The sequence below is a fragment of the Schistocerca gregaria genome, chromosome X (genome assembly GCF_023897955.1).
Source record: "Schistocerca gregaria isolate iqSchGreg1 chromosome X, iqSchGreg1.2, whole genome shotgun sequence".
Taxonomy (NCBI): Eukaryota; Metazoa; Arthropoda; class Insecta; order Orthoptera; family Acrididae; genus Schistocerca; species Schistocerca gregaria.
The window spans coordinates 799800450-800088807 of NC_064931.1; the positions used below are offsets into that span (position 1 = coordinate 799800450).

Sequence of the window (288358 nt, forward strand, 5' to 3'; positions counted from 1 at the left end):
AATTCTGCACCTGTAATGGCATTGAACCTGTCACTCCTACTACATTTCACCAGCCTCCAATGATCTGATGCTACGTTTTGTCCACACCTTTAAGACCCAAATGTCAAAGGATAGGAGGACAGCCACATCCAAGCTACCTCTTAATGCTTTCCAAGATTCTCACAGTGTGACATACATCCATCCATCGCTGAAGTCTGGAGAAGTGTCTGCAAAAGCATTTACATCTGATGCTGCTCAACCTTTAATACTGATGTCTGCTTGAGTTGAAGAAACAATGCGATTTTGCGTGGACACCTCAATCTAGATGCGTAATTTTGGGTGGACCCATGTTGGATTCTGGAGTTAATTTTGGAGTAACAAGGCTGCCAACTGGTTTTGGTGGCAACTTTGTGGGTGTTACTCCACAAGTGTTGGAATCAGCTTTGGTTGTAGCATTTTGGCCAGATGTGTCCACTGTTCAACGTGCTACCTCAGCAGTGGCTGACTCCATGCCATGATCTCCATCTCACCAGGCATGATGGGCATTTGGTGCTGCTGCTGGTAGTCCTTGTGGACTTTGACGTGGTTCTCCAGTGGTCAAACCATCTGTGCTTCCAGCACCTCAGTCTGACCAGCCAGCTCCAGCTTCTTGACCATCTCTCCCAGCATCAATGTCCAGAAGGTGCCAGCTGGGACCACATCTGGCACCAACAAGTTGCCACCATGCCATCCTCCAATGGATCCACCAGGTCATTTTCAAGTGAAGGGGGATCTTGTAATGCTGCAGGAAGTATTAACAGATAAATCCACACTACTGATATGCCTTGTTACACCTTCATCCAGTAGGGTCACTGTGAGCTGCAAGCAGCAAAGCATCTCCAGCCAGCAGCTTAAGTGGGTTTGTCAGCCAGTCAACGTAAAGCAAAGTGACTGCAGGCCAATTTTCACTTTTTTTTGACAGATAAAAGTGACAGGATCAGTAGGTCTTATGAACCATGCATCATTTATTCTGTGTTTAAATGTATTCAATAAAGTGTAAATAAATTTCTTTGTCTAAATTGGGGAATACAAAACATTCTGCTTTCTATATTGCAAATTAGGTAAATGACACAAAACTGCTTTCTACTATTCCATATTATTTTAACTTTTGCATGAGGCTATCATGATTCACACACTCAAAAGCCTTAGCAATATCACAAAATATCCCAACTGACAATGATTTCAAATTCTAGTACATCATCTGTCAAGGCAAATATAGATTGTTCATTTGACAATCCTTTTTGACAACCAAATAGTTTCCTGTTCACCATTCTTTCTGTATTAAGTGTTTATAAATTCTATTGTATATTATCTGTAAACAACAATGAATATTTGAAACTTCACAATGCATTCTATAAACAAAAACTTTTATTGTTAGTAACACACAGTAATATGCACATTAACTTTGGTAAACAACATACAGTTGAAATTAACAGAAGCATTGTGAAAGGGAAGGGAGGAAGAATGGAATTTAATGTCCTGATGAAAACTAGGCCTTGGAGATGGTGCAAAAGTTCAGGTGGAACAATAATTGGAAGTACTTACCTTAAGAAATTTATAGAAAGCATGAAAATTTGTGTAATCTCATTGAGATTTCAATCCTGCTCTATCTTAATCCAAGTCACTGCCACCGATGCACATTTCAGGCTTAACATTGCTGCACTGTTCATGCTACACTTGATACATGGTGCTAAGCAACTAATCACATTCTAATATTCAATAAGATGCTGGCATAGTTCAGCAATGATGCAACAAATGTGAAAACATTTTATGAAGACAATGTACAAAATATGTAGTTGTTATATTAACAAAACACTTTCCAAGGTCAGTTAACAGTTCTTTGTCCAACTCCCCTGTTTTCTATTATTCCAGCATCTGTCTGTCTGTGTGTTCAAGAAATAACAGGTAAAAGTATTCCTAGTAAAATGATCATCTAATGTTACTTGTGTGATGATTGAGGAATGTGTTGTCCAGGCAATCAACAAAGCTAGTCAAAATTGATTTGAAGAGGCTATTTATTATGAAGTGGCATTAAATTATAACATAGGTAATTTTACTGATTTATCCGATTCAAGACGTATAACACAAATTCACATAAAATTAATATTTTCACAATATAATTCTGATGTTATTTTGTATTTAATGACTTGTATTCCTCAACTGTTCCTAGTATTATGGTTTCTGCTTTAATATTATCTTCTTTACATTTTTTAAGTTGTTGCGTGCGTTTAATTCTTTCACGCAGTTTTGTACACATTTTACTGGTTTCCACTACTTTATGGATATTCTTTTCTTTCACTTTTTCTGCTGATTGTGAATTTGTTTGCAGATCTTTCCTAGACAGTGAGCCACCATTTAGTGCACTAATAGTTATTTGCAATGGACCTGTATTATGGAAGACAGATTCTACTCCTGTAGAGTTATGAATACATGATGATTCTGGAGTGCTAGGAAGGCAACTGTCACACCCAACTGTTTCATTATCACCACCTTTCCCATTTCCATGTGCCACTCCTGTTGAACTGTTTTCTGGAATTTTAGATTCCAAAACTGTGTAATCACCAGATACAAGCACTGCATTGTGACCAAGTCTCTCATATACTGTAAGTTTACTTTTACAGTTTAAATCTGTTCTGCTTTTCTTACATGATGTTAGGACCACTTTAGATCCAGGTGCACATACCAAGAAAAGAGGATCTAATTCTTGATGCTTCTGGGTCACAGTCATACCATCTAAAATATTGTCTTTTCTATTGCCAAATTCAGTTGAACCAATTCCTGCGGACTTGTCACTAACTTCAGATACATTCTCTCTTTCAGCATCACACTGCATTATCAATGACCGAATTGAACGAGCTCGATGTTCGAGCTCCACAAGCTCCAACGAATCCCCACCAGGGGCATCCGAGTCAACTTCCACAATATTTAAGGCATCCTTGTCAATTGTTGAGACATCATCTGACATATCATGTTTTTTGCCACTAACTGATGCTACACTATGTGATGGTGAAGGCGTAGCCCGAGTATCCTTTGAAGTATGTAGAGAATTTGGAATTTCTGTAAAAATGGAAGAACACTAGAGTTAAAATTATTTCTTTACAAAAATATTCACAAAGAACAGATATTTCAACCCAATTTTTGTACAAACAACACTGATATAGAAAATACAAAATTGATACTAACTGTCCTCAGTGGTAGGATAGGGTGCAGACAAAAGAGGGAGGGGGTGGACTTCTGAATTTATGTCTGTCAATGCAACTGCAATTGCCAAAAGCATGAGCTTTATTTCGTTCAGTGTATCTCAATATCTCACCTCAACAACAGGATGTTGAAGGCATTTAGCCTACCAGTGGAAAAATGAATATGGTAGTGATATCAGAGGCATGGAGAACCATTTGGCAGTCATTTCGTACCAACACTAGGCAAAAAACACCTAAACTCTATTACTGCAGGGAACTACGCATACCATCCATATTTTTAAGAACCTGTGTGTAAGAATAAGGAATCAACTGACATGGGAGACCAATCAGTGACAAGTATGAGCTGAAATGTTGTAATTGGTTGAATCTTAGTATCTCTGAGATTGAAACTGCTTGTTTAAATGGCAAATGGCTCTGAGTACTATTAGACTTAACATCAGAGGTCATCAGTCCCCTAGAACTTAGAACTACTTAAACTTAACTAACCTAAGGACATCACACACATCCATGCACAAGGCAAGGTTCGAACCTGAGACTGTAGCTGTTGCGCGGTTCTGGACTGAAGCGCCCAGAACCGCTCGGCCACAACCGCTGGCAAAACTGCTTGTACATAATATATTTGAGTTTCAATTTGAGTGACATTCAATAAATATGTAGAATCTGTGGGAGACCATCTAAAAAACAACTAATAACTTGTATTTTTGATGAGTTTGCCATAAGATTTTACATTCTATTAAACAAGACATTGCAGCAGTACAAATGAACACTATCCTCAACTGAGATACCATGCTGCAATGGTGTGGCAACATTTCAACAAACTGAAATAGTGCCTATCATCTTAAGATGGCAACCAAAGTGGACCACTGAATCGTCATGTTTAGCTAAATGCAAAAACTAACAGTAACCTGATAAGAAAAAAATAAAATATGTATAGGTCTTGAGGTTAATTTAATACATTAAATCTGGTTATAATTAACTACATACAGACCGTAAGTCATGAGTATTTCCTAATCTAAAAATATGGTGAAGTACTTTCTCTTACATATCAGCTGGCAGCAACACCCAAGGAACAAGGTCTGACGTTCACATCTGACAACTTCACTAGTTTGTAGGCTTGCTGACTGCATTGCTTTAACTTCAAAAAACATTAAGTAAGGGCTAAGGCTCTAAATATTTCTGTTAACCATGTAATCAAAAGACACTGGTCTAATGAGCAGCAAAGGTTAAACATTTCATATTATAAAAAAAAATTCTGAAGCACAGAATCAACACACGATTTCCAGCTGAATAAACAAACGTAAATTACGAAAAAACAGGTTATTGCTTAGCATAGTTTGATCTCTTAGTTTTGATCTATGTTTAGTGCTTTTAATTTCTTTGGCTGTTTTTGTTTAAACAGGAGCTATGATCAAGTGTGAGTTTCACTAGCAGATGAGACTAGGGACTGCAGCCAAGTTAGTTCAGCCTGACCAAGTGAAATGAGACAACGTTGTTGTGTGATACAGTAATGAGGCAGTTGGAGAGCTGTGGCAAGTGCTTGTGCTGTGGCACTTGTAGAAAGAAAATTTCCATTGTGTCTTTCCCATGACAGGATCAAAATTGTCATGTTTTTACAAAGCAGCATCGAAAAACGAGGCAGCCAGAAGTAATATGAAGCAGTGAAGGGGCCTTTGGTCATTAAATGCAGTGATATGCTGATAGATGAAACAAAGATGATGACCGTACACTTGTCCCTCCCTTTGTAAATACAATGCAGAGGTACAAGAGAGATTTATGACAAGATTGGTAGCTGCTGCAAGCACGAAATCGGCATTGAGTCTGTCAATTCTGATGCCACAAACCAGCTGCAAGCACTAAGCATTCCCAACTACAGGGTAGTCAAAGAGCGCTGTGGCCACACGCATCATAGAGGTGCTCGAAAATAAGAAGTCGCCACCACAACTCCGTGTCAAGATGACCAAAGTGCTCCTCCATGGGTTGCCTGGATCTGTAATGAGGTGGTAGTCAAAGAAGTGCTGTTGCGTGCTGGTTTGGAGGATGTAGCAGGCAAGCTGCATTACCGGACCAACAGGAAGAAGCTATCAATATCTGTCAGAGCCATCATGGTCTCTCGGTCGCATTCTTGCTTCCCGAGCACTGGATCCTGGGTTCGATTCCTGGCGGGGTCAGGGATTTTCACCTGCCTCGAGATGACTGGGTGTGTGTGTTTTCTTCATCGTTTCATCATCATTCATGAAAGTGGCGAGACTGGACTGAGCAAAGGTTGGGAATTTGTATGGGCACTGATCACCGCACAGTTGAGCAACCCACAAACCAATCATCATCATCATCATCTATCTATCTATCTATCTATCTATCAACCTATCAGAACCATACAAATGGCAGGTGACATCTTCACATTTCAGAAGCCCCTAGTCTTCTCGATTCAAATAGAATCTCTCCCTACAGGCCTGGACCCTAAGCCCCAGTGTTTCAGGTGCCAAGAAGAGGGACATGTGGATATGTTTTTGCTGCAATGCCCTGAGATGCATCAAGTACTGAGATAAGCATGACAGCTGTGCCTATGACAGAAAGAAAGAAGCAGCTTCGACATGTGCTAACTGTGTTGGGCCGTATATTGCAAACTGGCATGGCTACCCAGCCTTCTCTTGTCACAGCTGAGCCAGGTACGAGAAGACCATGACCAAGAAGAAAAACTGTTGAAGAAGAAGGCACAGATACACAGCAGCCAATTGTGATTGGCTGGAAAATCTCAGCAGTGGCAGTGGTGGGAAGGACTGGCTGCAAGAAGAAGAGAGGGCAGTGTAGCCAGCACCTGAGAAGTAAGAGGGGGAAGCAGACGACCACCCCATTTTCTGAAGTCATCAAGAAGGCAACTGTGCACCTCGAGGCTACCGAGGCAGAAGAGGTTACTTACAAAGCTGCCTTCACAGCAGAGGCTGAGGAAGCCTCCCACCAGTTGCAGTAACAACACGCAGACCTTGTGGCCATCCTCTGTACCACAGCAGCAGCTCCCTGGAGGAAGCCGAACATCTCGACAGGAAGCAGGGCTGAACCACTGGAGCTCCCAACCAGTGGTCTACAAGGTGGAGTTGGGAAAGTCACAGCTTGCAACACTAACTACAGAGATAATGCTGGGAAACAGGCTGCAACCATGAGGGACAGCAACTCCACCCTGTCACCCCATTGACTGAGTTGTGACAGGACGCAGCAGTGGCACCAACCACAGTGTCACATGGTATCGCCACACAGATGATTGACCTCTCTATGATGATCAGATGGCAAGGACACTGGCATCGAGCTGCACAATACCTGTTACTAACATAACATGATCAGTCACAGATAGAAAGCAATTCACTACTGCTCCTACTACCAGATTATTGTAGAGGTTCTTTTTTTTTCCTCATGGCTCTTGCCATGGCACTTTTTGCCCTCTGCCCTTAAACCTGTTATTCTTCAAACATTTTTGTCCACTTTCTATCTCTCAATTGGCCCATATTACTGGGCAATCATATCTAAACGTATAGACATCACAGCCCTGCATCCTGTGATAACCTCAATTCAAATAACTAACCAATGCAGAGGTAATAGCAGAATTTTTGTTATGATTACCACGGTAGTGCAGGTGTGGAGAGACTCCACCCTTCCTGGATTACAGCCATTACTTCAATTAAGAAATAACTTGTGTGTGAAAAGCTGGATGCTGAATTGGTAAGTATCAGCCAGTTTCATATGGCTGCATCTGTGCCTGTGGTGGAGCAGCAGTAAGCGGTACAGAGCTTGGCAGTATCTCCCATTGTTTATGACATCCACACAGAATCTCGATCACCTGTTGGTGGTGGGTTGCACTCTGATGTGGGGCTCATTGCATAAAATATTGTTTGTAGAAAGTGTCAATAAGGCCTCACACTTTTACGAAACAAATCTGGTGTATTGCCTCCATATGACAGAGAGATAAGAACCAATGAGCCTCATCTCTTCTGCTTGAGCAACAGCCTCTTCTTCATTGAGATTCAGGCTGACACATAGAGGGGTGGGGTGGAGGAAATGGCTGCTGGATGCAGGCACTTGAAATATTAGGGACACAATGGTCTCTCCTACACAGTTAGTATGATGGGAGGCTAACAAAGCTGATGTACACACTGCGTGTGTCTCTTGTGGAATAGGCCATCTTGACTCAACTCAGAGCACAGGTTATAGTCAGTTGCAAATTGTCACTTATATTAGCACCAATGACGTCTGTTACTTGAGACTTGAAACTATTCCCAGTTCTTTCTGGAGACTGGTGGTAATGATGACACCAAGCTTCACTTGTGGGGTTTTAGCACTGATCAGGGTGCTCTAGTGTGGAGTCAAGTGAAGGAATTAAACTAATTGCTTTATTGTTGCAATACAAGTTTGGCTGTAAGTGTCTCAATCTCTGCTACAGGGTGAAAAGTTGTGGAGTTGCACTTGACAGTGTGTACACTATGTTCTGGAAACAACCACTCAGGTATCAGAGTGCATGTGGAATCTATACCTTTTCTTCTCCAAGATTTTCCCCCAGGTAAATACTCATTAACGGAGGACCCATTATTAAAACCCTTTAGTCATCAAATATGGCAAACGAAAATATTATGCTACAAGTTCTGCTGAAGAGACCCAGAACACCTCATCTAGATGGTTGGCTTCACGTAATGCAGCTTGCCACTCCTCCCCAAAAGCTGCATGGCTTTTGGACTCAACAACAGAATGACAGCCTTAACCAGAATTTTACACAGAGCACACCAATTTCTATGTTGATCTTCTTGGCTGCTACATCTAATATCTCATTTCTCCTAATTCTTTCATGCCCTGGTACGCATTACAATGTTACCAGCTTCCCTTACTGCTGAAACGGGAGCACTTTGTCCCACATTAATTGAAACTGGATTATTTCATCTGCTGAGTACATTTGTTCCAATGCTTATAGGACATTACGAGAATCAGAACAGATGAACTTCTTGCCTGATGATGTCTCATATGCTCCAATGCTTTCAGGATCACATACAGTTCAGCATCAAAAACTTTAAACTGATCAGGGATTCAATACCTGAAGATGCAGCCAGGGAATACCACCCAAAGCCAAAGGTATTCACTTGTTTTCAACCATGTGTGTATACTTCAGTAAGAGTGTGGCACCTGTCTACAACATTATAAAAACAGATTTAAAAATTACATTTGGACTGCACTCTTTCTTAAATATAGCTGAGTCTAAAATAATTATATGCCTCTGAAGAAGCCAAGTGGGATTTTAATTCCAACCTTATCATGAATCATCAGTATCAGTCAAAAGCATTTGTTGTTGTGGTCTTCAGTCCTGAGACTGGTTTGATGCAGATCTCCATGCTACTCTATCCTGTGCAAGCTTCTTCATCTCCCAGTACCTACTGCAACTTACATCCTTCTGAATCTGCTTAGTGTATTCATCTCTTGGTCTCCCTCTACGATTTTTACCCTCCATGTTGCCCTCCAATACTAAATTGGTGATCCCTTATTGCCTCAGAACATGTCCTACCAACCAATCCCTTTTTGTGGTCAAGTTGTGCCACAAACTTCTCTTCTCCCCAATCCTATTCAACACTTCCTCATTAGTTATGTGATCTATCCATCAGATCTTCAGCATTCTTCTGTAGCACCACATTTTGAAAGCTTCTATTCTCTTCTTGTCCAAACTATTTATCGTCCATGTTTCACTTCCATACATGGCTACACTCCATACAAATACTTTCAGAAATGACTTCCTGACACTTAAATCTATACTCGATGTTAACAAATTTCTCTTCTTCAGAAACGCTTTCCTTACCATTGCCAGTCTACATTTTATATCCTCTCTACTTCGACCATCATCAGTTATTTTGCTCCCCAAATAGCAAAATTCCTTTACTACTTTAAGTGTCTCATTTCCTAATCTAATTCCCTCAGCATCACTCGACTTAATTCGGCTACTTTCCATTATCCTCATTTTGTTTTTGTTGATGTTCATCTTATATCCTCCTTTCAAAATACTGTCCATTTCGTTCAACTGCTCTTCCAAGTCCTTTGCTGTCTCTGACAAAATTGCAATGTCATCAGCGAACCTCAAAGTTTTTATTTCTTCTTCATGGACTTTAATACCTACTCCGAAATTTTCTTTTGTTTCCTTTACTGCTTGCTCAATATACAGATTGAATAACATCAGGGAGAGGCTACAACCATGTCTCACTCCCTTCCCAACCACTGCTTTCCTTACATGCCCCTCGACTCTCATAACTGCCATCTGGTTTCTGTACAAATTGTAAATAGCCTTTCGCTCCCTGTATTTTACCCCTGCCACCTTTAGAATTTGAAAGAGAGTATTCCAGTCAACATTGTCAAAAGCTTTCTCTAAGTCTACAAATGCTAGAAACGTAGGTTTGCCCTTCCTTAATCTAGCTTCTAAGATAAGTCGTAAGGTCAGTATTGCCTCACGTGTTCCAACATTTCTATGGAATCCAAACTGATCTTCCCCGAGATAGGCTTCTACTAGTTTTTCCATTCGTCTGTAAAGAATTCGCGTTAGTATTTTGCAGCTGTGGCTTATTAAACTGATTGTTCAGTAATTTTCACATCTGTCAACACCTGCTTTCTTTGGGATTGGAATTATTATATTATTCTTGAAGTCTGAGGGTATTTCGCATGTTTCATACATCTTGCTCACCAGATGGTAGAGTTTTGTCAGGACTGGCTCTCCCAAGGCCATCAGTAGTTCCAATGGAATGTTGTCTACTCCGGGGGCCTTGTTTCGACTCAGGTCTTTTAGTGCTCTGTCAAATTCTTCACGCAGTATCGTACCTCCCATTTCATCTTCATCTACATCCTCTTCCATTTCCATAATATTGTCCTCAAGTACATCACCCTTATATAGACCCTCTAAATACTCCTTCCACCTTTCTGCTTTCCCTTCTTTGCTTAGAACTGGGTTTCCATCTGAGCTCTTGATGTTCGTACAAGTGGTTCTCTTTTCTCCAAAGATCTCTTTAATTTTCCTGTAGGCAGTATCTATTTTACCCCTAGTGAGATAAGCCTCTACATCCTTACATTTGTCCTCTAGCCATCCCTGCTTAGCCATTTTGCATTTCCTGTCGATCTCATTTATGAGACGTTTGTATTCCTTTTTGCCTGCTTCATTTACTGCATTTTTATATTTTCTCCTTTCATCAATTAAATTCAATATATCTTCTGTTACCCAAGGATTTCTACTAGCCCTCGTCTTTTTACCTACTTGATCCTCTGCTGCCTTCACTACTTCATCCCTCAAAGCTACCCATTCTTCTTCTACTGTATTTCTTTCCCCCATTCCTGTCAATTTTTCCCTGATGCTCTCCCTGAAACTCTGTGCAACCTCTGGTTCTTTCAGTTTATCCAGGTCATATCTCCTTAAGTTCCCTCCTTTTTGCAGTTTCTTCAGTTTTAATCTACAGGTCATAACCAATAGATTGTGGTCAGAGTCCACATCTGCCCCTGGAAATGTCTTACAATTTAAAACCTGGTTCCTAAAACTCTGTCTTACCATTATATAATCTATTTGATACCTTTTAGTATCTCCAGGGTCCTTCCATGTATACAACCTTCTTTCATGATTTTTAAACCAAGTATTAGCTATGATTAAGTTGTGCTCTGTGGAAAATTCTACCAGGTGTGTTCCTCTTTCATTTCTTAGCCCCAATCCATATTCACCTGCTATGTTTCCTTCTCTCCCTTTTCCTACTGCCGAATTCCAGTCACCCATGACTATTAAATTTTCATCACCCTTTAATATTTGAATAATTTCTTTTATTTCATCATACATTTCTTCAATTTCTTCGTCATCTGCAGAGTTAGTTGGCATATAAACTTGTACTACTGTAGTAGGTGTGGGCTTCGTATCTATCTTGGCCACAATAATGCGTTCACTATGCTGTTTGTAGTAGCTTACCCGCATTCCTATTTTCATATTCATTATTAAACCTACTCCCGCATTACCCCGATTTGATTTTGTATTTATAACCTCGTATTCGCCTGACCAAAAGTCTTGTTCATCCTGCCACCGAGCTTCACAATTCCCACTATATCTAACTTTAACCTATCCATTTCCCTGTTTAAATTTTCTAACCTACCTGCCCGATTAAGGGAGCTGACATTCCACGCTCCGATCTGTAGAGCGCCAGTTTCCTTTCTCCTGATAACGACATCCTCTTGAGTAGTCCCCGCCCAGAGATCCAAATGGGGGACTATTTTACCTCCGGAATATTTTAACCAAGAGGATGCCATCATCATTTAATCATACAATAAAGCTGCATGCCCTCGGGAAAAATTACGGCCGTAGTTTCCCCTTGCTTTCAGCCGTTCGCAGTACCAGCACAGCAAGGCCGTTTTGGTTATTGTTACAAGACCAGATCAGTCAATCATCCAGACTGTTGCCCGTGCAATTACTGAAAAGGCTGCTGCCCCTCTTCAGGAACCACACGTTTGACTGGCCTCTCAACAGATACCCCTCCGTTGTGGTTGTACCTACGGTACGGCTATCTGTATCACTGAGGCATGCAAGCCTCCCCATCAATGGCAAGGTCCATGGTTCTTGGGCGTATCCCAAAAGGCCTCACTGCTCAACGACTGTTGGAGAAGAGTTGAAGTGTTGTTTGAAATGCAGGCAAGCAATATAGTGGTAAGCCGTTTGGGGTGGGGAGTATTACATTTGTGTCACACCACAAGGAGTTGCCACTTGATGTGAGGAAGCAGCTCATCAGCCTCAGCAGAGAGGCTGAAAATGGGGCTGATCTTACGTGCCCTGATGGCCAGCCTAATTCTCTCATGGTGGGCGGCATTTAATATTTTTAAATATAATTCACTACCTGACCAATAAATCCATAATGATTAAAATTATTCTGGGTGTTTTACCATGACATCGGTATTAGTACATTATATTTGTGAAATTTTCCTGGCCCAAGAATGTAATACATTAGTCATTGTGAAAGGAAGAGTGTAGTAAAGAAGCTACCTGTGGACTATTTGGCTTTTAAGTGATTTTCAGACTGTCACCAATCACTAACAAGCTTATTTCCTATGCTCTCAGTTTTGTAATGACTAATGTATTATATTCTAGGGCCAGTCAAGTTCTACAGATATGACATATTGACATCGATCATCTGTAATAAATAGAGGCATCTTTCCTCCTCGCAAACCAGTCTTGCCCAGAGGAAGGCCACTGTAAGATGGCCAAAACATCAGTTTTATAGTTTATAATTAAAGTATTTTATACAATGATGCAGTACAATACCCAGCGGAATTATACTCATTGAGACACCAACAGTGGAAGCCTATTTAGTTATATTGTAAATCCATAGCCGAGCTGAAAAAGTACAAAGGTTTGATAAAACTCCAGCAGATAAGTTTTTCCTGCTTATCCAGCCCTGTGACTAACACATTTTGAAACATTTAGGGCTCTCAGACAGATTGCCTTCAGACTTGCCAGATGTGGCAGCCAAGGAAGATTTTCATCAAAATTAAGGACCAGAAACTGAAGGCACCCTTTTAAATTTTTCAATGGTGTCCCTCATTCTTAAAAACAGAGAATTGACAGTTAAAAAAAGGACACACACAGATTTCTCAGTCGAAAATCTCAAACCAGTTTTATCTGCCCATTCCTTCACCCTCATGTCAGAAGTAGTTGGTACTTTCTACCTGCAATGCTAGAAGATAATCTAAAAACTAAAGAAGTTATCCACAAATTGGGAGTATTAGATGTCGTTCCTTGCCGAGTGTGGTAATACTGTTAATAGCAGTTGACAATAGTGCCACACTTAAAACACTACGTTGAGTCAAACCATTCCCTTATTCAAGATGATTCAAAAAGATATTTCCAACTCTATACAGGGTGCTTCATGAGGAACAATAAATATTTAAGTAGGTAGTAGTATAGACTTATTTGAGTAAAACATTCCATATAACACATGTTCATTTTTTATTGGTTAAAGAGACATAGCCATTTACAGAGAGAAAATTTCATTTTTGTGTTTTGTTACACCAGTTGCTATGAGTTTATTTATCAACTATCATTTTTGTTTTGAAGTCAAAATTGAGAAGCTGTGCTTGAGTTAACGTAACTGAATTTTTTCATCTGTGATTGTCATTGTGATTTATTATGCAATTCTGTTGTACCTTTGAGACACATTGCACATATTTACAAATGCTGGTATAGTACCTGTATATGACTATTGTATTGGAATTGCTGCTGATCCTTGTAGAGAATACAGTAGATAATTTTTTAACGACAAGGTGCCAAATTCAAGAGTGTTTCTTCAAGTTTTCACTGAACTGCAAAAGACTGGTTGTAAGGGATACTGCTACTGATATTAGTACGATGAAGTCAGTTGCAACCTTTCTGATTTGTTAGTTCTTTAGAATATTCATAGCTGAGGATACTTTTTCCTGTGAGAAGCATTATCTTGCTGTTTTGCTCAACAATGCAAAGTGCCATTGTTTATGTGCCTGGATGCAATGTGAGGGCAGCAGTTGGTTGGGTTACACATGGAATAGTCCAATGCAATCCACACACCAAAAATATATGAACAGTTTGAAGTTGTTGATAAACATACAACAACAGTGTGTGTGTGGTGGTTAGTGTTTAACTTCCCGTCGACAACGAGGTCATTAGAGACGGAGCACAAGCTCGGGTTAGGGAAGGACTGGGAAGGAAATCGGCCATGCCCTTTCAAAAGAACCATCCCAGCATTTGCCTGAAATGATTTAGGGAAATAACAGAAAACCTAAATCAGGATAGCTGGAGATGGGATTGAACCGTCGTCCTCCCGAATGCGAGTCCAGTGTGCTAACCACTGCACCACCTTGCTCGGTATTCAACAACAGTGAGTCATTAATCAGTTTATCTTCAGCAAATTTGTGCAATGACACACAAGAACAGTGAAAAAATAGGTATCATCATTCTTACTCAGCAGTAACTGTTGAAGGGTTGCATTATTGTTTGAACAATTATTAAGGCTCCCATGAACTGTTACAAAACATAATTTGGAAACATCCACAAAGAAATGGGAAACTTGAAAGTGGAACTGATTTTAGGTGCTAATATGAGCACGGTTGGGTCTAACCACTGTTAAGAAGTGCATTACAAACTAAATAAATAAATAAAAAAGTATGAACTGTTATCCTCTCAAAGCAGCCTTTTCACTTAAAATTAGTAGTCATAAAGGCAAAAAAGGACACATTCCCATTTCAGGCAACATGGTCAGGTTTCAAATGAAGTGTGTTGCTCATTTTTGATTGTTGCAAAGAAAACTGTTTCAATTAAGGATCACCAAAATTCAGCAGATAAAGGTTACATGGTGCAATCAGTGCCCAGCAGTCAAACCTCATCTGAGCATGCAAATGAACAGTGTGTGTTAAAAGAAGACAACATTCATTTGGACAAATGTAGTCCCCCAAAAAGTACATGCAGAATTTCTATGTGTATGAGCATGCCACATACACGATATGGCAGATATTAGGTATGAATGGCCACTATCCTTACAATTTATTATAGATTCAGTACCACTGAGAAGGAAATGAAGGTACATGATTGGAACATTGTTCTTGCCTAATAGAAAATTGTTGAGTAATCCAACTAATACTGTTTACTGATGAAGCCACTTTCACTTATGACAGTATCAATAAGACTCTTAACTCACATCTGTGGACCAATGAAAAGCCACATGCCTTTGTGGAGACATTCTCACAAATGCTTCTCTGTAAATGAGTTGTCTGGTATGATAGACAATTGGTTAAGGAAATGAGCTCACAGTATTATTGCAAGAGGTTCTTTTGGTTACAAGGATGAGTATGTTCTCCCAGTATCACACTTAAGCTAGGGGGAAATTTACGAAAATCAACTTTGAACTTAATCATTTGCCTTTGCTTAATAGCTTCTGTGAGTTTTTGTTTAGGTTACATTGTTATACTTGTAACCCTGTAACTGATTGAAAAAAAGCAGGACACATATTACACTTTATGTTTTCTTCAAATTAGTCTAGATTACCACCTCCTAAAATATTTAATGTTCCTCCTAAAACATCCTTTATATAAAATGATGTAAGGAAAAAAGAACAATTGAAATACAGGGAAACATCTAAGAATGGCTGATTCATGGAGCTCTCAAATTATATTTTGACTCCTAGTAGTATCACAGGCTATCTCAAGGTCAAAGAAAACAACTATTAGGTGACATGTACAGGAAAGCCTGTTGTATAGTCACTTCCAGGGTCAGATTATCAATGCTGAATTGCTATTTTTTGGAAACATTTTGGGGAAACAACATTCAGTTTCACAACTGTACTTAGAAAAACAGTCTAGGTTACATAAATAAATGTGATGTGTGTGATCTAGACTCTTTTTTCTAAGTATGATTGATATATGTTCAACTCACACTGAAAGCAAATAAGAAACTGCCTGGACTCCAAAATCCAAACATGGCAGCAGTTGATCATCCACAGTAGGGTTTTTCCCATGCAACTACGAGAGTAGCATTATGATGGATACTAGGATTTGTATGGCCCCCTCCAGATTTCAGAAAGGATGATTAAAATGGGTTCTCTCCATGAGTTGTGAAACTGCCCTCATCAAATTAAAATGGGCTAGGAGAATTTCTTTGCACTACTTGTGAGGTGCCATACCATGCTGTAATTGATCCTATCAAGACCAGGTGATATGTCATGAGCCACAGACAATGATGACAAAGACAGACAATGACAGACAATTACTCCACTAGGAGACAGACTGTCTTCATAGCTGACTGAAGACTGTGTGGAATGTGATCTAACTACAAATTTTTGTTCTGTTCTTGGTGTCCAATTGAAGAAAACATGTTAAACTGCTGTAAACTGAATTTCAGGAACTGCTCTAACAATGTAAGCTACACACTTTTTAGCTAACTTTGACTGTTTTCCATATTTATTGTCACTATATACGACATGATGACCAGTTCCAATTTTCACACAAAATAGTTGTTTACAGGCAGACACATTCAAATTCCTACAAAACAGTTTGACAATCACAGTGCACTTTTACCTAGAAAATCTCACAGTTAAATATCAAAGTTGGCTTCTGATTACACAGTTAGTGGCAACATTAAGTTGCAAGATGATAGATATTAATGCACAGAAATATTTTCAGTTGACATGGAAAATTAATACAATATATACAGCTGATAACTTTGAAGTACTGCACAATCACTGATTAGGTGTGAATTAAATTTTGATGATAGCGATTCACAAAGATACGGCAATGTCAATGACTTCATGGGATTTTCACAGAGATGTCAGTATGTTACGAGTGGAATTTGGACTTTGTAACATTATTACATATACTGATATACATACTGCTTATTTACTAGCTCGCCCGGGAGTGACTATTTTGGGGTGCAGTGTGCCACATAAAGATGGGAGTGAACATATTCTGATTCAGAAACAACATTTTGGTTTGAAAAGTGACTAGTTTAAATTTTGCTAATTCAGATGGGCTATATGTTATGATGATAATTTTGTTTATAAAATATGAAGCAGTTTATAAAAATGCAATCTACACTCCTGGAAATTGAAATAAGAAAACCGTGAATTCATTGTCACAGGAAGGGAAAACTTTATTGACACATTCCTGGGGTCAGATACATCACATGATCACACTGACAGAACCACAGGCACATAGACACAGGCAACAGAGCATGCACAATGTCGGCACTAGTACAGTGTATATCCACCTTTCGCAGCAATGCAGGCTGCTATTCTCCCATGGAGACGATCGTAGAGATGCTGGATGTAGTCCTGTGGAACGGCTTGCCATGCCATTTCCACCTGGCACCTCAGTTGGACCAGCGTTCGTGCTGGACGTGCAGACCGCGTGAGACGACGCTTCATCCAGTCCCAAACATGCTCAATGGGGGACAGATCCGGAGATCTTGCTGGCTAGGGTAGTTGACTTACACCTTCTAGAGCACGTTGGGTGGCACGGGATACATGCGGACGTGCATTGTCCTGTTGGAACAGCAAGTTCCCTTGCCGGTCTAGGAATGGTAGAACGATGGGTTCGATGACGGTTTGGATGTACTGTGCACTACTCAGTGTCCCCTCGACGATCACCAGAGGTGTATGGCCAGTGTAGGAGATCGCTCCCCACACCATGATGCCGGGTGTTGGCCCTGTGTGCCTCGGTCGTATGCAGTCCTGATTGTGGCGCTCACCTGCACGGCGCCAAACACACATACGACCATCATTGGCACCAAGGCAGAAGCGACTCTCATCGCTGAAGACGACACGTCTCCATTCGTCCCTCCATTCACGCCTGCCGCGACACCACTGGAGGTGGGCTGCACGATGTTGGGGCGTGAGCGGAAGACGGCCTAACGGTGTGCGGGACCGTAGCCCAGCTTCATGGAGACGGTTGCGAATGGTCCTCGCCGATACCCCAGGAGCAACAGTGTCCCCAATTGGCTGGGAAGTGGCAGTGCGGTCCCCTACGGCACTGCGTAGGATCCTACGGTCTTGGCGTGGATCCGTGTGTCTCTGCGGTCCGGTACCAGGTCGACGGGCACGTGCACCTTCCGCCGACCACTGGCGACAACATCGATGTACTGTGGAGACCTCACGCCCCACGTGTTGAGCAATTCGGCGGTACGTCCACCCGGCCTCCCGCATGTCCACTATACGCCCTCGCTCAAAGTCCGTCAACTGCACATACGGTTCACGTCCACGCTGTCGCGGCATGCTACCAGTGTTAAAGACTGCGTTGGAGTTCCGTATGCCACGGCAAACTGGCTGACACTGACGGCGGCGGTGCACAAATGCTGCGCAGCTAGCGCCATTCGACGGGCAACACCGCGGTTCCTGGTGTGTCCGCAGTGCCGTGCGTGTGATCATTGCTTGTACAGCCCTCTCGCAGTGTCCGGAGCAAGTATGGTGGGTCTGACACACCAGTGTCAATGTGTTCTTTTTTCCATTTCCAGGAGTGTATAATGAAACCATTTTATACATTTGCATTGGGAAATTCATGTGGAATTTTTAGATTTATAATCATAAATGCAAATTCTTAATTACTGGATCATTCAATTAGTGAAAGGTGTCATCTGATTTAGAAAAACTGGGCAACAGAAGTCCTGCTGAAATCTGGAGTGTAACAGGCATAATGGTACCAATGGTGAAAGTAATTGAGAGTGTATTCAGACATTGATAACAATTATCTATCAAGTTAATTATTTGAAGGGAAATCAAATTATGTTACTATAAAGTCTGGAAGCCTGTCTTTCTAATGTGTGATGTAAATATAACTCGATTGATTAGCTCAAAAATTTCCTATCTCATACTGTACTAAAGTTTTAATTTGTTAATAATTTTAGTTAACATGGTTTTCAGCAAAATTAATTACACTAATGAAATCAGAACATTGAACAGAAAAGTCTAAGTAATGAATTTGAGTGAGGCAAAGTCTACTTAAAATTTTGATCAATTCAAGCCCATATTACACAAGGATTTCATAGATACGTGAATAAAAAGCTAAAATTAGTGAAAGAACATTTATCAAACAGGAGTGAAATAAGAGCAAATGGGAGGTTCCAACTATCTTGGTTACATGTGAAATGGATGCTTTAGCAGCATGGTGGATCATTTTTGCGGTGTGATCCAATAAATCATAAATGTTGACATTGTGTTGTATAGTTTGCATTACTGAGCACCCATAATGGGAGTTTACTTTTAAGCAATCTTCTGTCTGCCAAGTGAACTGAGGCTGTCAGGTTCAATGCAATCCAAGTCATCGGAGAGATACGGGCGACGGGGGAGGGGGGGCTGAAGAGTATACTGAAAAAATGATGGCAATGAATGGCGCCACAGTAATACTGAAGCCTGTGTGCTGCCCTGCATCCAAAAGACAAGACTCTCTATCAACAAGAAATTCTCAACAACTCCACTCTGACTCTTGTGACACTGGAATCCTAAACCACACTGTGTGAATTAATATTCCCACACAGGGGAAATGAGGAGGGGAGCTGTGTGATTAGGCCTGTGGGGGCCTCATAATCTACTACCTGATGAGAGAGCGGAAAGAGGGAACACATAATGATCCTGTGTATACTGTTGCAGTAACTGCTCATATGTTAGAGGTAAGAGGGACAGTAGAAAAATTTTGTGTATCAATACTTGAGTTGGTCTGTTGAGTTGCTGCACACTCTACAATACTGACAACTGTGGTCATTTACAAGTGTCTGGAGGGATTTTAATGAAGTAAAAATTAATTTCAGTTGTAAATACACTATCTGATCAAAAGTATCTGGACACATGGCTGAAAATCACTTACAAGTTCATGGTGCCCTCCATTGGTAATGCTGGAATTCAATATGGAGTTGGCCCAACCTTAGCCTTTATGACAGCTTCCACTCTTGCAGGCATATGTTCAATCAGGTGCTGGAAGGTTTCTTGGGGAATGGCAACCCATTCTTCAAGGAGTGCTGCACTGAGGAGAGGTATTAATGTCTGTCGAAGAGGCCTGGCATGAAGTCTGTGTTCCAAAACATCCCAAAGGTGCTCTACAGGATTAGGTCAGGACTCTGTGCAGGCCAGTCCATAACAGGGATGTTATTGTTGTGTAACCACTCTGCCACAGGCCGTGAATTATGAACAGGTGCTCAATCGTGTTTAAAGATGCAATCGCCATCCCCGAATTGCTCTTCAACAGGGGGAGGCAAGAAGGTGCTTGAAACATCAATGTAGGCCTGTGCTGTGATAGCACCATGCAAAACAACAAAGGCTCCAAGCCTCCTCCATGAAAAACACGACCACACCATAACACTAACACCTCCAAATTTTACTGTTGGCACTACACATGCTGGCAGATGATGTTCACCAGGCATTTGCCATACCCACACCCTGCCATTGGGTCACCACATTGTGTACCATGATTCATGACTCCACACAAAGTTTTTCCACTGTTCAATCATCCAATGTTTATGCTCCTTACACCAATTGAGGCACTGTTTGGCATTTACTGGTGTGATGTGTGGCTTATGAGCAGTTGCTCGACCATGAAGTCCAAGTTTTCTCACCTCCCATCTAACTGTCATAGTACTTGCAGCAGATCCTGATGCAGTTTGGAATTCACATGTGATGGTCTGGATAAATGTTTGCCTATTACACATTTCGACCCTTTTCAACTGCCAGCAGTCTCTGTTGGTCAACAGACGAGGTCTGCCTGCATGCTTTTGTGCTGTATGTGTCCCTTCATGTCTCCATTTCACTATCACATCAGAAACAGTGGACCTAGGGATATTTAGGAGTGTGGAAATCTCACATACAGATGTATGACAAGTGACATCCAATCACCTGAGCACATCTGAAATCCGTGAGATCTGCGGAGCGCCCCATTCTGATCTCTCACAATGTCTACGGACTACTGAGGTCACTAATATGGAGTATCTGGCAGTGGTAGCAGCACAATGCACCTAATATGACAATCTTCTGTTTTTGTGGGTGTGCAGGTACTTTTGATCATGTAGTGTAATTATTTCTTTTATTGCACAACTGCTTTTGGAAGCTTAAAGCTCCATCATCAGGTTGCACCAACTGCGAACAAGAGGAGGACGTGCTAGTTTACGAAAACTATGGGACTCACATTCAGAAAACAAAGTAAAGCTATGAAAGGTTGTATTATGCACGTAATTAAAAAATTGTAAGTACGTGCCAGTCTAGCCAGTCTGTCACAGGGGATCAAACAAACATCAAACAACACATGGAGCTGAAACAGATGCTAACACAGATGGAGGGAACTGGGTACAAATTGAGAACAATAATAAATAAGTAACCACACTCATGAATAGGTACAGCACACAGGGTGCCCGCCTTGACAGCCGACAAGAAACTGAACAGTGCAGTCTCCTGACAAACTAGTTGCACTCGGCTGTGTTGTTTTATCTCTTGTCTATTTTGTGAGCCACACACATGTAAGCTGACAGACCTGCCAGCTCTGTATTCCATATATTCAGGCATTGTTCTACATTTCCCCATCTCATTGGTCCCTATGCTTGTCAGAGGCACCGCCAGATCCAGTTGATTTGCCAGCAGTTTGAGTGTGGTTTATTATTATTATTATTATTATTATTATTATTATTATTATTATTATATCTTTCCTTTCTCAGACATTATGTCTGGTTAAAATGGAAAGTGATGTGGACCTTTATCATGTGTGACTTCCTTTTAACTGTACGGTGTATGTTACATTACATTTAGGAACTTTTGGGTAATTGAACATTTATCAATAATTACAGATTTCTGCAGTTGTATATATATGTTTGGATGTAGCTGTATTGTGTTGATGTACTGGTGGATATTGTGTGGTATGACTCCTGTAGTTGATAGTATAATTGGTATAATGTCAACTTTATCCTGATGCCACATGTCCTTGACTTCCTCAGCCAGTTGGATGTATTTTTCAATTTTTTCTCCTGTTATCTTCTGTATATTTGTTGTATTGGGTTTGGATATTTTCATTAGTTGCATTAATTTCTTCTTTTTATTGGTGAGTATGATGTCAAGTTTTATTTGTTGTATTGGGTTTGGATATTTTGATTAGTTGCATTAATTTCTTCTTTTTATTGGTGAGTATGATGTCAAGTTTGTTATGTGGTGGTGTTTTACCTGTTATAATGGTTCTTTTCCAGTATAATTTGTATTCATCATTCTCCAGGACATTTTGTAACTTTACTTCTTATGTACAGAATGAAAAACTGGTACTGGTGCACAGTGTAACCACTGTGTAATGAAACAGCCTTAAAACTACTTTTAGAAGAATGTATTAACAGTGTCTACTGCTCCTTTTTATAGCTAATTTGAAATTCATTAATCAAACCAGAAGTATCTGAGAAATACGCTATTTAATATGCAACCTGTCATATGGGCACTGATGGAAGTGTTTACCTGCAGGTGACAGTAAGCTGGGCAGGGCAATTATAACGCTGAGTTCAACCACTGTCGACCTCACCTTGCACCTTGTGCTGTGTGCTATTTCCATGTGCTCAATCATCATCAGCCACCTGAACTTGCCATGGGTTGTGTTCATCCTCATGCACATCTCTATGATGTACAGACATTCTTCTTCCCTGCAGATAGACTCACATGGTGAGTTTTATTTTCTTGCTGAAGGGTTCTGTCCCCCCGTCTTCTTGTCACACTATTGTGGGTCTACACAGTACCTCATGACAACAGTGCGTTTAGCGGCATTGTCACACCTGTGCAGGTACTAAATCATGAATCATTATTTTTGAAACCTAGATAAAATGGCTCCTCTCTTCCTCTCTTTTCCTATGTTGGAGCTCTTATACACATAAAAATCTGTTCCTGCTCCAATAGGTTCTTTCCAACTAAGCAGTTCATCTTTTTCATTTTTGCTTCTAAATTGCACAAAGTGCAACAAAACTCACCAGGACCTGGTTCAGCTGTAGAAAATTGGATATGTCTATAATTATTCAGGGTATCATCAAAAACTTTGTTGGCAGTTCAGGAACAGGAAGATATACTACAAGAGCAACATCACTGTAATTTTTGCTTGGCTCCCTGATATTTTCAATGCATATATGGAATACCTCATGCAGCAAAATGACTTATCATGATCAAATTTATTTTCGAAGTATGAAAAACATACTTTCTTTATGAAATCTGTAATGTTCCTCAATATTTCTTAATCATAAACTCACCTAAAATGTAACAAAAGTAGTTGTGGCAGCTTTATCAATGACTAGCCATTGTGAACTTCACAGGCACTAAAAGTAAGGGAAGTGCTAAGCTGTTACAAAATGAACAGTTGTAAATAAAGGACAAGAGCTACAGGGTTTGCGATAGTAATTAAGATACATACTAAGCAGGGCAACTGCTTTCATAAGTTTCATCTTCATATTATTAATTGAAATAATATCCGAAATATATAGTGTTAAAATGAGTAAAGAGTGCATTTAAAAAAAAAATGTGGAGTTTTAATTGTACAAAAGTGTCTAGTGACACATTTTTTTGCAATCATATTAGGATTCATTGCACTAAAACCCACAAGACAAAGCCTTTTCCTTAAAAAATCAATCCATATCTGTTCTGTGTAGTCAATATGGGGAAATAAGTACAGTACCGAATCTTACCTAACACCCATCAGCATGACTATTATCAATTCCCAAATAATTCCAATTACACAACATTAGCAAAGCATTTTCAAATATTATTTTGTTGCAACGGCACTTCAGCTGCACGGCAATATAAGCCTACTTTATCAACAACTAGCAGCATCATGTGCAATATATACATAAACTATTAAAAGATTTTGCAATAGTCTGTTGTAATTATTCACAGCTGTGTCTTGTACCTCACATTGTGATAAATCACCTTCACATTCAAATAAAAAATCTGATGAGTGAACACTAACACATGAGGAATTTATTAGCAGCAGAATTTAAACACGTCCTTAAGTATTTTGAACAACACATACCTTTAAGCAGATGACTCACTTCCTCCTCAGAGATTCCTATTTCTAGGATGTCTTTATTCCTCGAATCGGTGCTAGTGATAGTGTCTTCCCAGTCAAAAGCCCTGTAAAACAGATAACTGTGCAGAATACACCACACAACATCTCATCATGCCAAAAATATAACTAAATAAAATTGAACAGTGCATTTGGATCAAATATCTGTGAAAATAATGACTCCAAATATATGAAGTTATCTCAAATGTAGTCATGTTTGCCTGAAAATGAATTACGGAAATGGAAATCCCATTAGCCATGTATCGTGAAATAATCTTTACAGAGAAAAACAACATAGCAGACAACATTCATCATGTTTTCTGTGCAAAGGTGTTGCATATCAATGGTGATGCATTTTTGAAAAAGGAAGGAAGATTAGAATTTAATGTCTTGTTGACATCGTGGTCATAGCACATGAGGCAAGACATAGGAATACAAAAGGATGGGAAAGGAGATTAGATTTGGCCTTTTCAAAGGACTCATCCCAGATTTTGCTGGGAACAATTTAGGGAAATCACGGAAAACCTAAATCTGATTGGCTGGATGGGCATTTGAACCATCATCCTGCCTATAAGGTAACAGATGCTGAGGGCATTCAAAGGAGCACTTGTTTCTAAATGCGTGCATCTGGCAGTATGGGTGGCGATAGTCCATCCCAGAGGATGGAGCTTAAGCACAGCTGCTGGCTTCCTGGTAAACAGTGAGGCATGAGAAACACTTGACATGCAGTGAATTTCCCTGTTGCCAAATACAACACATACACATGCATGGAACAGAAGGGGTGTCCTGGTGAGAATACTAACTAAAATAAAATATCATGAAAAGTAACCACTTCGCTGCTCTTATAATTTATTTAATGATCAGTTTTGTTTCATAAAAGCTGAATCATCAGGTTAAATATGGTGAATGGTGACATTAAAGTTGCAACATGGACAGGACTGAGTTTCTTTGTCTATTAATAGATGAAACAATTAGTGGATTGTCAGATAAAGTCACAGACAAGGAACATTCACCCCCATCGGTGTTGCAACTTTAATGTCATGGCTCACCATATTTAACTTGACGATGTTTCATCTAGGCTACAAAACCAATCATTAAATAAATTGTTTACAAGAGCAGCCAAGCAGTTATTATTCAAGATGTCTGCTTATGGCTGTGGTTGTCCCTCGTACGAGACAGTGTGACATAAAATATGTCTATGCAAAAATTTTGGATATTTAGTGTCACACAACTCAGTAATGCTACATTAACTCCAGCAGACTGAGCATGATAATGTGATGAGTCCATCACTGCTTACAATATTTTTATATGCCAAACACTACACAAGTTGAGCAACATTAACATATGTCATTTCTATTAATTCCTTAACTGATTAATTGTAGGAGAATCTAAGAGCTTACGACCTCAAATGAGGTGGAAAATGAAATATACTTGTTTATACTGTAACCTGTGAGCTCCATGATATGATAAACGTAATATTTTTAACATTACAAGCAATAAACAATTTTGCAGTTAGACATATTAAGCCAGAATATGCAACTCTCCACACTAAAATGGATTACGAAGTCAGCATAGTGTAGGTACATTCATTACTTGTTTTCTATCTTAGTTATTTTACAGCATTCAGTGTTTTCAACAGATTTCTTAAATTTATTTGAATTAGCCATTAACAAAGGCTTTTGTGATATGAGTATGGTGCACATATTGCAAATTCTGAAGGCACTAGATGAAAGGTCATCTAAAAACAATGCGGAACAACTGGCCACTTTTTTTAATGTTCCATTGTGCAAACCAATACTGGAAAAGGGTTTCAATATGTACAATTTTTTTTACAAGGAAAGCAAGACTTATAAAGTAGTCTGTAGATGGCAAATGACCACAAGGAAGAGTGCTCTCTGTATGTATGGAGTTTTAATGTTTTATTTGCAATATTTAAAAGGTGACCATAAAAGTAAATTTCATTGTAATGAACAGACAAGTGTGATGTCAGCAACATTATACCAGGGAGACACATCAGTGGCAAAGTGTCTTTTTATGTGGCAGTTGTGGGTATTGTCTGTTGGTGATTAGTTCGGAATAGGCAGTGCTGGAGATACATTTTGTTTGGTGTATTGGCTGTGCCAAATGTGAAAGACTAAGTTTTCCACTATGTGGTGTACTCTCAATGTAATGTATTACTCACAAGTGACAGTTGTTAATAGACTGCAAGAACTTTTATCTTTCAGTGAGTACTAGAAAGTTAGCCGACACATTATGGTTAAAAAATGGTTCAAATGGCTCTGAGCACTATGGGACTTGACTTTTGAGATAATCAGTCCCCTAGAACTTAGAACTACTTAAACCTAACTAACCTAAGGACATCCCACACATCCATGCCCAAGGCAGGATTCGAACCTGCGACCGTAGCGGTCGCGTGGTTCCATACTGTAGCGCCTAGAACTGCTTGGCCACTCCGGCCATCGACTCATTATTTTTTTGTGGTGTGTGTCTCAATGTGCTTAAGTGAACTGTAAAGCCTGTTTAAATTAAATTCTTGGGAACTAGCAGTGCTAAACAGAAATTAAATACATCATTGCACAGTTTTGTAATTGCCTTTCAGGGACTACCAAATTAAACAACAATCTATAATTTCCTATTTCCCGGAAGTTATGTGCTTCCAGACATTGAAACTGAGCACCAATGCATTATATTTGCTTGGTATGGAAGTAGGCATTGCTCAGTTCACAAGTACTGCTAGCATTACTGCACATACACATAAATGAAACTTGCTGACAAAGTGTTATTGTCAAAACCGTTTTACTGTACCTCTTTTATTGTAAGGGCACCACTCACTAGTGAATTCAGTTTTATAGAATAAAACGAACTTTATTCACTTTCATTCATAACCACTTCTTGTCTTTAATTACTTAGCTTCATTATTCTATTTTATTCACTAATGTTGCTGTATTTTGCAATTTTTATCAGTTGCTTTGAAACTCAGTAAAATCTAGTGATTCTAGAGCAAATTGGCCAAAGTGTGATAAATGGAGTGATGAGTAACCACTCAGACATGTTATCAAGCCAAAATTCTACTAGAGTGCACCTTTACCTGACTCTCTGCTATATAGACTACAAATTAGAACACTAATTTTATCAGTTAAAAGAGAGATGACAACATATACAGAGGAGTGCAAGAAGAATGGTCACAGTTATTTTGAGCCATAGGGCAGTGTCACAGAGATGCTGAAGAAACTGCACTGGCAGACTCTTGAACATAAGATATCAACTATTCCGAGAAAGCATATACATACAAAGCTTCAAGAACGAGTTTCAAATGATGACTCTAGGAACATACTACAACCCCCTACGTATCATTCCCATACAGGTCATGACGACAATATAAGATTAATTGTAGTCTGCACACAGGCATTTAAACAGTTAGTATTCATGTGCTCCACATGTGAATGAAACAGGGAGAAGTCCTAGTGACTGGTACAATGGGATGTACCCTCTGCCACGCATTTCATAGTGGTTTGCAGAGTATAGCTGTAGACATAGACAGAATGAAGTAAATAGGCACCACTAATGAGAAAGGAACTCTTTTAGAAAAGTGATGAAAGACTTAATGAAAATAACATTACTTACAATACCGTATCTAAGGCTACAGAACAATTTCCTGTACATTTTCCAACACTAAAAAATCACTTGAGAGGTACTTATTTCTGAAAAACCACGGCACTGCATACATAACCTCTTCCCAAATCTTTCTGTTGGAAGTGTTGTGGCTAGCATATTTAGGGATGTGAAAGGACTGACAGGAATGGGAAGAACTGTATGGTTTATGTAATATAGAATGATCATTTTTTGAAAACTACTGTTAAACTTAAGACAGCAAACACACACACACACACACACACACACACACACACACACACAGAGCCAAAACTTTATAAACACTGCTCACTTCAAGACTGAGTGCCATCTGTTGATGTAGTGGGCATGTAACATATTAAATAAGTACATAGCAAGAGCAAAGATGAATGGAGAGTCATTTTTGTGATGATATGGGTGGCAAAGCAGGAAATCCACTGACATAACTTTCACAAAGGGCAGATTGTTCTGGCCCAGCACCTGGGTTGAAGCATCTCAGAAATGGCAAAGCTGGTTGGCTGTTTGCAAACTACTGTTGTAAAGTGTCTGTGGAAAGTGTGTGTTGGGTGTTCACACCTCATCACAGAACATGGGGGTCAGCAGCTTGGTCACCCTGTAAAGCAGGGTAGGTGGTAATATATGGCAGATATGATGATACAGTACAATGCTGATGCAAGCACAAGGGTTTTGGAGCACACCATTCAGTGCACATTATCGAACACAGGACTCCACAGCAGATGACACACATTTGTTTTAATTTTAAACCAGCGACGTTGCCAAATATGATTGCAGTGGATACAGGATCATCAAGAGTGGACTGTGGCTCAATGTAAATGTGTTGCCATGTCAAATCGATTAAATTTCTTGTTAGATCATAGTGATGGTTGTTCCAGATATCCCCTCATCCAGGTGAATGACTGCTCAAGCATGTACCACAACATGGACACAGGTCTCTGTGGGCAATATTATGCTATGTGGGATGTTTACCTGGGTTTCCATGGGACCTGTGTTAGTAATTAAATGCACCATGACAGCTATGAAATGTGTAAACACTTATGCTGATCCCAGCTTTCCTTCACACTTGTTGTATTCCTCAGTGGTGATGGCACCTTCCACAAGGATAACTGTGTGCAGCACAAGACTAGAATTGTGTTACAGTGGTTTGAGAAGCACCATAGCGAACTCAAAATGATGTCTTGCCAACAAAATTAGGTTGATCTGAACTTGATGGAACATATCCACGTCTACATCTACATCCATACTACGCAAGCCACCTGACGGTGTGTGGCGGACGATACCTTGAGTGCCTCTATTGGTTCTCCCTTCTATTCCAGTCTCGTATTGTTCGTGGAAAGGAGGATTGTTGGTATGCCTCTGTGTGGGCTCTAATCTCTCTGATTTTATCCTCATGGTCTCTTCACGAGATTTACTTAGGAGGGAGCAATATACTGCTTGACTCTTCGGCGAAGGTATGTTCTCGAAACTGCAACAAAAGCCCGTACCGAGCTACTGAGCGTCTCTCCTGCAGAGTCTTCCACTGGAGTTTACCTATCATCTCCGTAACGCTTTCACGATTACTTAATGATCCTGTAACGAAGCATGCTGCTCTCCGTTGGCCCTTCTCTGTCTCTTCTATCAACCCTATCTGGTACAAATCCCACTCTGCTTAGCAGTATTCAAGCAGTGGACGAATAAGCGTACCATAACCTACTTCCTTTGTTTTCAGATTCCATTTCCTTAGGATTCTTCCAATGAATCTCAGTCAGGCATCTGCTTTACCAACGATCAACTTTATATGATCATTCCATTTTAAATCACTCCTAATGCCTACTCCAAGATAATTTATGGAATTAACTGCTTCCAGTTGCTGACCTGCTATTTTGTAGCTAAATGATAAGGGATCTATCTTTCTATGTATTCGCAGCACATTACACTTGTCTACATTGAGATTCAATCGCCATTCCCTGCACCATGCGTCAATTCGCTGCAGATCCTCCTGCATTTCAGTACAATTTTCCATTGTTACAACCTCTCGATATACCATAGCATCATCCGCAAAAAGCCTCAGTGAACTTCCGATGTCATCCACAAGGTCATTTATGTATATTGTGAATAACAACGGTCCTATGAAACTCCCCTGCGGCACACCTGAAATCACTCTTACTTCGGAAGACTTATCTCCATTGAGAATGACATGCTGTGTTCTGTTATCTAGGAACTCTTCAATCCAATCACACAATTGGTCTGATACTCCATATGCCCTTACTTTGTTCATTAAATGACTGTGGGGAACTGTATCGAATGCCTTGCGGAAGTCAAGAAACACGGCATCTACCTGTGAACCCGTGTCTAAGGCCCTCTGAGTCTTGTGGACGAATAGCACGAGCTGGGTTTCACACGACCATCTTTTTCGAAACCCATGCTGATTCCTATAGAGTAGATTTCTAGTCTCCATAAAAGTCATTATACTCGAACATAATACGTGTTCCAAAATTCTACAACTGATCGATGTTAGAAATATATGTCTATAGATCTGCACATCTGTTCGAGGCCCTTCTTGGAAACGGGGATGACCTGTGCCCTTTTCCAATCCTTTGGAACGCTACGCTCTTCTAGAGACCTACGGTACACCGCTGCAAGAAGGGGGCAAGTTCCTTCGCATACTCTGTGTAAAATTGAACTGGTATCCCATCAGGTCCAGAGGCCTTTCCTCTTATGAGCGACTTTAATTGTTTCTCTATCCCTCTGTCATCTATTTCGATATCTACCATTTTTTCATCTGTGCGACAATCTAGAGAAGGAACTACAGTGCAGTCTTCCTCTGCCAAACAGCTTTGGAAAAAGACATTTAGTATTTCGGCCTTTAGTCTGTCATCCTCTGTTTCAGTACCATTTTGGTCACAGAGTGTCTTGACATTTTGTTTTGATCCACCTACCACTTTGACATAAGACCAACAAAGATTATTCAGGCTAAAGTGAGATCTGTTTTTAGGTTAAATTCATTTGGACAGTATTAAAGACACTGAATTGATGGAGTTCCAACTGATGTAAGGTAAATATAAGAGAGAGTGAATTCAACTTTCTCTATCAGAATATTGGAGAAGTAACAATTACAGCATATTAGTTGTTAATTTGTTTAAAATAACGCAATGAAGTTACATTGTATTTCTTTATGAACACTATGTACCCACAGTAAAAGAAAATCTTAATGTAAGTAGTTATAAATTAACTGCACACTCTTGTTGTTCCAATACGGGTAAAGAATAAAGTGCCACTCACAATTAAAATACCTACAGGAACATAAAAACAAATAAATTCTAGAATTATGTGCTTTTGAGCTTAAATTGGAAAATCTAATACTTGTGACAGTTATAGCAAACAGGGAACTTTCATTAACAATTTGATAACTTACATTGTTACTGGAAAGAAAGAAGAGATTATGAATTTGTGGGTATTTTAATGTTTGTTTGTTCAGTTTTACGATTAGAGTACACTTTATCAGCAAAACCTATGTCAGCATCTTACTACTTACGCGATCTCTTATGAAAAGCTTTTTTTCCCCACTGAACTTAGTTTGCAGCCTATCTCGTATTCTTATTAAATGGGGTAACAGGCTATCTCTGCCTGCAGAGCATAAATCTTCACCTCATGTTCTATGATTTTCCTGTATTTTACACATAACCTACACACCTATAGGAGAGCTGCACTGGCAATCCCTCCTTTTGTCCCTGTGGTGTCACCGCCACCTTCCAAGGCTTCAACGGCATTCTGTCAGTTCTTTAATGTCTGCCATCAGTTCATGTTGATTAACAGAGTAATTCTACTCTTTTCAGATGAGGGACACCCACAAGTAGTCATTCCTTATTCTTTATGCCAGCACATCCCGCAATTATTGCACCAAGGCCACTGGGGGCAGGGGGGGGGGGGGGAGTAATTCTACTCTTTTCTGATGAGGGACACCCACAAGTAGTCATTCCTTATTCTTTATGCCAGCACATCCCGCAATTATTGCACCAAGGCCACTGGGGGCAGGGGGGGGGGGGGGGGGGGAGGGGGAGATCCCAAACTCAACTCCTGGCTTGTAGGTTCACTTACTGGCCGGGCATGAACCAGGAGATTGAACAACTCACCCAAACATGTCTATCTTGCCAAAGCCAGCAGACAGACTTACATTGGCCACCATGTGCTCACCATTGGGGGAGGGTACACATTGATTTTGCAAGGCCAGTGTTTAACACCTGTTCTTGATAGTGGTTTGTAATTACTACTGATTTCTGTACTTTGTCCAATGAAATTCTACATTAACAGCCAACACTATCATAGCCTTCACAAAAATTTTGTGATTGAAGGTGTATCAGAAGTGCTTGTAACTGACAATGATCCACAATTCCTTAGTGAGGAGTTTCATGGTTTTTGCACTCAGCATGGCATCCACCACATTCTAACACCCTCTTTCCATCCACAATCTAATGGAGAAGCCGAGAGGATGGTCCGCACTATCAAAACTCATGTGAAGAAATATCTTCAGGAACACTCCACCGATATGTAACTAACTCTTTTTTTGAGCAGTTATTGGTCCACATTCGGCGGAGACTAAAGTCCTGCAAAACGTCTCCATGGACAGCAGCCCTGAACCCTCTTGAGCCCGCTCATGCTGGCATCACGGCAAGCATGACCACTGCCTGCTTCCAAGTTCTGTCCTGGGACCTTGCTGTGGGCAAAAGGATTTGGTCAGCAACCAGCCTGGATTCCAGAAACAATTGTCCAGCATCAGGGCTGTAAGGTATTTGGGGTGCAGTTTCCGGACAGGGAGGATCTGCGATATGCAAATAACCTTCATCCGCAACTAGATTCCAAACAGTTTTTTCCGTCTCCCTCTCCACACCACCATTACGAGTCACCTTGTTCCTATCCTCCCCATGCCACCCAGCCAGTGTAACACTGGACTTATATATGCCTTTTGCCCACAGCCAGCTGACCAACATGACACCCCAACAAGAGCAATTTACCCCAGACATCACCCAGCCCTAGAGGCTGACCTTCCCGGACTATGAGATGTTGCCTGGTCACCAATCTTGAGTAATTCCGGATAAAGATGAAGACATGCCACTGGCTGCTCCTGCTCCACTTGCTCTGCTGCTGAGGTACACATCATAACAACTTTCACCACTGGCCAGGGCATTTTCATCTGTATGCACCTTGGCCCCGAGTCACCAATGTCACTGAGGACTCTGAGAATGACCCCAAAGACTTGGCATTCGTTCACAGTGGATGCTTCCCCACTTCCAAAAGGGAAAAGGGGTGTGGTATCCACAACTATTAAATCTCTGCACCATGTAGCAGCATGCTCCATTACGCGCAGCCGAGGAAAGCTTCCTTTGGTGCACTTCTCTGTGGAGCCCACTGTTAACATTGCAGGCCACCTTTGGGTGTGCTTTCAAACCACAGTGATTGACCAGAAATAGCCAAATAACTGACTAGATTTATAGTCAGTCAGACAAATCTGTTAGATCAGTTTCATAAAAAGGAATATATAATATTGTAAAACTAAAGTCTGTGGCACAAACCCATGACTGAATCATTGGCCTGCCTGAAGGTAGAGGGGCAACCTGTCTTCACCACAGTGGTGGGTTCATCATCCTGATAGCAGACTGAGTGGATCAGAAATAATGTCCTATTTCAACCACACAGCATGTTTGTCAAATGTGACTAAGATGGTGGCAGATGAGTGACATAGGTTAGTTTGACTTGCAAGTTTATCTGAATTTTTGAGGTGGTGGTATGCAGTTAGGTCACTATATATATCACAAGAATCAAGTGCTGAGTGCCTAGTGTCACATTAGCATTATATTTTAAGAATCTGCAACCTGGAACTGGATTTAAAATGAATAACCATCAAACAATGTGCAGAATCACCATCAGTCAGTCTGGAGATAGTTCTGGGGTCGAGTCGACACTGGGAGCTGTGGCTGCCCAGCCTGGCATCCGCCATGTTGATGTGCTTGTGAAGGCTGAGGGGAGTGCCATGATCCAGTCACAAGACATGCTCAGGCTCATTGTACAGATGCTGTCACTGATGCTACCACTGCAGCAGTGATGGCCAAAATACAGGAAACTCTGGAAAAAAATACTAGCGAGGTCCATGCTCTGAACAAATCTTTAAAAGAAACCGAGAATAAGGCACAACTGCTCAAACAGAAGCTGATCGAGAAATCTGACAAACGTTAACACCACTAGAGATGCAATAATCTCGAAATGTTTGCAATTCCTGAGAACAACAGAGAGAATACAGATGAATTAGTGATCAATCTTGGATGAGAGGGGCTAGGCCTGCAGGTGATACTGAATGACAGACAGAAAATCAGAGTTGGGCATGACACACCAGGATCTTCAAAACATAGACTCATGACAGTGAAGTCTGTGTCATATAGGAAAAGATCTGAAATATTCAGAGTGAAGAAGAAACTTGAAAAGTCAGGTCTGACAATACACAAAGATCTCACCTCTGAAAGACTAAAAGATTTTGAAATGTGTGGTCTCGAGATTTGGGTGGCAAAACATGTGGATAAATGACAGCATGATAATTCTGAAGACTGAAAATGGGAAAAGATCAATCTACAATGCAGGTGAACTAGAATGCCTGTGCTTTAAGAGCTAAAAACATGTCAATTCTTGGTGCCTCTAGTTCATGTGTTTATTTCTGTGTTTTCATTTTTGTAATGAAACAATCTTTTAACACTTTCTGTCCCGTTTTCATACTTCCAATACCAATATAGTTCATTAGTTCACTATTACTTGACTGTCAGCATAGGGCTATGATTCAGACAATTATTGTTGTACTTCCATTTTTATTTAGCAATTTATCATCACATTATTGCCGTTACTCATCATTAGAAACATTAAAACTGCACTCTGTTTTTATTCCATTTATTTTGCTTTTGGTACTGTTGTGCACAAATTATTCCATCCCTGTTTAGCAAGTTTCTTTTCCTGTTAACAGCTGGCTGTTTAACGACCACTACAAAGCTTGCTAGCCTTGGCCACAAAACCTCCCTTCTCCCTGAAGATACTTGCTGCTTTCACTTCCGGGAACCTGTGCTCCCCCAACTCAGAGCGCTCCATTATGCTTTGTTCCCCCACTCGTGCAGCCTAAGAGTTGCTAATGTCCAGCAGCAGTATCCTTATGAGTTATGCATCAGACTGCACTAAGCTCCACATTGCACAAGCAAATGTCCAATCTCAGTCAGATCATCTCAACAAGTTCACACACATCCAACAATAATGAAGATAAACAAATGGAATATATGTCCATAAAGATCAAACACTTGAATGCCTCCAAGTGTCTGATGTGTGTCCTCTACAGATCACCTAAAGTAGGCAGCTTTTCCTGCTTCAAAACTGCTTTCTTAAGCCTCAAATTAACATATGAGCCTATAATTATAGGTGGTAACACTAATACAAAAATTTCTGTGTAATAGTTCTTCCAGGGTGAAATTTAAGTGGATACTTTCTTTTTCAAATGTATCATTACCTCAGCTTTCTCCTATCCATTATATACATTGTAGGCACACTCTCAAATATAGTCGCAACAAAATTCCCAAACAGAGTAATTTCTAACCTCTCAAATATCTGCACTTGGTGTGTGCGATCATGACAATTTTCATTGACATACTCACTAAGATGTCCCAGAAAGAAACTAACTTAAAACATTTTAGTTTATTTGAACTTTCAATTGAGGCACAAGAAATACCTGGGGGATATCTTCTTTTCCCTTCTCAGTCATAAATGAGAAACCATCAATTTACGAGGGTCATTCAATAATTAAAAGAGACAAATTGGTCTGGAGAAGAAAAGCGTTTATTTTTACAAAACAACACTTTTCCTAATTTTCAATGTAACCCCCTTGAACATTTATTCACTTGTTCCAATGGGCTGCAAGATTATTTATTCTAGCTGCAAGGAACTTTTTACCTTGATGTTTGAACCAATTTCCCACAAATTTTTTCAGGTCCTCGTTGCCCTGGAACCTCTTCTCATGTAATGCCTCCTTCAGTGCACCAAACAAATGTAAATCATTAGGTGCTAAATCAGGACTGTAAGAGGGATGAGGCAGTAGTTCCCAACCCATTTTTGTCGATGGTTTCATGGGTTAGTTGAGCAATATGAGGACGTGCGTTTTCTTGGTGGAGAATAACATCTCTCCTCTGAGATGCACGTCGTCTCTCTCTCTCATGGCTGGTGTCACCTTGTTTAAAAGCATATCTGAGTAGTATCTGCTGTTCATTGTACACTGCTCTTTGAGACAATCACAAAAAAAGCTGAACCTTCAGCATCCCAAAACACCATCAACATGACATTTCCTGCTGATGCTTGGGTTTTTAATTTTTTCTTGACAAGTGAGTTGGTTTGCTTCCACTCCATGCTTTGTCTTTTTGCTTCTGGCTCATAATAGTGAACCCAAGTTTCATCACAAGTTAAAATTTTGTTGAGGAAGTCCTCACCTTCTCTTTCATAATGTTTCTTTAGCTCTGTGCACACACTCAACCTGTTTCCTCGTGTAGCCGTGTCAACTCTTTTGGGACACATCTCGCACATGTTTTGCGGTACTTCAGCTTGTTACAGATAATGTTATGAACTGTACCTGTACTAACTTGAACATTATCAACTATCATTACCACAATCACATGGCGACCGGCACGAATAATGTCATCAATTCGACTTTCAAGTCAGGGAGCGGTAACTGCAACTGGTTGGCCAGCACAGTGTTTGTCGCGAGCATTTTTGAGCTGCTCTACCCACTTGTAAAAATTTGCATGATTCTTGCTACCTTCGCCATAAACTTTAGACATTCTACAGTATATATTCACTGGTTTCTCGCCTTCAGTAAGTAAAAAACAAATAACAGAATGTTGTTCAACTAACATGGACGTTTCAAGTGAACTCGCCATCTTGAAATGTATTTTTGAGGTTATACACAAACCAATGTTGATACATCAGCTGATCAGGGTTCATCCCAGTGATGCCAATTTAAAGCCATAAAAGTAACAAACATGCCCTACAAACTGTTTTTTCCCCAGACCAGTCTGTCTCTCTAATTACTGAATGACACTCATACTAAGAAACTTACTTAAGTATATGACAAATATGCTCTCCTAAAGACTGGAAAAGTAAGAGAGAAACCTGCATCTTTGCTAACTGAAGAACTAAAGCAGCTCACAAGTTTCAGACACTGCACACTGGGCATACAAACTGCAACCCATGCCTGAAAATTCTAATACTTACAAGAAGAAGTGTAACAGAGTCAGTTACTCTGTGAGAAATTCAAAACTCAGGCAATCCCATCCATTAACTGACAACACATATACACCAGCTGTCCTATGGAAAAACCTGCATGGTTATGGAACAGGCAAAGTAAAAGATGTAGCCAATCCCATTGTCCCAGCCAAAGAACAGAACTGGTACTTCAAATTACCTACAACCACAACTGAAACACATAGGAAAAAGATAATAGGTGATTACTTCATGGGGTAAATGACTGTAACCACAAAAAATTCTATCTAAAGTATGTTACTTGTAATACAGTCAAAAAAAAGCCATCATGCATATCAGATCACCATCTACTGAACACAATGTCATCACAATCCAAATGATGAAGCTTATTACTGACCCTATTCTGCCCACTATAAGAGGTATCTTCAACTACTCATTAACAACAGTTGTTTTCACTGTGGTCTAGAAACAGGAACTTGATAAGCCTCTACCTAAAACAGACATCACGACCAGCTAACAAACTAACTACAGATGACCTTCTAGACAAATACCAACCAGTTTATGCAAATTTCGCCTTAATAAAGGTAACAGATGACCTGAAGCTTGCCACAGATGCACAAGGGGCAACTATTATGTGCTTCTTAAGACATCTTCAAAGCCATTGACACTGTCAATTTCAACATTTTAATTGCCAAGCTTAGTAGCCTAAATTTCTCAGCCAAGTGCAGAGCATACCTGACATCTCGCCAGCAATGCATCATGTCCAGCACCATAAAGTCTCAGTGGGGTCAGGTAGTATCAGGCATCCCCAAGGGTTTGGTACTAGTTCCTCCACTTTTTTCATTGTATGTCAATGATGTGTCATCAGTTTTGTCCTATTGCAAATACTACATGTATGCTAGCGACCTGCAGTTGTATCCAAGTGCAAAGCCAGTAAACTTGAAGACAGCTATTGAGAATCTCGATAGCCACCTATGTGCACTATCTAAACAGGCACAGGATATAGGGTTTAATGTTCAACCCATCCAAAACTCAAGCAGTACTGATTGGTCATTCTAGGCTAATTAGCCTGAAAGATTGGGAATCCCTACCATCTTTGAACCTAAATGGGATAAATATCAATTTCTCTCCTTCAGCCAAGAGTCTGGGTGTAATAATAGATGGAAATCAAAATTTGACTGAGCACATAACTGTAATGTGAAAGAAGGCATCAGCATCTCTCCACGCCCTACAAAAATATAAAAATCTCTTCCCTCTCGCCTGAAAAAGAAACAGAGATTTCTATACCCTCTATCTTCTCTACCATCTTATCAACATACACCATCTGTTGAATCTCTTCTCAACCTTAACACAGTTCTCTGAACAACATAGCAAAAACACCAATTGCCAAAGAAATAAAATACTTTCTGTCTCACTTCGTTGTTCAGTCACTTTCTTGAAGTCTTTCTCAGTAGCAGGAACGCAACTCCGGAGTAAACTCCCATCTTATATTAGAGAACGGAATAACATTTCCAGCTTCAGAAGACAGTTAACGACATATCTACTTGAGCAACAATAAGAATTGGCATTGTCCCTTTATGCACTTGTTACACCTGTACATCATCTTTCCAATCCGATCTCGCTCATTTACCAGTATGCTTAGCTAGTGCAGTCTCATTAAATTTCCTTTATCCAGAGCTTGCCGTATCAGAAAATATCTATTTTGTTCACCTATAAATTTTTTCTACATCTGTCAGTATCATTATTGTTACTATTGTCATTATCATTATTACTATTACTATCATCATCATCATCCTGATCGATCATTATTGGTGGCAGCAGCTGAAGTAGTAAAAGTACTGCCAGTATTAACTTTATTAGTTCACAGTCAGGATTATTTAACATTGCTACTTTAGACACTTAAGTCAGTTTAATACTATTTGTCATAGCAAAATTATTGTTTCTTATTTATCTATGACGCAAAAAAGGTATTGTTTGTGTGAAACCCTGGTTTGATGTAAGACAGGGCCTGATGGCCCTGATCATACCAGGTCATACGTGAAATTTCAATGTTCCGAGGGGATTTAAACAAGTAATGCAACACACTTTTTCCCCAGCCTATTTCAGTTGTAAAATGCAGAATTTATTGTGGGAAGTGATGAAATACTCCCATTTCAGCTCTTATAGTTTCGTTAAATTCTGTGTCTTGCATTACAAGCAGAAAGCTGCCATTGAGTATCTTTTGGGAGAAAACCTGAGCATCACAGATTTTCACAGGTGCTTGCAGAATGTCTATGGAGATCTAGCAGTGAATGAAAGACCACCGAGTAGTTGGGCGAGGCATCTGTCAGCATCGCAACCAGGTCGCACAAACCTGTCCAAACTGCAACGTGACGACCAGTTACACACAGCTGTGCTACCCTCATTACATTGAAGAAATGCCTTCAGTGTGTGCAAGTGAACTCTTTCTCTACAAAAACACAAGGCCTCGCACAAGTCTGTGCACCCGAAAGGTGCTCACAAAACTTCACTCGACTGTTGCTCCTTGTCCATCCTACATCCCTGATCTCTCATCTTCCAACTTCCATCTCTTTAGCCCAATGAAGGGAGCACCCAGTCGGAAGCAGTACATGGATGATGGGAAAGTTATTGATGCAGCAAGACACTGGCTCCTATGTCGACCAGCACAGTGGTATAGTGCAGGTATACAGGCCCTTCCAGTAATGTGGGGTAAAGCCAGCATATTTAATGGAGATTACCATGTACACTCTATTATCTGTGATAATCGGGGAGCTGAAAACTGTGGATAAAAATTTATTAACTGATGTTTACAATAAATTCTACTTTATTCATCACATTATGTGCAAGAATACAGTACTTAAAAATAATAGCCAGTTTCACATTACACTACACTATTTTCAAACCAATACTTTTGAATTAATTTCTGTCTCAGTGAGATAGCTTGTCTTTTACGTATCACACCAAGAATTATACCAGACACCAACTTGTCAGAAAGGGGAGCATCTTTTTACTGCTCCAGGTAGTACATTAATCCCTTGGCCAATTGGAGTCCTGATACATCACTGATTACTGTTTCCAGAATTAGAGGAATGTTGCCATGTTCATCACTGCCATTCACCTCCTTGGATTTGCCTTGTACCTTCTGAACAATAGCACTATCACTCAACATCTTATGACCTTGCTCTGCGCAGTCTATGTCAAACCATTCAGAAATATTTTCTTTGTCGACGGTTTCACACCCTTGAGTACTTTTCAAAAAAGCAGCTAAGGTTGCTCATGAGCAATCTCCTGGATATCATGACACTGTTTAAACCTTGTTTGCCAGCCAGAAGAGGCATTAAAATCTCCTTCAATCCCCAACGTTTTGAAGAAAAACTGGACCTGTTTGGGCCAGATAGTTGTGTACCCTCTGTGCTATTTTCTGCTGAAACCATTCCAACATGGCTTTGTCAATTTCTGCATATGTATAAATTTTCATAGCCTTCTGCTTTGACAAACCTTTAGACAAGTCAGAACTGCTAGCAAACTGAATTATTTTGCCTTTGTTTATCTTAACATCATGGATCGTAGTTTCACCCACACCATAAATCAGTTCCAGATTCCCTTTTTAAGTATACATAGTATTTCCAATTTCTGCTGCATTGTCAGCACAACATGTTATCACTTTTCAGACACTGTTTTGCATTCACAAAAAACAAATGACTACAGTATCCACTGTAGCAATACAATCCACTGCTTGAGGTTTCTGAGCAACACATTGTTTACCACAATTGTGTTGTTATATGACATTATCATTCATCAACAACCACTCCTGGGTAAGAGAAAAATTTTCAGCAATTAAAAAAATTAGTTAATTAAATAAAATAAAATTGGGAGACATAGGCCATGGATAATCCTCAAAGCAGATAATCTGATTGTGGATAATCTATGGTTAACGGTATGTTGAAGAATAGGGTTTTGCAGTCAAAACAGTGGGGAATAATATGGCGTATCAAAACCCAGAATAAAATGAACCTGCTTTCAGAAAAAAAAAGTGTGTTGCATTACTTATTGAACAACGCTCATAAAAGCACAGCCTGATACAAAATACATGACAGATCAACAATAGTCACAAACAAAAAAGTTACAAGAGTTTGAAAACATATAAAGCAAAAAGAGCATAAAACCCAAATACAATGAAACTGTAAATAAAGAGTAAATAAGCAAAGTGGATAAAACTTAATGACAAAACAGAAAAATTTTCTTTAATCTTGCTTAAAAAGCTTTTTAAATGTTCTGGAAATATCAATATACCACAAATAATATTTGCACATCTACATGTACTTCTATTTTAAAAAGAAACATCATCTGTAATTGGATTAAAACTACACTGTTTTGCAAAACTGAAGGACAGAAGTAACTTTCGTAGGACGAGTCACTGCCAAGTAAAATAGCTTGATGAAATATAGATAGGACGAACAGCTACAGCACAGTACAGAAGGTAACTGTAAGAAATATGCAATGAGACGAACATATATGGCAATTTTACAGAAAGACAACACTTAAACTGAAGTCATCATGATTTATGATGGCCCCTGGCCATTACAAAAGGCAGGACATGGTTCTTATTGCAGTGAGAGATCACCACAGATGGCAATGCTTGCTCTGCAACATGCTCCCATACTGGTCACAAGTTTAGTAAGGAGTTCTTGTGGTAGTGTGTTCCATTCCTCCACCAGCACAGTTGACAACTGCAGGATAATCACTGGTGCTTGTGGACACACTGCAATGTGTCTCTTCAATGCATCCCATGCATGCTTGTGCTCAATGGGATTTAAGTAAAGAGAACAGGTAGTCCAGTCCAGTCCAGTCCAGTCCAGTCCAGTCCAGTCCAGTCCAGATCATTCTACATCTACATCTACATCCATACTCCGCAAGCCACCTGACAGTGTGTGGTGGAGGATACCTTGAGTACCTCGTATCAATTCTCCCTTCTATTCTAGTCTCATATTATTCATGGAAGGAAAGATTGTCAGTATTCCTATGTGTGGGCTCTAATCTCTCTGATTTTATCCTCATGGTCTCTCCGCGAGATATACTTAGGAGGGAGCAATATACTGCTTGACTCCTTGGTGAAGGTATGTTCTCGAAACTTCAACAAAAGCCCGTACAAAGCTACTGAGCGTCTCTCTTGCAGAATCTTCTGCTGGAGATTATCTGTCATCTCTGTAATGCTTTTGCAATTACTAAATGATCCAGTAATGAAGCATGCTGCTCTCCACTGGATCTACTCCATCTCTTCCTTCAACCATATCTGGTACGGATCCCACACCAGTGAGCAGTATTCAAGCAGTGGGCGAACAAGTGTACTGTAAGCTACTTCCTTTGTTTTCAGATTGCATTTCCTTAGGATTCTTCCAATGAATCTCAGTCTGGCATCTGCTTTACCAACGATCAACTTTATATGATCATTCCATTTTAAATCACTCCTAATGCCTACTCCAAGATAATTTATGGAATTAACTGCTTCCAGTTGCTGACCTGCTATATTGTAGCTAAATGATACAGGATATTTCTTTCTATGTATTCGCAGCACATTACACTTGTTTACATTGAGATTCAATAGCCATTCCCTGCACCATCCGTCAATTCGTTGCAGATCCTCCAGCATTTCAGTACGAACTTATGATGTCATCCACCAGGTCATTTATGTATATTGTGAATAACAACGGTCCTATGACACTCCCCTGCGGCACACCTGAAATCACTCTTACTTCGGAAGACTTCTCTCCATTGAGAATGACATGCTGTGTTCTGTTATCTAGGAACTCTTCAATCCAATCACACAATTGGTCTGATACTCCATATGCTCTTACTTTGTTCATTATATGACTGTGGGGAACTGTATCGAATGTCTTGCGGAAGTCAAGAAACATGGCATCTACCTGTGAACCCGTGTCTATAGTGCTCCGAGTCTCGTGGATGAAAAGCATGAGCTGGGTTTCACACGAGCATCTTTTTTGAAACCCATGGTGATTCCTACAGAGTAGATTTCTAGTCTCCAGAAAATTCATTATACTCGAACATAATACGTGTTCCAAAATTCTACAACTGATCGACGTTAGAGATATAGGTCTATAGTTCTGCACATCTGTTCGAGCCCCTTCTTGGAAACGGGGATGACCTGTGCCCTTTTCCAATCCTTTGGAACGCTACGCTCTTCTAGAGACCTACGGTACACCGCTGCAAGAAGGGGGCAAGTTCCTTCGCATACTCTGTGTAAAATTGAACTGGTATCCCATCAGGTCCAGAGGCCTTTCCTCTTTTGAGTGACTTTAATTGTTTTTCTATCCCTCTGTCATCTATTTCGATATCTACCATTTTATCAGCTATGCAACAAAATAGAGAACAAACTACAGTGCAGTCTTCCTCTGTGAAACAGCTTTGGAAAAAGACATTTAATATTTCGGCCTTTAGTCTGTTGTCCTTTGTTTCAGTACCATTTTGATCACAGAGTGTCTGGACATTTTGTTTTGATACACTGACAGCTTTGACATAAGACCAAAATTTCTTAGGATTTTCCGCCAAGTCAGCATATAGAACTTTACTTTCGAATTCGTTGAATGCCTCTTGCATAGCCCTCCTCACACTACATTTCGCTCCATGTAATTTTTGTTTGTCTGCAAGGCTTTGGCAATGTTTATGTTTGACGAGAAGTTCCCTTTGCTTCTGTAGCAGTTTTCTAACTGTACCACTGTGTCTCTTTTCCATCTCTTACGATCTTGCTTGGCACATACTCATCTAATGCATACTGTATGATGGTTTTGAACTTTTTCCACTGATCCTCAACCCTATCTGTACTTGAGACAAAACTTTTGTGTTGAGTCGTCAAGTACTCTGAAATCTGCTTTTTGTCACTTTTGCTAAACAGAAAAATTGTCCTACCTTTTTTTAATATTTCTATTTATGACTGAAATCATCGATGCAGTAACTGCTTTATGATCGCTGATTCTTTGTTCTGTGTTAACTGTTTCAAATAGTTCGAGTCTGTTTGTCACCAGAAGGTCTAATATGTTATCGCCACGAGTCGGTTCTCTGTTTAACTGCTCAAGGTAGCATTCAGATAATGCACTTAAAAAAATTTCACTCGATTCTTTGTCCCTGCCACCCATTATAAACATTTGAGTCTCCCAGTCTATACCTGATAAATTAAAATCTCCACCCAGAACTATAACATGGTCGTGAAATCTACTCAAAATATTTTTCAAATTTTCCTTCAGGTGCTCTGCGACGACAGCTGCTGAGCCAGGGGGCCTATAGAGTATCCAATTACCATGTTTGGGCCTGCTTTAACCATGACCTTCACCCACATTATTTCACATTTCGGATCTCCACCAATTTGCTTTGATACTATTGCACTTTTTATCATTATAAACATGCCTCCCCCTTCACTGTCCAGCCTGTCTCTGTGGTATACATTCCAATCTGAGTTTAGAATTTCATTACTATTCACATCCGGTTTCAGCCAACTTTCCGTCCCTAGTACTATGTGGGCATTGTGACCGTATATTAATGAGAGCAGTTCTGGGACCTTTCTGTAGACGCTCTTGTAGTTTACTATTACCACATTTATATTGTTATTCCCTGTTGTGTTATGCCTACTACTGCCTTGTCGAGTCTCAGGAGCTGTCTTGTCGGGCCTAGGGAGGGAATTCTCTAACCTAAAAAACCCATTTGTGCACTCCACACATACTCCACTACCCTTGTAGCCACTTCCTGCATGTAGTGCACGCCTGACCTATTCAGGGGGACCCTATATTTCTCCACCCGATAGCAGAGGTCAAGAAATTTGCACCACAGATCTGTGCAGAATCGTCTGAACCTTCCACTAGGCTCCAAACCAGAGGACCTCTATCAGTTCTGGGAATGATACTACAGATAGTTAGCTCAGATTCCACCCCATGAGCGAGGCTTTCCGCCTTCACCAACTCCGCCAACTGCTTGTATGAACTGAGGATGACCTCTGAACCCAGACGGCAGGAGTCATTGGTACCGACATAAGCAACAGGTTGCAGTCAGGTGCACCCAGCGCGCTCTATCGCTGCTGGCAGGGCCTCCTCCACATCTCGGACGAGACCCTCCGGCAAGCAGACTGAGTGAACACGGGCCTTCTTCCCCGGCCTTTCCACTATTTCCCTAAGGGGCTCCATCACCCACCTAACATTGGAGCTCCCAATCACTAATAAACCCCTCCCTCTCATGTGCCTGCTCGGACGTTACTGAAGGAGCAGCCACATGTCCACTCACAGGCAGAGCGGGCGATGCCACACGGCCAACCTCCACATTGACCATCTGTTTCGAGTGGCATGAACACTGCTGAACCCGCCACTCCCCTTGTGGAGAGGTTGGTCCAACTGCACCCGGTACCCGTGAAGATATCTTGACAACAGGACCGTGGGTGAAGCACATAACACCTGGGGTATACCATGCGGCGATGCACCAGATTCCCCACTGCCACTACACTCCGAGGCAGCAGCCTGAAGACAGCTGACTGTGGCCATCAGGACGTTCAGCTGCTCACGAACAGTGGCCAGCTCCTCCTGCATCCATACACAGCAGTCACACATCCTATCCATCCTAAAAAACCAACAATTTACTGTAGAAAGTTATTCAACTTTTAGCTAGACTGCTAATTCACTAAAGGTGGCAGATAGCTGACTAAACTGTGGTTACTAAACACTTCTTGTTGAAAACAATGAAAATGAGTACTACCTGTCTCTGGATTGTATTCAAAACAAACATAAAATCTATGGAACACTATTACTAGTACTCGAAAATTAAAGCTTCCTAAAAGCAAAAACACACGGAAAAAGAAGTGACAAGTAAGAAAAACACAGTTAATACTTAAATTTATGGAGCTTGCTGCACAGCGGGTGTGAAGCAGACGGTGAATAATTTCTTGTTACAAGACTCTCTTTGCTGTCTGATGCAGTATTGTTGTCTTCTACAAAAATTAAGTCAGGGCCAAAAGCACCCTTGAAAAGTTGCACATGGGGAAGTAGTACAGTGTCAAAATAATGTTCACCAGTGAGTGAATCATGTTCAACAATTTGGAGGTAAGTACTCCTGTGGAACATGATGCCTCCCCACACCATAACATAACACCTGCACCAGCAAAACAGTCATGTTTGACATTGGGTCTCAATGCATCAGGTGTTTCCACTTCTCGCCTTATAGAGACACATAATGCTTCCAAGAAAATTGTCAAACATGATCATTTTGGTGGTCCAGATGTTGTGGTATAATGGAGCATATTCATTGAATGGACTGTCCTGCCTGTTTCCTGGACTTAAATCCCACCGAGAACATGTGGGATGCACTGGGGACAAACAATTCAGCATGTCCACATCCACCAACAACCATCCAGCATTTGCCAACCATGCTGGTGGAGGAGTGAAACACCTTGCCACAATAATTCCTTACCAACCTTGTGGCCAGCATGGGAGCACACTGCAGAGCATGTGTTGCTGTCCATAGTGAGCATACACCCTATTAAGAATCATGTCCCACATTTTCTAACATCCAGAGGACCATCAGAAACCACAGTAACTTCAGTGTAATTATTGTTTTTCAATAAAAATGTCATTTCTGTTTAACTCATTGTGTATGTAACTTCTGTACTATACGTAATCATTTCTTTCTAAATAAGGAGTCAAGTTTCATCAAACACTGTTACTTGGCAGTAACACTTCATGTAAAAGTTATTTTCATTCTTAACCTTTGCACAGTAGTGTATTTCTTATATGTAAAATTGCCAAAAACCTATACATAGCTGCATATTTGGAAATAAGATGCTGTTAAAGATGCTAATCAAAGGTAATTTTCTTAATTAAAGTATTTTAATGGTACAGATAAGGAACATCCAGTATAAATTAAACATTTGAATCTTTTTCAATTTAATTCTTGTCAGCTTGAAAACAGCTAACACCTTTGCCTAACATGAGCTGCCAAAAAATGATGTATCTGAATGCATAGTGACAAACAAGTTGTATGCTATGGCAGATTTTTTCTTTCATTATTATTATTATTATTATTATGAGTAGTAGTAGTAGTAGTAGTAGTATTATACAGTACATGTAGTTTTTTGTTACATGCAGAAATTTTACTGACATTTTTCAGTGCTGTTTCTAACATAAGCACTTCAGCATAGCTGCAACATAACTACACCTTATCTCCAGACTGCTGGTTGCCAGACACATCACATGGACATGCCATGAGTGAAATTTAAAATAAAGAGCAGGTTGAATGTCTGGTCTGTATTTATCTTCAAAAGGAAACATTTCAAGTACTGCCAACTGACAAATTTAAAAACAGCAGAAACAACACCTATCTTCTGGAACTTTTAATCCCTCCCTCATCAGTAGTGAGGACAGAGCATCTCTATCACCCAATCTTTACTACAGATTTTCTGACCTTCCCCAAAAATCCACCTTTACTCCCTAAAGGAAGAAACTGACAGTTCCAAAAACTAGTTACTGTTTTTTTTCTTCTTTTCCCCCCCTATGCTTAAATGTCAATAGGTACTTCTGGAAATGTCATCTCCTAAAGGTAAGTACTGGCCAATCAGTCTGACTCCTAATTTTACAGTTTTCTCAAGTGAGTTTCCCTTTGATATATTTAAAATCAAGAAAGTAAAAAATTCACCCGATGATGATAACATGACTACTGACTGTTGTGTTGAACAGAAATAATGTGTGGGTGATACAGAAAATAATTGTTTATTTGTGCATTATTAACCAGTTGCAGTCCTCTAAAACCATTCAATTACAAAGACTATTGTTATGAAAGATCTGCTGGATACAATATAACTTGGGACACTAAACACATGAAGCTAACTGTGAGATTTTGAAATCAGAAGAACCAGCTATCCTTGAATGATACCAGCAACAACTTTGAAGATAATGCAAAAGATTGAGACAGAACAAGGGGGCAGGAGGATGAAGATGATGTCCACGTATCTTCCAAAAATCCGCATTTGTGTTCAACCTAGCATCTGTGTTACAGTTTTATACAGGCTGTATAAACCTATTATGAACCTAGCAGTGACTACCAGGAATTGTGTGGTTTCTGCTGACATAGCTATATGATAAAGATTCCACATGCTAAATCAGTACTCTAAAATTGGTCACACTAGCATCTTGCTTGCAGATTTCTTTGCAGATGTACTATACTTCCCCCAATCCTTCATTACAAATTTAATTCTACCATTCACCTACCCTATTGCTGATTTAAACTGTTTGCTCCATTTCATGTAAATTATTAGTATTAGCTATAGGTATTTAAACAATGTAAAAGGCTTCTGAAGTGTAGTGGTTATCTAATGAGGTACTATGAGTTCTTTTTCTTTGTTATAGGATTTATCTAGCATTTATCCACATCTAAAGAGAATTAAAATTCAGCACACCAAGAAGAGATACATACTGCATTTTCTTATAACCATTTTCCTGAAAGTCATAAATATTTGTCAGCAATCACTCAGATTTGGATACCCTATCTGATAAATTATTCGTGTATGTTGAGAATATTGGTGGCCATGTTACACATTACTGGAGCACAGCAGATACAGATTTAATGTATGTTAATTACCACCATGAAGTACAACAAAGTGGGTTCCATTAATCAAAAGTTCTCCAAGCAATCACAAATTTATGAAAATATCCTGCAAGATCACAGGTCAGCTGGCAGTCAATAATGTCATACAGTGCTGAGTGACTTTTGAAAATCTAGGTAAACAGAATCCACTTATTCACCTGCATCCACTATATTCAAGATATTGTGAAAAAAGATTGTGCTTTACATGTAGTTTTTCTAAGTCCCTGCTGATTCTTAAGAGCAGCTTAATGGCATCCATGAAAGTCACAATATTCATGCTTACCATATGATATAAAATCCTGTAACAGACGATAAGGATATTGGCTTACCGACTGTGAAGTACATTTATTTACACTTTTTGCAAACAGGGATGACTGGCACACAATTTCTGTCATGTGAGACAATGCACTGCGCGAATTCTCAATAAGTATGAGCTAAGACATAGGCTAATTTTCCAATATATTCATGTACACTGAGGTGACATAAGTCATGAGATAGTGATATGCACACATACAGATGGTAGTAGTATCACATGCACAAGGTGTAGGAAGACAGTGCACTGGCGGAGCTGTCATTTGTACTCAGGTGATTCATGTGAAAAAATGATGAGAATTAACTGACTTTGAATTCAGAATAGCAGTTGGAGATAGATGCATGGAACATTCCATTACAGAAATCTCTAGGGAATTCAATATTCCGAGATCCACAGTGTCAACAGTGTGCTGAGAATACCAAATGTCAGTCATTACCTCTCGAGAGCAGTACTGTTTGTGTAGAGTTGTCAGTGCTGACAGATGGGCAACACTGAATGAAAGAACAACAGAAATCAATACGGAACATACAAGTTGTTAGCAAGGCACTGTGCATGCTTTTTGTCCTCCATAATGGTGTGGCTGTGTTTACATGGAATGGACTGTGTCCTCTGGTCTAACTGAATCAATCATTGACTGGAAATGGTTATGTTCAGCTACTTGGAGACCATCTGCTGCCATGCATGGAGTTCATGTTCCCACATAATGATGGAATTTTTATGGATGACAATGCATCATGTCACAATTGGTTTGAAGAACATTATGGAGAGTCTGAGTGAATGATTTGGTCACCTACATAAATTCCACTGAACATAATCAAGAGGTTAGTTCATGGACAACGTCCTGCTCCAGTAACACTTCGATCATTACAGGAGGCTATAGAGGCACCATGGCTCAATATTTCAGTGGGGGACTTCCAATGACTTCTTGAGTCCATGCCATGTCAAGTTGCTGCACTAAGCTGGGCAGAAGGACATCCGACACAACATTAGGAGGTATCCCATAACTTTTGTCACCCAAGTGTTATGCCCACCAGCATATGACGATAGTTTCTACTGATTATCTTCGTGATTATCAAAATATTTTGACCAGCAAGGCCCCTGGATATCTCCTCAAAGAACGTCTTGAGCATTGTGGGTAGGACCCTCCAACCAGTTCAGTATTGTGACAATCTAACATACCAATTGGACAGAATTAGGCACAAAATTCCTCATGAGGACATCTAATAACTATATCAATCAATAGCTAAAATGAAACTATCTGAAAAGGCCTCAGAAAGCCCAACAGTACCAATCGACTGCATGTAATCCTCTGCCAATAGACGTTACTGAATACAGATTGGAGGGCATGAGGTCAGCACACCACTCTCCCGCCCATTGTCAGTTTTCATACCCCAGCTGCTACTTCTCAGTCAAAAATCAAACAATGGAAAATCCAAGATGGAATGTAACAGTATTATGAAAAGGAAAGCTGCTACTCGCCATATAGCGTACACACACACACACACACAAGGAGGAGGCTGGGGTGGGGAGGAGGAGGGATGGTGTGGTAGGGGTGGCAGACAGTGACGTGCTGTTGGGGAGCGTGCAGAGACGAGATGGAAAGAGGGCAGGGCAGCTATGTGCAGCCAGGAGGTTAGACGAAGGGCAGTGGAGAAGTGGGGAGGGGCATAGCAGAAAAGGACATTTGTGTGTCCTATCCACTATCCTTCCTACCCCTCACACAGTGGTATTCCGCTGTCCACCAAACCTACATAATATACCCGTCCATTCCTACATAACCCCTGCTCTCAGCCCCTTACCTCATGGCTCATAACCCTGCAATAGACCAAGATGCAAGACCTGCCCCATACATCCTCCCACCACCACCTATTCCAGTCTGGTCACAATCATCATCTATCCCGTCAAAGGCAGGGCTACCTGTGAAACCAGTCATGTGATCTACAAGCTAAGCTGCAACCACTGTGCTGCATTCTATATGGGCATGACAACCAACATGCTCTCTGACCGCATGAATGGCCACTGACAAACTATTGGCAAGAAACAAGTGGACCACCCAGTTGCTGAACACACTGCCAAACATGACATACTTCATTTCAATGACTGCTTCACAGCCTGTGCCATATGGATCCTCCCCACCAACACCAGCTTTCCTGAACTGCGCAGGTGGGAACTTTACTTGCAATATATTCTATGTTCCTGTAATCCTCCTGGCCTCAACCTTTGTTAGTCATTGTCCTCTCCCATCCAGTCCCTTCTCTGTTCCCATTCCAGCACTACACAGCCCTCATTCCATCATCACACTCAGTCTTTTTACTTCTCTCCTTTTTCCCTATCCACTCCCCCACCTCTCTGCTGCACTCCAGCTAACCTCCTGACTGCACATAGCTGCCCTACCCTCTCTCCACCTTGTCCCTGCACTCTATCCAACTGCGTATCACTGTCCGCCACCACTACCCCACTATCCCTACCCCCCTCCAGCCTCCGCCTTATCTCCACCCATTTGCCACTCCCATCACACACTGGTGCTGCTGCACGCAGTGTGGCCTCAGTTGCCTGAAACTGCAGTCATGTGTACGTGTTTCATTTGCCTGAGTGTGTATGTGTGCGTCTGTTGTCTAATTCTGATGAAGGCCTTACTGGCCGAAAGCTATATTTGTGACAGTCTTTTTATTGTGCCTATCTGCAACTCAGCATCTATGCTATATGGTGAGTAGCAACTTTCCTTTTCATAACATTGTTACTTCTCAGTGAAGTAGCTCTTCAACTGGCCTCACAAGGGCTGAGTGCATCCCACTTGCCAACTGCACTCAGCAGACCCAGATGATCACCCATCCAAGTGCAAGCCAAGCCTAACAGTGCTTAACTTTGGTGATCGGACAGAAACCTGTGTTACCACTGCAGCAAGGCCATTGACAAATTGTATGGGTTATATTACATGATAATGTAACTGATATTAAACTTAGGTTTAGGGTAAGCCTGAGTCCTGCTCTAATACATCACAATTTACTACATAGATGGAACCTTGCAATTTTCCTATCAGTTTTCCCACCTTAAATTTCTCTGCACAAAATTTGCACCTTGCCTACCAATTCTGACAACATCCCAGAAAACTAAAATGGAAAAATCAGTGGGACATAAACTCAATGAGTCCTGAACTGAGTGGCTATCATAGGTTGATAAAACGCTACATATGTATTTTCTGATTATGATGGCACAACAGAAACTCAAGTCCCTGGAGGTCGCATAATGGCTGATGTGTAGTGCAAACACATTTCCTTACCATTTATTTCTATTAGGAGCAGATGAAAAGAAGAAACACAAGCATATTACTCAAAAATACCTACATTGAATGAGGAAATGCTATTTTCTTTAATATTGCCTCAATGGTATCAGTGTCAGTCTTTACTGGACAACACATAAGAGAAAGTTATGGAGACAATCCCAGATCCCACGAATCATCATTTCCTATGTTTCTGATCCCTTGCTCTCTTCTGAATGGGGGCTGAGCAAGTTACAAGCTTCTGGGTGAACAGCCTCTTTGTCAGCATACTGAAATACTGCTTCTTAATTCAGCTTCAGAAGAAAGAATACACAATTTTAAGAGCTTAAGAAATGATCTTTAGTACTTAGTATGTCTAACAGTTACACCAAGTCGTTTGTTCCATCTTGTGAAATACAATTTTAATATCTATTGTTGTTCACACTCAGTTTCTTCTTACAACATTCTTATAGAAGAAAAGAAAAAAAAAGCTCTTTAATTTTGGGGGTATTCAATATTTAATTTTGCTTTAGTGTTATCATTACTTACTCCAATCCACAAACTGTTCTCGGTTCATGGCTGCCTGTGAGGAAAAAGAAAGAAAGAGACATGGTATTCATTTCAAATGTTTTTCCATCACTATACAGTAAATATTGTAGTAATTGAATGAAAGCACAAAACTCACTTAGCATGGCTAAAAGAAACACTCATTCAGCAACCTACAGTTAAGCAAATGGTTGATAAAACTTCTATAAAAGTCTGAACAGCACCATGAAAATAGTTAATGGTAAGAACATGGAACTCACACATATATGGTAGACAAAACACATTGTTCAAGTTTTCTTACATGGATTGCTTTCAGTTATTGGAGAAAATTTATTCAATAGGTACAAAATAAAACTAGAAAATTGTAAAGATGGTCTCTCAAAGTTATTAAACTTTTAGGTCATGTGCCCCACGGATACTAAGGATGTGGCAATAACTTCAGAACAAAATGGCTGTACACATTAACTTTTTTAGAGTGAAGTTAAAGGATATTTTTATAATTTCTACATACAATATAATTGTGATACATGGCACTCCACATAATAAACTGTGGACCAAACAAAATGCCTGTAAGTCTTATCACTTAATAAAAAACATTTCAGCAATGAAACTGTTCTGATAAATACATAGTTTCTAATATCACGTAAAATGGACAGCATAACACAAAAGCACAAATGACTTATCTTTTCTAACAAAGGAACTTCATACAAACAGTAATGGCCCACAGTGATTGAAGTATGTATATGGTCAGCTAACGAATGCAGCAAGAATAAGTTCCTGACATACTTTCCCTGTATCATACATTTCCCTCTTGACTATTCAAAAGATCACACAGTACTCTCATCTTATGAAAAAATAGAAATATGAAAGGTGCATGTAAGTTACTAAATGGCAAATTCAAACTGAGAAAGAGAAGTAACAGTATGAAAGAAGATGGGGAAACTACTTACCTACTGCAAATACTGGAACAGTCAACTTAAGAACCAACAGAACAAGTAACAAGTGTTTAATTTTTGGAACTGTTGTTCGGCCTGACGAATAATTATTTCATCTTTAGAGGCCATACTTATGAACGATATAGGGTACATCCAAGACAATGAAGATCTCTGTGTCCCTGTTGCTAATTCCTGCATGGGTCACAGATTAAGGCCTGTGGTTATCAGTTTCCGATGTGGTCCAGAACTAGATGAAACCTTTGCTATCAGAAATGGATGAAACATTTGCTATATCAACTAATGTTGAGCTTTGTCATGAAAATCAAGATACCCCCTGATTCTAAACAGTACCATAACTGATTATCTGGAGTATACAGTGATATTTCTTCAGTATTTTTTAATATTAATGTTTTGTTAAGTCTTGGGGGTGGGGTGTGGAGGGGGGCGGCAGTGATGTATCTTCACTCAGGACGTACACAATTTCAGACAGTGCACATCCATACAGTTCACAGACTCATTTGAATGGGCCACCTCAGTCAGCCACCCTGGCGCACTCTAGTCATCCGCCAAAGAGCAGCATTATTTAAGCAATCGCTAACGAGTGCTAGACCTTTTCTTTATACTGTATGACTGTCGTCCAGTCAAAGTTTTCAGTGCTATGCACAATCTGTATCTTACGTGTTGCTCTTTAAAGTACTACATTCTGTACATCATGTTTGTTCTTGCTATAGCAGGGGACACCTGTGCACTACTGTTCACACAGCACAAGAATACAACAATAGACTGATTCAGTCATTGTCATTCCTTCCATATTCAGAATGTTCTCATTGTGAAGTACACATCTTATCTCATGAATAATTCCACTTACTGCAAGTACCCATTTGGGTACACATCCAACTCCATGAATAATATCACTTACTTCAAGAATCCATTTGAATATGCACACAAATATATTTCTGTGATTAACTTAGTTCAATCCAATCTCAGACATTCCACAAACACAGGAGAGGGATAATTCTTCTATAACACATTATTCTGCCCAACTGTTATATATTAACAGTTCCAATGCTGCCTGCCTAACCTGCCATTCAGTGCACAATGTAAAGCTGAATACTTCTATTTAGTGTAACATATTCCTGTAGTGTTATTTCTTGTATTATTTCTTTGGTCAGTCCTTGAGAAGAACAGCTGTTTAAAACTTGTAGGAAACAGTACACAGAATTTTCATTGGTTTTACACTGTACTTTATCCTCAGGTGAAGTACTCTGATGAAAAATTGCAACATTAGTTTCATCCCAACTAACGTTTCTTTTTATGTGTCTATTTCCTACTATTTTATTACAATCAATATTGTTCTGCACTAGACCATTTCATAATAACTATGATCTAGGCATAAACAGAGAAATTCCAAAAAAATGGCACTAAGTAAATACAGTTTTATACACACTGCCTGACCGAAAAAACAGGAGCACCCACAAGGAGAGAAGGAGCCAAAATGAAACTTCACAGGCTGAGAGGGTATGTCATGTGACTGGAATGATTACAAAATTGAATCCAATTCACAAATAACTTGGCAGTATGAGCCTACTTACCAGTATGACATTGCACCCCCTTTGATCAATGGCGAGGGATGATACACAATTTTTGCAGGGAATCCATTACTTGCTATCGGATGGCAGGTGGAGATGTGGAGGTGTTATAATGTGCTTCGTGCACAATTATGATGAGTCTCCCTTGTGGTGGTCAGATGTGGTAGACCAGAACTTTGACAACAAGTGTGAATGCCCTCATGTTCCCACGCAATATAACATCAGGCTATCACACCTGAATATCCCACAAATCTGGATATTGCACGATTTGACTAACTGGCAAAATGGAGACCCACAATGAGACCCCTTTCAAACTCTGTCAGGTACTTATAATGCTGCCTCACATGGGTGCATGGCACATCAGTGTTCTTCACAGGGCTCACTCAACATACTGTTCTCCCCTCTTATACACCTCACCAGGCCTGGTAAGAACACTAAACATAAAGAATACTAATGTACTCTGATGGCCATTCAACCTGTCCTAGAGCATTTACATATCCACCAGTGGTGTGTATGTACAAAGTGACAATGACATCTTGCCATGTTTTCTCGATGTATCACTGTTTTTGTCAAGCAGTGTAGATTGCTCAAACAAACAAATGAATTTATTTTCAGTATTAAGACAACACATTTACACTGAGAAAACTGTGGCTGGGTGAATTCACAACATGCACCAATGGTGGCTTCTACAACATATGCCATAACTCTGATTAGAAAAGATTATGGATCTCCTCACATGAGGACAGGAGAAGTGGCATTTTGTGCTCATTTACAGCTGAATATACTGATGACTGTCCTGAAATGAGGGACATCCTACCCAATATCCTTCCCACCCCTCCTAAAATGGTGTTCCATTGCCCACCCAACCTCCACAACATTGTAGTCCATCCTCCCCTTCTCCCAATCTCAGCCCCTTGCCACAGGGATCATATCCCTGTGGAAGAACCAGGTGAGAGATCTGCCCCCTGTCACAGGCTTGTTCTATCCCATAATAGGCTGAGCCACCTGTGAAAGCAGCCATGTCATATACCAGGTTTGCTGCAATCATTGCACAGCTTTTTATATTGGTATGACTACGAACCACCTATCGACATCAACATTGACATCTACATCAACATCTACATCTAGATCTACATCTACATCCATGCCCTGCAAGACACCATATGGTGTATGGTGGAGGGTGCCTTGTACCAGTACTAGTCATTTCCTTTTCTGTTCCAATCACAAATAATGCAAGGGAAAAATGACTGTCTCTAAGCTTAAGTATGAGACGTAATCTCTCTAACCTTATCTTCATGGTCCTTATGCAAAATCTACGTTAACGGGAGTAGAATCGCTCTGCAGTCAGCCTCAAATGCTGGTTCTCTAAATTTTCTCAATAGAGCCTCTCAAAAAGAATGTCACTCTCCCTTCAGTGATTTCCATTTGAGTTCCCAAAGCATCTCCATAACACTTGCATGCTGTTTGAACCTACCGGTAACGAATCTAGCAAAATGCCCCTGAATTGCTTCGATGTCTTGCTTTAATCTGATCTGGTGCAGATCCCAAACACTCGAGCAGTACTCAACAATGGTTCACAAGAGTGTCCTATATGCAATCTCCTTTTTAGATGAACCACACTTTCCTAAAAGTTCCCAAAAAAATTAAGTCAACCATTTGACTTCCCTACTATGGGGTGGCTATGATAAAAGGGGCCCCATGTTATACTGAATGTGATACTTGAGTATATCTGAGTGGTGTTATTTCTTAACACTAGGGTGGTGCTCGAGTAGGGTCAGGTGATTTCATACAGTGTCAAGCAGCAATTTAGTGATCAGTGCTGTGTTGTCAGTATTCAGTTTGAAGGTTGTTGTGCATACAGTTCTGCAGAAGGCCTTTTTCAATTGAAATAAGAGTATTCATTATTGAAACTTTTTTTGGATGTAAATTGTTTAAAATGCTAAATGAAAGGTTATCCAGAGGTGCTACAGAAAGTGTTGTGTGGAAATTTATTACTAAATTTAGAGCAACAGGTTTAGTCACTAATGACAAATGTAAATGCGTAGATAAAGTTTGTTTGCTGGAAAAGACAATGTTAAGCAGCCCATGGAAATGAACTGGATGTCTATCTTCACAATTAAACTTCAAACTAATGTCATGCTAGACCATATTGTAGCTGTTACATAAGTGAGCATACAAAGTACGAGTGATGCAAGCATTAAAACCTAAGGATTACACAACAACAACAACACTATTGCAAATGGTTACTCACACGTTACTGCCAGTTATCTAGATCCAAATCTTTACTTAATAATACGAAATGCTTTGAGGTGCCTCCACAAGATTTGAAAGTAGGTGTTTTGTGTGCAGTTTCAGCCCACTTTCTTTACCACCACCACAAACTTTCAAATGTATGTAACGGAATTGTTCCAACCATTCACAGCACAGTTAATGGACAAAGAACAACAGTATACATTTTTCCAGCAAGATAGTGCTATGCAGCATACTTGAAGGGTTTCAGTGTCAAACGTCCATGAAGCTTTCAGAGAAGAACATACAGTTTCCATAAGTTTATGGAATCCTAGATTGCCCAATCTGTCTGTCTGTCATTTTTATTTGTGGGGTAATCTAAATGGTAATGTCTACAGTGACAATCTGCATAGAATTGAAGAGTTGAAAACAAACATTTACAATGTGATTGCAGAAATAATATCAAATGACTTGGCAAAAGTTTCCAGAAACATGTTGAGATGCTGAGTTGTGTATCAAAGTTTATGGTGAACATTTTCAGCACCTCCCGTGAACTACTGATCTGCTGAATGTACAGTACATACTACTCTGTATTCTGAATTTACAATAAATGAGTGAATTATATGTATGTTGTTTGCAAGACATGAGGCCTCTTATTTTGGCCATCCTCTACAATCTAGGCTGAATGGTCATTGCCAAACTGCGACCAAGAGCAAAGCAGAGCACCCTATGGCACAACATACAGCTGAACATAACATGCTGGATTTTAATGGCTGCTTCACAACCTGGGACATGTGGATCCTCCCCTCCACAACCAGGTATTCTGAACTGCGCAGGTGGGAGTTATCCTTACAACACATCCACCACTCTTGACATTACACTGGCCTCAAACTATGATAACCTACTGCCCCCCACCCTCCATCCCACAGTTTTTGCCCCCCTCTGTCCAATAACCTCCTCCCAATTCACATCCCCTCACCCTCATTGTGCTCACTTTTTGTCAACGCACCCACCAGTCTTTTCCTCTCTCCGCTCCTCTCCATTTCCATTCCCTATCCCCCCCATCCACCCTCTCAATGCTGCGCAGGCCTTGTCCTGCCACCTTTTACTGTAGTTCCTGCTGTGTTCTGGTAGACAAAACTCTCCTCCACCCCCCCCCCCCCCCCCCCACACACACACACAACCATCACCCACACACTGCTGTCCTTCCCCCTTCCCTGCACCACTCCCAATTGCTGCTTTAATTCTACACAACAGTTGCAGTTGCAGCGCAGCTACAGTGGCTGGGGACAGTGGTCGTGTGTGAGAGACATGCCTGCTTGTGTGTATCTTAGCTTGCTTTTCTGAAGGATGCTTTGGCCAAAACCTTAGTGTGCAAAAGTTTTTTCAGTGTGCCTGTCTGCAACTCAATTTGCCATCTTTATGTTGAGTAGCAATCTATCCTTCTCACAATTGTTGATATTCCAACCTGGACTTTCCACTGTTCGATTATGCCTCATTGATTCATTTCCATTCCACAACCTTGTGATGTTTTCCATTGTCACAATCTTCAAAGGATTACTCTACTCCTTATTTGTTGTCTCCTTTGTGTGTGTGTGTGTGTGTGTGTGTGTGTGTGTGTGTGTGTGTGTGTGTGTGTGTGTGTGTGTTTGTGTGTTTCCCTTGTCACGTTCCAAACCACACGTGCTCTGACATCCAAGCCACACTGTATCACTGATCTTGTCCAGACAACACACAGCTACATGACCGTGCAGAAAACGATTACTCTACTCCTTATTTGTTGTCTCCTTTGTGTGTGTGTGTGTGTGTGTGTGTGTGTGTGTGTGTGTGTTTTTCCCTTGTCACGTTCCAAACCACACGTGCTCTGACATCCAAGCCACACTGTATCACTGATCTTGTCCAGACAACACACAGCTACATGACCGTGCAGATTGTTGGTTCAGCTTCTCGTGCCCCAGATTCCTCCCACTCATAATTAAATGATTCCTACTAATTCCATTTAATCTGTCATTTTTGAATATTTTCACATTACCTTCCACATCTACCTTTGCCACTCAAGCTTGTCAACTCTCCCCCCCCCCCCCTCCCACACACACACATTTACTACATATATACACTCCTGGAAATGGAAAAAAGAACACATCGACACCGGTGTGTCAGACCCACCATACTTCCTCCAGACACTGCGAGAGGGCTGTACAAGCAATGATCACACGCACGGCACAGCGGACACACCAGGAACCGCGGTGTTGGCCGTCGAATGGCGCTAGCTGCGCAGCATTTGTGCACCGCCGCCGTCAGTGTCAGCCAGTTTGCCGTGGCATACGGAGCTCCATCGCAGTCTTTAACACTGGTAGCATGCCGCGACAGCGTGGACGTGAACCGTATGTGCAGTTGACGGACTTTGAGCGAGGGCGTATAGTGGGCATGCGGGAGGCCGGGTGGACGTACCGCCGAATTGCTCAACACGTGGGGCGTGATGTCTCCAGAGTACATCGATGTTGTCGCCAGTGGTCGGCGGAAGGTGCACGTGCCCGTCAACCTGGGACCGGACCGCAGCGACGCACGGATGCACGCCAAGACTGTAGGATCCTACGCAGTGCCGTAGCGGACCGCACCGCCACTTCCCAGCAAATTAGGGACACTGTTGCTCTTGGGGTATTGGCGAGGGCCATTCGCAACTGTCTCCATGAAGCTGGGCTACGGTCCCGCACACCGTTAGGCCGTCTTCCGCTCACGCCCCAACATCGTGCAGCCCGCCTCCAGTGGTGTCGCGGCAGGCGTGAATGGAGGGACGAATGGAGACGTGTCGTCTTCAGCGATGAGAGTCGCTTCTGCCTTGGTGCCAATGATGGTCATATGCGTGTTTGGCGCCGTGCAGGTGAGCGCCACAATCAGGATTGCATACGACCGAGGCACACAGGGCCAACACCCAGCATCATGGTGTGGGGAGCGATCTCCTACACTGGCCATACACCTCTGGTGATCGTCGAGGGGACACTGAATAGTGCACGGTACATCCAAACCGTCATCAAACCCATCGTTCTACCATTGCTAGACCGGCAAGGGAACTTGCTGTTCCAACAGGACAATGCACGTCCGCATGTATCCCGTGCCACCCAACGTGCTCTAGAAGGTGTAAGTCAACTACCCTAGCCAGCAAGATCTCCGGATCTGTCCCCCATTGAGCATGTTTGGGACTGGATGAAGCGTCGTCTCACGCGGTCTGCATGTCCAGCACGAACGCTGGTCCAACTGAGGCGCCAGATGGAAATGGCATGGCAAGCCGTTCCACAGGACTACATCCAGCATCTCTACGATCATCTCCATGGGAGAATAGCAGCCTGCATTGCTGCGAAAGGTGGACATTGTGCATGCTCTGTTGCCTGTGTCTATGTGCCTGTGGTTCTGTCAGTGTGATCATGTGATGTATCTGACCCCAGGAATGTGTCAATAAAGTTTCCCCTTTCTGGGACAATGAATTCATGGTGTTCTTATTTCAATTTCCAGGAGTGTATTTGCACATACTTCTATATATTTTCACATTTTCATGCCTGTCTGTGCATATTTTTCAGATTTGGGCATGTCACAATGGATCCCTTCTCCATCTTCCTGCACGAGTTAAGAAAAGTATACCTTTTCCTGGCTAGGATCCAGTCCTACATCCTGTTCCTTAAATGCTGTCTAAACCATAGAACTGTCGTAAATGGCAGTGACTACCTGGCAGAAGACCTTTGCCAATTGTCTGACTACTTCACCTAAAAACTATGCCAGATTGATCCCATCCTAGAAGTCCATAACTTCCAATCCCTGTTCAAAGCTTTTAGGCCATTCCCAGAACCTCTCCCCTGAATCTATTTCTCTTATCACCCTTGTGATACCCTGCACATCTATCTTTTACATGGTTCCCAAAATCCACAAACCTAACAATCCTCAATGGATTATAGGTCGTTATTGTGCCCAACTGAAAGAATTTTGTCCCTCATTGACCAAAACCTTCAACCAACTGTCCAAAATCTATCCTACCATGTCAAAGATACCAACCACTTCCTTTACCAACTCTCCATCATCCCTACCCTTTACCTCCTGGATCTCCACTCATCACTGTCGATGCCACTTCCTTATACACCAACAGCCCTCATGGCCATGGTCTCGCCACTACTGAACACTACCTCGTCCAATGCCCTTCAGACTCCAGGCCCACTACCTCATTCCTCATACAGCTTACTAACTATCCTAACACACAACAACTTCTCCTTTGAAGGGCAGGTATACAAACAAATCTGCAGCACAGCTGTGGGAAATCACATGACACCCTCCTAGGCCAACCTGTTTATGGGCTATCTAGAGGAAACCTTCCTAGCCTCACAAAACCCCAGACAACTGGTATGATTCAGGTTCAGGTTAACTGATGATATTTTCATGATCTGGACTCAGTAGCAAGACACCCTATCCTCAATCCTTCACAACCTCAACACTTTACTTCTCATTTACTTCACATGATCCTCCTCAACCCAGTGTGCAATGTTTCTGGACACTGATGGGTTCATCCACACCTCTGACTACATTAAACCCACCAACCAACAACAGTAGTTGCATTCTGATAGCTGCCATCCCTTCCACACCAAAAAATCCCTGTCATACAGCCTGGGCACCCAGAGACAGCATATTTGCATTGACAAGAACTCCCTAACTAAGTATGCTCAAGGTCTCACAAAGGCCTTCACAGCAGGCACTGTGCCCCAACCACAGACTGTAAACAGATTACCTGTGTTACATACCCACACACCCCCAATCCCACCATCACCTCCAAGAACCAGCTACAAAGGAGTGTCCCCTCCATCACCCACCACACCGTACAGGACCAACTGAAACACATCCTTCATCTGGGCTTTATCTATCATCATGCCCTGAAATAAACATCCTACCAAAGATCCTTCCCATTCCTCCTAAAGTGTTGTTCCATCACCCATCCAACCTCCACAACATACTAGTCCATCTCTATGCCAATCCCAGTCCCTTGCCACAGTGATCATATGGCAGACCCAGGTGCAAGATCTAGCCAATACACCTATGCAGCACTTCTTATTCCAGTCCTGTTACAAGCTCATCCTGCCCGTCACAGGCTGGGGCACCTGTGAATGCAGCATACCTTTTTAGATTGCTATGACTACCAACCAGCTGTCTACCAGGATGAATGGCTACTGCCAAACTGTGGCAAAGAGCAGTGCAGCCCACCCTGTGGCTCAACATACAGCTTAACATAACATCCTTGATTTTAATGGCTGCTTCATAGCCTAGGCCATCTGGATCCTTCCCTCCACTGCAAGCTTTTCTGAACTGCACTTAGTGTGTAACAGTCTTTTCAATGTGCCTGTCTAACTCAAATTGTCATCTTTATGGTGAGTAGCGCTCTATCCTTCTCATAATCGTTGATGACAGTGTGTGTTGAGACACACACACACACACACACACACACACACACACACACACACACACACAGCAAGCCTTTTGCCTTTTTAATCAAAGGATATGGCTGATCAATATTTTCTTTTGCAATTTTTACTTCTCCAAACAGACAGGACTTTCCCTACTCCAAATAGGATGATTACCAGAAGAATTAACAAAAACTTAGAGAGATGAATATGACATCCTTACTTCAAGGGCAGTCTGTCTGTACTTTCCATACAGTGTGTAATCTTCATATGACAACATGGTATGACACTGGCATTTGAAACACACTATTGGATTCGGCACAGCAGACAGCCGGAGACAGGTAAAGCCTATTTTAATGAATTTTGGAATACCAGGGTGGTGAATGCCTACCCAAATTCTCTCTTCTGAAGCTCCTGTATGTCACTTATCTGTTCTATTAATGACATCAACTCCCTTCTGTTCTTACTTTTCAAGTCTCCAATTACCTGGTAGTCTCTCACATCACAAAGTATTTCGTAATTAAGTGTGTTGGGCTAGTCTGTCAGAACTGGGGCCTTTCCAAGAAATTTTGCATTTAAATGCAACGTGGAATGATTTCGGGGGGAAAGGGGGGAGGGGCATCTTTTGAAGTATTGCGGTAATCATTAATTTTTTCACTAATTTTAGTGATCCTGCATCATCCTGCAAAGCTCTCTTTCTCTCTATTTTTTAAAGAGTTATTAGGACTCATGAATACCCTACAAGGGGCTAGGAAAAAAAGTAATCTGAGTGAGGGGCCCATGAGTATAAGCACATCTAATACAATTACAGAACTGCAAGTGCTCAAACAGTTACCCACCATGAAGTGTTTTGCCTCTGTGCCCATTCATATCGCACTGTTCACCTCAACTTATTTGCTAGATATATTCAACCAACCTCACATTAGGTCATGATTTCCTTTCTTGTAAATACACAATGTTCCATCACAGTGCCTAGTGGTGGTCATTGAAGCACACAAAGATCTTAATGACATGGAGGACTCTTGTTACCCAAACCAAAACCCAGCCATTAAATGTTGAGTTCCCAGAAGTGCTCAACATTTAATATGACACAGAGGTCAGGTGGAAGCTGCAGATGCAGGGAGCAATATCTCCCATAAGTATTATTGTCCATAACAGCAGGGACTAAGATATCGCTCTCAACACTCCTCATAACTATATGTACTTAATGCAGACCAGTTTCTTCAACATTTATCTAAGTACTCTCCCACTAAAGTACACCACACTCAGATATTAATAAGCACCCACTAAAGTACACCACACTCAGATATTAATAAGCACCAGTTTACTGTTTCTCTATTCCAAACACAGATTTTACCACTGACTTAACACTTGGTTGCAAAACTGAAACGGGAGTACAGTGGGGTATAGCACATTCTGTCAGTGCATGTTCTTTAAAAGGCTCTCTGGTTGCTCAACTTTGATGTTTATTTGCCTAATTTACCAGATATTATAATCTCCAAAAGAATTATACCACCTTTGCTCACTTCTGTAGTCCTGTGAATAGCTTGGTTGGTTGGTTAGTTTAAAAAAGGGGAGAAGGGACCAAACTAGGAGGTCAACGGTTCCTTGTTCCTAATAAAACAATGCTGCAAGTGTAAAAATAAAACAGACAAGACATATAACAGAAAATGGAAAGAAAGGAAAAACCACAAGAATGAAAGAAAGGCAATGAACATTAAAAGGAACAAAGGAGGAGAAGAAAACAACAGAGACGCAAGAAACAAGAGAGTAAAACAAGAAAGCAGATTACAGTAGCTTGCCGACCACAACAATAAAAAAGTTAAAGCCAGCCACTCTGCAACACATTAAAACCTCCACCCTAAAAGCACTAGGGTGGAGGGGACAGAAAGACATAGGACATGCGCTAAAACTTACATCAAATGATACAAACCACCGTCACGAATAAAACGTAGAACTAAATCAACCATTGCAGCGTTTTCAGATAAAAGTAGTGGCAACAAGTCCGATAACCCATGCTTTCGTCGCTGGGCAGTCAAGGGGGACAGCGCACCAGAATATGGACCACTGTCAAACGGGCACCACACCAACACTGAGGTGGGTCTTCACAGCACAAGAGGTAACCTTGGGTCACCGAAGCATGGCCAATGTGGAGCCCGCAGAGGACAACTGATTTTCTGCGAGAGGCCCAAATGGAAGACTTCCACACATTCGTAGTCTCCTTAATGACACACAGTTTGTAGTGTGTACTGTAATGCCATTCCATCTCCCAAAGCTGAAAAAACCTGTGGCATATGTCAGAACGGAGGTCAGGTTCAGAGATGACCATCTCCAGAGGTGGTTTCCGTGTAGCCTGTTTGGCCAGCCTATCGGAAAGTTCGTTGAAAGGGCTGCCGACATGTCCTGGGGTCCACACAAACACCACTGAATGACGGGACCAGTCCAGGGCATAGATGGACTCCTGGATGGACGCCACCAAAGGATGGTGAGGGTAGCATTAGTTGATAGCTTGTAGGCTGCTCAAGGAGACAGTATACAGAAGAAACGATTCCTCGGAGCATGAACGGATATACCGAAGTGCATGAGATATGGCCACCAGCTTTGCAGTGAATACACTGCAGCCATCGACCAAAGAATGCTGTTCAGTATGGCCTCTGTGGACAAAGGCGTAGCCAACATTACCATTAGCCATTGAACCACCAGTGTAAACCACTCCAGAGCCCCGGAACACTTCAAGAATCGAGAGGAAGTGACAGTGGAGGGCTGCAGTGTTAATGGAGTCCTTACGGCCACGCAAAAGGTCCAGGTGAAGCTTCGGCCTACAGCTACACCACGGAGGTGTACGTGAATTGACCTTGAGGAGAGGTGGTACAGTCAAGGACTCCAGTTCAGACAGAAGCAATCACACATGAACCACAATCATTGGCCCTGACCTGGGCAGACTATGCTGGAGGTGAACCGCCGAGATTGGGAAAAGAAGACTGTAATTAGGATGCTCAGGAGAGCTATTAATGTGTGCAACATAACTGGCGAGCAGTTGTGCATGTCTGATCTTCAATAGAGGGACTATAGCCTCCACCAGTATGCTTGTCATCGGACTCATCCTAAAAGCTCCTGTCGCTAGTCGTTACTCCACAATGGTGCGATGGGTCAAGCAAACGCAATGCTGAGAGCACCACTGAACCATACATAACACTCCCATAGTCAAGGCTGTAATGAATAAGTGCTCTGTAGAGCTGCAGCAGCATGGAGCAATCTGCACCCCAGGTGGTGTTGCTAAAGCAGCGGAGGGCATTGAGGTGCTGCCAACACTTCCGCTTAAACTGACTGAGATGAGGAAGCCAAGTCAAACTAGCATCGAAAACCAAACCTAAGAATTGATAGGTCTCAACTATAGTGAGTGGATCATCATTAAGATAAAGTGCTGGTTCCGGATGAACGGCACAGCATTGACAGAAATGCATGACACACGTCTTCATGGCAGAAAACCGGAAGCCATGGGCTACAGCCCATGACTGTACCATGTGGATGGTTCCCTGTAGGCGACATTCAGCAACATCAGTACTGGAGTAGCCATATGAAATGCAGAAGTCACCTGCATACAGCTGCTGATAGACCATTAACGGTCACTAAAAATAGAGACACACTCAATACAGAGCCCTGCGGGACCTCATTCTCCTAGATATGGGAGGAAGTATGGGAGGCACCAACTTGGACACGGAAAGTACGGAATGATAGGAAATTTTGAATGAAAATCGGGAGTGGGCTGCGGAGACCCCACTCATACAATGTGGCAAGGATATGATGTCACCAGGTCATGTCGTATGCTACCATGTGTTGGCATCTCTAAAGGGCTGTTCAGGTGGCAGACTTGAGGGACACAATATTATCAGTGGTAGAGCGACCCTGACAGAAGCCGCCCTGACATGGAGCCAGTAGGCCACCTGACTCCAGGACCCAACCCAACTGCCAAAACACCATACATTCCAGCAGCTTACAAAGAACACTGGGGAGGCTGAGAGGCCGATAGCTATCCGCATGAAGTGGGTTTTCAAGATGTCGCTTGTAGTCAGATGAGAGATGTTTAATCATCTGACTGTGGATCTCATCTGACCCAGAAGCCATGTCAGGGCAATGTGCAAGGGCACTGAGGAGCACCCACTCCATAAATGTGGCGTTATCAGATTCACTGTGGCGTGTAGTGAAAGAGAGGACTTTCCCTTCCAGCCGTCGTTTGAAAGTGTGAAAGGCTGGGGGGTAATTCTCCAATGCAGAGGCTCCAGCATAGTGCTCAGCAAAGGGCTCGGCAATCGCGTTTGTGTCGGTAGATAACACACCATTTATGGTAACACTGGGAACACACGTTGGGGTCTGATAACCGAAAATACGGTTGATCTTTGCCCAGACTTGGGAAGGTGACGTGTGTCACCCAATGGTGGAGACTTATCTCTCCCAACACTCCTGTTGCCGTCGTTTGCTAAGTTGGTGAATGCGGGCACGGAGCCGTTTAAAGGCTATGAGGTGTTCCAGGGAAGGGTGACACTTATGGTGCTGGAGAGCTCGCCTACGTTCCTTAATTACCTCAGAGACTTTCGTCAACCACCAAGGGACTGCCTTATGCCAGGGGCACCCTAAAGAGCGAGGGATCACATTTTCTGCCGCAGAAACAATTGTTGTAGTCACCTGCTCAACCACCACATTGATGATCCCCTGTCGGGGAGATTCAACAGTGATAGCAGAGGTGAAAGTTTCCCAGTCCACCTTGTTTAAAGCTCATGAGGGCAGGCATCTGTGGGCATGACACCAGGGCAGTGAGAGGAAGATGGGGAAGTGGTCACTACCACACAGGTCATCATGTTACCCTCCGCCACACATCGTCAGGTGGCTTGCGGAGTATGCATGTAGCTGTAGATGTACTCTCCGGTGGATAGATGGGAGAAGTCCTGGGCTGCAAATTGATAAATCTATGGCCGAGTAACTACAATGACCCAAACTGAAATCCGTGGCGGCCCTAGTATTTATGATGCAGAGGTCGAACTGAGACAGTAAAGTTTCCACATCACTGCCTTGGCCAGTAAAAACTAGTGCCACCACACAAGGGGTTATGGGTGTTAAAATCTCCCAAAAGTAGAAAAGGGTTAGGGAGTTGGTCAATATCTGCAGCTAATACATTCAAGGGTACTGACCCATCTGGATGAAGAATACATTGCAGGCAGTTATTTCCTGTGTCATACTTATCCTGACAGCCACAGCTTCAAGAGTGGTTTGAAGGGGCACAGTGTCACTACATACTGAGTTTAGGACATGAAAGCAAACTCCACCTGAGAATCAATTAGAGTCGCTACAATTCCTGTAATATCCCTTATAGCCATGGAGGGCAGAGGTCCACATTGCTGGGAACCAGATTTCCTGGAGGGCAATGAAGATAGCAGATGTAAAGCTTAACAGTTGCTGTAGCTCAGCCAGGGGGTGGAAAAAACAGCGGCAATTCCACTGGAGAATGACATCGTGAGACTGGGAAAACATGGAGCATTCCCTGAGGCAGTTTACACCTCAAGGTCACCTGCTGTCACCGACTTTTTGCCTGAGCAGTCTATATCTATTGTGTCTGAGGGTCTGGCGAGATCTAGGTCCTCAGCAGATGCCAGAATCTCCACCCCATCCTCCGACGCAGAGCTTGTTGGTAGCGGTGGTGTGGGTGCCACCGCAATTTCCTTGGTCTTAGGGGCCTTCTTTTTGGATTTCTTTCATTGTTCCTTAGGTTTCCCTGGTTGGGAGGATTTCACTGGCTCAGTCTCTGGGACTGAGGATAAACGTGAAGCCCTACGACCAGCAGCTTTTGAGTTCTTCAGCCACTGGTGGGTGTCATCTTTCCCAATAGCAGAAACCTGGGAACGGAGTGACCCAAGGGACCCCTTCCTAGCGAGAGAAGCTGAAGAAGACTTCTACTTTTGTGGCTTAGAAGTGGGGATGGACATCCCCGATGGTTGGGGGTAAGTGTTGCTCCCTAAGCTTGTGGTGCGGGAACAGGGAGGTAAGTGGCCCCCACCATCAAGGGGGCAGGTGTAGTCTTCCGGCTCTGAGAGGTGACTGGGAATAGTGGACCTGATGGTGCCAGAACTGTTGTAGCGGTGGCATAAGGCAATATCATACATACAGGAAGCAGGCGTTCAAATTTTGTCGTAGCCTCAATGTAGGTCAGTTGGTCCAGCGTCTTGTACTTCACGATTTTCCATTCTTTCGGGAGAATCCTGCAGTCCGGCGAGTAAGGCTAAGGCGCTCTCTGCAGCTGACACAGATGGGAGGCGGGGCACATGGAGTATTGGGATGTGATGGGCATCCGCAATCTCGACATGTGACGCTAGAAGTACAGCAGGAAGACATATGGCCAAACTTGCAGCACTTAAAGCACTGCTTCGGGGGGAGAGATATAGGGCTTTACATTACAGTGGTAGACCATCACCTTGACCTCCTTGGGCAATCTATCACCCTCAAAGGCGAAGATGAAGGCACCGGTGGCAACCTGATTATCCCTCGGACCCTGGTGGACATGTCGAAGAAACTGTACACCTCACCGTTCTAAATTGGAGCACAGCTCATCATCAGACTGCAAAAGAAGGTCCCTGTGAAATATGATACAATAAAACATATTTAAGCTCTTATGGGGCATGATGGTTACAGAAAAATCCGCCAGCTTTTCACAAGCGAGCAACGTCCCTGACTGGGCAGAGAATGTTGTTTTGATCAAGACTGACCCAGATCTCATTTTGGACAATCCCTCCACCTCCCAAAACTTGTCCTCTAAATGCTGAACAAAGAACTGAGGCTTCATAGTCATGAAAGATTCCCCATCAGCTCTCAAACATACAAGGTACCAGGGCGAATAAGATCCGCTGCCATCCCTAGCCTGACGTTCTTCCTATGGTGTGACTATGGAGGGGAATGATTTGGGGTCATACTTCTGTGCATTGAATTGAGCTCATGAACGCTTAGAGACTATGCTTCAGCACGCATCATCCGCCCTGATGCCACCCACTCCGACCAGGGGCCCTCCCCAAGGGTGCCACCCAGCCACAGTAAAGGCCACCTGGCAGGATAGCCATTGCCCGGAGTCCCAATGCCCCAAGGAGATGGGCACCTACCCCTTGCCATACGTGGGGAGTTAATGGTGCAGGCATCGGCAGAGTGATCCCTGTGTGGTCAGGGAGCACAACCAACATGGCACATGGCAGCCCCACCACAACGGACTGGCTGGCGTGCTGGGTATCAGGTGTAACCAAGCAAACAAGTCCATTATCATCGTCAGCATAGAAAATGATACTACACAGTTGATGGAAACATACGCACCCAGGAGGGTGACCTTGCCCAACAGTTGGAGAATGAGCAGAAGTGCAGATCCACGTCAATGAAGGATGTGATAGGTCTCAGCGCATGATGAACAGAGTGCACCATGTAAGACACCTTTCCCCAATTGGCTCGCTCTTCAGGAACATTTTGAAAAATGGAGGTCAAACTCTACAGGGGGACACTTTTGACAGGCACGAATACCTCGGGCCTATTCTTACTCCCAGACCCACAAGGGACTATTGTGAATATTCCAAGCAACTAACCCTGGTAACTGGATATATTGTTTCAGGGACACTTAACAGAACTTAAATTGATGAAGAACCTTACTGTATTAACATGTGGAGAGAAAGTGAAAAATACCTTAACTTTTAGACAGAGTGTTGCTGAGCAGTTTTGAGAAGCACCTATGATAAGATTCCATGGAACAATGTTTAAAGGAAGATGCAAAATAGAAACCACAGTAAAGAAATAAAGTTCTTTTCTAACATGATGGCTCTTTAATTTAGATAGCTGGAGTTTTTGTCTTAATTATGTACTCTCTTGTAATACATTCCGCTTACTATGTACTGTCACCAAAAAACGATTAAGTGGAAACTGCAGTATACTAACAGATGACAACAGTGCACCAATCACTTATAAGAAAATCATTGTATATTATGTCTGTCTCCTTTGTGACTGACTACAGCTTCTGCTTTTAAGCAAAACCCAAACTCAAAGTCAGATTTATCAGAGATGTACACCAACTACAGACTGACACTGAAAACAGGCATGTTTTAACAATATGTACCAGTTACAATCTTCCCAAAGCAGTTAAATATTTTTTTAACAAATATTTTCATTCATTTATGAAAATATACAGAATATATAACTTACTGATTTCCGTACTGCTTGTGGTTTTCTCATCCTCTGAACTTGATGATTCATCCCAATTATTACCTGGAAGAAATCACACCCATTTATTCAGTTACTACAGATGATAGCTACCACTGAATATGTGTATGACTACCATAAAACTTTCCAGAACAAATATCAAGAATCAAAACCCTTTTTTAAGTGAATCAAGAAAACAATTCAGTTAAAAAATACATTTTCAGGATAAATTGGAATCCACAGAATCAAAGCTCAAATTGTGATACACAAACTGCATACATGATGCACAAAATTGTAAATTCTAACAACTAGTGCATTCAGTGCATAACAATTGCTGTCAGATTAACTGGAATTCAAATTCAAATCATATCTGCTCAACAACTCCATCTACTCCACAGAAGAGTTACTCAATGTGCAACACTATTGTGTGTGTTTCATTCATATTCAGCCTGACAAAGAGAAGCACCAACAGAGGGAGGAAGAAACAGAAACAAACATCACAGGTTGAGAGGGTATATAATGTTATTTCAGTGATTACAAAATTGAGTCAAAATTTAAACAGAACTTGACAGCATGAGCCCACTTATCAGTATGATGTTGCAACCCCCTTTGCCCCCCACCCCCCTCTCTGGCTGGCATGCAAGTACTGATTTGAATGGGAAGGGCATCAAAACAACTAGGATGAAGTTTATGTCTGAGCTAGTCCTTCATGTTCTGTTGGAGAGAGATCTGGGAAACCTGCAGGCCACAGGAGTATCTCACTATTGAACAGACAGTTGAAACAGACATATACCACTGTGACCAAGCACTGCCTGTTTGAAAAATTGGATGGTGATACTGTCATACAAGAGGTAACACGAGGATGCAGGTGATTGTGCTGCAGTGCTGTGTCGTCAGAGTTCCCTCGATCCCTACCAGCCATAACCGAAGTCATACCTGATGGCTCCCCATGCCATGGCCGAAGTCACACCTGATGGCTTCCCTTATCATCTGGAATAGTGCAGAAACGCATTTCATCACTAAACACAATGTGATGCCATTCATTAGCAGTCCATGCTTCCCAGTCATATCCCAACTCCAAACACAGACGTTTGTGTTGTGTTATTGGCAGCATGTGCATGGGATGGTAATTTCATAGCTGGCTTACTGCCAGTCTCCGACCAAAGGTGCAGTAGTATGACAGACAATGTTGCAGCTAGTCCATTAGTTGTTCTCAGATGGCAGGTGCAGTTGGGTGCAGTGTTTACCACGTGCTTGATGCACAATGCGGTGATCATCTCTTGTGATGGTTAGACGTGGTCACTGGAACCTTGATGATGAGTATGCCTGCTCTCACAGTCCCTTGCAGTCCAACATCTGGCCACTACCACATCTGAATGCTTCACAGATCTGATTACTGTACAATCTGATCAGTCAACCAAATGGAGACCCACAGTAGGGTTCCTTTCAAACTCGTTAGGTGCTGATAATGCTGTCTTATGTGAGTGCATCTCATCTCTGTGTCCTTCACAGTGATCCAACAGTTGACACTGCTCGCACCTCTTATACACCCTACCAAGCCTGATAACAGCACTGAACATGAACAACACTAATGCACCCCAATGGCTGTTCTAGCTGTCACAGAAAATTGCAAGTCTGGGCCTTTGAGAGAGAGAGAGAGAGAGAGAGAGAGAGAGAGAGAGAGAGAGAGAGAGAGAGAGAGAGAGAGAGAGAGAGAGTTGAGACAAGGTAATACTGTATTAGGAATTATAAAATTAATTGTATAAATAACAAACAAATGAAAAATATTATAACACAAGTATTGACTGCTGAATAAAAACAGATGGTGTCTATAGAACAGCTGTAATAAGTGATGATCCAAAAGTATGTTCACATTATCATACCAACATGAAAAGAGACAACTGCTTTTGTCATTGATTCAAATTAAATTTGATTCCGGTTTGTTTTACAAGTCATAACCTTCATCTCAGTGGACCAAGGAGGGAGGCTGCTGCCTGGGATGGTAGCAGAATCTGTAATGATGGAAACTGTCAGTCGTGGAAGAGTCACAGTAGTAAGTGTTGTGAAGGAAGCACGTTTTTTTATGGTAAATTCAGAGTTCACACTAACAGTATTGTGCATGAGATAGGCAAGGAGGAGTAGCAGATACTTCCATAGGAAGGGATATGAATATAGATATTCTTTGGTGTTGGTTTGCAGTGAACAGCATTTTGAAGTGATTGCTACACAAATTGGAATTCGTAGGAGGTTAGTAGTAATAGTCCCAATGCGCAAGGCTCCCGCTGGTAATTCTGAGATATTAACAAAATAACTTAATACTTTACTGAGTATTTTTAATTTTGTACAGAATTGGATGATACCTAGTGTTAGAGTGTAATGTAAATTTTCGTAGAATATAACTATACTAGTCTGACAGTGCTCTCTCTTGCAATTTTTTATCTGTATCTACATCCAGACTCTGCAAATCTGTGAAGGACATGGAGAGAGTACTTCCAGCTGTACAATGTATGAGTGGCGTTCAATAAGTAATGCCCAACATTTCTTTAAAAAATCATAAATATACATAGACGTTCTTGTTGTTAGTGCATGTTTGATGTTTGTTCTGTGCAGCACTGAAGTTTTGAACTGTTTGTCACATGGCAGAGCCGTAGTACAGTGTCAAAATAGCGTCTACAAATGACTCACATTACAAGCAGTGTGCTGTTATTGGATTCTAGTGTGCAGAAAAAGAAATCGTTGTGAAAATCCATAAACATTTGTGTGCAGTGTATGGTGATGCTGCAGTTTATAGGAGTACAGTAGGGTGATGTGTAAAGAAAGTTACAGCCTCAGGAAACGCTGAAACAAAGCTCCTTGATCAGCGATGCTAAGATCATCCTGTCATAGCCAATGCTCCAGACATGCTGAATCGTACGGATGCCATTATTCGTGCCAACTGGCACATCAAAACTCGACAATTGGCTCTACAGTTGTCGGTCAGCATTGGAAGTGCATCTGGAATGATCAAGACACTCAGATATTCAAAGATGTGCTAATGAAGGGTGGACCACAAGATTCAAAGAAAGGCCACTTGATCTAAATTATTGGAGTGTTTTGAGATCAACAGAGAGACCTTTCTGTCACTGATCATTACGGGGGACATGCAGTGAAAACAAGGCTACATCTACAGTGCAAGAGCTTTTACCGGCAGGGAATACATGCTCTTCCACAACATTGGTGTATGGCCATAGAACATGATGGACACTATGTAGAAAAAGAGGACATGGACAAGACATACTGATGTATATTGTCACCAAATTCTGACTCTTAACAATAAATATGTTATGAGAGAAAAATATGGGCCATTACTTATTGAACAACTTTCCTATTACAGTTTCTTCTAATTCCATTCACATCTGGAGAATGGGAAAAATGACTGCTTATATGTATCTGTGTGTGCCGTCATTAGTTTAATCTTGGTTTCACAGCTTTACGGGAATGAGATGCAATGGGTTGCAGTATATTTCTAGATTCCACACGTGCCCTGCTGGTTCTTGATACTGCAGGTAGGCTCTCATGGGACAGTTGGCATCCATCTTCAAGCCCTTGCCACTTCTGGCTTTACAGTATACCTTTAATTCTGTCCCCTGGATCTAAGAAACCTCTGACCACTTGTGTTTTTTGGTATGGGTCCCATATATGGTTCAAATGGCTCTGAGCACTATGGGAGTTAAATTCTGAAATCATCAGTCCCCTGGAACTTAGAACTACTTAAACCTAACTAACCTAAGGACATCACACACATCCATGCCCGAGGCAGGATTCGAACCTGCGACCATAGCGGTCGCGTGGTTCCTGACTGTAGCGCCCCTTCGCCCGGCTGGTCCCATATACACTTGAACAGTATTCTAAGGTGATTTTCACAACTGTTTCATGAGAAATCTCCTTTCTAGACTGACTGCATTTTCTCAATATCCTACCAACAAACCGAAGTCCTACCAACAAACCGAAGTCTGGCACCTGCTTCATCCACAGCTGAACCCATATGATCATTCCATTTCATATTTCTTCAAGTTGTATGGGTTGACTGATTCCCATTGTGACATACTGATATTTTACTAAAAGGGTATTACATTTTTGCATTTAGTGAAGTGCAAAAGTTTACATTCCTGAACTTTTAAAGCAAGTTGTTCATCTATGCACCACTTTGAAATCTTCTCAATATATGACTGCATACCATATTTGTGCAAATTTTCTCAGACAGTACTTCTTTACAGATAACCACATCAGCAACAAAAAGTCTGAGGTTACTATTAATATTTTCTGCCAGGTCATTAACATACAATATTAACAGCGAGGGTTACAACAAACTTCTCTGGGGCATGCCTAAAGCTGCTTATACATCTATCAGTGCCCCAACTTTCTGTGCAATGAGAACTCAATAATACACCCCTGAATGTGTAATTTTTGATTATTCTCCTAATTTGTTTACATACTACAAGTACTGTAATAATTAACGAGTGATACAAGAAATAACGTTCTCACTCCCACTCCAGGATAACAGAGTAAATGGCAATATGTAGCACGGCAAGAAGTTTTGCTAAGGTCGGTGAGAGGCTGCTGTCAGGTGCAACAACCTGTGGGAGGCTCCTCATACACATGCACAGATTTTGTACATGTGGTGTAGCTACAATATGCACACAGTAGAAATGTTCAAGGCTGTATTTTGATATTTCTCATGTGCAAGAGGGAAACACAGGTGGGTAGGGGAGGGAGGCTGAAGAACCTGAACAAATGAGATTAAAAGCATGGTGGATTAAGGCAGCTGTGGAACTACCACATCTAATTCTCCTCACTAATTAACTACTACCTAGCATATCTTTAAAGCATGTCACTGCAAACATGGCATATCGCTGGGACACTGGGAACTATCATGCAATCAACTGGAAAAACCCAACCAGAATGGCTCTAAACCAGTAGCAGTAGCAGCCATAATCACTTCTGATAAGCCATAGCAAGTTAGACTACACAATTTAAAAGAACTACACTGTTAGCTACTGTAATTACAACAAAGGAAGGATAGCAATTTAAAATTTTTTACTTATGCTGTATACAAATTATAGTGGGAAGTGTTGTGGTATAGACAGGCAGAGTACTGCAGTGACAAGCAAACTCGGGACACGGTATTGCAATTACCGCCCTGAAGTCATGGAGCTGATGACACAGCTAACCCGCAATGTGCCCCACACATTATCCAAGTTGGTGATGCATTCCTCCACCACCAGACAGCCAATCATCAGGGCATTATTTATACCCACTGATGAAGCCACAAGACAGATTCAATGTGGCGACCATAACTAGATGGCTGCTGCGCAGCTGGAAACTCCAGCATATGCTGGACAGCTGTCATCATCATCATCATCATCATCATCATCATCATCATCATCCTGCCATTTGTAAAGCTGCTACCTCCACACGGCCACAGCTGGCTGTGCTAAGCACAGTTGCATCTGCTTGCAACAAGAGTACTGCACTAGCTTCAACTGGTGCTGCTAAGCACTGTGTAAGCATGCTGCCTCCCACAATGTGCATGACCTCCAGGCAAGTCCACCACCGGCACACTGACATGAAGGTGCCACGAGTTGATTCCAGGCAGTGTCACCAGGCAAGAGTGTGCATCTGTATCTCCCCTATCTCGTTGCAACAACAGAGTTTTTAAGCAGCCCACTGCACCCACAATACCCAGATGGGAGAGGCAAATGTTATCCTGACAAACTATAAGAATGGCTCCTCTAGTGCCCACACCCCAGGCCTCCACAAGTGGCGTCAAAAACGAGACTGGAGGGAGTGCTACCATCATTGTCAATACTGTCAAAAGTAAGTAGCAGCATGTATGTTCTACAACTACTCGTGAGTTCCTTGTATCTGTTGTTCCTGGATTTGTGTCCATCCTATTCCCTCTGTCCTCTAGAAATACCATACTTAAATCTGGAATAGATGTGGTTGTGGTACCGGCCTGCAGTGACACCCATGTAGACTACACCAGGTGCTAAAAATGGTGTTTCAGCATGGGTCGATACCTGGTACCTCAGAACCATTTGTGCTATTGGTCTATAAGTGTAATAATTTCATGTACTCCATGTGCACTTCTGCAACAATGGATCTTGAGTGAACTGGAAACCTCTAAAACGGTGTACTAACTTTTTCTTTCCAACAGTGTATTTTGGGTGAATCAAACATCTACCCTGTCCTCTGGAATTTTATCATCTTCCCAACTTTCATTTAACCCTATCTGATTGCAGCTTTCAGGACCCTCATTACATTGGACACTCACATTATTAAGTTTTCCAAGTAAAGGTAAACCCTATTTTCCAAATATCAGCTGTGAGATGTCATACCTTTCTAGAAACTGTATACTTACTTTCACTTCTTGCAGAAGATTCCTCAAGTAGTATCTCTGCAGTTCGAAACCGTGTATCGCTATTGTTTGTGTTAGTACCACTACTTTATTAATAGTCCTTCAAACTAGCATTTCTCTGTGTCTTTCGTATGTTTAAGACCCATTAATAGTTTCCAGTTTCTAATTGTAATAATCTTTCTTTTCCATTTATGCAGCTTTTACATGCTCAGAAAGATGGCCTTGTGTCTGTCTGTCTTGCCATTATCGAGAGAACACTAAACTCTAATCATCTTTCCTTTTCAAAATTTCCTTAACTGAAATTCCATTTTCTTTTTATGGCAGTGAAACAAGCTTTATGGTTTTTATGAATTTCTGAGATATTACAAGATTTTGGAGTACAATATAATTCTAGTTGCAGGAGTATTGCTATTGTACAATTGTGGATCATGTACTATCTACGCAGCTGATATTCTTTGTAGAAATGGCTACGTTAGAGGGGGGGGGGGGGGGGGGGGGAGAGAGAGAGAGAGAGAAAACACACACACACACACACACACACACACACACACACACACACACACACACAACACCATACCATTACTTCACCAGAATCATAGGCCCAAATTACTTTACAACCTTGGTCACCCAGAATGTGGGAACCACCCCCTAAGCAAAGCATATATTACTTCCCACAGAGCCTGACTATTGCCATGACACAATGCTGATGAAGAATTACGTAGGATAAGATCACTCAAAATCATCATTATCTTCTTCTTCTTCTTCTTCTTCTTCTTCTTCCTCCAGATCTCCATAACAACAGACAGTATAATAATCAAAATCCAAATAGTATCATAGCTGATATTCTGCACATATGTTAGGTGTTCATTTAAGGGACAACTAAAATACATTTTGTACTGCATGTTCAGATTTCAAAGACAAAGTAGGAAAGTTCAATAACTAGAAATCCCAGCCATAGGATTACTTTATAACTGATATGAAAATGTTCTGAGATTCATAACCAATGAGATGTGTACTACAGAAATTCTCAGGCTTTGTCTGCATTTGCAACCCCTTCTGACCTGATGGAACATTTTCATCTTCCTTACTGCCTTCCCATTGCATGATTACATACTTTATGAATTGGTGAAACTGATGAAAGTGCAAATTAGACTTTAACGCAAAATAAATTTAAGGGTGTGGCTCCAAATTGGTCGGTGAACTCTTAGCATTTTCTGTTTTATTTCACTCCAAACTGTTATTTAACAGCCTTCATAGTTACTGACCACACATTATGATTTCGAAATAAAAGCTTGGATCTTTTTTTAAAACTAATAATAACCTCCTTCTTAAAAGTGTTGTCTTACAATTGTTATTATTTAATTACAATTATTTATAAACTGTTTTATAATTCAGAGAACAAGTAAGAACAATACTGCAAACTTTTTGAAACATCCTCTCCCAAATTAAATCTCTGGTGCACTAGATATGAAAGAATTTGGGTAGCTTAAATCTACAATTACATAAAATGCCTTTGATGATTGTGTTAATGGCTTACTGCAGCTCGGGTTTGATATCTATATCATCACACAATGTATGTCTTTTTGCATAAATAATGATGTATCAGTTTAAAACAGATCATATTAACAACATGTGACATAACTTTTTTTTTAGCACTTCAGATGTTCTTTTCACTTCAAAAACAATGGGAGAAGGAGGGAGGCAGGGAACAGGAGGTACTTTTACTGCAAGTGCACACACTTTCTTTATTTTGTTGTTACATGTTCTCTGGTAACAAATTGTGATGTTTACAACCACAAGCTTAAACTGTGACCCATCAATAATGAATAAATATAGTTCCTTGCATCCATGCATCTGTAGTCACACCGGTCTGAAAGGTGCTTCATCAGCATCACTGCTGTGTTTATATTGGCCTTTCTGCTCTTCTCTCTTGGTATTTGATGTAATACAAGAAGTATGATCCAAGAATGAATTTTTACTCTGCATTGGGTTAATTTGAAACTAGTTAGCAGGGAAGCAGGAGAGAGGTAATGGTGGAAGTAAAACTGTGATGCTGGGTTGGAAGTGCTGCTTGGATAGCTCAGTGAGCAGAACACTTGCTCACTAAAGGCAAAGATCCTGGATTTAAGTCCCGCTCCTGGTACACAGTTTTAATCTGCTCTGAAGATTCAAGAAAGAAACATTGTGCCTACTACTAATTTACAACCACATTGCAAACTTAACAAGAACTGAATGTAAATAACAATGACTGGTTATGCATCTGCAGCTTTTTGGGCCATTTACAGCACGGTTGGGTGACAGATTGGGAAAGAAGGAGCTTACGGCACTCAACAGTGACTGACAAGGAGGCATGGGATCAAATTGGACATTCTGCCTAGATCTAAGGAAATGTTGTACTCAGCAAAGGCAACCAAGTTCTCAGAGTCTCTGACATGCATAACATATTATGCAAATTACGCAGCGCAAATCATTTGCACTGATACCAAACACCACAGACAACATTCCTGAAACATAAAACTAAGGCAATTTGAGAATTCAGCTGTCATGGGACACAGCATTACCACCCGACACAAATTACTGTTTGAGACATATTGAAATTCTAGCACATATCTCACACTGTTTGGCTCTACTAATCAAAAATGCCTCCCCCCATGAACCATGGACCTTGCCGTTGGTTGGGAGGCTTGCGTGCCTCAGCGATACAGATAGCCGTACCGTAGGCGCAAACACAACGGAGGGGTATCTGTTGAGAGGCCAGACAAACATGTGGTTCCTGAAGAGGGGCAGCAGCCTTTTCAGTAGTTGCAAGGGCAACAGTCTGGATGATTGACTGATCTGGCCTTGTAACAATAACCAAAACGGCCTTGCTGTGCTGGTACTGCGAACGGCTGAAAGCAAGGGGAAACTACGGCCGTCATTTTTCCCGAGGGCATGCAGCTTTATTGTATGATTAAATGATGATGGCGTCCTCTTGGGTAAAATATTCCGGAGGTAAAATAGTCCCCCCATTCGGATCTCCAGGCGGGGACTACTCAAGAGGATGTCGTTAGCAGCAGAAAGAAAACTGGCGTTCTACGGATCGGAGTGTGGAATGTCAGATCACTTAATCGGGCAGGTAGGTTAGAAAATTTAAAAAGGGAAATGGATAGGTTAAAGTTAGATATAGTGGGAATTAGTGAAGTCTGGTGGCAGGAGGAACAAGACTTCTGGTCAGGTGACTACAGGGTTATAAACACAAAATCAAATAGGGGTAATGCAGGAGTAGGTTTAATAGTGAATAGGAAAATAGGAATGCGGGTAAGCTACTACAAACAGCATAGTGAACGCATTATTGTGGCCAAGATAGATACGAAGTCCACACCTACTACAGTAGTACAAGTTTATATGCCAACTAGCTCTGCAGATGATGAAGAAATTGAAGAAATGTATGATGAAATAAAAGAAATTATTCAGATAGTAAAGGGTGATGAAAATTTAATAGTCATGGGTGACTGGAATTCAGTAATAGCAAAAGGGAGAGAAGGAAACGTAGTAGGTGAATATGGATTGGGGCTAAGAAATGAAAGAGGAAGCCGCCTGGTAGAATTTTCCACAGAGCACAACTTAATCATAGCTAATACTTGGTTTAAGAATCATGAAAGAAGGTTGTATACATGGAAGGACCCTGGAGATACTAAAAGGTATCAAATAGATTATATAATGGTAAGACAGAGTTTTACGAACCAGGTTTTAAATTGTAAGACATTTCCAGGGGCAGATGTGGACTCTGACCACAATCTACTGGTTATGACTTGTAGATTAAAACTGAAGGAACTGCAAAAAGGAGGGAACTTAAGGAGACATGACCTGGATAAACTGAAAGAACCAGAGGTTGCACAGAGTTTAAGAGAGAGCGTAAGGGAACAATTGGCAGGAATGGGGGAAACAAATACAGTAGAAAAAGAATGGATAGCTTTGAGGGATGAAGTAGTGAAGGCAGCAGATAATCAAGTAGGTAAAAAGACGAGGGCTAGTAGAAATCTTTGGGTAACAGAAGAAATATTGAATTTAATTGATGAAAGGAAAAAATATAAAAATGAAGTAAATGAAGCAGGCAAAAAGGAATACAGACGTCTCAAAAATGAGATCGACACGAAGTGCATAATGGCTAAGTGGGGATGGCTAGAGGTCAAATGTAAGGATGTAGAGGCTTATCTCACTAGGGGTAAGATAGATACTGCCTACAGGAAAATTAAAGAGACCTTTGGAGATAAGAGAACCACTAGTATGAACATCAAGAGCTCAGATGGAAACCCAGTTATAAGCAAAGAAAGGAGAGCAGAAAGGTGGAAGGAGTATATACAGGGTCTATACAAGGGCGATGTACTTGAGGACAATATTATGGAAATGGAAGAGGATGTGGATGAAGATGAAATGGGAGATATGATACTGCGTGAAGAATTTGACAGAGCACTGAAAGACCTGAGTCGAAACAAGGCCCCCGGAGTAGACAACATTCCATTGGAACTACTGACGGCGTTGGGAGAGCCAGTCCTGACAAAACTCTACCATCTGGTGAACAAGATGTATGAAACAGGTGAAATAGCCACAGACTTCAAGAAGAATATAATGCAGACTTCAAGAAGAATATAATAATTCCAATCCCAAAGAAAGCAGGTGTTGACAGATGTGAAAATTACCGAACAATCCGTTTAATGAGCCACAGCTGCAAAATACTAACACGAATTCTTTACAGACAAATGGAAAAACTAGTAGAAGCCGACCTCGTGGAAGATCAGTTTGGATTCCGTAGAAATGTTGGCACACGTGAGGCAATACTGACGTTACGACTTATCTTAGAAGAAAGATTAAGGAAAGGCAAACCTACGTTTCTAGCATTCGTAGAGTTAGAGAAAGCTTTTGACAATGTTGACTGGAATACTCTCTTTCAAATTCTAAAGGTGGCAGGGGTAAAATACAGGGAGCGAAAGGCTATTTACAATTTGTACAGAAACCAGATGGCAGTTATAAGAGTCGAGGGACATGAAAGGGAAGCAGTTGCTGGAAAGGGAGTAAGACAGGGTTGTTGCCTCTCCCCAATGTTATTCAATCTGTATATTGAGCAAGCAGTAAAGGAAACAAAAGAAAAATTTGGGGTAGATATTAAAATTCATGGACAAGAAATAAAAAATTTGAGGTTCACCGATGACATTGTAATTCTGTCAGAGACAGCAAAGGACTTGGAAGAGCAGTTGAACGGAATGGATAGTGTCTTGAAAGGAGGATATAAGATGAACATCAACAAAAGCAAAACGAGGATAATGGAAAGTGGTCGGTGATGCTGAGGGAATTAGATTAGGAATGAGACACTTAAAGTAGTAAAGGAGTTTTGCTATTTGTGGAGCAAAATAACTGATGATGGTCGAAGTAGAGAGGATATAAAATTTAGACTGGCAATGGGAAGGAAAGCGTTTCTGAAGAAGAAAAATTTGTTAACATCGAGTATAGATTTAAGTGTCAGGAAGTCATTTCTGAAAGTATTTGTATGGAGTGTAGCCATGTATGGAAGTGAAACATGGACGATAAATAGTTTGGACAAGAAGAGAATAGAAGCTTTCAAAATGTGGTGCTACAGAAGAATGCTGAAGATTAGATGTGTAGATCACATAACTAATGAGGAAGTATTGAATAGGATTGGGGAGAAGAGAAGTTTGTGGCACAACTTGACCAGAAGAAGGGATCGGTTGGTAGGACATGTTCTGAGGCATCAAGGGATCACCAATTTAGTATTGTAGGGCAACATGGAGGGTAAAAATCGTAGAGGGAGACCAAGAGATGAATACACTAAGCAGATTCAGAAGGATGTAGGTTGCAGTGGGTACTGGGAGATGAAGAAGCTTGCACAGGATAGAGTAGCATGGAGAGCTGCATCAAACCAGTCTCAGGACTGAAGACCACGACCACGACCACGACCACAACAACAACAACAACAATCAAAAATGTAATGGGGTTCCCCCAGTGACCTGGAAATTTCAACATATAGTGTAGATTTTTGTCGCATGTCGAGACAAAAAAGGGGGAGGAGAGGGCATTCTGCCTGCAGGCTCCTGCCCTGGGAAGCAGCATTAGTAAAGTAACTGGCATGTCGCATGGACACATTAGGCGTCACTTGTTTCATCTGTAGGATCTGCTGCCCAAGTGCCTTACAGTGTACCCAAATGGATACATAAAACTTCCTTGTCACTTGAGATGGAGAGTCAATGTGGGTGCTGGCTGTCTGGCCTCACCCATTCACCCTGCAAGTGGACAAGTGGCTGCTTCTTCAGCAAGGTCTGAGCAGACACAATGAGAGGAGAAATCTGGTAGTTGCTGATATCTCAAGCATTAGGTGCATTTTGAAGCCCATTAGGGTAATAGCATCCAGCGACAGAATGAAGCCCAATGAGTGCTCAGTATATCTGCCAGAAACCTCATCCAAGAAGTGGGGAAAGCATTCTGTGCAACTACTGTAGGTGCAGGGTGGAATCATATTCACGTTATGGCTGATGTCTGCATGAATATGAATATTGCTTGCATTTTTATGCCATTCTCAGTTCATGCAGACACTGTAAAGACTGTGGGCCTTGCTTGCAGGGTACAAGCAGAACTTAGAAATTGCAGTATCATACTCAGAATTGATCGGGGTCTTTTGCTTTGAACCCAGAGCCTCCATCGATTCTGTGACAGTAATATTGGCTGCAGATTTCTGGCCCTGCATTATAGCATGCAAAATTGTAGGACTCACCTTAATAGGTCAGGTGCACACTACACAGGAGAAGCTGCTACTTGGATAGCAGATTACTTTAGGATTACATGGTGGTTATTTTTAGGCTAGGTAATAATATGAGGAGCTCTGATGAACACTCACCAATCGATAAGCAGAGAACGTAATTAGATCACGTACAGTAAAGACACTTTAAATGGCAAAATTTCAACATTACATTGCCAAAACATCCACAACAAACTTACTTATTTTACCGTTTTCCAGGAGAGCTGTTATGCTCAAAGCTCTGGTATACTTACCAAGGCACTGAACATATCTGAGAAGGCAGGTTATACACTGTAAGAGTAGTAGTATTCATTGCAGTCAACAAAAATATTGTGTGTATGAGGGTCAACTTTGCGCCTGATGGCAAAGTTATCTAGCTGTGAGTAACTGAGCTAGCTGAACTTGGGTTAATCATCAGACATTTTTATCAGCCACCCAGTTCTGCAATAGTAGTTGCTGAGTCATTCAAGGAAAGTTTACACTCAGTAGCATAAATGGAATGTCTATGGATTAACTGCAGCTGGTATTGACAGGCAGCCTTGTGAAGTAGTTCTGAACACATTTTCCAAAAAGTCTTGACTACCTAGTTCAATAACTTAAACACAAAGGAAATATTACTGCACAACAGATCCAACATGTGGGTGAGCACATAATTTTTGAAAAGTATTAGCTGACAGAGACAGCAGAGAATCAGATTCGACTCATACCATGTGTCACAATCAGTATATGGGGCACACAAAGCGTGCGGAAGTCACAGAAGGCATGGTGTCACTCATAATACGTTTCCACACTGAGCAAAGCTATAATAAAAGAGTGCAATTGGTGCAACATGATGGCTCCCAATATGTCATTTGCAAGCCTTACAATACAGAGCCATAACATGTCATATCCAAGCTCAACTGCTCCACATCATCCTAGCACTAACAGAAAATGTGAACACAAGAGGAAATGACAATAACTTAGACACCATGGTGGGAGCAAAGTCCAATGACAACTCCAGGTAAAGAGGACAAATGGCCACATAACCAGTCATGTGATGCTGCGTCCAACTTAAATACCCCCTTTCCAGAAGCCTCAGTCTCAGGGTCTGGTCATCCCATCTGGATCTCTGATTCCAATGGAATGACAGTCTTGCTAGTTACACAATAACTTGGTTGGTTAATTGTGATGTGCTGCCTGTTGCCCCTGAGACTGCACCCAGCTGGCTGTAGTAGAATGTAGCTGCTGATGGCTGCTACTGCTGTTTGACACCATGATGACTGATGGAACATATGAATGAACCAGAGCTTTTCCCTGGTTAAGGGCTGTAGCAAGTGAATGCAAAGTACAGCCTTCATCCTGTTGGACGAGGTACCTGAGTACTGCCACCTTGACTGTGCATGGTACTGCCTCCCTAGTTGATTTGGGACATTTGCTTCTGCCTTCACAAAACCTGCTGCCCATGATATGCTGTTGGCCCCGGCTCACAATCAAGTCCATCTGTGAGAGTACTGGGGAGGGATCCACTACCTGTTGGTGAGGAATGATAGGCTTATCCCTCAAACTCCTGTTCTGGCAACCTGCATGACATCACTGCTGAGTCCTGACCTACACTATGGCCACAGCCGACAAAGCACTGCATCCACATTCCCTGTCACAGTTGATTGTGCAACTCAGCATGTCTTCTGCTGTGCTGGAGAAGAAAACCCCTATTGTCAAATCACATGCAATAAATACGCTTCCAGACAACACTGTTTCATTGGCGTCATAGGGCATACAAGAGCCACCCACACCAGCTTTTGAGCTCAGCCTCCTGCATCTGTAGTGTCACTACCTCGTCTCCTCAGCCTCCATGCCCTCTAAAATTCCTGTCCTGAGGGGGTGGCCAGAACAATTTTAGACCTCGTAGTTACAAACAGGCCCAACCTTAATCAATGGTGTCAGTATAGAGACAGGCATTAGTTGTGTTGTGTTTTGCTGTAGGGTACAAACAAGAACTGAGGTCATACGTGCCCAAGTCAAAACTATAGAACATGAGCACAGAGAGGAGTTAAATGACTATACGCCAGTCCCAATTGATGTAACAGAAGGCAGCTAAATACAGGCATGTGGAAAAAGGGCTAAAAAAAGGAACCATACAGAAACAGAAGACCAGAATTAAAAATTAAATGGCCTTTGCCATACTGCTTTGGCAGATGAAAAGTAAGACACAGTCGACAGCCTGCGTGTCATTTGTTAAAATGGCCAATAACTCAGACGGCAAACCCAAATGGGAATGTAAAAGGTAAAAAATGGACATTCCATCAAGAAGTGGCACACAGTTAAAACTTGAGTGCAATGTGGACAAAGTGGTGGGGCAGCGCCTCTTAGCAAATGCTGATGGTTATAAAGGCAGTGCCCAATATGCAGCAGAGTTCAAATAACCTACTCCCAGTGGGAAGGTCAAGAGGTCGTGCAAGCCTCTGAGAGAGGCTTAAGTCAGAGCTTATTCCCATGAAGGGGGGACCATTCGTGATGCCAAAGGGACACCACCTCCTGGCAGATGGCAACACAGAGATCATCAGAGGGAATATAGGTACTCGCAGGCTGAGGTATGAGGACTGCAGCTTTGGCAGTAGTGTCAGCAGCCTTGTTTCCTGGCAGACCAACATGACCAGGAACCCACAGAAACATCACATGGGCTCCACCAAGAGTGAGCAGTTGACAGTTTTCCTAGACCCGCTGCACTAAGGGATGGGGGGTGTACAGCACACATAGACTTTGAAGGGCACTGAGTGAGTCTGAGCAGAGGACACAGCTGAAAAGGCTGTGTCACCAGATGTACTCTGTGGCCTGATACAAGGCGAAGAGCTCGGCTGTAAATACTGAGGAGTGTGCTGGAAACCAAAATAAAAAGACACAGGTGCCAATGACGAAGGCACACCCAACCCCATGGTCAGTCCAAGAGCCATCACTGTATACAAAGCTACTGTCATCGTGAAGCTCCATGCGAAGGCGATACACCAAGGCTGGAGTAGTGTTCTTAGGAAGCAAATGAAGGCCAAGGTCAACATTGGCTGCTTCTCGAAGCCAGGGTGGTGAAGGGTTCACATCCACTGTCAAAGGTGAAGGCAGTGTAAAGTTAAGCCGCCGTAGCAAGTGCTGAAAGCAGACTCCAGGAGGTAACAGAGAAGAAGGATAAGCCCTATACTGACAAAGAAATCATCAAAGAAGGGGGCACAGGATGGGTGGCCACACATGGCAAACAAACAGCATGCATACCTGCTGAGGAGACAGTCAGGGCAGTAGGACAGGGTTAGTTCAGCAGCATCAGCATACAAACTCTCAACTGGGCTTGTGTAAAAGGCACCCACGGCCAAACAGATGCCACGATGGTGGCTAGTGTTGAGATGGCGTACGAGGGATGGACGTGCAAACACATAAACAAAGCACCCATAGTCAAGTTTCGAACAGATGAGGGACTGGTATAAATGGAGGAGGGTGGTTCAATCAGCATCCCAGAAGGATACCAGTTCTCCAGCAGGTGTCATAGGCCTTCTCCAAATAGAACAACATGACCACAATCTGGAATTTCCACAGAAAACCATTCATGGTATGAGTGGACAAAGTAGCAGGACGGTCAACTGCAGAACTCTGTACTCAAAATCCACACTGTGCATTCCACAGTAAACTGTAAGACTCGAGCAACCATACCAAATGGGTATGAATCATATGTTCCACCACCTTGCATATGCAACTGGTAAGAGAGATGGGTTGGTAGCTAGAAGGACGGTTCTTGCCCTTACCGGGCTTAGGTATGGGTATGACAGTGAATTCATGCCAGCATCCGGGAAACGTGCCCTCTGCCCAGATGCAGTTGTATGTGTTAAGCAGAAAGTGCTTGTCCGCAGGAGAAAGGTGCTGCAACATCTAAAAGTGGATGGCATCCGGCCCTGGGGCAGAGGATCGGGATGAACTGAGATCACGATCGAGTTCTCTCATAGTAAATGCAGCATTGTAGCACTGAGGATTCAGAGAAGAGAACAGTATCGCCCGAGCCTCCTCCACTTGTTTCCAATGGAGGAAGGCAGAGTGATAGTGGGAAGAGCTCGGAACTTCCGCAAAATGGTGACCCAAGGTGTTGGAGACAGCAATAGGGTCCACAATAACACCGTCCGCGACTGTAAGGCCAGTAATGGTCGAATGGATCTTGGACCCTGAGAGCCATCGGAGGTTGGCCCACGTGAGAGAGGAAGGAGTGGAACTGTTAAAAGAACTAGTGAATGAAATCCAGCTAGCCCGTTTGCTATCCCGAAGAAGGTGACGACACTTTGCACGCATCCGTTTATACTGAATGCTTTATGCCATCATAGGGTGATGGTTAAAAACACAGAGAGCACGTCTCTGTGCACGAATTGCTTCACGGCATGCCTCAGTCCACCAAGGGACTGTGACATGACATGGTAAAGAGGAAATGCGAGGAATGGAAGGTTCTGCAGCAATAGGGATAACACTGATGAAATAGTCCACCTGGTCATGACAACAGGAGAAATCTCGTTCTTTGAAGGTGGCCAGGAAGGAGTAAAGCTACCAGTCAACCTTAGTAAGCTAGGCCATTTGGGCGTGCACGTGAATGGGGTAGGAGTAGGCAAACAGAGCACACCGGGAACGGTCGCTAGAGTAGGTGTCAGAAAGAATGGATCCCTCAACAGGATGGGCAAGTTGGGCAGTGCAAAAGGATAGGTCCAAATGGAAATAGGTGTGCAAGGAGTTGCAAAGGAAAGTGGGTACCCCAGTGTTAAGGCAGAAGAGGTTAAGTTGGTTAAGAAGGTCAGCCAAGAGGGCACCTCTTTGACAGGTCCTGGGAGAACCCCAAAGGGGATGATGTGCATTAAAGTCACCGAGTAGCAAAAATGGGCAAGGTAGCTGCCCAATAACCTGAAGGAAGTCTGTCCAGATGAAAATGAATGACGGAGGGAGATAAATGGTAATGAAGGAAAAAGTCTGGTGGGGAAGGAAAAAGGCGAACTGCAACAGTCTGAAGATGGATAGTCAGGGAGACGAGTTGACTATGAATTTCATCCTGTATGAGCAGCAGGACGCCCCCACGAGATGGAATGTCCCCTCCAGGGGGGGAAGGTCAAAATGAATCAGGAAGCAACCGGGCTACGGTATCACATGGAGACACCGTCAAACAGGATCTCTGAGTTGGCGACAGAGAAGACCGTTTGCCTTTGGTGGACTTCTTCAAGCCTTTTTGGTTACAGGAAGACTTGGGAGTTGTTTGGCTGGAGGGACAGAGGAAGTCTTCTCGGGAGTAGTACTCCTGTCCTTTCCAGCCTACTGGTTGTGTAGCTGGTGGCTTCACTCCTCGAGGCAAGAGTTTGACGGGTTGTTGCACAGGGGGACAGGGGGATGGCGATGCTACCTTGACACTGGGCGATTTCACAACCTCAGAGCTGAACTGGATGTCACACGTCTGGGTGGCCATGTCCTTCATGGAGCAATAGGTAACAAGAACAGAACTATAGGTACCAGATGGGAGAACAAAGTTTGCATCTAGCCAGTAACTAGCGAGCTACTGGGTAAGGCACTTTTTCTTTTACTCGAATCCCTTTGGTAGCCTGCTCATCAAGATACGTGGGACAATCTCAAAAGGAGGCACCATTCCGCCACTGCAGTTGATACAGCGGTCAGAAGAAGGCGGACGATCGCCCTCGTGTGCATCCCTACCACAGGAAACATATTTGGCTGGGTGTCGACAAGACATTCTAGTGCGGTTGAAATGATGACACTGGTAGCAGCGCATCGGGTTTGAAATGTATGGCTGGACTGTGATAATTTCATAGCCTGCTATTATCTTTGACGGGAGCACCACCCTATCAAAGGTGGGAAAAAGAGTGCAGGTGGGCACTAAGGGGGAATCTACCTTTTTCATTACATGACGGATGGCAGTGACACCCTGATCAGGGAGGTAAGATTGGATTTCGGCTTAGGTCAGACCGTCGAGCTGCCCGGTGCAAATTACACCACGGGAAGAATTCAAAGTTCGATGGGCCTCGACATGAACAGGGTAACCGTGGAGAAGTGAGGCAGCAAGCAGTAGTTGTGCTTGAGAATCATAAGTGGTCTCCAAAAGCAAAGTGCCATTCTGTAACTGAGAGCAGGATTTCACAGGGCTGGCAATTGAATTAACACCTTTCTGAATAATAAATGGATTTACCGTGGTGAAGGGCTGACCATCTTCAGTACGTGAGACACGAGGAACTGTGGTTCAGCGGGAAGGTTCTTTGAATCATTAGCCTCATTACATTTGTTTTGTAGATGTTGAGTGGGGAGATGATTGACTCATCATGAGAAAATCCACCATAACTGCCAGTGTCTCCAATGGTGCACTCTTTCCAACTGAGGGCCCCCTTCACAAGGGTGCACACCCACCTTACGTTATTGTTCACACCTCACAAACAACTGACAGAGGAACCAATCGGCAATTTGGGAAGGTTACAGCTCAGGCAGTCACCCCTCCCTGGGCCTGACCTGTACCAGGGGGTACGCGCAAACCATACCTGTCAACCCGGGACTGGGAATTACATGTTACCCAGCCACCTGTTACACATCAGACACATGGACCAGCCTTCAGGAGTACACAGGGAGGAAGAGGAAAAAGAGGATCCTCGAACACTGAAGTGGAGGAACGCGAGGAGAAGGGAAACAAAGAAAGGAAAAGGGGGAGAAAAAACAAAGGTAAGACTGTTCTGACATCAGCGACAGAATGCAGAACATTCACAAAAACATTCCAGACATGTTCCCCAAGGGAGTGGAAAAAGAACAGCAAGAGGATAGACATGCAGCACAAAAATGGTACAAAGGCTGGGATCCCATGGTTGCCAAGCACAAACCCGCCAAAGAGTGGCGAGCCCCCTAGGAGGGGAGGGGGGGGGGGGAGGGGGGGTACAGGCATTTGTGATCATGTCACTGTAAGGGTTAAGAAAGTTATAAACTCCATTAAGAAGGCTAGAAGAGTTTTTATGCTGAAACAGCATATAGGCAGTTGTCAGCATCCTACTTATACAATGAATGTGCATCATTTAGTTCCAATAAGAGGCATAGAGGAATTACGAACATAATTTAAATTGATTGTAAATCATGCTCTGGAGAAGTATGTGCCAAGTAAGTTAATTAAGGACAGAAAAGACCCACCATGATTTAATAACAAAATTTGGAAAATGGTGAGGAAGTGGAAATTGTTGCTATATCGGTTCAAAAATGAATGTAGCAATGTTGACAGGCAAAAGTTAGTAGAAATTTGTGGACCTACAAAAGATCAAGTGGAAAGCATATGATGGCTTCCACCACCACACCTTGGTGTAAAGAACAGAAAATTGGGGTCCTATGCAAAATAACCAAGTAGGTCAAAAGCTACTATCTAGTCACTTGTTGACTAGTCTGGTGTGACAAGAGAAAACAGAAAAATGAAAGCTGAAATTTTAAATTTTTGGTTTAAAAAAATCATTCACATAGGAGGATCAAAAAGATGTATTATTGTTTGACACTGCACACACTCCAGTTTGGAGAATGCAGAAACAGGCATCCCTGGTGTTGAGTAGCAACTGAAAGACTTGAAAGCAAGTAAATCACCAGGTGTGGATGGAATCTGAACTTCGTTTTACAGAGAGCACTCTCTGATATTAGCTCTTTATTTAGCTCACACTTACTGCAAATTTCTCGCCAGTGGAAGGTCTCAACCGAATGAAAAAATTGCAGGCGAGTTCTATATATAGGAAGAGTAAATGAACGAACCTGCAAAATTATAGACCAATATCATTAACATCAATTTTGCTGCAGAATTCTTGAGCATAGTGTAACAAATGTTCTTTGAGACATAAAAGCTTGTATCCACAAATCAGCACAGATTTAGAATGGATCACTTATGCGAAACTATGCTTGCTCTTCTTGCACCAGATCCTGCCAACCATGAGAAGGGCAATAGGCAGATTCCATGTTCCTAGATTTCCATTAACTGTTTGACACTGAGCCCCACTACAGACTGTTAACTAAGATTGTGAGGATTTATTGGTGCAGAGGAGTTGTAAATACCAGATGGTCAAGTTCAAAGTCATACAATACGTCAATCGTCAGAAAGAAATATTTGTTTACATGCAAAATTATATCAAACACTATTTATGATACTGAAATTTGCCCCTTTTCATGATGTAAGTATGCTTGTATACACCCTTTCCTAATACAAGCACCATACTGATTCCCAGGTTAAACATCAGATAACAACAGAAAATTAGACGGCTGCTTGCCCCGAAAGCTCTGAACATAGTATCACCAACATACACACATGCTTTCTGTTATTGTGCTATTTACCTGGCTCTCAACCTAATTTTTATCATTCTCATAAAAGTATAACTTCAATAGGCACACAGCCCTAACAACTGCTTTACACTATGACCACTACTAAACACTACTACTAAAAGATTACTGAAGTCCAAAGGTATTAGATTTAGTCAAGGATGGAGAAGTCATCCACAAACAAGGAACAGTACAGGACGTCACACTGTGGATGTAATACTGATTATTTAAATGGTGAATGCCATGACACTTAAAATGCTCCCTTGAGGGACACCATTCTCCCACTTACAATGGTCAGATAGGATCTGTCCAACCTCGTATCCAAAATACGTGTGAGAGGAAGGGCCGAATAAAGGTAAGTAGACATCCACGGAACCCCACAGATGGAGCTGCAACAAAATATAATGCCTCCACAAAGTATCTTAAAGCCTTTTCTGAATAAAAGATGACACTGATAAGATGTTGCTTATGGAGGAAAGGTTGTTGAATTGCTGCTTTGAGCAGGGTCAGGTTACGGAGTGTGGAGTGATACCTCCTGAACCGACACAACTTAGCAACTTAGCAGGGATCCGGTTTTGAGAACCCATACTAGGTGCCGGTTGACCATATGCTCCATTGTCTTCCCTATGCAGCTTGTCAGGCTAATGATGTAACAACTACCAGGGTTCATCAGATCCTTCTCTTGTTTTAAAATTCGGATTAAAACAGACTGTTCCCACAAGTTGAGAAAGTCTCCCATCATCCAAATTTCATTAAAGAGCTGAGGGGACCTCCTCTGACTGCGAGTCCAACTGTTTCAACATTCTGTACATTATCAGGTCATGTCTAGGCATCACATCGTGAGCTACTGACAATGTGGACTCCAACTCCCAGAGAGACAAAGGATGGTTGTATTTCTCCATGTTGGTGGAATGGAAATCAATATTGACCTTCTCCTTTGTTTCCTGATATCAACAGAAAGCTGGATCCTGGATAAAATTGTCCATAAGGGACTTCTACTATTCAGCCATTGTCTGAGCTATGTCTCTCAGTGATGTTAGGAGAGACACTCATCTCTCTTCCCCCCCCCCCCCCCCCCCCCCCCCCCATTTCTCTTATAGCTGCTATTGTTGGCTGAGAGTTGCACCTTCAGATCATCTTGGTGGCTTTTCACTCACACTTTACTTCCAGATATGGACCTATGAACGTAGATCAGGAACTCTTGCCAAGACCTATGCTTACTCTCCTGAATTATTCTTCTTGTCTTTACCCCCTCCCCACTCAAAAAGGTTGCAATATTTTCACCTGTAAGGCACGAACTGAATCTGCACATATCTGCCCTACTGTTCCTGATTGCAGGACGACACTCATCATACCACCAAGGAACAGGCATCCTCCTATGTGTTCCCACTGACTTTGGGATGGATGCATCAGCAACATGGTGAATCATAGCTGTAATCTGATCCACCCAATCCTGGATGCCATCCCACCACTCGAAAACAGCTGTCATGCATCCTGTCAGCCTTCCTGAACAATCATCTTGGCAGCTTCTTTTCAGTATCTGCACCACTGGGCACATGGATCCAGATTGGATAGTGGTCACTATTCTGCAAATCATCGTTCATTCCCCATTAAGCTGCATTGTCATCAGTATGACATCTGTAGCACGTGTCAGATAATCACATATCCAACCCTTGGGGCAAGTGGTGTTCGAGCGCCATAGTGCACTCTGTGTATTAATGTGTCCTAAAAGGAGAAAGGGGTGGTGTAATTCATCAAAAAGATGTGCGAGGACCTCATGGTCAACAGACTCGTGGGGCAGCGGATTTTCACAACACCCCATGATAGCAACAGGAGCCACTATCCAAACAGCAACTGCTTGTAGTGTTGTAATTAAGGACACAGGTGAGGAATGGAAAGTGTCCTTGACGAACACTGCTATTCTCCCTTTCACCCCGTCACCAGTAAGTCCATTTTTCCTGTAGAGGTGATAGGACCGAAGTACAGGTGCTTTAGCCTGTTTAAAATGAATCTTTTGAAGCAGAGGCAAAATATCTGTCCTGTACAAGGAGTCTCAATTCCTCAAGATGAGTCTTGTATCCATTCATATTTCACTAAAGCATGGGAGTCATTTCTTTACTGTGGTTTTGATTTACCGCTACCCTTGAGCTGAGGTAGTGAGGCACTTTTAGAGTGGGGAATTGCCTGGGTCCAGTAATGAGGCATTAAAATCAAAGATGACCTCATCATTCCTTAGACGTACCTGAATGACATATGGTGGCACCAGGGACAGCTTTTAACCCAAACGCTGACACACTTTCCATAATTCCTTTCTCTATGCACTTTCCATTCATGGATGAGGGGAAAAGTGGTTTGATGAGAGGCACTCTGCTTTTGGGGTGCCATCATAATGCTCACTGCAAAAAAAATGTTAGTCTTTTCTGCCGTAGCAGCCTGGATCACTATGTCTTTACCAACTTTGCTTTAGCTTGTACAGTTGCTGGTGGTGGATAGTGGTATGCTGGAAATCATTTGCATGAAAGTGTCAATCTTGGGAACAGGTTTCTGCCCCATGTAATCATAAGAGAAGAGGCAAAGACTGGGGGTTTTGTTGTCTTATGTTCTTTTCTGACTTCTGCATAGGGGATCCACTTGGCCACTTATTTCCTGGATTTTGAATTCTTCAGCAAAAACACGACAAACTCTGCTCCAGAGTGGGTGGCTCCCAGGGCAGTTAATGCAGATTGTTGGATACAGGCAGTCAGTTCGAGCTTCATGCACTGCCTTTCCACAGCAGTTGGCACAGGTCACTTCACCTTTGCAACTCAGCATTATATAGTCAAAATGCTTGTATTTGTAGCACCGAACAGGGTTAGGTACATAAGACCCAACCCTTGGTCAAAGAAACACTTAGATTAGCTTACATTCAGTTTTCATTCCACAGACCCAAAAAATGAGATGATTCTCGTGGGTGAGGAACATGTCAGAAAGTTTAACATAAAACATTTAAATATAATACTTACCACCCAGATCATTTGTCAGGAGATTGCCAAAATACGTGAATACAATACTATAAACTGGAATAGCTAATATTTACAGAATTACACACTGTCAGAATGAAACATTGTTATGCACTATTAATAAATTTATCACACATCAATACCTAATCTTGACTGTTGTGACCAAGTGCTGTCAAAACTGAAGTCTAACAGACAGTGTTACTTAAGCTGGTTTATCAGTCTCTGTTAAGATATTCATCTATGGAATAGGAGGAATTGCCCATCAACAAGTCTTTCAAACACTGTTTAAACCATGCTTTATCTGAAACCAAGTTTTTCATTCTTGTTGGCAATTTATTGAGAATCTGTGTTCCTGAATATTGGTCCCCTTTCTTCTGGACCAAGGTAAGTGATTTTAGGTCTTTATGTAGATTGTTTTTATTCCTAGAATTGATACTATGTATTGAGCTATTGGTTGGAAATAGAGATGTTACTTGCAACAAATTTCACAAAGGAATAAATATATTGAGAAGCAGTGGTTAGAATACAAAGTTCTTTGAACAGGTTGCTACATGATGTTCTTGAATTTACACCACAAATAATTCTTATCACATTCTTTTGCACCCTAAAAACTTTTGCTCAGTTTGATGAGTTACCCCAGAATATTATCCCATATGACACAGTAGACTGAAATTAAGCAAAGTATGAAAGCTGTTTTTATATTTGTATCTCCTATATCTGAAATCATTCTCACTGCAAATACAGACTTGTTTACTGACTTGTTTAGGTGCTTAAGCAATTCTGTGGTATGACCTTCCCAACTGAATTTATTATTGAGTTGTAATCCCAGAAATTTAACACTGTCAACCTCTTTGAACTACTTATCTTCATATGTTATACACATGCTGAAAGGAAATCCCTTCCAGGTTCTGAATGGCATATAGTGGGTTTTCTCAAAGTTTCACAACAGTGAATTAGCTTTGAACCATTTATTAATGTCAATAAAAATTTGATTAGCAACTATTTCTAAATCTGTAGTTGACTTGCTACTTATTGCAATGTTTGTACAGGGTGTTTCAAAAATGACCGGTATATTTGAAACGGCAATAAAAACTAAACGAGCAGCGATAGAAATACACCGTTTGTTGCAATATGCTTGGGACAACAGTACATTTTCAGGCAGACAAACTTTCGAAATTACAGTAGTTACAATTTTCAACAACAGATGGCACTGCAAGTGATGTGAAAGGTATAGAAGACAACGCAGTCTGTGGGTGCGCCATTCTGTATGTTGTCTTTCTGCTGTAAGCGTGTGCTGTTCACAACGTGCAAGTGTGCTGTGGACAACATGGTTTATTCCTTAGAACAGAGGATTTTTCTGGTGTTGGAATTCCACCGCCTACAACACAGTGTTGTTGCAACAAGACGAAGTTTTCAACGGAGGTTTAATGTAACCAAAGGACCGAAAAGTGATACAATAAAGGATCTGTTTGAAAAATTTCAACGGACTGGGAACGTGATGGATGAACGTGCTGGAAATGTAGAGCGACCGCGTACGGCAACCACAGAGGGCAACGCGCAGCTAGTGCAGCAGGTGATCCAACAGCGGCCTCGGGTTTCCGTTCGCCGTGTTGCAGCTGCGGTCCAAATGACACCAATGTCCACGTATCGTCTCATGCGCCAGAGTTTACACCTCTATCCATACAAAATTCAAACGCGGCAACCCCTCAGTGCCGCTACCATTGCTGCACGAGAGACATTCGCGAACAATATAGTGCACAGGATTGATGACGGCGATATGCATGTGGGCAGCATTTGGTTTACTGACGAAGCTTATTTTTACCTCGACGGCTTCGTCAATAAACAGAACTGGCGCATATGGGGAACCGGAAAGCCCCATGTTGCAGTCCCATCGTCCCTGCATCCTCAAAAAGTACTGGTCTGGGCCTCCATTTCTTCCAAAGGAATCATTGGCCCATTTTTCAGATCCAAAACAATTACTGCATCACGCTATCTGGACATTCTTCGTGAATTTGTGGCGGTACAAACTGCCTTAGACGACACTGCGAACACCTCGTGATTTATGCAAGATGGTGCCCGGCCACATCGTACGGCCGACGTCTTTAATTTCCTGAATGAATATTTCGATGATCATGTGATTGCTTTGGGCTATCCGAAACATACAGGAGGCGGCGTGGATTGGCCTCCCTATTCGCCAGACATGAACCCCTGTGACTTCTTTCTGTGGGGACACTTGAAAGACCAGGTGTACCGCCAGAATCCAGAAACAATTGAACAGCTGAAGCAGTACATCTCACCTGCATGTGAAGCCATTCTGCCAGACACATTGTTAAAGGTTTCGGGTAATTTCATTCAGAGACTACGCCATATTATAGCTACACATGGTGGATATGTGGAAAATATTGTACTATAGAGTTTCCCAGACCGCAGCGCCATCTGTTGTTCACAATTGTAACTACTGTAATTTCGAAAGTTAGTCTGCCTGAGAATGTACTGTTGTCCCAAGCATATTGCAACAAACGGTGTATTTCTATCGCTGCTGGTTTAGTTTGTATTGCCGTTTCAAATATACCGGTCATTTTTGAAACACCCTGTATGTAACAGACGAGAGGTCACTAATATACACAAGATAGAGCAATGGACCCAAGATGGAACCTTGAGGAACACCATATGTAATTAATTCCCAATCAGATGAAGACACTGCTTATGGCACAGGTATTTCACAACAACACCCTTCTTTCCTGTTAGATAGATAAGACTCAAACCATTTCACAGCATTGCCAGTGACACCATAATATTCTAATTTACTTAAGAGACTGTTGTAGTCCACACAGTCAAAGGCTTTTGACAGGTCACAGAAAATGCCAGTAGCCTCTAATTTATTATCTAATTAATTAAGTACATTCTTGCTGTATGTGTGAATAGCTTTCTCTATATCATAACCCTTAAGAAATCCAAATTGTGACTTGGACAATATATTATTTGCAGATGCTTAAGGAGACGCTTTAACACAACCAGCAAAAGTTAAATTGTTCAATAGTTTGTTGGTATCTCTTTATCCCCCTTCTTGTAAAGAGGCTAAGCTTCAGCATATTTTAGCCAGTCTGGAAATATTCCACTGATAAGAGATTGAGTACACAAATAACTTAAAATAGAGTACATGAGCACTCTCTGATTAACTTCGTTGGTATGTTATCATACCCAATGAAATACTTAGATTTTAATGATTTTATGATGGATGTTACTTCTTTGAAGACGTGAGTGTCATTTCCATTTTACTGACATTATTTTTGAAGACTGGTATGCCACTGTGTGTTCGGGCAGCACTGGAGAATTGAAGGTTACAAATACAGTGGCTGTCTTCTCAGTTTCTCGATTATTCCTGTGTGTGCTTTGCTCCATATTCCCTATCCCCTGTGATACCCATTCTTCTTTCTTCAGCTCTGTTACACCCACGTCCATAATGTCACAATATGTGGCCGTACCCTTGCTGGAGTTGAGGGTGTTATGTAACTCAACAACTATGCTTTAGTCACCCAGTTTCTGTGACTTCCTAAGTCGTTCCACTTGCTTGCCCTGTCAGTCTCAACCAGCAAAGAACCATTGCTTGATAGACTTGAAGGTACCAAGCAAGCACTTACAGATACAGAAGAGGGACACTTTTTTGAACATCCTCTCCTTCCTCTTGGACGGAAATTTGATGCTATTTCTTTATCTCCCTTCTTAAACAGTGGCTTAACTTCAGCATATTTTAACCAGTCAGGAAATATTCCACCGATTAATGACTGGTTACACAGATAGCTCAAAATGTTACTTAACTCAGAATCACATTCTTTAATTAGCTTTGTTGATATTTGTTCATACCCACTAGATGTTTTTGATTTTAAAGATTTTATGATGGACATTATTTCTACTGGGGTAGTGAGGGTCAAATTCATATTATGGAAGTTACTTGAAATGTCTCGTCTGAGGTATTCCACAGCAGCATCTACAGAACCTGACAACTCCATCTTTTCAGTAATAGTTATGAAATGTCACCAATGTATCATTTACTCTTAATGATATTTGTCCCTCTTCATGTCTGGTTCTACCAGTCTCCTCCTTCACTATATCCCATATTGTCTTTATTTTGTTATCTGATATGACTATCTTTTCATTGTAATATATTTGCTTTGATGTCCATATTACAGTCTTTAATATTTTGCAGTATTTCTTGTAATGTGTAATAGAATCAACATCGGAACTCTTTCAGATTGACAGATGCAGTTTCCTTTTTGTTTTACAAGATTCCTTGAGCCCCATTACTAAAGAAAGTTGATTATCAGGACAACCAGTCTCTCTCATTTGTTTGGATGAGTGGCTGTGAGTATTCCCAGGTGGTACACCCATCACACCATCACACTGGGAGGACAGCCATGCATTTCATCAGCACGCAGTATATCTTGAGATTGAGATTTTTTTTTAGGTTTATCCCATCCTCATAATCTGGACAGCCAAACCAAGGTCCCCATTCCCTGTGGCGAACACAATGTTCCACCGCCATGCCACATGGTGGTTACTGAAGTATGCTCAGAACATACAGTGACAAAAGACTGGTGGCACTTACCAGATCCAGATCAGGAATCCCGGGGTCAACAAGCCCGTAGCCAGCTGAGCCCCTGAGGGTAACAGTGTTAATCGAATGTAGTTGAATTAAATCAGGCAATGCTGCAGTAATCAGATTAGGAAATGAGATACTGACAGTAGTGGATGAGTTTAGCTATTGGGCAGCAAAATAATGGAATGAAGTAGAGAGGATATAAAATGCCGACTGGCTATAGCAACTAAAGCATTTCTGGAAAAGAAGAATTTGTTAACACCTAATGTCAATTTAAACATTAGGATGTCTTTCTAAAGGTATTTGTCTGGAGAGGAGGTGGGTACAGAAGTGAAACATGGACCGTAAACGTTTCACGCAGTAAGAGAGAGAAGCTTTTGAAATTTTGTAGTACATAACAATGCTGAAGCTTTAATGTGAAGATCAGATAATGAAGAGGTACTGAATTGGGAAGAAAAGAAATTTATGGCACAATTTGAATAAAAGAAGGGATAGGTTGTTGATGGGATACTCCTAAGGCATTATCGTCAATAAATCATCAGCTTTGCAATGGAGGGAAGAGTGAGTGAGTGTGTGTGTGTGTGTGTGTGTGTGTGTGTGTGTGTGTGTGAGGGGGGGGGGGGGGGGGGAGACTAAGGATTTACTATAGAATGGAGGTTTAAGTGGATGTAGGTTGCAGTAGTTATGCAGAGCTGAAGAGCCTTGCACAGGGTAGACTATCATCGAGAGAAGAATTTTAAATTCTATTTGCAACCGGTTGGCTGGAAATCTGTGACATTATAATTAATTATGGTTGTTGATCACAGCCCTGATCAAAACATTATTGAGAAATACATCAAACCAGCTTTCAGACTGAAGACCACAACAATATTGAAATAATGCTTACATTGTATATTCACCATATGATTACATTTCAAATGGCTGGATAATACTCTGAGCAGACTACAACAAATAGGTTTATACTGCTTTGTAATACTGTTGGGGATATGTTGGTCCTCACACTGAAAAAACACACATTGATCCTAACTTTGTATTCAATTTTTCAGGCATATCAGCAATCCTACCTGATATTATTTATTCATGCAGATAAGTTTTGAAATTGTGCATTAGTTCAAGGAATGGGGTTCTAGTAAGTCATTTTTAAATAGGGCTTCTATTGTCTATTTTTGAAAGAAGTCTATGGCTTAGCCATTTACAATTCTTTCAAAAACTAAGCACATACAACTTATAACATTACTACAGTCTCTTTAAAAAAAAAAGTTACACAAAATGAAGTTTGTTTTTCAAAATAAATTTTCTGTGTGCCATAAAAAACAAAAATCTCATTTTCATAAAAGTTTCACTTCTGCCACATGGCAATTTACTACCAAACCAGAAACATTTTTCACAATTTTTAAGTGCAAGGTGGCTGAGAAATATTACAAAGTCTCATTGTAATTCCTATGAAAATCGTCATTACAACTTTCAAACGCAGATGCACTCTTACTAGTGAAGTAGGAAGATAGCTTCCATTGTGGGCGTAGAGTGAAACATGCTGCCAGTCTATGAAGTTCAATTACCAGGTAACAGGTAATAATCAAAGTTTGAACCACACACATCTCCTATAGCAAATATATTGAACACATCACCTGAGGCATTTGCCACACCAGGGATATGGACTCTGCCTCTCTGCACACACAACAATTTTCTGCTGGTGGCTGACTAAAATTACAATGGTTACAGCTTCTCAGGTCCCAACATATGTCAGCCAGTCCTTTCAAAATTGGTTACAGCTGACTGACCTCAGAACATCAAAACTGTATCACTTCCCATCACACAGAAGCTATCAACATGAGACCACAAAACTACTGTCCTTCCATGAAACTGATTGCAGTGAACCACTGGCAAAATAACTTTGAAAACTGATAAACTTTCGCTATACATAGTAACTCAAAAAAAAAAAAAAAAAAAAAAAAAAAAAAAAAAAAAAAAAAAACCCTTTGTCTCCAAATTTAGCTTGACATTTCTACAAATTAACACAGGATGAGTATTATTTTATGATCTCTATTGATGTTATTAGTTTACTGTACTGAACTGAATCTGTAATTCTATAAAAATGATTGAAAACACTAATAATTAGTGCACATCTAATCTGAGACCAATATCATTTTCAGGAAGTTGTTTTTAGACAGACACAGATATTATTCCATAGTTACAAAACTTTCCCCCTCTATATACACTGTATACACGCAAAGACGACATCGATTTCTTTCCGATGACGGCATATGCCTCCTGAGGTATGGTACATGCACTGATAACGGCTTCAACATTGTCCTCCTGCAGATAGCACAGTGGAATAGTTACCAGAGTGCCATTTGTGTCTACCCTGTAACAGTGAATGCTCACAAACAGAAGGTTGCAAGCATGTGAAGCAAGCAGCCAACCACCTCACGGAAATGCACTCTTGCTTTCTACAGCAAACTGAGCGAGTTTGAAAGGGGTCAAATTGTAGCCTTCCGAGCAGAGGTTGGTCCTTTTGCAGAACTGTCACATAAGTTGGATAAGCTATGTCAGTTGTGCAATGATGCTAGTATCACTGGTCTCATTAACTTTCTCACAGCCCTAGACAAGGCTATGGATGTCCACACAGCACACTAACCAGGGCTCGGTACATGCTGAATGTTATTAGACCCGTTCTTTTGCCACTCTTTTAACAGGAAGGTGATGTGTAGTTCCAACAGGATAATGCTCACCCACGCACAGCCCATGAAACTCAATGTGTTTTGCAAGATGTGCCGGATCTTCCCTGGCCATCTCGATCTCCAGACTTGTCTCAAAGTCAAACATAAGTGGGATATAATTGGATGAGAAGTGACTGATGCGACTCATGAACCAACATCTCTTACAGAACTACGTGACCTGGTCAAGCAGGCTTGAATAACACACTCCACGGCAGTATTTGCCATGTATATGACTGACTGGATGCCAGAGGTAGCACCTGCATTGTCACCCATAGAGGTTACACCACATACTAATATGGATGTTTGACACTGGTCAATTCTGGGTACCTCAGAACCACTTGTGCTACTGATCTGTAAATGTAAGCATTTTATGTACTCCATAAATCTTTAGCGAATTGTAAACCTGTAAAAGGGTGTCCTAAGTTTTTCTGGCAGTGTATTTCAAACAATACTGATAACTACTAATTTCACTGCTTAACAACTGAATGCAGAAAACAGTAATGCCTCTACTGATTTAATCAATTTTTTGGGATGAAACAACTTTGCAATGAAATTGTGTAATTCTACTATGTTCTCTGCAGTGGCCAAACAATGGAAGAAATTATTGATTGGGATGAGGTCAGATCATTATACTCAACTAAGACAACATTTCAATAGAAAAGTCAATTATGAGATGTTATAAGTCTCATTTCTGGCAAAATACCTTCACAAAATGATATTATCAATAGATCTATAGACTAACAACTCTTTACTAATATTCTGAATACAAGAATTGTTAAATTAATTACAACCAATATGATTTTTGGGTGTTTCAAAAGTGAAGGGTATGTTAAGGCAGAGATTGTATCTTTATGCAGTGACAGCAGCAAAACAACAGTCAAGTACTGTTTACAAACGTTCATATAAACATCTTACTAACCTTCCAAAATTGACTTTAAAGCTTCATCTGTAAGACTACAAAGCTCTTCATAGCAGATTATCTTCAATTCATCAAGTGTAGCATCCTGAAGAGAAGAAGATATAAAAAACTATTTCAATAGTGAATTTAAGAGATGACACAAATAAAAACATATTAAGTTAGAATCCAAGGGAAATGTGATAATTGTTGGTTAACAAGAGAATGACTTAGTCATAGCCATTACTCCTACACAAATATCAAGAAATACTTAAGGAAAAAAATTTAAAAATGTCACTTGCAAAGGTGCACCAGATTTTCCAGCTATCACATATGAATAATTACTGTAGATGCAACCTCATGAAAAAACTAGCTTATTGAAGGTAACAATAACTTGGAACACCTGCTGCTGGAATGGAAGGTAGTGGATTGGATTGGATTTGAATGACAAGTAAGAACATCTTCAGAAGTTTAAATTAGTGTGCAGTGTGTCAACAAAATAGCGTAGCTAAGTGTCTACCTTCTTTGCCATGTGTAACACTGGGCACAAGGCAGATTTAGTAGTAGTAGTAGTAGTAGTAGTAGAAGCAGCAGCAGCAGCAGCAGCTTCATTCATCTGTAGATCTCTTTTTATAAGGATATAGGACATGTCAAAGTATTTACAAGTGTAGATCAATTTAAAATAAGTTAATTTGCATACACATACATTTACAGCTTTCTAGTAAGAGATAATCATTAGATTTACTCCTGGTATACAATACTTTCTTTACAAATAGCTTATTCAATTTATGTAATGCCACACTGTTCACTCATATTTCACTATCAGTCACTGCACACACTATACACACACATTGTTTCATAACACTTCACTCACTACACACACACACACACACACACTCACACTCACACTCACACTCACACTCACACTCACACTCTGGTGATCTCTGAGCCATTTTCTGTACCACAACTTCCCATTTGCTATCCTGAAAAACTGAGTCAGCATCCCTCTATAGTGTGTGAAGTGTTGAGCTCAAAAAGAGGAAGAGGTGTTAGCATTGTACAATGCATAGCTTAGGGCTAAGTTTTTCTAGAAAAGGAAAAAAGAAGGAAAAAACAGTGTGAAGTTGTTATGTGGAATGTTAGATATTTTATACTCATTATTATTACATTACTGGCCATTAAAATTGCTACACCACGAAGATGACGTGCTACAGACCCGAAATTTAGCCGACAGAAAGAAGATGCTGTGATATGCAAATCATTAGCTTTTCAGAGCATTCACACAAGGTTGGCGCTGGTGGCAACACCTACAACATGCTGACATGAGGAAAGTTTCCAACCAATTTCTCATACACAAACAGCAGTTGACCGGCATTGCCTGGTCAAACATTGTTGTGATGCCTCGTGTAAGGAGGAGAAATGCGTACTATCACGTTTCCGACTTTGATAAAGGGTGGATTGTAGCCTATCGCGATTGTGGTTTATCGTATCGCGACACCGCCGCTCGCGTTGGTATAGATCCAATGACTGTTAGCAGAATCTGGAATTGGTGGGTTCAGGAGGGTATCACGGAAGGCCATACTGGATCCAATTGCCTCATATCACTAGCAGTCTAGATGACAGACATCTTATCCGCATGGCTGTAACGGATCGTGCAGCCACGTCTCGATCCCCGAGTCAACAGATGGGGACGTTTGCAAGGCAACAACCATCTGCACGAACAGTTCGACAACGTTTGCAGCAACATGGACTATCAGCTTCAAGACCATGGCTGTGGTTACCCTTGACACTGAATCACAGACGGGAGTGCCTGCGATGATGTACTCGATGACGAATCTGGGTGCACGAATGGCAAAACATCATTTTTTCGGATAAATCCAGGTTCTGTTGACAGTATCATGATGGTCACATCCATGTTTGGCGACATTGCGGTGAATGCACATTGGAAATGTGTATTCATCATCGCCATACTGGCGTATCACCAGGCGTGATGGTATGGGGTGCGACTGGCTACATGTCTCTGTCACCTCTTGTTCACATTGACGGCACTTCGAACAGTGGATGTTACATTTCAGGTGTGTTACGACCCGTGGCTCTACCCTTCATTCGATCCCTGTGAAATCCTACATTTCAGCAGGATAACGCATGACCACATGTTGCAGGTCCTGTACGGGCTTTTCTGGATACAGAAAATGTTCGACTGCTGCCTTGGCCAGCACATTCTCCAGATATCTCACCAACTGAAAAGTCTGGTCAATGGTGGCCGTGCAACCGGCTCATCACAATACGCCAGTCACTACTCTTGATGAACTGTGGGATCGTGTTGAAGCTGCATGGGCAGCTGTACCTGTACACGCCATCCAAGCTCTGTTTGACTCAATGCCCAGGCATATCAAAGCCATTATTAACGCCAGAGGTGGTTGTTCTGAGTACTGATTTCTCAGGATCTCTGCACCCAAATTACGTGAAAATGTAAACACATGTCATTTCTAGTATAATATATTTGTACAATGAATACACATTTATCATCTTCATTTCTTCTTGATGTAGCAATTTTAATAGCCAGTAGTGTATTTTTTTGTATAACTTTTTTTTTTACCAAACCCCAATTCTGTTTTATCTAAGTAATCCTTCAATGTATAAAATGTATTGCATAACAGGAACTTTCCACGTGTCTTTTGAAATAAGTGTATTTTTGCAATTTCTTTTCTCTCTTTTGGTAATTTATTGTACAGTTTTATTCCTTGGTTAAAAATGCTGTTTTGAGTTTTAGGTTTATTTTTTCTTAGCAAATGTAAGTTGAGTCTAGCTCTTGTTTCATGATCATGGACAGAACTGTTTGTGCAGTAATTGCCAATGTATGGAACTCCACTTTAAACATAAGACCAAATGACAATCAGTGGCAGTGTTGTTCTTCAGAAAATTCAATCAAACTGTCTGCCAGTGAAGTCTTTTGAGATCAAAAGGAGATACAATCATTAGACTATGCCTGGTGGTACCACAAAAAATGCAGACTGGTACTGTAAACCAATCAAAAAGAACACAAGACAAGCAATCCAGAAATGGAGCACAAAATTTTGAGCAGTGCCCATCCACACATTACCTGACAAACTGTCACTCTCTTGCTAAAAATCATCACCCACCCACCCTGTAATCTGGATGTGTCACACAGTGACTACCACCTGAAGGGCAATTCACCTCCAATGATGAAAGACAAGGCTCCATGCCTTCTCGATGACATGGTGGTGAGCTCGTATGAGGAGGGTATGCAAAACCTGTCACAACATCTACAACATTGCATCAACCAAAATGAAAATTATGTAGAAATATAGATAAAGGTACAACGTTTCAAATGGAGGTGTCCAACATATGACCTGCGAACTGCATGAGGCCCAAAGCAGGTATTAAAAGTGGTCAAAGAAGTGAGCATCCATCACACAAATGTAAAGTTATGATAAATTAAATATTTTTGATATGACCCACCTGCCACATGATGCTATTCTCTCTCTCTAGTCTATTTTTTCTAGTGTTATGTCTATTTTTTCTAGTGTTATGTATATTATGTGCAACCCAAGAATACTCCTCTTACTCCAATGTGGCCCAGGTAAGATAAAGGGTTAGACACATCTGCTTAAAAAATGATTTAAATATTACATAAAATAAAAGTATTTTTGTATGTTTAAGAAAATAGGAAACCTTACTTTTTAGATTATCCCCATTTGTGTTGCTTAGCCAACATGGGGACATTAATTAGACCAATTGCCTTTTTGCTATATATTGTAATCTGCTTCCTCTCCTCAAGATCTGTTCAAAAATGTATCACAGTGTACCATACACAAAAACATGCCGCTGTTAAAAATGTTAACCCAAAACTGACTTTGTTTCTCATGTCCTAGTACACAGTACGCGTAATCTGAATTAATGTAACTCTTCCAACTGCTGCAGTAACCAGTAAACCAATGGAAAAACAGGGAGAATGCAAAGTGTTGATTCAGTCAATGGCCTTCAAGTTAGAGGTTTTAGCATCTACAGTGCACACCAATGCAGAGAAGGTAGAATTGCTACTCATCTATGGAGAATGAAAGTTAGCAAAACAGTAATTGCAATAGTGTTTTCTGATTTACAATACAGGTACATGTAGTGCAGTACTGTAGAACTTTTAAACAATATTTTCTACAGTAAAGGCAGCCCACAAATAAAAAATGCATCCTCATTACTTTTCTTTTATTGTAGTTGAAGGTACGTGTAATGGCACTCAGCTAGAGGAATTCTAGAGACATCTATATTCTGACAAGAATCAACTGTCTCAATGGATGATGTTTTTTCTTCTTCTGATGTTTCAGGAAATGGAAAGCCTCAACCTAAGGCATCACTATCACTGTAGAACTTGCACAGATGAAACTGCTGAAGTTGCTGTTCTTGTTCCTGTTGCAATGAATCTACATGTGAACACGCGACAGCTTCAACAGAAGATTAGCATTCCTAACACCACTGTACATCACATTATCAGTTGCGTCCCTCTCATGAACACTTATACCACAAATTGGAGATGCATGAAAGATGATGTCCATACTGATATTCCAACCATTCCACAGAACCTGCAGGAATGTGAATACATGATGTAATTTTGAACTGGTCTTGAGGACACGAAGTGGATTAGCAAATAAAAATATAAGATGCTATTTAATTACGATATACTGCTATTCATATTACCAAAAACACAGTTCTCTGATATGTAGTTCTGAGCAGACAAGATGGGCTGCTGACACAACTACTTAGATAAATTCTACATTTATATACAGTTCTTGTCTTTTCTACTTAATATAAAATACTAGGTGGTACATATTTAGTTTCAACTTGTTTTAGATCTGAAGATGATCCAGAGTGATTGAAACATGTAATCTGAGTACACTTGCAAATGAGACGGAGCAATAAATGTAATTATCTTAATTGCCCCAACAGTTGCTGTAGCTCTCAAGACAATTACGTTGACTAAAGAGGCCCTTTATATATTGTCCTAAACTTTTAGCACTTTGAGATAAATGGTCAGACATGAATATTTAGTTTTTTATTGATCTTAGACCACTTGCAGTTTATAGCAACCAGCCCACAACAGTTGTTCAAAATAGTGACACTCAGTCTCAATGTATCTATTGATAGATCTGAAATAGGGGAAAAATGCTTATGATGTTCAACCAGTACTCTCTGTATGTTATTCTGCATAGTGTGCTTTTAATATAGGAAAGATGCCAAGTTTTTATTGATAAATCTTCTCCTATACAATCCAACACCATCTTCTTACATTCTAATATGTAAGCAATTCTTTGCTGAGAACCTCACACAGTTTTTTATTGCTAAAACTACAATTTACCATACACTTCTACCCATGGTGATAAAATTTCTTCCAATGCCTACAGCAAAACATTTTGGTTCAGCTTCCTGAGCACAACATCATGTTGCATCATCAATTACAGGTATGTGAGAACTTAACATTGCAGTGCATCAGCAATCATGAATAATTTAATGATTATAAGGAATCTGCCTCAACTGCAAATAGAAACTGGTTTGACCTAGGTTTTGGCACGGATAACCATGTCTTCTTCAGAACACACTAAAACTACAAACTGCCTAAAGAGACATGGTCCAACATTAATACCAAAACTGCAAAAGACTTCCACAAAATGTGAAATAAATGGTATGTGTGTACCATGGCATTTGAGCCAAGTACAGCTATTGACATGGTACACACGTCCCATTTATTTCACATTTTATGTGAGTGTTTTGCACTTTTGGGCATTCTCTATTAATGTTGGACCATGCTTCTTTAGGCAGTTTGTAGTTTTAGTGTATTCCGAATAAGGCATCGTTATCCGTGCCGAAACCTAGATCAACATCCAGTTTCTATTTGTAATCAAAGCGGAAGCTTTATAATCATTATATTACAGGTATGATAGCAAGTTCTTGTAATAACTCATCTCCCATCTTCAATAAACACTTATCAATTATAAACACTACTAAACTCCACTGTGAACACATCAGAGATGAATGTTCATTGCTTTTAAAGATTGCATCACCAACCTCAATGCAGCACAGGCAATTGTTTGCCAATATATGCAGTTTACAAACACGTGACTTCCACACATCACTTATTCATGATTCCATGAACATTTATTTCTTAACTCTGATTTCGGATCTCAAAACTACTCAGTTTGGGACCCTCAGTCATCTATAATTTTGACTCTAAAGGTTTTGGTCTCTCTCTCTCTCTCTCTCTCTCTCTCTCTCTCTCTCTCTCTCTCTCTCTCACACACACACACACACACACACACACACACACACACACACACACTATAGTGCACCTACATTGGCAAAGTGTGTGTGTGTGTGTGTGTGTGTGTGTGTGTGTGTGTGTGTGTGTGTGGTGGTGGGGGGGACTATGAGTGCAGGTGCGCCTTACAATAAGTGCAATTATCACTAACAACATGACTAACTGTAATTATTATGCTATAATTCTAGTACTTCATTAAGTTATCATCATCAAAACCAGCAACAACAACAGCAGTATTATTGCTAGTAGCAGCACCAGCAGCAGTAGTAGCTGCTGCAGTATCAGCATTTCTGTAATGCAATATAGTGTCATAAGATAATTTCTATTCAATATTAGCATATTCAATGTTAGCAGTCTAATTCCTCATTATGCTGCTTCTGCAAAACACGTTCTAGAATAACATAATAATGATATGCCTTACTGATTTTTTGCGCTTATATTATTCTTGCACAGACACTGTTTTCTACTTTACCTACTTAAGACAATTTCGTACCAGAACTGCAAACCTTTTACATACAATATAAATGCTAGTCAAAGACTCAACATACTTCTTTATGTAGAAAATTTTATTTTTTCTTGGAGACGATAGATAACAGAGCAATGAGACATACCTTGAGAAAAGGAGGAACAATTGCTTTTAATTTATCTTCACTGACTGCGGAGAATGCTACTTCCAACATCTTCCTTCTGTTATTGATAAAGGAACTGATAGGTTTCAATTCTTCTTCAGAGGATGACGAACTCTCATCAGCATTATCTGTTGACTCTTCATCCTGGAACAATACAGCTAACTGTCTTATAATTGTTCCTGAAAGTACTACAAAATCATTATTAATATATGGCAATGGCAATTTAATTTACTACTTAATCTGTAGATCTATTTTCATTATACACAATCAGAAACTAGAAATCTGCAAATGTGACCCAAGGTAGGCAATATAAAATGGCTGTAGAAGCTATTACCAAGCAGTATATATTCATCTCACTTAACACAAAACACACTTCTTTATAATCATAATTCCAACTTGTTACAACCAAAAACAAGCTTCAAATATGTATTGCCAAGTAACAAAGGAAAGCAAATGTCAAACAAATTTGTTTTTAACAGCACAGTATGTATCATTAGCTGTATCCAAAGCTGTTACATCCTCTTTTTGGATGAAGCTGTGATACAGTGCATTCAGAAAACCAAGAAGATGGATGGGAGAGGTTTGTTTTGTTTTGTTTTAGGGCGCAAAAACAACTAAGGTCACACATGCCCACATCAGAACATTAGAACATGAAGACAAAAAAGGAATTAAAAGTGAGTACACAGTAAGCCCAATCAATGGAAGGAATGACAGCTAAAAACAAGGATTTCCTCTTTGAGAAAGGCCCACAAGATATGCTGTAGACACATGGGAGGTCGTGAACTCAAGATTAAATGACCTTCACTATATTGCTACAACAGACAAAAATAAAATTCGGTCTACAGCCCACATTTTGTTCGCTAAAACAGCTGATAACTCAGACAGCAAACATACATTACGATGTAAGTGGTTAAAAAAAAGAGCATTCATTCGGGTAATGATGAAATGTCACAGGTTGAGCACAATGAGCACAAAATGGTGGTGGATCACCATTTAACAAAAGGCAATGACTGAAACAACAGTGCCCAATACACCAAAGTGACATCACCTGATAACAGACAACAAAACAGAGACCAAGGGAAGAAATGGAAGAACTAGTGGGCCAAGGTAAGAGGACTGCACCCTTGGCAGCAGCTTCCTTTCCCATCAGTCAACATGAACAGGAACGACACAAACATCACAGTGGCTCCTTCAAGAGTGAGCAAGTGCAAGCTTTTTCTTGGACCCATTGCACTAAGGGATGGACTGTGTACACCACACAGAGGCTCTGAAGAGCACTGAGAGAATCGAAGCAGATGACATAACTTAAAAGCTTGTGTTGCCGTATGCACTGCGTGGCCTCATACAGGGTGAAGAGCTATGCTGTAAATACTGAGCTGCATTCCAGAAGCTGATGCCAAGAAAGGTCAGTGCCAATAATGAAGGCACTCCCGACGCCACGGTCAGTCCGATAGCCATCAATGTATACCAATGTATTATTGCTAAGTTCTGTGTGTAGGTTGGAAACTTAGAGCACGATATACTGAATCTGGACTAGTGTCCTTACGAAGGGAATGAAGTCCAAGGTGAACATGGACCACTGCATGAAGTCAAGGTGGTATAGGGTTCACATTCATTGGAAAAGTGGAAGGTAATGTGAAGTGGTCTGATCTGCTCCCCCGGAAGTATGGCTGAGGACATGTAGGCCTTGAGGGACTGTGTACAGCAGGCGGCCAGGTAAGACACGTTGGAGGACTAAGAAAGTTTCCTATCGAACATGAGCCCCAGGAATTTCATAGTTTCAGCAAATGAAAGAGCAACAGGCCCACGACGTAAAGATGGTGGAAGAAACCCATTGCACTACCGGAAATTCATATAAAATGTTTTGTCAATGCTCCGTGAGTAAAGACAATCTAAACATCACTGAAGATGCCGCTCCAGGGGACAATTTCATGGAGAACTGCAATAGATCACAAAATAGTCAACAAAAAGGGAGCCGGAGATACCCGATGGGAGACAGACTATTATAGGGTTAATGGTGATAGCAAAGCAGACGATGCTCAGGCCGGAGCCCTGTGGCACTATTTTCCCAGATAAAGGCATCTCACAAGGTGGAACCCACACATACCTTGAAAACTGTGTCTTTTAAAAATTCCTGAAGGAGATAGGGCAGGCAGCCATGGAAGCCCCATGTGTAGAGAGTATGGAGGATACCAGTCCTGCAGCAGGCGCGGTCTGGTATTTCTGTTTTTTCTGTTGGGTTGGGGAAGGAGACCAGACAGCGAGGTCATCGGTCTCTTTTTGGATTAGGGAAGGATGGGGAAGGAAGTTGGATGTGCCCTTTCAAAGGAACCATACCGGCATTTGCCTGGAGCGATTTAGGGAAATAATGGAAAACCTAAATCAGGATGGCCGGATGTGGGATTGAACCGTTATCCTCCCGAATGCGAGTCCAGTGTCTAACCACTGCGCCACCTCACTCGGTGGTCTGGTATTACCACAGAAAATTGTTCCTGACATGGGTTGACAAAGTGATGAGATGGTCAACTGTAGAATGGTATGTCTAAATCCACATTGTGCAATGGTTAGTAGATTGCAAGACTCGAGCCCCAAACCAGCCAGGCACGAATCATACATTCAATTACCCTGCAAACGCAGCTGGTGAGAGAAATGGGGTGGTAGATATAAGGAAGGTGTTAGTCCTTACAAGGATTAGATACTGGTATGACAATGGCTTCAAGCCAGCATCTGGAAAACACGCCACGCACCCAGATGTGACTATTTACAAAGGAGAAACTGCTTGCCTCCAAGAGAAAGGCACTGCAAAATCCGAATGGAAACATTGTCCGCCCCTGGGGCAAAAGATTGGGATGATGTAAGAGCATGATCTAGCTCTCACATAGTAAAGGCAGTATTGTAGCATTCATGATTCTGAGAGGATGGGTATCACCTTAGACTCCTCCAGTCACTTCTGATGGAGGAAGGCATGGTGACAGTGGGTGTAGCTCAAAATCTCTACAATAGCAATAGGGTTCAAAATGACATCATCCACTATGGTCAGGCCAGAAATTGGGGAATGAACCTTGGTCCAGAGAGCCATCAGTGTTTGGCCCACATCGCCAAAGGGGGAGTGGAACTGTTAAAAGAACTAGTAAATGAAATTTAACTAGCATTTTTGCTATCCTTAAGAATGCGATGACACTGCAAATGCAACTGTTTGTAATGAACGCAGTTCACCATTGTAAAATAATGATTATAAATGCTGGGAGCATGTCTCCATGCATGAATTGCGTCACAGTATGCCTCAGTTTACCACAGTACAGGAACATGGTGTGGTAAAGGTGAAGTGCAAAGAATGGAATGTTCTGCGACTAATGATAATGTTTGTAAGGTATTCTACCTTGGCTTCACAACTGGCAAAATGATCATCTAAGTTCACCAAAGAGGAGCAAAGTCTCCAGTTGGCCTTAGATAGCTGCCAATTGGGCTTTCACGTTGGAGTGGTGGGAGTCAGCAAACGAACAGCACTTGGGAAATGGTTGCTCAAGTGCATGTCAGAGAGAAAAGGTCACTTGAGATGATGGGGAAACTGGGCAGTGCAGAACGAGAGATCCAAATGGGAATAGATGTGTGTGGAGTCTGAAAGTAATTTGGGTGCTCCAGCATTAATGCAAATGAGGTTGAGCTGATTGAGGTCACCCAAGAGATTCTGAGAGAGCCCCAAAGGGGACAGCGCACATTAAACTCTCCGAGCAGCAAAAATGGGCGAAGGAGTTTCCCAGTAAGCTTAAGAAAGTATGTCCTGGTGACACCGGGTGATGGAGGGATGTAGACAGGACAAAGATAAAAGCTGAAGTGAGGAAGGAAAATGCTGACTGCAACAGCTTGCAGCCGGGTGTTCAGTGAGATGGTTTGACTATGAATATCATCTCAGATGAGCACCATGACTCCATCGTGGGATGGAATGCTGTCCTCACGGAGAAGATCAAAGCAGACCAGAAAGAAATGTGAGAGGTCAAAGTGGTCGTGAGCATAAAATTTTGTTTCCTGGGCACAGAAGACAAGTGGACACTGCCATTTCAAGAGCAGCTGTAATTCTTCGTTGCTGGATCTAACACTATTGGTTGCAAAATCATCTGCTACACATGCTGCAGGTCAGAAATGACAGAAAGAATACTCTCATGAAGTCATTTTATGTCCCTCCAGCTAACAATGTGCCAGAAATTTGCCAGCTTGTTGCACAGCTGGAGGAGAAGGACACAGAGATGCTACCATGACACTGGGTGATTTCACAATCAGGGTGCTGAATTTGAGGTTGCAAGTCTGCATGGCCATGTCCTTTGTGGCTGGTTGATTTAAAAGAGGGGGGAGGGACCATACTGCTAGGTAACCAACTTGGACATGGAGAGTATGGAGCAACAGGAAGTTTTGGATAAAAATTGGGAACGGGCCCGAGAGACCCCACTCATACAAAGTGGCAAGGATGTGAAGTTGCCATGTTATGTCATATGCTTTACATAAGTCAAAAAGGTAGGCAACCAGATGTTGGCATCTGTAAAAGGCTGTTCGGATGGCAAACTTGAGGAACTCAAGATTATCAGTGGTAGAGCGACACTGGTGGAAGCCACCCTGACATGGAGCCAGTAGGCCATGTGACTCCAGGAGCCAACGCAACTGCTGACACACCATACGTTCCAGCAGCTTACAAATAAAGTTGGTGAGGCTGATGGGCTGGTAGCTATCCACATCAAGTGGGTTTTGACTGGGTTAGAGCACTGGAATGATAGTGCTCTCTCACCATTGTGATGGAAAGACGCCACTGCACCAGATCCGGTTAAAGGTGATGAGAAGACGTCACTTGTAGTCAGACGAGAGATGTTTAATCATCTGACTGTGGATCCAATCCGGTGCAGGAGTTGTGCCGGGGCAATGTGCAAGGGTGTTGAGGAGTTCCCACTCTGCAAATGGGGCGTTATAGGGTTCACTGTGGCATGTAGAAAACAAGAGGATTTTCTCTTCCATTACAGGTCATCCACAGAGTATGTATACTTTCATAGAGAGGGTGCTAATCTTAATAATGTGGATCATTATCTGCTTATATATATTTACAATGGTAAATATTTCTGTGTGTCATTATTATATTTAGGTATAGTGTCAAAGCAGCTGAAGAAATTTACTGATTAAGTTTTCAGCTTTTCATATTTTTTGTAATGTGAATATATCTCCAGTTGTTCCAGTAAGATCCATTTTATGACCTTTATTTAGTCAATGGGCAACTTTGTCATTTTGCTCCACTCTTACAAATGGGTTTCTTGTACTGTGTGCATGTGGTGGTGCTATTGCTGATGGTTTTAGTCCTTAATGTGCTCTGTACACTTTTGTCCCAGGTAGAACATGGAGCATGTTATTCTGTACATTTCAGAGTCTGAATATGGATCATTACTATACTTTATGCTATGTATTAGTTTTTGTTGTAGTTTTTAGTTAGAGAGAAGCCAATTTTTACTTCGTGGTTTTTGAAATTGTGTTCTTTGTTATGTATATTGTAATTCTTGCTATTAACACAAACTGTAAGTGTTGCTTATATTTTTTTATGATTTTGAGACGTTCTTTTCACCTGAAATTTTTCCGTAGTCATGACATTTTTACAACAGGTGCTGAATAACAATTCCTTGACAAACTGGTCACATATTACAGAATAATTTAAACAGCAACTTATCGTGTTATATAATGTCATTCCTACAAAGATAACCAACTAGACTGAATAGAATAGTAGACACAGTATCTATGAAAACCCAAGATAACTTTGGAAGACAATGAAACTGAACTATAAGGCAGTTATGAGGTTTATGTCCTCGGCTGAGGGCCTCCTTTGGTATTTGTCAGGATTATTGTGAGCATTGGGTCCATGAGGTACAGAAATACATGGACTAAGAGATATTAACCATCTCCACTTTATTTCTATAAACACATTTATAGTAACGTGCTCACTATGCCGTCCTGTCATAACTGTGTCTGAAGTCCTACTATGAACAAATTTGGATGTCAAGACTCCATTGTGAGCCAAAAAAGACAAATTCTGCATCAAAAGCACATGCATTGGAAACAGTTCTGCCTGTGCAGGCGGCCAATGAGGCAATTCAACACAACATGACTACCATGTGCATTGAGGTACTCTGCAACCAGCATTTACTGCACCGCAGTTCGTCACCCTTCCACAATAATGCCAACTCGCATTCTTAACCACACATGTGGCTGTGTCCAATTCTGTGACAATTACATCACACCCCTCAAAGAATATGAGCTACCACATGTGATTAGTTTAAAAGAGGGCAGGAGGGGGAGGGAAGGGGGGGGGGGGGGAAGAGACCAAACTGCGAGGTCATCGGTCCCTTGTTGCCAGTAAAATAATTACACAACGGAAAGAAGAAAAGAAAGGAGAGGTACAGCATAATAACAGAAGAAAGTAAGAATCAGAAGAACGACAGAAGGACAACCAACATTACTATGGACAAAACAGGAAAAGAAAACCACAGAGAGAAGCAAGAAACAGGTAGAAGGGGTAAAAACAAGAGAGTAGATGACAATGGCTGGCCAACCACAAGAATAAAAAGAAAAAGCCAGCCACTCTGCGACACAAAGCATTGGAGTGGAGAACACAGAGGGAGAAAGGACAGGCACTAACACTTACACAAAATGATAAAACCCTCCATCACATATAAAACATAAAACTACATCAGCTGATAAGGTGTCATCAGCTAAAATTAATGGCAGTGAGTCCGGTAATTGAAGAGTCCATCGCAGGGCAACCAAAGAAGGACAGCTCACAATGATGTGGGCCACTGTCAGCCGGGCACCACACTGACACTGAGGTGAATCATCACAGCACAGGAGTTAGTTGTGTGTCACCCAAGTGCGGCCAATGCAGAGCCGGCAGAGAACCACAGAGTCCCTGCGAGAGGCCCGCAATGAGGACTGCCACACATTTGTAGTCTCCTTAATGGCATGCAGTTTGTTGTGCATGCTGAGGTTATGACAATTCATCTCCCAAAGCCACAAAACGTTGTGGTGTAGTACTGAAAACAGGTCAGTTTCAGAGAAGCTGATCTCCATATGCAGTTTCCGAGTAGCCTGTTTGGCAAGCCTGTAAGCAAGTTTGTTGCCTGGGATTCTGATGTGACCTGGAACCCAGACAAACATCACTGAACAACCAGACCGTTCCAGGGTATAGATGGACTCCTGGATGATCGCAACCAAAGGATCACGAGGTTAGCACTGGTCGATAGCTTGTAGGCTGCTCAAGGGGTTAGTAAACAGAAGAAATGACTCCCGAGGGCATGAACGGATGTGCTCAGGAGCATAAGATACAGCCACCAGCTCGTCAGTGAAAACACTGCATCCATAGGGCAAGACGTCCTCCATGGGCATATGTGAAGCCGACGTGACCATCAGCCATCGAGCCGTTGGTGTAAACCACTTCATGGCCTTGGTGCATGTTAAGAATCGAGAGGAAGTGGCAGCGGAGAGCCGCAGTGTTAGCTGAGTCCTTTGGGCCATGTGAAAGATCCAGGCGAAGCCGGGGCCTGGGTGTACACCATGGAGGTCTACGTGAATGGACCTCAAGTATAGGTGGTAAAGGCAAGGACTGCAGTTCAGAAAGAAGGGATAGGACACAAACTGCAATTGGAAGCCCTGACCTGGGACACAGATGTGGGGGTTGAACTGCCATGGTTGGGAAAAGCAGATGGCCATTTGGATGCGCAGGAGAACTATGAATGTATGCAGTGTAAACTGGTCAGCAGTTGTGCATGCCTAACCTGTAATGGAGAGACTCCGGCCTCCAAAAAAACAATGGTCACTGGACTTGTCCTAAGAGCTCATGTCGCTACTCAGACACCATAGTGGTGGACTGGGTTGAGTAAACGCAATGCTGAGGGCGCCACCAAACCATAAACCAGACTCCAATAGTCAAGGTGGTATTGAACAAGGGCTCTGTAGAGCTGCAGCCACGTGGAGTGATCTGCACCCCAGTTGGTGTTGCTCAGGCAGCGGATGGCACTGAGGTGCTGTCAGCACTTCTGCTTAAGCCAACGAAAGTGAGGAAACAAGGCAACTGGGCATTAAAAACCAGTCCTAAGAATCAATATGTCTCCACTACAGTGAGTGGATCATCATTAAGGTACATTTCTGGCCCTGGATGAACGGTACGACGCTAACAGAAGTGCATAACACATGACTTGGCGGCCGAAAACTGGAAACCGTTGGCTAGAGCCCATGAATGCGCCTTGTGGATGGTTCCCTGTAGGCGCCTCTAAGCAACACCTGTACTGGAGAAGAAGTATGAAATGCAGAAGTTGTCTGCATACAGAGAAGGTGAGACGGATGGCCCTACAGCTGCAATTAGACCATTAAAGTCCACTAAAAATAGAGCCACGCTCAATACACAGCCCTGCAAGGCCCCATTCTCCTGGATATGGGGAGAACTATGGGAGGCACCATCTTGGACATGGAAATTATGAAGCGACAGGAAATTATGGATAAAAATCAGGATCAGGCTTTGGAGACCCCACTTGTATAATGTGGCAAGGACACGATGTCGCCATGTGGTGCCATACACTTTTCATAAATCAAAGAAGACAGCAACCAGGTATTGGGGTCTGGAGAAGGCTGTTCGGATGGCAGACTTGAGAAACACGAGATTATCAATGTCAGAGCAACCCTGGCAGAAGACGTCCTGGCATGGAGCCAGTAGGTCACGTGTCTCCATGACCTAACCCAAATGCCGACACACCATACATTCTAACAGCTTACAAATAACATTGGTAAGGCTGATGGGCTGATAGCTATTCACATCAAGTGGGTTTTGACTGGGTCTGAGCACCGAAATGATGGTGCTCTCCCACCACTGTGATGGAAAGATGCCATCGAACCAGATCGGGTTGAAGATGATGAGATGTCGCTTGTAGTCAGATGAGAGATGTTTAATCATCTGACTGCGGATCCCATCTTACCCAGGAGCCATGTCGTGGCAATGTGCAAGGGCACTGAGGAGCTCCCACTCTGTAAATGGGGCGTTATAGGATTCACTGTGGCGTGTAGTGAACGAGAGGACTTTCCCTTCCAGCTGCTGTTTGAGAGTGCGAAAAGCTGGGGGGTAATTCTCCGATGCAGAGGCTCCAGCACAGTGCTCAGCAAAATGCTCGGCAATCCCATTTGCCTCGGTAGATAACATGCCATTTATGGTAACACCTGGAACAGCTGTTGGGGTCTGGTACCCGAAAACACGTTTGATCTGTGCCCAGACTAGGGAAGGTGACGTCTTGCACACAATGCTCGAGACGTATCTCTCCTAACACTTGTGCTTCCATCATTTGATAAGTCGACGAACATGGACATGGAGCCATTTAAAGTCTATGAGGTGCTCCAGAGAATGGTGCTGCTTATGCCACTGTAGAGCTCACCGACACTCCTCAATTGCTTCAGTGACTTCCGACAACCACCAATGAACTGCTTTACACCAGGGGCACCCTAAAGAGTGAGGGATTGCGTTTTCTGCCCCAGAAACAACTGTTGTAGTCACCTGCTCAACCATCACATTGATGTTATGGTGGATAGATGGAAGAAGTCCTGGGCTGCAAATTGTTAAATCAATGGCTGATTAACTACCATGAGCCACACTGAAATGTGTGGGAGCCCCCAGTATTTAAAAGGCAGAGGTTGAACTGAGATAGTACAGTTTCGACACATCTGCCTCTGACAGTAAGCACAGTGCCACCCCACAAGGGGTTATGGGCGTTAAAATCTCCCAAAAGTAAGAAAGGTTTAGGGAGTTGATCAATCGGTGCAGTTAATACATTCAGGGATACTACACCATCTGGAGGAAGATATACATTGCAGACAGTTATTTCCTGCCTCGCCCTTATTCTGACAGCCACAGCTTCAAGAGGGGTTTGAAAGGGCACATGTTCACTACAGAATGAGTTCAGGACATAAACACAAACTCCACCTGACACACTATTATGGTCGTGAAGGTCCCCGTAGTATCCCTTATAGCTGAGGAGGGCAGGGGTCAGCATTTCTGGGAACCAGGTTTCCTGGAAGGCAATGCATAAAGCAGCAGTAAAGCTTATCAGATGCGATAGCTCAGCCAGGTGGTGGAAAAAACCGCAGCAGTTCCACTGGAGGATGGCGTCATCGTGAGACTGGGAAGGCATTGAACATTCAATGAAGCAGTTTACACCTCAGGGTCACCTGCTGCCACCAACATTTTGCCTGACCAGTCTATATCCATTTTGTCTGAGGGTCCGGCGAGACCTAGGTCCTCTGTGGATGCCAGAATCTCCAGAGCTGGAGGTAGTGGTGGTGTGGGTGCCATCGCAATTCCCTTGGTCTTGGTGACCTTGTTTTTGGATTTCTCCCTGTGACCAGCTGCTTTTGGGCTCTTCTGCCACTAGCGGGTGTCATCTTTCCCACTAGCACAAACCTGGGAAGGGAGTGACCCAAGGGACCCCTTCATAGCAAGAGCAGCTGAAGAAGTTGTACACTTCTCCAGCTTAGAAGTTGGGATGGACGTCACCAATGGTTTGGGGGGGGGGGGGGGGGGGTGTTGCTCCTGAAGTATGTGGTGCAGGAGCAGCTGGGAGGGATGTGGCCCCCAACCATCAAGGGGGCAGGTGAAGTCTTCTGGTTCTAATAGGTTACAGAAATGTGAGGAACTGATAAGGTGACAACTGTTCTCATAGTGGGGGTGTAAGAGGAGGTCATAGCCACAGAATGTAGGCACTCAAATTTCCTCTTAGCCTCCGTGTACGTCAGTCGGTCCAGGGTCTTATATTCCATGACTTTCCTCTATTTCTGTAAAATCCTGAATTCTGGCAAGCAAGGTGAATGATGCTCTCCACAGTTGACATGCTGGATTTGAGGTGCTAAGGAGTCCATGGTCATTGTCAGCGCAGAAAGCGACACCCAAGAAGGTGTCTTCACCCAAAAGATGGAGAATCAGCGGGACTGCACGAGAAAGTGGGCTAAAGATTTCAATGGATGATGGTCTCGATGCACCATTTACGGCACCCCTCACCAATTGGCTCACTCTTCGGGAAAATTTAGAAAGATGGAGGTCAGACCTGATGGGGGGACCATCACATTAAGGCAAAAACGTGTGAGACTACTTTTAGTCCCTATTCTAACCCCCGGACCCACAGGGGGGTTACTAAATGTGGCTCGAGAAGAACATCTGTACATCATGAACCTGTTTCACCAGTTGTGGTGCTAGAAGGCATTGCAACGTTTATCTCCATTTATAGACACAGTAAAGATTGGTACTGACGAGCAAGCTTTTAAAATCACTACTTGGTACACAACATATGCTGTAGACATCACAAATTAATAAAAGTAAGAAGAACACAAAACTGACAACTATGTATGGATTAATATTACTTGAAGATTCGAAAGACTTAATCCTATTTACTGCTTGAATGAAATGTAACTCATTATTAGTAATCATTATATTTAGTTGGATATCCATAATTAAATCATTATCCTTGGGAAAAATGGACAGGGAATGGTTTGCACGTTAGTATGTACGAATTGTTATGATGAACTTGTAACGTTCTCCTTAATGGGAGCTATCCAGCTGCATGAAAAGTATTTGGCAATACAGAAGGCATATCAGACAGATCCCGTGATAAATCACAGTGGGTGGCTTTTAAAATTAATCCACTATCATTTAATTTGAATGTGAAAGGTTGATCCAGAGTATCAGAAGTTGTACACATAAATGTGACATCAAGAGTCAAATTGAAAGAGTAAATTGCTCGTTCAGAACATCGTTTAAGAAATGTGGTGATACAAATACATTAACTTCCTAGGGCGATAATCTCTCTGAGGGTTATAAATTAACAATTCTTTCTCATAGCTATACACTACTACCTAAAACTACTAAGAATTGTGGGCAAATTACCTTATGATTATGTTTGCATGTATACAGATCATGCTCATTTACAGATACTAAAAATACCTTTGATCCATACTGATTAGTAAGTAATCCTCCAGCTGACACATGACATGAAGGCCTGCTTGTTGTCACATGGCAGGGTAAGTACAAATTTTATACATTTAAAAATTATGCTTTGATGTAGGAATGGGTATAGAAACAATAACAGTTAATTCATCTCAAATCATTAAAGAGTGTGTTTTAGTTAACTTGTAGTAAGCATATAAATTATAAGAATCAACAGCGCAAATCATAGTAGATGTTGTATCTAACTTACACTCAGTTAACAATAATATCTGTAAGGACTGATCTGGATGCAATAGTACACTGTTTAAGCACTCATTTGAACAACTTTCTAGAGCTGTTCTTAAATTAAAAGCATCAATTCTAGCATTTGATAGACTATCAATAATTCTTAAAAGCAGAGTGTTTAAATCTAAGTGAGCACTAGCAGCATTTAATTCTTCAAACAGCTTGTGGATGGTGCATTCATCTTATGACGAATCATGTTGAAATGCGTAATAAATTGCTTTAAAATTTGTTCAACAAAAACTTAGTGATTAGTAATGGTATTTTGCATATTCCTTAATACAATTACTTCATTAGACAGGTTAACTGAATTCATATTAGACTGTTATTCAAGCGCTAAAACTAAGTACAAAACGCAGTACAAAGGAAATTTCCTCCAGTATCAAACCAGTTGCACCTGATCACAGTAGTGTGTGGCAAAAGATTTAAGAAACAGCTAATCCCTTTTTCATAATTAGCAAATGTGGACTCTAGCTGCATTTTGATGGTAAGTCAACAGTTATACCAAGATGTCCCCGTTCTTAAAACTATGTAATTATCTATGACTGAATGAACCAAATCAATTAGCGTCTTTAAAGAAATGAATTATTGTTGAATCTCACTCAAATTGTACTTAAGTAGAAGTTTATCATTATTTGTTGAAACTACCACGTCAGAGTGGTCCAAACAAAATATCTGTTGTCTGTGGTACTACTACTACTACTACTACTAACACCACCACCACTATAGCATTAAAGGAACATATTATCATGGTAAAAATTAGAACTACAGCAAACATGCTTAATCAGTTCTTAACACTGGACTTAAATAATGAATATAATACAAATGTGTATATTATGGTAACCTGTGAAATAAGATTTAGTTACACTTGTGCACCTTATATAATAGCTGCACTCTTTCTTTCTTTTTTTATGGTTTTAGGGCGCAAAACTGTTACCATCATTAGCACCCAGTCTGTGGCTTAAAAAAAAAAAAAGAGAGAGAGAAAATTGAAATCAGCAGCAATGGGAGCAAAACTCAAAAAGTGGGGGAAACTAAAAAGCAGAAGGGAAGCTTAGAAAACCACTATAGAAGCTGGGTTGTTTTCCCCAAAAAGAGCTTCAAATGACCAACGTCATCTCACTGACACCAATAAACCCAAGGACGCAATTGGCTGAGCACGTGTCATCTGCTAAAATGGAATATATATCAGGCGACAGCTGTAGACGGACACATAGCGGAGTAAAATAGGGGCACTCAAGTACAATGTGTCTCACTGTCCACAGTTGAGATCAATGGGGACAAAGTGGGGGAGGATTGCCACTTAAAAGATGTCAATGGCCAAAAAGACAGTGCCCTATCCAGAGTCTAGTTAAAATTACCTCCTCCCGACGACGAGTTTGGGAGGAAGAGGTCCAAGCACAGGGAAGAGCTTTCACATTATGCAATTTATTATTAGGAAGTGTAGACCAATGAGTGTGCCATAAAAGAGCAACACGACAACATAAAACACAATGTGTGAACAGCAGGCTGAAAAGGGGATTGGTTGGTTGTTTTGGGGAAGGAGACCAGACAGCGAGGTCATTGGTCTCATCGGATTAGGGAAGGATGGGGAAGAAAGTCGGCCGTGCCCTTTGAGAGGAACCATCCCGGCATTTGCCTGCAGCGATTTAGGGAAATCACAGAAAACCGAAATCAGGATGGCTGGACATGGGATTGAACCATCGTCCTCCCGAATGCAAGTCCAGTGTTGTAAAAGGGAGACTGCAGCCTTGGCCACTATATCGGCCGCCTCATTTCCACGGATACCAATGTGTCCTGGGATCCAGAGGAATGCCACAGAGATGCGCCCTCCCCCAAGTGGAGCAAGTGGAGACAGTCCTGAATCCGGTGGACCAGAGAGTGGACATGGTAGAGAGCTTGGAGACTGGGGAGAAAGCTGAGCGAATCTGAGTATATAATATACTGCATCCACTGATGGCGACGGATGTATTGGACAGCCTGGAGAACAGTGTAAAGCTCCACAGTAAAAACTGAACACTGGTCGGGAAGCCGATATCGATTAGGGGTATCGCCAACAACATAGGCACTCCCAAAACGCAAAGATGTTTTTGAGCCGTCAGTGTAAATAAATGTGGCATCCTTCATTTGTGTGCATAGAGCAGCAAATGCTCGACGATAAACGAGAGAAGGGGTACCATCCTTGGTAACCTGACGAAGGTCATGGAGCAGGCAGATCCGGGGGTGGAGCCAAGGTGGTGCTGTACCCCCAGTTGTCAAGAAAGTTATAGGAAAGTGGAAGGAAAGAGAACGTAGCAGTCGACGGAAGCGGACTCCTGGTGGTAGTAGAGAGGAAGGGCGGCCTCCATACCCTAAATCCAAGGAGGCGTCGAAAAAAGGTCATGGGCCAGATTAGCAGGCATGGAAGACAGATGGCTAGCATAACGACTCAGAAGGACAGCTCACCAATTGGACAGCGGAGGGTTCGCAGTCTCAGCATAAAGGCTCTCCACAGGGCTGGTGAAAAAAGCTCCAGACACTATAAATGCAATCCACAGTGGTGTACAGAGTCAAGACGCCAAAGAATATACAGCCGAGCAGAGGAGTAAACTATACTTCCATAGTCCAATTCCGAGCGCATTAAGGTGTGATAAGGTGGAGAAGGACCACTTGGTCCGCTCCCAAGGAGGTACCATTCAGAACATGGAGGGTGTTGACGGATAGCAGACAGCGAGCCAAAAGATAGGAAACATGGGAGGCCCAGCACAGTTTTCTGTCAAACATAAGTCCCAAGAATTTAGCAAGGTCCGCGAACGGTAGGTCGACAGGGCCTAGATGTAGGGAAAGTGGAAGGAAATCCGTACAATGCCAAAAACTGACGTCAACAGTCTTACTGACAGAAAAGCAGAAGCCGGTTTCGATGCTCCAAGAGTGGAGGTGATCAAGACATCCTTGAAGACGTCTTTCAAGACGGCTGTACCGTTGAGAGCTGTAGTATATCGCAAAATCGTCCACACAGAGGGAGCCCAAGACATCGGGAAGGAGATAACCCATAACTGGATTTATGACAATGGCAAACAGTACAACATTTAGCACAGAGCCCTGGGTACCCTGTTTTCTTGGGAGAAAGTATGCGAGAGAGTATTGTTCATCTGCACTTTAAATGTGCGCTCTCCCATAAATTCATGAATAAAAAGGGGCAGCCGACCTTGAAAGCCCCAAGATAACAGTGTGCAGAGGATGCCTGTCCTCCAACAGGTCCCATATGCTCCCTCGCGATCAAAAAATATTGCTACCGTTTGACTTTTCCTGAGAAAATTGTTCATGATGTAAGTGGAGAGAGCAACAAGATGGTCAACTGCAGAACGATGCTTTCAGGAATCGCATTGGGCAGGCGTTAAAAGGCTTCGGGACTCCAGCCACCAGGCTAAATGGCAATTCCCCATACTCTCTAAAACCTTACATACACTACTGGTGAGAGAAATGGGACAATAGCTAGAGGGGAGATGTTTGTCTTTTCCACATTTCGGAACAGGAACGAAGATAGCTTCCCGTCATCTTCTGGGAAAAGTACTGTCGATACAAATTTGATTATAAAGGTGAAGGAGGTAACGCAGACAATGGTATGATAAATGCAACAACATTTGGACGTGGACACCATCTGGCGCTGGGGTGGAAGAGCAAGAAGAAGAGAGTGCATGTTGGAGTTCCCGTGTGGAGAAAACAGTATTATAGCTTTCACTATTATGAGAGGAGAAAGCAAGAGGTCGCACTTCCGCTGCACATTTCTTCGGGAGAAAGGCTGGCATGTAATTTGAAGAGCTCTAAATCTCAGCAAAGTGTTGACCCAATGAGTAAGAAATTGCGACGGGGTCCATTAAGGTATCATGCGTGACAGTGAGCCCATAGATCGGGGAGAAACTAGGCATGCCAGATAACCGGCGAATGTGACTCCAAACTTCTGAAGAGGGAGTGAAGGTGATAAAGAGCTAGTAAAGAAGTCCCAGCTTGCCTTCTTGCTACCACTGATGAAGCGACGGCATCGCGCACATAACTGCTTATAGTGGATAAAGTTGTCCAAAGGAGGATGGTAGCAGAAAATGCGAAGAGCACATCACCGCTCACATATTGCGTCACGACATGCCTCGTTCCACCAAGGAACTGGGGGGGTGCCGGGGCAAATCTGAGGTGCGAGGTACTGAACATTCCACAGCTGTAAGAATAACTTCTGTAACATGAGTGACCTGATCATCGATGCTAGGAAAGTGACAGTCATCGAATGTCGCTAGAGACGAAAAAAGCATCCAATCAGTTTGGGCAAACTTGCAGCGTCTCAGGAGCATAGATGGCAGTTGTGACTGCAATTGAAGGACACATGGACAATAGTCACACGAGTGTGTATCAGCAAGAGCGAACCATTCATAGTGCCGAGCAAGCTTAACAGTACCGACCGAAAGTTCCAAATGAGAGAAGTTCATCATGGAGGCAGACAAAAATGTAGGTTCCCCAGTGTAGAGGCAAACAAGATCCGCTTGGTGGAAGAGGTCAATCAATACAGAGACTCGCAGACAAGGACGCGGAGATCCACAAAGTGGGTTGTGGGCAATGAAGTCCCAGCAAATAGGGGGGGGGGGGGGGGGGGGAGGTGACCAAGGAGATGAAGGATATCAGCTCTTGCCATCGGTGTGAACGATGGAATGTATACGGTACGAAGAGAGAAGGTGTATCCAGAAAGTGAAAGACAGACAGCAACAGCTTGGAAGGAACTGTTTAAGGGGATTGGGTGATAATGGACAGTATCATGGAGAAGAATCATAACTCCCTGATGTGCTGGAGTGCCATCAACAGAGGGGAGATCAAACCAGACTGACTGAAAATGAGGGAAAACAAAGCGATCGTGGGGACGCAGCTTTGTTTCCTGAAGACAGAAGATGACTGGCAAGTGGTATCATAAGAGGATCAACAATTCATTCCAATTGGCTCTAATGCCATGGATATTCCAATGGATAATTGACAGAGGGTGGACAGGAAAGGGAAGATCCTCACCTCGGTTGCTCTCAACTCAACAACTGCTGAGAGCCAGCGGCTGACAGCGTGGAACGGCATTCAGCCTAAGGCAGAAGATCCTGATTCACAGGTTGTTCGGCAGCAGGTCCTGCCACCAGCGATTGGTCGATAGATCGGCTGCCAGCGAGTGCACCTTGGCGACATGGAAGATGACCAAGCGCAGTTACCACCAGATGGCACTGTAGATAAGACCCAGCGTGGTGGAGAAAGAGAGGAACTTGGTTTCTTATGAGCCTTCTTGGAAACAGGACACTGAGATGAGGGAGGAATCGATAGTTGTGTTGTTGGGGTATGTAAAAAATCTTCGCGACCAGGCTCTTTTTTGGAAGTCTGGGTGTCTGATTTTGGGTCTCATGTTTTAGCAGAAGCCAATGTAGGGTGAGCCATAGAGTCAGCAGGAGATAGTGGGGAGGTTGAACGGGCGATCTTCACACTGGCTGATCTGACGACCATGGCACTACAGGTGAGATCACAAGTCTGCGTGGATGCCTCCTCACTAGGCAGAGGAGATGCAAGAAAAGTGCTATGTTTACCTGCCGGAGGCACAGTGGGCTTTTGACTGGCGAATAACTTACGAGCAGCAAATGTAGACACCTTTTCCTTCACTCTGATTTCCTGAATAAGCCATTCATCTTTGAAAATGGGGCAATCTCTAGAGGAAGCAGTGTGGTCACCCATACAGTTGATGCAACGAGGGGATGGAGGTGGACAAGCACCCTCATGGGCATCCTTGTCACACGTAACGCATTTGTCTGGATTGGACGAACTGAAATTATGTCATAGGCTGCTTTAATTTTTGATGGAAGTTGAACGCTGTCAAATGTCAAGAAGATAGTATGGGTTGGAACGAAGTCCTTGTCAACCCTTTTCATGACTCGAACAGCCATTACACCCTGTTCAGACAGGTAGTTTCGAATTTCCTCGTCAGACAATACGTCGAGGGAGCGTGTCGAAACCACTCCGTGTGATGAATTTAAAGTGTGGTGCACTTCCACCCAGACAGGGAAGGTGTGTATCAGTGAAGTTCGCAGCAATTTTTGTGCCTGGAGGGCACTGATTGTTTCTAACGACATGGTACCATTTCATAATCGGGAACAAGACTTTACAGGACCTACAATTGTGTCGACACCCTTCTGAATAATGAAAGGGTTGACTGTGGAGAAGTCTTGACCTTCATACGAGTGAAAAACAACAAGGAACTGTGGCACTGACGGAAGAATTGTCTGTGGCTGAGACTCGTTTAACGTTCGCTTGTGAGCAGACATTGTAGATGTAGAGGAAACCATTGCGGAAGTATCCCCCATGATTACCGGCATCTCTGTGGTGTGCTCCTTCCTTGTGGGAGCCCTCTCTGAGGGCACTCCCGCCTTAGAAGATCGTTCACACCTCTGAGAAATGGACAGAGGGACCGATCGGCACGTTCAGAAGGTACCAGCTGCGGTAATCGCCCCTCCCTAGGCCTGGCCGTTTCCAGGGGGTAAGTAAGTGCTCTACTAGTCTACCCAGGGCTGGGAATTACGCGTTACACAGTTGCCAGCTATGTGTGGGAGTGTGTGGGTTGGTCTTCAGACACACACACACACACAGGGAGGAAAAAAAAAGAGAAAGAGAGGAACAAAGCAAAGGAAAGGAAAAAGAGAGGTCTCAAACGCCACAGCAGAGAAGAGGGTAAAGACAAGAGGCAAGGAAAAGAGAAGGACAAAGGAAGGACAGAGATGTTCCAGCATAGAAAGTGAAGAAGAGAGACTGTCTTACAGTTAGAAGCATCCGTCTCCGGACGTAGGCACAAAATGTACTCCCAGAGGGGGAGAAGGGGAAGGGAAGAGGTGGAGGTGGGGAGGGGGGGCAGGATGGGGGTCGGGGAAGGATGTGGAAAAGGAAGGTATGCAGCCCGGAAAGGAAAGAGAGCCGCACTAGCTCGGGGTCCTGTGCTAGCCATGCACGTATCCACAACAGAGTTGTGGACCCCCTAGGGGGAGCTGCAATCTATATTTGCACAACACATTCACATATGCACATGGCTGAGATAAACACACATTTTACACTCACTCACACACTACACACATCTATGAAGATTGTCGGGGTGACCAACTAAATCACTCAGCGTATGGTGACACTTCAGCCTCTAAGTCTGGACTGCGACCTCGTGCTGCTTGTGTCCTGAATTTAAGAACAGTTAATCATCCCCTCACTCAGTCCTCATCGTCATTGTCTCGCGATCTACAGGAAGTCTGACCAGAAATGGCTTTACACAAATCAGATGAATGACAAAAAGGCAGTTGGAGCTTAAGAGTGACTGGCAACAATATCTCCAAGATTGGATATGGTCCTTTCCAAAAACTTCTTAAACTTTTTGACCTCACTCTTCTTTAACACTACACTGCTCAGGTAGAAAAGATCTCTGACTCGATACTGCAGTGCAGCTGCTCAGCGATTGTGTTGTTTCGCTTGCTGCAAGAAAGAGTGATGACTGTTGTTTCATTCCCCTAATTCCCTTACATGTTAATTGTTGATTCAAGCAGTCAATCATGCGAAGTCCAAGGGTGAATGCATTCTTCTTCCATATACATTTTCATATGGACTTAGGCCAGTTGATGTGTGCACTTTTACATTGTAAGTGCTTATGACATACAGAAGACACACATACCAATTGTCATGCTTGCTTCTTACACAGAGGCTAACCATCTTAATGATTGTTTTGTGAACTCACTCAATGTGTCCATTTCCTTCAGGGCATCCTGGCATAGTTATTAGCTGTGTTATTTGCATTAGCTTACAAGTCTGTTTAAGCAATTCACTCACAAAATTTGATCCTTGGTCACTGATTATTCTTAATGGTGATCCAAACTTTAGAATCCACTCTTTTACAAAACCCTTAGTCACAGTCTCGGCACTCTGATCAGGTACTAGTATCATGAGAAGATATCTGGGGAAATGATCTCATGTGGTCAATATGTATTTACTCCCATCTGTAGTCTTAGGTAAAGGTGCAATGACATCAAGTCCTACTCTTTCGAATGGTTCACTAGTCTCTGACAGTTATTGAAATGATGCCTTAGCTTTTCCCAAATTATTCCATCTGTTACAGGAATTACATTGTGAAAGACGCTCAAAAATATCAGCTTTACATGTTGGCCACCAATATACCTCAGCTATTTTAAAACTTTTTTGCTTTTTTACTGCAGTGTCCAGATAATAAAGTATAATGTTCCTTCATGATTTGCTCTCTTGTTCTTTCTGGAATAATTAGGCAGTTTCCTTTAATAATGATCTTTTACAGCAATCCATCTATTTTGACAAAATGGTCATTTTTCCATATTTTTTGCCCATCGTGTAAGAATTTACGTGTAGTTTGCGAGGTCAATGAATAACTTTAAATTGAAACTAACTCAGTCTTAAAGCCTGTCTAGTTAGTCTGGAACTTGGGTCCTCTTAGGCTCAACAGCCATTTAGGCACAGCATGGTCTGTAATCACTGAATTCTCTTCCTGTCTAACAACATCTTCTGTGTGTTATACCAAAAACCAAACCACAAAACTCTTTTTCTTCTGTGGTACACTTACATTCTGCTTTGTTTAATTGTTTGGAAGCAAATGATACTGAGTGTTCACGACCATCAGTTTCTTGAGACAAAATACCACCAACTGCAAAATTTAAAACACCTGTTGAAATAATGAAGGGCTTGCTGAAGTCTGCATAGGTTAACATTGGAGCTGTGGTTAGTGCAGTTTTAAGTTGACCAACTGGATGTAATTCATCAGGTGCTGAAATGTAACTGGTGCATTGCAAAGTCCAAATATCATAAGCAAGTACTTATACACTTTTGTGTACTAAATGAAGCTTTTGCTTGAGCATCTGCATGCACTGTCAGGAGATGATATCTGCTTGTTAGATCGCAAGCTAAAAAATTAGATGTCAGCTCAAGTAATCCAGGGTTTCTACCAGGTTTGGGAAGGGGTAAATGACGTGTGGTTATTGCATTTGGATGATGATTGGTTTTGTGGGGTCCTCAATGCGCAGTCATCAGCACCCATACGAAGTGCCAATTTTTCTCACAGTCCAATTTTTTACCCAGTCCAATCTAGCCACTGTCACAAATGATGATGGCAATGGCGACGACGATGAAATGGCGACGACGACAAAATGGCGATGATGATGATGATGATGATGATGATGATGATGATGATGATGCCCAGCAGGGCAGCATGGAGGGTAAAAATCGTAGAGGGAGACCAAAAGATGAATACACCAAACAGATTCAGAACGACATAGGTTGCAGTAGGTACTGGGAGATGAAGAACCTTGCACACTATAGAGTAGCACGGAGAGCTGCATCAAACCAGTCTCTGGACTGAAGACCACAACAACAACATTGTAGTTACACCTAAGCTTCTGGCAACGTAATAATGCATTTTGTTCAGTAACTCACATTTATATGACTGCTTGGTTAATAACAGTGTTCCTTCTTTGCATCAGGGTGACCTGACTTCGACATACATTGTTGCTCCAGCTTCTTGGGGAATTTGCTGAAGCTGATCAAGCTGTACATCAACTCAGAGTGTTTGAACCTTTCCTACGTTGTCGTTTCTACGGCTTGGTCTGATCCTTCTATCTGCGACATCTCTCTGCCCCATTAGCAGACAAGAATCAACCATTGTAGCACATTTTATTGTTTGTAACTACTTGCATTTTGCCATGTATTTTTCTTGGCCTAAACATGATTCTACATCAACCTCTCCTTGGTTATGTAATTGCCTGCCATTTAACACATTCAAATGTAATTATGGAGGACTTAATTTATCCCTTTTGTCAATATAACACCACATTAGTGAAGTCTGTACTATTGTATCAATAAGTAGCTTGCTCTGTCATCCACAATATACAGCACCTATCACAAAGTCATTGTCGATCTCAGTTTCAGTAGAGCTAAAAGGAATCATTGTCTCAGGCAGAGGGTAGACGATGTAGTGGCACATATGTTCCTGTACTCATTTAACAATCTGCCAAGTTGTCTGTTGCTCAGATTATTCTTTCTTTTATTGTGGCAACCTCTTGATAAATGGCCCTGTATCCTGGAACTGTAGCAAATTCATTTCTCCTTATTATCTTTACGTGTATGACCAGGCTTGTTACATCTGTAACACACTGCATTTGTGTTTAATACACGACGCTCTTCTTTTCACATACCATTCAGCCACCTTAATGCTTCCACAAAGCCAACAGCTGCTGCTATTGCTTCCTGTATGGCCTTACATCATGCCAGTCTGACTGGTTTGCTTTCTCCATAGCCACAAACTGTGGATGAATGTGTCTAAAGTGCTCTAATCAGCTTCAAACAGCTGAATGCAATTCTCATTCCCGTTTTCTGCCAGCTCGTATGTTTGAGCATTAATGTTTCAAATTCTGTCAGCATACTGCTCAATGGAGTTGTCCCATCACATCTGCAGACTATGGAGTGGCTCTCTGTAGAATATGATTTCATATTTGCATTTGAATCTCTGAACAATTGTTTATTTGAATTCATTGTAATCTTCTGATTTCATGCAAGTCAGCGCTGCACTGATGAAATCTTGTGTGGCCCCCAATTCTTAATTTATCTGAATCAGTCTACAAACCAAACAAGGGAGTTCCTTTGAGTTTTTCTCAGGTTTGCCACTAAACACTGGTACTGATGGCAATAATGAGAAATTCGTTAAGATGGCAGCACTGCAAGAGCTATCATCTGACAAGTCATGTGGGAGGCTGCTCTCACTTCTTCCTGTTTATAACTGCTGAATCTCTTTTTGTAAACTGTTTATAACAGTTTGGACATCGGCCATGTTACCCGCGTTCGATTCTGCCATACTGATTTATATGAGCCAACAATATCACTATTACAGTACAAGTTTCACAAATCCATCACTGCCTTTCATATTATAGCCAAATTTGAGTGAGTTAACCTGACCGCATATTGTCAAATGACAGCCACACTGCTACTTCTGATTCACCATGGAGATATGCCAGGAACTCTGAAATTCTCATAAGATCACACATTGCCGCAGTCCTCAGGACTGCAGGTTTTCATAATAATTGATCCCCATGCTGACACCACTTCTATACTGCAGTCATGAGGTTTGTGTCCTCAACAGAGGACCTCCGTTTGTATTTGTCAGGATTATTGCAGGGGTCCATGAGGTACATAAATATGCAAACTATGAGTCATTAACCATCCACACTTTATTTCTATAAAGACATTTATAACAACAAGCTCACTACACCATCCTGTCATAATTGTATCTGATGCCCTACCATGAATAAATACGGATTTGTCAAGATTCCACTGTGAATCGAAAAAGACAAATTCTGCATTGAAATCACGCACGTTGGAAACAGTTCTACCCATTCAGGCACCAGCAACACAATGCAATGCAACTACCATGTGCACTGAGGTGCCCTGCGGCTGATGTATACTGACACTGCAGTTCTTCAGCATTCCACGATAATGCCAGATCACACGCTTACTCATATGTGGTAGCTCTGTCCAAGCCTGTGACACTTACAGAACAACAAATTAAACTAATAAATAGGTTTATGGTGGCTATTTATCACCCAATGAACTTAAAGCATTCATCAACAGAGGGGCATGAATGGGAAGTCTACTGACTGACAAGCTGGAGCCATCAAGAAGTAGACCAGATCCAATTGCCAGTATGATCTGGCACCAAATGTGTCAGTTGTCACTGATAATGTGACAGCAGCATTGTGTACTAACTGGACGATTTATAACTTATTGTACTGTAGAAAATTCAAATTGTTGGTGTGCATTGGGTTAAATAATGTAGCAGAAGGTCGTAGTGGTTTTACTCTGTGGAATAGACACTCAACGGTAGGGTCAGAAATCTGTCAACTGCAGGACAGTGTGACTGCAGATTCAGATAAATATAAGATAGTAATAATTGTTGTAACACAATCACATGAGGCCTACATCTACATACGTAGTCCCCAAGCAACAATACAGTGCATGGTAGAGGATGCCTTGTACTGATGCCTCATTCCATTTCTTGTTCCACTCGCAAATTGAGTGAGGGAAAAGCAACTGTCTATACTCTACATGCTTCTGCACAAGCCCCTCTTTCTGTTATCTTGTCTTCAAAGTTATCATGAGAGATGTATGTTGGTGACAACATGTTCTGCAAAGGTTCACTAAACTTTCTCAACAATCTTTCACAAAAAGTTCATCATCTTCCATCCAGAGATTTCCATTTGAGTTCACAGGGATTTTCCGTAACACTCTTGTGTTGATGAAAGCTATCAGTAACAAATCTAGCAGCATACGTGCGTCCGTATTGCTTCAATGCCTTCATTTAACCTGACCAAACCACTTTAGCAATACTCAACAACAGGTTATAGAATTGTAATGTACAGTCACCTTTATCGATTAGCTACACCTTCGAGGAATTCTTCCAATAAACTTAAGTCCACCATTCACCTTTCCTACGACCAATCTCATATGTCCCTTAAATATCACTTTGCAGCGTAATGCTTAGATATTTAATCATTGTGACCGTGTCAAGCAGCACACCACTAACACTGTATTCAAACATTACAGGGTTGTTTTACCCAACAATTTGCATTAACTTACATTTTTCAACATTTACAATACTCTCTGTAAAATGAATTGGGGTGCCTCTGAACATGGTGACTTTTTTGTTTACAACTCCTTCTGGTGCTTTCCAATGCCAGGGATGCTGTTTCTATGCCCTCAATGTGGGAGTTCATGCAGCAGTCAAATGTTGACATGTCTTTATGATCCTCTTGCATGAACTACTGTAAAAAAAAAAAAAAAAAAAAAAAAAAAAAAAAAAACTCAAAATTTCAGATTTCATTTTGCTGTCTTCTATAGCCACGCCAGATTGATCAAAGAGTGCCTAAATAGAAGACTTTGATCCACTCAGTGATTTTACGGTGGATCAGAATTTTCTGGGGTTCTTGGCAAGATCTTACACTAACATCTTACAGTGGATGTTATTGTATACTTTGCACTTTGATCTTTTCATAGACACATGAAATTCTACTAATTTTTGTCTGTTGACATTTCTGTGTTCTTTTTAGAACCAACAATGCCACAATCTCTGTTTTCTCAGCATTCTTCAAATTTTGTTATTAAACCATGTTGAATCTTTACCATCGATAATCCATTTAATCTGCACATACTTCACCAGAATATGATTTACAACCAGTTTCGACTTTTGTCCATCCATCATATTGGAACTAAATGATGTTCATTCAATGTCTAAATAGAATGGTAACAACTGATTATCTGCTCTGTCCAGCATATAAATTTCCCTAGCCTTTCCGTTGGATTTATTAAGTTTAGCAACTGTCATTGCTGTGACGGCATCAGGTCACTAATCTCTGTCTCTATACTGATACTGTCAATAACATTAAGTGTGTATGTGTTTACAAACTCTAAAATATTCCGCAGTGTATGGGTTGTAAAACTAGTTACTTTGTTTTCAGAGAAAGCATTCAGAAATACTTCACATGACTACCTGTCTGTGTCACCTGCAATGAATCCATAGATGTCCCAGTCTCTACTTGGTAGGTTAAAGCTGCCTCCAGCACATATTACATGATCAGAGTATGTCTGTTCTGTTGAGCATAGAGATTCTTTGAACGATTCTACAACTGTTATAGCAGAATTTGGTGGCCAATTGAAACAGGCAATGATTAATTTTATTTCAGCTATACCAGTTACTTGCACCCAGATGACTTTGCAGTCACTCAGTTTTGACCTCAATAAACATTATTTTCATTGATTGCAATGAACGTGTCCCCTCCTACAACCCAATGTAAAATTTAACATTGCAGAATTGTACCATTGCCACAGCCCATTTTATGTGCCAGATGATGAGCTTTAGGTAATGAAGACAATAAATTGAAATGAAAACGTCTCCTGCCATAGTCCTTACTAATCTGATGATATTTCATCTTTATCAAAGGCTGCAGGTCTTATGTGGTCAATCAGCCATCTAACACATACAAAGGTATCTGCTTGTCTGCTTGTGGACAGGCACTCATCACTACATCGGTGGACAAGCTGTCCTCATAGTTGGCCTGAAGAGAACTGTATGACTGTTACTGTAGCACAGTGGATTCTGACAGTGTCCACAAGTTGGATGATCACATTACTTACATAACATCCAAACACAGCATGTTGTCTGTGTAGTGTCCACTCTGTATTACTGAACACCCATTTTGGCAATTCCCTATCAAGCATTATTATGTTGGCAGAAGAGAATATCAAAAGGCAAACAGAACAGAATGATCCTATGTAACACCAAATGTTGTTTTATTTCACAATTAAAATGTTGGAGACCCCCCCCCCCCCCCACCAATAACTTTAATAATAACAAGCCAAGTCATTCTGTTAGCATCTACAATGAAAACAAACATTGAATGTTCCCAGAGGACCACAAATTTAGGACTGCAATGAATTATGATATGTTAGAGAGTCACTTATTATTCACAAAACAAAAGATACATAATTGCCATTTAGTGTACATGGCGCATGGGACATAAGCTATGCCAGCCAACTGAGTCTCCTTTCACCACTGTTCTCACCCTTGCAGCAACGACTTTACCGTTATGTGTCCTTGGACAGGTGGCCTGCAGGTCACTGTCCTTCAGGTACAAGTAACTCCAGAGCACGAGCCATCCTCCAGTGACCCGGTCAATGGTAGAGACCGAATGTATCAACCACCAAACAAATATTAAATTCTTTCCAAAATAATACAAGGAACACAAAGTCCTACTGAAGCATGAAAGAGAACACATGGAAATACTCCACTGAGTCTATAAACCAGCTAGTCTGTTAATTAACACATAACACATAAACAAAAAGTACACTGAAACATAAAAAAAATGACAAAGTACACCTAGTCTGCCGCAAGGTACACACACAAGGAAAAGAAAATATACAAGGTTAAAAAAACCATTGGATACCCTGTTTACTTGTTCACTTTTGTACCACTTCATTCGGTAAAGGACACAGCTTGCTCTTTGAAACCCCTTGCAGTGTGCAAATAGTGGCCACTCCCACTCCTGTCACACCCAGAGTGTACTCCAATTATGGCCAACTTCCAACAAAAGGGTGGAAGGTTATCTTCCCTTACTATGAGCAATGCGCCAGGTTGGACATTCTGACAGGGGACTGTCTGGTTTGGCCTGTTGCTGCAGATGATGCAAGTAGTAAGATGACCAGCATTGTCAAAAGATCTGAAACCCTTGCTGCCAGTCCCCAACTTATGAGCAAGCTCAGTTTTGCTGTCCCTAAATCTGACTGAGGGATACTTGTGACTGCAGTTCCAGTCAGGAATCTATCTGGGGTAAGAACTTGGGGATCACTAGGCTCACAAGATAGTGATGCGAGAAGATGAGACTTTAAGCAAGCATCAGTTTGATACATCAGGGTTGTCATTTCTTCAAATACTGGACATTTAGTTCCCATCATTTGCCATAATTGGTACTTGAAGGACTTTACTCCAGTTTCCCCACATCCTGCCAAAGTGTGATGATGCTTGAGAAATGAAGTGCGAACTGATGCCTTCTTCATCTTTAATTGCTCTGCTAATGTGACAGAGGACTTTAGCACTTTAATTTGGCACCTCCTCAACTGCATAAACATTAGAGGTGTCTAATACAGGCCATGAAGTGATATTTTAAGCCAGTCTGGTCTCTCCTACCACAGGTTTTCTTCTTGCAGATCTGCAGGAGGCACTTGTGGCTATGTCAGATGAGTTGAGTTCTCCACTGTAGATATACAGTTCCATAGCATGACTGCTGTGGTTTCCTCTATCTCTGCCACATGGGCCCCAACAAATGTTTTAATATTGCCTCATGCACTCAGTGTAGCTCACCTTTAAGCTTCAGCTGTCTCACTCGTCTGTTCAATCTGATAGAAGCATTCGCTGCATTGTTGAAATAATCACTTACCTGACTTAGCTCTTTGTGGAATGGAAGACTGACAACAAATTTTCCCCGTGGAATCTTTTGTTGTGTGTTCCATGTTCCACAAAGTGTTGTTAGTATGCCCCCCTTCCTTCACCAATGTGCCTTGATTAGTTCTTCCATGCTGTAGAATTTCTTCAACTGTTTAAACGTCACTGATTAAAGCATGATGCAACCATCTGCAGTTATGAACTGATGTACTCTATCGCTTGATACTTTCCTGATGAGACGCAAACTAGTTCTGTCTCTTGAAGCACAGGATGATCAGTTCATATGAAGACAGCCCATGAATTTTGAATGTACAGACAAAATTTCGCTCCTAGTAATACATCAATTTTGCCAGGCAAACACAACTCCATATCATAGTGTTTTGCATTTAGTAAGTTCCATGTACTGGAATCAATTATTCATTCCGGCAAAGTGTCATTTATCCTTGGCAAAGCTTATCAATCAACAGACAACATTATGTTCCTCATGCAAGAACCCACTTGTACAGAGTCACTTTGTTTCTGCGAGGGTTGCACCTCTTCCTTGAATTGGTACTCTGCTGTGCTACTTTTGAAGTCTGAGACATTCTCACATGCTTCCAATACAAAGCATGACTGTAACCCAGAATCTAACACAACAAGCACTCATTTTCCTGGGCTAACCTTCAAGGTACTTTACTTACTTTTGTCATTGTGCCCCTGTTGAATGTAATTTGCGCAATCCTTCCATGTTCCACCTTGTGAACATTGTGTTTCTGCATGTAGCAACATGCGTTTTTTCCACAACTACCGGTATGGCAGTTAGAAGCTATGTGTCACTCTTCAGACAATTGTACCACAAGTTGTTGTGCATCACAATGGCATTGCCTTCACTACATGTGACTTGCTTGAACTTGCAGCACGTCTACAACATGTGAGGCTGGTAGCACATGACGCATACACCAAGAGTAGCAATGTTAGTCATCTCGAATGCAGAAACTGGTTGGTGTTGGAAGCATTCAGATGTTTATACCAGGTACGCCATGATGTTGTGGTACTACAGCCTTGACAATTTCTAATTATTTGTGTTTGTTTTCGAGAAAGGCACAAGTTTGACTGTTCAGTCTGTTCTATAAGGAGCTGTGATGTAACTGTCTCTTGCAAAGAGATATCTAGTTATAATGCCACAAGTGAATGCATACTGCTTGAAGCCCCATTCATTACTGAGTAAAGTTCGCTTACACAAGCCTTTTTCATTGACAGTAGTGTTAACAGTTTCTTCAAATTTGTTGGTGCAGTCAACTAAGCATTATTGTATATGCTACAAACCAAATCAAAACCTACCTTAAAGTTAGTGTTACTCACATGGAAGATGAGCAATTGCGAGAGCACGCTGAAAAGTAGTGCCTTCAAATTTTTAATGTAAAAACTCTTAAAGCTTTTAAAATAAAACAAATATATTAACACTCTACATCTTTATTCTTCATGCCTACATATTTATTTCTCAACATAGTCACCTTTGTGTCATTTCTCCCAATGAGAGACCAGTTTGTTGATACCATCAGTGTAGAATGTTTGACTTCGTCGATGGACCCAAAACCTCAGCTCTGTTTGTACTGCTTCATCATTGTCCAAGTGAAGCCCATGAAGGTGTTCTTTAAGTTTTGGAAACAGATGACAACTGGATATGGTCAAATCGGGACTGCATGGAGGATGACTGAGGACAGTGAACCCAGGGTGTTGGATTGTTGCAGTGCTGGCGTGTGGACTGTCATTGTCACACTGAAAAAAAGGGTGCTCCATGTGTGGACAAACTCTTCAAATTAGAAACTTGATTACAGCACACAGTTTCACATGCACCTACATAGTTACATTACACACAGCAGTGGTGGTGTTAGATGTTGGCGACCACTGACGGCCTCACACCTGTGGAGGCCTCGCGAAAAAGTTATTGAAGCTGTTGAAGTTTTAGCTACTTGGATGTCCGTCTCTACTTCCGTACGAATGTAGTAGTAGTATTTATCAAAGGTCGTCTGGCAACATTATGACAGTTAAGCCCCACTACAAGATGCATCTAAGGTGTACACCTATGCAGCAGCACGCCAAGCATACAAGTCTGGAACTGCAGAGTAGTACTAGTAGGCCTACTACATTACACGATTCACGTTGGATTACCTGTTGTGAATCAGCGCATGCGTACTACATGGCAGTAATGCAGTCTCTGAGGTGACTTGTAAAGTCGTTCATACAGACTAAAAAAAAATTGTAAAATAAATTGTTAAATTACATACTGAGAGAGGAAGCTGATAGCCACATTAAAGAAAGATGCATGTTAAATGGAAAATACACTTACTTTTCTTTATCGCATATTGACAGCCCCCTTGGGATGCACAGTTTTTCTGAATTTTGCACTTCGATCCAACAACAAGCAAATTCAACAATGCTCCATGGAAGAGAGAATACAGGCAGGACCATTGTCATGGCCAGTAATGCCAGCTCTCTGAAACCAATCTTACCAAGTGACACTTCACTCTTTTTTCAAGTTATTGGACTGGTACAAGTGAACAAGTCTTATCCCTGAAGGTGTGGTAGTATCACTTTCAGCTATACATACTAAAGGAACCTCTCCTATGGTAAATCAGTATACAAATACATTTTTGGCATATTTATTTGGCTGCTATCATACATGACAGATTAAAAAAAAAAAAATTCTGCCATGTATGATAAATCGCACAGGCTATTTGCTCTATACTATGACATTGAGAACTTTAAGTACTCTACTGTACTTAACAAAGTACATAGCACAAAATAAATGTCTCTTGTTGGTCCTCCAGACATAATGATCTAACGGAGACATATGGAGAAACTGGGAACCCAGTGGAAAAAAAAAAAACAGCCAAGACGATTATATCCAAACAAGCTATGAGTTTGCGTATGACGAAGTTTCTTATGAAAACTTCAGGTGTAACTGCTCCAGAGGCCTGAGATGAAGCTCTTATCCACGTGTCTTCAGTTTCCGAAACAGAACCAGCTTCAGGGTCGAATGAAACTGTTACCCTTTCTGATACAAAATCAGAGTTGGGTGAAACTACTGTGATCCAAGATTGTGAGCTAAATTAAGACTTCAAAAGTTATAATAAAGAGAAAACTGTTCATATAGGAGTGTCATTTATAGAATTAGATCCGGGAAAGTGGGTATTTCCAGTAACAGATTTGCAGCATAATGCTTTAATTCAAAATGGTCCCCAACAAAACCTAGAGAAATCTGATGAAAGTTACCCCAAAGATGCAAGTAAAAGACATTTTACTAAATATCATTTCAATAGAAAATTGAGTAACAGTGAAAAGGTACATCACAGATGGTTAGCTTACCCCATATCTCGCAACAAAGTTTATTGCTTTCCATGTCAACTTTTTTCACATTTACGGCCACAGATGGTATAAGAAGAAAGTTGTGACTGGAAAGATCTGATTAGGATATGGCAAAGGGATGAACAAAGTCAAGGACACGAGTTCATGATTAGATGGATGGAGTTCTGTAAAGGAATCAAATATGGAAAAACAATAGATAAGGAAAACAAGAGACTGATAAGGGAACTGCAAAAGTGTTGGTATAACTTGTCTGAAAGATTAATCAATATTATAAAATTCTTAGCTTCACACAATCTGGCATTTAGGAGCATCGAGAACCCCTTAACCTGAATGATAGCAGAAACAGTGGAAATTTTATAGACATATTTAAACTGTTATCCAAATATGATCTAACACTAAAAGAGCACTTGCAACCTATTAACAAAAACCAACTTTGTCAGCATTATCTGAGCCATGAGATATGAAATGAATTAATTACATTAATGTCCAAACCTGTTTTCAAAGAAATAAACAATCAAACAAGCAAAATATTATGCCTGCATGCTCGACTGTACCAGCAATTAGAGTGTGGAGTAATTGTCAATATTATTAAACCAGCAATTAGAGTGTGGAGTAATTGTCAATGTTATTAAGATTTTGTAATTCCTCAACTGGAGAGAGAGAGAGAGAGAGAGAGAGAGAGAGAGAGAGAGAGAGAGAGAGAGAGAGAGATTTTGTTGGGTTTATTGCTGTCGTAGAAACAACGGGAGAGTATTTAACAAATAACATTTTAAAGGAACTAGAAGATAATGGCCAAGACTGTTGAGAACAGTCATATGATAATAGTGCCACTATGGTTGGCATTAATTAATGTGTTAGAATAAGAATACTCAATATTAATCCATGAGCTTTGTTCACACCATGTGTATGCCATTGTTGAAATTTGCTTTTGCTAGATGCTACTAACAATTCTACAACAGCTAAAATGTTTTTCCATCTTCATCAATACAGTTTATGTGCTTTTTACAAAATCAAACAAGTGTTGGGATCTTATAAAAACTAAAGTGAAATTGACAGTGATGACGACGAAATGGTGACGGTGATGATGACGAAATGGCGATGAAATTGACACTGAAACCTCTGTCTGAAACATGATGGGAAAGTGGAATCTAAGCTGTAAAAATGATATTTTTGCAATTGTCCTCAAAAGTGTAAGTGACCTGAAAAATAGAACTGATGATTCCAAAACTCTTAGTGACCATGATGCAGTCTTGAAGGAAATGTTAACTTTTGAGTTTATTGTTGCAATACACATGTGGTCTGTGATTTTACTATGCGTCAGCGATGTATGTAAACTATAGCAATCAGTTCAGGGGGAACTTCAACATCGCTACTGATACTTTATGTTCATTCCCTGACTATAGTCGAGAATTCCATAACACAGGATTTGGAACAAGCACTGCAGAAGTTTGATTGTTCTAGAAAATGGTAGTTATGAAATTGAGTCTCAGATTAAAAAAGAAAAAGAATAGCACAGAAAGAATGAATGTTCAGTTATGAACAAATTGATGAATCTATGCAATCTGCTTAAATGCAGTACAGAGTTAGCTTTTTTTTAACACAATGATAGACCCTATAATAGTCAACACTGAATGTTGATTCAAGGCGCTCAACGAATATTTTGAATGATTTGGTTTTATTTACTATATGAATTATTTGAAATTGTTATCCAAGGACGAGCTTCGCAAACATTGTAATGATTAAGGTACAATACTTCGAGAAGGTGAAAATAGCAACACACAGCCTTTCAAACTTTATGAGGAACTTCAACTTTTAAAATCCAACCTACAGGACTCAAAGATGCAAAACAACTTATTCAGTACATGTAAGAAAATAATTTGGAAGTAGTATATTCAAAGCTTTACATAACAATTAGAAAAATGTTCACAGTTCTGGTCAGTACAGTTTCTGTCAAAAGACATTTCTCAAAGTTAAAATTTATTAAGACATACTTACGAAGCACAATTTGCCAAGAAAGACTATCTGTGCTGTCAGTACCATCAATTGAAGTGGAAACAGTGGCTCGTATTAACTAAGATGTAATTTTTTTAAAAATCGGTGAGGTGAAAAGCCAGAAGTTTGATTTATTTTATTGTGTGTTTGTTTAATGTAATTTCTGTCACTGCAATAACCATTGTAAACTGAAGAGCCAAAGGAACTGATATACCTGCCTAATATCGTGTAGGGCCCCCGCTAGCACGTACAAGTGCCGCAGCATGGTGGGGCACGGTCTTGACTAATGTCTGAAGTAGTGCTGGATGGAATTGACACCATGAATCCTGCCGGGCTCTCCATAAATCTGTTAGAGTATGACGGGATGGAGATCTCTCTTGAACGGCACTTTGCAAGACATCCCAGATATGCTCAATAATGTTCATGTCTGGGGAGTCTGGTAGCCAGCAGAAGTGCTTAAGCTCAGAAGAGTGTTCCTGGAACCATTCTGTAGCAATTCCGGATGTGTGGGGTTTTGCATCGTCCTGCTGGAATTGCTAAAGTTCATCAGACTGCACAATGGACATGAATGGATGCAGGTGATCAGACAATATGTCTATGTATGTGTCACCTGTCAGAGTTGTATCTAGACATATCAAAGGTCCCATATCATACCAACTGCACACACATCCCACACCTTTAAGGAGCCTCCACCAGCTTGAACAGTCCCCTGCTGACATGCAGGGTCCATGGATTCATAAGATTGTCTCCATACCCGTACACGTCCATCCACGTACAATTTGAAACATGATTTGTCTGACCAGGCAACATGTTTCCAGTCATCAACATCCAATGTTGGTGTTGACAGGCCCTGGCGAGGTGTAAAGCTTTGTGTCATGCATCATCAAGTGCACACAAGTGGACCTTCAGCTCCAAAAGCCCATATAATTGACTTTTCGTTGAATGGTTCACACACTTATGCTTACACTTGTTGATGACCTAGCACTGAAATCTGCAGCAATTTGCTGAAGGTTTGCACTTTTGTCATGTTGAACGATTCTCTTCAGTTGGTGTTGCTCCCATTCTTGCAGGACCTTTTTCAGGCCACAGCAATGTTGGGGATTTGATGTTTTACTCGATTCCTGATATCCACGGTAGACTCATGAAATGGTTGTAAAGGAAAATCCGCAGTTCATCGCTACCTCGGAGATGCCGTGTCCCATTGCTTGTGTGCCAACTGTAACAACACATTCAAACTCGCTTAAATCTTGACAACCTGCCATTGTAGCAGCAGTAACCAATCTAACAACTGCGCCAGACACTTCTTGTCATATATAGGGGTTAACAACCACAATGTCATATTCTGCCTGTTTACATATCTCTGCATTTGAAAACGTATGCCTATATCAGTTTCTTTGTCACTTCAGTGTATATTACAATAAGATTTGTGTATAATCAGTGTATAATTCAGCTCATGTAATGTAACATTATTTTTCTGACTGGAAAGTGAAAGGGACCTCGTACAGCTGATTCGTCGCCAATGTTCAGTTTTTGCCTAGCACCACCAATGACACACTATTATGTTATACACTATAATTTGGAGCCCTCTAGTGGCAAAGGGATGCACATACGTAGACATGAAGAATGAAGACCTATAATGTTTGTTTTATTTAAAAAAATCTTGGTAAGTGTTTTCACATAAAAAAATTCAGACTCGTTACTTTTCAACATTCCCTCGTAGAATGTGTGCCCCACCTGTTAATGAGCTAAGCAAATGATGACATTTAGCAATGTCCTCTAATTCCCAATTATTTACAACAACCCTGTCAGCTGTGTTGGCACGATTCATCTGAAATTGCTCATTTTTTGTATGACGTCGAAGACCATGCTTTCTTTGTCCTCAGTAAGCATGTCTTTGTCCTAAAAGAATTTGAGCTGTGACTATGTTCTTATATTTCTCCATGATCTTCGGCAACTGTTCTAGCCTGACAGCAATATCCAAATTGTCCAACTGTCATGTCAAATTCATTTGCAAAGTTTAACAACTTGGTGATGCTTGCTTTCGCCAAGTGTGTAGTAACAAGTTTCTTTCCTAAAACCTTATCCATCATGGAATTACAGGGAGCAGGACAGCCAGACCAGGTACTCTGCTGATAGGTAGCTGCTGCTTCATGTTATGTTGTCACATCTTTCACAATTCAGCCCAGAAGGACCTAAATGTTACATTCCACAAATATAAATGTAAGCTGTACATATTACTAGAGGTCCAGGAATTTAGAAGGACTGAACAACGTTTTGGTTTCATTCATACTGTAATGAATGATGTCAGGTGTTACTGAACCACTTATGTTCTCACCTTCGCAGAGATGGATAGGTGGCCTGATGAACACTGTCGCTCGGGTACAAAGAATTCCATAGAGGGCAGCACTCCCCAATGACATGATCGATGACAGCAACCGAACAGATTCAAAGTATTTTCATATTTAGCAGAACATTGTTTTGTTTGTTACAATATTTGGGATGATGATCACTTCTCATTTTACTATACAGCCAATGAGATCTCTACGGTTATTATAAAAGAAATACTATCGCGCCAAATACACAATAGTACGCATTATGGAGGATTTACAAACACGGAGGATGAGAGCACGGAAGAAGATGATAAGAAGACTGCCTTCATACCGTTTGCTGGCAATGTATCATCAGAAATTTGAAGACTACTGTGAAAACACCATATAATGCCAGTTTTCTACCTGCTAACCAAAATATGAGCTTTATTTGGGGCTGTTGTAGAAATATATACTATCAGCCATTACTTTTGAAAACTTTATTTAGGCTATTAGTTTCATTGCCTCAGTAGCGCCTTCTTCCGACCCCACTACACAAAATGTGTGGAGTATTCCAGTCACAGACTTCTAATGAATCCAGTTACTATAGTGGATCATATATTATATCATTAAGGTAAAAGGCAAGTGTTATATTTACAAATGTTGTAAAATGTTACCTCTGAGCTTGAATTAACTTCAGGCTCACTGGCGTGGCTTCCAGGAACACTCATCTTCATATATCCAAAGTTATATGATCTTCACCTGCAATGGAAAGGGGATTTTTAGAGTAAGAAAGAATAAAATAAATACTGGATGGAAAAAATCTCATTCATTTGCATCTAAAGTAAGTCTACAGTCTGGATACATTTTCTTTACAGCCTGAAAACACTGAGTAATAATGAAGAAAAAGGAAGAAATTTCTTAAAAAATCTTTAATGGAAGAAAATTCTCAGTCTCCTAACAAGCCCAAAAACTAACACATTGTGTAAGAAGACAGATACTACACATGATAGATCAGGTGCTTAATATCAGGTGTTACAACAACTAATTTAGTCATGTTTATTAACTATATACTCAGTAAGGCTGATATGTGGACATTGCTCCCCCAAGTACAATCTATTGAGATTTACATGATTTGGGTGCTTATCATTGAGGTTATCAAGAGCCCTTCCTGAAATACTCAGAGCAAAATGTAGTTCATTATTTACAAAAAAAAGAAAAAAAAATCATTCCACAAGGCAATATTGCAAACTGACATGGGATTCTCATTCACACATCAACACACAAGTATACAATACATAGAACTCACTTTAAAGTAATGTTGAACCATTCTAGTTTCAAAATACAAGTAAACTAACCATGCAGCAGCTAAAACAATCAATAAGGCTAAGCCAACGAACACAAGACCGCATTAAATCTTCAACTTAATAACTTACACGCGAGGTCAGACTCTACACACTATCTTAAAATGTGCACCACACTTATGCTCTCTCTATTATGTTACAGTGAGATATCAGCTGCTAAAGCAGTTGCTGCTCAATTTCCATGACATAAAATACACTGAGTTAAACTGTAACCTACAGAAATCTATACACCGTAAGCACTGCACACTTGAGGAACACACACACACATCATACAACAGTGCTGTATTCAGAGGTACACTAATATTATTTACTCTCACCTCAGTATCTGAAAGGAAGATCTACCAACCCCAGCTTTTTCTCCCCAGTGATGTACAATCCAGTGCCTCAATAGTGATATGACTGTGTATAGGGGGACTTCTCTTGTGCCCTCTTACCCAGCAGAATGGCACCACAGACCCAGCCTCCGTACAAGGAGAGGAAATGGTGGAGCATACGGCCTCGGTTACCTGCTGGATATATGTGACTGATAGGGCCACATAAAGGGGCAGGATAGCTGAGACATTTAACAGCACAACAACCTCTCATATGTTCCAGTGCTATCAAGACTGCAGTTAATATCAAATACAATGTCTTCATTATGTAACTGTATCTTAATCAAATATTAAGGAAATGCCAAACATCAGCCAATGGAGGCCCCTGCTTACAAGGGAAACTTCCCATTGCACCCCTCCCTCACATTTAGTGGTACGATGACACAGTGGATAGCCGGTCAAAAACTGATCACAGATCACGCATGAAAACAGGAAGATGTACTGAACTGTAAGAAAAAGAAGCAAAATAAAAACAGTGAATAGTCCATGCTCAAGATGTGCAACACTGAGTGAATTGGAAGAGGCACAGCATTGTGGTTATGTGGTCACAGTGTTGAACTGCAAAGCAGTTATGTTCAAATCTCCTTTCTGCCCCATTTTTGTCCCTTCTTCACAAAATTATGAACTGTCCATCCAGTCACTGATGTGTCTGTTCTCTTTCTGTGGTCTCGGCAATTGTCATACTATAAATTGGTTATAAAATATAAATCATGTGGTGGTAATACATTACTGTCACAAGTAAATGTGATGAATAGTAAGAGCAAGCGAAACGCCATTTAGACCTCTCACAGAAATGAAAACAACAAATAAATGGGTGTGAACTACGTTACAACAGAGGAATTCAAGAATCAAAACTTCAAAATGGAATGCAAGAGTCACAACACGGTATTTGTGTAGAACAAAGAGAAGGTATATATGTATTGAGGGTCATCATCTTGTAATCACAGGTTTCCAGTGTCGGATACCAATAAAAACACACCAGATCTTGGATAAAAACCAGCTAGTAGTTTGAAACTCACTGTAGTATAGAACATTTTCCTAAACAAGCATACATTTGAAACAAAACAAAACAAACACACAATGGACATCAGTTGCCTACAAAGGATGGCGGAGAGAGAATTCTTGTTGATGAAGCTGCCTGGCTGGTAGTGGACTGTTTGTGTCTTTGGATGTGTGTTAAATATATGAGTGATATACCTTGGTGATGAGCATGAATCCACCAAATATAGTTTGTGACTTGCATAACAAGATCCATGAAGATTTTTTGAACTTAAGGAATCTACAAGTTCTTTAAGAGATCAGATGATTGTGCAATATTTTTAGATTATTTCCTACATTTATTGATAAAAAGTAAGTGTGGAGATGAAGATATGCTGTGACTGCTGCGGGGCTGTAAGTACCATATGATAAGAATGTTTATGATCCATGTGAAGAACATGAAGAGATGCTGCAACATCAATCTGACAGCATATTGTTGGGTTACATGAAGGTAATGCTCCAATATAGAGTACTGTCCAAATAAATTAATAGATGCAAACATTGATTACGGCATGAAGTTACAAAAAAGTTTGAGAAGTTTAAGGGGATGGAAGAAAAAAGTACAGTTAAATACTGTAAAAAAGTCACTGAACAAGACAGGAGTTCAGTACATTAGAAAACAATGTATAGGAACAATTTATTCAAGCCAGAAGTGAATTAAGTGCAGTGCACGATACAGACTTACAAATTTGGGGTTGGATTGTGCTAAACAAATTGGTCTGGACTTTAAGGCTTCACCCCACTGGCTATCCACTTTAAAGGAACTACAAAATTATGAGCAGAAAGATAACCAAATATGTACGCAAAGACTATGCAAATACATTGGAAAAACTTTTATAGACTGTTTCAAGAATTTTGTTACAGCAACTAACATCAAATTCCCACATGATGAAGATGCATATGTCATCAACACATATCAGTCCAGTTTTAATTCGGAAATGAAATCAACCCACATGTTATCATTAGTTCACCAAGAAGAAGAAGAAGAAGAAGAAGAAGAAATGTAGTATAGACCAGCTGCATGCCACTTCCCACAGTCACACCATACAATATGCCCTCAACAAAGCAGGATTTATTTTACTTACATTTTACTTATGTTTGCAGGAAGAAAAGCTTGTATTTGGGTTGAAGTTCAGCAATAGGTGAATAACATATTTGTGTAATCCCCTAAAGTCATTGTGAATTGTAGTGCATCAGGCAAAATGGAGAAAAGATTAGTGGAAGATTTTAATGAACATGTGATTCCTCCCCATGTGAACAAAGTTTCTGCTTTACTTCTTGACAGCTATATAAGTCAGGAGGATCAGGCATTGTACAATTCTGGTGTGGGAGCAGTGATTATCATTCTTCCAGGTTGTACACCTCTTGTGCAACCATTAGATGTGTTTGGCTTTAGAGAAGTAAAATACTTTGTCAGAAGGCTCTACGATTTTGCAAAGCTGCACAGATACACAGAGCAGTATTGTTCACATGATCATATGTCGGGCACACACAGCAGTATTGTTTACGTGATCATGTGTCCATTATCAAACTCCAAGTTCTCATACGTAATCAACTTTGCTCTCTTAAATTACAGGACATGTTCTGATTTGCTTGGATATATGCAACATTTGGTGGTGTGCATGTGGAAAACTTCAGACATGTTAACAACATATGTTTTGATAGAGCACAAGGTAAACTGTGTGATTGTGAAATGGTTGCTTCCATTTGTTGCATCATATGTGACAAACTATTATGTTTATAACAATGAAAACAATCAAGTATTGACAAAATTATTTAATTGGATAGATAAAAAAACCACTCATCAAGTGGTGGCAGAATACACACATAAAAGACTGTTGTAATCGACAAGCTTTCGGAGACAGAGGCTCCGCCTTCAGGCAGAAGGGCTGAAGGGAAAGGAAGAAGGGTGAAGGAAAAGGACTGGAGAGGTCTAGGAAAAAGGGTAGATTTTGGTAAAGTCAATGAGAACCGCAGATCAGGGGAGACTTACCATACAGGATGAGAAGGAAAAACTGATTGTTGGGGACTGAATTGGACGAGATTACAGTAAGCCTCCTCAAAGCCCCAGTTCTGGGTGACTAACAAAGTCTACTTCTTTTCCTGGACCTCTCCAGTCCTTTTCCTTCACCCTTCTTCCTTCCCCTTCGACCTTTCTGCCTGATGAAGGAGCCAATGGCTCCGAAAGGTTGCCAATCACGACAGTCTTCTGTGTGTGTTCTTCCGCCACTTGGCGAGTAGGTTTTTATCCATCCCATTAAATAATTTTGTTATAACTATTATGTTTACATTGTTTCTTTGGGAGTGATAACATTCACATTCATACTAACACCTAAATCGAGCAAAGGGGCATACTTCACTCACCAGGCATACACATTTGGTGTGTTGATAAGAGATTCCAATCATATTACACACATTCCGTCATAAGTGTCGTGTATAACAACAGAAGTGTTTTCCTGTGGACAATTTTGTTGACTTGTCATCAAATATTTGCAGTTCCCATTCAAGAGCCACTTCCTTTCGGCTACTAATAGATAGTTGTATGGAATCCACTTCCATTAAAGGTCCCTTCCTTACATCTTGCTGTTGAAAATGGATGGTACACCACGACACAGACTCGAATTTGAATACCACAGACAGACACACCAATGACTGTACATAGCTCATAATTATGTTAAGAAAGGTGGGGTGTGGGGGTGGTGCCTGAGGAAGATTTGAACATGGATCTCTTGCTTTGCAGCCCAACACTGTGAGCAAATTGGAAGAGTGTTGTGGCTATGTTGTCAGTGTCGCACATCTTGAGGTTGGACTGTTTACCATTTCTATTTTGCTTCTTTTTTCATAGTTCAGTAAACCTTCTTTCTTTTTTCATGTTTGATCTGTGTTCAGTTTTTACAGGCTATCCACAGGGCCACCTCACCACTAAACGTGAGGGGTGTGTGATGGGGAGTTTCCTTTGTTAGACCCGTAAGTGTAAACTACGACACATTTACAATGCTGTGATAAAAGACGGCAAAATACAGGCCTTAACAGTGCAGCCTGAGGCAAAATTCTTCCTGTAGGCTGATAAACTTATTATAAATTTTGGTTTCCTCATAGACTGGGTCAGTGAACAAATGTACTCTCAGTGAAATACAGCAATATAACCCCCACTTACTTGGAGCCAGCAGACCCCGCTTAGTACGTACTCCAAATTACATCGCTGCTTGCAAGCGGTTAATGATGCTGCAGCATGAGAAGCGCTATTTAGTACTGGTGCCTTAAGCTGGCAGTAGGCTGCACGCACAACATTCCACAAAGCTGGCCACGGATCACAATTAGAGATTCACCAACCTCAACACAGAGGCTGGAGTACAGATCAATCTCTCAAGACCATTGCCAGCCTAATCCTTTATGGGGGGAATAGAATTCTTTTTCAGCTATGGCTGCCTAGCAGCACTATAAATAATGAAAATAAAGAACCTATGGTCAAGGTAGGACAGTAAAAAAGTGCTAAGAAACCACACATTTTGTCTCCTACTCACAGACACAACAGATGAGCAGATGATAATTATTGCTTTCTTGACTGAAAGGTCAGCAATCTCTCCAATCACAGGGTGTCTGGCTGTTAATAATCACACAATGTGAAAAAAAAGCAGCTGCTTGTTATCAAGTCAGAGATCTCATTTTAAAAATAAATTATTGCTGCAGGACAAGAAAATAGATGGTAGGAAGAGAGTGAGTATCCATAATGTTATTCAAATATGAATGATGATTAGAGTTTGAAGCCCTGTTGGCAACAATATTGTTACAGACAGACCAGAAGCTTGGATTTGGGAAGGAAATTGGCCCTGCCCTTTTCAAAGGAATTATCCTGACATTCTCCAACGCAGCAAGCTGTGTCTCAAGAAGCAAGCAGTTCCAGTCCATTCAATAGGCAACCCATGATGAACAGAAACACTCTGGCTTGATGGGTGGTTCAACTCCTGCACTGCTCGGGCAGCTGTTTCTGTTCCCCCCCCCCCCCCCCCCCCCTTGTGCAAAACCACAGAAGGACTCTGGGGGCCTTAGAACAGCTGGAGCAAGTCATCCTTCTCAGCGTCATCAAAGCTAAGTTTTTTGCTCCTGCTACAGCTTGTTGGAAAATAGTTCACTGGCTTCTGTTAGCAATGGCAGCGAGTCTAGTAGATTCAGAACTGCCAGCTTTAGTAGGTGCAGACACACACAGGGAATCACTTCAAACATTGTCAGTGCAGAAACACCTTACAAAATCTTCATGTGTAGAGGAATTTTTTCAAGGGCAATTAGATGATACACAGGCCCTCAGCAAGGAAATAAAACGAAAACTGTCACAGAAGGCAGAATCTGGTGATTGACAAGGCAAGTTTTTTGAAATTATTAGTTGCAATCTGAAGTTATGACCAGGGCATAACATTCTTGTCATTTTGTGGCTTCTTTCAAAAAAAAGTTTTGTAATCAATTTCAGAATTAACATAGAGCACGAATAAGCAATTTTTGGAACATACATGACAATTGGAAAGCCTGATGTCTGACAATATAGTTGGTTTGGGGAGCAAACTGTCTTCCCAAATCATAAGGGGCAGTCAAATGAAAATGAGACAGATGCAAAAAAGTAAGTAAACTGTTTGTTATTTCAAGAGTAATCACCATAACTGTTAATACAATAATGTCCACCCACATGTTGCAAAGGCTGTTTTGACTACACTACAGAAGTTTTCCTGGGAAGCCCTTAACACATCCTCATTACAGACTCAATCTCTCACAGTGCAATTTCCATATTTTTGGAGCCCTGAAGAAAGATATTTCTGGTTGTCAATTTGCTTCAGGTGAATAGGTGCATGCCTGGGTACAATCATGGTCCCATAGGCAACTGCAAAAATTTTTCCAAGAAGGCACTGACCATCTTGTCTCTCAGTGGGATAAATGTATTTACCATTATGGTGATTACTTATGAAATAATAAACAGTTACTTTTTTCTCCATCTGTCTCATTTTCAGATAACTGCCTCTTATACTAACCTAGACACACAAAGTGTGCACAGTGTGTTCAAGCCTTAGAAATGCAAGTATCATGAAATTTGGAGACATTCAGTAATGATCACTAAGATTTTATGGCAAAGTGACATACCCCAAAATAATCGTGAATTATTTGTTGTTAATTGTATCAAGAAATGGTATGATGAGCGGGAAAACTTACTAACCACGCAACAGACATTGATTGCTTGGTGGTTACTGGGTGACAAAACAGACATTTTATTCGAAATTAGGAACAAGAATTTAATGAAGATGTGGACAAAAAGTTAACAGATCAAAAAAAACACACAGTGCAAGAGTTTACAAAAATTTCAAAAAGCATTCACAGCAGGCTCCTGTAATTTCAACACAGGTAACATTTATTAAGTGTAAGATATTTAGTAGATTCGAACTGCAGGATTCGATACATCCAAAAGCTTCTATTAATGAGTTTGACTATGTGTTAGCTGAATTCTGGAGTCAAAGAGAACAAATTGCTTTTGTTACTGGTGATATTTTAGGAGATGCAGCCAGACAGACACAGTAGTCACAGAAATGTGTACCAGTACCAGTACTGACTGTGCGGTAGTGAAGAGAAAAATGTTTGCTACGGTATTTGTTGTATTTCTGGAGTGGGGAAAAGAACGAAAAGTGATGAGGCTCTATGAAACGTTTCTGCATATACTGATTGTCGAAACTAAAGTATTTAGAGAAGCTGACTGGAATTCAAATTTGTAAAACAGACCTGGTACGAAAACCTCTGTTTGATGTGAGGCATACTTTGGTATCAGCACCCAGGTGCAGTTTATGACGAATCTGTCACATTTTTTGAGTAAATGCAATGTTAACTAGGAACTAACAGCCCAAATGCTGAGTGCTAAGGTGGTTCAAACAGAGAAGGCATCGAACAGAATCGTAGGTTCGTGCACTTAGGTGGTAGGGGATGGAAGGGAATGGGTGTACGGGAGGAATGGAAGGAAGAAGGGAGGGGCTGGAAGTCAGACTGGTCCTGGGCCAGGTATGCCTTGAGGCAGACACTGTGAAAATATATACTTGGGGGCGAAATTTAACAAGATTCTTGAAATTATCATTCCGATAATGAGGACCGTCAGTCAAACTAGAGGCATTGTCACCTAGAGATAGAGCTGGGACAAGGTCATTACATGTCCAACAGTGTTCAAGAGCAGCAAATGTCAGAACAGCATCGCAAGATAAAGTAATGGCTGACATACCTGCAGAAGTTGGAATCATGTTACGATGCGAGGAGAGAGGGACTGTTCAAGATGCAGTACAGAGTGCACCTGATGGATTTTCAAACTGAAGACTGGTAACTAATAATGAAAAGAGGCAGCGAATACAGAGAAGAACAATGTTTTAGGGCAGGGGTGTCCAACCTGCGGGCTATATGCAGCCCAAATCAAGTATCGATGCAGCCCTGAAAAGTAAGCATATATGACACCATTGGTATTTAAAAAAAATCCATAAAATTCTGCTTAATTCGAGTTATTTTCCATAAAATACTGTTTATGTCAATTTATGATCAATCGAATATTTTCAATTTGAAATGCCCACTACAAGATGCTATTCTCTCTTTGATCCATTCAGGTTTGTTTTTTTTTTCTTTTCTTTTAGTGGTTATTATTAGCGTAAAGTATATTATGTGCGGCCCAAAAATACTCGTCTTTTTCCTATGTCAGGCAGGTACATGGTGGGACACCCCTGTTTCAGTGGTTGAGTTAGAAGGCAAGGGTTAAATGAATCAAATGTTGACATTGGGAAACCTATGTCCAGGAAAATGTTTCTGGAGGCTGCAGATTTGATCTATGACGTTATATTCGATCTGGGTTGCGAACATAAAACACATAGAGAAGGCAGCATCGACGAGGTGGGTGTATTGATTCACGCCTGAAGGAGCATGGGCGGCCGTGAGTTTTGTGATCTATCGCTACCGGTACTTCACGATAGATTAGGGCAATCAACTCTCCTGTGCCGCGTTTCCCGGTATCTCCCGTATTACAGCAGTTTTTCTTTAATACTCCCGGCTCCCTTATTGATCGCCTCTTTCCCCCGTATATTTCGTCAGTGACCACTGTAATCCCGCGAGGCACAACGATGGTTCAAAATCCCTGAGCGACAATTCTCTAAACATTTTCCTATAACGATCAATCCTATTGTCAACATATGATCTTTTTTTCTGTTCGCTCTTCTATGGAAAAAAGTAATTTCGGCTAGAGGTAACGCGAGGAGCGGAGAAAGACTGCCACAGCCTACGCGTCTAGATGGATTGTGATGGGGGAATGTTGTCGTGTTTCTCCGTCAATCTAACAGACGAGCTCGCCTGGCACCAATCGGTAGCTACGATATAAATAAGGCACGGAAATAACAAGGACTCGTGGGAATGGATTACAGGGACATTCATGTTTAAAACACGAACATTACATTACTTCGCGATTAAGACACAAAAGCTTGTTGTGTGCTGTGTAAGTGTGACTTCAGCATTACTCACAGGGGCAACGCCGACTGCATCCAACATTCTTTTGTTCGTAATTGGAATGAAAAATAAGTGAAAGCGCCCCCGAATTTACTCAAATATTTTGGTAATGGCAGCAAGATCATTAAATACGTTGCAGGTGAGCTAGCAATAGTTTTTCATATAGTCAAACATAATATCAGCTTGAGAAATATGGATTGTGGAACTAAACTATCGAAGAATGTTTTCCATGATTATAATTTGGCTAACAAGGAACCTCTTGGGTGAAAGTTCGCGAAAGGCGACGTCCAAATATTGTCTACCACGCAATCATAATACCGGCTGCCAATGACAACAGGAGAGGGGATGGATGTATCCAATGGTGAACACAGCATGAGGCTACGGAGCGTACTCTAACTGCCAACAGTCCTACTGATGTTGATACAAAGCAAAGTGATGGCAACAATAAACCAATCAAACATTGCATTTGATGGCAACAATAAACAAATCAAACATTGCATTATATAGCAAGTTTGTTTGCGTGGCCATCCTCTGCAGCAAGCACAGAAACACTTTTTTGTAATACATAAAAAATCGCGACGTGAACTGTTTGATAATTTAAAAATAACAAAATTGTATCGTTATATATTCCATTGATGATGCCTCAGAGCAAGAAAGAGGAGAAACGAGTCTGGGAAAAATTAATTACGTTGCAGCAAGAAAGGTGGTTTTATTTACAAAACAAGTGTTGCATTATATCTACAATAGTTGCCCAAGTTTACATTCGTCGGAAAGAAACCCGATGAATTTCGCAGAGTAAGAAAGAAGTGGCAGATGAAATTTTGGCGTTTCTGCAAGATGAATCAGTGGAATGTGTGGTGCCGTATATGCTCAACAGTGCGGACAATTTACACGAGTGGTACAGTAACGACGATTTACGTTTAACAAGTAAGAGTGATATTGAAACAGGTGACGAGCTATGTACTTCATCATCCTCACAGACATGGAGCCACAAATCCCATCTCCAGTGAAATGTACTAAAGGACATCAAAGGACATCCATTGTCCAAGGAGCAGGTGTTAAACATAGTTACATACATGGAAGATCATCCGCAGCATAGTGCGGGAAAAAAAGAAAAACAGTTATTAACGTATTTCGAATACGTCTGCAGCAAATGGCCGTGTAGTGCATAAGAGAAACTATGGATATTCAAGGGAGGGCAAGGGGCACTTGTAGCAAAAACTGATGTCTGTATGTTTCAAGTATGCTCGATACAATTTACAGGATGTACATGACAGTGACCTATTACGTTATGCACATCAAATTACGCGTGTAATGCATTACAGTGACTTCAAGGGAAGCAGTGGATGTTTGCTCAACTTCAAACAGTAGTACAGAATTGGAAGACGTAAGATAACGAACTTTCAAACATAGTGTCAACTTGTCGATGCACAGCAAACTGTGGAATCAGCCCGAAAATTTGTAGATGAGATAAATTAAATTCTCCCATTCTCTAGTAATGAATTTGTTTTCAACACCGATCAATCGGGATTTAAAGAGGAAATACATATTAAAGGAACCCTGAAAATCAGAGGTACCAGAAGAGTTTTATCAAAATTGGAAGGAACATACAGAAAATGTTGTGGGGAAGGCTAACCAAAGACTGTGTCTTATTGGCAGGACACTTAGAAAATGTAACAGACCTACTAAGGAGACTGCCTACACTACGCTTGTCCGTCCTCTTTTAGAATACTGCTGCGTAGTGTGGGATCCTTACCAGACAGGACTGACGGAGTACATCAAAAAGTCCACAGACAGGCAGCGAAATATGGGAGAGAGTATCACAGAAATGATACAGCATTTGGGCAGGAAATAATTAAAACAAAGGCGTTTTTCGTTGCAACAGAATCTTCTCACGAAATTCCAATCACCAACTTTCTCCTCCGAATGCGAAAATAGTTTTTAACACCGATCTACATAGGGAATAATACCTGCCCTAATACCAGTATACAGAGCACACATAGCCACAATATGCAGAACTGAAAGTGGCACACCAAAACCTCCTTCCAGCGGCGAGGCTGACATGAAGTCGGCCAAGCCTTTGTGGTTGATTTGAGCGACAGCAATTTGTTGTCTGTCACCTACAACGATACAGTCTCCCACTGTCGCATGATGCATCTATCAGAAAATGAGATAATGGCGTGTAAAGAGATGGAACATTGATGGAGAGCACCATCCCAACACGCTTCCTTGGCAGCTTTATCAGCCATGTCGTTATCCTGTATCCCAACGTGGCCAGGTACTCAGCAAAAGATCACCTCTTTGCCACTGTGTTGGAGCCACTGTAAGGAGTCACGGATGAGCTGTATCTGTGGGTCTACCGGATACAGTTGGTGAAGTGCTTGCAGTGCATTAAGAGACTCTGAACAGACAAGAAAACTCGTACGGTGATTTCTGTGAACCCTCTCCATTGCCGCCAGAATGCCGTATAACTCCGCATCATAATTTGTAAGATGTTGTGGAAGGCGCACTTTAAAGTCGTATCAGGGGAAACCACAGAACAACCGAGAGCATTACCCTGCTGAGATCCATCTGTATAAATAACGATTAAACTATGGTACATACTTAAAACAGACGAAAACAAAATTGTAAAAGCCAAATCTGGAGTTAAACTTTTCATGTACTGTGTCAAGCTCGCTCGCTCGCCGATAGATCTGTACCTACCGATTGGAAAATTGCGCAGGTCGCACCAGTGTTTAAGAATGGTAGTAGGAGTATTCCATGGAACTACAGACCTATATCATTGACGTCGGTTTGCAGTAGGGTTTTGGAGTATATACTGTATTCAAACATTATGAATCACCTCGAAGGGAACGATCTATTGATACGTAATCAGCATGGTTTCAGAAAACATCGTTCTTGTGCAACGCAGCTAGCTCTCTATTCGCACGAAGTAATGGCCGCTATCGACAGGGGATCTCAGGTTGATTCCGTATTTCTGGATTTCCGGAGAGCTTTTGGACACCGTTCCTAGCAAGCGGCTTCTAATCAAGCTGCGGGCCTATCGGGTATCGTCTCAGTTGTGCGACTGGATTCATGTACAATTCTCAATGCTGTCAATTCAACTAAGTACCTGGGTGTTAAAATTACGAACAACTTCAGTTGGAAAGACCACATAGATAATAATGGGGGGAAGGCGAGCCAAAGGTTGCGTTTCATTGGGAGGACACTCAGAAGATGCAACAAGTCCACTAAAGAGACAGCTTACACTACACTCGTTCGTCCTCTGTAAGAATATTGCTGCGCGGTGTGGGATCCTTACCAGGTGGGATTGACGGGGGACATCGAAAGGGTGCAAAGAAAAGGGCAGCTCGTTTTGTATTATCGCGTAATAGGGGAGGCAGTGTGGCAGATATGATACGCAAGTTGGGATAGAAGTCATTAAAGCAAAGACGTTTTTCGTCGCGGCGAGATCTATTTACGAAATTTCAGTCACCAACTTTCTCTTCCGAATGCGAAAATATTTTGTTGAGCCCATCCTACATAGGTAGGAATGATCATCAAAATACAATAAGAAAAATCAGAACTCGGACAGAAAGGTTTAGGTGTTCGTTTTTCGTGCGCGCTCTTTGGGAGTGGAATGGTAGAGAGATAGTATGATTGTGGTCATATGCTTTTTCGATCTCAAAGAAACACAAACTAAATGGTTTCGGCGTAAGGAGGACTGCTGTATCGCCGTCTCCAGCAAAATTAAGTTGACAAGAGCGCAACGGTAGCGCCTGAAACCAAAGTGGGGGCGGATCAGGTGACATCGGCACTCGAGCAGCGAGACGAGGCCGTAGTTGACCATGTGTTCAAGAGCCTTACCCATACTACTGGTAAGGGCGACACTCCGATAACTGTTAGGGGCGCTACGGTCCTTGCGTGGTTTCCAGAATGGAATTAATATTGCCTCCTTCCAAGTCGTGGGGCACTGTCCATCAAACTAGATCTGATTGCAACAAGAGAAGAGTTGACCTTTCGTTTCAGGGCACAGATGACGATGCATGGTATAATGGATCTCATCAGGCCCTGGAGCAGTGTGTCTGGCTGCAATAAAGCTGATTCCAGTTTCCACATGGAGAATGGAAGGTTGTAGACTTCCTCATCATGCGAGAAGAAATTGAGCTTCCTCATCTCTGCAGTCTGACGGAATATCTGAACAGCAGCAGCTTGTCTGGATGACTTAGTAATTGTAAAGAAGTGTTCAGCTAAAACGTAAGCCATGTCTTCTGGCGTGTCCACCAAGACCCCATTATTTGACAAGGCCGTAAGAAGGATGTGGATTACCCTTGCCTGAAATCCGTCTCATTGATTCCCAAACGTGCGCAGCGGAAGTGGACCGATTAATGGAAGTCGTGAATTCCCTTCAGGAAGCCCTCCTCCGTTCTCTGATCACTCGCCTTGCATTTGCTCTCGAAGACATGAAGATTGTGTGTAGTTGAACACTGTTTGACGGTGCACAGAGCTGACCATCTGGCCCTAATGGCCAATCGGCAGTCGTCATTACACCAAGGTACAGGCCATCGTCTGAGGTGGTTACTAGATCTGGGGATGGACTCTGCGGCAGCCCTTTCGATCTCGTGGGTGATATGGGCCACCGCCTCCTGTTCACACTCCTTTTGTTCAAAAATAGCCTGTCGACTGTACTGTAACCAATCTGCCCTTTGTGTTATCCACCTGCGTGGCCTCCTGTTGGACACCGTCCTAGTCAGCAGACGGATCTACACTGGGAAGTGGTCACTAGAATGTAAATCTAGAGCCACTTCCCACTGAACTGAGTCTGCAATAGCTGGGGAACAAAAAGAAAGGTCAATGGCTCAAAAAGACCCTGTAGCTGTGGAAAAGTGAGTCATGTGACCGACATTCAGAAGGCAGATATTCTCAGAATGGACGAGTTCCTCGATCATCGGACCCCTGGAGCAAGTAGTAGCCGAGCCCTACAGCACATTGTGGGCATTTAAGTCCCCCCACAAGCAGGAATGGGCGTGGGAGTGCCTGGAAGAGGTCTGCCAGTGCGTTTGCATCCGAAGCGTCATTGGGGGGCAGCTACAAAGAACACATTGTGGTTATAAACGGTGCTAGAAATTTCGCAGCAATTGCTTGCATGGTCGTGGTAAGAGGGACAGGAGAGGAGTGGCATCTGTCATAAAGGAAAATAGCCACTCCACCTTTAGCCCTGTCTCCAGTAGTATCACCCTTCCTTTATATGTGGAAGCCCTGTAATGCAGGTGTGTCTGTGACTTTAAGATGTGTTTCTTGTAAGCAGATGCAGAAAGGCTTATCCTGAACCAGCAGCTGCAATTCTTCCAAATGTGAGCGGTACCCATTCAAATAACACTGCAACACAGAAGTCCCTGTGGAAGCCAGTGGTTAGCGATGGTGGTTCCTTTTTTTCCCCCTCACAGGCGGTGATTTATCAGGGAGGTCAGGGGGACCGATTGAAAGTCCATATCCTCAAAAGCATAGTGTCCGAGAGAGAGAGAGAGAGAGAGAGAGAGAGAGAGAGAGAGAGAGAGAGAGAGCTCGTCGATCCGAAGGTTTACCTACCTCTTTGACTTAGAACTACTTTTCGAAGGACTTTTTCTTTACTGACAGAAGGAGGCAGTTGCCTGGGTTGCAGGAATGGCTTAGTTGGCTTTTGATGTTAGGGAGTGGTATGTGACTTAGGTGTTAAGCCTACTGCTGACAGCTTCCAAACAACATCAGTTGCAAGTGGAGCGTTTCCCCCACAGGTACATCAGCAAGTGCATGTGCTCATACTTGAATCTGTGGTTTGAGTTTGTGTGGAGGCATCACACTTAGCTATTGGCGTCTTAAGGGATGATGCAAAAGAAATAGCAAAAACCGGTGGTTGTATGGCTTTGAAAGCCTTTTTACCTTCACCATAGGGTATGCATCTCTCTACTTTCAACTCTTGAATTTTCCTTTCCTCGTTGTAAACCCCACACATTCTGCTCCACACTGGGTGATCCCCAGAGCAGTTTACACATTTCAGAGGAAGTGTACAAGAAGTCCCTGACTCGTGAGTGGAACCTCCACAATTGCCACATGTAGCCTTCCCGTTGAATCTCAGTGTTATATGGCCAAATCTGACATTTATAGCATCGCATGGGTTTAGGAACAAAAGGGCAAACCTTAAGGCGGATAAAGCCTGCAAGGATATGTTCCAGTAATTCTGGAGTACTAAACGTTAGAATAAATGCTGCTGATTTTTCCAATTTGCCATTGACTCTCCTCATATAATTCTGCACCTCCATGGCGCCCACATTCTTCCACTCTTCACCTAACTTCACAGGGTCCACCTCCATTAATTGGAGCAGCTACCACGCCCTTTCTGAAGTTAAGAGCGTTATGCAACTCAGCCTCGACTGGGTGTCACCGAAGGCCTTACATCTCAGAAGCTTAGATATTTGGATGGAATTAGAAGTTTCAACCAAAAGTGTTCCATTACGAAGTCGTTTGACCCTTTTCAGAGACCCAGCAATACCTTCTAATGCCTTGTGAATATAGAAAGGGGATATCTTCTCAAAGCTTCCCTCGTTTCGCTTGATTACAATGAAAGAGTTATGGCACACTAATGCCCTGTTACTATTACTCTGAGGCTTCTTTTTGGGAGGACTCACCAATCGAAAAAAATTGGAAATTTGTGGTAAGATCTTATGGGAGCAAACTGCTGAGGTCATCGTCGGACTCTAAGTTTACACACTACTTAATCCAACTTACGCTAAGGACTACACACACACCCATGCCCGAGGGAGGACTCTAACCTCCGACGGAGGAGCCACGAGGACCGAGACAAGACGCCTCAGACCGCGAGGCGACTTACCAACCATGCTCTCTTTGAAGAGCGTAGGTGCTGCCCGACAGTACACCCGTCCTGTCAGTAGTAGTAGTTTCATGAGACAGTTCCATAGGGGTCCCACGAGACACTAGGGAAACAACCGTCGACCCAGGCAGAGTCCTGCATGCCTGAGCAAGCCTTGTACAACTGGGGGGGGGGGGGGGGGGGGGGGTGCCAGGTGCCCCAGAGGTTGCCCGCTAAAGACTGTTTTACCTGAACAGCCGTTCACCTCCTCAGCACGTAGCACATCTTGAGAATATACTGGCCATTAAAACTGCGACACTAGGAGGATGACGTGATACAGACGCGAAATTTAACCCCCAGAAGAAGATGCTGTGATATGCAAATGATTAGCTTTTCAGAGCATTCACACAAGGTTGGCGCCGGTGGCGACACCTACAACATGCTGACATGAGGAAAGTTTCCAACCGATTCCTCATACACAAACAGCAGTTGATCGACGTTGCCTGGTGAAATATTGTTGTGATGCCTCGTGTAAGGAGGCGAAATGCGCACCACCACGTTTCTGACTGATAAAGGTCGGATTGTAGTCTATCGCGATTGCAGTTTATCGTATCGCGACATTGCTGTTCGCGTTGGTCGAGATACAATGACTGTTACCACAATATGGAATCGGTGGGTTCAGGAGGGTAATACGGAACGCCATGCTGGATGCCAACAGCCTCTTATCACTAGCAGTCGAGATGAGAGTCATCTTATCCGCATGGCTGTAATGGATCGTGCAGCCACATCTCGATCCCTGAGTCAACAAGTGGGGACGTTTGCAAGACAACAACCGTCTGCACGAACAGTTCGACGACGTTTGCAGCAGCATGGACTATCAGGTCGGAGACCATGGTTGCGGTTGCGCTTGTGATGGTGTACTCAACGACGAACCTTGGTGCACGAAAGGCGAAACGTCACTTTTTCGGATGAATCCAGGTTCTGTTTACAGCATCATGATGGTCGCATCCGTGTTTGGCGACATCGCGGTGAACGCACATTGGAAGCGTCTATTCATCATTGCCATACTGGCATATCACCCAGCGTGATGGTATGGGGTGCCATTGGTTACACGTCTCTGTCACCTCTTGTTCGCACTGACAGCACTTTAAACAGTGGACGTTACATTTCACATGTGTTACGACTCGTGGCTCTACCCTTCATTCGATCCCTGTGAAACCCTACATTGCAGCAGGATAATGCACGACCGCATGTTTCAGGTCCTTTATGGGCCTTTCTGGACACAGAAAATGTTCGACTGCTGCCCTGGCCAGCACATTCTCCAGATCTCTCACCAATTGCAAATGTCTGGTCAATTGTGGCCGAGCAACTGGCTAGTCACAATATGCCAGTCACTACTCTTGATGAACTGTGGTATCGTGTTGAAGCTGCATGGGCAGCTGTACCTGTACACGCCATCCAAGCTCTGTTTGACTCAATGCCCAGGCGTATCAAGGCCGTTATTACGGCCAGAGGCGGTTGTTCCGAGTACTGATTTCTCAGGATCTATGCACCCAAATTGCGTGAAAATGTAATCACATGTCAGCTCTAGTATAATATATTTGTCCAATGAATACCCGTTTATCATTTGCATTGGTGTAGCAATTTTAATGGCCAGTAGTGTATATAGAGGTAAGTACCTTCCTCGCGGTCCAGGCGGTGAAGCCAAGACCCCCATTCTCCCCAAACACACAACATTCCACCGCTGCACCGCACGGTGGTCACTGGAGTAAGACCAGAGCCTGTGACAGAGGGCGCTCAAGAACCCCAGGGTCGCCAAGCCCGTACTCAGCAAACGAATGCTGAGTCCCTGAGGGGGCGCGGTTAGAGGCGCCATGTCGTGGACTGAGCGGCCCCTCCCGCCGAATCTCGGGCGTGTGTGTGTGTGTGTGTGTGTGTGTGTGTGTGTTAGCATAAATTAGTTTAAGCTAGTTTACGTAGTGTGTAAGTCTAGGGACCGATGACGACAGCAATTTGGTCCCTTAGAAATTCGCACACATTTGAAAATGCATGTGATGCACTAGATGTAAATATTGAAATGCTTGTCTTGAAAATATATGGACAATTGTAGTCATCTCTCTTAAAACCATGATTAAATGTTGGTCGCCCTACGATAGATTACACTGGATGACAGTGAATTTTTCTCTCTTAAAAGCAAGGGGTTTTTCTGGTGTATTTTTGGATGCTGATTTTGGGTAACATACATATAATGATAAATCACATCCAGTTTTGACACATTTAGAATTTCTTCGAGGTACGTAAACTGTAGCTGTTTTGTCGTTATAATTACGCCACTATTATTTTGTGAAGATTTTTCAATGTAACTTGCTACAGGAACATGTTTAATTTTATAGTTTGTAATACAGTTTTACATGTCTTTTTCTCGCAATTTTCAAGAACAGGTGATAAGTCGACTGTTGCCCGATTTTGCGAATTTCATGGCTTCAAGAGGTTATACTAAATCTCTTGGCCACTTCTGATACATCTGTGGCAACCTTGAGTGAAAAAGCAGCAACAGATAATTTCAAATCTGTGTCAACAAAGTGCGCTTTGCTTTCTTTGGCGTAAAGGTTTGTCATCAGACCAAGTCATGGGCCCCGCGCTGAGTGTGCTCAGGTTGAGAAGAAGGATTCATGTTTCCTATGCAAATGGGACAATCGTGCAAAAGACAAGCACAGGTCTCAAAATGTTTGGCTAATTAGGACGCCAAAAGTTGGAGGGAAAATGTACTATTACATTCAACGACGGGGGAAAAAATAGCTGTTCCCCGACTTCACATAAAATTTGGCATTATGGAACAATTTATTAAAGCCCTACCAAAAAATGGTGACACCTTCCAGTATGTGGCAAGTACGTTACTGTGACTTTTAGAAGTAGTGTTACCGTATTTTTTGGTCCAATCCAGTACATATTTTTAGAATTATTTAAAAGTATCAACATTAAAGTTTAATTATTCAGTTTGTGTACAATGTGGGCTAAACAATCAATTGTTAAAATGGTTCTGTCTAAATCACTGTGAAATCTTCTGAACACTGGATGGCCGGACGCGGGTTTAAACTGTCAACCTCCCGAATGCGAGTCCAGTGTGCTAACCTCTAGTTTGAATTCATTTAGTTTATTAATATGAAAAAGGACTTACAACCGCAAGTTTTTATGATCTAAAATACCTGGGAAATTATCACTAAAGTATCGATAAAATGACCAGAATTATATGAAACACGTGTGAGTCAAAAATTAACTAGAGTGATGAAAAACCTTTATAGGAGATCGGAACTGGAATTTCAAAAATGTTAAAATTGATTTTTTTAAAGAAATCTCACTCTCCGAAGAAGTTCGAAAACTACTAAATAACCATGTTAGAGCGATGACACATCGCATGCAGAGGTCCAAGAATGTGAGAGAACGTCTGTTGTTGGACAACAAACGCTTGTAGTTAGAAATTATTTCAATACTTTCTGAAACAACTGCAACGTTCAATTTGATGTTTTCCTTCAGTTTCAAAAACGAATCTGAAAATCGATACACGAATATCGATTTTTCACAAATGGACATTAGGTCTGGTACTCTATCGATACGTTTGTTTGAATACCCATACCTAGGGATGAGCAGTTATTACCGAGCAGTGGCGGCGCGTCCTATGTTTTCAGTGATTCATTGAACCTCCGGAAGGAAGTTAATTTTGTAAATTATAAATGTATATATTTAAACAGTCATTCTTTGTTTCTTTCTCGTATTAGATCATTTTATCTTCACTTTCAAAGTACTTTTATCGTATGAAAAACTTTCAAGTCCAGAATAAGATTTTCACTCTGCAGCGGAGTGTACACCGATATGTAACTTCCTGGCAGATTAAAACTGTGTGTTGGACCGAGACTAACTGGAAACCTTTGCCTTTCATCATCTACCTTCCAAACTTCACAGAAGTTCTCCTGCGAAACTTGAGGGGAAAGGACTCCTGGAAAAAAGGATATTGCGGAGACATGGCTTAGTCACAGCCTGGGGAGAAGATAGACAAAGTACTGGGAAAAGTAACGCTTTGAGGACGGGTCGTGAGTCGTGCTTGGGTCGCTCAGTTGGTCGAGTAATTGCCAGCGAAAGCCAGAGGTCCCGCGTTCCGAGTCTCGGTGCGGCACACAGTTTTAATCTGCCAGTAAGTTCCAATTTTTAAGTCGTGCAGATAGAACGCAAATGTGCCAAAGCGTTTCCCAGGAATGTCGAGGTTCAACCTCTCTTCTGGACATCCATGAGTAAGATTCGAGGGAGGGCAAAGCGAAACGCCTCTTAGTGATAAGTGCGTTTGCGCTGGTATAAGCACCCCCTCAAATGCAAGTCGGACTTTGATGGAAATGTACGAACTGATCCGAGCTAAAAGGCTGTAGCCCACATCCGAAGCAGTTTGCCTTCACCATAATGGAACGATTTTCTCACAATTGCTTAACATTGTATACAGTTATTTACTGGACTGGCAATGGCAAGGAAAGCGTTTCTGAAGAAGAGAAATTTGTTGACATCGAGTACAGATTAAAGTGTCAGGAAGTCGTTTCTGAAAGTATTTGTATGGAGTGTAGCCATGTACGGAAATGAAACATGGATAATAAATAGTTTGGACAAGAAGAGAATAGAAGCTTTCGAAATGTGGTGCTACAGAAGAATGTTGAAGATTAGGTGGGTAGATCACGTAACTAATGAGGAGGTATTGAATAGGATTGGGGAGAAGAGAAGTTTGTGGCACAACTTGACTAGAAGAAGGGATCGGCTGGTAGGACATGTCCTGAGGCATCGAGGGATCACAAACTTAGCTTTGGAGGGCAGCGTGGAGGGTAAAAATCGTAGAGGGAGACCAAGAGATGAATACACTAAGCAGATTCAGAAGGATGTAGGTTGCAGTAGGTACTGGGAGATGAAGGAGCTTGCACAGGATAGATTAGCATGGAGAGCTGCATCAAACCAGTCTCAGGACTGAAGACACAAGAAGAAGAAGATTTACTGTGCTTTAGCGTTCATATGTATACTTACCTGTTCTTGGAGTTTATTTTCGAAGTGGAATGAACAGCTTGAAGAATGCAAATCATGCCCAGCCATGCCTGAGTTCTTATGAGCCTACGAAGCCGTTCATGAGCGCCATAACAGAGACCACCTCTGAATTAACAGAGTGCTCCACGGATGCAGGCTGAGACAAGTTACCACACCCTAGGACGCGTGTGAGATTCTGCCATGGCTGGTAACGAGTTGTACAGAGGGGGGATGAAGATGTTTTATCAAATACGCACGCCACTGATGGAACACTTGCCATCAGTCTGCAGCCTACATTATGGGAACGTCCACCACACCGTACCTGAGTGCCATCACAGAGACCCGCTCTTAATTAGCAGAGTGCTCCACTGATTCACGTTGAGACGCCATCACTCTCCAAGAAATGTACGAGACAGCCTGGCTGACGATGAGTCTTACAGAGGCGAGGCGTGGATATATTACCAAATTGGCGTGCCGCCACTGTCAGAACTTGTCAGCCTTCAGATTATACTACAAGAGCCTCTCGCCATATAGAGTACTTCCAGTTAGCGCATGATATTGGAAAACCCTTCAGACCTCAACCTGGGAGTATTGGAGTAACAGGATGATGGCCCCAAAGTACCGTTATCCAAGATGGGGGCGATGACGTCATCCAAGATGGCGGATTTTGGCGGGAGGTTTGAATTTTGGCAGGAAAGAGCCACCGGAAAATTCCAACATGATAATGCACCACACCACGCTTATCTCTACTAAGCAAAGAGAATGGGAAGATAGGTCACTTGGGCTAACGTAAGTCATCCGACTGTCACCTCCTCCTACGAACTGGCGCCAACTTTGAATTCCAACAGGACAATGCATCACACCGCTGTTATCTCTACTATGAAAAGAAAATCGAGGGAAAATAGCTCACTTGGCCTACCTCCACTAACCTAAGTCACCCGACCGCCACCTCTTCCTACAAACTGGCACCATGTTTTAATTTTGGCAGTAAACAAAATTCAGTTCCCATCTCTACTAAGTTAAGAAAATGGCGCGAAAGAAAAGACACTTCTACTAACCTCATTCACCTCCTCCTAAGGATTCGTGGGAAAAAAGGACCTGTCTTTATTATTTAAACAATTTCATGCAAGTGTGTTCGTCACTGGGTCCAGAGCCCAACTGACTTAGCACACATCGCCACCAGCAGAGGGTGCTCTCATGACGTCAGGTGATGGCGCAAGACCATAATCCAAGATGGTAGCTCCCAGTGAATTCACCACGACACAGGGACTCCAACTGACTTAATACATATTGCCACTGCCAGAGGGCGCTACCGTGACGTCAGGTGATGACGCAAGTGCCGTTATTCAACATGGCTGCAACCAGTGTATTCGCCATGTGCTCTAGGACACACGGCCACTGCACGGTTCCATTACATAATCCAAGATCGTCCGCCTTCTCTCCAGCGCGTTTATAACGACATACGAGTCGCGTCGGCAGCCCGTGAGCGCTGACGTCACAGCCTCAAGTCCGCACCTTCATATTTGCACCGGAGGTAGTCTTATGTAAATGCCCTAACTAATGTAACACCCACATTGCGCATCTAACGCATGAATTACTTAAGTACTTAATTCCATTTTAATTTAAATCACATTCAATAACTGAATGTACGATTTCAATATTCAGTGATCAAATTAAAAGTTCCACATTTTCCCACTATGACCGCAGTGTTCATTCATGATCTAGCACCCCCCATCCCTAAAATGTTGCACTCCTATTGGCTATTGCATTAGTCATGTGATTCGACTTCATAGAACCTAGGACTTGGAATCAATTTCCGTGAATGCCACACCCACCTGCACTTGGAATGAAATAGTTAAAGTCTACACCACAATCCTCAACCGACCGCAACATCCCCCTACCAGCCCATGTCGTCGGGCAAACGTGTACTCAAGTGCATAGTGCACGACGTAATCCAAGATGGTGGGGCGAAATGGTGGCAAAACGACTCTCTTTATTATGGACATAAGTTTTTATTTTGCAATCCGTCTCTCCACCACGAGATATAGACTCCAACTGACCTAGTACACATCATTGCCACCAGACGGCACTGTCATCCCTCCTGTGACCTAATTCCAGATGGTGGTCTGTAGGAGGAAAATGGCGCGAAAATGGCTGACTGCGCTGGGCTGCTGGAGAGGGTAAGGAAGGAGTGCATTCTATTTAGTTTGGAATATATTTATCACACTGACACAAAACACTCGCCATGTTGTGTTTGGGGTCACAATACACAGTCTGCAGACATGTAAACAACTCCTAATTTACCCAAATAATTTAAGTACAGACATTTACACTACTCCTAAATAATTCAGTACAGTTTTTTCTAAACATGCTCGGTACTCATACGCTGTCCAAATAACGCACTGCATAGCCTACAGACCTGCTCGCAAAATAATGTAAGCATCGTACGCAGACACCGCCCCCCTGTCCATTAGAGCGCATAGGAGGCTATCGACAGCCCTGTACGTGGCGTGACCATCAGCCATCAAACTACACACAGGTTCCCCCAGGCATGATGCGCCCATAACTCTTTCGTACTTGACACCTGAGAAATTCCTCTCAGAATACGTAATAACCTAGGCGCTGTTGATGACACGATCGGATGGGAGCGAAGACCTATTTGCAGAGCGCATACCCTCCAAGAGCGCGCGCGCGCACGTGAGTTCTTCGCTACCCTCACTCTAACTGCGATCCGGCGAAGACGCTACAGAAATCCATTCCACAATAGCACAAGATGCTTACTCCTTAGCGATTCTAACGAACCATGTGTGACGTTTGGCTGACGCTTCGCCGCGCGTTGCTACATAGTACCCTAAGTGCATCTAACTACGTTCTCCATGTTATACTGAAGCCACGTTGCTTTCTAAAATAATAACCAAGTCAAACTCTAGTAAATTGCATAGTCCCCCAGAAATACTTAACATGCGATTTTGTAGCGGTTTTCGTGTTGTCTCAGCTTGTGTGCACGAAAATTTTAGCCCTAACAGAACCCCTTTACGAAAATAACGCAGAATAACGTCGAATGCAGTCTTTCTCGCGGACCTAACGTGGTACCCACTTCACCACGTGCTACCCTTCCTGCTCTCAATATACGCAAATGTTCTCACAGCTATGTGGATGCTCCTATATCACAGCACAAAGGATGAGAGTGAATGGAGCATTATGATTCGCTGTTATCGAATTTACTGCCGAATTACTGATGCTGCCGGTATCCAAGCACCATCCATCTCTTCTTTCTCGGACTTTCAGCTGTAAAATTATTTTGCACAGATCGCTAAAAGCGTAAACCTGTCGACAGATCATCCAATACATACCAGACTCACAATTATATTGGAAGCCACGAACATATGTACCACTTTAACTACATTTAAATATTACCATTGGCTCCTACAATGTGACACCAATCGTTGTACAGTTAATTTCTCCTCTTGACAGCTGTGTTTCTGAAACGAATCTCACTATCTATAGCACACACAATTTTCCACGTAAAAATCTCTCCCCATTGTCAGTGTGCTGAGTCTATACATCCCCCACGATATGACACGCAGTCATCCTCTCTAGTCATGCCATAACATAAACCATACTAACTTTACAATACAACATACACATTTTACACAAAGAGTGCAGTTACCTTTTATATCTTTACAGCACATGAAAACATTATCTGACGATGCTCCCCAGTCCTAGGAAAGTACCGTTCACCTTTTTCATTCTACAGATGTGAAATTCTGCTGCAATAAACTATTTTACACTGCTCGCCACATTGCACCAACAACTAAGCCTCGCAAATTGCCATACATATCGTGAAATACATAAAGACACCTACTCATTTACACTGTCTTCCCACTCGTACCAGGAGATTGAATATTAGAGTGTGAAACCGATCTCCAACTCAGCAATATATCAACACGTACAGTGTCGATGTAGTAAACATACAATTCCTATCCTCCACCATACAGAATAACCCCTTTTACATCAGAAAGCCCTCACTGAATCAAAGTCACTCTCACAACTGATGTGCAAAGACAGGCTCGTTTACCCTTGGCACAATCGCGCTACTGTTTCTGGTGCAGGCCTACCTGCCTGCCTGCCTGCTTTTCTACGCACATCCCCAGACTCGTCGATTACAAGAACTTACTTATTTTCGCCATTATATTATGCCATTTTCGCAATACTTCTCAACATCAAGCACTAGGCAGCATCATACCGATCGCTAGCGCAATATCATTCCCGAGATGTAGACTGGAAATTATTTCTCTACATGCTCCAAATTTTAGCGAGGTGCAGCATGCTGTAAACCACTAAATCACCCACATAATTTACAAGCCAACTAAGGTCTTTCCCGTGTCTTCCACATGCCAGATGCACACACCACAATCGATCTACTAAATAAACGCGCAAAATGTGCAGAATCAGTCAATGGAACAATTTACATGGGAGGAGATAACCATCCACCGCAAACGCACCTCCATACAAAATATTCTCAAATTTCCACTTGATCACGAAAGCCGCCCAACACATACTAAGTATTAGTTTGCTATTCGGTCGTCTAGAGGATGGTAAAGTTAACTCAGATACATTCCCACACTCCAACAGGCAACTGCATTCGGACAGTTGATGTCGTTAATTGGAAATGAGAATCATACCACCACAGGCTATGCACCGGAAAACCTGTCACATATATGTTCTATCATTATAGATAGAATTAAATGTCACGATCTCGGTCTCGATTGAATGGCATTCGACAATGAGCGAAGTATCGGAACTACACCCTGCTGACGGCTGTAGCTCTGGATATATCTATACCTTTCTTACAACTGTACATAGTTTTCCATTTGCTATCACAGTATTCCAAGTCAAATCCATACATTCCCTACAACAGTGCATAGGCATATCCTTTCCACAAACACATACTTCATAAACGTGTTGCTCAAATGGGTACATATGACGCATCCCCTACTACTAATTATAATACTCCGTCAATACCCGATTGCCTACCATACGAAATAACACTGACCGAAAATTAACAATGGGTGTGCATGTCTTTTATGTTCTTCTTGTGAGTCTTACCACCACGTCATAGAAAGAGAGATGTAATTGGCCAGATGTTAAAGAAAAATTCCGATCCCAAAAACTACTGCATGGTGCTCTTGGTTCTACAGGTGCACAGAAGTGTCCATATTAAAAGCTATGTCCGCTTTGCAATTCATGGTACGACATTACCTCTGGATGAGGTGGTTTTCTTTTTTCCAGACAAATACCGTGACGGTGATCGTAGGAATGTGTAAGCCCACGATGCAACCTAGTGATAAAATTACCGCATTTGAAAGCGATTCTGATAAGGAACATGGCATGAAAGCGGTATTAGCGACTCCTCCTCACCGACCCCAACTAGATAATTCTTTAGTATTTGCAAAGCATTCTCTCTTGAGACCATATCAGAGGTTTGACGATATAGCCACTGAGTTACAGGCGATGACTGACTGAGAATGAACACAAACAGTAGTAGTAGTAGTAGTAGATGATGATGTGCTGATTGAGGTCGTAAGAATAAAATTGTACACTAGCCTCCCTAATCTCTAGTCTTACCCTATATGTTACAAATTATGTCCATCATTTGGAATCTGGCCTTTCCATTCAAACACATACCCGCGTTCGATACTATTCACAATTCCTTTAATCATTACAACCACTACTGAATCATATTTCTGACACTGTCATATCTCGAAGCGAGTAACCTTTCCCAAACCTAGCTACTACAGTAAAATTCCAACATCGTTTTAGTCACCCCCTACGCATCTTGCAACTGCTCCCATTTCTACAGCTTTCCACATGTGATCGATCCAAGGTAAGTTGGAACTGAGCAAAAGTCGTAGAAAGACACATCCACCACCTTCTCCAACCCATGTAGAAACGGAACGACCTCAGTTAGTGCAACAGGACCGTGTTTTGACAATTTGGCGGATATGCGCGCAATGTGGTACGTCACCAAACTACACACGAGTACTACAGATCCGCACTCATTCAAACCAGTCAGCCCAACATGCTATCATCATTATTCTCTATACCCCAGTAAAGAAAAATTATGAAGTATAAAAGCTCATACCACTTAGAAGTCAACTAGGCACCGATGTTGGCGCAATGATGCACAGCTGCACTGCGGTCCAGAGCGGAGAAAGAGATTTCACAATACTCCCTGACGCATAGCTGTGGTGGGGCTCCAGCGCGAAGAAAGAAATTTCGCAATACTCCCCAGAATAGCACAGAGTGCAGCCATCCAAGCATTCCTAGCGGTATACACAGTCCCCCCGCGAATTTACACCTCAAACTGCTGCTGCTACTGCCTCCTGTGTGTTACGGCAGATACCATAACATGCCACATGTAGGGTGATTTTAAATAAAAGAGATTTACAACATAAGCAAAGTGGAAGCCTTTTACAGCATTGACGTAGGTCTCCAAACTACAGTCCGAAGGTGATTCACAAGCTCTACATTTAGACTCCTCTCTCACACTGACGGAATAGCTGACAACTATGCATTCCCTTCCGTCTGATTCATCATATTGCACTCATGTACACGATCACTGTTTCGCTGCTGGCAACCCCCAAAAGTTGCTGTCCATCCACCAAAACTTTTTCCCCAACTCAAACAAGTCATACCAGTCAATCATTATGTGCTAACCAATAAGGGATCGTATGGAAAAAAGACACCATTCATGTACTCTAATAATAAACATCACACTTGACAGCATGAAGAAATTTACACTAAGTTCAACACACGCCAATTATGTGACAGAATGTTTCCCCAATTTGAGTATCATAGCTAAACTATCTCGTCTCCACTTTGTGAGTATCACTGTGAACATGGATAGATGACTGTGCAGTACGTCCATTCACGGTTAATTCTCAAACACACAAATGATCAAAGTACATGAGACAGCACTCCACATATTTCTATCACATCGAGCATAGTGTTTAATTTACGATCTATCTCTATGCATATGAGAGAGCATTCTCGCTGTCTTAGGGCAAGATTAGAGAGTGAAAGACCCTCAATACACTGTCATTGACCAACCAGCCCTGCAGCACAGTTAGCGAATTAATCTGCAACTGACCAGAAGAAGACTGCTACACTCCACGTCTCTTCAAGGAATTGAGTTTTCTGAGTCCTAGCTTGTCCAAGTGCACGAGATTTCTCGAGATGCCGCCATGTCGATGTATAGTGACAAATTTCAAAGTGTCATCATGTAATAGCAGACAGATAAGAAGAACAACAAAGGATGGATTTTCATACGTTATGCAGCTCCAGACGAATGGAGTTCGACGCATTTTTACATAAATCAACTAAGCTATCAACTCTAAAGTACTGTTCTAGAGTCTAGGATCGGTACCTGGAAGGTATTGGTAAGAGAGAACACACACACTTGCACTCCTAAGGCTACAATCTTCTGCACTTAAAACGGGCCTATACTCTTAGATCACCTGCGTTTCCGACCTATCAGACGTATGGAATGTAGCGTTGTTAATATTCATTTGAGATAAATATATTTCAAGGGCATGACATACATCATCCTTCCCCGGTTTTCTACGAAAAACTATGTTATCGAATGGTAAAAACACTTGCTCTTCGTGATACGAGCACCATATAGCTTTCCAGAGACGTATATTGTCCACTGTTTACATCCGATCACTGTTCACAAATTATATGATGCCTGCATAAGGCCTGTATAAAATGATCTTCACTAGCCGGGGATACATCCTACAACGAAACAGATAAACGCATAGCAGCAGCGTACGAAATGCGAAACTTACAAGTCACTCCATCACTAACTCTGTAAATAGCACATCTGTTGGGCAAATGTGTACACGTGGATTGCAGGGCCTCACAAGCTCCTATTTGCTAACTTAGTTATGACGCTGAAGTCTATTTAACAACGAAGATGCGATAGGGAGGATCACATAAATCAAAGTCCATTTAGATAAATATGCCTAGTTTCATCACACATGAGATGGAAGTCCTCTGATGACCGACAGGTTTACCATTAACCATCACAAGTAGACAGTGCTTTAAGCCACATAGAGGACACATGACTGTATTCAAGCAGAACGTGGGCTATGTCACGCAACTTGTGCATCCAGTCAGAACACTCGAAAACAATTGACCTGCATCAACTTCTTCTCTAGAATGCATCAGTCAACCATTAAATCGTACCTCATTCTAACTCCATCTCAATTGATCATCTGGTCCACTATCTGTTATCCTTTAATGCAGATGGAAGTCAGTTTAGCATTGGTAGCAGTTGCAAGATGCATAGGGACTACCAAAAACGAGGTTGGAATTATACTATAGCAGATACGTTCGAGAAAGGTAACTCGTTTCGAGACATGAGTGTGCCAGAAATATGATTCACTAGTGGCTGTAATCATTACAGGACTTCTCTATAGGATCCCGCACAGGTGTGTGCTTGAATGGGGGGACTTCATTCCAAATCCCAAACTGCATTTCTAGCGGACAGCGTAGCACTAGAGATCTGAAAAGCTAGTGTACATTTCTTAGGTGCTCAATCAGCACACCATCTACTGTTTGTGATCCTTCTCAATCAACCATCGCCTATAGCCCAGTACTCGGGAAATATCTAGTGGTGGCAGCATGAGGGAGATGCAAACACTGGTCTCATACCACATTCCTCAACCCATTCACTTCCCAAATTGTGTAATTTTATTAAGAGGTTGCACCATCGGCGACGTGTAACCGCACTGTTGGTTTGATGGTATATACTCCAGCGATCACCATCTATATTCAGTGTCATGGTATTTGTCTGGACAAAAAACCACCTCATTCAGAGGTAATGTGGTACCTCGGTTTATGAAGCCAGTATAGCTTTTAACACGGATACTTGTATGCACCTGTAGAACCTCGACCGCTTGTGATGGTAATATGGTTGTGTTTTATAATATCTGACTGTTTGTAAGACGATTACGCCTCTCTAAGATACAGTGGTACCACTCGCAATAAAAACTTATGAGACATGCCCACCAATTGTTGATTTTCGGTCAGTATTATTTCGTATCACCTGCAATCAGTTAGTGACGTCGTATTATACTTAGTAATAGGGGATGTGGGATAGGACCGCCATGAGCATCAGGTTTATAAAGTATGTGTTTGCGTTCAGACATGTGCAAAGGACAGTCGAAAGGGAGGTATGGATTTGGCTTGGAATACTGTGATAGCAAAGGGAAGAGTATGTCAAGTCATAAGAATGGTACAGATATTTCTATTTCCAGAGTTCTCAGCAGGGTGTATTTCCGACACTTTGCTCATTCTTGAATGTCATTCAACTGAAACCGCAACTGTAACCTTTAATTGTAAGTATAGCAATCACATATATGTGTAACCAATTTCGTGGGATGATTCTGTCTTTGCGTGGCCTGTGGCGGGAATGATTCACGTTTCGCGCTAACGGCAGGGGCCAGCCAAATGGAGAGGGCTGTTGCAATGCAGGAATGTAGTTGACTTAACCGTGTAGTCCTCCAGACGGCCGAACAGCGAACTAATACTTAGTATGTTTTGGACAGCTTTCATGATCAAGTGGAAATTTGAGAACATTCAATATGGACATGTGTTTGCGCTGGATCATTATTCGCCCCAAGTAAACTGTTCCGTTGACTGCTTCTTTGCATTTCACATATTTATTTAGGTGATAGAAGATTGATTGTGGTGTGTGCATCTAGCACGTGGAAGACACGTTTGCTGGTTTTCTATATATGTGAAAGACCTTATTTGACTTTGTAAATTATATGGGGTGATTTGGAATCTGATACATCACTGACATCGGCATTCGTGAGTGGAGATACAGATTTCCACCATTTTTTTACGAGTTTCCACGTAAATGTCTTCGCAGAGGTGACAAGTTGCTCAGTCGAACGTAAAATGTATAACGATGTTGCTCATGAAACTAAATGAAACTGGACTTTGTCTATTTTCGTAGAAAGAGAACATTTATTGTGGTCGTGAATTTTTTTTAATAGTTGCTTTATTATATGAGTCGAGTTAATGTTAAACAATCTCTCTCAGAACGACGGGTGAGTTCTCTACGATACTGTGGCTCTCGTCCAGTCCCTGCGGGAGCATCCTGTGTGACATTAAACAAAAGTGATTTCCACTCCAGAACGAGAGGCGGTAGGTACCAGTCTAGTCTGTGATGGCAGCGCCTTCTAGCCATTAGGTGACCAAGATGCATTTGGGGAAAGTCACCCTTTTATTTCCTAGTTAACTATACCTGCTTTTGTGTTGGGGAACTGTGATCGCATTGATGCAGGCGGCAGCCAGCACGGGCTCCAAGGCTTTTGGCTGAGTAGCTCCATCCTATAGATTGATTTTCGGTAGTCTGTGATTGTACATGGAGGAGATCTCACAGTCAACTGCAGTCTTTTCGGACGAAGATTTCCCCCAGTACATGTGATGCATTATGACCGGTTCAATACGAGTGATTTTTTTTTCCATGACAATTTCGAAGTGTAATTATAACTGTGAGGCAATTTTTCCATCAGCTATGATAGTGTGTATTGGCTTCGGTTAGCTGGGCTGTAGCGTGATTTTTAATAGATGTGTGTTGTGAACTGACGTCAAACAGGGATAGATGCTATATACTTCTAGGTAACACACTTTTTTAATTTTTTTAACTCCTCTCTGTCCAACACCAGCATCTAGTCAGTTGAATGTATTTACCACCAAAAAGAATAAAGATTGCACCTTAACCACAGCATTTTCCCCCCTAGCTTGTAGGTGTGGGGTAGAGTTTGAGTGTTTCTGTCACTGGTTTCGAGTGGTATTGCCAGATTTTTTTCCCCAGCAGGATAATACAAGTTGTATGGTATTGTCAGTTTTTGTGGCGCATTGTCGTCCTTGTGAGATGCTATGCATATACACTCCTTCTAAATGGAAAAAAGAACACATTGACACCGGACACTGCGAGAGGGCTGTACAAGCAATGATCACATGCACGGCACGGCACAGCGGACACACCAGGAACCGCGGTGTTGGCCGTCGAATGGCGCTAGCTGCGCAGCATTTGTGCACCGCCGCCGTCAGTGTCAGCCAGTTTGCCGTGGCATACGGAGCTCCATCGCAGTCTTTAACACTGGTAGCATGCCGCGACAGCGTGGACGTGAACCGTATGTGCAGTTGACGGACTTTGAGCGAGGGCGTATAGTGGGCATGCGGGAGGCCGGGTGGACGTACCGCCGAATTGCTCAACACGTGGGGCGTGAGGTCTCCACAGTACATAGATGTTGTCGCCAGTGGTCGGCGGAAGGTGCACGTGCCCGTTGACCTGGGACCGGACCGCAGCGACGCACGGATGCACGCCAAGTCCGTAGGATCCTACGCAGTGCCGTAGGGGACCGCACCGCCACTTCCCAGCAAATTAGGGACACTGTTGCTCCTGGGGTATCGGCAACGACCATTCGCAACCGTCTCCATGAAGCTGGGCTACGGTCCCGCTCACCGTTAGGCCGTCTTCCGCTCACGCCCCAACATCGTGCAGCCCGCCTCCAGTGGTGTCGCGGCAGGCGTGAATGGAGGGACGAATGGAGACGTGTCGTCTTCAGCGATGAGAGTCGCTTCTGCCTTGGTGCCAATGATGGTCGTATGCGTGTTTGGCGCCGTGCAGGTGAGCGCCACAATCAGGACTGCATACGACCGAGGCACACAGGGCCAACACCCGGCATCATGGTGTGGGGAGCGATCTCCTACACTGGCCGTACACCTCTGGTGATCGTCGAGGGGACACTGAATAGTGCACGGTACATCCAAACCGTCATCGAACCCATCGTTCTACCATTCCTAGACCGGCAAGGGAACTTGCTGTTCCAACAGGACAATGCACGTCCGCATGTATCCCGTGCCACCCAACGTGCTCTAGAAGGTGTAAGTCAACTACCCTGGCCAGCAAGATCTCCGGATCTGTCCCCCATTGAGCATGTTTGGGACTGGATGAAGCGTCGTCTCACGCGGTCTGCACGTCCAGCACGAACGCTGGTCCAACTGAGGCGCCAGGTGGAAATGGCATGGCAAGCCGTTCCACAGGACTACATCCAGCATCTCTACGATCGTCTCCATGGGAGAATAGCAGCCTGCATTGCTGCGAAAGGTGGATATACACTGTACTAGTGCCGACATTGTGCATGCTCTGTTGCCTGTGTCTATGTGCCTGTGGTTCTGTCAGTGTGATCATGTGATGTATCTGACCCCAGGAATGTGTCAATAAAGTTTCCCCTTCCTGGGACAATGAATTCACGGTGTTCTTATTTCAATTTCCAGAAGTGTAGTTGTGTAATAAGGACCGATCTTTGTGATTAATTATGTAATTACGATGGATACTTGCGTCAGTTTCCCTAGCAAAATAAATAAAGTACATTAACCTAACTCTCCCGCATCTGGACAGTTCCCGTTGCACTTACACTTTCCATCCAGTAGAATCCGGGTTGAGTCGCTGATGAGTTGCGTTTTTTACATGCACTGAGTGTTTATGCACTGAATTATTTTCGGCTGTTTAAGCGGTGTGAACATGTTTGCATGCATTATTTCGCTGATCTACGAGTAGTTTGCACATCTGTATGCTGTGTACTAGATTATTTCTGTAATTTACGAGTTGTTCACCCCTCTGTATATCAATGCAATGCATTATTTACGAGTAGTTTCCAGGTCTGTAAACTGTATATTGTGACCCCGAGCAAATCACGGTGAGTGTTTTGCATCAGCGTAATAAATAAACTAGGTGAAATCCGTCGCTAAATAAAAATAAAGTACTTTCCTTCCTCTCTCCAGCAGAACAGAACAGACCGATGCCTTTTCACACAAATTTTCACTCCTGACTGCAGGCAGTGTGAGTGTTTTGTATCAGCATAATAAACGAACTAAGTGAAATCAGTCGCTAAATAAATTGTTCCAAAACAAAGTATACTCATTCCTCTCCCCGGCAGCCCAGAACAGACTGATTCCATTTCCCGCCACTTTTTTCCCATACAGACGGCCAGGGGGATAAGTAGGCTGGGGCAGACATGCAGCTGAGAAAAACAAGTATCATCATCATGATGATGTGCTCCTATGGACTGAACAGCACATCACATGACATGACCTATCGCGGCGCCCTCTAGCAGCGAATTCGCCAACTACGTCAGTTGTGTGGTCTGGTGGACTGGAAACAGTTGTATCTTGTGTGGTGGGAGCTTATATGTAGGTTTTAGAAATGACAGAAAATTCCAGCAGAGATAGATGTTTCCATGCGTTGCGTAATGCATCTTTAATGCAAAGCATTTATTTGCAGAACCGTATTCTTCCTCTTCACACGTTCATGCATTAACCATCACTTCCATTCCTCAGCTGAATGAGTGCATGTAATACAGCTATTAAAACACACCTGTCCAGCAACATGCTCGTTCCACAACAACAACTGATATCACAGCCTCTTGTGGTGGTAACGCGACACTAATGCTGTAGGTAGATAATAAATTTAAACAAATTTATTTTTATACAAATTTAAACAAATTACACTACTGGCCATTAAAATTGCTACACCAAGAAGATGACGTGCTACAGACGCGAAATTTAACCAACAGGAAGAAGATGCTGTGCGATGCAAATGATTAGCTTTCCAGAGCATTCACACAATGTTGGCACCGGTGGCGACATCTACAACGTGCTGACATGAGGAAAGTTTCCAACCGATTTCTCATACACAAACAGCAATTGACCGGCGTTGCCTGGTGAAATGTTGTTGTGATGCCTCGTGTACGGAGGTGAAATGCGTACCATCATGTTTCTGACTTTGATAAAGGTAAGATTGTAGCCTATCGCAATTGTGGTTTATCGTATCACAACATTGCTGTTCACGTTGGTCGAGATCCAACGACTTAGCAGAATATGGAATCGGTGGGTTCAGGAGGGTAATACGGAATGGCGTGCTGAATCCTAACAGCCTCAAATCACTAGCAGTCGAGATGACAGGCATCTTATCCGCATGGCTGTAATGGATCATGCAGCCACACCTCGATTCCTGAGTCAACAGATGGGGGAGTTTGCAAGACAACAACCATCTGCATGAACAGTTCGATGACGTTTGCAGCAGCATTGACTATCAGCTCGGAGACCGTGGCTGCGGCTACCCTTGATGCTGCATCACAGACAAGAGCGCCTGCGATGCTGTACTCAACAACGAACCTGGGTGCACGAATGGCAAAACTTCATTCTTTCGGATGAATCCAGGTTCTGTTTATAGCATCTTAATGGTCACATCCATGTTTGGCGACATCGAAGTGAACGCACTTTGTAAGTGTGCATTTGTCATTGCCATACTGGTGTATCACCCGGCGTGATGGTATGGGGTGCCATTGGTTACACGTCTCTGTCACCTCTTGTTTGCATTGACAGCATTGAACAGTGGACATTACATTTCACATGTGTGTTACAACCCGTGGCTCTACCCTTCATTTGATCCCTGCGAAACCCTACATTCAGCAGGATAATGCACAACCTCATGTTGCAGGTCCTGTACGGGCCTTTCTGGATTCAGAAAATGTTCGACTGCTGCCCTGGCCAGCACATTAGCTGCATGGTCAGTTGGACCTGTACACACCATCCAAGCTCTATTTGACTCAATTCCCAGGCATATCAAGGCCGTTATTTTGGCCAGAGGTGGTTGTTCTGGGTACTGATTCCTCAGGATCTATGCACCCAAATTGCATTAAAATGTAATCACATGTCAGTTCTAGTATAATGTATTTGTCCAATGAAATCAATTGCAATGTTTAGCAACATTAATGATTTTGCTTTTCCTAATGATATTTGGCTCTGAGCACTATGGGACTTAACATCTGAGGTCATCAGTCCCCTAGAACTTAGAACTACTTAAACCTAACTAACCTAAGGACATCTCACACATCCATGACCGAAGCAGGATTCGAACATGCGACCGCAGCTGTCGTGCGGTTCCAGACTGAAGTGCCTAGAACTGCTCGGCCACATCAGCTGGCAATGATATTTACACGAAGATATGTGACTGTGGCATATTATGAGCCTACGTACGTTGCTAATAGTGATCCGAATTATTGTGCTTTGAATGTTTTTAGGATAGATATGATAATAAATTAACATAACAGACTGTTTTTCAGTTTCAATTATTGTAAATTGTATAAGATTTGGTATGATAAAGCATTTTCAATAAGATTTGAAATTATTAGTTCTTTTATAATAATTCAAAGGTATATCATGATGTTACGAAAAATATCGATCTCGCATACTTCCACAACAACAAAAGGAAAAAAGAAAACGTAGAATTGGATCTCAACACAGTGCGAAAAATTCAAACCGTTCTCTTACCCACTGTGCTACAGACTCACTTGATCTTGCGCCACACGAGCAAACTGATGGAATGGCGTTGAAAATTTGACCGTCATTTCCTCAAAAGTTATTAAGTGTCGGAACATAAGCCAAAATAGGTGTCTTTTAGTTTCATCGTCCTTTCACCCTGCGAAGTTCAGTCTGTGTCAGAGTGACCCGCGGAGGTTTCCCCATGTACAACAGTTTCGGAGGAAACAAAAGTTTTCTAGCTGGGAGATTCGTAAAAGTGATAAGGCTGAAAATGTAATGAGCATCAGTTGGACTGAGAACAATAAAATAAGGCGAGATAGATAATAATGTGAGGATGTTAGTGGGGCCACGTGACTTGTCCCGCATTCTGCATGTAACATGGGCCATCTCCCCCACACCTGTTCCACCCCGATCCGTTACAGTCAAAGTGTTAAAGATAGGAACAGCACCCACTATCCCACTTGCTAATATTGCACTCATATTAATATTTCTTTACTGTTCATCATTTTTCAGCTTGGGTCTAATTATGCAGATCGTACCTATGTAATGCATGTCCACATCTCTCAAAATCTTATTCAGCTCATAGTTCATGCAAATTCACTGATCTGATGATAATCTTTAATAAACTGACCATAGTGACGTAGTTTTTCTGGAAATTGTTTTACGGGTGGTGTCTGTAAAATAAGGTTCCCAATATTTTTTCACAGTGTAAAATATGTTTATTTAATGAATGCATACATACATTTTTGGAAAGTTCAGACATAACATATTTTTCTACATAGGTCACTGACGTCAATACATGTTTGCATGCTGTGTACGAGCTTTTGAATGCCCGAGTAAAAAAAAATCTTCCGCCAAGCCGCGCAGAAACCTGAGGACCACATCTTCCAGCTCTTCCCTGTCGCCGAAATACGTTCCATCCAGGTAGTCATTTGGGGCTAAGTCCGGGCTGTACGATGGGTGTCCGACAATACCCCATCCAAATTTTGTAATGAGCTCATTGGCGGTGTGCCATCGCGTTATCCGGATGCAAACGCACCCCTTTGGACAGCTTACCTCGCCTCTTGTTTTGAATTGCACGGCGCAATTTTTGCAGTGTCTTGCAGTGCCCGGCAGCGTTGAGTGTTGTATGGGTGGGCAAGAACTCGCACAGCAATACCCCCATCCTGTCCCAAAACACTGTTGCCATCACTTTACCGACATTTTGCGTTTGTTTGAATTTTCGCGATCTCTGCGACTCTAGGCGCTTCCATTGTTTGGACTGTTCTTTGGTTTCAGGTGTGCGGTAGTGCACCGAAGTCTCGTCTCCAGTGACGATGGAGTCGAGGTATTCCTCGCCACGAGTTCCATTATCTTGAAGTTCTTGGGGCGCTGCAACACATTTATGTTTGTGGCCTTCCGTCAACATTCTTGGCACCCACCTCGCGCAAACCTTAGCATACCCTAGATGCTCCGTCAAAATCTTGTCAATATAGGTTCTGCTGACAACAGGGATCATTTCAGAGAGCTCACAAACAGTCACTCTTCAATCTGAGAGCACCGCTGCCTCCACTTTTGTGATTGTTTCATCAGAAACAGATGGCCGTCCAGAATGCTCCTCATCATGTATTAGATTAGATTAGATTTGTTTTTTGTTCCATAGATCCGTGCTGAGGAGATCCCCATGGAAGTGGAACATGTCAATTTTTTTAAGCTGAAATAACAATACTAATAGTATGAATATATACAATACATCATTTGTTTCTATTAAAAAATTCGTCAATTGAGTAGAAGGAGTTGGCAACTAGTAAGTCTCCCAGGCTCCTTTTAAACTGATCTTTATTTGTAACTAAATTTTTTTATGTTTGCTGGCAAATGATTGAAGATGAGTGTTTCTGAGTAGTGGATCCCTTTTGGAAGTAAAGTCAGTGCTTTTAAGTCCTTGTGCAGATCATTTTTGTTCCTGGTATTGTATGAATGAACTGAACTGTTTGTTGGAAAAAGATATATATTATTTAAGACAAATTTCACTAAGAAGTAAATATACTGAGAGGCAGTAGTTACTATACCCAGTTCTATGAAGAGGTTTCTACAGGATATCCGTGAATTTACTCCACAAATAATATGTATTACACACTTATTGACTCTGAAAACTTTTGTCTGACTTGAAGAGTTACCCCAAAATATTATACCATATGATATTATGGAATGAAAGTAGGCAACGTATGCAAGCTTTTTCATTTTTGTCGCCTATGTCTGCTAACACTTGAATTGCAAATACAGATTTGTTAAGGCGTTTCTGCGGTGTGCTCCTCCCAACTGAATTTATTATCAAGTTGTAATCCCAGGAATTTAAGACTGTCAACCTCTTCTATATGCTCTTCTTCATACTTTATGCATATGCTGGGTGAAAACCTCTTGCAGGTTCTGAATTGCATATAGTGAGTCTTTTTGAAGTTTAATGTCAGTTAGTTGGCTTTAAACCATTTATTAATATCCATGAAAATATCATTAGCAGATCTTTCTAGAACTACACTCGACATACCATTTATTGCAATACTTGTGTCATCTGCAAACAAAACGAACTCTGCTTCTGGCAGTGTAATGATGAGAGATCATTAATGGACGTCAGTACGCCCGTTACTGAACACACTGCACCATTTGTGCATGTATTGTACGCTCATACACTTGTCTCCTTAGATTTTGCATAGCTGGGAATGGATTTCTCCAGTCTGCTCACCGAGCACAGCTCATACCTGGCGGGCGAAACGAGGGGGAGATCCATCACGTACAGCTGCCAAGCCAAGACTGAGCTCCTAAGGCAGCTCACTAAGGAGGGGATTAGGAGTGGGCAAGGTACACTACAGAATCACGGGATCCACCATAAAAGCGCTTTTCAGGACTGTAGCGCCATGGGAACCTTATTTTACGGACAACCCTCATAATTAAAAGTAGTGAATAATTGATATTATTACAAAAATGTGTTATTGTAATTTCAACTGAGCTAATTAGTAGTATTGGAAATTTTGGCATCTACCATTAGAAAGCAAGGAATCCAGATTTTACAATAATATGTTTTATTTTCAGGAAAACTAACTTAAAAAGACAGTTGGTATTACAGTTTGAACATCCCAAAATTATTGCTGCCTTTTATCCCATTACACCTGTTTTAATTACTAACAAGTAAGTTTACCATTATAGTTTGGTTGCTCTATATTTCTGGACTGAATGACACTCATAATTTATCAGTTATGCCACTAATTAAGAATTTTGACAGATTATCATAATATCAAATATATCAATTTTATTTGTAAATAGGTAACTCACACGTAGACATACAAAATAGTTCTGCAAACTTTTGTACTTTACAAACTAACTACTTATTATGAAAACTACACTATGCCATTGTTAAAACATATAGCTAATCTACATTAGCAAACCCTCTAAGTATCAGTTTCATAAACAATTATGTATTTTCCAAAATCCAAAAATTTCATTACGCCAGTTTATGAATACCCCATCCAAACCAAAAATAATCAGTGCCAAGCAAGCTAGTACATGATCAACAACTATGTAATGAGTGTGTTGAAGTCTGAATATATTAACATCTTTGTGTCAGCACACACGATAATGTAGTGAATTCAGTACCTAGAAAGTATTCAGTTTACATTTTGAGATAACGTTTGTGTTCTTTTGGATCAAGTTACGCAGTGAGAGAAATAAAATTAAGTCTGCTGTCACATCTGGTAGACTTCACTTGTTTGCATCATTTCTATTGTTAACTACTTGTATGTGTGAAAGATGTCCATGTATAAACTATTTTCCATCAAACTGCACTTCATACACGAAAAACACATGGAGTACATTGTAAGTGGGTTACACAGAGGTCCTGGCAGAAGGGCTAGAGGTGCAATCCTGCTGGTAATCATACCTGAGGGTAGGTGACAGGGAGTCTGAGAGACCATGCCCCTTGCATGCGAAAGGGACATCCATTCCGGAATTGGGTACCAGTAACAGCACCTGCTTCCCTGTAGCGAGTCTGCAACACAGATACATGCATCAATGCTTACAGCATGCCAACTGGCACCCATTTGAACTCCCATGGCTTACTTTAGTTGTAACCCAAGCTCGATCCTTCATTTCACTAGTTGCACCGTAATGACCATGTTCTTGTATTCTATGCTACAACTATCTTGTACCTACTACTGGACTTCGTTTGGATTACTCTATTGGGATCATTTGTTTGCCAGGGCTTCTAGTTCTGATCACGAAGCAAGTGTTACTGTATTATGGCCTGTTGTAATATATTGATTATTCCTTGCTACCGTAGTTTTATCTTGAAGTTGTGAGAAATGAACACAGGCACTCCAAGGTGCGCAAGCAGAGGTGATGCTGAGAGCAGACAAAATTAGGAGAGAGATTGTTACATGAAGTAAACCATAAGGGGAGAGCCTTGCAAAAATGCAGACGCCCACAGACGCAGGCCCAGGAAACAAGTTACTCGTCAAGGAGTTTACATGTATCCTCACATGTCATCTAGACACTGTGGTAGGTTGCCACCATAGAACTTTGTAACCAACACTCACGTATTAGTGGATAAAGCCAGCTTCGTACCAGCCCTGAGAACAGCAACGTCAGTAGGCTCACAAGGGTTAGAAAGAGAGTGAAAACACCAAAAAACTGTTGACCTAGCAGTCCCTACTCCAGGGAGCATGAGGGGCGGGGCTAAATGATGTATAATAATAATAATAATGTTGCAAGCCTTATTTAGCAGAAAAGTTATGTTTAGCTTTCAGGTGAACAATGTTGATACCAAATACAGACTTACTTAGTGCAACTGCATTAACATCCCCGCCTTAGGAGCAGTAGAGGGGACCTAACTAAACCGTGATTGGCAAGCACCTGCAAGAGACCTGCGGGATTGGCTGGGTGGCTTTAAGTGGGGAAAACAGTGCCCCCATGCGACACTTTAGGACACAACACCGTTTCAATGTGTAGTAGTAACTTTAACCATAGTAACCTTCTGCCAAGATTTCTTCTTCCTCTTTTTCACCACTTTTGGAGGTCTGGAAACTTGCAGTTGTAGGAGGAGAGGAGGAGCCGACAGCCCTGGGACCCGCAACCTATGGCTACTTCAGCCAACAGCTGTGTCAGGTCTTTGGTCTGCAGATTTCCCAGGATAGGGTTCCTAAAATGGAAGCCTGTTCATGGTAGTTGCTAGAGGAGGGTGCCGCTTCTTCATCTCTGTGCAAAATAGTGGTCCCAAGGATGGTGCTGTAGGCACCATGAGAGGAGAGGTCATATCGCCTCCATGCAACTACTAAAGGTCGATGTCAAAGAAGTAAATATCCAAAACACTGCCAATGACCTGGCCACAGTAGCGGCGAAAGTTAATATGGATACGGGGTATAAACAATCTTATTTTTTCTGAGATTCAAAATATGAGAGCTGATCAAAGACCTACAGCTCTTTTATTTTGCATTCCTTAATTGGGGCAGTACATTTCAGGGATCACGGGGATGATTATTCCAGCAACTGACAGACAGGTTACAGTGCACATGATGAATTTTCTTGAAGTGGCTGACCAGTCTCCATACACTGGGTCGTGGGTACACCAGAAAGACATATGCCTGAAGCACTGGTTTATAAAGCACCACACTGTGGGTGTCAAATACAGCTTATCACAGCAGTAAACCACAATTTTGAGCTTTTCTGAAAGCAAGTCCCTCTCAAAAGCGAGGTTGGACACTGATGTCAATATTTTTCTCTGATGGGCACTGATGTACATGACATACAAAGTGGATCCATCGCTTCTCGAAGTATTCACACAGTTCTTCAACCGTCTGCAGCCTTAGGTCCTGGTGAAAAATTAATCCTTGTTCCGTGTTTAGGTGCCTGTAGTGTCATATGGTAACAGGTACATAACCCAGTTGTTTACAAGAGCACAACACCCAGGACTGGGTAGGATCTGCAGTCTTAATTAAGACGGAAGTAAGGATAGACGAAAGATTATAGGGTAATGGCCCCTTGCCAGTGTGGTCATTAGAGACAAAGCCCTCAAGTAAAACCTAAATCTGGATGGCTCGATGGGCATTTAAGCTGTCATCCTCCCAAATGCGAGTCCTGTGTGCTAACCACTGCACCGCCTCACTCAGTGCCTTAATTAAGAGGGAATCACTTTGTAATTTATTAAGAGAAGAGAATTTGCCAAATAAGTTTTAAATATTCTCCACGAAGAAGACTGGCTTAGTAAAGAGAAGGACCCTCTATCTATCCAGGTGCAAACCAATAATTGAAGGAAGGAAATGTCTGCAGTCCCTCGGTTTTGTTTCCTCCCGTGGCATGACGAAAGAGGGTAGTTCCTAAGGTCATAACAATCTGCACTGAATTGCAGTCAGTCTCATGGTCACCAGGTGATAGCTTTAGTCTTTTTGTGACGCCAGATATATGCGATGATTTCACTTCTCCAAACAAAGACTCTCCCCACAGATGCCACCTAGCCAGAGCAAAGGCCACCTTGATTGACGGCCATCGCTTTGAGTCTCAGTACCACCAAATGGACAGGAAACTATTCCTCGGCATTCATGGAGAAGTGACAGTTCGGGTATCAACAATGTGATTCCAGCAAGTTGAGGGTGCTACCAAAAGTGAGGTATTTCATGGGCCCAGCTGATACTTGGAATGGCTACATGTTGTGTACTGGGCGATCTTTCTTACACGGCCTGCAATTCTAAAAAAACATTTGAGAAGATGGAGGTCAAACCCAGGTGTGGAGACAGAACATAAGGTAATGATATATGTGGAGTAAAATAAAGGAACAAAGTGGGAGAATCCATAATCTAATCAGCTGGGAATCTGTCTTCGGGAATAATGCAAAACGATATAGTTATAAAGTAAAATTGCAGCACAGAAAAGGGAGAAGTACTGCAACAGCATTGGGCCCTGTGTCCAACACGCACCCATACTTGTGAGCCTCCATGTTTGATCTACATGGTTGAATCGCTGGGCACACGATTGAACGGCGCAGTGGAATCGACTGACAATTTCTCGCTTAGTTATTTATCTCTCTCTCTTTCTCTCCTTTCTTTTACAGTTTATAAGGAATTGAGAGGAAACACTGCAAAATTCCTTAACTACTTCATAATGTCTGTGATGTTAAAATGAGTTGTGTGTTGTGTTGAGGCGAATTTAACAAACTAAAGTAAGCAAATGAATAAAATACAGTATAAAATATATTGTATTTAAACAGCTAATAAAATAACACAGACCACGTTTGTTTTTCTCCAATAAAGTTTTATTTTCAAAGTCAGGAACAAATTTTTTTTACACATCTCTTCCGATGCATTACCTTTTTCGATCTTATTGCTGGGGGTCGAACTGCACAATAACACTGGGTTCGGTGTGGGGCGGCAGTGGGGTGAATGGACTGCTGCAGCCTGTTGTGGGGCTCTGAAATGCCTCTTTGTCGTTTCTGGGTCCCCAGTTCCATACAGTACAATACAACATTTGTGGCATCTTCTAAATGTTCTATCAATGACACACAGTCTTTGGTCGCTTTCGCCACAACATTTTCTGTGTTAATGCCACAACTGAAGTTGTTCATAACTGTAATCCCTACATTTTTAGTTGAATCAACTTAAATTTGTGTGATTTATTCGTATGACAAATGTAATAGGCATTTTTCAGTAATCCATACTTTTTATTGTTCCAGGTCAATTACTACTTTCCTCACAATACAGAATGTGATCTAAATCGTTTTTCAATTCAATTATTGGATGGTAAACAACAGCATCATCTGCAAACAATCTAACAGAGCCTCTCAGGTTGTCTCCTAAATCATTTATATACCTTAAACACAGCAGAAAGCTTAGAAGGCTTGCTTAGGGAGTCCCAGATATAACTTCAATTTCACTAGACTTCCCATGCGTTACTACGGAATGTGACTGGAAAACACGAATTCAATCACACAGCTGGGACAAAGTTCCATGACCATAAGCTTTCTGGAAATCTAGGAACATGGAATCAATTTGTGATCCCCTACGACTAGCCCCATTATTTCATTTGAATAAGGAGCCACTTGTGTTTCACGAGGAAATATTTTCTAAATCCATGCCGCTTATGTGTCAATATATCATGTTGGTTCGTTTAAAAGAGGGGAAAGGGACCAGACAGCTAGGTCATCGGTCCCTTGTTCCAAATAAAACAATGCCACAAGGGTGAGAATAAAACAAGCGAGACTGATAACACAAAATGAAGAGAAAGGAAAAACCACAAGAATGATGAAAGGGCAACAAACACTCAAATGGACAAAAGGGGAGAAGAAAACTACAAACTCTAGAAACAGGCACAGCTTATAACGACAGAACAGATTACCATGGCTGGCTGACCATGAGAATAAAAAGGAGAAGCCAGCAAGCCACATGACTCCAGGATCCAACTCAACTTCCGACATACCATACGGTCTAGCAGCTTACAAAGAACGTTTGTGAGGCTGATAGCTATCCACATCAAGCACGTTTTTACCAGGTTTGAGCACCAGGATGATGGTACCCTCCCATCATTGTGATGGAAAGATTACATCGCACCAGAGCCGGTTGAAGATGACGAGAAGATGTTGCTTGTTGTCAGATGAGAGATGGTTAATCATCTGGCTGTGGATGCAATCAGGCCCAGGAGCTGTGTCGGGCACTAAGGAGCTCCCACTCTGTAAATGGGGCGTTTTAGGATTCACTGTGACATGTAGTGAAAGAACAGACTTTTCCTTCCAGTCGCTGTTTGACGGTGCGAAAGGCTGGGTGGTAATTCTCCAATACAGAGGCCCCAGCAAAATTGCCCGCCAAAGTGGCCTGGGAATCATTTGTGTCGCTACATAGCTTGCCATTTATGGAAACACCATGGATAGCTGTTGGGGCCTTGTGCCTGAAAAGAGATTTGATCTTTACCCAGACTTGGGAAGGTGACGTGTGGCACCCAATGGTGCAGGCTTATCTCTCCCAACACTCCTCCTTCCATTGTTTGATAAGGTAGTGTAAGAGGTGATGCAATAAATATTTCCACCACCATACGTATTTAAAAAATGAGACTAAAAATTAGCTTGATGCTTTCCTAAGACAGTTTTCACTCCTTCCAAAGTATGTACCTAAAGACCAGATGTTGATTAGATTCAAAGAAATGTATAAGCAAATTTATACTAAATAAATTAGTAGGAGATGGAACTGATCCCTCATGGCACACAATACACGTCAGAAAACTGTTGCAGAAGCGACAAAAAGAACATGCCGGATTTAAAAGAATGCATAATCTCGAAGACTACTGATGTTTTACAGAATCTTTAAATTTAGTGAGAACTTCAATGCGAGATGCTTTTAATAGTTTTTACAATGAAACTCTGTATTGAAATCTGGCAGAAAACCCAAAGAGATTCTGGACATATGTACAGATTTCCAGATATAAGACTGTCTTGCCGCAAGATAGCAAAGGTAATGTTAGCAAAGATAGTGTCACTATAACGAAGTTACTAAACATGTTATTCCTAGTCTGTATGAAACAGTTAGGGGGCAATCTGAGCAGACCTCAGATTGTTTTCAGATGATGTTGTCATTTAGCATCTAGTGAAGTCATCAGAAGATCAAAATTAACCGCAAAACAACTTAGGCATTATATCTGTGTTGTGCGAAATGTGGCAATTGACTCTTAAATAATGAAAGTGTAAGGCCTCCACAGTTTTCCCCCCTTCCTCTATTCTGCTGCCCCTTCTTAATCCACTCCTCGAGCCATTAGTCAACCTTCCACAACCCTCCCTCCTTCGTTCTCACCACCTCCTTTTCCGCTCACCCACTCCACCCAATGTAACCCCTTATCCCGGTCCATCTGTGCACTACGCCACTCGCAACTAGTCCGTGTATGGTGGACAGTGCATACAGCATAAACACGCCGTCAGTCCTGCACGCTCCTCCACTTAACGTGCATTACCCCTTTGACAGATATTGTTCTGCATAATTCATCCAAACACCGCTAATTGTAATTTTGTTAAAAGTAGTGAACCAGTGGATTTGTCACACTTTATAGGTAATGGAGAGAGAATTGGCTAGTACCTGTACGATGTACAGCGCAATTTGGAGGGTCATTCAACATCATGTACAGTATCCATGTCAGTAGCATGTTTCATGAGCAAGCATTATGGGCATAAGGCCATACAGTGCTGTAAATCAAAATGACATGATTAGATGTAAGAATTAAGTTAATGTATTTTATTTTGTGTCTCTTGTAACTGCTGGTGTTTCAAAATGAATGTCGAGGAGGGCAAGGCTTTGGCAGAGAGAGAGAGAGAGAGAGAGAGAGAGAGAGAGAGAGAGAGAGAGAGAGAGAGAGAGAGAGAGATGCAACGAGTATCAGAACTACAGGCAGTTCATGTATTGTCGGAAAGGGTAGCATAATAAACACCATTTAATATGGAGTTGCATGGCCTATTATAAGCACACTTACCATATCGAAAAATATGGTTGACAGCCCTAACATCAGTAAAAAAATGCTGCAAAGGCTGGGGCCCATGGTAGCCAAGCACGAACCCATGAAAGAGTGATGAGCTCTTCATGGCTTGCCATGAAGGGCAACAAAATATGGCATAGAATATCACTGACTTACCACTCTGCTGTAAGGGTGCTGCAGACCACAAATAAAGGGATCTTACTATGATAGCAAATGGCACCTCTGACAGTTACTCCTGGTTCTGAGGCCACATGGCAAGTGACAGTTCAGCTGGTACCTCACCACTGTCTCCAGACACCTTTGCTGGTCATCGGGGCTCAGCTCAAAGTGGGACTTGTGGCTGAAGACAATTCTACTTCAGTCAATGAGATTCCGGGCCAAGGACATATCTGGAGGCACCCCGGACAGTGGTGGCATACTAACCACACTCTTGCCTGCCACGCAGTTCGACAACTAGGAGTGATGGTCTGGAGTGCCATTTCTTTTCATAGTAGGACCCCTCTGGCACTGATTAGCCGCACTACTGTTTTTCTTGTCACATAAGTGAAGATTTACGTTTAGGAACTATCTGGAACTTTGAATTTCTGTTTCTATGTGACTTCTATTGCAAATTTTTGCTTATATACTTCTGACAGAACTGAACTTGCACTAGTAGTGAACTAATGAAAGTATCAGATGTTACTTTTTGTGTAGTGATTGCTGCACTTTACTTGACCATGAGTGGAAACTGTGGGAGTTGTAGGAAAGTAACTAGTAGGATGCACTGTGGAAGCTGTAGCAAGTGCTTTCACTGGGTGGAAATGTTGTGGGAAGAACTCTGGGGAGGTCACTGAGGCCCTCACCTGGAATTGCCAAATATGCAGCAAGAATAGGTTAATAGAGGAGCAGAAAAGGAAGATTTGTGCCCTTCAGACAAGAGGTAGAAGAGCTAGTGAGGATGAAGGAAGGCAGATATGAGGCAAATGGTTGGGAACTGGCAGTTGGTAGAAAGGCTAGCAGGAGGAGGACACAGTCTGACAGCTTTATTGTGTCTACTACCAACAGGTTCCAGCTACCAGAGTTTAGGGGAGTGGAGCCTCAATATGGTGTAGGAGTAAGAAATTTGCATGGACTCTCCTCATTAGTAGGAAGGACAGAAAGAGCACAAATATTAGAAAGGAGAGGATGCTGCTGTGAGGCAGCAGTCATGTCAGAAATGTAGGCTCTCAATCACAGGCGAAGTTACAGGATGAGTATCACGTTATCAGGATTTTCAAGCCAAGTGATGGGCTACATCAGGTAACTGGGGACTTGGGGCCTTTGTGTAAGAATTCTACAGAGGGGGATCCAGTAGTGACAGAAAGTGTGGCAAGCAACATATTGGATATGGACAGGACATACAACATAGGTGACCTGACTAATGCAGTGTCCCTAACTGGTGACACCAATGTGAGTAAAGTTAAGCAGTTCTGACACCATGCTCAGCCTCGAGCAGTTCCAGCACCACGGTCAGCCTCATCTTGACAGCGCTGTATTGAAGTGGAGCTAGAGATGGCATGGGTCGATGCTGACCAGGTGCAAAATGAACGGGTGCCAGTGAGATGTATTTGGAGGAAGAGTTACTCTGGACATGGTCTGCACCTCAAAAAGACTGGAAGAGAGAAGTTCATGCAGTTAATAAGTGAAAGCATAGCAGGTGAGTGTGGGGACACATGATCAATTACCTGTTGTCATAGGCAGGAGAAATAGGCCTTTTTAGAGTAAACCAAGGCATCAGGCTCCCCTCCCTTAAAAGCATCTCCACCAGTTTAGAGATTTCTCAGTCATGTGCACAGAATATAGAATGCATCACAAACCATTTAAATTTGCTCAGAGTTATCTGTTATTCATCAGAACGTGCAGTCCTTTAAAAGTAAAGTATGTCAGTTTGAAGTAGAATTTCAGTCTCCGAACAGATCAGTGGTATGCTCTAAGAGCACTGGTGTACAGATTATGAATTACAGTATATAGTGCTAATGTTATATGAATGTGCAAGTTTCTACTGTAACACCTTACAAATGGTGGGACCATGTATTTATATTTTAAAGCTGGAGATGACAAGATCACAATTGGTGTAAACATTTTTAATTGGCAACCATTGAATTAACAAAGCTAGACATCTATAAAACGTTATTTATTTTGTGTGTGTGTGTGTGGGGGGGGGGGGGGGGGGGGGGGGGGGGGCGCTTGTGTGTGCTACTCACCTAGTGACGGTATACACATTTTCGTTAACAATATTAACTGACACCCTGGAAACAGTCTCAACACCCAAAACTAGCATAATAATATGTGGAGACATGAATATTAACAGAAGTGTGAGAGTGAAATTAAATATAGGTGACTAAATTTATCAGCATTCTGAGCGCTTTTGGTGTGGCAAAAATGGTAAACACAGCTACTATGGTACCAAAAAGTCAGCATCAGTCTTAGACCATGTACTTACAGTTACACACAGAGAAAACTGTAAAGTATTTATATGAGATCCTTGCCTTTCTGATCACTACTGGTATATAATAAAGCTAAAGATAGGCTTGGTAAAAGCCACAAAACTGCACGCCTTCAAAAGGATCTTCTCAGAACACAAAATACATACTTTTTCTAGGAAAAAGAAACCCAGGATGAAGTACATATACAAAACAATGTAGATACTAAGTTCTCTAGATTCTAAACATTGTTTAGATTAATTTTTGAGGGGAGATTTCCAAATGTAGCCATTTCTACAACAGCAGCTGAGGAAAATAAATGGATAACTTAGGGTATTAGAAGCTCTTCGTAGGCACCTAAAATTTAACGGTTCTTTACAGGTATAAAAAAATGTACAGGCGGGTACTTCTTGCAGCATAAAATCATTTGATGGCCAAATAATATATAAAGCAGAAAATAAAAGCAAAGTAATGCAGGATCACATAAAAGAAGAAAGTGGGAAAAGTTGCCAAGTGTAATAACACACAAATGAAATAGAATAATAGAAAATCCCCAAGAACCGGCAAATTTCGTAAATGACTATTTCTCTAGTGCTGCAAAGAAGTTGTGGCAAAATTTTCCTAAAACACGTGTAGCATCCACAATGACTTACACATCAAGCATGATGATGATGATTGCCACAACAGAGTTTGAAACCAGGACGATAATACAGAAATTAAAAAATAAGAATTCAGCAGGCGTAGATGAGGTTCCAGTCTCTCTTCTAAAGTAGTAGAGGTTGAAAAAACCGCTTCAGTTTTACCTAGCAAATCACGCCTAGTATATGTCCACCATGGTGCTCGAGGTCCACAGCACAGTTGCAACACCTGAGGATGGGCATATGAAAGCTCAAAACCAGTTGTGATAATAAAAGAAATTTACAACTTAAGTGGTATAATGCTCAGTTGCAGATGTTCATCCAACAGGATACATGCAAGCCCCATTAAGAAACAATGAGTCCTTCAGTCCAGGTAGTTTTCCAGAGTAACTAAAGTATGCACTAGTTGTGCCCTTACTAATGAAAAGCAAAGTGGAAAGTATTGAAAACTACAAGCCAGTTTCACTATTATCCATATTCTCAAAAATACCTGAATCATTAACAAGAGATAGACTAATGAATTACATGAGTAAATATTATCTTTTTAACAAACCACAGTTTGGTTTCCACAGAGGGAGAAGTACAATATCGGCCACTGCAGAGTTTACAAAAGTAGTAGTTGATGGTCTTGAGGAGGATGTCTGCACAACCGGCATATTCTTTGACTTGTCAAAGGCTTTCGTCACTGTTTACTATAAAGAACTACTAACCAAGCTAGAAGTACTAGTTGTATGAGGAACAGTGAACAAGTGGATTCAGTCTTACCCAAAAACAGGGTGCAAAAAGCAGAGAGAATCCGCACACACATATGCTGATGAGCAGTTTTTAGTAAAACAAGTGATGGGCAAGGAACATTAACATAGTGTATTGGGTCAAATTCTGTTCGTGTTATATAACAATGACATTCGAGACAGTATCAGCTACAGAGAAAAAGTTCTCTTTGATGATTATGCCAACATCATAGTCACTGATGACACAGAAAGCAAATGAAACTCAATGATGTTTACAGTTGGGCATAAAGAGGTAAAACAACTGTCACATCAAGTGTAGATGATAAATTGATAGATTATGTAATAATCACAGTTTTCAGGGGGGAATATTTATTGTCAATTACCATAGAATGAACACACAAAGATGATGGCAAAAAGAATGTCTACAGCATATTTTGCTCTCATGATTCTCTCATCAGTTTCTATCAGCCAATGTCTGCTCGTGATACACACTAATTTCTTACTGTGAGAGTCTTTTCTCAATACTGAAGGCACAAAACATGGATACAGTTTTTAAACTGCAGAAAAGAGCCATAAGAATAACAACTAGTAGTAGTCAGTGTCATTGTAAGTAACTATTAAAATCTGGGTATCCTTACTACACCATGTCAGTACATCAATCACTCTGCTGTGCATATCAGGCAATCATTAAATAATCTTGGAACAATGGCCAGTTGCACTTACATTATCCACGTAAAAACAAACAAACGAAAACCCTACAAAGTTTACTGCCAGGGAATAAAATTTTATGGTAAACTGCCCTATTTTTCAGGTGGACAGAGAGAAGGCCAAGAAGACAAACATGGAGCATAGCTGAATGTTTGTGGCACTGAAGCTAAGTTTTCAAAAAAACTGGAGTTAGTGTAAGGGGCATAGAAGTATCTTCATGTCTCAGAAGTCATCAGTGGTTGTCAGATTGTGCCGCAACGAAGAGCACAAATATTTTTCATAATATAAGTTACCTGGAGCATATTGTGTGTAAGTCAAAGCATATTGTATAACATGAATGAACTGATTGAGGCAGTGCAGTTGTTAGGACACTGACCTCATTTTCGAGAGGATCAAGTTCCCACTGCCTGGCCATGCTGATTTGGGTTTAACTAAATCACTTCAAACAAATGCTGGGATGGTTCCTTCATTAAGACCATGACTGACCACCTATTCTATCCCAACAGAGCTTACACATGTATTCCATTTACATCTGTATTTTGAGCTATTAATTTTCATTGTGTTACCACGAATATTCCTGTTTCATTGTAGAATGTTTTTGACATATCCTAAGATTACTGCTGACATTGGCAAGAATGGTGAAATGTACATACCATAAACTATGAAGGATGGTGCCTCCTTTTAAAATCCAAATGATTAAAATTGTTCAGAGAGTCATTTTAGATTTTCTTTTTCATTTTAAACTGTTATTCCTAGCTTATAGTAATGTCCTTCATTTTGTTCATGCACTTCTTAGTTCAGTGTATTAGTTACATTAGGGCATCAAATATCAACATTTTATAACTACTTTTATTTAATTATGGTTGCTTAGACAAACTGAACTGCAGTGTATGTGATGTTAAAATGGTATCATTTGGCTTTGTATCAGTGAAGCCAACAAATGTGATACAATAGGAAGCTATTTGATGCAATGAAAGTTATGAAGAAAGAACGACCTACAGTGTAGCTTGAGGCCAAGGTGGGGGGGGGGGGGGGGGGGGGGCGCAGAGTGCTGGTCACTGGCCAGCCTAGATTAATGTGAATGATTCAGCTCTTAACTATTTTATACGATTTTTTAAAAATTGTAATACATGTTTATGTTTGGCTTTGTTTGTGTATATTGAAATTGGTGGTGGTGCAAGTTTTCATTAATTTATTGTTTTCTTGCCAGTGTTTGGTATATGGGCTTTATTGTTGTTAGTAGGTATGGCAGATATTGGTTACATTATGTTAGTGATATTTGTTATGTGAGTTGGTTTTGGTTTGTTGTAATATGTACTTTATTTTATACAAAGAGAGGTAGTGAAGGTCTGGTTTAACAGATTTGACAATTTCAATGTGTTGGGTTTAGGTACTAGGAGCTGCCATGTATGTCGAGCAAAAATTGCAGTATTGGGCTTTGGAGTTATGCATGGGTTTATGGTATCGTGTGTTTCGTATGGGTTATATAAGTCAAGTGAAGTTTGCGGTACCAGATTTTCAAGTTATGTGTGGGTTCTTGGTACAGAGGGCTTCGTTTGAGCTATGTACATGAAACGAAATTAACGATGCCGAGATTTTCGTTTTTGCACTTTTTTTTGGTTGCGCTGAACATTGAAAATCCTGTGTACTTAATTGTTGGGTTAATATTCATTCCAGAAAGGTGTTGTTGTTATAGTGGTATGTTTAGCTTGTCCCAGCCCAAAACTCCCTACTACCCGCAGCTGTCACGTTACCTTCATTTTATTGCTGGAACTAACTGTTTCACGTGTTATCTGTGTTTGTTTGCTGGTGAAATGAGTGCCATCATGGTTGCCATGTTGTATTCGCTTGAGACACAGGGTAGTCCGCCATCTCGATGACATCACACATCAGAGCACAGATGGGGAATCGCAACTTTCAGTAATGACACCTCTCGTATAACTTTACATTATCATTCCCGCATTATATGATTTGCGATAAGCTTTTTTTATTTGTTATAGAATTTGTTTTGTTAACTTATCTGACTATGGCCTCTGTTTGTTCAAATACATTCACATTTATATTTACAGCATAATTTGACAACTGTTTGTTTCTACCTAGAAAACACGGCAGTTTCACTTTCATAAATACTTACAATCAGATGCTGGCTCTATCGGTTCTATTCCCTTCACCCCCACTGTAAGGGCATCCCTCCCGCGGCTCGCATGCAGCTAAAATCGGTGTGGTTCTAGAAGTGAGCACCTATGGCACTACCGGTGATAAATTTAATATTTTCAACTTGATGCTCTTCCTTCTTCTCTCATTAATTCATCCCAATCCCACTCCGCTCCACCCCCTTTTTTTTTTCTTTAGCTCTGTGGCTACTGTTGGTGTTATGTATATTATGTGCAGTCGAAAAATATCCATCTTCCTCCAGTGTGGTCCAGGTAAGCTAAAAGGTTGGTGCACCACTACACCGCAGCGAGCTTTGGCAACAATACTGTGCTTAATACTTATGTATGGCACTTTCCGTGACCTCAAGTTTGTTTCTATTTTGAGGATCCATTCAACTTCCACAAATAGTCAAGGAATGAAACAATGACTAAGGTTTAGCCCCACATGCTTAAACCAGTTGCAACACAACTTTTGTGCGGCAGGTGCTCCAGGCGTTACTAAACATTGGCTATTTTGTCTGAAAATCCATTGGGCAGATTTATATGCAATAAATCAGACACACGGCGAGGCAGGGGAGATGTGCTGCATTACACTCCAAAACGCAACATTCCAACGTCTGACAGCCAATCAACAGAACAATCGTACCATAGGTATATATTTTTAAAAAAATCCATGGATTTGCCACATACACTTGTACCTCGATTATATACAACTCTGGTGAAATGGAATAACTAGACGATCGTAAGTTGCGCTGGGCTGAACGGTGACAACTTTCGTCCATATCCAAACATGTTTATCTTTATGCTCAGCACTCACTCAAGCTGTTGGTACTTGTCGTTCTAAATATACTAACAATCAGTTCATGCCAATTTAGAAATTAACTATACAACAGTGATTCCTGTATTTTTATCGATAAAAGGGCCCATCGCTCTCCGGTCAAAATAATCTAGTAGAAGTTAGACAAGTTGCAAATATACAGTAATAGATCAGTTAAAATTTAATTACAGAATAATGACAGTAGACACCCTTACACCTATGGATTACATACATAGCCCGAAACATCGTCTGAGCACAGCAGTTCAAATCAAGCTTTAGAATGAGTTCTCCCATACAAGCAAGTACTAGCGACGCGAATGTGTACTTTGATATCACACTGCAATAAAGGGGATACTGCAAAAGATTTTCACATACATACAATTATCAGTGAATCAAATCTGTCATCCAGGTTCCCACTTTCTAAACTCTGGCAACAGTGTGTTAAAATTAAGTAATCTTCAATATAATTGAATAATTACACTGTAACAGAAACTAATACTACACGATGCTAACGGCTCACCTTATTTTACGATCTATCATCACGAACAGAATAGGATCACTTCCCTCCTCTACCGTACACTCATCTTCAGCTTCTACTTCTGCTGTTGTTGTCGCTGCTTCTGCTGCTCAATTTAGTAAATACTAACACTAACTATAGCAAAGTTAACATCTGCACAGATATCCCGACATCAGGCAGCTTAGCGAGATTATCACTAACCAAAGTATCAAATATCCCCAGGTCTCTCAAAGAAAAGTCTCGACACAGACAGGCTGTACGACGAGGGTGGTTTGTGTGGTAGTAACGCTGTTTTTTTTATTGTTATTTCAACACCTTTACATCAGGTAGGCTGGCAGCAACATCCTACGCTGCCCTTTAGCCTCAGAGTTAACAACGAGAAAACATAAAGAAGACACATAAGAGACTGAACAAATTGGCGGGCAAAAAAACAGTAGACACAGAATACAAAAAAAAACACGAAGCTGCTCACACCCGACGAGAAACACACGAAAAACTGTCGGCACGTCGCACAAATTCTGACGACTTCGTCGGCACAGGTGAACGGAGGAGCGTGACGGTGAACACTTAAACACAAACACGATGGCACACACACGAGAAACTGGTGGCGATGATCCCCGGCGCGCGAATGTCCTCGTAGCGTGTGCGAGTCTGGGGACCTGCCAAGAGGGGAAGAAGGGAGAGGGAGAGGGGAGAGCAAAGATGCCAATGGCAGAGGAGATAGGAGGAGGAATGGAGGTATGGGGGGAGGGGAAGCCTGGGGGAGGAGTGGGGCGTAAGGGAGGAGGGAGGGAAGGGGGAGAGAAGGGAGAGAGGGTGCCCATAGGAACAAACACAGGGAGGGAGGATCAAAGTTGGTCAGAGGGGTAGATGGAGGGGAGGAGGGCATTATCAGGGAGGGGGAGCCGGCGGAAGCTACCTTGGCAGAGGGTATGGAGAGTGGAGAGATGGAGAGCAGGTGGGACGTGGAAATACAGGTGCGGCAGCGGATGGGGTCGGGAGAGGATGGGAGAGACCAGCTCGTGAGGAGGATCGAGTTTACAGGAGGTGTAGAGGATCCGTATCCATTCGAGGAAAAGGAGGAGGTGGGGGAAGGGAATTAGGTCGTACAGGATCCGTGTGGGGGAGGGGAGACGGATGCGATAGGCGAGGCGAAGAGCATGGCGGTCTAGGATCTGAAGGGATTTGTAAAAGGTAGGGGAAGCGGAGATCCAGGCAGGGTGGGTGTAGCAAAAGATAGGGCGAATGAGGGATTTATGGGTATGGAGGATGGTGGAGGGGCCCAGACCCCAAGTACAGCCGGAAAGGAGCTTGAGGAGACATAGTCAGGAGCGTGCCTTGGCTTGGATCGTCCGGAGGTTGGGGGTCCAAAGTACCGCTGCGTCACGGCCTCACTTATATGAAAACGAAAGAAACAGAAGCCGATACAAATTGCTTATAAAACACTGTTTCCGAAAATGTGGTCTGTGATTTGAAAAGGCGCGTCAAGCTGCATGCGCGCGCTCCACACGGTAGTTTTCTGAAGCTTGGAGCCAACTTCAGATTGACACCGTCTACATTCGCAAGTGCTGTGTAAAAGGCTAAGGTGTCAGTTTCTAAGGTGTCAGCTGCACCAAGCTTGCTCTGACTCAGAGCTTTCCGTTCCCTGTCGTTAGACAGCAGTACAATACGGAGCCTGCTGTGCACAATTCTGCCACCTAGCGACAATGGTAGAATACATTCGGGGCTGAAAATTCAATGTATGCAGTGTTAGAATCTCGCTGCAAGTTAATGTTAGAACAATTCGAAACGCAAATTAATGTTTAATTTAATCGAATACAGAAACAATACACTTACATATTATTAACAATAAAGTATATGGTTTCGAAGATAATTACGCTGTTAGATTCGGAATCACATCAGAGGCATTATTTTTGTATTTGTATATTTCACAACATAGCTGTGTACAGTGTGTTTTCTTTAAGTGAAAATTGATCTGACTGTGAAAATATAAACAATGAGCAAAGTAAGCGCACTATTAGAAATTCCATTTTCCAGCAGGAGACAAAGTGAAAAAAATAAAATAAAAACGCAAGCTTGGCCACTCCTGAATCTGAATCTAAAGGAACAAACAAAATAAATCCAGAAATTGACCAGACAAAAAAACAAAAATGAATTTGTGCCTGTGAAGAAAACGATGCTGTATTATGTTTACCTTTCGTGTTATTTCAGGGAGATGTTTATTGAAGTAATTCCAGAATAACTGATATTTGTCATAAATTGTCTAAAATGGAACTACATGAACCATCAAAGTGACACTTGAATAACGTTCTGAGTCCTTCATTTCCAAGCAAAACCAACATTCAGCAAAAATTGATTTCCCAATATAGGCAAACATTAACAGCCACAATAGACAAGTAGAATAGAACTGATACACATTGAATTCAATTGTAAATAGTATTTAGCCCTGTGGTGCTTTGAACTGGCTACCAGGGGCCATGATGAATCTCATACTTATCAAAATACAGGAGGTTTTTATGAGCTAATTCAGTTCAGTGCAGAATTGAATAAAGAACTCCAAACATATTTGAGTCAAACATCAGTTTTAAAAAGTTACTTCTATGGCCGTTCAGAATGAACTACTTCAATGCATGTTGTAAGTGTACCATGACGAAGTTCGTAAAGAAATAAAATGTGCAGATCGTGTTGCAATAATCGCTGGGGAAATCACAGATGTATCTTGCGAATTTCAACTGTTTACTGTTTTGCGCTACACTACTGATCAAAAACCCACTGAAAGATTATGACCTTGTAAATACGTAAAGTAAGAAGCTCGTGCTATGTCGTAGAATATTCTAAAAGAAACTGAGCCCTTAATTGGCGGTAATGGAGTAAAAGTAATATCTCAGAGTTATGACAGCGCGAACGTTATGAGTGGCGAGGCAAATGGGCTACTTTTTAATCAATTTCATATGAAGGTAACTGAAATGACTAAAGCATAGCGAGACATCCTGTAGTTTGAAATGGTAATGGAAAACGTCAGAGATGACCTTGTCCCCATCATTTACTATGGTTCAAATGGCTCTGAGCACTATGGGACTTAACATCTGTGGTTATCAGTCCCCTAGAACTTAGAACTACTTAAATCTAACTAACCTAAGGACATCACACACATCCATGCCCGAGGCAGGATTCGAACCTGCGACCGTAGAAGTCACGCAGTTCCGGACTGAGCACCTTAACCGCAAGACCACCGCGGCCGGCATCATCATTTACTATATTAGTTTTGAAAATGAGGAGACCACAGATTGTTGATAGCTATAAAAAAGAGATGCTTTTGAAGCATGCAGTGCCATCTGTTCTAAAATAAAATTACATTTTCAGTTCACTGGACACCTTATTGCGACCAACTTATTGATATAAATCATTTTGACAAATACATAACCAATTTTCTAGGGAATTCACTTGTGATTACGAAACATATTCAATTTTGAAGAAAATAAAGTTGACGAGAGAGGTTCTTGTCTCCTATGTCAGGACTGAGATGAGAGCAGTTTCCTGCGCAGTTCCATTTCTTTTGCAGATTCTAAAAGATGAGCTATGTGATACTTTTGAAGATACTGTTAAAGCTTTAAAATTGCTAATACCGTTGCCATTCTGGACATTGCTTTTCACTGCTCAAGAAAATTGAAACGTTTCTATGAAACACTATGCAAGAAAAGAGACTCAGTGCCTTACTGTGAAAGGACAGTTGTGTGCAAAATTGTAAATGTCAACTCAAGAGTGATAGATTTATTTGGCAACAAGAAGGAATGACGAATGTATTTTCAATACCATTCCTACTAATTATTTTGAAGTTCTCTTCCCAAGGCAAGGAGTTGCTGCTTTGGTGAGTACAATGCTTTTAGTTTTAAATGTTGATCGAGATCAGAAATTCTAAGTTATCCATGATCTATTACTTCACATACTAATGCCTTCTCTCCATGATAACAATGGAGATAATATGGAAGACACTGCTGCCAAAGCAGAGTTACTAAACACAGCCTTCCGAAATGCCTTCACAAAAGAAGATGAAGTAAATATTCCAGAATTCGAATCGAGAACAGGTGCCAATATGAGTAACGTAGAAGTAAATACTTTCAGAGTAGTGAAGCAACTCAAATCACTTAATAAAAGCAAGTCTTCTTGTCCAGACTGTATACCAATTAGATTCCTTCCAGAGTATGCAGATGCATTAGCTCCATACTTAACAATCATATACAACCGTTCGCTCGACGAAAGATCCATACCCAAAGACTGGAAAGTAGCACAGTTCACACCAATATTCAAGAAACGTAGTAGGAGTAATCCACTAAATTACAAGCCCATATCATTAAAGTCAATATGAAGCAGGATTTTAGAACATATATTGTGTTCAAACACTATGAATTACCTCGAAGGAAACGGTTTATTGACACACAGTCAACATGGATTTAGAAAACATCAATCCTGTGAAACACAACTAGCTCTTTATTCACGTGAAGTGCTGAGTGCTATTGACAAGGGATTTCAGACCGAGTCCGTATTCCTGGATTTCCGGAAGGCTTTTGACACTGTACTGGACAAGTGGCTCGTAGTGAAGTTCGGTGCTTATGGAATATCGTCTCAATTATGTGACTGGATTTGCGATTTCCTGTCAGAGAGGTCACAGTTCATAGTAATTGACAGAATGTTATCGAGTAAATAGAAGTAATTTCAGGCGTTCCTCAAGGTAGTGTTATAGGCCCTTTTCTGTTCCTTATCTATATAAACGATTTTGGTGACAATCTGAGCGGCCATCTTCGGTTGTTTGCAGCTGACGCTGTCGTTTATCAACTGATAAAGTCATCAGAAGATGAAAACAAGCTGCAAAACGATTTAGAAAAGATATCTGAATGGTGCGAAAAGTGGCAGTTGAACCTAAACAACGAAAAGTGTGAGGTCATCCACATGAGTGCTAAAAGAAACTCGTTAAACTTCGGTTACACGATAAATCAGTCTAATCTAAAAGCCGTAAATTTAACTAAACACCTAGGTATTACAATTAAGAACAACTCAAATTGGAAAGAACACATAGAAAATGTTGTGGGGAGGGCTAACCAAAGGCTGCGTTTTATTGACAGGACACTTAGAAAATGTAACAGACCTACTAAGGAGACTGCCTACACTGTGATTGTCCATCCTCTTTTAGAATACTGCTGTACGGTGCGGAATCCTTACCAGATAGGACTGACAGAGTACATCGAAAAAGTTCAAAGAAAGGCAGCACGTTTTGTACTATTGCAAAATATGGGAGAGAGTGTCACAAAAATGATACAGGATTTGGGCTGGAAATCATTAAAAGAAAGGCGTTTTTCGTTGTGATGGAATCTTCTCACGAAATTCCAATCACCAACTTTCTCCTATGAATACAAAAATATTTTGTTGACACCGACCTACATAGGGAGAAACAATCACCAAGATAAAATAAGGGAAATCAGAGCTCGTACGGAAAGATGCAGGTTTTCCTGTACGAAATTGGAATAGTAGAGAATTGTGAAGGTGGTTCGATGAACCCTCTTCCAGGAACTTAAATGTGATTTGCAGAGTATCCATGTAGATGTAGATGTAAAATGACACTCCCGTTGTAGCCTAAGAGCGGCGAAGAATTGTGCGATCGATATATGCATGTGCGTGCGTGTATGTGTGTGTTCGAAAGAGATTTTCAGAGTTGTTATTATCTCTAATGCATTTATGTACAAACGATGGTCAAAGCCGCTATTTCTCTCTCTGTCTCTCTCTCTTTCACGAAGTCGTATTCAAATGCTTCATATTACATTCTCCAGGAATACGGAATATAAAACTAGTACTGTGCGTAAGAACAGCAATGTTTGTAATAAATGTCTATTTCTGTTTCCCTTTACATTTTGTGTGATACAGTATACTACGAAATATATCAGTTATTGATAAGTTTGCATAATACTATCGATGCTTCCGCACAAAGTTAGTAAACTGCTGTGTGTTTTCGATTCACAGAGCCATAGTCATAAGCTGGGTTTCCACAGACATTAATAACTTGCATGTGTATTCCTCCACCACTAATCTTACATGCAAGTTAGCGTTTCCACACGCCAGAAGTTGGAGGTGACGTCAGAAGGAAACAGTCTCTTCCTGGGAGAAACCATGTTTCATTTCGTACTCGATTGTTTTTGTATTATAATTTGCGTGTTATGAAACTATACCATTTCAAGACAATGGAGCAATGATGAGTTATTAAAAACACGCCGTTCTGAGAACCATTTGTGATAGTAAATGTCGGTTAATATCATACAGGCTGTAAAAGCATTCAGGAGACAGTAACGATGAAAGACAAGGCTATATATTGTAACAGTTTTCTGTCGCACAGTGGACAGAGGCGTCAAGTTACCAAATTGCAAGAGCGGATTCAAGGCTTACAACTTCCATTTTTTCATCTTCACGTTTTTAAAAGATTCTGGGAGACACTTATTAACTTAATACATATATGTTCTGTAAAATTCAATGTTATGTACACTTAAGAGCACTCTGTCTTAGAAGTGTGTTTGTTCGATTCCCTTCATACAAACTGTGAAAATACAGTAATGTGATAATGAATGTAAATAACGGGTTCATATAAGCACTTACATATATTCACTGACAAATAGAGATAAAGTACTAGAGTTCTGTGATAACTTTCGTTTTTTAATCAGACTGAAGTATACACATTGCAACAAACTGCCTTGTCTCTTTTTCTGCCAACTCAGTTACTTACATTGTTTGAGTTCTACATACTCTGCTTCAGGAGTAAGTATGTTAATATTGTATTTCGTAACCTATGGGTGGAGAACACACAGAATATTGTAAATATAATTGGAAAATGTATACTGGGTTATTCACCTAAAACTATTTCGGAAATGGAAAGTGCTATTCATGTGCAGGTTTCACAGAATCTACTGGTAGCCAGGGCCTCGTAATGTTAGATGGTAAACAGATAGTAATACTACTTAGAAAGAGTATTATTGCCCAAACATACACTTTTTGAAACACAGCAACACCTATTCACATAAAAAAACTAAAAGTACGGTAAATAACAACGTCAGTGGTGTTTGTTGCAGGATTCTACTGCGAGTCGTTTAGGAAATTTGGTATTCTAAAAATGTGGTACACCAACACTTGTTTGCGCCTGTCAACCTACATAGCTGGTAAGTGCAATGTTGTTATGTTTGGTTTCAGTGTGTTTCTTTGTTCCTTGAGTGCACTGCAACTTGCAAGTCAGTTAGCGTGTGGCAGTCCAAGCAGTAGGAAGTGAGTGGGTGATGGGATTTACCCATACAGAAAGAGCCTCCATGTTCATGTTGTATGGAGAGTGTAGGAAGAATACAGTTTGTTTTTGTACGGTGTATACAGCAATATATCTCAGCAGACGTCAACTATATCGGCAATTATTTATCAACTTATTCAATCAATTATGTGAAAGTGGTAGTGTAACATCTAGAAACCGTAATAGACAAAAAAGTGAGGACATAAAAGGGAGAAAAGAAATTAGTGTTATTGCTGCTGTTGCAGTTTTCCACACATTGACTCCTTGTGCGATCGCATAAGAAAGTGGCATGAGTTGGGCAAGTGTCCTACACATTCTCCATTGACATAGGGTCCATCCACATCACATCTCTCTCCATCAATAGAAACGATTATTAGAATTGTGTTAACTCCTGTTCATGGGCATTACGTCAAGATAATCCAGATGTATCATGTATCTTGGTTAGTGATGAAGCCATATTTACCAGTAATGGCCAGAGACACCACTGAAACATGCGCTATTGGTCTGTTGACAATCCCCATTGGCTTTGTTAGGTGGAACGGCAGCAACCATGGAGTGTAAACGTGTGGTGTGGGATAGTGAACAATCAGCCGATAGGCCCATTTTTCGTAGACAGAACACTGAAGACACTGTCTACAACGACATACAAACTACACTCAATAATATGCAACGACGTATTACTGCAGCCACACCAGCTGGCCATTCAGCGAAATGTTATAACATGAGCCTTATCTTTCATGTTACCATCTCCTGAATGCTTTAACCTAACAAATGGTATTGGCCATCATTTGACTATAACAATTTCTGGTAACTCTTAATTGCGCCATTACTTTGAAATGAAATACTTTCACAACACACCAGTTATAATATGAAAACAATCAAGTACGAAATGCAATATGGCTCTCCCAGGGAGACACTGTTTCCATCTGAACAAACCTTGAACGATTAACCCAAGCGGTCAGCTTCGTCATTTTGACCTCACTTTCTTAGGTCATTCGGGAGCAAAGAAGCTCCCCCAAGCTGGAAACGCTACTTACGACACTGCCGAGGTGGCAACAAGTGAAGATTTTCGCAAGGAGAAGGTAGTGTCACTACAGGATTACCAATGAGATTTGGATAAAGGAGTATACATTAACAGCAGAATTATATCAGGTTTCGCTGAGCAATTGCCAGTGGGTTCCCATGCATGTGCAGAGCTGAAGTCGCGTGTGAGCAGGGCCTTCTCCCATTTCCAGCTACTTGGAGTGTGGTTGCTAGCTGTGTGAGGTGTAAGTATCAAGCAGCCAGACTTCACCTGCTACATTTTTTCTGACGCTGCCAAGCTGCCAGATTCTCACATGCACAGATCTGTCTGAGTTGCAGTGGGGTGTAGTCATCACATGATACATGTTTGCATTTCGCAATTTTGCTCTTTTTCTTGTTGTGTACAGCACTCACGTCAAATGAAAACAAAACGGATTTACGTGTGTGGGAGCTATCGTGTGAATTAAAATACATTCACATAATTGCAGAAGACAAAAATAATGTTATTAGTTACATTTTCTGATGTCATTTTATTTCCATATTAGTAGCTGCATTAATCATCTTGAAGAACGTTGAAGATATTTTTGTTGGTTTTCTATAAAAATTTGGCTCTTAATAATCAACTAAAATGAACTGTCCTTTTCCACAGATGCAGTCAATGTATTTGAAACAAAGTGTTTCATTACACACTATTGGGTAGTGTCAACTGCTCACTCAATTTCAAGTGCAAATTTCCATTTCCTCATGTGCATAGCATCAACAGACTACATATTATGTCATAATAAAGAACAAAAGTGAGAGAATGCTCGGAGAAAACTGGCATCCCGAAAGCCACAACGAAAAGCTTAATACCAGGTACTTCAGTGGGAATCTGCACATATGAAAGAGCACTTTAAACCGACGCTTTTTACTGTGGTTTAAGAAACACCAATGTTGTTAGTGTATTCTCCAACATCTTGTATCTTTTACGAGATGTTAACTACGTCAGGTTATATCAAAATTGAAGTGGTTTTGATAGAGCTTCAAAACATCAATGTATCTAAGCATCGCATATTCTTATTACGCACATTGTAATACGAAAACTCCCAAACACAGTGTTTATTTTTGGATTATGGAATCCTGCTAGGCGTAAAAGTGAACTGAAGGTTGACAACCACTAGGTGACCACGCAACGAAATTTCAGGCAGAAGCGATACAAGAAGGGTTTGAGCAACCCACACATTGGGAAAAGGTTTCGTATGTCCTCATAGCATCGCACACACAGTAACGCCTGTCTACTGGCGCCTGGAAGTAGCTCTCTGGCAGCTGCGCAAACGAGCCTACTACTTCTCTTTAGGGTCAGAGCCCACAGGTTCTTTCGAATGACGATCACAGCTGTCATGATCACGATAATGCGTCTGATAGAGACATTCTCCCAGTTGCACTGCACTATGACTGGCCAAAGGCTATTCGAGTTACGACTTATGGACGGTCAGAACTAGTTTCGACAGTTCACAAGTATTTCTTCTGGTGGTTCCAAAGAGAAAAGGCTGCAAAGTTAAATGTATTATATAGCGAGGCACCTCTCCTATCGAACGGTAACAGATCGGACTTTCGTATAGTTGCTGAGTGAATATATATATATATATTTACTTCATGTTCTACTAAAGCAGACCTGTTCAGCAGGCAGCTAGGCGAGCATAGGCACTCAAGCTCGCTTGCCGCCTGAGTAGTGAGTCCTCACAGCAAAATGTGGCTGTGAGACACCATTATGTAACGCATGATAAATCCAAATTGTGCGCTGTCTTCAGAGGAATGACTATGTTTTAAGTTGGTAGTAGCCTAAAATGCAAGTGTATATATAGAGTAGTACTTGCATTGGAGAGCAGCTCTTTCATAATCGGTGAAAAGCAGCATTATGGCCAGGTCTGGAACTTCAAAGTGTAGGTCGGTCACATCAATATCAATTTATGACACATCAGTCCAGAATGCTAACCGCAGTTACACAGATGGAACTTATAGTTGTGCAGTGTGACAAGTAATTGCTTGGCAAGTTTCACATAAAAATAAGTCTTGTAAACTGCTATAAAATATTTTTTTTTTCAAGATAAATTTTTGCAACTTAACACGTTTGGGGCTATGATTCTGTTAGTGTTTGGACCTACCCATATACATGAGAGCAACTTTTATCTGTAGTGTAGAGAAAGAAATCTAAGAACAGAATATCACTGATAGACTTAAACTTAAAAGCTTATCTTTGATTTGGTGGTGCTCAGGGAGCGGTACCTGTCGTTGATGCGTTAGTTAAAAGCAAAATAAGTAGTATTCACTGATGTCTACTGTTTCTATATTTAACATCTGAATAGAATAGCCATGAAATACAAGTTGACATCAACTTCAGATGAAAATGACGTTCACCATAAGACTACCTTAGTTGTAAGAGATATTGTACTTATCTGCCCTATGTTCTTCATCTCAGCAATTAAAAGACATGTAAATTTCATTTCTGTGTCATTTCTCATTAATGCAGAAGTCTTAGGAAATAAATATATCATGAAAAGCATCAATTAGCACCATGAAACGATATATCTCTGTAGACCTAATATTAGTGGCTGGAGGACTGACTAGTTGACAACAGTTCTTCAACTGCTCATTAAATTTGAAGTATCGACTTTCATTCCTTGTTTGTGGACAAAGTTCAAAACCATCGTACAATATGCGTTAGATCAGTATGTGCCAAGCAAGATCGTAAGAGATGGAAAAGAGCCTCCGTGGTACAACAATGGAGTTAGAAAACTGCTGTGGAAGCAAAGGGAACTTCACAGCAAACATAAACATAGCCAAAGCGTTGCAGGCAAACAAAAATTACGCGAAGCGAAATGTAGTGTGAGGAGGGCTATGCAAGAGGCGTTCAATGAATTCGAAAGTAAAGTTCTATGTACTGACTTGACAGAAAATCCTAAGAAATTTTTGTCCTTTGTCAAAGCGGTAGGTGGATCAAAACAAAATGTCCAGACACTCTGTGACCAAAATGGTACTGAAACAGAGGATGACAGACTAAAGGCCGAAATACTAAATGTATTCTTCCAAAGCTGTTTCACAGAGGAAGACTGCAGTGTAGTTCCTTCTCTAGATTGTCGCACAGATGACAAAATGGTAGATATCGAAATAGACGACTGAGGGATAGAGAAACAATTATAATCGCGCTCAAAAGAGGAAAGGCCGCTGGACCTGATGGGATACCAGTTCGATTTTACACAGAGTACGTGAAGGAACTTGCCCCCCTTCTTGCAGCGGTGTACCGTAGGTCTCTAGAAGAGCGAAGCGTTCCAAAGGATTGGAAAAGGGCACAGGTCATCCCCGTTTTCAAGAAGGGACGTCAAACAGATGTGCAGAACTATAGACCTATACCCCTAACGTCGATCAGTTGTAGAATTTTGGAACACGTATTATGTTAGAGTATAATGACTTATCTGGAGACTACAAATCTAGTCTGTAGGAATCAACATGGGTTTCGAAAAAGACGGTCGTGTGAAACTCAGCTCGCGCTATTCGTCCACAAGATTCAGAGGGCCATAGACACGGATTCACAGGTAGATGCCGTGTTTGTTGACTTCTGCAAGGCGTTTGACACAGTTCCCCACAGTCGTTTAACGAACAAAGTAAGAGCATACGGACTATCAGACCAATTGTGTGATTGGATTGAGGAGTTCCTAGATAACAGAACGCAGCATGTCATTCTCAATGGAGAGAAGTCTTCCGAAGTAAGAGTGATTTCAGGTATGCCGTAGGGGAGTGTCATAGGACAGTTGCTATTCACAATATACATAAATGACCTGGTGGATGACATCGGAAGTTCACTGAGGCTTTTTGCAGATGATGCTGTGGTGTATCGAGAGGTTGTAACAATGGAAAATTGTACTGAAATGCAGGAGGATCTGCAGCGAATTGACGCATGGTGCAGGGAATGGCAATTGAATCTCAATGTAGACAAGTGTAATGTGCTACGAATACATAGAAAGATAGATCCCTTATCATTTAGCTACAAAATAGCAGGTCAACAACTGGAAGCAGTTAATTCCATAAATTATCTGGGAGTACGCATTAGGAGTGATTTAAAATGGAATGATCACATAAAGTTGATCATCGGAAAACAAAGGAAGTAAGTTAGAGTACGCTTGTTCACCCACTGCCTTTATACTGCTCAGCAGTGTGGGATCCGTACCAGATAGGGTTGATAGAAGAGATAGAGAAGATCCAACGGAGAGCAGCGCGCTTCGTTGCAGGATCATTTAGTAATCGCGAAAGCGTTACGAAGATGATAGATAAACTCCAGTGGAAGACTCTGCAGGAGAGACGCTCAGTAGCTCGGTACGGGCTTTTGTTAAAGTTTCGAGAACATACCTTCACCGAAGAATCAAGCAGTATATTGCTCCCTCCTACGTATATCTCGCGAAAAGACTATGAGGATAAAATCACAGAGATTAGAACCCACACAGAAGCATACCGACAATCCTTCTTTCCACGAACAATACGAGACTGGAATAGAAGGGAGAACTGATAGAGGTACTCAGGGTACCCTCCGCCACACACCGTCAGGTGACTTGAGGAGTATGTATGTAGATGTAGATGCAGATATAGAATTCATAGGTGGTATATGATTCCATAATAAATGAATCCCAAGATAATTCTCCAGAATAATTGGTGTCCAAAAAGCAACAGTGAAAAGCATTGTACCACATAGGCCTACTTCTCGTGACTCTGGCATATGTATGCACATTGTAACCTGTATCGATGGTAAGATTTTTAGTATGGTTTACGAACCCCCCAATGCTATAGAGTTATTCTCTAATGTTTCATTTCTTGTATAACACAATTGACCATGTGTTATGTTACGTATACAAAGTCAGGTATACGTTTATTTGAAACTGACTGAGCACTCGAAATTGCTCAGTAACGTGGAATAAAACATAGCATTTGGAGGACATATTTCGCCATCTGTGTGTTATCTTCTCTAGGCCTGATATTATTTCTTAATTAGAGTGGTTTACATCTTAAATTTAACGAATTTAATATTTCGGAAATGATGAACTGCCAGCATGTAGTGTTTTATCATCATAATCATTACCTCACCTATAAAAGAAACATGTGAACAATAAGCACCACAAAGCCAACAGACATATATAGAAGATGACTCTTCAAGTATTCATATATTTGACATCTTGGCAGTGTCTACATATTGAAAAATCTAAGTCTATTGAAAAAATAGCAGTAGACTGAATGCCCATAGTAAAACAAAAAATATAAAATGAATCTCCACGTTCACAGGACATAAACTTTTACCTTTACAAAAATAGCCGCTTTCAACAAAGAATTCAAATGAACAATTTGTCAACATAAATAAAAAAACATTGTCTTTTATGAAAGAGTGCCCATTTCAACAAGCAATTCAAAAGTACAACTTGTCAACATAAATAAAATTTGTCTTTTCCTTGTCTAGTGAATATCTTAAAGCCATTTTCATTTTTAAATTGTGTCTTTATTCACATATAAGGTCAAAGAAGTAGGACATTAACAAGTACAGCAATAAAAAATGCAAACCATCACACAAAACCTATGTCAGTGAATTACTTTTATGTACACAATATCTGACAGTGCCTATGTTTTGTTTGCTACTCACCCGTGTGTGGGTCAGTGGTGGTGGTGGAGGGGGGGCATTAAGGAGGAATGTGCAATTGTAATAACAAATACTCACCTTTCACATAGGTATGCCAAATCTTGTATGCTCCATGTGTATATGAATTTCTCATCACGCCAAATCAATGTCATCTATCATGACCTCTGTCATATCTTAATATACCTACACTGTGCAACAACAAAATGTGCATAAATTTTCGGAAAATGACTGGGAGGACCAAAATAAAAACAACACACAGGGACAATGCATTTTTTAGCATTGTTCTGACCTGTTAAAACCGCGCTCTAGTTGTATATACTTTCTGTCTCCTTTTTAAGACTATCATATATATGCAAGCATGGGATTAGGCCTTACAACTTTAAAAGTAGCTTAATTTAGAACTGTAAACAGAGATAGATTGAGGATGACACTTTTATACATGATGTGGCATTTCTCGAATTTTGTTACATCATGTTGCATCAAAAAGTCATTCTCATAGACCTTTTACACGTTAATGCCAATAAGCACGATATTTTTTTACTACTCCAATTATAGTATATTAAATATCAATGGCTGATAAATAAATATGAATATGAAATGCATCACTTTAGCTATGAAATGATGAAATCCATCTTGGAACTGAAGGAAGCTTTGAGTTATGAACTAGCAATGCAGAACACCAAATTATAAGAACTGCAAGGCCCATGTTATGATATGGAACGAGGGAATTGCAGTAGTACTCATGGTGGCCCAGTAGTGAATTTCGAATATAGGAAAATATTAGCAAAATTCTGTATTTTTGCTTTACGAAACAAAAATATTAGAAAACAATATTTTTCACTTAAACTTAATGGCTGGATATTGTAGTCTGGTGGCAAAGTTTGACTTAAAAATTTTTTGGGACGTCATAAATCGTGAAATCTGAAACAATAGCTGGAGTTCACAGCCATATAAAATTTGGTAAAATTCATCATGATTGTAAAATCATTTACTTGTAAAACCTTAGTATTGCAATTTCGATCATGTGGACGTTATCGATTGGAAATAATTGCGCTGTAGCACTTGTAAAAACCTGAAAATCATCTGGCATGACATGACGCAATAGTTGGTTTAATTACATTCGGTTCCGGATTACGACCTTCTTGAATGTATTGTATTCTTTGAACTGCATTTTAAATAATTTGCACGTAGTCTGCTCAGTTTTTTCTCACATCTATAATATAGTATTAGGTGGTATTAATGATTCCATATTTGTTTTTGTTTAATATTAAGCAGAAGCCTGTTTTGCCGCATGATATTCTGTGGACTCATGTGTAGATGTTATTGCTTAGGAACTCATGTGTAGACTGCTTGATTTGGAGACTACTGATGGATAAAATAAGATGGCGGCAACTGACGAAAGTAATTCTTGTCGAAAGTGCAAAAAGTTCTTGAAAACTACCGAAATAATAGTGACTTGGGGACTGTGGTGTCGAAAACAGTTTCACAGTGATTGTGTCGGCCTAAGTAGCAGCGAAGTTCGCATTGTGAAAAGTTCAAAAGATAGAATCATGTTCTGTTGTGAAATAAGTCAGCTCACACTACATATCGAAACAACAAAAGAATTACTGCCTATAACGGATCGAGAAGCTAAACAGTGCTCAAATGGACAAGGGAAAACCAAAATTGCAGAGGTATGTGACGATTCCAAACCACATTATAAATATGAAAATATAGATAAATGAATCGTTTCACAGAAGCTATCCTGCAATCCAAACAAACAAATGCAAATATTAAGTCCTATTCTTGAGGTAAAAAATACGGAACAGTGTGTAAATTTAAGTGAATCAGTGGGAAAAATATTAAAACTAGTGAACAGACTCAAAAAAGACAATGTTGAAATAAAAGAAAAACTCGATAATCTACAATATGCTATATATTCTAGGTTAGGAGAATATGAATCAAAATCTGCTTATAACCCAGACCCGTACAGGACCTGCAACATGCGATCGTGCATTATCCTGTTGAAATGTAGCGTTTTGCAGGGATCGAATGAAGGGTAGAGCCACGGGTTGTAACACATGTGTAATGTATCGTCCACTGTTCAAAGTGCCGTCAGTGCGAACAAGATGTGATCGAGACGTGTAACCAATGGCACCCTATACTATCACGCTGGGTGGTACACCTGTATGGCAATGACGAATGCACACTTCCAATGTGCGTTCACCGCGATGTCGCCAAATACGGATGTGATCATCAAGATGCTGTAAACAGAACCAGGATTCGTCCGAAAGAATGACGTTTTGCCATTCGTGCACAAAGGTTCGTCATTGAGAACACCATTGCAGGCGCTCCTCTCTGTGATGCAGCGTCAAGGGTAACCGCAGCCATAGTCTCGAAGCTGATAGTCCATGCTGCTGCAAACGTCGTCGAACTGTTCGTGCAGATGGTTGTTTTCTTGCAAACGTCCCCAACTGTTGACTCAGGGATATAGACATGGCTGCACGATCCGTTACAGCCATGTGAATAAGATGCCTGTCATCTCGACTGCTAGTGATACGAGGCTATTGGGATCCAACATGGCATTCCGTATTACCCTCCTGAACTCACCAATCCATATTCTGCGAACAGTCACTGGATCTCGACCAACGCGAGCAGCAATGTCGCGATACGATAAACCGCAATCGCGATAGGCTACAATCCGCCCTTTATCAAGGTCGGAAACATGATGGTACGCATTTCTCCTCCGTACATAAGGCATCACAACAACGTTTTGCCAGGCAACGTAGGTCAACTGCTGTTTGTGTGTGAAAAATTAGCTGGAAACTTTCCTCATGTCAGCACGTTGAATGTCTCGTGACATCAAGCCAAGCTTTAGTTTTCCAGACACAAAAACGTGCAGTAAGAGTTATATGTGGTGTGAGCTCAAGAACATCCTGCTGAAGCCTGTTTAGGGAATTAGGGATACTAAATACGGTTTCCCAATATATTTATTCTTTAATGAAATTAATCATTAAAAATATATCACTTTTCCAAACCAACAGCTCAAATCATGGAATCAATACTAGATATAATAATAATCTTCACAATTATTTATAGTTCCTTAATCTTGCACAAGAAGGTGTGCATTATTCAGGAACACACATTTTCAATAACTTGCCAGCAGCTATAAAAAGCTTAACAACCAATGAAATTCATTTTAAGAGAAGCCTAAAGGATTTATTGGAGGCCAACTCTTTCTACTCCATTGATGAATTTCTCAGTAGAACCAACTAATTTGTATATATATATATATATATATATATATATATATATATATATATATATATATATATATATATATATATATATATAACTTCTGCAGAATTTCAGTGCAGTAATGTGTTCATTGTAAATAAGTGTGTGTGAGTGAGTGTGTGTGTGTGTGTGTGTGTGTGTGTGTGTGTGTGTGTGTGTGTGTGTGTGTGTGTGTGTGTGTGTGTAAGTACAATCTAACTTCTTCACCATTTCAGTGCAGTAATGTGTTCATTGTAAATAAGTATTATAGTAGTTGTATTACACATTTATTATGTTATAAATAAATAAAACTTTTTTATTTTAACTTAAGTGCATTTGTATTTGTAAAATGATTCTTTCATATAGTGTTCATTAAAAATGACGATCATTCCACTTGGGACCTGTGGAATGGTACATTAGCTTATTTGTTTGAGTTGTAAATATTTGTCAAGTATTGTTGCTTTTCTGGCATGTTCTACGTCCTGGAGCACCTCCTCACTACAGATCAATTGGAATGAAAGTAAATCTATGTAATCTTATCTAACTGGCGCCAACCTTGTGTGAATGCACTGAAAAACTAATCATTTGCATATCACAGCATCTTCTTCCTGTCGGTTAAATTTCGCGTCTATAGCACGTCATCTTTGGCTAGTAGCCATTTTAATGGCCAGTAGTGTAGATGGGCACCAATAACAAATTTTCACACACTAAGGAGAAAGTTAGTGATTGAAATTTCATGAGAAGGTCCTACTACAGCGAAAAATACCTTTATTTTAATGACTGCCACTCCAATTCATGTATCACATCTTTGCTACTCTCTCCCCTACTTCTCGCTAATAAAAACGAGCTGGCCTTCTTTGAACTTTTTCAGTGTCCGCTGTCAATCCTGTCTCATGTGGATCTCAAACTGCCCAGCAATAGTCCGGAAGAGGGTGGACGAGTGTAGAGTAAGTAGTCTTTTTAGTACATCTGTTACACTTTCTCAGTGTTCTACCAATAAATTGTAGTCTTTGGCTTGTTATCCACAGAACATTATGTATGTGATTGTTCCAATTTAAGTTATTTGTAACTGTAATCCTTAAGTGTTTAGTTCAGTTTACAGCCTTTTTATTTGTGTAATTTATCGTGTAACTGAAATGTAGTGGATTCTTTTTAGTGATCATTTAGATGAGTTCACACTTTTCATGATTTAGGGTCAACTGACACTTTCTCCATCATACAGATAACTTGTCTAAACCAATTTGCAGTTCGTTTTGATCATCTGATGACTTTACAAGATGATAAATGACAGCATCACCTGCAAACGATCTAAGAGGGCTGCTCAAATTGTCTCCTAAATCGTTTATGTATATCGGGAACAATAGAGGGCCTATAACACTTCCTTGAGGGAGCGCTGCTTATTATAAACGATGAGTTTTCTGAGAGAAAATCATTAATCCAGTCACAAAGACAATAATACTCCATACATATGTAATCTAATTATAAGTTGCTTGTGAGGAATGGTGTCAAAACTCTTCTGCAATTCTAAAAATATGACAAAAGTTTGATATCCCCTGTTGATAACACTCATTACTTCGTGAGAATAAAGAGCTATTTGTGTTTCGCAAGAAGATCATTTTCTGAATCCATGTTGGCTATTTGTCAATAAATCGTTTTATTCGAGATGATTCATAATATATGATTACAATGTATGTTCCAAAATCGTGCTACAAAACGAAGATAGTTATATGGCCCTCTAATTCAGTGGATTACTCCTATTTCCCTTCTTGCTTATTGGTGTGACTCATACAGCTTTCCAGTCTGGGTACAGATCTTGCTTCGAGCGTGCGGTTGAATGTGATTGCTAAGTGTGAAGCTACTGTATCAGCATAATCTGAAAGGAATGGGATTGATAACCGATCTGGAACAGAAACTTTGCCTTTCTAAAGTGTTTTGAGCTTCTTCGCAACACTGAGGATATCTGCTTCTAAGTTAGTCATGCTGCCAGTTGTTCTTGATTCGAATTCTGGAGTATTTAACCTCACGATTGTTATCCACAGTGAAGGTATTTACTGCGTCTTGCCACTGGTGTACTTTACATATGACCAGAATCTCTTTGGTTTTCTGTGAGACTTTGAATCAGAGTTTCGTTGTCGAAACCGTTAAAACCATCTTGCGCAAAGTTTTGAGCATCTGTAAAACTTCGCCATTGTTGAGGTTAAATTTGGCATGATTTTTTCGATAGTTCTGCAATAGTGTTCTAACCAATTTGGTGTATCATAGGAGATTAGTACCATCTCTTATTCATTTATGTGGTATACCCGCATATTTCTCAATCGCTGTCGATACTGTTTCTTTGAAGTCAAACCACAGCTGGGCTCCACTTACTTAGTCAGATCAAAAGGTGCGGACACTGTGAGTCAGAAAGGTGTCAAGTGAATTTTTGTCCACTTTTTGAAATAGATGTACTTTGGGTTTATTTTTGGTGGTTATACCCGTTACAGTATTCAGTCCTGCAACAACAACCTTGTGGTCAGTAATCTCTGTATCTGCCATGATGCTCCTTCTTTGGTGAGGATTATTTGTTGCTACCAAGGAGAGATCAGCAGTGGCAGGACCGACTTTTTGAAAACATCTATACTGTTATGCAGGTCAAGATCCCAGGTATCACACACTGCAGCCATTCATCCTGGTGGATCCTCATTTACGAGTAACTGCCAAAAAAAATTCGAAATATTACATCTCGCTCAATAACACTGAAGAGTTTCTGTTACATAGAGTTGTTGTGTGGTCTAATGGATAGAGTAAAGGCTTTTCATGCAGTAGGTAGAGGGTTCAGATCTAATCAGGTGCATTAATTTCTTTTTTCAATCTTCACTGTAATGACCGTGACCGTCCTTTTCATTCAGTTACCTGATTTAAATATAGTTTTTTATTTACATTTCTTTGTCACATCATTTTAATCACAATATCAGTTTCTTCATTTGCTCTCATTTTCCTTCCTATCATTCTTTTTCCTCTTGAAATCGTTGTTCATATGTTTTTAATTATTTTACATATTAATTTTGATATAATTTATTTTGTTTTTATCATCCAATTTTTTTCGTCAGGTTATTGCATTCATTATATCCATTCCTCATTTTTCTTGACTTTCTTTTTATTTATAAACCCTCCTTTTGTTTAAATCTTCATATGTATTACTTTGTCCATAGTGCAGTAGGAATTTAGAGTATGTTTTAAATGTTTCTGAGATGATTATCATGCAAAGGAAATTGGATATCTTGTAATGAAAAATACATTTTCACACCACTGCACAATCAATATAAATATATTACTTATCTTTTGTTTCATAGCCAGTAGATCGGAATTTTCAAATAATTGAATATTACAGTAGATACATATAATCAAATTCACAATCACAGAAGTTATGAGTGGAGAAATAATAATATAAAGAAAAAATGAAGCAAACGAAAAGTTCATACAGTAATTAATCTGCTGCACCAAGGAAAATAAATTTAAAAAATCATTTAAACCAATTGATTGAATATAAATAATGCTAAAAGTCATTTTGATGAGGTTGCAGAAATAAAAAACACCTAGTGAAATTTGTGCCCATAACCAAATGCATGTAAAGCAGTTACCTTATTCATTACACCAGACAAACAGGTATGTTGTTGTTGTTGTTGTTGTTGTTGTTGTCGTCGTCTTCAGTCCTGAGAATGGTTTGATGCAGCTCTCCATGCTACTCTATCCTGTGCAAGCTTCTTCATCTCCCAGTACTTCCTGCAACTTACATCCTTCTGAATCTGCTTAGTATATTCATCTCTTGGTCTCCCTCTACGATTTTTACCCTCCACACTGCTCTCCAATTCTAAATTTGTGATCCCTTGATGCCTCAGAACATGTCCAACCAACCGGTCCCTTCTTCTTGTCAAGTTGTGCCACAAGCTCCTCTTCTCCCCAATTCTGTTCAATACCTCCTCATTAGTTATGTGATCTACCCATTTAATCTTCAGCATTCTTCTCTTGCACCACATTTAGAAAGCTACTATTCTCTTCTTGTCCAAACTAGTTATCGTCCATGTTTCACCTCCATACATGGCTACACTCCATGCAAATACTTCCTGACATTTAAATCTATACTCAATGTTAACAAATTTCTCTTCTTCAGAAATGATTTCCTTACCATTGCCAGTCTACATTTTATATCCTCTCTACTTTGACCATCTTCAGTTATTTTGCTCCCCAAATAGCAAAACTCCTTTACTACTTTAAGTGTCTCATTTCCTAATCTAATTCCCTCAGCATCACCCAACTTAATTCGACTACATTCCATTATCCTTGTTTTGCTTTTTTTGATGTTCATCTTATATCCTCGTTTCAAGACGCTTCCATTCCATTCAACTGCTCTTCCAAGTTCTTTGCTGTCTCTGACAGAATTACAATGTCATCGGCGAACCTCAACGTTTTTATTTCTTCTCCTTGGATTTTAATACCTACTCCGAATTTTTCTTTTGTTTCCTTTAGTGCTTGCTCAATATACAGATTGAATAACATCGGGGAGAGGCTACCACCCTGTCTCACTCCCTTCCCAACCACTGCTTCCCTTTCATGTCCCTCGACTCTTATAACTGCCATCTGGTTTCTGTACAAATTGTAAATAGCCTTTCGCTCCCTGTATTTTACCCCTGCCATCTTTAGAATTTGAAAGAGAGTATTCCAGTCAACATTTTCAAAAGCTTTCTCTTAGTCTACAAATGCTAGAAACGTAGATTTGACTTTCCTTAATCTATTTTCTAAGGTAAGTCGTAGGGTCAGTATTGCCTCACGTCTTCCAACATTTCTGTGGAATCCAAACTGATCTTCCTCAAGGTCGGCTTCTACTAGTTTTTCCATTCGTCTGTAAAGAATTCGCAGTAGTATTTTGCAGCTGTGACTTATTAAACTGATAGTTTGGTAATTTTCACATCTTTCAACACCTGCTTCATTTGGGATTGGAATTATTATATTCTTCTTGAAGTCAGAGGGTATTTCGCCTGTCTCATACATCTTGCTCACCAGATGGTAGAGTTTTGTCAGGACTGGCTCTCCCAAGGCTGTCAGTAGTTCTAATGGAATGTTGTCTGCTCCCGGGGCCTTGTTTCGACTCAGGTCTTTCAGTGCTCTGTCAAACTCTTCACGCAGTATTGTGTCTCCAATTTCCTCTTCATCTACATCCTCTTCCATTTCCATCACCTGATCAAAAGTCTTGTTCCTCTTGCCACCGAACTTCACTAATTCCCACTATATCTAACTTTAACCTATCCATTTCCCTTTTTAAATTTTCTAACCTACCTCCCCGATTAAGGGGTCTGACATTCCACACTCCGATCTGTAGAACGCCAGTTTTCTTTCTCCTGATAATGACGTCCTCTTGAGTAGTCCCTGCCTCAAGATCCGAATGGGGGACTGTTTTCCTCCGGAATATTTTATCCAAGAAGACGCCATCATCATTTAACCATACAGTAAAGTTGCATGCCCTCGGGAAAAATGACGGCCGTAGTTTCCCCTTGCTTTCAGCCATTCGCAATATCAGCACACCAAGCCCGTTTTGGTTAGTGTTACAAGGCCAGATCAGTCAATCATCCAGACTGTTGCCACTGCAACTACTGAAAAGGCTGCTGCCCCTCTTCAGGAACCACACGTTTGTCTGGCCTCTCAACAGATACCCCTCCTTTGTGGTCGCACGTATGGTATGGCCATCTGTATTGCCGAGGCACGCAAGGCTCCCCACCAACGGCAAAGTCCATGGTTCATGGGGCTATACAGTACAACTTTTGTGATACTGTTGAGCGCCAAGAAAAATTCAGAATTTTTTTTTTCTTCACTTGCTTCCAAACATGGACCCAGCAGGGTGAGTGGCTGCAGGGTGTGATACCCAGGATCTTGGCCTACATTACCCTATATTTGATTTTAAAAAGTCGATCCCACTACTGAGGATCTCTCTTTCTAAGATGTCAAGTATGTTTTCACAGGCGTTTACACTTCGAGTTTGCTTCTTAACTAGTTGGTCAAAATAATTTTTTGGGAAGGCATTCAGTACGATTTTGGACTACGTTATATGCCAAGTTTAAACACCTATTTTCGTTAATATATCGAGGGTAGATTGAAGTCACCACCAACTATAATTATATATGTGGGGACCCTATATGCAATGACACTCAACATTTCTTTGAACTGCTCTGCAGCTGTATCATCTGAGTTGGGGTTTTGTTAAAAGAAACCTATTATTAATTTATTACAATTTTCAATTATAGCCTCCACTCATACTTGCTCACAGGAACTATCTACTTCAAGATCTTCTGATGAATTGAAGAGACAGTAACTGACAGCATCTTCTACAAACAATGTGAGATGGCTGTTCAGCTTGCCTTGTAAATCTTTTACATAGATTAGAAACAGCAGATATCACTTCTGTTGTACTCGACGACTTACCATCAATTTTTTTGAACTGTGACTTTTCTGACAGGAAATTACATATCCAGTCACACCACTCCATAAGCATACAATTCGATTAGAAACTGCTTGTGAGGAAAGGTGCCAAAAGCCTCATGGAAATTTAGAAATGTGAAATAATTTTCAGATCTCCTGTCGATAGCAATCATTACTTCATATGAATAAATAGCTAGTTGTGTCTCACAAGAACTCAATTTTCTGAACCTGTGCTGACCTTGTGCCAATAAATCCTTTTCTTTGGGGTAATTCATAATGTCTAAACACAGTATATGATACAAAATCCTACTGCAAATAGACAGCAATGATATTGGTTTGTAGTTGAGCTTATTACTCTTATTTTTTATTTACTATTGGGTTGATCTGTGCAACTTTCCAGGCTTTAGGTATGGATTTTTCATTAAGTGTGTGGCTGTATATCATTTTTGAGTATGGACCTATTCTATCTGTGTACTTGGAAAGTAACTGCGGGATTAAAAAAAAGTGACCCTCAACTATGTACCCTCTGACTCAAAGTTGAAATACTAAAGGTTTTGGCTGGTTTCGATGCCTAGAGGCTGCGATACGTAGTTGGCACATTACAGGCCAAATGCTGCTGAGTCTACAGTATACAATATGAATATACACATGACTCGAATGTTCCTATCACTCGAGAATTGCGAATTTTGACTGAAACATAGAAATTTATAAATGAAATATTGCAATTATGTAAACTCTGCAGGTACTATTTTTAACGACTTTAAATGAAGAGTACGCTAGCAGAAGTACCTTTAAGAATGCCGTTTATTACTTCAAAAGACTTATTAGTGTCGATGTTCCAGCAATTAAATAAAATATAAGTTGAATAACAAGGAAAAAATAGATTCCTACTTCACATAATTAGTTATGAGCAACAACATAACTTGTGTGATATTTACTTCTAAATGCATACTACGTCTTCACTGCAGAAGCCACAGAAATTTCACAAGTGTACAAGTCGGCACTTAGAAATATCTCCCACAGCCACCAAGCGCAAACTGTCAACACTCTCCAAGTATTTACTGCGACTCTCCGCCGCGCCTTACCGTCCAGCACTCCCCCATGTCCTGTGTGATCAAATGCTCCTTCCCCACTTCCATACAGTCTCTCCATTGACTTCTGTAGTCGCCTACCGTATTATCGAGCGCTGCAATTGGTTAGAGCGCCCCTACCATGTTTCCAAGCCAACACACATTCACAAACATATTGAAACACATATGAAATACTGGATTTACTTTTGGATAACCTGACATTAAATAAATATGCCTATGGCTGGACCATAAACACGCTCTAACACACATTACTAAATACATAAACAAATGAAGTAAACATATATCAAAGGAATAGAAACAAAAGTAGGCCAGTAGCCTAATGTCACTGTGCTTTCTAAAACACAGTACATATTTGACCAATTTCTTCATGAATAGTATATATTGGATATAAACAAAGACATGGACGAATAAATATATTTATAAGCATGCTGATACCGTTTTTCCGTGTAACTGTGGAGTACTTATGGCCTGATGTGTTCAATAGTAATCGGCCACTTTGACCTCCTATAACTCATGCACTATTTACGTTACATGCCTATAATTAATACCAATTTAGGCTTACACTAATAGTTTTTTAAAGACACATCGATTGGGTAAACCGTTTAGATTTTGTAAATTCGTTACTGGGTGTTACTTGTATAATTTACTGTCAGATACTAGACTTTAAATTACTAAAGATATTGAAAATCTGATTACACCATCAGAATCATCATGCAAATAATGGTGATGTACATGTTTCTTTTTAAGGTATCATGATTCCTCTGGCTATTATTAATTTCTACATGAACTGTGGAATGTCTGCCATTATGGTTTCACAAATTCAGCCACATTTGGCACTCGCAGAATACAAATCTCTTTCATCGACACAAAGCATAGTCTTCGACACAGCATCAACATGGAATTCCCAGCTGCATGGTCGGCCTGGATCATACGCTGGGGCTACCCCTCTTGCTCCTGCAAATGTTCAGCACCACGCGATTGCTGACATGCCCCGACTTGCCGAGCACCCCGTGCGGCCACGCCAACTCTGAACTTAGAATATTTTCAGGGCTCCACAACTCGCCCATTACCTCACACAATTCAGCTGGAAATAGTCTGGACTGTAATATGTGCCTGTATTAAATTATTTGAGTTGCTTCGTTACAATGAGGACATCTACTTCTAAGTTAGTCATGTTGACACCAATTCTTGATTTGAATACTTCATTTTCATTGGTGAAGTAATTTCGGAAAACTATTTCATAACTTTGCTGTAGTGGCACTCTCATTGGTAGCATTAGCATCGCTATTGCACAGTGAAGGTTTTGATTGTCTCATTGTTGGTGTACTTCACATACCACCAAAACCTCTTTGGACTTTCTGCCAGATTTCGAAATTGAGTTTCGTTGTGGAAACTATTAAAGGCATTTCGCACTGAATTCTGTGCTAAATTTCGAAATTCTGTGACACTTCATCAAGCTTGGGGATTTTGTGTTCTTTTAAATTTAGCATGCGTTTTACATTGCTTCTGCAACAGTGCTCTGATCTGTTTTGTGGGCAATGGGGGATCAAATCTATATCTTATTAATTTATTTGGAAAAAACTCTGCATTGCTGTCGATAGCATTTTCTTTAATTTGAGCCACATTTGGTCTGCACTTACATTGTTAGTTTGCTTAGGATTTTGTTCCTAACAGGTCAAGTATGTTTAAGCAACCAGTTACAGTTTTAGTGGACTTCTGAACTAAACATTCAATTAATTTTCAGTGAAAGCGTTAGGTACGATTCTGGACGATGTTTTATACCAACCACCATCTTTAAATACGTATTTTTGCCAACAAATCAAGGGTAGATTGAAGTCGCCACCAAGTATAATTGTACCAAACTGAAATGAGCCTCAATTCTTCTTTGAACTGTCCAGCAACTATAACATCTAAAATGGGAGATTGATAAAAGGGACCAATTATTAATTTATTCGAGTTGTCAAGTATAATCTCTGCTCATACTAGCTAAAAGGAAGTATCTACTTCAATTTCGCTACAAGATAGACTGCTTCTAACAGCAACACACGCCACCATCAACTTTATTTAATCTACCCTCTGTGAACATTTGTACGAATTTTGGCTTTACTTCTCTCCATCTTTCAGTGTCTATAACGATTTGTGATTCAGTGCTTTCTATCATGTCCTTGAGCTCTGGTTCTTTCTCCACACGGCCACAACAGTTTACTACTATAATACCTCTGGTTTTGAGGTCTACCCTTTTGCTGTGTCCAACTTACACCATTTGTGACTGGAGCCTTGTCTGTACGTATCTGAGACGCTCTAAAACAAAAAACTGCCCAGTCAACTCCATACAGCCCCCCTTCCCATTTAGCTGTCTCCTGTGTTTAGTGGACCCCTGACCCACTAAGTGCGACCCAATAGACAAGCACTCTATGGCACAAGTCGAGGAATCTGTAGCTTACCGATAGCACGACTGTCTGAGTCTCTGATTCACACCCTCCACATCGCTCTATGCCAAAGATCCACAACATGTCCTGTTTACAATGCTACAGACGAGAGGGGGGGGGGGGGGCGGGGAGCTCTTTATTCTTCTCACAAGCGAGACAGGCAGTCTTTACTAATTCAGATAGCCACCAGAAACAAGAGAGAATCTCTTCTGACCCAAAGCAGCACGCATCATTAGTTCTGACATGAGCCACCATCTGCAGTTGGCTGCTCCTTGTGCTCCTCATGCCATCCAGTATGACTCATTCCACATCTCAGATGACTCCCTCCATCCAGTATGCACACAGAGAGCACATTGGACTTCTTTCCCTCATTGTCAGCCATATCCCTAGGGGCCCATTATGTGCCTAACAATAGAGCTCACAACTACCAATAACCCAACCCTCAGTGACTGCCTGGATCTTGTAGTTTGAGGGGCATCCTCTAGAACAGGAAAAGCGACTACGTGTGGTTCAGGATCTTTAACAGCCACCAAAGGTTACACCTGAAACATGTTTTTCATATGAATTGGGAAGCCTTTCTATCCCCCAAACCCACCCCCACAAAAAAGTCTTTTGCTGTTTGATATACCTTGGGATGACCTCCCAATCGATCACAAGTTAGAGGACAATTTCAGCCCCAGCAACATCTGGTACAGCCACAGCAGTGTACCAATCAGCGGATGCATGGGATGTCCTAGTCCTCCCTTGGATCCCCATATGTTGCTCTCACAGTGATGCTCATTGGCAACAGATTGAAGCTGTGAGACTGAAGCCAACACCACTTGGAACTGTGACTGAAGGGTCAGCAACTCAGCCTGCATCTAAACACAGCAACCATATTCCCTATCTTTACTAAAGACGGTGGAACTCTACACTACACAGTTATTAAGGCACAAGACTGTGCCTAGCAAGCAGAGAAATGTGTAAGAAATTTAAGAACTAAACTACTAAGCACACAGGTAACTGAAAATAAGTCGTTCCTGTTTGGAGCTCGTAGAAACAATTCACAAACGAACACTGTTTTCTCCTGTGCTGCTGCAGGAACGGAGGTTGCCGCCTTACTGAGGACTTACACGTTTTTATAGTCACACTGTTTACATTTTCTACCATTTGTTGTGTACAATTTTTATGCCTAGCATTTACTAAATCCTATTGCCTTAAAGACAGTAGGGTTTTAGAAAGCATAGCTCATGTGAAGCTCAGCTTGCCCTTTTCTCACATAACCGGCCGCTGTGGCCGAGCAGTTCTAGGCGCTTCAGTCCCAAATCGCGCTGCTGCTACGGTTGCAGGTTCGAATCCTGCCTCGGGCGTTGATGTGTGTGATGTCCTTAGGTTAGTTAGGTTTAAGTAGTTCTCAGTCTAGGGGACTGATGACTTCAAATGTTAAGTTCCATAGTGCTTAGAGCGATTTGAACCATTCTTTTTTTCACATGATATATTGTGAACTATGGAAGAACGACAACAAGTAGATTCCATATTTCTAGATTTCCAAAATGTATTCGTCAGGATTACACTAGGAAAGTGTGATAGGACCGCTATTATTTTCTATACACGTTCAGTTAGATTAAATCATGGTCCGGCAGAGATTCCGAAACCAGATATTGGATTGTAAGGCGTACCAGGAGCAGATATAGCCTCAGATAACAATTTAGTAATGATGAAGAGCAGGCTGAAGAAGAAACTAATGGGGAAGAATCAGTGCACGAAGAAGTGAGTGAAAGAAGTATTAAGAAATGAAGAGATACGCTTGGTGTTCTCTGAGGCTATAGACACTGTGATAATTAATACCTCAGAAGGCAGTACAGTTGAAGAGGCATGGACATCTGTAAACAGGGTGATCACAAAAGTTGGAATGAAAACCTAGGTACAAGGAGGCCAACTGTGAAGAAACAAGGAATGCTTCTAGATAATCTCAAGTATTGTGGTATGAATGGGACAACGCTCAAATGATTTAAATCATACCTAATGGGAAGAGCGCAAAAAGTTGAAATAAACAGTTCACATAATATGCAAAAAAACTGGTGATTTCTGAAACTGGGGAACAATCAAGAATGGGGTGCTGCAAGGTTCGGTCTTGGGTCCTTTGCTGTTCTTAATATATATTAATGACTTGCCATTCTATATTCACGAAGATGCAAAGCTGGTACTTTTTGCCGATGATACAAGTATAGCTATCACACCCGACAGACAAGAATTAACTGGTGAAATTGTAAAAGATGTTTTTCAGAAAATCATAAAGTGGTTCTCTGCAAATGGGCTCTCATTAAACTTTGACAAAACACAGTATATACAGTTCCACACAGTAAATGGAATGAGCCTATTAATAAATATAGACTTCGATCAGAAATCGGTAGCTAAGGTAGAATATTCAAAATTTCTAGGTGTATGCATTGATGAGGGGTTGAACTGGAAAAACACACTGAGGATCTGCTGAAACGTTTGAGTTCAGCTACTTATGCTATTAGGGTCACTGCAAATTTTGGCGATATACATCTGAGTAAATTAGCTTACCGCGACTATTTTCATTCTCTGCATTCATGTGGCATCATATTCTGGGTAAATCAGCATTGAGTAAAAGAGTGATCATTGCACAAAAGCGAGTAATCAGAACAATTGCTGGAGCTCATCCAAGATCATCCTGCAGACACTTAATTAAAGAGCTAGAAAACTTTAGTATAGCCTCACAATATATATATGCTCTTATGAAATTTGTTATTAACAATCCGAACGAAATCAAAAGTAATAGCAGTGTACATGGCTACAACACTAGGAGAAAGGATGATCTTCACTACTCAAGGTTAAATCTAACTTTGGCTCAGAAGGGGGTAAATTATGGTGCCACGAAAGTCTTTGGTCACTTACCTAATAGCATCAAAAGTCTAACAGATAGCCATATAGCATTTAAAATGAAATTAAAAGAATTTCTTAATGCCAACTCCTTCTACTCATTAGATGAATTTTTGGATATAATTTTTTTTGAGTGTCATGTAATATTTTGTCTAATGTAATATCTTGTACAGAAACCTTTTATTAACCTGACACGTTCTGCATCATTATGAAGTGTCGTATTCATGATCTATGGAACAAGTACTAATCTAATCTAATCTAACAGTGGATAACAGATGAAATACTTCAGCTGATCGATGAAAGAAGGAAATACAAACATGTTCACGATAATTCAGGAACACAAAAATTCACGTCACTTAGGACCGAAATAAACAGGAAATGCATGGAAGCTAAGGCAAAATGGCTATATGAAAAATGTGAAGAAATGATTATCAGAAGGACAGATCTTAACATTAAGAGTCCAGTGGGAATTCCGCTGTTAAATGCAGACGAGAGAACGGATGGTTGGAAAGAGTACACTGAAGGCGTCTACAAGGAGGAAGACTTACCTGACGACGTGGTAGAAGAAGAAGCAGGAGTCGACACAGAAGAGTGAGGGGATCCAGTATCAGAATCAGAGTTTAAAAGAGTTTTGGAAGACTTAAGATCAAATAAGGCAGAAGGGATAGATAACATTCCATAGCAATTTCTAAAATCATTGGGGGAAGTGACAACAAATCGACTATTCACGTCGGTCTGTAGAATGTATGAGACCGTCAATATACCATTAAACTTTCAGAAAAACATCATTCCCACAATTCCGAAGAAAGAAAGAGCCGACAACTGCGAGAAATGTCGCACAATCAGCTTAACAGCTCATGCATCCAAGTTTCTGAAAAGAATAATATGCAGAAGAATAGAAAAGAGAACTGGGGATCTGTTAGATGACGGTTAGTTTGGCTGTAGGAAAGTTAAAGGCACCTGAGACGCAGTTCTGACGTTGCAGTTGATAATGGAAGCAAAACTGAAGAAGAATCAAGACTCGTTCAAGGGACTTGCTGACATGGAAAAAGCGTTTCGACAATGTAAAATGGTGCAAGACGTTTGAAATTCTGAGAAAAATAGGGATAACCTCGAGCGAAAGGCGTGTGATATACAATATGTACAAGAACAAATAGGGAACAATGAGACTGGAAGACTAAGAACGATGTGCTCACATGAAAAATGATGTAACTCAGAGCTGTAGTCTTCCACCCCTATTGTTCAATTTATACATTGAAGAAGCAATTAGGGAAATAAAAGAAAGATTCAAGAGTGGAATTAAAATTCATGGTGAAAGGGCATCCATGATATTACTCGCTGATGACATTGCTATCTTCAGTGGAAGTGAAGAACGATTGCAGGATATGCTGAATGGAATTAACAGTCGAATGAGTACAGAATATGGTTTGAGAGTAAATCGCAGAAGGACGGAAGTAATGAGAAGTAGGAGAAATGAGACAAGTGGGGCACTTAACAATACAATTGGGGATCATCAAGCTGACGAAGTTAAGGAGTTCTGCTACCTAGGCAGCAAAATAGCCTTGGTTGGACAGAGTAAGAAGGACGCAAAAAGCGGGACTTTCACAGGCAAAAAGAGCATTCATGGCAAGAGAAGTCTGCTAGTATCAAATGTAGGTCTTAACTTGAGGAAGAAATTCCTGAGAATGTAGGTTTGGAGCACAGAATTGTATGATAGTGCGAAATGGACTGTGGGAAAACCAGAATAGAGGAGAATCGAAGCGTTTCAGATGTAGTGCTACAAGGAATGTTGAAAATTAGGTGGACTGATAAGGTATGATGAGGTCCTCTGTAGAGTCGGCGAGGAAAGGAACATATGGAAAACACTGACAAGAGTAGGGACAGGTCTGACGTGACATCTGTAAAGGCATCAGGGGATAACTTGCATGGCACTAGAGGGAGCTGTAGAGCATAACATCTGTAGAGGAAGCAGACTGGAATACTTCCAGAAAATAATTGGGGATGTAGGGTGCAGTTGCTGCTCTGAGATGAGAAGGTTCGCACAGGAGAGGAATTCGTGATGGTTCAAATCCAACCAGTCAGAAGATAAGTAAATAAAAGGTAACCAAAAGTAAACAAAAAAGTAAATGATCTGGCGGACAGGGTGGGCAATAATCTGCGGCTGTTTGCTGATGATATCGTAGTGTCGTAGTGTACACGAATGTGATTGACTCTAGGAAGATACAAGATTACTTAGACAAAACCTCTAGTTGGTGTGATGAATGGTAGCTGCCTCTGAATGAAGAAAAATGTAAATTAGTGCAGATGAGTGGGAAAAATAAACTCCCAATATTCAGATAAAGCATTAGTAGTTTCCTGCTTCACACAGTCATGTCGTTTAAATATCTGGACATAATGTTCCAAAGTGATATGAAACGGAATGGGCATATGAGGAGCGTGGAAGGTAAGGCGAATGGTGGACTTCGGTTTATTGGGACAATTTCTGGAAAATGTGGTTCATGTGTATATGAGGCTGCATATAGGATGCTAGTTCGATCTGCTCTTTAGTACTACTCGAGTATTCAGGATCCACATCTGGTTTAATTAAAGAAACAGAAGTAACATCCGGCATTCCCCAAGGAAGTGTTATAGGCTGTCTATTGTTCCTGATCTATATTAACGACATAAGAGACAATCTGAGTAACCGTCTTAGATTGTTTGCAGATGATGCTGTCATATACCGTCTTGTAAATTCATCATATGATCAGAACTACTTGCGAAATGATTTACATAAGATATCTGTATGGTGCGAAAAGTGGCAATCGACCCTGAATAAGGAAAAGTGTGAAGTTATTCTCATGCACACTAAAAGAAATCAGCTAAATTTCGATTACGCGATAATTCAACTAAATACTTAGGTATTACAGTTACAGATAACCTAAACTGGAACGATCACATAGATAATATTGTGGGCTGAGCAAACCAAAGATTGCGATTCATTGGCAGAACACTTAGAAGGTGCAACAGGTCTACTAAAGAGACTGCTTACACCACGCGTGTCCGCCCTATTCTGGAGTATTGCTGAGCGGTGTGGGATCCGCATCAGATGGGACTGACGGATGACACCGAAAAAGTACAAAGAAGGGCAGCACGTTTTGTATTATCGCGAAATAGGGGAGATAGTGTAACAGGCATCATACATGAATTTGAGTGGCAGTCATTAAAACAAAGGCGTTTTTCTTTGCGACGGGATCTTCTCATGAAATATCAGTCACCAGTTTTCTCCTGCGATTGCGAAAACATTCCGTTGACACCCACCTACGTAAGGAGAAATGATTATCACTATAAAATAATAAATCAGGGCTCGCACAGAAAAATTTAAGTGCTCGTTCATTGACCCCTCTGCCAGGCACTTTATTGTGGACAGCACAGTAATCATGTAGATGTAGATGTAGCTGAACTAATACAGAGGCAGCCTGCTAGATTTGTTACCAGTCGGTTGGAACAAAATGCACATGCTACAGAGATACTTCGGGAACTCAAATGGAAATCCCTAGAGAGAGACGACGTTCTTTTTGAGGAACACTGCTAATATAATTTAGACAATTGTAGCTGACTGCAGAACAATCCTACTGCCGCCAAAGTACATTTCGCTTAAGGACCATGAAGATAAGATACTAAAAATTTGGGCATATAGACGTATAGATAGTTTGTTTTCCCTTGCTCTACCTGCGAGTGGAACAGGACAGGAAATGACTGGTTGTAGTACAGGGTACCGTCCGCCATGCGTCATATACGACTCCCAGAGTATGTATGTAGATGTAGATATGACACTTCGGACGATCCCCGTACTTGTTGTGCCGCATTTTCCAGTGTTCTTGTATAATTTATGTTAGTGTCAAGCTCTTTTGAAGCTCATCGAATGCATTAATTTCCAAACCTGAGTAGCACACTTCAGTCATGTTCTCACGGTCATTATGTTCCATGTTCCAGTCACATTGATTTTATACACCTTCCCGAGCAAAGCAATACGAATGGCACCATTTATGATTAAACACTCAATCCAAATACCATTTAGCACAGTTTCGTCACATACAATACATCTGATTAAAATTAAGTCATCAAAAGCCGCAGACTGATTCAAATTTCTTATTCACATATTGATACAATCTCTTGTGCCGCGCTGAGTGGCCGCTTGGTTTCAGGCGCCATGTCACGGATTGCGCGGCCCCTCTCGCTGGAGATTCGAATCCACCCTCGGGCATGCGCGCGTGTGTGTTGTTCTTAGCATAAGTTAGTTTAAAGTATTGCCGAAGTCTAGGGACCGATGACCTCAGCAGTTTGGTCCCTTAGGAATCCACAAACCAATCTCTTGTGTGAACTATGTATTACTGGTTATATACAGTCAAGTGTTATAAGTCATAACTGAATCTGCAATATGATATGAAGGGCTTATTTCAGTAGTGGTAAAAGTCCATTACCTCCACTTTTCTGCCTATAATGCGTCTGAAATTCATGATCCAAATAAACAGAAAGAAAGTTCATGTCTAGCAAGAAGCCATATGCTTGAATATTTCTGGTATCGCAACTAGGTTTTTCAGCGCTCATTTAACTTTAGGACTCTGTATCTCAGAATGAACAATAATTGACTTGTACCACTATTGAAATAAGCCCTTCATATATGCCTTCCTTTTGAGGGTAACTAGACGATGGTTATGAGATCAAAGATTAAATTCTGTGATGAGAGATTTTCTCAGTTAACAATGGTAAACCATATCAGATACTAAATAACTCCATTGGGCTAATTATTTGTGTCTGTGTCGAATCATAAAAGAAGTTCAGTCAAACTTTGTTTAGTATAACCTTCGTCAGTGAAAATAGTTATCAGCTAAGTTACAGCACACTACTGAGTATCCTTATTTCTAATAGATGCAGAACACTGTACATTAAAATTTATAAGACATTTCTTTCTTTCTCATATAAGGAATTCTAATAATCACTGAGTGTGTGTATTTTGTGAAAGTCAGTGAAATTTCTTCACAGTAATCCAAAAGTGAAATATTTTTAGACATGACAGTTGAATTATTCAGACATGCTGAAAGTAATAAAATAGACTAGAAAAGTAAAGTATGTAGAAGGTTAGCAAAAATCCATTGCCAGGTTTAATTGTGAATAATTATGGAAAAACGTGTATCTTGGACAGTAAAAATTTTTTTTGGGTTGCTATATGCTATGTGCTTACTGAATTGGATTAGCAGTGTGAAGTAGGTTTCATTTCTTAGGAGGAGGAGGATCTTAGTGTTTAACGTCCCGTCGACAATGAGGTCATTAGAGACGGAGCGCAAGCTCGGGTGAGGGAAGGATGGGGAAGGAAATCGGCCGTGCCCTTTCAAAGGAACCATCCCGGCATTTGCCTGAAGCGATTTAGGGAAATCACGGAAAACCTAAATCAGGATGGCCGGAGACGGGATTGAACCGTTGTCCTCCCGAATGTGAGTCCAGTGTGCTAACCACTGCGCCACCTCGCTCGGTTTCATTTCTTATTCATGTCTTAATGATGATCCAGTTTATAAATCATCATTGACTGTAAGTAGTCTGGGAAGTGAAACAGGAGAAGCAAGAACTCTGAGAAGAGGTTTTGGAATCTGTGGTACGGTAAGTGTTTTCCAATTTAGACAAGGACAGAAGGTAATTTCTGTGAGATTATTATGGCTGACAAGGAAACAATTAACTGTGAAATTGAATTTACTTCAAAGGTGCACAATCTGCAACACAATTTATCAGTTCACTTTCTGTTTCTTCATCTTAGGAGATCAAACAAATAGATTTTTACATGTGCCTTTGCAGTTACAGCTTTCAGCTCACCAATTTTTTGTGGTGCCCCCGTACTTTTTATCAGGGATACAGGTAAACTGCATACAACTCTAAAAATACATTTACTAAGAGAGAGAATGTGTGTGTGTGTGTGTGTGTGATTGTAGGTAGTCTGGAACAAGACAAGATATCATTCTAGGTGTGAAATTCAAATCTCATGAATGGTACGTAACCACTTTCACAAAATGAGACCACGTTGCCTTCTGGAGACAGGTGATGTTGATATCTATATAAAATACAAAATTTACAGTCTTGGTCCAATTTTAATTTATTTGAACAGGTAGCCAGTTCCAGATTTACAGGCAGCATCACATCATAGAAAAAAGCAGTGATGCAGAGGACAGATAGTTGTAAACTGGGCTATTCATTTTCTGCATTGCTTTTTTTTTACCGTCTGGTGTGCCAGACTGAAATCTTCTGTTTTAATAGTCACACTGAAGTAATACACTAAACGATAATGCAGCATCCCTTTCATTTAAAGAACAGAATTTTACCTTTTATGCTGAGAATAAAAATCTACTATGTTGAAACATTATACTTGTCATAGTTTGGAAATTTGCTGTCAGCGATACTTATCTAGTACCACACATCAGACCAGGCTATGGAAAATTCTGATAAACAGTCAGAAAGCTCAGCTATTTTCTCAAATCTAATTTTACTTTTAATCATTTACAAGGCTACACACTCTTCTTGCTACAAGAACTTACCAGCACAGTGTTTGCATATAGCGAACAGTTAATGTAACTGTTTTAGAGACTTTCATTCATTCAGGAAAAACTATAAATATAATATTCTGGCCACAAGAAAACTGGTTTCTCTGTCAGAGTATTTCTGTGACAGTAGCCTAAAGAATGATCACATTCAAAGATACGTTTTCTCATATAGATGACACACTTCAAAACTTATTACGTTGGAATGTAGGTTAGCGCCCATAAGCCCCTGGAATGTAGGCTTCCACAAATGTGGAAAGAGTAGTGCCTAACAAAACTGATGTAAAATGTTAGTAAGCTGTTCATCACTTGCACTAAATTTTATTGTTTATTACTGTTATAGTACTGCACAAATTCTTATCTGTAGACCCTGGTGAATAAAGAAAAACAGGTTTAACATGAATTGTTGCATTTGCACATTAGGAAGAAGCTTTAAGGGTATGTTTACTTTTATTTTTGTTGGATATATTACTGAAATAAATGTGTATTACACCTATCGTAAAGTTAACAATCACTGGAATTATTCACCAGATTCCCTTGCACAAAACCAAGTACCATATTAGTTTCTGTGCTTCACAAAAAGTGCTTGACAATTTCTGAATTGACAGTGTAAAGAATATTTCATGGCTGATGCAGCAGAAATAATTGGTTAGTTCTTTGTCACACCAACATATGAGTAACATACAATTGTGCAAGAAAAACTGAATTTATTATTTGTCCTTTTGGTCATTTTGCATAGTATTGGAAACATCAAGACTACAGAAAGAAAAACATAAAATTAGGAAAGAAATACAAGGGTTTGCTGTTTAAGATAGTACATTATCAGACTGGACAAGTACTGGGGTACAGATTTGGCATGACCTTGGAATTGGGACCACCTCAGCATCCACCTTAAGCAATTTAGGGAAATCACAGAAAACATAAATCAGACTGCGCAGGTAGGCATTTGAGCCACGTTCCTAGTGAATAAGCTGTCAGTGCATTATAAAGTATGATTTAATTGTAGGGATGTGCAATGAAACACTGTAAGCTTTGTGGGTTGCAATGATAAGACCTTGACAAAACATATGCAGCAAAAATTATTATTCAGCTTTCTCGTACTTAAATAAATTCCTCATAAGTGGAATACATTTTTCAATACAAAATCCATCCTCAAAAAACCATATTATTTCATTTTTTACTGCACCCATCAATGAGTCTACAATTACATTCATTTCTGTTGGGTATGTTTGCCAAAACTTCTTTTTATTTGTTTCTGTTACTGTTTCATAGAAAAAAAAGTTTTAAGTTTTTTGTAATTTTTATTATCTGGCTCATAGATTACTTTTGCCCTTGTAGAGAAATTAATGCCATTCTTAACAGCTTTTCTACTAGATCATCAGCATCTGTCAGTTTTTATTTCCAAGCACTGTCACAGGGTCACAACAAGAGTCAAGTGGTTTTATGAAGTTTCTGTGACAGAATTTTCTGAAGTCAGACAAATCTTGGATAGAAGTTTCAATTATACTTTCAGAAATAAACCCATTTTTATTGTTCTCAGTGGCAGGCACAACATTTCTTGGAGAGTTTGAGTAAGGTAGAAAAAACCAGCCACTGCATTGCACTTTACAACATAATTTAATCTTATGCCTTTGTAATTGTGTACACAAATCCAACACATTTTGCAAGTCAAGTGGTATTTGTGAAAAGTGTATGTTCCTGCAGTTTGTCGACAACATATCTCTTATCAGCTCACAGAATGTTAATAAGTTCCAGTGAGAGACTAATGATCTTTACAAGGGATATCACGGATTAGTTAACAACAACATGATGCAGTGATACACCAGTGATATCTTTACATGTTTGATAATTCACTAGCCACACAAAAGTTTTATTTATAACAAGTTTCAAACAGGAACTGATACATCTATGTACAGCTATTTTTCTTTCTTCAAAAGTAAGTATATTTCAGGATCTTGTGCACGTTTTCCAAATGCATGTTCCCACTGATGACAGATTATCCTCTGTGACTACACACCCACACATGAAGTCAACAGATTTAAAATACATTACAAATTATGCAGTCTCTTCATACATTAACATAAGCTTCATACATTAACATAAGCTGCCTACAAAGATGCAGAAAATAATTATCAGTCTTGCTAATGCAAAAGTGTTGTTTCAACCATGTAAACCATTGATTTTTTCATTGCATCACCAACAACCTTCTACAGATTATTCTTCCATGGTTAAAGTGCTATGTACACAGTAAATGTCACCTAGTATGTCCCAGCACAACATTTCAACAATATAAGATGGTGTCCTCCCCCCGTGAACCATGGACCTTGCCATTGGTGGGGAGGCTTGCGTGCCTCAGCGATACAGATAGCCGTACCGTAGGTGCAACCACAACGGAGGGGTATCTGTTGAGAGGCCAGACAAACGTATGGTTCCTGAAGAGGGGCAGCAGCCTTTTCTGTAGTTGCAAGGGCAACAGTCTGGATGATTGACTGATCTGCCCTTGTAACAATAGCCAAAACGGCCTTGCTGTGCTGGTACTGCGAACGGCTGAGCAAGGGGAAGCTACGTCCGTCATTTTTTCCGAGGACATGCAGCTTTACTGTATGATTAAATGATGATGGCGTCCTCTTGGGTATAATAGTCCCTCATTCGGATCTCCGGGCGGGGACTACTCAAGAGGATGTCGTTATAACAAGAAAGAAAACTGGCGTTCTACGGATCGGAGTGTGGAATGTCAGATCACTTAATCGGGGAGGTAGGTTAGAAAATTTAAAAAGGGAAATGGATAGGTTAAAGTTAGAGAGAGTGGGAATTAGTAAAGTTCGGTGGCAGGAGGAACAAGACTTCTGGTCAGGTGACCACAGGGTTATAAACACAAAATAGGTTTAATAATGAATAGGAAAATAGGAATGCAGGTAAGCTACTACAAACAGCATAGTAAACGCATTATTGTGACCAAGATACATACGAAGCCCACACCCACTATGGTAGTACAAGTTTATATGCCAACTAGCTCTGCAGATGAGGAAGAAATTGAAGAAATGTATGATGAAATAAAAGAAATTATTCAGATAGTGAAGGGGGGCGAAAATTTAATAGTCATGGGTGACTGGAATTCGGTAGTAGGAAAAAGGAGAGAAGGAAATGTAGTAGGTGAATATGGATTGGGGCTAAGAAATGAAAGAGGAAACCGCGTGGTAGAATTTTGCACAGAGCACTACTTAATCATAGCTAATAATTGGTTTAAGGATCATGAAAGAAGGTTGTATACATGGAAGAACCCTGGAGATACAAAAAGGTATCAGATAGATTATATAATGGTAAGACAGAGATTTAGGAACCAAGTGTTAAATTGTAAGACATTTCCAGGGGCAGATGTGGCCTCTGATCACAATCTATTGGTTATGACCTGTAGATTCAAACTGAAGAAACTGCAAAAAGGTGGAAATTTAAGGAGATGGGACCTGGATAAACTGAAAGAACCAGAGGTTTCACAGAGTTTCAGGGAGAGCATAAGGGAAAAATTGACAGGAATGGGGGAAAGAAAAACAGTAGAAGAAGAATGGGTAGCGTTGAGGGATGAAGTAGTGAAGGCAGCAGAGGATCAAGTAGGTAAAAAGACGAGGGCTAGTAGAAATCCTTGGGTAACGAAACAAATATTGAATTTAATTGATGAAAGGAGAAAATATAAAAATGCAGTAAATGAAGCAGGCAAAAAGGAATACAAACGTCTCAAAAATGAGTGCATAATGGCTAAGCGGGGATGGCTAGAGGTCAAATGTAAGGATGTAGAGGCTTATCTCAATAGGGGTAAGATAGATACTGCCTACAGGAAAATTAAAGAGACCTTTGGAGATAAGAGAACTACTTGTATGAATATCAAGAGCTCAGATGGAAACCCAGTTCTAAGCAAAGAAGGGAAAGCAGAAAGTTGGAAGGAGTATATAGATGGTCTATACAAGGGCGATGTACTTGAGGACAATATTATGGAAATGGAAGAGGATGTAGATGAAGATGAACTGGGAGATACGGTACTGCGTGAAGAGTTCGACAGAGCACTGAAAGACCTGAGTCGAAACAAGGCCCCAGGAGTAGACAACATTCCATTGGAACTACTGACGGCATTGGGAGAGCCAGTCCTGACAAAACTCTACCATCTGGTGAGCAAGATGTATGAAACATGCGAAATACTCTCAGACTACAAGGAGAATATAATAATTCCAATCCCAAAGAAAGCAGGTGTTGACAGATGTGAAAATTACCGAACAATCAGTTTAATAAGCCACAGCTGCAAAATACTAACACGAATTCTTTACAGACGAATGGAGAAACTAGTAGAAGCCGACCTTGAGGAAGATCAGTTTGGATTCCGCAGAAATACTGGAACACGTGAGGCAATACTGACCTTACGACCTATCTTAGAAGAAAGATTAAGGAAAGTCAAATCTACGTTTCTAGCATTTGTAGACCAAGAGAAAGCTTTTGACAATGTTGACTGGAATACTCTCTTTCAAATTCTAAAGATGGCAGAGGTAAAATACAGGGAGCGAAAGGCTATTTACAATTTGTACAGAAACCAGATGGCAGTTATAAGAGTCGAGGGACATGAAAGGGAAGCAGTGGTTGGGAAAGGAGTGAGACAGGGTTGTAGCCTCTCGCTGATGTTATTCAATCTGTATATTGAGCAACCGGTAAAGGAAACAAAAGAAAAATTCGCATTTGATATTAAAATCCATGGAGAAGAAATAAAAACTTTGGGGTTCGCCGATGAGATTGTAATTCTGTCAGAGACAGCAAAGAACTTGGAAGAGCAGTTGAATGCAATGGAAGCGTCTTGAAACGAGGATATAAGATGAACATCAACAAAAGCAAAACGAGGATAATGGAATGTAGTCGAATTAAGTCGGGTGATGCTGAGGGAATTAGATTAGGAAATGAGACACTTAAAGTAGTAAAGGAGTTTTGCTATTTGGGGTGCAAAATAAATGATGATGGTCAAAGTAGAGAGGATATAAAATGTGGACGCAATGTCAAGGAAAGCGTTTCTGAAGAAGAGATATCTGTTAACATCGAGTATGAGTATAGGATTAAGTGTCAGGAAGTCATTTCTGAAAGTATTTGTATGGAGTGTAGCCATGAATGGAAGTGAAATATGGACGATAAATAGTTTGGACAAGAAGAGAATAGAAGCTTTCGAAATGTGGTGCTAAAGAAGAATGCTGAAGATTAGATGGGTAGATCACATAACTAATGAGGAAGTATTGAATAGCATTGGGGAGAAGAGAAGTTTGTGGCACAACTTGACCAGAAGAAGGGATCGGTTGGTAGGACATGTTCTGAGGCATCAAGGGATCACCAATTTAGTATTGGAGGGATCACCAATTTAGCAGTGGAGGGCAGTGTGGAGGGTACAAATCGTATAGGGAGACCAAGAGATGAATACATTAAGCAGTTTCAGAAGGATGTAGGTTGCAGTAGGTACTGGGAGATGAAGAAGCTTGCACAGGATAGAGTGGCATGGAGAGCTGCATCAAACCTGTCTCAGGGCTGAAGACCACAACAACAACAACAACAAGATGGTGTATTGTCTGTTATAAAGCAAATTCTCTTTAATACAGTTTAAAAATGAAAACATGGTAATAGAATCAATCCTACTGCCTAAACATAAACAAACAGGAAAGCCAGCACCTACTAATCTATAACTAAATTAGTTATTTCCAGGGCTTGTGGGTGTCCGGGCAGATGCGAAGTCCCACGATATTTCGGTTGATATCCTTTCCGCCATCATCAGGTGGTTCTGATGGAATGACCTAGGGGGAGGATGAGGTTATTTCCAGACCTGGAAGAGCTCTCACAGAAAGAACTGCCAGATCTTTGAATCTTTCTTTGAGGAGGGGAATTTTGGCAGTAGCATGCAGATCGTCGATGGGTAATCCTATGGGTAGATAATCAGTGCCCTCCTGAAGGCGCGGCTCTGCAGTTTCCAGATGCTGCTTTGCCACATATCCCCAGACAGAGCACGGGGTACTCCATTACTGGACGTATGAGTGCCTGGTAGTCATTTACTCCTACGGAGCTGGGAAGGGAGCTGGTAAAGTTGAGGACGGGTATAGGATGAACATTCTGGTGCAGACCTTCCTGTGGGCCTCATTAGTCGCGAGTCCAAGCTTACTCTGAGATACTTGTCGGATCTGCAGCAGGGAGTCGTGATCCATGTACGTGCAACTGAAGGGGGGGGGGGGGGGGCTGAGCGGATCCGCTTCTCCCAAGCCTCTGGGTGATTAGCATAGCCTGGGTCTTTTCAGGGTTGATACTGATACTACAGCGACAAGCCCAGGTTTCTGTGTTATCTATAACCCTTTGTAGCCTACGAATGACCAGGTCCTTATTTGCATTTCGAGTGTAAAAGGTTGTGTCGTCAGCATACTGCGCACCAGAGGAGCCGTGGGAGTGTACACAATGTACAGACTGTACAAAACGGTCTCCATGACCGATCCCTGTGGCACCCCAGAGCGAATACACCTTTTTGTGGAGGTGGCTGTTTCTACCTTGACAGAGAAAGTTCTGTTCATGTGAGAGCTTTGGATTAGTCTGACTATGCTCGCGGGGAACCCATGTGTGTATAACTTGTATAATAGAATAAAATGTTCTCAGGTTTCCAACCACGTCAATTGCTTAAAAGTACACAAGCTTTTGGCGAAACACTCTTTGGCCATTGTCAAATTGTATGACATTGTCAAGTAGTATGACTTGAGAATGCACAAGGAGTGCTTGGGCGAAAGCACGTGTAGTTTTAAGCAATTGGCACAGTTGGAAACCTGAGAACATTTTATTCAATGTTATCGCCACAAGACTCTGCAATCATACAACTTGTATAATAGCCCTTTATGCCATACAGAGTTGCAGGCTTTGGCTACATGAGGTAGCATTATCCCACAGTGACCTCTGTGGTTGAAGCCCTCTGTGGCTGCTTCAATCAGTGTCATGGTCTATTCTGGGGCAGAGTGCATCTGTGGAAATCCGAATCGGAAATCTGGCAGAAGTCGCTCATTGGTGACGTGATCTTTTATGGGTATTAGCAGAAGGCACTCACAGATCTCGCTGAGAGTTCGCAAGAGGCTAATCAGGCCTGTAGTGCTGCAGGAATAAAAGGTCTTAAGACGTTCGCGAGGTGTTCGATAGCCGAGGGCGGAAGGTTCTTAACTAGCTGGTTGGTAACACTGTCGTGTCGTGGCGCCTTTTTTGTAGGGAGGCAACGAATTGCTTTTGTCACGTCTTCGGGGGCGAAAAGTGTGGGTTCATCCTCAGGGTCGTCCTCGGCATTGAAGACAATCTAGCGCATCCTTGGTAAATTGCTTCGTTGCTTGCTGTAGTGTGTGATCGTCTACTTTGAGAGCTGTGGGGCGTTTTTGCCATTGTTGGTTTCTGTGCTCATTACTTACAGCCCTCTCTGTAGACGATTGAGCAGCCTCCTGGTGGCATGATTTCTGGTGCTCTTCCACTCTTTTGCCACTCTGTTCTTGTGTCGGATTTGGGTTTACAAATGTTCCGAGAGTTGTACTTGCCAGGGCGGACCATCCCTTTTTAGGAGACTGGCATCTTCCGCTGCCTGTAAGATGGTACCTGTTAGGTCTTGTTGCGCTTGTTCTACTTTTTCAGCAGTAGATGGTGAAGTGCAAGTGACAGTTTCTAGGTATCGCTCCCAGTCCGTATATTTGTAGGACGACTGGTACCATGTGAGTGCCCAGCATTCTCCCTCATAGACCTCTAGAATCACTGGATTGTGGTCGGAGGGCGTTCTGTTGATTGTCCTTAAGCCCACAAGTCCTGCGATCCTTCTAGTGAGGCCTATGTCTAACATGTCGGGCATACCTCCATTTTTGGAAAATGTGTGGGCTCGTCCTGACCCCCATGATTAGAAGTGGTGGTTGCGCGTTAGTTGTTGCAGATTGGCGCCTACTCTGGAGGTTACTCTAGAGTTCCAGTGAGGGTGTTTGGCATTGAAGTCGCCTTCTATTATGAGTTTGCCTTCAATTTTCCCCAGAACAGCTATGTTTCCCTCGTCTACCTCGTGTTGCGGGGGTCGGTAGATTGCAACAATTGTTAGGGGTCTGATGGCAGTGGTTACTTCCATCACCACTGCTTCGATTTTATTGGTAGCTGGTAAGTATACCTGGTGGTGGGGGATTCCTCTTTTTATGTATATGGCCACTCCTCTGCCTTGGGTTGGCCTGTCTCCATGGCAGCTAACGTAGTTGGGAACTGTCGCTTTTATTCCCGTTTTTAGGTGGGTTTCCCCCATCATGTGTATGTCGATAGAGAACTCCTTCATGAGTTCTCTAAACTTGACCTCTTGATTAACAATACCATTTGCGTTAAAGGCGCACTTTGTCAGGCCTTGGATATTTGGTCGCCTATCCATGATGGGGTTTTGAAACTACTGATGAAGTCGCAGTGGGGAGCGAGTGCTGGACTGCTGCATGAATGGCAACGTGGATCTGAGTGTTCTGCATCTGGGCCTCGCTGAATTCCTTCATCATTCCCATGACGAGGTTCATGGTATGGACCATAATGCCTAATGATCTGTCTGTTCTCTCACTCTCATCTAATACTTTCCCCTCTTTGTGGAATTGTGTAGTGGTGTTTGTAGCCTTTCGGCATTTACTCCACGTGTTTACTTGTGTGTGTGGTTATTTCTGTAATTTTTGGGTGTCTGCGTAATGTGAAGAACGTTCTGTGCATGTCTTGTCCTTGCCTGATGTCAAGATGATTGATATTGTGGGTGAGGGAGGAGGAATAAAGATTGGTTATAGGGACAGTCTCTTCGACTTACTCGTCAAATATCATCTTTGGGCATGTGTGCTTGCTGCAGGAGATGTCATGCCGACCTAGGGAGTGGATGAGGACGTTTCCTGATGTGGAAGAGCTTTAATAGAAGGTCCCTTGTTAGATTTTGGAAACGCTCTTTCAGGAGTGGGATTTCAGCTGCGGAGTACATATCATTGGTAGGGATTCCGAGGGGTAGATACAGCGCCCTCCTGAGGGCGCGGTTCTGCAGACTCTGGAGTTAGTCAAGCTGCTGCTTCTCTACGTATCCCCAGACAAACATGCATATTCCATTACTGGCTGTATCAGGGCCTGATAAACATTCACTCCTACAGAGCAGGGAAGCGAGCTAGTTGAGTTGAGGACTGGGTATAGGAAGGACAATTGGCTCTGAGCACTATGGGACTTAACATCTGAGGTCATCAGTCTCCTAGAACATAGAACTACTTAAACCTAACTAACCTAAGGACATCACACACAGCCATGCCTGTGGCAGGATTCGAAACTGCGACCTTAGCGGTGACGCTGTTCCAGACTCAAGTGCCTGGAACCGCTCGGTCACACCGGCCAGCTAGGATGGACATTCTGGCACAGACCTTCCTGTGGACTTTGTCTATATGGGCTTTTCTAGTAAGACGAGAGTGCAAGGTTACGTCAAGGTACTTGGCGGTTCTGCGCCAGGTGAGTTGGGTTCCGTTTAGGAGAAGGTGGAGGGAGGGCATTGAGGATGTCCGCACCTTCCGTGCCTCTGGCCGATAAGCGTAGCCTGTGTCTTTTCAGAGTTGATGGTGATGCGCCAGCGACGAGCCAGAGTTTTTGTGTCATCTGAAACCCTTTGTAGCCTACGGATGACCAGGTCCTTTTTCGCATTTCATGTGAAGAAGGCTGTCTCATCTGCGTATTGTGTGTGCGCACCAGGGGGGCCAATGTTGTGTCTGCAGTGTACAGACTGTACAAAACGGGCCCCAGGGCCGATCCCTGTGGCACACGAGCACGAATACTCCTTTTGGTGGAGGTGGCAGTTTCTACTTAGACAGAGAAAGTTTCATGCGCGAGATAGATTTTAATCTGCTTAACTATGCTCCTGGGGAACCCTTGTGTGTACAACTTTTAGAGTAGTTCTCTATGCCATACTGAGTTGAAGGCTTTGCCTACGTCTAGTAGCACTATCCCGCAGTAGCCCTCTGTGGCTGCTTCAACCACTCTCATGATCTGTTGTGGGGCAGAGTGGTTCTGCCGGAATCTGAATTGCAAATCCGGCAGAATTTTCTCTCTGGTAATATGTTCCTTTATGGGCATTAGTGCCCACCCGGTTATCCGAACGGTCTACCGCATGGCATTCTGGAGCAGGAAGGAGTGCCTGGTCTCCAGCACGAATCCGCCCAGCGGACTTGTGTCGAGGTCCGCTTTTCTATCTGCCTCGGCAAATGCGGGCTGGTTCCCCTTATTCCACTCAGCTACACTATGTCGGCAATTGCTGCGCAAACAAGTTCTGCATTTACGCATACACCACAATTACTCTAGCACGAAATAAGGCCACCAGGAGGCTGCTCAATAGTCAACAGTGAGAGCTCAAGGTAGCGCCCAATGAGCACAGAAACCAGATATGGCAATACCACCTCGCAGCTCTCAATGTAGACAATCACACACTATGGCAAACAACGCAGGTTGCCTCCACTGCACGTCTTCAACGAGATTACTCGTTCTCGCGAGTTCCCAGCTTGCTGGAAACACGTGGAAGTGGTCGCGAGACAGAAACCAGGGAAAGACCCTGGGCCGTCTAGCCTCTTGCCAACTCTTAGCAAGATCTATGAGTGCCTCCTGCTAATACCCAATCAAGATCACATCACCAACGAGCGACTTCTGCCGGATTTCCAATTCGGATTCCGACAGAACACTCTGACCCACAACAGATCATGAGACTGGTTGAAGCAACCACAGAGGGCTTCAGGCACAGAGGCTACTGTGGGACAGTGCTACTTGATGTAGTCAAAGCCTTCAACTGAGTATGGCATAAAGGGCTATTACACAAGCTATACACATCGGGGTTCCCTGCGAGCATAGTCAGACTAACCCATAGGTCTCACATGTACAGAACTTTCTCTGTCAAGGTAGAAACAGCCACCTCCACCAAAAGGTGTATTCGCTCTCGGGTGCCACAGGGATTGGTCATAGGACCCGTTTTCTACAGTCTGTACACTTCGCACACTCCCACCATATGCCCCCTGGTGCACACTTCACACTATGCTGACGACACAGCCTTTTACACTCGAAATGCAAATAAGGACCTGGTCATTCGTAGGCTACAAAGGGTTTTAGATAACACAGAAACCTGGGCCACTTGCTGGCGCATCGCCATCAACCCTGAAAAAACACAAGCTCTGCTGATCAGAGGCTCGCCCCTAGCTCTGCCATGTTGAGGTTTGAAACCAACATCTAAGTACCGTTGATTGGGGTCAGGAAGCCAAGTTTCCATCATTACGAGCTGTGTGAAGTGCAGTTGACAGTTACAGTTTCTCTCATTCATAACTGAAATCAAGCATTAATTTTAACAATAAAACAACGTGTCTTATTACTACCACACATGCAGTAGTACAGTAAACCAAATTTCTCTGAACTTCCTAATACTAATGCGATTGTAATCGTTTTTACAAGTGGACAGGTGAAACGTACTGGCAGTTTTATTTGCAAGCAACAGAAATACAATTCTACAGTAAGCGTGTGGTTTTTTTTTTTTTTGCACTGTGAATTTTTTATTTTTTAGTCACCACTTTCATAGGAGTAAGAGACAAAATGACCATTCCTCTATAATACATGTGAAATGTTTGTTGTGATATTTTAAGAAATGAATTCATTTGTATCCATAATATCTGTAATGTAGTTACATGGATTATTAACGTTCTGTCTCTTTAAATCTTTAATCTTTTATCAAGCATTACTTCTAAAGATCAACATGCAACCTAAATTCCAACTCGCAGAAGTATCTCTGCAAAGATTATGAAATATTATATTTTTACAACTGATATTTTCGGCGGTTTGCCTAATCTGTAGCCTGCAAAACAATACTCTTGAGTATATATTTAGGTTATTACTTCTGTTCCTAGTCCAAAACACAAAGTCTGATCTAAAACAAAATTCTTTTATGAAAGAGAACGTTAAGGGATGTAGAATGAGTCACGATTTACATTAACAAAAGACAGGGAAACTGTAAACCTTAATCTGTTCCAGTATTAAAGTTAATCTACCTACCATTGTATGTATTAGTATTATTCATGCCTGCACTTGGTAAATTCAGCTAAAAAATTAAAAAGAAAGCTACAACTTTGAAAGAAGATCCTGTTTCCACAGTTATACTGCTATACAAGGCTTTACAGAGAACACTCTTACTTGTCATCTAACTGACAGAACGTTTTAATCCTTTTATCTAGATCTTCCGATAATTTCTAGAAGGAGTGGCTAATTAAGTGATTTTTGTTGTTTAAATTTGTAGGAATTCCCCATACATAGCTCCACCTTGAACATAGTGCAAAAAGTCAAAGTGAACACAAATATTACTTTGTATCTCTTGTATTGTGACTGTACATAACAGTTCACGTGATGATTGTTTTTGTTGGCTGTAAGAAAAATCATTTATGAGTACATGTATTGTGATGTGTGTGAAGACTTCTACATCTACATCTACATCCATACTCCGCAAGCCACCTGACGATGTGTGGTGGAGGATACCCTGAGTACCTCTATCGGTTCTCCCTTCTATTCCAGTCTCGTGTTGTTCGTGGAAAGAAATATTGAAGGTACGTCTCTGTGTGGGCTCTAATCTCTATGATTTTATCCTCATGGTCTCTTCGCGAGATATACGTAGGAGGGAGCAATATACTGCTTGACTCTTCGGTAAAGGTATGTACTTTAACAAAAGCCCATACCGAGCTACTGAGCATCTCTCCTGCAGAGTCTTCCACTGGAGTTTATCTATCATCTCCGTAACGCTTTCGCGATTACTAAATAATCCTGTAACGAAGCACGCTGCTCTCCGTTGGATCTTCTCTATCTCTTCTATCAACCCTATCTGGTACGGATCCCATACTGCTGAGAAGTATTCAAGCAGTGGGTGAACAAGCGTACTGTAACCTACTTCCTTTGTTTTCGGATTGCTTTTCCTTAGGATTCTTCCAATGAATCTCAGTCTGGCATCTGCTTTACCGACAATCAACTTTATATGATCATTCCATTTTAAATCACTCCTAATGTGTACTCCCAGATCATTTATGGAATTAACTGCTTCCAGTTGCTCACCTGCTATTTTGTAGCTAAATGATAAGGGATCTATCTTTCTATGTATTCGCAGCACATTACACTTGTCTACACTGAGATTCAATTGCCATTCCCTGCACCATGCGTCAATTCGCTGCAGATCCTCCTGCATTTCAGTACAATTTTCCATTGTTACAACCTCTCGATACACCACAGCATCATCTGCAAAAAGCCTCAGTGAACTTCCGATGCCATCCACCAGGTCATTTATGTATATTGTGAATAGCAACTGTCCTATGACACTCCCCTACGGCACACCTGAAATCACTCTTACTTCGGAAGACTTCTCTCCATTGAGAATGACATGCTGCGTTCTGTTATCTAGGAACTCTTCAATCCAATCACACAATTGGTCTGATAGTCCATATGCTCTTACTTTGTTCATTAAACGACTGTGGGGAACTGTATCGAACGCCTTGCGGAAGTCAAGAAACACGGCATCTACCTGTGAACCCGTGTCTATGGCCCTCTGAGCCTCGTGGACGAATAGCGCGAGCTGGGTTTCACACGATCGCCTTTTTGAAACCCATGCTGATTCCTACAGAGTAGATTTCTAGTTTCCAGAAAAGTCATTATACTCGAACATAATACGTGTTCCAAAATTCTACAACTGATCGACGTTAGGGGTATAGGTCTATAGTTCTGCACATCTGTTCGGCGTCCCTTCTTGAAAACGGGGATGACCTGTCCCCTTTTACAATCCTTTGGAACGCTACGCTCTTCTAGAGACCTACGGTACACCGCTGCAAGAAGGGGGGCAAGTTCCTTCGCGTACTCTGTCTAAAATCGAACGGCCTTTCCTCTTTTGAGCGATTTTAATTGTTTCTCGATCCCTCTGTCGTCTATTTCGATATCTACCATTTTGTCATCTGTGCGACAATCTAGAGAAGGAACTACACTGCAGTCTTCCTCTGTGAAACAGCTTTGGAAGAAGACATTTAGTATTTCGGCCTTTAGTCTGTCATCCTCTGTTTCAGTACCATTTTGGTCACAGAGTGTCTGGACATTTTGTTTTGATCCACCTACCGCTTTGACATAGGACCAAAATTTCTTAGGATTCTCTGCCAAGTCAGTACATAGAACTTTACTTTCGAATTCATTGAAAGCCTCTCGCATAGCCCTCCTCACACTACATTTCGCTTCGCGTAATTTTTGTTTGTCTGCAAGGCTTTGGCTATGTTTATGTTTGCTGTGAAGTTCCCCTTGCTTCCGCAGCAGTTTTCTAACTCGGTTGTTGTACCACAGTGGTTCTTTTCCATCTCTTACGATCTTGGTTGGCACATACTCATCTAACGCATATTGTACGATGGTGTTGAACTTTGTCCACTGATCCTCAACACTATCTTTACTTGAGACAAAACTTTTGTGTTGAACAATCAAGTACTCGGAAATCTGCTTTTTGTCACTTTTCCTAAACAGAAAAATCTTCCTACCTTTTTCTAAAATTTCTATTGACGGCTGAAATCACCGAGGCAGTAACCGCTTTATGATCGCCGATTCCCTGTTCTGCATTAACTGATTCAAATAGTTCAGGTCTATTTGTCACCAGAAGGTCTAATATGTTATTGCCACGAGTGGGTTCTCTGTTTAACTGCTCAAGGTAGTTTTCAGATAAAGCACTTAAAAATATTTCACTGGGTTCTTTGTCCCTGCCACCCGTTATGAACGTTTGAGTCTCCCAGTCTATATCTGGCAAATTAAAATCTCCACCCAGAACTATAACATGGTGGGGAAATCTACTCGAAATATTTTCCAAATTATCCTTCAGGTGCTCAGCCACAACAGCTGCTGAGCCCGGGGGCCTATAGAGACATCCAATTACCATGTCCGAGCCTGCTTTAACCGTGACCTTCACCCAAATCATTTCACATTTCGGATCTCCGTCAATTTCCTTCGATACTATTGCACTTCTTACCGCTATAAACACGCCTCCCCTTTCACTGTCCAGCCTGTCTCTGCGGTATACATTCCAATCTGAGTTTAGGATTTCATTACTGTTTACGTCTGGTTTCAGCCAACTTTCTGCCCCTAGTACTATATGGGCGTTGTGACCGTTTATTAATGAGAGCAGTTCTGGGACCTTTCTATAGACGCTCCAGCAGTTTACTATTAGCACATTAATACTGTTATTCCCTGTTGCATTTTGCCTACTCCTACCTTACCGCGTCTCAGGAGGCGTCTTGTCGGGACTAGGGAGGGAATTCTCTAACCTAAAAAAACCCCATGTGCACTCCAAACGTACTCCGCTACCCTTGTAGCCGCTTCCGGCGTGTAGTGCACGCCTGACCTATTCAGGGGGACCTTACATTTCTCCACCCGATAGCGGAGGTCGAGAAATTTGCACCCCAGATCTCCGTAGAATCGTCTGAGCCTCTGGTTTAAGCCTTCCACTCGGCTCCAAACCAGAGGACCGCGATCGGTTCTGGGAACGATACTACAAATAGTTAGCTCTGATTCCACTGCGCGAGCGAGGCTTTCCGCCTTCACCAATTCTGCCAACCGCCTGTACGAACTGAGGATGAGCTCTGAACCCAGACGGCAGGAGTCATTGGTGGCGACATGAGCAACAACTTGCAGTCGGGTGCACCCAGTGCTCTCTATCGCCGCTGGTAGGGCCTCCTCCACATCTTGGATGAGACCCCCCGGCAAGCAGACAGAGTGAACACTGGCCTTCTTCCCCGACCTTTCCGCTATTTCCCTATGGGGCTCCATCACCCGCCTAACGTTGGAGCTCCCAATAACTAATAAACCCCTCCCCCCATGTGCCTGCTCGGACCTTGCTGAAGGTGTAGCCATATGTCCACTCACAGGCAGAGCGGGCGATGCCACACGGACAGCCTCCACATTTACCCTCCGCCTCGTGCGCCGCGAACGCCGCTGAACCCGCCATTTCCCTTGGGGAGAGGGTGGCCCAACCGCGCCCGGTACCCGCGAAGATGTCTCGACAGCAGGGACAGTGGGTGAAGCATGTAACACCTGGAGTGTACTTTGCGACGCACCAGACTCCCCACTGCCGCTGCACTTCGAGGCAGCAGCCTGAAGAAGGCTGACCGCGGCCATCAACACGCTCATCTGTTCGCGAAGAGTGGCCAGCTCCTTCTGCGTCCGTACACAGCAGTCACACTTCCTATCCATCCTAAGGAATCAATTTACTGAAGAGACTTAATCAACTTTTAACTAGACTACTAATTCACTAAAGGCGGCTGATTATTGACTAAACTGTGATTGCTAGTCACTTCTTGTAGAAAACAATGAAAATAGCATTACCTGTCTCTGGACTATATTGAAAACAAACACTAGCACTACTGGCACTATGGTTGACTAAAGGGACTCTCTCTGACTGTATTCAAAACAAACACGAAATCTATGGAACACTATTAATAGCACTGGACAATTAAAGCTTCCTAAAAGCAAAAACACACGGGAAAAGATGTGACAAGTAAGGAAAATACAGTTAATACTTAAATTAAGGCAGCTTTCTGCACAGCAGACGTGAAGCAGACGGCGGTTAGGACTCCTAAGAGTCTTAAAAAGCATTCTGCACAATTTTTGGTTATCTGCTTCACACAATAATCTTGCTGTTCAGTTCTCCTGAAAAAAAAAACGGCTGATTCAGTTTAAGTACTCTGCCTCAAAGGATAATTCCTTATTAGGGAAACAGCCTTTGTTTAACAGGATCATCAGCTTCATAGAAATGCATTTACTTATTTAGGGTCTGCAATACACTGTATGGTATGTGTTAGAGAATAAAGAGTGCTTTCTTTTCTGGTAGTTTGTCAGGGACAATGGTTTCTGGCCTAGTGTCAAAAATTTCAACGAATTCCTTAGGACAGGACTGAGCACAACAGATGAAAGAACTGTTGGGAATAACAGAAGCACCTAATTTATGAATATTAGTGTCATAGAAAAACAGCATTTAATGCAAAACTTATATCCTTGTACTGTGGAAATCTATTACTGTGTCACTTAACACAGATCCCTTAGAATCAACTTTATTTAATCAATTTTTTCTGCAGTGGAAACACTGTATGAGGGGGAAGAGGAAAAAATAATTCACTCATCTTAAAAATTATGACGTTAACCGAGTTTCAAGGCACAAAAATTTGGAAACTGATATTCTGAATTATACACTGAATCAGATGTAAGGACTATTTTTCAACTTGTCAGCAACAGAGTTAAAGGAAAATGCAGAGAAAGCTTACAGCATGGGACCGAAATTCATTAACTTATTTCACAAAAGCTATAGTTCAGCTGTAGGTGACTTGACTTCTGCAGCTGTATCTGCCACCGCGTTTGTATAGTCTGTCGGTAAACTGAAGAGCGAGCGAGCGAGTCCCCCACTCTGCCAACCCAGCTACTGCACAACGCCCTTCTACAGGCTGTTTCACAACATAGTACCGGCTCTGCAGCGGCGCGCGCTTCAAGTCTGTGGTGAAGCCGTGTACAGATACGTCTCGGCTGCGTTTATTTTTAGACAAATGCATTAAGACCATAAGGAATACAAATAACGATAACTTCTTCTGAAACACAGCATTATAGAGTAAATAATATTAACATAAGAACGGAAGTCACGATTCTACTACAAACATAGAACCAAATGCCTGTTCATGTGAATGTATGTTGCTCTATTGTTATTCGTTAAACGAACCCCACGTAATGCAGTCAGTCTGTAGAATTTAAGGCTTGTTCTTATTTTGTGTTTCTAATAAAAGGTAGAAGTTTTCTTTGAAGGACTACATTGAAACTTAACAATTCTTGCAACACACTGTGTTAAAAAACTATGCAAAAATTTATAATTTTGTGTGTTGTATTAGTCCGATCACCACTACTTTTTTGTCACTGTCTTCATAAACATGCCTCAAAAGTAAGTGTTCAATGTTATGCATATTGGGTATTTACTCTGTTGTCAGCTGTCAGAAAGGTTATATGTGTTGTGATAGCATCACAGATTATTTGTTTTGTATAAAAATAAATTAGAGATATTATATGAGAATGGAATAAAGTGTATGAAATTTTTAGAAATGGTAAATATTGCTTTTGGTGAGCATGTTATGAGTAAACCAAATGCAGACAAGTGGTATAAACATTTCAAAGCAGGCCTTAAAGGACAGCGGTTTTACAAGCATGGATGAGATAAAAAATAGTATGTAAAGGGGAATATTTTGTAGAGGATAACATTTCTGTAGAGTAACAAATAAAGTTCTTACCAAAAAATAAAAATTAATACGTGATTGCACCTTGTATGTCAAGCTCTGTGCTTAGAAGACCAGAATCGATGTACATGTTTCGAAGGAAATTTCAACAGTGTTTAGAATAGCTATTGCGCACCTGCTTTAAGCAATATGTCTTAGAATCAGGTGAATAGTGACCGAGATAGAGATTTAGTGTTCCTTAAGCATCAAAGGTTTTACATGATTTTGAAACTGTCTATAACGATGGGTTTCCTCCCAAAATTATTAGTTTTCTTTCGTGGAGATTCCAGTAAACCATGCTGCTTATTTTTCCATTCCGTACTTATGCGTCCTATTAAGTGAGGCTGACATTTGCATAAATCGCAGCCCTTTGATTGGGTCTGGCAATTTTAGCCAACAGTTCTTTTTGGGTCGCCTCTTTAATACACGCTGTAATAACATCAGAGACGATCGAACGCTTGTTACTCCCCAAATACCCCCTTTTCTTCATAATTTGCAAATTTTCTTGCAATGCTAGAGGATTAACCATCACTTGCGGATATCGAAGTACACCAGTAAGTATACAAAGTTAACTCACTGACAGTGGCAACTAAGATCCCACGAACAGAAACGATGTATACCACTGCTCGCCAATCTACACTGCTAGACAGATAACGGGTAACAGATGTTGGGTGCCCGAGTACGCCGGGAAAGGCCACCTCCGCCACTTATTCAGCTGAAGGAAAACACCATTCCATATTTCTTAAAAGGGTATTTCACATTAAAAATGGAGATCTGTCTAACACTTCCTGTCCCATTTGGCACAGATAAACATGATCATTGGTTATAATAGACAAGCCGCCTCTCTTTTTTCTGTTCAATATACCAGTACCAGAAACTTTAGAACATGGTAAAATTGTGTCACTCCAGTTATTGTTTAGTTTCCTGACCAAATACAAAGTGTAAGGAACTGGATGAGGTATGTAATCATAATCGTAATTTATTACAATGGCAGAGCATTATATGTACCACTCAGAATGTGTATTAAATATGTTGGTAGCAGCTTCAGATTGCTAGATTGATATTCTGCTTATAACAGCATTGAAAAACACTTCCAGCAGGTCTTGACTGAATTTATATGTCAGTACAAAGGCCTTCATGGTGCAGATCTGCTCCTGACAGCGTCATATACAATTAAAGACTGATAATTATAGCTATATCACCTGTTCTTGTTGAGTAAGCCAGTAAAGTTCCCTCAGCTGATTATTGTAAGGTAAACTGGTGATCTTCTACTTTCTTTACATATCACCATCACTATGGACCATTTGTACACTCTCGGGTTAAATTCAGAGATAACTAACCATGGAATAGGCAAACCACCAGTTAACTTGGAGCATGTGTTGTATGGCATCAATTTATTCCCGGGTTAGTTATTCCCAGAATAGCATACCCGTCCAGTTAAGTTGGCAACAACTCAGCACTCTGGGTATTCTCATGTACGTCATTTCATATTTACTTTAGTCGTCATCTGCAGTAATCGTGTGTCTAATGGGAGCATTCCAGCTAGCAAAATTATTAATTTGAGGATATTTTGAGGGTGGTAGGTACTGCAGAAGAGTTCAAGAGTGCAATAGAAAAGATAAAAACTTCTGCAATCTCATTCAACGAAAACTTTAGCTCAAACCATTAACTAAGTTTTAAGGACAATTGCTTGTATAACAGTATAACAATCTATCATAAAATTAGTTAAAAGTTTAGGTATTTGTTGTTTGACAAGTAAGAGAAAAGATAGGCAACTGAGTTCATTCATAATCAACTTCACAAAGGTCGACAGAGCAGCTAAAGAAATGTACAAATTTTTTTGCAAGAATGAAACACATAAATATTATTCCTAGCAAAGGTAGCAGAGGCTACAGAGTGGTAATGCTCCATATGTGAAAGTAAGGTACAAGTTGTGTACAATGAAATTTACGATTTGATAAAGTTGTCTACGTAAGGATGCCACAATCCATGTAGGGACATAATATAAAAGCAACAGTGAAATGCGATCTCTTTCGTGTACAGTTTGTCTTTTCTCCAACAAACTATGACAACATGGACGTAATTGAGAGTGATATGACTGACAACTGTGAGAGGTGTTATTGGCTAGATTGCTGTTGTATTTATGTCTTAGAATGATAATTCATTACAGCAGCAAGGGGTTTCTAGAGAAAGTATCTTTGCTGAATTATTAAACATCATGCATCCACTTTTGCAATTATTGCTCACATAAAAATCTTGTTTCTATGATGTGATTGTTAATAATTACATTGAGCATATTATATGAAGAATAAGATGCCAACATTTCCAATACACAACCATAATCTTTTTCATAATACTGGGGTAGAAATGTGCCAATGGGACATATCAAAGCTAGAGACTATTATTATATTTCAGCCTACATGTTTGGGGAACCAACTTTAGTAGCTATATATAATCTGGGAAGAAATGGGAAGTAATTATAAGTGTGAAACCTACACTGTGTTCTTAGTTTTCTACAGTCATCTAAGTTTAAAGATATCAAGTTTCTTTTCAAAATAAAAAATACCTGTTCTCAGATGTGAAAGAATCAGCAGATCTGCAGATTGTGCTGCTTCAAAAGTAACATGACATGTTACAGAGAAGGGAGGAAAAACTGTATTTGTTAACAAAGGGTGTAAAGTTCAAAATTAGGATCTGAAAATACAAATTAAACAAATTATTGCAGAATAAAACTATATTATTTGATATATATGCTTATTTTATTTTTACTTAATTACATAAGAGAACTGAAACAGTTAACAAAAGTGTCTCTTGTGCATGATGTGCAGTGCCATACAATCCTTTAAATAATCCTGCTGGTTGTCCCCTTCTCAATACCAATGAAGTCTCCAATGCACAGAAAAAGTCACCAGAGCCAAAATATTTCAGTGTAAGCACTAGCTGTTTCGTTGGTGGTACAGAGTCATTTCTGGAAGAAAGGAAAAGAATGAGATGGGACGATTTGTATGACAATTAAAGACAAATATAAAAACATAACTTGGCAGTCACTCCTTCCACTGTTATGATTATGTAGATTCAATAACTAAAGATTCCCTGTTAGCTGAATGACAAGTACCTATGTCCTTATGACACACAGATAACAATTACTTTATGATAAATATGGATATGGTTATTTGGGTAATACTAATTACTGGGAAACACAACAGTCATATTCTATAGATTTCTTAAAAAGACTGACCTTCCTATTAGTCTTACTGTTTTAACCTTAGCTTGGGTAAGCACAAATAAAATATATGTTTATAGCAATAATTCTAGCTAGTCTATAATTTTTTTGCTCTGAAGCATTCACTAAAAGATGGTAAATGTTGTCCTAATGGGTGATAAGAGTGAACCATATTTTTGCTGTAGATGTGGCTGAGTGAGCTCTGAACATGCGTTCCATCAAACTTTTTGTTACATTGAACAGTCATAATGAGCCATAAGTTTCAGAAAAATGGTACTTTACGATGTGCAATATAAGATATTTCAGTTTAAGATACAGCTAGTTAAATCTGAAATGGAGAGGATACTTGATATTCAAGGAAATATAAAAACACATCATACCAAGCGCTCCTTCCACATGCTGCAACTATGATTCATTAACTAGATTCCTGACTGATGACCATAGCTGTTAAGTCCCATAGAGCTCAGAGCCATTTGAACCATTTGAACTAGATTCCTATTCTGCTCCTATAAAATGCTGTGCATATATAGCTGTTATTTTATAATAAATATGGATAGGCTTATGTGGATAATACTGCTACTTGAGACACAACAGCTATATTCTGTAGCTCAGGAGACACCACCATTTTTTTAATAATAACTATTCTGTTAATCTTATTGTTTAAAATTTAGCTTGAATAAGTACAGATAGTTCACAGGCTTCAGTGAATAATGGTAGGTGGGTGACAATGTTGTTACTCTGAAGCATTAATGGGCCTGTAGTCTTAATATTTTCATTGGGAGGAGAGTTGTTTTGACGCTGCTGTGGTCTTTACAAAAAGGGTCACTTCTAACAGAAAACGGAGTGGAACGGCATTTTGTGCAATTGACGTAATGTGGCTGAATGAAAGTGGAACACTATCGTTTTATCATAACGTTTTGCTACATGAAAAACCAATATTTTTGTCTAAGACTGGTACTGCTGTGAATACAAACAGTACCCACAACTGGTGCAGTTTTTATATTTGGTTCAGTCTATTAAGGCACTCCCACATAAAATGAAAGAGTCCTTTTCCACTGCTGGAATTGCAAAATATGCCAGATAAATGAGACTGTTTTGGGACAAATCCTCATTTTAATGTGCTTTATTTACATAAATAAAGTGAAAAAAATTCACAAAGTACTGAAATAAAATTTATATTACTACAAGTAAACAATATTATTTTAGAAAACGCCATCTGCTCCAGTTTCTCACGTACAACATTGAAAAGATAAAGTACACCTTCCTTTGATATACGAAATCCAGATATAAATTCGGAAACGGCGTTGTGTCACTTTCTTCTCGTTCTTCATACTCATGAACAATTCAAACAAAATCTCGTCCTTTCTGTCTGCAAATGCGTCTCGGTAATCGGACAAAAACCGTCGATTAAGTAATCGCGAGTTTATTCTCTGGTTTGGCGTTATTCTGGGTTCGTACAACGCGTTTCGCGCTATTCTGGGAATAGAGCTTAACTGGCTGCTAACTGGAGGGTGTACAACAGGCCCTAAGTAGTAAAAGTCGTAAAATATAAACCCATAATTTGCGTAATAACAGGACATTATGGTTATAAATGGATTTCATTTCTTACTAAGGCATAACAAAACAGTTCACGCGTTTTGTTGAGGAATCGTCAGAAAAGTAATGTTGCTGCTAAACTAAAATTTGGACTTCCATTCCTGTGGAAGCGGTGACTAAATGATTCACAACAAAATAAGTATTCACTGAAGAACTGTAATTTAGTAGCTTGTAGACGCAACTGTCAGGGCATTTCACCTGGCAGCATGTGACCATCACATTAATATTAGAATCTCCGAGAAATCAGTTTATCTGCACTACTGCATGTGTAATAGCAGCAAGGACAACTTTCTTCTTACAATCAACGCTTGATTTGAGCTATAAACGAGAAAACCCGTAACTGTCAACTCCACACCACACGTTGCGTAATAACAGGAAATCGGCTTCCTGCCCTGAGTCACGTGACTTAGCTGCTGGTTTTAGTTATAGTCTAATAAATACTTAAATGGATCAATGTACTTATTTACCGGAATTTCAAAGCTCCTAAAAACAGTAATATAACGCTTGGTAATGCTGGCACTGAGACTTTTCGCAAACGTATCCAAGAAATGTGTTAAAATTGAAAGAGATTTAGTCGGCCGTCGTTTCAGTGTAATGAAGTCATGCACCATCTACATTATTTATGGTCTACTCTCCCACAAATTTTGACACATATCATCTTTGACAAGATGGTGATGCGCAAGAAAGTGTTGGTAATTCGCTCAGGTGAAAATACTATTTTTTTATTGGTATAAAGTGCGTTACTTGTAACAAAAAGGTGCTGAAAGGAAAAACACTAAGTGTTGTTTTGCATGTGTGGGTGCACTTCCCATGTTTGGCGAACTTATTGTGGGTCTTATTGCAATCCAAGGGAAACAGCAATCATGAAATATTTTGAACCACGAAGTATCTATGGAAAGTGCTTTTCTGAGTAAACTTTCATCAGCGAGAAAGTATATCCAGGAAGTATAAGACGAGTTAAATTCGTTTTTTGGTGAAAATATGACTTTATGCACAATGAGAGTTAATGGAGGCACGTATGGTCGTCTTGGTCACGGTGTATTGATACACAATTTATGCTGAAGAATAACACAAACCTCCAAGGTCTGGATTCTGATGAATCTGTCTCTGACTTTCGTCGGCATCATGGGATGGTACAGTGATTGTATGAGCGCTCCTAGACTGCCACAACGTAAACGAGTGCTGGAAGAGAATACGTTAAAAAAAAGGCGCAACGTTACCATATTATCTGATAGCCAAGGAATGTGTGTAGCAACTATTATGGTTATTAGTCAACCAGGGTCCAATGTTGTGGGTATCAGCATGCGCAATTCCCCTTCAAAGAAGTACTGAAAGACAGTGAGGAATCAAATAAACTTAGTAGTTACTGTGTGTTAATTGGACGTGGAAATGATGTCTATAGAAACGAGTGCAAATGTACTAAGTCTGGAAATGAATATCATCGTTATTAGTGTACCTTATAGAAAACTCGAGTGTGAGAACCATACAATAAAATGCACGAAAAAAAAAATCACGAAAATAACTGCAGGGAGCCCGAAACTACAACTTTTCTTTATGCAAACAGTACTGTTTCAGACCACTCTATGAGGCATGGTCTCCATTACAACAGAAATGTGAAAGAACTTATGGCAACTGAAATGTTAAGTATCTTGAAATCTTGTACAATTGCTGTTTGTCGAGTCACATTCAGCTGAGGTCAGGCCAGGTCAGATCATCCGTAGCAAAGGCCAGGTCACCTACAGCAGAAGAGTTTACATTGGCAGCAGAGGACTTTTCACTGGCAAGGGCAGGACTTTGCACTGGCAGTCAAAGATCAGATACCAGCAGCAGTAGGAGACCCTTCATGGCAGCAGTTGATCTACCCTCACCAGTAGCTGCTGTGCAGAGCATTACAATGGAGCCAAAAGGGAGACTTGCAAGGCGCAGAAAACCTGCAGTGCTCAAGGTTTTTTGGGTACCCCACCTCAAAACAGCATCGACTATGAAATGTCAATGTATGAGTGCAACTGTCACCAGTATCTATTGTAGAGGTTTTTATATTTTAAACTGTAATATTCAGATCCTAAGAAATAAATTTTTTGAACTTATTGGTGTAATTAATGATGCCAATATTTACTGTATGTGTATTGTGAATCATTCGTGCAGGAATTTTGAATTAGATATTTTTAACATTAATCATTACAATTTGGATGGTTACTTCTGTAGGAAGGACGCCAGAAGTGTCAGAAATTCAGTTTTCTTAACTCTAGGGTGCAATATAAAAGGAAGTGTGAGGCAGAATCTTTGTGTAAACATTGTGAAACTGCCACTATTCAACTGCATAAGGAGCTAGGTGACATAATAATTATAGATACCTTCAGTAATAAACTGGAGTCTCTAATGAACATTATGTTAACTGGGAAGGCCATTATTGCCTGTAGAGATTTTAATATGGACCTTGTGAGTCACTCTACATCTAAGAAGCCATTCCTTGATCTACTGCACGTCTATGACATGTTTCCTCTTACAAATAGCTCTATAAGTATAACAAATGGAACACAAAGTAGTAAAGGCAACAGATTTTTAGATGTGGACACCAAGGAGATGGAAATTATTAGGACTATCTGTTCATCATGCCCTTATTCTTGCAATTCCAGTTTACCTCTGAATTTAAGGCATTTACTTCTTTTGTACACAAGTTATTTTTCGGTAGAAAACTGCTTGTTCTGCTGTTAGTCTATGAGATGAATTGCAGTTTGAAATGCTTTCACAATCACATACTAACAATGCTTATGATGCTTTCTCTTTGATATTCATGCCAAATGTTGAAATGTGTTTTCCAAAGAAACTAAGTAGACTCCATTTATGTTGGATCACTAAATCTATCCTGGATTATGTTAGGCACTAAGGTTTGCTGTGGCCTTCAGAAATGCTCAGTTTTCGATGAGAAGATCCATAGATCCTCAGTTTATAGAATATACAGAGACTTATAAGAAAATAAACTGATAAGTAATTCCAAAGGTAGAGCTACTTACAAATGATAATATAATAAGAATGTCAGACAACAAATCAAAATCTGTATAGGATACTGTAAAAAACAAAATTGATAAGTAATTGCAGAGGTAGAGATACTTACAAATGATAACATAATGAGAACATCAGACAACAAATCAAAATCTTGTGGGATACTGTAAAATGTGAAACAGGGAAGATATATGAACAGCAGGAAATGACATGCACAAAGACCGTTTATATCAATATTGGCAAAAAAGACTTGCCAAATTTCATAACTGATTAGTTTATAAATGCTCCCAAAACACATAGCTTAAAGTTTCCATATTACGATAAACTTAGGTTTTGTACACATGCATACAGCATGATGTTAATTCCAGCTAGTGAACATGAAGTAGTTTAGGTGACTAAAGTCTCAATTCTAAAATGTCAGCTCGTATTATTGGTATACCAGTGTCACATGTAATCCGTACTGCTTCACAAATCGAAAAACCCTTAGCTTACAATGTTAATTTATCATTTCACTGAGGAATGTTCCCACACAGACTTAAAATGTCGAAATTGATACCTTTATTCAAGAGTGGTAATAAGCATAAACATGAAAATGATTGACCTATTCCAGTTTACTTCTCTAATCTAATTGAGAAGTTAATGAAACAGCATCTACTGAATAATAATCACCTTGACTTTTAAATAGGTAGGAGTACAGTGACAGTTGTGATGGATTATTCTGATGAAACAGAAATTTGGATAACAACTATAGTATTGTAACAGTTAATTTAGGTCTTTCTGCCAAGACCATGTTGTTTGCAGAGAGGTCGTTGGTGAGTGATGTTAGGGAATCTGTGTCCAGAAAACTTGATCAAGTCCTCTGATTCATGGTTCAATTACAATAGGCTGACCAAGAAAACTAATTGATACAATTTGGACAAATTAATCAAAACGAAGATCTCCATCTGGTACTGGGTGGAAAAGCGTATAAACCAGAAAATGTTTTGGAATGTATGTTAGAAAGTGTATAAACCAGAAAATGTTTTGGAATGTATGTTGATCAAGACTTAATTTGGAAAGGCCATGCAACCAAACTCTCCTCAGTAACTCAATTCTGCAAGAATTATTGTTTTGGATTAATGTTTTTGATATGATAACTAATGTGGATAGCTAATCATTGAATATTTCTTTGTCTTTCTTACTTTATTAGTGTCTCATGTTGAATGAGTACTATGGGAGGTTCATGGAGTGATGTATGGGAATTGTTATGCTCTGTGTCACATGAAACGTAGTGGATGGTTTAATGTATTGGTAATGGATGTTTGTGAAATTTGAACGATATAATGAGGTGATGCAGGATGATGATTTCGATTGCTTGTTGACTTTTACTATGTATGACTTGGGGCCACGAGTGAAGATCTTTAAATGCAGTGAGAATTATTACTTGGTTTAAGTATGTGTAGGCATAGACTGTTATGTCGTTAGAGTTTACAGTTTCGTTATCCTAAACGAATTATTGTTCAGCTGTTTAGATAATGATTGTGACCTGTGTGTGTTGATGAATGAATTTCGGTTTTGAAACAGTGTGTTTCTTGTGTGACAAGTGCATATGGTGTCAAGAGTATTTTGCCAGTCTCATCTTTAGTGAATTATCATGAGTGCACTGTGGGGACGCCTGTGAATATGATGTAAACAGTGGTTGCTACGAAAGGTTGTGTAGGTCAATGTTTACTGAAAGTGATTTTGCCATGAAGAATTTGGGATTGTTTGGAGTAATCTCATGCTGAGGAATGTTTTGTGTAAATTGAGTTAAATTGGTGGATTTTAGTGTGTCAGTGGTTAATGAAAGTAAATAGGTTGAGAGTCCAGTTGTGAACTATGAAGTTATCAAGAAACAAATAATGTTGGATAATTTTGGTAAACATTTTTGGAAACAGTGATCAATAGAGTATTATATTTTAACTAAAGTTCAGTCTTGATCACACTTATGTCTCAATAACATAGGTGACCGGTTTCGGTTATATTTATATACCCATCTTCAGACGCATGGCTTCCTTGGAAGATGGTAGCCGAAGCTCTCCTCAGCTGGAGGAACTGATGAGCAGTTGACTTTGTAACAGCTGAGGAGAGCTCCGCCTACCATCCTCCAAGGAAGATATAACCAAAACCGATCGCCTATGTTATTGAGACATAAGTGTTGTGATCAATAAATGTTGGTTGATATCATCAGTTGTGTCTGTTCAGTAATGGCTGATTATGTGATATTTATGATGGGTCTAAACTGTGGAGGTACTAAATAATGCTTGTAGTGTATGATATGATTATTAAGTTAGTGGTTGTACTGAATATTGTGAAAATATGGCTGTATAATTTTCCTCCAAATAGAATATGAAACAGTGTGATGATGTGTTTCTTACATTGACATATTGACTAGTGAAGAGGGATTGATATTTATTGAAGGGAAATAATTGAGACTTAATTCAAAGTGAAGGCGAAATATATTTGCTCTGAACAGATATGGAGGAACTGATGATATATGTAATATAGCCACTACAGAATGTTATGGGTGGTTATTAAGAGAGAGCTGGAGTTTGAAGAGATGGGATTAAGTAGATTACTGGCCTCCCTAATTCTTTGGTAAGGTAACAATTGTTTTGAAGAAGTCAAATATGTACTGGGTAGAAAAGAGGCGAGCAATTTCAAATAACATTTTTATTAATCTGCAGTTTCTTGGTAATTCTTTTGCGAGAAGATTATGTGTGGAAGGCCATATGATGCCAGATTTTGCACCTTTGAATAATGATCTTCCTTCCCCTACAGTGGGATATAATTTTGCTGTCTGTGAATGGTGAACCAGCATGTTAGTCTGTCTGTCTGAATGTGATTAGGCAATGCTTTTATGATCATGATGATGATAACGATGAATAGTGATGGGTGTGTAATTTAATATTGTTTAAATGATAATGCTTATTTGAAGCTCTAGCTGCATGATGTAAGATTATAGTAGTATATATTCTAATACTAATGACCACTTTTTGCCCTTACAAATAAACCTACTCAAGGGATACGCTTCGATTTTGATTAGCTTCAGACATATTGTAGTGGTCAGCAAAATAAGATACACACATTTTTATATCCATACCCATACGACCATTAAGGGGTGAAACACCCCATCGAAAACATTTAATTTTAATATTTCTGAATGAATACTGTTTAAATGCTGACAGATATATCTGCACCCACTGATCAGTTTTCCATATGTGGTATTCACTGGAATATACACTAATTTATCTTGCCTAAAATATTTGAGGTGAGAGCAGTCCTGACTGATGAGAATTGAGGGTGCAGGGGTGTGCCACATGGCTTGCAAATTTGAACAAGTACAAACTCTTCTTCATGTGATTCTGTTTGAGCTGCGCTGGTGTGAAGCTATGATTTTCAGCGTGGTTGCACTGAATTATCTGAGAAACTTGTAGAGCTTATTGTTTTTTTATTCATGAAGTAATACCGACACTTGCACACGATATTTCTCATTACATCTGTTCTCATAAACAAGCCACTGTGTTTCTTTATTTACAACTTGATGAGCTGCATTGGAAAACTAATATTTAGATGTTAGTAAAGCTGAATGACTAGCAGAAAGGTACTCATGATTGTGACTAATGGGGCTGCTTCTACTCTGTTTGCATGCCATTGATTTTGGCAAGCCAGTATTTCATTCACCAGAACATTTTAGCACTTAGTATATTTCACAAAAATTCAGAAGAGTAGGTCTTTGTATGATAGTGATGTGTGTATCATAAGATTGAAGTAATGTTATTTTTATTGTCCTATGCAAAATTTGAATCCATTGGGTATTAGTAATTAAAGGTCAAAAGATAGTCTCAAATTTTTATTTTCCATGAAGTTAACTTTTCATGATAGTGGGAGTGAGTAACCATAAGGTGCTCTCTAAGGGACACTGCCAATACGTCTTTATGAATCTTAAGGTATTAACTGTTGCAAACCTAAACATCTATACAGCATTGCTTTATGTCAGAAGCAATTCAAATAAGTTCAGCACCAAAGAGAATAACCACCTTCACAACACAAAAGGCCAAATGGACTTTGATATACTGAGATAAAGACAGAAAATGACTTCAAAATCACATAGATAAAACGTTTTTGTTAACTTCAAGTATTTGCTCGGTCCCTGCCCTATAATATTTTCAATTTTAAGAGTTATGACTGGTTACTGAACACCCATTTTACAAGATAGCAGTACTGCTTGAAATAAACATAATGAGATCAGTTTATATTTGTAAAAGAACTGGGATTAAATTGTAAGGACTACTGTTCAAAAATGTTTTATAAATTGTGTATTTAATGTCAGCCTACTCCATTGCAAGTGGTCAATGGTGAATAAAGAATTGAATGTTGTTCAGTAAAGAAATTTAAAGTCTTTATATACCTTGTTCATTGTGGGTACCACAGCAATAAATGTATTAAAAGAAGTGGCATTTTCCACTTCTGCTGTAATAATTTTTTACCTCAGAATTAGTTTCAGCTTTATGTGTCATTAAGTGAATGAACTCAAAGATGCTGTACTTTCAGTATGTATGACAGTTTTCTACTGCAGGTCAATGAATTTCAAATAAGTTTACATTCTCATCATCATATTTCTATTCATGGAGGTCATATAACACATTTTGTACAGAACCACAAGATCACTTTAGAATGGCATAGAAGGGTGAAAATAGTTATAAACTAATAAAATTATTACAGTAAAAGGAGATAATTCCACCTTCTTCTATTAAAATGTCTAGCTTTATATGTTTGTCAAAGATGCTGAATCTGCAATAAATGATGAAGATAGAGGTACTGTATGTGGAACACTAATATGTGTAGAAATTGTGCATTTGCTTGTTGAAGGATTACATACTACCAACTGAATAATGTCTTCTATTTGATCACACTGTTCATTTCCACATCCAGATGAGATATGACTGTTGAGCACTGCATCAGTCTCATACAGTTTAGAGAAATCGTGTATCTCTTGATTGAATCTGGTACTTTCTGGTTAGTAAATTACCTACAGCATAAAGAGCAAGTAGCAGCATTTCCATTGCAAGTCCTTATACGTACACATTATTGGTACATTCAGCATTTGTAAATATATGACACAGTTAAACAATACAGGAGAATTAATCAAAAAGTCACAATTACACTTGGAAAATTTAATTATGTGAACTCACACAACTTCGCAGCAGCTACTTCAAAATTGCTGAAATTGAGAAGACCAACTTAGAAAATAAAATTGGCTCTAATTAATATACACTCCTGGAAATTGAAATAAGAACACCGTGAATTCATTGTCCCAGGAAGGGGAAACTTTATTGACACGTTCCTGGGGTCAGACACATCACATGATTACACTGACAAAACCACAGGCACATAGACACAGGCAACAGAGCATGCACAATGTCCACCTTTCGCAGCAATGCAGGCTGCTATTCTCCCATGGAGACGATCGTACAGATGCTGGATGTAGTCCTGTGGAATGGCTTGCCATGCCATTTCCACCTGGCGCCTCAGTTGGACCAGCGTTCGTGCTGGACGTGCAGACCGCGTGAGACGACGCTTCATCCAGTCCCAAACATGCTCAATGGGGGACAGATCCGGAGATCTTGCTGGCCAGGGTAGTTGACTTACACCTTCTAGAGCACGTTGGGTGGCACGGGATACATGCGGACGTGCATTGTCCTGTTGGAACAGCAAGTTCCCTTGCCGGTCTAGGAATGGTAGAACGATGGGTTCGATGACGGTTTGGATGTACCGTGCACTATTCAGTGTCCCCTCGACGATCACCAGAGGTGTACGGCCAGTGTAGGAGATCGCTCCCCACACCATGATGCCGGGTGTTGGCCCTGTGTGCCTCGGTCGTATGCAGTCCTGACTGTGGCGCTCACCTGCACGGCGCCAAACACGCATACGACCATCATTGGCACCAAGGCAGAAGTGACTCTCATCGCTGAAGACGACACGCCTCCATTCGTCCCTCCATTCGCGCCTGTCGCGACACCACTGGAGGCGGGCTGCACGATGTTGGGGCGAGAGCGGAAGACGGCCTAACGGTGTGCGGGACCGTAGCCCAGCTTCATGGAGACGGTTGCGAATGGTCCTCGCCGATACCCCAGGAACAACAGTGTCCCTAATTTGCTGGAAAGTGGCGGTGCGGTCCCCTACGGCACTGTTTAGGATCCTACGGTCTTGGCGTGCATCCGTGCGTCGCTGCGGTCCGGTCCCAGGTCGACGGGCACGTGCACCTTCCGCCGACCACTGGCGACAACATCGATGTACTGTGGAGACCTCACGCCCCACGTGTTGAGCAATTCGGTGGTACGTCCACCCGGCCTCCCGCATGCCCACTATACGCCCTCGCTCAAAGTCCGTCAACTGCACATACGGTTCACGTCCACGCTGTCGCGGCATGCTACCAGTGTTAAAGACTGCGATGGAGCTCCGTATGCCACGGCAAACTGGCTGACACTGACGGCGGCGGTGCACAAATGCTGCGCAGCTAGCGCCATTCGACGGCCAACACCGCGGTTCCTGGTGTGTCCGCTGTGCCGTGTGTGTGATCATTGCTTGTACAGCCCTCTCGCAGTGTCCGGGGCAAGTATGGTGGGTCTGACACACCGGTGTCAATGTGTTCTTTTTTCCATTTCCAGGAGTGTAGAATAACCTCATTAAAAGGTGTTACAATCTTTTTCCACAGGACTCTTAGGTCACAGGCTCTAGGTGTAAGACAGTAATGTGTTAAGCAACATTTTAATAGCTATGCAGTCAAACTAAATCTGGAAAGCGGTCCATAGTAGTTATAAAAATCTACAGGGTATCAGTAAGTAACATCCCAAAGATCTCTATCAGCTAGAAACTGTCCCCATAAAAATTTACTAGAGCAACAGTAAAATTATTTCATGTGGACATTTTAACAATGACTTTATATTAATCAATAGCAATCATTGGTGGGAATATTGATGTCTTCCTTTAATTTACACCCCAAGATCTCATATCCAGCAAGGCTAGATGACTGCAGTAAAACTCTTATTGAGAGTACTTTCCTGGATCTCACATATTATAATGATGTAAAAATACCGGCTATCTGACCATGATGATCCAATGGCAGTCCCAAAACTTTGCAGTGGGAAACAGTTAATGAACACACTCAAGTTAGGCATATTAGAATAACAAACAAAGAATGCACCAGTGTGTTTAGAAACAGGCCAAAACAGGAACTATGGGAAGAAGTCTACCATGAAGGCACCATGAATAAGAAGTTTAATTCATTTTTAGCCTATTTCCGAAACATTTTTAAACCAGTTTCCCTCAAAGACAAATCAAAATGAAAGATGGAAAGACTGTTTAACAGCTGGGATTAAAATATCAAATGCCTAAACAGAGAAATGGTGTACATAAAGTCGTGAAAATGTAAAATAAAAGATACTGCAAAATTTTAAACTGTTTGCTCAAGAAGGCAGAACGCATATACTTTGCACAGCAAAGTAATGGGGCAAACAATAAACCAAAAACGATACGGAAAGTAATAAAATCTGAAACAAACAGGGACACAATATTAGAAAATATCAGGAGTAGCACAATGGCACAGAAACAGACGCACAATGGCACTCTGAGTGGCCTGGCAGTGAACCTCACATTAGGTAAAATAGGGTGTGATAATCCGTATTCATGGTTAACAAAATACGATTACCAGATGATAATATGCATCTTCAACTTCTCGTGACGTAATGAATAGTACATTAAATTTTGGGCTGATATTTTCACTCACTCGGAGGATGGCCGGACGATACGCGGCCTAAATTTTATTTGCGCAGCTGCATGCCCAAAATTTAATGGACTATATGATAATAGTTTTCATTTATGATTTATGGTTAGGTCTGGTAGTCTCCTGGTAAAGTGTATTTATTTGCAATTTCGACAGTGCATCGTGATCAAGTGGCTATTATAATCCTGTTTACGAGCTTCTAGTGTATATTGCACTCCTTGAATTGCATATAAAAACGTTGCTCGTATTCTGCTAAATTTTTGATCTTATCCTTAATACGGGGTGGGATTAATGATTCCAAAATTATTTTTGTTTTGTATGAAACAGTGTATGGTTTTGTTCCATCGTTTTCTGTGGACTCGAGTCTGTTACTGCTTAAAAATCCATATGTGAACTGCTACATTTGAACAAATTGTAAGTATGTATATTGCTCGTATTCTATTTATTTTTGTTCCCTTCTATCTTTCGTACTCTCACATTTAATGGAGGCAATCGAACTTTTCATAGACTTCTGAAAAAATATGCTGTTTGTAGTACATGTTAATAACCTGTGAAAACGTTTCTGTAGCTATTATTGTCGCATTTTTGTTTGAATTTGCTATGAAGAATGCTCTAGTCACCAAGACTAAAAACACATTGATGTAGATCCACACCTATACTCTACAAGCCACTGTTAAGTACATGGCAGTCAGTGACAAGAAGCCACACCATTCGATGCAGGATGATATAGAACTCATTTAGATACAAGATGAATTAAAGTTGAATACCAATACTGACAAAACCTCTTAACATGTTCGGCATTAAACGCGAGTAAGTGCAGTCTATAACGTAACTTTTTACCAGTCAGGGTATCTCTCTATCACTTACTACTTTTGTTTCAAATTGCTGCTACTCAACCTACTTGCATTATTTGGTACTTCAAATAACCGTTTTATTACCTTTGCGGTTTCCAGTTAGTATTTCAGTTGTCTTTCCAACTACTTACAAGACGTTAGGCTTTTTTATTTAATTGCATTGTATGTGAAGAGAGTTTTGGTGACAATGATTTAAGTATATAAATACCTTGATATTTCAAAGTACACCTGCAAGAGTGAACTAACACCTTTTGTTTTCTTATTATTATTAACACCTGAGTACCTTCTGGCATGACATAAATTTTCCCAGCACATTCGATATAGGTAAAACTGTACGTGTTTTAAGACTGTTCTAAAGTTATCATACCTGACAGTGTAGCTTTGTGCCAATATTAAAATACAAATTTTACTCTAATAGGGCATTGTTAGTGTACATTTTCACTTTACTAAAACTCAGTAACTATAGATGCAAAGTGTTACAATTCCTATTGTAATAAATTATTGTGTATTGAGTATTTTCAAAAAGTAGAAAAATGTGGTACAAAGATACCTCAATGGACTTTACAGAAAACGGATGCTAACAAAAATAAAACAGAATAAAATCAATATGCTTACGATAAATTTAAACTGAGCAGTCCACACACGGATTCGAAAGCAAAAACAAAAATATGTAAAGTCCAAAGAACACCTTGCAAAGAAAGCAGCTTCTGTTTTATATGAAACAAAAACAAATATGGAATCATTTACTCCAACAAGTGTGACAGATGTGACTGATGACCACAGATGTTAAGTCCCATAGTGCTCAGAGCCATTTGAACCATTTTTTAAAATCAAAAACAGCTTAACAGTCAGTCCCTAAAAAACAATACTCACAGATTTCCACATATATCAAAATAAAAATGCAGACAAAAAGCTTAAAGCTGTCGCTGAAACGAAATTTCTTAGTGTTCATATCCAGGAAAATCTTAAATAAAAACGAGCAAAAGTGAGCTATGTAGAAAGAATTCTTTGCAACAATACTAGTGCAGAAATAGTTAGGGCTGTATACTTTGATCATGTATGTTTGTTATTGAAGTAGAGTATCAATTTTTTGGGGGAAATGAACACTAGGCCATAACAGTTTTCTGGAAACAAAAGGAAATTTTAAGAACAATGAAACCAACTAGTAGCATAAAGGTCCAAAGATCTTATCCCTTCCCTGAATTTATATACTGGAAGTAGTCGTTCATGTCCAAAAAAGTATACGGACAAGGGAAACTCCCCATTGTACGCCCCCAGATTTCGTGGTAAGATAGCCCCTCAAAAGCTGAACACAGATCAAGTGTAAAAACAGGAAGAAGATGTACTAACCTGTGAAAAAATGCAAAATAGAAACAATGAATAGCCCAAGCTAACCAAGTGCAACATTGACCAAAGGATGTGAGCAACCACATTATGGTTAAGTGGTCACTGTGTTGGATTGCCAAACGAACAAGCTGTGTTACAAGCACCCTTGTGCCAATGGTTTTCATTTATTTATTTTTCACAACATATTTCAGTCGTCTCACGGAAATGAAAAAAAAAAACAAATAAATGGCTGTGAACTATTTTACAACAAAGTAATTCGAGAGTCAAAATTTCTAAAATGGAAAGCAACTTCCAAAATGTTAAAGACATATGTTTTGACGGAGCACAGAGAAACTGTGCGATTGTGAAACTGTCGCATTCATATGTGACAAACCATTATCTCTTCATTGGCTCCTTGGGAGTGGTCACATTCACATTCATACGAACACCTCAGGGCAAGGAGACATATCTCAGTCATTCACCAGGTTTACAAATTGGGAGTGTCGGTAAGAGATTCCATTCACATGACACATCACTAGCACCGTGCATGACACACCAGATGTGTTTTCTGGTGCAGCATTTGGTTGACTTGTCGTCTTGTCATCAAGCAGTTGCTATTCCCATTTGAAAGCCAATTCTTCTTGGCTGCTAACAGCATAGTTGTGCAGAATCAACTTTCATTATAGGTCCCTTCCTTCCATTTCGCTGTTGCAAATGGATGTTATGCCATGACACAGAAACAAATCTGAATGCAGGGAAAAAGAAGTTGATGCAATGGAGCTATGAACATAGTGCGCCTTTGTGGCAGTCCAACACAGTCACAACTTAACCACAACGCCATTATTATTACAGGCTGCTCTGTGTTGCACTTCTTGTGCTTAGGGTGTCTGCTGTTTCTGTCTCGCTTTTTTTTACAGTTCATTACCCCTTCTTTATGTTTTAATGCTAGATCTGTCTTCAATTTTTGATGGGCTGTCCAGTGGGTCCTCTTACCACAAAATCTAAATGAGTGTGATGTGGAGTTTTCCTTGGGAGAAATGAATACCTTTTACCTCAAAACAAAAGTGTTCATTATTGCAGTATCAGGATAGACAGTGACACACATGTTAGTCATTGCAATAGCACATTATGCCAAAAAGGAGTATATCATACAGGAACAAAACTTTAAAACAAATTACCAAGATATATAAAATCTCTTTTTACACTACAAAACTTTAATAAGTCTGTGACAGCCTACCTACTGCAAAATTGCTACTATACAATTCACAGCATATTATGCAAGAAAAAATGTAATTCGTACCTTCAATTGTATTAATAAGTTACTTGTATACAGTATTCTTAAAATTTATAATTATTAACTGTATATATCTAATTTGTTATAAAAATTGTAATGATGTATATTTGATGTTGGTAAAACCAATAGCTAAAAGGTTTTCTGCTCAGTATCCTGTATATGATATCTGTACTGAAAAAGAAATTTATATGGCACATAAATAAATAAAACAAGTCGTCTGCCAGAAAACCAAGGTCATACTACACATTGAGAATAAAATATCAATGGATTGAGCATTGGGATGTGCAGATTGAGAATTCTGCCAGTGTCTCTTGCACTCAACTCGTGTGGTATTGAGAAGGGACATTGCAGCACTTATAGTGCTTACATAATTTTGAGTGTCAGTACTTCGCTGGTACATATAGACCACATTCATAAATATCATGAAACTTTATATAAACATTTATAGACGTCTGAATACTGAACACTGGTGCACACAGGTAGGAAATGTATATTGCCCTTATATGAACTAATAAACTGTTCTCGTAGTACTTCCTTAAATGACAGATGACTGTGCAGCACACAGTTTACAGTTAGATGTTACCTTGTTAAAGCTGGTGATGATAAAAACTATAGAATACCATGTATTAAGCTAACAGAGGTTAACATTTGCCAAAAACCCATAATGCTTGGTGTTTATCACTCAATTATTGTCTAAATTACCTGGGGTTTTGGATAAAATTTCAAAAACAAAAAATAAGATAGCACTATATGTGTAAACATATAGTGCTTCTTGCAGCTGCGTACTGTAGGTGTCTAGAAGAGCGTAGCGTTACAAAGGATTGGAAAAGGGCACAGGTCATCCTCGTTTTCAAGAAGGGACATCGAACAGATGTGCAGAACTATAGACCTATACCCCTAACGTCGATCAGTTGTAGAATTTTTGAACACATATTAAGTAAGAGTATAATGACTTTTCTGGAAACTAGAAATCTACTCTGTAGGTATCAGCATGGGTTTCAGAAAGGCGATCGTGTGAAACCCAGCTCGCGCTATTCGTCCATGACACTCATAGGGCCATAGGCAAGGGTTCCCAGGTAGATGCCGTGTTTCTTGACTTCTGCAAGGCGTTCGATACAGTTCCCCACAATCGTTTAATGAACAAAGTAGGAGCATATGTACTATCAGACCAATTATGTGATTGGATTGAAGTGTTCCTAGATGACAGAACGCAGCATGTCATTCTCAATGGAGAGAAGTCTTCCGAAGTAAGAGTGATTTCAGGTGTGCCGCAGGGGAGTGTCATAGGACCGTTGCTATTCACAATATACACTCCTGGAAATGGAAAAAAGAACACATTGACACCGGTGTGTCAGACCCACCATACTTGCTCCGGACACTGCGAGAGGGCTGTACAAGCAATGATCACACGCACGGCACAGCGGACACACCAGGAACCGCGGTGTTGGCCGTCGAATGGCGCTAGCGGCGCAGCATTTGTGCACCGCCGCCGTCAGTGTCAGCCAGTTTGCCGTGGCATACGGAGCTCCATCGCAGTCTTTAACACTGGTAGCATGCCGCGACAGCGTGGACGTGAACTGTATGTGCAGTTGACGGACTTTGAGCGAGGGCGTATAGTGGGCATGCGGGAGGCCGGGTGGACGTACCACCGAATTGCTCAACACGTGGGGTGTGAGGTCTCCACAGTACATCGATGTTGTCGCCAGTGGTCGGCGGAAGGTGCACGTGCCCGTCGACCTGGGACCGGACCGCAGCGACGCACGGATGCACGCCAAGACCGTAGGATCCTAAACAGTGCCGTAGGGGACCGCACCGCCACTTTCCAGCAAATTAGGGACACTGTTGTTCCTGGGGTATCGGCGAGGACCATTCGCAACCGTCTCCATGAAGCTGGGCTACGGTCCCTCACACCGTTAGGCCGTCTTCCGCTCTCGCCCCAACATCGTGCAGCCCGCCTCCAGTGGTGTCGCGACAGGCGCGAATGGAGGGACGAATGGAGACGTGTCGTCTTCAGCGATGAGAGTCGCTTCTGCCTTGGTGCCAATGATGGTCGTATGCGTGTTTGGCGCCGTGCAGGTGAGCGCCACAGTCAGGACTGCATAGGACCGAGGCACACAGGGCCAACACCCGGCATCATGGTGTGGGGAGCGATCTCCTACACTGGCCGTACACCTCTGGTGATCGTCGAGGGGACACTGAATAGTGCACGGTACATCCAAACCGTCATCGAACCCATCGTTCTACCATTCCTAGACCGGCAAGGGAACTTGCTGTTCCAACAGGACAATGCACGTCCGCATGTATCCCGTGCCACCCAACGTGCTCTAGAAGGTGTAAGTCAACTACCCTGGCCAGCAAGATCTCCGGATCTGTCCCCCATTGAGCATGTTTGGGACTGGATGAAGCGTCGTCTCACGCGGTCTGCACGTCCAGCACGAACGCTGGTCCAACTGAGGCGCCAGGTGGAAATGGCATGGCAAGCCGTTCCACAGGACTACATCCAGCATCTGTACGATCGTCTCCATGGGAGAATAGCAGCCTGCATTACTGCGAAAGGTGGATATACACTGTACTAGTGCCGACATTGTGCATGCTCTGTTGCCTGTGTCTATGTGCCTGTGGTTCTGTCAGTGTGATCATGTGATGTATCTGACCCCAGGAATGTGTGAATAAAGTTTCCCCTTCCTGGGACAATGAATTCACGATGTTCTTATTTCAATTTCCAGGAGTGTACATAAATGACCTTGTGGATGACACTGGAAGTTCACTGAGGCTTTTTGCAGATGATGCTGTGGTGTATCGAGAGGTTGTAACAATGGAAAATTGTACTGAAATGCAGGAGGATCTGCAGCGAATTGACGCATGGTGCAGGGAATGGCAATTGAATCTCAGTGTAGACAAGTGTAATGTGCTGCGAATACATAGAAAGATAGATCCCTTATCATTTAGCTACAAAATAGCAGGTGAGCAACTGGAAGCAGTTAATTCCATAAATGATCTGGGAGTACACATTAGGAGTGATTTAAAATGGAATGATCATATAAAGTTGATTGTCGGTAAAGCAGATGCCAGACTGAGATTCATTGGAAGAATCCTAAGGAAATGCAATCCGACAACAAAGGAAGTAGGTTACAGTACGCTTGTTCTCCCAATGCTTGAATACTGCTCAGCAGTGTGGGATCCGCACCAGGTAGGGTTGATAGAAGAGATAGAGAAGATCCAACGGAGTGCAGCGCGTTTCGTTACAGGATCATTTAGAAATCGCGAAAGCGTTACGGAGGTGATAGATAAACTCGAGTGGAAGACTCTGCAGGAGAGACGCTCAGTAGCTCGGTACGGGCTTTTGTTAAAGTTTCTAGAACATACCTTTACCGAAGAGTCAAGCAGTATATTGCTCCCTCCTACGTATATCTCGCGAAGAGACCATGAGAATAAAATCAGAAATACTAAAGCCCACACAGAAGCATACCGACAATCCTTCTTTCCACGAACAATACGTGACTGGAATAGAAGGGAGAATCGATAGAAGTATTCAGGGGTACCCTCCGCTACAGACCGTCAGGTGGCTTGCGAAGTATGGATGTAGATGTAGATGTAGAAATCACCCACTCAGGTGTTCAGTGACCAGACTGGCACTGAAACAGAAAATGAAAGAGAGAAGGTCGAAATGCTGAATTCAATCTTCCAAAATTGTTTTAACTACAGAAGATTGTAATATAGTTTTTCCTTACAATCACTGCACAAACCTTAAAATGGGAGATAGTGAGAGAGGCTATTGCAGAACAGAAAATCAACTAAAAGTATTTGACAGTGGAATGGCCTATATGAGATACCTTCGAGGTTCTGTAGAATTAGGCACACTTGCTCCCCTTTTGGTGACAGATTACCGTAGGTCACACAGCACCGACATGGGCTGCTTAGCGACAGGAAGGAAGAACAGTTCATCACATTTTAGAAGAAAGATAATTGAACAGATGTACGTAATTATCTAGTGGCAAGATGGCGACAGGTATACAGGCTGTGGCAAAACGCTCCGCCTTTAATGACAATTTTATCAAGTGTCTTCTGTGTCGCGGAAACGTAATAAAAGGAATCTGAATATGCCCAACGTTCCAGAAATGGTACCATGCTGAATGTTTCACGTGGGCCGACAAAGAGAAAATAGCATGTGATTGTGGAGTAAACAGTAACGGTCGTGAATCAGCAGTTCAAATGTGCATCGAATATGCGGAACTTTCACTGACAGAATCACTCCAGAGTGAATTAAAGGACGCCAAAAATTACGTCAAGCTGCTGGAAAATTCGCTAAGGGATATTACTCCAACTCCCGTGAATTGAAAAATTATGAACTGTTTCAGATCAATGAGTGCAAGACAACTTTCCGTCCTATAGGACGAACTATGATGTGCTGCCAAGTAGCAAATACGACAATTGAACTCCAAATATAAGTAATTCAAATATTATTAAGAACAGAAATATAATAGAGGAGTTAAATAATCACGCAAGAACAACTTAGATCGATCACTCACATCACTAAATACAGCCAATAAGCATTCATTTATTCCACCTATAGCAAATAAGATAAAGCCATTAGTAGTAACAAGACATCTTTATGTAAACAACTGATGGCCCCGAGGGAGTGGCTGTGCGGTTTGAGGCGTCCTGTAACGGACTGCGCGGCCTTCCCGCTGTTTGAGGCGTCCTGTAACGGACTGCGCGGCCCCTCCCGCTGGAGGTTCGAGTCCTCCCTCCAGGATGTGTGTGTGTGTGTGTGTGTGTGTGTGTGTGTGTGTGTGTGTGTGTGTGTGCGTTGTTCTTAGCATAAGTTAGTTTAAGTAGTGTGTAAGTCTAGGGACCAATGACCTAAGTAGCTTGGTCCCTTAGGAATTCGCACACATTTGAACATTTGATAGAACTGATGAAAAATTGTAAAATCTGTATATGTTCTGACAGTCATGGAAGAGAAATGGCAAACATTTTGGGGAATGATCAACCAGTAAACGACACTAGTTTCGTTAAACCAGGAACTCCTATATGTGAAATCGTTGAGAAGTGCTCTAATAACAAAAGGTGCACAGTATTAATAGCAGGTGCCAACGACGTTTATAAAAATGATCATATAGGAGCCACAAGATGCTTCAGGAAAACACTGATGTTACTGGAGATGCAAACAACGATTGTAGTAGGAGTTCCGCACCGAGACGAGCTTCCAAAGTCCTCCTGTGTAAACAAAGAGACTGAGAAAGCAAACAGACTATATTACAAAATCGGTAAATCCTTTACCAACACACTCTTCCTCCACAAGAGGATATGGACTGTGAACTCTTTACCAGGCATTGTATCCACTTTAATGGTACAGGAAAACAGTTATCTGTATAAAAATCGTGGACATTCCTAAGAGTACTCATCGTACATTTAGTTCAGCTACCATTCCTCATTCTCAGATAATCCTAACAGTTCCATGAAGTGCTGATCATCTTCATACAAAGTGATACAAAGTGCAGTGGAGTGTCCGAAACCTCACGTTCGTCAGAGAATTTTCCTCAGACTGACAGTACAGAAACAGTGTCAACACGAGGTGCCTCTCATGGAACATATCACAGGAAAAGATATGTTGGAGCCTTGAAGACAGTGGCAGTGTTTCCAACCTCTCCTATGGAAATTAATACATAAGAAACAACACCAACCGCCGTGTCCAGTGAGGTGAGCAGAAGGAAAAAAGTGCCTCCATCCCATCTAAATGATTTTTAAGTAGAAAGCAGACCAAGGAAGAACACCAATAAAAAGAGTCAGGATCTTATCTGAGACAATAGGTTCATCAGAAATGACTAACCGTAGTTGTAATAAGCAAAAGAAAAGAAACTTTCCCCCATTTCAGACAATGCATCATAATGTTCATCTCGAACCAACAAATTAGAATAACTAGAGATGATACTAGAATCTGATCTAAAAGTTAATGTTATCTTCATAACGGTGCACTGGCTAGAAAAACAACAAATAGAACTGCAAATATACCTGGTTTTCACCTAGGCGTTTCATTCTGCAGATCTCATTATAAACGTGGTGGGACAGCTATCTTTGCAAAGCAGAATCTAGGGTATAATGATATCCAGATACATTCTCATTTGATTAAGGAACAAGTATTAGAAATAGCACCTATTGAACTTACTGACATCCACCTTACTATTTTAACTGTATTTAGATCCCTGATGATGACTTTGAGGACTTCCTAGGTAAATTTGAAATGATTTTAAATAGCCTAGATCTGGCAGAAAAGAAAACATTGATTTTTTTGAAACTCTCAAACTGCAGAGATAAATTATTGAACAGTTCAATACCAACAATAAATGTACCAATAAGAATCTCTAACCAAGCAAATCAGCATTAGACCAAATTTTTGTTCAAGATATCCACTCTCTATACAATAATAAAATATTAAATATGGGCTACAGTGATCACAAAGCTCTGTTGCTAACATTGGATTTATGTTTAGAGAAGGTATCACTCAGTGATGGCAATATAGTAGACTTTTGCCACCTGTTAAGCTGGAAAACATGGACTGAAGTGTTCAATGAAACAGATTAAAAATAGAATATTTAATAACTTTCATGGAACATATCAGTAATATTTTGACATAACCTTCCCTCTTAAGCGACATAAAGTAAAACCTACTAGAAACAAAAGTTGGATCACTGGAGTTATAAAAATCTCCAGTGCAAAGAAAGGATCTCTGAATTCATAAAAAAAACAATGTACTGTATGATTAAAGATGCAAAATTATATCAAATAGTACAGTAGGATCTACAACAAAGTTGTTAAAGATCCCAAAAATGAGTAATGATGGATACAACTGCAAATCAAAAATCAAGACACGTTTATGGAACATCACCAATTCTCAAACAGGCACAAAGCCAGATGCAAAGAGTACTAGCCTAAGACTGGAAAATGGAGGAGTATCTGATGCCACTGCAGTAGCTGATATCTTCATTGAGTACTTTAGCAAAATGGTAAATGATCTCATCCAAACTAACTTTCAAATTCTGAAAACCAGAAACCCCCAGTGAGTCTATGTTTCTCCAACAGGCCACACACAATAAGCTCATCCTGGCAATTAGATCAGTAAAGAAACATGCATGTGGTTTGGATTACATTCCAGACTATGTTATAAACAAAACAGGATATTAGATTGTAGAACCGCTGAAACATATTATTAATCACTGCTTCTCCACCAGTAGATTTCCAAATCCCCTTAAGCTTTCAAAGATAGCCCCCTTCCACAAAAAGTGAGCTATAGACAACGTTAACCATTATAGGCCTGTAGCACGGCTTAATGGCTTCTCAAAGACCTTTGAGAAGCTCTTTCGCAATAGATTGCTAGAGTTCATTAACTGAAAACTCTTTGCTGTCAAATCATCAGCATGGTTTCATGCAATGAATATACACAACCACAACAGTCTTTGACCTCTTGCATGCTATCCTATAGATGAAAAGGAAATGGCTACTGGTACCTTCTTCAACTTATCCAAAGCATTTGATATTATACAAATTGGAAAGAAAGGAAATTAGAGCTATTCCAAATGAGTGGGTTAGGTCATATCTTACTAATCAACAACAAAGTTTATTTTTAAACAGGATAAAAATCACTGGAAACGTTATAAGAACAACAACATACACATCAGAAAAAGCTACAATGAAATATGCTGTTCCACAAGGGCCGATATTAGCTCCAATCCTACTTTTTTATATATAGATGACGCAAATGAAACTGTCCCTGCCAAACATAAAACTTTATTTGGCGATGACACCTGTATTTTGATTACAGGGTTGAACTAAAAAGACCTTCAAACATCTATGGCCATATCATTACTGGAACTAACACCCTGGTTTGAAAGAAATAAATGTAGCAATGAAATTTCATATATCCCACCATAAGCAACAAAGTGACCACTCATTGAAAATAAATAACAACAGTTTAACATTAGTTGGTGATGTGAAATTCTCAGGAATGTATCTGCAGAGCGTCTAAACTGGGAAACACATGTTAAAGTTCTTACATCTAAACTGTCATCAATCTGATATGTGGTATGGATACTTAACACAAGCTGTAACAGAAAAACCAAAAAAGGGACACATCACACGCATTTTCTGTCAGCAGTCAGATAGAGAATAGTATTCTGGGGGAATGCACCTGTAGTCAATGCATATTCAAAACTCAAAAACTAGCTGTCAGAAACATATGCGAAGTAAACGAACGAGATTCAAGCCGGTCACATTTCCTTACATGAAAAATACTGAACATCCCATGACTGTACATATTTGAAACGATAGTCTTTACAAAAGAATGTTAAGGAACCTCCGGTGTGTATCACCAAAACAGTCAAGGAACAAGACACCACAATAATGTCCATGTCTCCTATGCCAGGACGTCAACCTAACAGAAAAGTGTTCTTCATGGAGGTACACAATTATGTAATCATCTTTCTAACGACATCCAATTATTAAAGGATAAAAGATTGTTAAAAAAAGTTTGAGCCGTTTCTGATAGATCATAGCTTATACTCTGTAAATGAATTTTCACCAACTCAAGTGGAATATTATCATGTAAAATTATCAAACTAAATGTAGCACTCACGTTTGATAAATCACACTAATTGTATGTGACACCTTGAGTTGTCGGGTGTTCTGCCAGTCGTGCAAGTATGACACTGATGTCCAGTAGAGCACCTACAACCCAAGATGTCATTAGATTGCTTGAAAGTCTGAAGAGTTATTTCTATAGTCGTTGTTATACATAAATGTAATAATTTGCATTTACATCGAACTTGTCCTAAGCAGTCACTTGTGATGAATTCTATTATATATATATATATATATATATATATATATATATATATATATATATATATATATATATATAATGTGTGTGTGTGATACAATTGTCCTATATTTGTAGAAGATGTCACATTACTAAAAATAAATAAAAAGTTATGAGCCTGTGTCACTGATACCAGTCTGTTGTTTTGTACTCATGTGTATTATGATTTTGCAGAACGAAAATCTTCTCTATATAAATCAAATAAATTCTGCAAACAGAGATTTTGCAAAATACAGCTTTGTCTTTTCGAGCATGAGATCCAGAGTGCCTTACACAAATGTGTCAAGTTAGATGTCATGTTCATTAACTCCTGAAAGGCTTTCGATACAGTTATGAATAACCATTTAGTGATTAGATTAGATTAGATTTCCTTACTTTCAAATTGATCTGTAGTGAGGAGGTCCTTCAGGATGTAGAATATGTCAGGAAAACATAATACATGACAAATGTATACAACTGAAATAAATAAGCTTATGTACCTTCCACAGGTAATAAGTCGAATGATCATAATTTTTTTAAATGAACACCATATCAAAGAATCATTTTACAAACCACGATTTACTAAGATCTCATTAGTGCACTGAATTAAAAAAATTAATTTTTTGTTTATAAGGTAATAAACATATAATAGAACTACTACAATACTCATTTGCAATTAGCACATTACTACACTGAAATGGTGAAGAAGTTAGATTGTACTTACACACACACACACACACACACACACACACACACACACACACACACACACACACACACACACACAGAGAGAGAGAGAGAGAGAGAGAGAGAGAGAGAGAGAGAGAGAGAGAGAGAGAGAGAGAGAGAGAGAGAGAGAGAGAGAGAGAGAGAGATTTACAATAAACACATTATTGCACTGAAATTCATTAATGGAGTAGAAGTAGTTGGCCACTATTAAATTCTTTAGATTTCCCTCCAATTGAATTTCATTGGTTGTTAAGCTGCATATGGCTGCTGGCAAGTTATTGAAAATGTGTGTTCCTGAATAATGCACGCCTTTTTCTACAAAAATAAGAGACTTTCAATCTTTGTGAAGATTATTCCTAGTTCTAGTATTGAGTCAATGAACTGAACTGTGTGTTTGAAAAAGTGATATATTTCTAATGACAAATTTCATTAAGGAATAAATATATTGGGAAGCAGTAGTTAGTATCCATAGTTCCCTAAACAGGATTCTGCAGGATGGTCTTGAGTTCACACCACATATAACTCTTATTGCACATGTCTGTGCCTGGAAAACTTTAGCCTGGCTTGATTAATTACCCCAAAACTTAATCCCATCTGACATTATGGAATGAAAGTAAGCATAGCATGTCAGCTTTTTCATTTTTATATCCCCTATGTCTGACACAATTAGCATTGCAAATAGAGATTTGTTAAGACGCTTCAGCAGTTCTGCAGTATGCTCCTCCCAGTTGAATTTATTTTCAAGCTGTAATCCCAAGAATTTAACACTGCCCACTTCTTCTATCTGCTTGTCATCGTATGTTAGGCATGTATTAGTGGGACACCCACTACAAGTTCTAAAGTGCACATAGTGTGTTTTTTCAAAGTGTAGCGAAAAAGAGTTGGCTAGGAAACAGAGATTAATGTTCACAAATATTTCATTAGCTGATCTTTCTAACAGTACACTTGATTGGCTATTTGTTGCAATGTTTGTATCATCGGCAAACAAAACAAACTTGGCATCTGGCAATGTTACTGATGAAAGGTCAGTGATACACACAAGAAAAAGTAAGGGCCTTAAAATGGAACCTCGTGGGACCCCACATGTAATTAGTTACCAGATGGATGATGCCTTATAGCTGAATACATGTGTCTTTCCTAATAACACCCTCTGTTTCCTGCCAGTGATATAAGATTTTAACAATTTTGCAGCATTTCCTGTTACACCATAATATTCTAATTTACTTAAAGGGATATTGTGATTTACACACTCAAATGCTTTTCACAGATCACAAAATATACCAGTTGCTTCCAATTTTTTTGTCTAATGAATTAAGTACATTTTCACTATAAGTGTAGATAGCCTTCTCAATATCTCTACAAAAGTGAGATGCTAACCTAAATTCTGTAACATTTAAAAGATCTATACCAGTGGTCACATGATGTTCAGAAGGGCAGATTATGTCAGTTGGGTTTGAGGATTCTAATTCATCTATGCAGATAATTAATTCATTAATTTTATTTCTCAGTCTCCGAATATTTCCATGTAATAAAGGTAGATGACATTTCACATTGACTGAGTTAAAATTGGGTAGAGTTAAAATTCTCAACCAATAGCTGTTTATGCTGATGTAATAAGCTGGAATTATGTTTTTTTTTGTTTCTTCCTCAAACTGAAGGTTTGTCTCAATTCTAACCTCTCTTAAGACTTGGTTTTTTTCTTTCCTCCCTACCCTAAAAAGGGTCTTTTCTGAACCCTATAACCTCTTGTATTTTATCACTGATGACAGTGCCTCCCCCTTTAACTTTCCTTCTATTTTCCCAGACAGTTCACCTTTCCATTTTCTGTTGAGGTGAAGGCCATGCCTAGTATGATCCCACCTTTTGAGAGAATCAACTTGGGATCACACCAATGTGTGACCCTGCACCCTACATAAGCAGCTGTTCCAACTCCAAATTAACTCTGGTGACAAAAGATTTCCTGTACTCAGGATCTGTGTCAGTACTAATACCTGGCCCACCCACTATAACCACGATGACTTCCTTAGTAAAAACTTTGCAAAGTGATCCTAAATCCTCTGTCAGCTGCTCCAGACCACCACTAGGTTTAAAAAAATTGGTGACCTGGTATTCTGATCCTAGTTCCCCTTGCAAAAGTTGGCCAACACTTCTTCCATGGAACTGCATAACAACAACTCTTATTTTCTCTTGACTGATTTCCCTACATT

The 288358-nt window shown here is 41.0% G+C and overlaps 1 protein-coding gene across 4 annotated transcripts; it reads right to left on the reverse strand.

Annotated features, from left to right (window-relative positions):
* Positions 1-2015: 2015 nt before the first annotated feature.
* Positions 2016-202835, reverse strand: LOC126299391 (caspase activity and apoptosis inhibitor 1-like). 4 transcript variants are annotated; one of them, XM_049991265.1, is made up of 10 exons: positions 202475-202834; positions 187910-188017; positions 147115-147199; positions 140285-140549; positions 110470-110631; positions 103555-103639; positions 70823-70885; positions 52418-52451; positions 23733-23833; positions 2016-3075 (listed from the first exon to the last, which is right to left on the reverse strand). In XM_049991265.1, the coding sequence occupies exons 4-10, from the start codon at positions 140327-140329 to the stop codon at positions 2147-2149; spliced, it is 1419 nt and encodes a 472-aa protein (XP_049847222.1). In that variant the 5' UTR covers positions 140330-140549; positions 147115-147199; positions 187910-188017; positions 202475-202834; the 3' UTR covers positions 2016-2146. The 4 variants fall into 4 exon arrangements, with proteins under 4 accessions (XP_049847222.1, XP_049847223.1, XP_049847220.1 ...); XM_049991266.1 differs by lacking the exon at positions 140285-140549 and adding an exon at positions 141121-141267 and having other exon boundaries at positions 202475-202828; XM_049991263.1 differs by lacking the exon at positions 140285-140549 and having other exon boundaries at positions 202475-202835.
* Positions 202836-288358: the final 85523 nt, after the last annotated feature.

Coding starts and splice junctions, on each gene's coding strand:
- LOC126299391 (XM_049991264.1), bottom strand. CDS start 147,174: ATGAAGATGAGTGTTCCTGGAAGCCACGCCAGTGAGCCTGAAGTTAAT. Junction 103,640..110,469: donor TTGTTCCTCCTTTTCTCAAG/GTATGTCTCATT, acceptor TCTTCTCTTCAG/GATGCTACACTTGATGAATT. Junction 3,076..23,732: donor AGTGAGTCATCTGCTTAAAG/GTATGTGTTGTT, acceptor CCATTTTTACAG/AAATTCCAAATTCTCTACAT.